The 243,335-nt window shown below is 27.2% G+C and overlaps 16 protein-coding genes across 22 annotated transcripts; 4 read left to right on the top strand and 12 right to left on the bottom strand.

Moving 5' to 3' along the window:
- Positions 1-2,552: 2,552 nt before the first annotated feature.
- On the bottom strand, positions 2,553-7,131 carry LOC113552128 (probable elongator complex protein 3). Its single transcript, XM_026954836.1, has 10 exons — positions 6,855-7,131; positions 6,303-6,550; positions 6,007-6,210; positions 5,291-5,445; positions 4,935-5,223; positions 4,644-4,861; positions 3,794-3,926; positions 3,508-3,632; positions 3,249-3,430; positions 2,553-2,735 (listed from the first exon to the last, which is right to left on the bottom strand). The coding sequence occupies exons 1-10, from the start codon at positions 6,868-6,870 to the stop codon at positions 2,662-2,664; spliced, it is 1,644 nt and encodes a 547-aa protein (XP_026810637.1). The 5' UTR covers positions 6,871-7,131; the 3' UTR covers positions 2,553-2,661.
- A 5,000-nt stretch (positions 7,132-12,131) lies between these two features.
- On the bottom strand, positions 12,132-125,171 carry LOC113554602. 3 transcript variants are annotated; one of them, XM_026958516.1, is made up of 9 exons: positions 124,703-125,171; positions 121,638-123,111; positions 119,186-119,826; positions 102,795-103,146; positions 24,692-26,800; positions 24,061-24,203; positions 23,063-23,225; positions 20,083-20,251; positions 13,849-14,038 (listed from the first exon to the last, which is right to left on the bottom strand). In XM_026958516.1, the coding sequence occupies exons 2-9, from the start codon at positions 123,055-123,057 to the stop codon at positions 13,849-13,851; spliced, it is 5,187 nt and encodes a 1,728-aa protein (XP_026814317.1). In that variant the 5' UTR covers positions 123,058-123,111; positions 124,703-125,171. The 3 variants fall into 3 exon arrangements, with proteins under 3 accessions (XP_026814318.1, XP_026814317.1, XP_026814316.1); XM_026958515.1 differs by having other exon boundaries at positions 124,712-125,171; XM_026958517.1 differs by lacking the exon at positions 124,703-125,171 and having other exon boundaries at positions 12,132-14,038; positions 121,638-123,057.
- Positions 125,172-142,951: 17,780 nt separating this feature from the next.
- LOC113553175 (SAGA-associated factor 29) lies at positions 142,952-145,480 on the top strand. 2 transcript variants are annotated; one of them, XM_026956357.1, is made up of 7 exons: positions 142,952-143,201; positions 143,877-143,948; positions 144,171-144,305; positions 144,371-144,490; positions 144,547-144,693; positions 144,747-144,969; positions 145,171-145,480. In XM_026956357.1, the coding sequence occupies exons 2-7, from the start codon at positions 143,886-143,888 to the stop codon at positions 145,374-145,376; spliced, it is 894 nt and encodes a 297-aa protein (XP_026812158.1). In that variant the 5' UTR covers positions 142,952-143,201; positions 143,877-143,885; the 3' UTR covers positions 145,377-145,480. The 2 variants fall into 2 exon arrangements, with proteins under 2 accessions (XP_026812158.1, XP_026812159.1); XM_026956358.1 differs by lacking the exon at positions 142,952-143,201 and adding an exon at positions 143,256-143,614.
- Positions 145,481-146,717: 1,237 nt separating this feature from the next.
- Positions 146,718-149,660, bottom strand: LOC113553314 (homocysteine-responsive endoplasmic reticulum-resident ubiquitin-like domain member 2 protein). The gene is made up of 7 exons (XM_026956588.1): positions 149,507-149,660; positions 149,264-149,420; positions 149,014-149,167; positions 147,757-148,054; positions 147,601-147,686; positions 147,319-147,517; positions 146,718-147,171 (listed from the first exon to the last, which is right to left on the bottom strand). The coding sequence occupies exons 2-7, from the start codon at positions 149,408-149,410 to the stop codon at positions 146,946-146,948; spliced, it is 1,110 nt and encodes a 369-aa protein (XP_026812389.1). The 5' UTR covers positions 149,411-149,420; positions 149,507-149,660; the 3' UTR covers positions 146,718-146,945.
- A 163-nt stretch (positions 149,661-149,823) lies between these two features.
- Positions 149,824-151,912, top strand: LOC113553298 (nucleoside diphosphate-linked moiety X motif 19-like). Its single transcript, XM_026956561.1, has 4 exons — positions 149,824-150,302; positions 150,381-150,778; positions 150,856-151,063; positions 151,504-151,912. Exons 1-4 carry the CDS (start codon positions 150,059-150,061, stop codon positions 151,701-151,703), a joined length of 1,050 nt encoding a protein of 349 aa, XP_026812362.1. The 5' UTR covers positions 149,824-150,058; the 3' UTR covers positions 151,704-151,912.
- Positions 151,913-152,059: 147 nt separating this feature from the next.
- LOC113552124 (glutathione S-transferase C-terminal domain-containing protein homolog) lies at positions 152,060-154,084 on the bottom strand. The gene is made up of 5 exons (XM_026954833.1): positions 153,764-154,084; positions 152,925-153,677; positions 152,658-152,870; positions 152,477-152,587; positions 152,060-152,417 (listed from the first exon to the last, which is right to left on the bottom strand). Exons 1-5 carry the CDS (start codon positions 154,061-154,063, stop codon positions 152,148-152,150), a joined length of 1,647 nt encoding a protein of 548 aa, XP_026810634.1. The 5' UTR covers positions 154,064-154,084; the 3' UTR covers positions 152,060-152,147.
- On the bottom strand, positions 154,063-155,475 carry LOC113552125 (protein JTB). Its single transcript, XM_026954834.1, has 3 exons — positions 155,077-155,475; positions 154,643-154,885; positions 154,063-154,309 (listed from the first exon to the last, which is right to left on the bottom strand). The coding sequence occupies exons 1-3, from the start codon at positions 155,133-155,135 to the stop codon at positions 154,144-154,146; spliced, it is 468 nt and encodes a 155-aa protein (XP_026810635.1). The 5' UTR covers positions 155,136-155,475; the 3' UTR covers positions 154,063-154,143.
- A 1,454-nt stretch (positions 155,476-156,929) lies between these two features.
- LOC113550873 (DNA replication complex GINS protein PSF1-like) lies at positions 156,930-161,461 on the bottom strand. Of its 2 annotated transcripts, none has more exons than XM_026952813.1 (6): positions 161,401-161,461; positions 157,837-157,901; positions 157,683-157,772; positions 157,523-157,613; positions 157,348-157,464; positions 156,930-157,109 (listed from the first exon to the last, which is right to left on the bottom strand). In XM_026952813.1, exons 2-6 carry the CDS (start codon positions 157,869-157,871, stop codon positions 156,966-156,968), a joined length of 477 nt encoding a protein of 158 aa, XP_026808614.1. In that variant the 5' UTR covers positions 157,872-157,901; positions 161,401-161,461; the 3' UTR covers positions 156,930-156,965. The 2 variants fall into 2 exon arrangements, with proteins under 2 accessions (XP_026808614.1, XP_026808613.1); XM_026952812.1 differs by lacking the exon at positions 161,401-161,461 and adding an exon at positions 158,045-158,235.
- On the top strand, positions 161,321-170,252 carry LOC113550872 (zinc finger protein 608-like). 2 transcript variants are annotated; one of them, XM_026952810.1, is made up of 7 exons: positions 161,321-161,784; positions 164,347-164,930; positions 165,008-165,516; positions 165,767-165,893; positions 166,029-166,116; positions 166,207-168,903; positions 169,841-170,251. In XM_026952810.1, the coding sequence occupies exons 2-7, from the start codon at positions 164,396-164,398 to the stop codon at positions 169,878-169,880; spliced, it is 3,996 nt and encodes a 1,331-aa protein (XP_026808611.1). In that variant the 5' UTR covers positions 161,321-161,784; positions 164,347-164,395; the 3' UTR covers positions 169,881-170,251. The 2 variants fall into 2 exon arrangements, with proteins under 2 accessions (XP_026808611.1, XP_026808610.1); XM_026952809.1 differs by having other exon boundaries at positions 166,207-170,252.
- Positions 170,253-172,509: 2,257 nt separating this feature from the next.
- On the bottom strand, positions 172,510-177,318 carry LOC113552722 (protein disulfide-isomerase A3-like). Its single transcript, XM_026955594.1, is given in 10 exon segments — positions 172,510-172,934; positions 173,008-173,142; positions 173,832-174,063; positions 174,459-174,752; positions 174,829-174,945; positions 175,575-175,590; positions 175,593-175,802; positions 175,868-175,988; positions 176,802-176,889; positions 176,963-177,318. Coding segments are annotated over 10 exon segments (1,470 nt in total). The 5' UTR covers positions 177,109-177,318; the 3' UTR covers positions 172,510-172,823.
- A 4,227-nt stretch (positions 177,319-181,545) lies between these two features.
- On the top strand, positions 181,546-187,054 carry LOC113553525 (inner centromere protein A). Its single transcript, XM_026956894.2, has 12 exons — positions 181,546-181,769; positions 182,431-182,538; positions 182,694-182,784; positions 182,959-183,059; positions 183,461-183,527; positions 183,812-184,145; positions 184,227-184,514; positions 185,865-186,099; positions 186,181-186,242; positions 186,353-186,449; positions 186,554-186,653; positions 186,750-187,054. Exons 2-12 carry the CDS (start codon positions 182,446-182,448, stop codon positions 186,941-186,943), a joined length of 1,662 nt encoding a protein of 553 aa, XP_026812695.1. The 5' UTR covers positions 181,546-181,769; positions 182,431-182,445; the 3' UTR covers positions 186,944-187,054.
- A 5,499-nt stretch (positions 187,055-192,553) lies between these two features.
- Positions 192,554-196,180, bottom strand: LOC113551539 (T-cell acute lymphocytic leukemia protein 1 homolog). Its single transcript, XM_026953831.1, has 3 exons — positions 196,117-196,180; positions 194,357-194,715; positions 192,554-193,240 (listed from the first exon to the last, which is right to left on the bottom strand). The coding sequence occupies exons 2-3, from the start codon at positions 194,713-194,715 to the stop codon at positions 193,141-193,143; spliced, it is 459 nt and encodes a 152-aa protein (XP_026809632.1). The 5' UTR covers positions 196,117-196,180; the 3' UTR covers positions 192,554-193,140.
- A 10,471-nt stretch (positions 196,181-206,651) lies between these two features.
- On the bottom strand, positions 206,652-226,908 carry LOC113551536. 2 transcript variants are annotated; one of them, XM_026953826.1, is made up of 6 exons: positions 226,854-226,908; positions 209,846-210,054; positions 209,603-209,784; positions 208,760-209,465; positions 207,561-207,805; positions 206,652-207,196 (listed from the first exon to the last, which is right to left on the bottom strand). In XM_026953826.1, the coding sequence occupies exons 1-6, from the start codon at positions 226,906-226,908 to the stop codon at positions 206,869-206,871; spliced, it is 1,725 nt and encodes a 574-aa protein (XP_026809627.1). In that variant the 3' UTR covers positions 206,652-206,868. The 2 variants fall into 2 exon arrangements, with proteins under 2 accessions (XP_026809627.1, XP_026809628.1); XM_026953827.1 differs by lacking the exon at positions 226,854-226,908 and adding an exon at positions 219,208-219,429 and having other exon boundaries at positions 206,653-207,196.
- Positions 226,909-228,141: 1,233 nt separating this feature from the next.
- LOC113551538 (uncharacterized protein MAL13P1.304-like) lies at positions 228,142-232,378 on the bottom strand. Its single transcript, XM_026953829.1, has 3 exons — positions 232,319-232,378; positions 232,064-232,209; positions 228,142-230,107 (listed from the first exon to the last, which is right to left on the bottom strand). Exon 3 carries the CDS (start codon positions 229,655-229,657, stop codon positions 228,416-228,418), a length of 1,242 nt encoding a protein of 413 aa, XP_026809630.1. The 5' UTR covers positions 229,658-230,107; positions 232,064-232,209; positions 232,319-232,378; the 3' UTR covers positions 228,142-228,415.
- A 1,475-nt stretch (positions 232,379-233,853) lies between these two features.
- Positions 233,854-237,953, bottom strand: LOC113551537 (spliceosome-associated protein CWC27 homolog). Its single transcript, XM_026953828.1, is given in 10 exon segments — positions 233,854-234,033; positions 234,124-234,253; positions 234,323-234,466; positions 234,469-234,509; positions 235,797-235,943; positions 236,014-236,211; positions 236,488-236,627; positions 236,701-236,901; positions 236,971-237,180; positions 237,735-237,953. Coding segments are annotated over 10 exon segments (1,428 nt in total). The 5' UTR covers positions 237,777-237,953; the 3' UTR covers positions 233,854-233,858.
- Positions 237,954-238,755: 802 nt separating this feature from the next.
- Positions 238,756-240,595, bottom strand: LOC113552281 (hydroxyacid-oxoacid transhydrogenase, mitochondrial). The gene is made up of 2 exons (XM_026955084.1): positions 240,382-240,595; positions 238,756-240,312 (listed from the first exon to the last, which is right to left on the bottom strand). Exon 2 carries the CDS (start codon positions 240,300-240,302, stop codon positions 238,911-238,913), a length of 1,392 nt encoding a protein of 463 aa, XP_026810885.1. The 5' UTR covers positions 240,303-240,312; positions 240,382-240,595; the 3' UTR covers positions 238,756-238,910.
- Positions 240,596-243,335: the final 2,740 nt, after the last annotated feature.

Below are 243,335 nucleotides of genomic sequence, written 5' to 3'. Positions count from 1 at the left end.
AATTTTACTGGGCCTATGAATTGGTAAATCAGGCACTGTATGCCACTGTAATGGAAATCGTTATAAAGATATTGACTTAAATTTTATTTCATTGTAAATTATTATTTAACGAAAACAATTCATTATTTATCCATTTGTTAAATATATAAAATACCACGAGTATGCTATTAGTTTGAAATACCATTAAATTTATTATAAAAATCAAAAATATTAATTAACAGTTAACACTATAGTTTTTACTGTTTTTAGTATAATTAATATTAATAATGCCAAGTAAATGGATTTTTATGTAATATTATTATAAACACAATTTGAGACTTAAATCAATTTAAATATTAACCTTAATAACAGGGCTCGGGACTTAAAACATTTACTTATTTTTATGGATCGACTTACAACGTAGCTAAGTGCTATGGAGTGTATGTCATGTTACAACACGTTCAATTATGAAATTTGAAAGTGCTTTTTTTGTTTTTTTCAACAATTTTTTAAAAAGATGCTTATTTCCAGTTTTTCTGATTATTTTTGCTTTTTAGATCAGTTTTTCTACTTTTTATAGTTTTTTCAGAAAATCTCTCGGAAAATCTATAAACAATAAAGCAAAATGTCTCGAAAGTAAAGTTTGATTTTTTTATAATAAAAATATTTAATATATAGATCAATACACCTTTCACCCGATTCTTACTTTATGCCTTGCAGTCCTTGCACCCGACTCATCTTTTTCTTATCGTCCAATCAGTCGGTTACACTCCATTCTTGAAAATATTTGAAAAAATCTTTTTAAAAAGATCGTGCCAATTATTACAGATAAAAAAATAATTCCAAATACCCAATTTGGCTTCAGATATAACCACTTAGTCCTTGTCCTTCACCAAGTACAGAGAATTGTAGTTAACATTGCCTCTTCTCTGAAAAAAAAAAATTTTTGCCCAGCTTTATTTCTTAATGTAGCCTAGGCGTTTGACCCTCACGTTGACCGTGTTTGGTATTGGTACGATGGACTTCTATTCAAAATTAGATGCTTCCTGCTCCCTAAACTCTTTATTATCACTCCGACCTTTCCAAGTGAGATGTGAGGACGAACTGTTCGCCGCTTATCCAATTAAAGCAGGTGTCCCTTAAGGTAGTATTCTCACACCCCCTCCCCCACACTATATAACCCTTATACCGCTGAAATTCTACATTTAACCTCACCCATATAGCCTCCCTCTTTTGCTGATGATTCATGAAAAAGTTCTTCTGCCCCGGATATTGATATTGCCATCAACAACCTTCAAAGCCATTTAAATAAACTAAAAATCTGGTTCAATCTATGGAGAATAAAAATAAATCATTACACACCACCTTCACCTTGAACCTTAAAGACAGTCCTACACTTTCATTGAAAAATACAATAATTCCTATTGTCAACTCAGTCAAATATTTTGGCATTCATCTCGACAAACACGATTGGGCTAACCACATCAAAACCAAGAAAATATCCCAAAAATTAAAACTACTTAGCTTAAAACATCTTCTTTGCTCCAACATTTCACTCAGTAATAAAATTCTTCTATTCAAACAACTAATTTGACCTGTGATGACTTATAGCATCCAAATCTGGAGATATATCAAAGTATCAAATCTATAATTATTCCAATCTATACAGTCAATAAACTTACGTTTATTAATCAAAGCTTATTGGTACGTTAGCAATAAAACTCTTCATAATGATCTCAAAATTCCTACTTTCTCTAAACTTTCTTCCACTCACTATATAAAATTTCACTCCAACAGATTGGCCCACTCAAATCAATCTTCTCTTACTATCTCAGATAATCATCCCAGACACTTAAAGCATAATTGACCAAGTGATCTTCTAAATGCATAGTTTGTGGTGTAATTAAATAAAAAATATATCATTCAAACTAAAGTAGCATATCTCCCCCTTCACTCAAGCCGTCAAGTCCTGTTAAAAAATATTATATGTATTACTTATTGTATTTTTGCTATACAGAAAATGTAAATATTTGTTTTAATAATAAAAAAAAAAGCTTATAAAAATAATAGGTGGTTAAATAATTTAAAAATATTTATGAATTTGTTACATATAAAAAAATATATATATATTTATGAGTATTAATTTGTATTGAATTAATTTAAAAACAATGTCAAAAGGCTAATAAAGTATTCATAGTATTAATACAAAAATATTAGAATTTACAATTTGTCCAGGGCATATTTCAATACTTTGGTATGACTCCATTTACATGCATATATAAAAATAAGTTAATAGCACATAACTGCTTTAATAATAACAATATAATGGTACCATTCATACATTTGTTTTAACTTTCATACCATTTACAGTAATAATGATAATTATTAAACTTAATTTCTAAGATGTATACAAAAAAGTATATATTATTGTTTGAGTCACAAAAAAAAAGTTCAATCTGATAATTGCTCTCCCAATCCACTTCATAAATATAGCCTATAATATAGATTATTGTATTTTGTATATAAAAAACAGGTAGGTAATTAAAAATGTTACGTGTAATTAACTAATAAAATTTGATTTGCTGAATATCTTTATATTTATTCAATAAAAATAACTACAAAATATTACATTTTTTCAAACAATGTTCACTTTACTAAAAACATTAGTAATTAAAATAAAAATTAAAGCTGTTTTGACATATAGGGCCCATCTAAGTGGTATCCAAGTTTTTTATAATAGTTTCTAGTACCAACACCTAAAAATAAAGATACATAATAATTAATAGGCAATTTTAAGCAATTTATATCATAATATATAATTTACATGGATAAGTAGAATCAATTGTATTTGATTTTGAAAGAACTGAGAAGTTGATAGTACAAAAGGCATGTTCAATTACATAATTAAGATAGAGAATGATGCAGTATGTGATATGAATAAGTTCAAATACTTAGGAGTTAGGATTGGTAATACAATAAAATGTGATTTCTAGGATGACATCAAAAATAGGATTATGTGTAGATAAATTATATGAAGTGGAGAAAAATGTAAGGTATTTTGTGTGAAGATCTTAAGATGTATTGAGTCATTAGAGGATAGAATAAGAAATTAATCTATAAGGGATAACATAATATTTTTAACATCGATAAACATAAAAATGACATCTGTTGATTTAAACATGGTAATTTATAATTGATAACTCATCAGATAAATAATAAGTCTTTGGCCACTATTCATAAAATGATTGAATATTTAGATATACACAAACCTGAAATAACAGCTATTTTGGTAGATTTGTGTTCTTCTAAAGATATTCTTTCAGCTTCTTCCATTAATAACATACCAAATCCTTGATGTTGAAATTTGGTTGGATCTCTGGCTCGAACAGGAACTACACTACCGTATACATGTAATTCTCTTATAATTGAAACTCTTCCTTTTAACTCTGGTCTATAAAATATGATGGAAGTACAATATGATTTATAAAGTTCCAAAAAAATGAAATAAAATTCATTTCTATTTTATACCTAAACGAATTAGTACACTTGCGCAATCTTAATAAGCCAATTAAAATGTCTTGTTCGGGATCTTCATACGATAAAAATGTTTCCCATCCATTATTAGCAACATAATCTCTACGTATCAATTCAATCTAAAATATTTATTAATAATAAATACAAAAAGCAAGCACAACCTATTAAGTATATGTATAATCGTTTATAAACAAAAGAATTATTATTTAATCAGTAAACATAAAATTTTTAATTTAATCATTTTCCAAGTGTTAACATATACATATTAAGCTTTACAAACTTCAAATGGGCGAATTTTATTATGTATTTCTTGAATTCCAACTTCTCTAGTTCGAACATCACGGCATTGTAAGTTAAGATCTTTCATTCTTGCTAAGGCCAGTTCTCGTAAATTACCATGTTCAACTCCAGATCTATACAAAAATAAAAATATATTACAAAAAATGAATAAAACATTAAAATTTGATAATCAAATTCTTTTTAAATATTTGTAACTTATTGTTGGGGTTCAAACCAGCAGTGTAGCGTGCATATGTATACACCTCAAAACTTGAAATTTTTTTTTTTATCATTACATCGTCTTTTATAATATAAAATATTTAATATTATGGATTATTTTCATAGTTCATGGGGATTGATTAAACTGAAATACCATGGCCACATCATATGATAACTTAAATAACTTAATAAAATAATAAATAACAATATTAATTAAGTGTAAGCTTAAAATTTAATTTTTGAAAACTGAATGGATGATGTGGGGGCAGAGCTCTCCAAAAATGTATAATCTTATACTTTTCAATACATAAATTAAGTTTACACCCACACAATGCCACTGCATTAAAAATATACTTTAATTTATGTATATTAATTTTTAAGTACTAAGGTATGATTGATCACCCTTTTTTTAATACTATAATTTAGTATTTAAAAAATGAAAACAAAAAATATAATAAGGAAAATATGAAAAAAAGGTTAAATTTGAAAATAAATTGTAATATTATTGAATATTTAAAATTATAGTGATAATATTTTTGATTAGTTGTTTATTAAAAAGTATAGCAATTAATAACATATAAATTAAATTTAAGACAAGTTGAAAAATGTAAAAGGTAATTCTATATACATACGTAACTAATGGCATTGGAATATCTCTTTGAACTCTATACACACGCGTCCACGGAGGAATAAGACTTAATATATGAGCAATTAAATCTACTAATTCAGATGGTGAATAACTACGATATCGTCCACTACGCCACAGCTCATATAAACCTGTACCTCTCATTACAAGAGTAGGATAAATTTTTAAGCCATCAACACGAAAAGCTGGATTTTCAAAAAATTCCTGAACATAAATAAATATGTATAAAATAAAACAATTAAATATATTTTAATTTATTTATATTTTTTATTTATACTTTGAACTGTTGAAAGTCTCTTTCTAGATCCACATTAGGTAAATCAGGCATCATATGTGACACAATTTTGAAACCACAATCTTTAGCAAGATTAAATGTTTCACAAACTGCTTTAACTGTATGACCTCTGTTAGTGTCTCGTGCAACATCTTCAAACACAGACTGAACACCAATTTCTAATCGTGTACAGCCATAGTTTAACATGTCAGTTAAATGCCTATTCAAACAATAGTCTGGTCGAGTTTCAATAGTAATGCCAATGCATTTTACGTTACTTCTTTCTGAGTATCTAAGTTGTAAAAAATAAATTAAAAACATTTTTTGAAAATAAAAATATATCATAGTTTAACACATACTTGACAGCTTCTCGGACATTAGAGCTTGTATGACCCGATAAAGCATCATGTAAATTCCTAATGAAATAATCCCGGTAGTCTTCAGGTAAACTCATAAATGTACCTCCCATCACTATGAACTCAACCTTATCAACATTATGGCCTAATTGTTTAAGCTATAAATATACAACACAAATAATTTAATATATCTAAAAAATGTACAATTTAAATTCAATGGTAAAAAACACTGTTTATAATTCTATAATTAAATTTAAAATATAAATACCTAATAATTATTATAATTAATACATTTAAAAATCTATAAAACACATTAAGGTTTAATTAATTTAACTCCAACTCATTATAATATACATTTTTGTATGTCAAAAATAAAAGGTTCTTTTTAAAATTTAAAGTTTTAATTTTTGAAATAATTTTTTATAATAGTGATACGCTTAGGATTTTTTATTTCATAACTAAATTAAATTAAACTGAAGTTGAATATTTTTCAAAAAACACTGAACAAATATGTAATTTTTTTTAATATAAAATTTTAGTTGAGCTGATTAGTGTCTAGTGGTCAATATACTATTTAGAATACTCTTTTTAATTTATTTTCATTAATCTTATCTAAATACTTGTTCATCAATAAAAAAATTATATTGTAGTCAGCAGTGTTATAACATTAAATGTATTTAGTATTTTTCAATTAAATTATTATTATAACAAACAGGTACCTGTTCAACTCTATGGCGGGTTTGAACATATGGATTGTAATGTGCTCGGATAGCTCTCATCGAAGTAGGTTCATAACCAGTATATGACTGTGTTGAGTATTCAAAATCAGAATCTGGACCACCAGGACAATACACACATATATTTCCAGTCATATTTATATGAGGACAACGATGTGGCTTACACATGACAGCAACGATAGCTACCTACATGATTGAAAATTAACATATTTAAGTATAAAATATAAATAGAAAATTATTTAAGCATAGACAATTAATAGTTCTATTTAAAAACTTACTCCACTAGCTGTTCTGACAGGTTTTGCTTTCAACTTTGGGTACAATAATTTTTTAGCATCATTGGGAACAGCTGATATAATATCAACAAGTCGGGGAGATGATTTCAGTCCATATTTAGATGATATTTGAGATTTTAACTTATTTAAGTTTACGTCTCTGTTTTCCTTTTGTGCAATCAACAATTTCTGAATAATTTCAGCAACTGTAGACACCATTCGTTCTTCATGGCTTAATTTGGATATATGTTCTATAACAATTATAAATAAAATAAAATAAAATTGAGTATTAATAAAAATAAATATGATTTTTAATTTACAGACTACTTTGCAATGTTTTGAATTTATACGCTTTAATTTACCCAACTTATACAACTTATCATATATTTTTAATTAATATAAAACAAATTTATTGGTCATTTAAAAAAAATTACAATTGGTCAAATAACAAATACGAGTAAAACACCAACACTTTTAATTTAATAGTATGAAAGTAAGCATATTTATATATTATAATTAAATACTTATATTTAATTATTTATGGTTTATACTCACCATCTACTTCAGACATAATGAAATTGTAGTAATAGGAAATTTGGCATTCGATTTGTCAACAAATGTTTAAAATGAATACATTCAAAAAACAATAATTATTTATTTAACTTCCTATCCGTAGTTCAAACTTATTTTTGTATTTTACACTCTTGGTTTTGTATTATTACTTATGCAGTAAGCCAATAACAAGTAACTGAAGTAACAAGTAGTGACTACTGACTAATGAGTCGTAATTCATAAACACTAAATTCATATTTCATAACTCGTATAAATGCAGGATTAGATACCACGTGAATCGAGATAAATTGATAACAAAAAAAGTTGACAAGTGATTAGTGATCATTTGGTTTATACCACTGAAATGAATCAAAAACCTTTTATTAGAATCGAAAAAATATTGCCGATAGTGAAATGTGCCCGCGAAAATTCAAAATAATTTAAACCATAAATAATTATAGGTATTAATATATATATATATATATATATTACAATTTAAGTATTTAACTATGTTCTGATGTTCATATTACTTATTATTTTGCTTAGAATTAAAATATCATAAAAAACTCACGTACCGAGTTTCAACAGTAAGTTTGATAATAATTAAATGCACTATAAGTCCTTATGTATAAGTTAATATTTCTTTTACTTCAATAATTCCTAACATTATTAACTATAAATTGACTTCTATTTTTAAAAATGTTCTTATTTCGCAACAACATGTTTATACAAGTAATAAATCAACATTAATCAATCGTATTAATTTTAAACATTTTATTTTACATTTATAATCATTTTCACATAGCACTCATTGTCTCAAACTCAAACTGATACTATTTTTATTGACTTTGAATAGGCATTCGATAGTATTGATCATAGTTTATTCATTTTAAAATTAAAAAACATTTGCTTCTCTAATCCCTTATTATATTGGTTCTCATCATCTTATTCTGTATTTCTCTACGTGTGAAATGTAATAAACCATTATGTATTTAAAGAGATTGAAGTCACTTCAGGCATTTCACAAGGTTGATATCATTTTTTCCTATAACAAAATAACAACTCTAATATCTTACTTTTTGTTGATGACGCGAACATTTTTCTGTCTGATACAGAGGATCTCCATTCTCCAGTGATTTAATATAAGCTTTAACAACTGGTGCTTGCCACTTTGCTTACAAAAAGGCTTTCCTTAAATATTAATAAATTTGTAACTTACTTTTTCTTAGAAACCCACAAACTTGGTTTTTAATTATAATTTAAAAGTTATTAATCTCACTCGTGCCTTGATATGTAAATGTCTTATGGCTGAGATCATTCTATAGATGTGTGCTACACGGAGAGCCAGAGAGTGTTACCATCATGCCGTCATAAACCACCTGCAGGTTAGTTTTAGTTAAACCAGTTGGGTAAAAAAAAAAAAATATAAAATAATAAACAATTAAATAACTTAACAAAAAACTTTACTCACATCAAACGTATTGTTTAGTACACTGAATATAGCTGTATAAGCTATATATATTAAAATAGGTACACATATAACATTCTGCGCCGTATATTTTTTAAGCGCAGCAACAAATCAAACGCCGGAATAACCTTTTTGTCCGTTTCTAAAAATATCCGCGTTTATATTTAACGATTTTGGTGTCGTGTATACGAATCGTCGATCGAAATTTGTATTTCTATTTCGATAGGCATCACGCTTATTGAAATATTCGACAATGATACAGATCGCCTCGCTGGCGGACCAGTGACTTCAACGGGGCTTAACACGTCTGACACGCCTTCGTTGTGCGTATCATCATCGGAATGCTGGCGTAACGACGAAGAGGGAGCCGGAGATTAAGCTTCTGCGGCTGGCGCCATCACGGCAGCGTTTACGATCGCGATCATTCGCCGCATCTGCGGTCCTGCGTAATTGGCCAGCAGGATTGGCGATGGAGTCCATGGACGATACTTGAGTGACACGTCAGAATTCTGTTGTGGTTCGTCGGAATCGCCATCGCCACCAGACGTTACTATTTTTATGGTCAGCATTGATCTAAAGTACGGTTTAGAGATTAAACCTGAGAATTCCGAGGTTTCCGAAATCTTCGTAGTCTAAGCGTTTTGCGATTTTTTTCCAATGGTTCCCGTCGAGGCCGGTGTGATCTTACAATCGATCGTAATATCATTATTATCTCGCATGATTTATTTCGAATACGCCTATAATATTAATGAATGATTAACGTTAAGATAAGTGAGTTCACACTCTAATGAATTATTTGATTATTAATTATTTGAACTGCAGTTAGACAGATATATTAGGTACCTACACGAGTACACGACGAATATTTTATATTTCAACACTACATATGGCTGACAATGGCAATAACAACATATTTTTAATTATTTATTCAGTTGATTGATTATCGGCCATTCGGGCAAAGAGAGTACATACAATAATACAAAATACAAAGAAAAAAAATATAATACAGAAGAGAACAGTAATTATTGAATTTTAAAATTAAGTTTTACCATTGTAATTATTATTTATACATATAAACAGCGAAGTTTATATTCGTTATCAAAATAAAAATTAAAAACAAGGCTGTTTATTTATTTTTTGCCAATCAGTATAATAATTGGTTTGGATTCAATAATAACTAGGTATGATGATTTTAATTATTTTCTATGATAGCAGCTTTGTCGCTTTGAGTGCATCAAATTTAACATACGATACAGTAAGGTAATAATACTAAAAACAGTGCCATAGCCAGGATTTTTTTCGATGGGGGGGGGGTTAATTTTTGATGCTAATTATGACGACAAATTAAGTTTGCACTGTATTTCTGACAATATAATTCATATAATTATACATATAATCAAATCAAGATTAAGTGTGATTAGAGCGGCGTTGCTTTATCACCACAGACGGTAATTAAATTAATAAAATTATTGTCGTCTGACAATTCGGGGAGGGACTTGAGCCCGGAATTCCCCCTGCAGGTTACGGCACTGGTAAAATAGATACGATGCGCATGTTATAATGACACAACGATTCGGCTCAGTCGCTTATCACTTATCAGTGCGGTAGACACACGTACACTGACGAAAGAATGACACTGTAGACTACAGTCTTTAAAACCAAAAGATGGCACACAAGGTGTTAATAAAGGATTTACTATTTTGGCGTTCGAGGACTATCTCTTTCCCTCGCTCTCTCAGGCGACACGTCCTACTTTTTGGCCATTTATAGTCTTCGGTAGTTTGATAGAGAAAAACAACACATTATTCAATACATTTTAAAATAGATACTATTACCTATTTGTGACAAATAATAATAATAGTTGCAAGTGAGCATTTTCCTTTCGTCAATTTTGAGAGGAGGCAGTGTTTATTTAAAAGATGATTGTTCCTTGAGCTTGTGAAACAAGACCGTTGCCGTTGGCGGTCATTACTTTTAAGATAAATATAGGTATTATAATCTACAAAAGATAATAATAATATCCAAATATGCAGTACCTAACATCATTACAAATAACTGAAATTGACTATTGTATAATGATGTTTGAAGTGTTTTTAATTTTCAGGTGCCAATAATATTGATCATGAACTTTATAGTAGTCTGCGTGCAATATGGCGTTTATCAAAAAATTGACTACTTATAGTAGGCGACTTCTTATCAGTCATAATATCCACAATTGTTGTTTAATTTAAAATTATTCAACGCTCAAATAAAAAAGATTTTCATTCTAATATTCTTGTAAAACCTCATTACTTATATATTATTTTGTGCTTTAAATAGGTTCTTATACTAAACTATAATCTTTATAATAACAATTATAATAGATATTTTTAATATTATACTTCATTTCTTCATGGTTGTTACTTGTTGCAATTTCCAAGCAAATTTCTTTATTTTTATCAATTAAAATGAATTATTACAAAATCTCGACGCAAGTTAAAATTTAAAAATATTTTTTTTGCCATAGCACATGATTATGGTTGTCTATATGTTTTTACATTTTTAGAATTTAATTATTTTTATAATGCATAGTAATTAATAATAATAAAATAATATTAATTAAAATATCTAATACTTTTAAATAAAACATTGCTAAAACTAATGTAGAAAATATTCTATAATAACTCGATTACTATGGTCCCCTGAAATTTCCAGGTATCACCCTGAGAAGCCAGGTTTCTAACCACTGTTTTAAGGCGCTTCAATTGGGTGACTTCGATTGTAAGTTGAAATTTTGGAGTTTTACTTTTCAAAACCGATGAATATTTCAGTTCAAGAATTATCTTAAGTTATGAAGCAACATTTTATGTACAATTTCCTTACCTTCCTAAGGTTTTATATTGATGAACTGGAATATAACGGTTGCATATTATGATGGTTACTTGTTGGGAATACAATACTATACTTAACGACTGGAAAGGATACAATTCTTGTATTTGTTGTATTAGCCCTAAAAATATATACAACATAGCAAATTTGCGTTCAATAGAATTAATTTTGTGTTCTTAACTATTTCTTAGCTTAAGTTTTTTTTTAGATTTTAAATTTTTAAACTAGATATGAGCATTTTTAACTTGTAAAATTTACAATACTCAGAATACTCATATCTTGTTACGGGGGTAGCGTTATTTAAAAACAATACGAGTAGAGACTAGTAAGCTAATGCTGTATGCTTATAAAATTATAAGTTATAGTATAGATGTTAATCATATTTCCCCCTAAAACTAAAATATAGAACATGCACGGTTGGTAGGTTGTTTTGAAAAAAATACACATATTACACAATATATTTCTTATAATATCAGTGTTATATTATAGTTTCAATGAATGTCAAAATTATACAATACATATGTGACTTAATTCAAACAATATTATTTAGGGATGTCAATTGATAACATTCTAAGTACATATATGCATAACATTATGTACTAAGTGTGTGTGTGTTTGTAACTGAATTGCTATTAATTATAGAATAACACAAAATATTACACTTGGAAAAAAAAATCATAACTACATAAATTTATTGCGAGCTAAATGACCTTTTATCTAATAAACATAATATTTAAGCTACATGCGTCCATCCGGAACTATGTGAACGATGAAAAAAAGTTTATACACGAAAAATTGGTCCATTTACACATCATAAATATCTAAAAATAAAATATTTTATACCCATATATAGTGTTTATATATATTTTTTTATTATTATTTTTTTAATACCATTTTATTAAATTTTAATCACTTAATCAAATTATTTAATCGTTTGTCGTTTTTCTAACATTTATTATATTATACTCGGTTATTAGGAATCAATAATATAGTATAATAATAATAATAATAATAATAATAATAATAATATTATTTAATTTTTTTTTTTTAATCTATAACAACACATTTGTATAAAGCAAAAACATTGAAATTATGCGACTAAACTAAAAAAAAAAAAAAAGCGTAAAAAACAAAATATGTATAAATATACCACCGACCAGGCCAATCACAATTGGTACATATAGTTGGCATATAATAATATATATATTCGTCGATTCGTTATACTTAATTGCGAGTGTGTTTAATGGGCGGCGGGTGAAGGGGTTAGGTGAGGTGATGGTGGTGATCGGAAAGCGTGGCTTGAAGTCGATCAGTTGATAGTACGAATATAATATCGGTCGTACCACCAGCGAGCAATAATAATTATAATTAGTGGATGAAAACAATAACGGTATAACGTGAGCTCGAAGGATATATATTATTATTATTGATATCGTATGTTCAGCAATTAATGATGACTAGATATATAATATATGTGCACGTGTGTGAATTGAGGAATATCTTATATTGGAACGATCGAAAAGCGAAACATATATTGGTGCGGCGTCGTCTACGAGTGCAGAAAAAAATAACGCGAAGATAATGTGTGACGGCGAGGGTGCGAGTTGCGGACGAGTGTTTGGCAGGAGGGTATATCGATTCCGTTTCCACGCGAGCGGACCGCTGAATAAACGCACACGCAAGTAACCGAAATGCCCATCAACAACATCATCATCGGTATATTAAATTATCATGCACATCGTATGATGAAAAATCATATTATGAGTAGTAGTAGTAGTAATTCTAATGCTAATAATAATAATAAAAATAAAATCAACTAATTTTCGTAAAAAATAATAAGAATCGAGGAGAATAAAAGAAGAGGTAGGTGGTAGAGCGGAGCGTGCGGCGATTATAAATTAAACACATATATATTAATCATATTATACCTATAATACTTATTATTATACATATTATATAGCGCGCGCAGACGACAAACGAGTGTGTGTGTGTGTTGTGTATGTATGTGATTTCTTATAAAAAATGATTTTTCACAATTTAGTTTCGAAAAATAAAATAAAATTTAGATATAAAAAGTTTTCATTTCGGTCAATGTATGATTAGGTAAGTACAGTCATTTCTTCAATAACGAGTAAAACCAGCTGTGTAATCATCACCTGTTGGTCGAAAAGTTTTTAATTTTGAAATGATTTGTCTTTCAAAAATACAAAATATATCTCAAATCATCACAACAGTGTTGGCGGGGAAAGGGATGCGCGCAAATAATAATGTATATAATATAATAGCTATCGGTTTTTAGTATCGAGGCCGACGATCCCGTCCGAAGGGTTTTTTTCGGGCCCCGCACATAAAACAAAAAAAAAACAATCAATTTTTTGTCCATACATGTCGTATAGGTATGACGACATGATAATATTACAATATCGCGTATTATCGTTTTGCAACGTTCCGACAATAAAATAATAATAATTTAAGAAAAGAGCGAATACAATTGAAACGAACGTTATTATATAGTCGTAATAATAGTAATTATAATCATAATAATAAATAATATAAACGCGACAATCGCGACGATAGTATGGAAAAACCGCAGCGGCGATAGTGCACGGCGAGGAGGACGAAGACGCGGCGACGACGGCGACGACAGCGGACACGTCTTGGTCAGAGCGTCGGCTTCTTCAGCAACCGTTTTTGCCGACAATCGTACACGCGGCGGCAGAAGAATATCAGATCTGTCGGCGCGCCGTCTGCGGGCAACTGTCTGGCTCGCGGGTTGGCCTCGCGTAACGGCGGCACCACCGCCTTGCACAGCACCAAATTCTCTTGTACCGACTTCATGTGCTTCCGATGCCTGTGACATACCGAAAACAGAAAACAATATCGTTAGTTTATTATCACAATTAATATATTATACTGTCACAGTTCACGATCGTTACAATAATACTTAATGGGACAGTGACACAATATTTTCGAGGAAAGCCTAAAATTTATTTTGAGATATATATATATATTTTTAATAGGTTTTAATCGTGATTATACGTAAACGAGAGCATTTAGTTTTTCGTAGATGTGATGGCGAGTTGAATTTGTTTAAAAAAAAAATGTTTATAGTGCAAGCAATTATGCTGATCATGTAAAATCATTAAATCTGTCATAATATCAATAATATAATTTATACTTTAACACTAAGCAATATAATATAAGGCTTTGCATAATTTAAATCATTTTTCCACTCCTGTTTTGGCATTTTTACAGTTGGGACGAATATGAAGCGTAAATAACTCATGATTTTTGATCCGTGATCATAAGAATATTATTGGTTGCTAGCTGCTGCTGCAGTGTTCCATTTAAATTGTCATGCGTAGTTTGAAATTGGTGAAAAAGACTGAGAAAAAAAATAGAATTCTTGTTTATACAAATGTAAACACAGTGTTTCAATAAGTAGGTACTTCAATGTTATAGAAACCATGTGTGTTACGCATAAAAACCCGTCTTGTGTACATTTCATAAGCAAAGAAAACTATTCATTATACATAATGCATCGTGTCAGTTGATCGGTTTCGAGTAGACGTAGACATTCGTATTAACATGCGTCTTTAAATTCCCTACAGAACCACCCAAAGGCGACCTTTTCGTACTTGAATTTTAGTGGGAATTGTAGTGTTATACGTATGTCATTACGAATATTGAGTAACCTACACAGTACACATTATTGCACAATACGCGCGGATACTTTCGCAGTACGGTTGTTGTGTATACATTATAGTATTATACATACTATATGCACCTACCTAACTCGTGTATAAAAAAAAAAAATATTGTAAGTTTTGCTTATTATATTATACATACTATATGGACGTAATTTGTGGGATGTAAGTGTGTTGCATTTGCAATCCATAAATATATTACTCTTAAGATAGATTTATCATTGAAATTAATGGATGCTTTTCTAACACGAATAATGACATTTAGCCGTCATAGATATTTTTAAAGATAAAAGTGATAATTTTTTGAAGTTCTTCTTAGGTAGTCAGCTATATAATATATATTATTAAACAGTACTTTAATATAAAATTCTTTGATGAATTTTCTTTTACTTAATCATTTTTAAAATAATATTCTCTCTTGTTTTAATTTATATTAAAGTAAAAATAAACAATTATTAAAATAACGTAATATTTTATAATTATTTAAAATCTGAAAGTAACTATTTTTCGATAGACTGTGATTGTGCTTGATTATTAATGATTTTTGGCATTCCACGCAAAATTCCAAAATAACAGCCCTATTATTTTATCGAATTCATGTCGACGAGAGGCACAATTGAAAATAAGAATATTTATCTCAATTAATATTGTGTATTAATTATTGTGGTAAGTGTAACTTAAATAACGTGAGTCGTTATTGACCTATTATAATATATACGACTAATATGGTAGTTTTTAGATAAATATTTAACTGTGAAAGCTCACTACGCGTAAATTTCGTTGATTTGGAATATTTTTTATTTTGACTATTTTAAATTATTTATATTTATTTAAGTTTCTATACCGATTAATGATTATGTAATTTATGAATTCAGTTGAGTTAACAGCAGCTGGATAAATACAATTTATTTCGACTGACACTTTCAATTTTCTATATAATATGAGCTGTTATATTCAGTCAATTTTGATGAGTTAAGCTCACTCAACACCCTGCGGCATAATAATAAATACACATAAGTCGTATACAAAAATGTTCAGAGAGGCTGGCCAAGTCCACCCTCGTAAAAGTCGTATTTCTGCAGTTGATGACCGTTTTTGGTTCACGAAGGGTGTTGAAAACCGAAATCAAAAAACAATTAATCGGATTAGATGTAAAACGATTTGGCTCTCAATCAGTCACCCGGCGGCTAACAACCATCACTGCAGTGATGCGTAGTGATTTTATAATTATTATTATTTTTTGTCGCTGTCAATGTCGCGTACGAGGTTATAATATTATTAAGCGCTAGTGATGTGTACTACCCACCCGTAAACGATTGTAAACACGGACATATTATATATATATATATTAAAAACCGACTATATTATTATTGCGTTCGTTACACGCGTCGACGCGATGTGTTGGTCGACGTATTTATATTATTATACGTATTATATTGGCTGCACACACTTATTTTGCTTCGCAAGTCAATTTTAGAGAATTTTTTTTTTGGCAACGGTCAACTCCATATGCATATATATACACCATTCGATATTTGCGTATGAAAACCAATTTTTTTTTATAAAAGTATATTCTTCTAGTTTTAATGATGAAATTATGAAATTAGTCATTGAAAATACTACAATACAGATACAACTAGATTTTGTACTTAAAATTATCCACTAAGACTAAAGTAGTTCTAAAACTATTTTTAAAAAAATTAATAAATTAAAATTAATTGGTAAAACCACCATTTTATATCACAAATCAAACTTGACATATACACGAAGATACATGAAAAATAATAGTTCAGAAACAGATATGTACAATCTTGCATTCATTATACTATTATAATATTATATGTTTAATTGTAGACTAACCAACAAAAAAATGTATCTCAACCAAATTTTGACAATCCCCAAATCCTCCCAATAGTTTGAAAATAAACCACTACCATGACTACTACTACTACTATCTATCTATTTATTTTCTGCGTACATAATCCTTTTTATCTGAAACCCTATGTATAGTCATGTGCTGTCATGGGAACGGCTTCTAAATCAAGTTTTTTCTAAGTTAAGCCGTTTTCTGTAAATATCTTCTAAATTACACACATAAGAAAAACTTGAGAGTGTTACTATATTAGTACATATACTTTTATTTTAGTAAGATATACATTTGTTTCACACTTACCTGAAGTCTTATACAAATTTCTTTCGCCAATATTTACATATTTAGTAGGTTTTTTTAGTTATTTCAGGAGGGTATATAGAATTTATTATGTATATGGAATCAATTATTATAATATAATTAATGATTTTTATTTATCCATCATTTTATTAAAGGAGAATATTTTATAGATTATCACATTTTCTCAAATAAAGAAGGAATCTTAAAGTAGTAATTCACATTATAATATACCAACTTTCGAGGGAAGTTATATTATAACTTCACATTTTAACAGTATATACCTAATCATTAGAGTAAAATTGTTTGTCCTATATTATAATAATTATCATACGTCACGCGGGTGCGCGCCAAATCAACGGGGCAGTGAAGGCATGAGCGTAATAATTGACGTACGATTCTATGAAATACTATACAAAACTGCAAAAGTCGCCCGGCGGATTTCTGATAATAATAATAAAGAGAACAATGAATACTGTAGACTACGATTATGACTACGACTACGACAACAACAACACTAATAACCGTAGTACAAAACCCGGCACTACAACGATAAACGATAAATGATAATATACGTATTTAATATTTAGGGATGGTCGAATTTAATTTTCACGAACTGTTCGGGTTAGAATTTGAAATCGAAGCTAAAATTTTTCGAAATATAAATTTAATTTATATTAATCTATTTAAATATCGAATAAAAATATACGTTGTTTTAAATTCAAACTTAAGTTAAATTAATACTTTTTTAAATTTTTTATGAAAATTAAACTAACAATCTGTACATAAAAAAAATGCAAGAAATAAATGGGTAAAGTAATTAATGATGTATAGACCTGGAAACACCGAGTAGAGAAGCTATTAAGTGATAGGGCCCTTTAATATTAATATTAACATATTTGATATACTATTTAGTGTATTAAAAAAAATATTATCATATTTAAGTAAATATTATCAACGAAACCGCAATTATATGTCGAAGTTTGTGAGCAGATGGACAAAGCTATTGGTGGTTGAGTATATAATATATATAGCCGTCGATAACGTCTGCGGATTTTTTATTTCATTTTCAATAATAATAATACAACAAACAATGTACATACCGACATCGTACACGTTACACGTATTATATTATGTTTGCACATAGAAATTTTTACTGATGACAAACTGTATGAATTGAATAAAACCTAATAATACACCTAATATTGGAATGTGATGGATTCATCAAAAGAAATTATTATTAAAATATTGCGTCGGGTGAATTTTAATCGGAGTTGGTCAGAAAAACCGATGATGAAGTATTATAATAAATTGTATAATGAAGTTTAATTCCTGAATTTTTCATTAAAAATACACTATTCAGTTCTTCACTATTAAGTAGTAGGTACTAAAAATAATAAATATAATACTAATTCAATACAATAATATTATAATAATGATTTAAATTTTAAAATATATTTTATAATAATTGTAATTAAAATCAATTGTGAATTAGGACTGAATTTTTGGTGTATAATTAATTTCATTAGCTAATTTTTTTCGCATCTACTTAGTTTTAAATTTTATTTATTTTAAAATAATTTTAATCCTTTTTATCTTTAAGTATATTGACAAATTATATGCCTAACACTGCATGTTTAATGTATGTACTGCGAATACTGCGAGGAATAAAATAAAACGTAAGTCGAAAACATAATATTATGTATTATGTATATAACATACCATTTACTATTTTGTTGTTGTTAATGAAAATCGATATTACCAGAATTGACGTATGACGTCGTCGTATATTAGGTATACCATTATTATTAGGTCAATACTGCGGCAAAAAAGCAACCCATAATGCAATCATAATAACATTTCTACCGTACATATAATATTATTAAATAAATCGAAACGATATTGCACGTAGGGCGGTAGCGATACGTTTGAAATAATATATTATATTTCATATAATATAGTTACAAAGGCAGTAGCGTGTTGTTTCGGAATTCAAATACTATAATATTATAATAATAATATACTCGTCACAAGTTCGTGCATATTATAGATGCAAAAGTCGCGACCTGTATTATATTATTATTGTATAGAAAAATTTTATTTTTTCTGTTTTATGTTACATAATAAATATCCAAATTTCAAAAACTAGGAATGTTAATACATTATTATAAAAGTGGTAGTGAGGAATTTTAATGATAAAAATTGTCGAGTTGAAATCAGTGACACGTAGATACAACAGCCGCCCTATACTCGTAACAGGCGTTTAGTCAATAATCATAATAGTAAAAATAATAATTATAGAGGGTTTGTTTTTGTTTTCAGTTAGTCATGATTTTGAAAAATGTATCAAGTTAAGGCACATAGAATTCAATGCTGAAACTATAGGTATCTAACGACAGGAGTGGAGGAGAAGCATATTATACGTACGTAGCGCAGTCAAAATACAATTTTTAAATAATCGATTTGGTTGAGTAGGTAATAGGAATTAAATACACAGTTGGACCAGATACAAATATATTATGCTGCTAGTTGGCACTTGGCAGTAATTAAAGTCGATAATAGGAACGGTATCAACGGTAGACGGTAATACAGTATTTTCGGTGATTTTCAAAAAAAACTAAAAATCCAATTTAAAACGAATGATGATGATTTTCTGATCTGAACGTTCTCCATTATGTTAATATATTTTAGATTAAAAAATTATTACCAAATCAAGATGACCAGTAGGTATTCTCAAATACCAAAAATTCCGATGTCCTAAGTAATTCGTAATAATTCAGTTTAATTAAAACCAACCTGATTGGCCCAGTACGATTTCATGACCTTAACTAAGTAGCACCCCCGATAGTTGTGGTACTGTTTTATCATTCGCAAACATGTCAAGTTTACTTAAGTTAGGTACCTACTATGTATACGATAAGTTTCGAGTCGTTGGGTCCGGATATTATGAGAGAATGATTTCAGTAAATAATTACAATATTATGTTATCGGTAAATAATACAACATATGCGAGACACGGACCTGCAGTACTCGTTGAACGTCAATACGTAACACCGATCGTCGATGCAGGCCACGCTGTTGACGTCTCTGTGCTTTGACGCGAACAGTTCGTCGGGCATGTCTTCCTTCACCCGTCCCTGTTTTGTGTGCTCCGGCCTGTAGTACCACAGCAGCGACATCATCATTTCTCCTGTGAACACGCGTCACCGTTAACGATTAAAATGAGTTAAGTATACATATTATTGTTCGGGCGCGCAGCCAGGATTTTTAAAGCGGAAAGGTGGGTGTTTTAATTTTAAATTTAAATTTAAATATAACTTGCAGGGGTTTTACACACTAATGTCCATTGTAGTCATCAATCTTCAAATAGTTATAATATTAAATATGGCCACATTTTTTTTTAGATATCTGAAGCATAATATTATAATTAATATATATTTTGCATAAATAAAGTTAGATTAGGGGGTTACAACACCAAAAAACGTAACATATTTCTTCAAAGGATCAATATAATTTAAAGAGGAGGGATAGAGAAAAGCTGGTCGATTTGCATTTATATAGATAATAGTACGCCCAAAACAAGAACTGTCGAATTATTTCACTTGGGTTATTACTTATTAGTTAGAGTTACTAATTTATTATTTATTTATAATAACAACTGGCTATGTAGCATTAAGTCACCCAAGCTCATTATTTTTATTGAGCAGTGTTATATCAATTGAATATTAATTGAATTTCGTAAAATAAATTATTTTTATTATAATATAATATATTATTATCTAATATTCAAGTGAAATTGTTTTTTTTTTGTCTATTTTTAAAATATTTTAATTTCCCATTACTTATCAAACTAAACTTTCGCCGAGTACCCAGATTCACTGAAAAACAATCACGTATAACAGGCAACATGTTTTTTGATTTCAACGAATCGCAATGCATTTTGAAAGTAATTCAAGTCCGAATATTAAATGCCCAGTTATTATATAATGACATAATATTATGTTAAAATTGTAATATTAATAATTATTAATATCATACAAGGCGCGCGTATTCCAACTTTTCCGGCGTTCCGGAGAATGATTTTTAATTATTTTAACTGAAAAATGTACCTATGGGTTAATGTCTTATTAATTATTATTCGGTAAGTCATCGTAGGTAAGATCGTGGTAAACGTATTTGTAGTTTGTAGTTGGTACACACTACACGTTATGAAAAGTATTATGTACACAAAACACATTTTCCATGGACTCGTGACATTGAGTTTATAAATTGTTAAGATAATAAATGCGTAGTAATAAATACAATTAAGGTTTTATACGAAAATTATACATTTTACACAAGTTACACGTTCGTTTTCACACCGTCGACCGTCCCAAATGTTTATTTTTTTTTTTTTTATAAAACTTCATAATTCGCGCATTGAATAATTAAAAATATACAATCCAAAATAATAAATATAAATTCATATAATTTATTCTTGCATTATTTTCAAGTTTTGAGTAATTATTTATATATAAAAAATGTGATGAAATTTGGATTAACGTTTTTTGCCTAAATGCATATGCATAGTTGAAACTGGTATTAAATAACCAATCACAATGCAAAAATAAAATAAAATGATAACATTTTCCCTTTGTGTTAATTAATTGGATTTAGGTTTCATTTAACACAATCATGATATCGAAAATTACAAATCTATGAGTTGCTTATAAAGAACATCAAAAGCTCGAGTGAAATTTCAATATGAGTGCAATTTTCGGCTACCTAAAGTGCGATTCGACTTCAAACAGTATTATAATAGCAGCAGATGGGCGTGAGTACTTTTTTTGAGGGATTTTTTCAAACTTCATCTTTATGAATTATTTTAATTATAATTAATTTAACCCGCCGATTGCCGCGTGGTGTAGTATTATATAAGTTAACACTGTCTACTGTAATCATTTATTACTTTAAGTATATCCATAATATACCCCTTTTATCTTTTATCAGTAACGTATAATATAAAGAAACTGTTAAGCAGGTAACTGTTTCGTTGTTTCGCTGTTCATTAAGTGTATTTGGTCATTGAGTAGATTATTGTAATGAAGGTGATAAATTTGAATTCAATATGATAAATCATTGTATACCATAAAGAACGATTTTAAGCGGAGACGCTGCCAAGATGGTCATATACTATGGTAATTATGATTACTATAAGAAATTAATAAAAATTGTGATATTTATTAAAAAAAAAAAAACTGAGAAATTTCTATTTCTGAATCACGAAAGTATATAAACTTATATATCCGATTTACTATCAGTGGTCTCCCCGACTTCCTCAAAGTTGATGATCAGAGCATTTTTATTGCTAGAAAAAAAAGTGTCTTCAAATACTAAAATAAAAAAACCCATTTCATTGAAAAATCAATACATTCATCATTCTTCTCAAAGGTTAGGTTAAAATAATTGTACATTTACGGAGATTTCAGTAGACTTAAGACTGCCAGTGTTCGTCTAACGTGATTCGTACTAATATATTTATAAAGTGAGCGAAATCCTTTATACGCGACAAATATTAAAATAATATTAATGCTTTTAATTCAATTTTGAATTATAAATGTATATGATGAAATAAACATTAAAATATATGAATTTAAAATTGATCATAAATAACATAAATGTGTTATGGTAATTTAAAATCTAAAAACAATAAAGAAATTCTCACTACGCATAAAATGAAGTAAAAAAATAAAAATAGACACGACCAGTCAGTTTGGTTAAGTATAACTGTATAAGTAATACATTTATTACATACACACAAAACAAAAAATCATAATAATATAAACAAAAAATCTATTTAAATACGAGTAATTTTTATAATAATATTATATTATTACAATTAAGTTGAGTCAGGTACTTACGGGTGGCTACTACACCATATTCCAGGCAAATTAATATATTCTTCTTCTAACAATAATAATAATAATAATAATAATAATAATAATGGAGCATATAAACTTACCGTTGACGGGATCTTCCCACAAGTTGGCGATTTTGGCGATGAACGGCAAGTCGTTTTTACGAGAACCCGACTTGAGAAGCACGCAGTCCCTTGCGTATATGGTGTCGCCTTGCATGTGACGCATGCATGGGTAACATTTCCTTAACACTGGTGTATCGTCGTTCTGTGTGTACCGATAACAACAACACAATATTAATATTAGGTACTATTGTCGTTATTATTACGATTACATATTAATATATTATTAATTATTATACACCACTTTCGGAATCCTCCATTACATACATACTAAAGCAAAACCTTCCCTCCCTATAACGAGTCTAATGAGTACTTCTAAATAGCGAGAACCTCCATAAAGAAAACTTTTTGGGGGGAACTAACTACAAAATATTATAGACTAAACATTCTGAATGGCGAGTAAAATTTCATCCTCCAAGAGTATTCGGTATTTGGTGAGTTCACTCTATGATTAGTGATAGACCATATTAAAACGTAAACGAAACGTGCAACATACAACTGAACCGTCTTTATATAACCACACTTAATGTTTTTGTATTACGTCTCAATAGTATGTAAAAATGTAAAATAGAAGGTAGGAAAAAAAGGTCACGGGAAACAAAATTAATTATTATTATTTATAGCAATTGAGTCTTAATATGCTGTCTTTTACTGATTAACGATTTTATTTTTGGCTCCCAAAGTTATATTATGAAAAATACTTAATTTGTTAAATAATATTATTAATATTATTTTAAATCATATTTCCAATGACACGTGTATTGCATTATTATAATAAGTACGTCTTTTAAAAATTTTAATTGTCTTACGTTCATTTTATGTTTACCTAAATAAAAATAAATATTTTTTTTACTAGCTGTTTTGGTTTTAGGAACCTTATTCTAATTTCTTTTTCCTTTTTATTACCTTAAACGTATTACGGTTACCACAATAAATTTAAATAAACGTAGTCACAAGATAAAGTGTATTTTGTTACATACCTCTAGGTAAACGGGGCGCTTGAAAGGTTTTCCCTGCCATATCCAACCGTTGGACCACCTGGGCGCTAAGTCTTGATTCTTGAGCCGAGATAACTGCGCGAATTCTTCGCGCATCCGTTGTTCCAGCTCTCTCTTCATCGCATCTGATATATAACAACAATAACCAGGTTAGGTAAGAATGTAAAAAACTCATTCGTCGCACTCGCAATCCAATACACTATCACTATATAGTATATTATTAAGTATCTATCATATAATACACATTACAAGTGGCGTGGGGACTTACAAAATTATTCAGAGGCAAATAGAATATATTACACCCATTCACCCAAAACCAGAAAAAGGCATTTACTGTCATATTTTAACTGAAATACTAGTTAATACTCGATCATTCTACCCATTGAGTTGGTGTCCACTGTCCAACCTACCCTGTCTTACCCCCTTTATGACATACATTTTGTACACAGGCTAGATTTAGCACAAATATCTGCCTTAGGATCTCACTAATATTCCACCCCAAAAGAAATGTAAATTATTAATAATTTAAAATATCTGTCACCCTTAGGTCCGAATCTAGGCCAAAATTCGACCTAGGCTTATACATCATACAATTAATATGATCATCACTCACCGGTCATTTCTTTCTTGTTCCCTCCATTCTTCCGGTCTTTTCTGCCTTTTTTCGTTTTCTTTGTCACGCCTTTTTTTTTGACGAAAGCTTCGGTGATCATGTCATCGCCGTCGCTTTCATCCGTCAACACCGACCGCAATATCTCTTCAGTCATGCACTCGTCCAATTTCTCTTGTTCGGACTTGACTTCTGTCGATTTAATGCTGTTCTTTCGTATAGCTGCAGTTAGGTTAGCTACAGTTACCGGCGTCGGTTCGTCTTCAGCCGAAGTCAGTGGTGTAGTCGCAATAGTTGTCATCGCCGTCTTCATTGACGGCTCTTCTACGTTTTCTTTACAGTCATCGTTGTCATTGTCATCGTCGTCGTCGTCGTCGTCTACGACAACGGCAACCACGTCGTTGTCATAATCGTTACCGCTGACGTCTTCGTTTTCTTCTTGGATTTTCGATTTTTTCGCTAAGACTATTTGCATAGGATTGGGTTTCTTCCTCTTCGCGGATCCCTTCATTACTATTTTATCACCGTCAATATTTATGTTGTAATAACCATTGTTGTTGTTATTTATAGTAATGTTGTTGTTGTTGACGGGTGTATTGGGTGTGCAGTAAACAGTAGTTGTCACTTCCAGGCGTTCCCGGGACTTGGTTGACAAGTCAATGGTCTGATGAAGACCATCGTCATTGTCATCGGTCGCCGACACGGAATCGCCCTCCTCCTCGCTGGCCATGTCCACCTTGAGCGTGTAATACGATTGCGGTTGTTGGTCGTCGTCGATAGGTTCGACTTTCGGTACCACGACGTCGTCGTCGTGTTGATGGTCGATCGGCTGGTCCAAGCCCAACACGGACTGGCTGAGAACTTTTCCGATGGCTAATAAACCGGTGGTATCGCATTTTTCTTCGCTAATGGTGTTCCACTCTGAAGTGGGGTTCTTTGCGGCCAACATTGCCGGTGACTGGGGCGCCAGGTGTTGCACGGATGCGCGGGCCGGGCTCAGCGGGCTCATGCACCAAGGAACTTGCTTGCACGGGCTGCCTGAGCTTGCGGAACGCGGTGGTCCGGGAACACCAGCGCTGCCCCTAGCAGGGCTCGGCGGGCCATGGGCCCGCGGAGGCTCCTGTGGCAGTGCCAATGCCACAGGCGGGAGTGTAACTACTGTCGAATGATGTTTTGGCCCCTTACTGACTGCACCAGTAAGCGGGCCAGTATGTCCGTTTTTTGGATTGGGACACGATTGCATTGGGCACGGACAAGAATGGTATGTCGGGTCTACGTAGGCGCGGGGCGGAGCGGTCGAGTAGCACGACGGCCCGGGCGGTGCACCGTACGGTGAGTAATAGAGCGGCTGCGGCGCAGGGTAAGCGTCGGGCGGCGGTAAGGATTGCTGCTGGTGGTGCTGTTGCTGCAGGTGTTGTAGGTGCTGTTGGTGCTGCAGGTGTTGCTGCTGCGGCGGCGGCTGCTGTTGCGGCTGTTGCGGTGGCGGCGGATGGTGTTCCGGCCGGTCGCCGCCAGGCCTGGTAATGGCTACCAACATTTGCTGTTGCCCCGCGGGCGAACCGGTTGGCGCTGGCGGCTGTCCGGGAGGTGGTGGCCCGTAGTACTCGTGATAGTACGTGGGCGGTCCACCAGCCTGTGGGTACGGCGGTGCGGCCGGCGGTCGTCTGTGGTGGAACGGTATGTGATGGTACGGAGAGCTTCGGCTGTGGTGGAAGTAGCCGGGCTGGTGGTGTGGGCCACCGGGGTACACACACGGGTTGGGTGGCTCCGGCAAGTAGTGGTGGGCCGGCACCTGTGGTGGTGGGGGCGGTGGATACTGGAGACTGGCCGACGCGGGTGGCGACGGATAGTACGATGGAAGTGGCGGCGGATGGTAAGGGCCTTGCGGCTGGTATCGGTAACCGGGCGGTGTTGGTACTGAAGTCGATCTGACCGGCACCACTTCGGTGTCGGACGACTCAGCAGGCGGAGGTGCGGCGGTGCCGGCCGAAGACGGTGGCGTGGGCACCAACGGCGGGGCTAGCGACTGCTTCACGTGCGACGGGTGGTGTAAGTGCACGTGGTGCGGCACCAGGTGGTGGGTGATCAGCGGCCCGGCTGGCTGGTAGTACCCTGCGAATCAATAATAAAATTACGATTATATAATTATTATAATTTATTTGTTATAATATGTACACAGGTAAAATGGCAAGTAATAACCATTAGTCAACCAATAACATAATATATATCATGGTAAAATATTCCCGTATATATATGAGTATATATTTAGTAGAATACATTTCAGGGATAAAGATTTATAAGTTTCCTAAATATATATAGTACTCTTGATATTCGACATAATTGTGTAATAATATCCGCAGAATAATAATTATTGATCAACGCAGATTACTTTAAGAAAATTATTAAAATAATTGCTATTTCTATAAAATGCAACAGCTGTGTTAGACGTGTAATATATATTAAGTATATTTGTACGGGCGACCAAAATGCAGCTCGTAATGTTATGTTAAAAATAGTAGAACAACGGACGGAGGAAACAAATTCACTAGAGAGGCGATATTGATATACTCTTAGTATTAGAAAATCGAATTCGGAAATAAAAATACATATTGTTTAAGTTTAAAGATATGGAAACTCCTAGGACTGCAGCTTTTTATGGAAAGAACTTTTTTAAACTTTAAAAAAATTATAGATTTTAAATAATTATAATGTTTTTCAGAAATGGTAATCGGTTAAAAAGTCCGAGCACATTTTTAGTGTCGGACAAAAGTCCGAAAATACAAAATATTTTATAAAATTAATATTTATTTCTATTTTCTTATTTTCAGTTATAATTATATAACTTATTACAACATATTAGAACAACAATATTAAAATTTATTTGTAATTAAATACATTTAACAAACAATGCATTTTATTTTATTTATAAGCATGTCAATCTAAACTAAAACTAAAAAAAAATAATAGTATATCATAATTATTATAATAAGAAAATATAAATTTGTCATTATTATAGGTACCTAACTATACTACTATAATAGGATAATATATATTATTTTTATAATAAATATTAATTTTATTATATAAAATATTTTGTATTTTCCGACTATAAAAATTGAATCCGGGTTTTTGTCCCCGGACTTTTCGTCCACGATTCTTCAGAAATAATGGTTTAACTTGAAATCGCTATGACAAATTAAGCTTAACTGAAGATGAAGGGGGTGTGGAAAGAGCGTTTAGACGATTGCAACAACATTTTTTTCGAGTTAAAATATTCTAAACTATTCGGATACAAGTATTTGTTACCAGGAATTGGTTAATATTTCGAAAGCCGCGTCTAAAGCATCGACTAATTTGGAACCAATCATGGCACAGCGGTGGTGTGAAGCAGATCGATCGATGATAAGGCACTAAACAAAAACTAACAATAATATTCTCAGACACCATAGACGGCATAGACGACGATACACTCGGAGAATATAATATAATTTAATACACTGCACAATGCACTTAACACATACTAATATGTGGTACATTCGTATGGAATGAAATAGAACTTAATTGTTATTCAATTATGTAGTACGTAACTCGGTCAGATTAATATATTATTATTTATTATTAATGTACAAACGGAAGATTTTCCGCATATAATATAATAATGATTTATCAAGAGTATAATACTGTTGGGTCGTCCGTAAATGATGTACCTAAGTAATAAATATTATACACTATTATGCACTTATTGTGCACGAACTTATACAATACTGATCAATACTCGCGGCTACGATGACAACGGTTGTCGGCTGTATGTTTATAATATAATACTAATAGTGCACGATTCGAATAATGTTTAAATATTATTATATTATAGAGTGCATAGTGCATTGCGTATTTGAGAGCATCGGAAACGACAACGAGTTTTGAAAAATTATGATAATATTTTTATCTGCCCGCGTGAAATATTGACGCCACGATTTCACTGCGCAGAGACACTCCAAAGACAAAAAATAATAATATATTGTACATTATAATGAGTAATGACATTATATGGTTATCATTTCGAAAAAAAAGACATTGGTATTTTGATGACGACGCGTCGTAGCCGTGGACGAACAACAACTGTTGACCAGGACCGGTTTTAATCGGACTGAGACACCGAGTCATTAGTCTAATATTTTATTTATTATAGTCTATAATATAAACATATCACATCATAATTATATACATATTGTTTGCAGAGTAGGGCTAACGAAACTACAACGACGACGACGATGATGATTGTTTTATTTCCGTCCTTTCGCCGTCGTCGAATATCGACAACAATTATTACAATTAGCAGCTGCTGTACCGGTGATATCGCATCCAATGCTGGCGACGACGTTGGTAATATGATAATAATAATATAAACGTCGCAATCGTGCAGATGCGACATCGTGTTCAAACGGTCGTATGCAAATAATCGAATTTATCCCTGTAGCCTGTGCACACAATTATTAAACGATTTGATGAGGCTGAGCCGAAGCCGTTATTATTTTACGGGATATGTGGGACGCGACTAGTTTCAATCAACAGCTTCGCAGTACTCGTAAATGCATATTATAGTTTAAATTCAAGGGTGCTAAATAATTGAAGCCTTGCCCCAATGTTTAAAATATTATATTATATCGTTAGACCGTGAATAAAAATTAGATAACTAATAAAAAGTTACATACTCATATTTGAATGTTGGCGTAAATTGAGGTGGGACGGTAGGATGATTGGGGATTTAAATTTTAAGTACACCTTTGAACCTTTCCACCACAAAAAAAATTATTATTTTACTTTTTTTGTAATAGATTTTATGAATTGATTCATTTTGTGTAGGAAGATTTTAACTCTGTTTTAATGCTGCTCACTAAAATGTAATCAAACCTCCGGCTATACAACTGATTTGTATCCCTGGCACTTATCTCAATATCTATGTTCAACATAATTTTTCTCCAAATACCACATATTTTAATATACATTAAAATTTAAGTTAATTATTTTACTAAAAAAATCAAACCTTGATATTAAATATGCATACAGAGTGTCCCCAAAAAACGATTTTTTTTTAAATCGGTTGCATTTTTTTTGTTTTTATATGTTTACAACATTCTATATTATAGTTAACATTATTTTTTTTATCTACCATCGTTTTGTTTCAAAATATTACAAACTTCTTTTTAAATTATTTTATTTCTAATTTTTCTATAATTCAATTAAATTCACTATCAATACACGATTACGTACGTATATCACAGTATTGTCAGATTGCTAATAAGTAATAGGTATGTGTTTAAAAATGTACCAATAGCCGATTATTATACACCTTACCTTAATACCAATATTAAAAATATTAAATTGGTGAAACTGAAGACAAGAAAAAAAATCAATTTGACATAAAACAAACAAGTGAAAATCTTGTAGACGAAAGTGCAACCCCTAACTTTTCACTTGCTTATTAGTGCATATGGCCATGCGCATGTACGCATATAATAATATATACACATGTAAGCATATTATAATATACTCATCACGCATACATATTGATGTAATTGTACACAAGCTATATATGAAGGATACTTAATGCAGCTTTTAGGGTCCTAAACGCAACACTAATGATAGTGCAAGTTAATTTTGTATGCGACAACTCATAAATACACTCACAATTACATAATGATTATTATTGTATTAGCTGTTTGGCCGATTAAGGCCAAAAAGCCCATGGTCCCACAATCCGCCATATTTTTATATAGATATTTTAATAGTTTGTCAGTTTTTATGAATTATGATAATATGATATGTAATTAATAATATATAATCTGTTAAACATGTGGGGTTACATATTTATTTGTTTTCAGTGTCCAGATCACGAATGATGTATGGATGCCGGATGGACTATGGAGTTATAGTATAGGTGTTACTTGTATCTAATAATCACTTGTGGCAAATAGTATAGTAGAAATTTACGACGTTGACAACAAGTCACTAAAGTTATGAACTTGTACAGAATAATAATACAATAGGTATTATAATTTTATAAGGTATTCTATTTATTTTTTGAGTATTATAATTTGTATAGTTTTTTAACGATCCCCCCTCTTTTTAGAAATCATAGCTACGATCAAGTCACAGCATTTTTCGACACATAAAAACGTGTGTTTTACGTTAAATAAAATAAACCACAGTCATCGGCGTAAATATATATATTTTCTCATCACCGACGAACGTCACGGCCGCTCTATAGAATTATGAGTTATGACTAATTATATTATTGCTCGCGCGACATTTTTCAACAAAATATGACACGATTAAAAATAAAAATATTGTTCACAGAAGTTTGCTTAACAGTTAACGGACTCCGTGATACACGTCAACAATCTGTAAATAGCTAGTACTACCTACCTAGTACCTATACTATAATACGTTATTATAATATCATTATTATATGGTAACGGTAAGTCGACCGCCGAAATACGAAACAACTCAGTCGGACCGTTAATTCCCGCGCTGTATCTCCCGCGTTTCACGTTGAACCTATTTATTATAAATGTTTGGAATATAATATTATACTCATTACCAGTGATTATTAGCATTTGCTAAAAATATCTGTAAGTTTACATATTTTTCATGCAGGTACTCGTATAAATCAATGACAAAAACCTTAATAAAAATTTTTCTCGCTTTCCTCGAAATAGTCGAAATTATTATTTTTTTGCATTCCTTATTATGATTATCAGATACAACTATTCATATTTTTGAAAATAGTCTTTTGTGGATATTTATTGTAATAATTTTCCAAACAAAAATCATAAAAAAAAATTAAAGAAAAGGAGGCACATTATTGATAACATTTAATATTTTTGGAAACTTAATACAGAAAAATGACAAAATTGGTTCATAAAAGGTCACGAGTTTTAAAAATATTTTTTTGATGATCAATTGTACGAATTTCATCATAAATCACAATAATATTAATATACCTCGTCGTTAACACTAATATTAATTCATATTAAATGTTTTTGTTAATATGTATTTAAAAGTTCTGTATATTATTTTATATTATTCTTGGGTTGAACAGAGGGTTTGAATATATAGATATAGTTAATTAAAGATGATTTGGTTGAATCGTTTAAATATATACGAATATCATGATTAAGGAGACTGAGGAGAGGATCAGTGACCAAGATTATCAGTTGAATACGAACCATGAAAATAGACCTGCAATTATCATCAATGATTCTAACTAATTATTGAACGATTTAAATCATATTTTTATAATTTTTTTGTATTATAAAAATAAATTTCATTTGAGCAAATAAATAACCATGATTTTTTTATAGACAATAATAAATCATTTAGAAATATAATAAAGAGGCTACCTAAATATTATTCAAGCTCCTAAAAAATGTAATGAAATATACAATTAATTGTTAGGAATACATTTTGTAATTAACAAATAATCGTCCTCACTTTCTACCCAGTTTAAACTCGTATATTTATTATAATATGTAAAAATCTAAAAATCTATACTCTTAAAACCATGACATCGTAAACTATTCCCGTAATCGTCGATACACGAAATAAGAAGGTATAGTAAATAAGATGTTATAACATATACCTACTACCTATAACCACATAGAAATTATATCGTAATATTGTTGACACGAAATATACTTTAACGAGTTCCGAGAAACGAATTATTGTTGAATACACCAATACTACTACAGGCGTTGTCGCTCTATTCCGAACCGATAATATGTGCGTCGCATGACGACTTCACGTGGTTTTTTCGAGAACTCACGACGACCGAGAACACCATTTTCTTCTAGTAAAATTATTAATAACATATAATACTTAAGAAAGTTGAGCAGTAATAGTACAAAATCACCGCTGAGACGGCAGACAACAACTAAATATTATTATTATAACGTTATCGTGCGTTGGTTACAATGATCAATGGTCAACAAGTATGTTGCTTTTTTTTCCAAATATTATAATATTATAATTTTGTTGCGTTCGTTCGAAGACGATTAATATCTTAAATAACCGAATCAAATTAAAAACACGTCTGCGCAGTGCTGAAACTGAACACCTATATTATAAATATATTTTGTGAACCCTCTATTAAAATTATTTTCATTATAATTAGAGGACAAGGTGCTAAAGGTAGTACGTACACTGTGTTTTTTTTTACAAAATATTTTTAACACATAATTTTTATGTTGTAGAATTGTATTGAACCAGCTATAAGGCATTAATATGATGAATTATTATTATTATGCTGGAAAGAGCGAGCTATGGAATACAATTTAAAAATATACAAATTAATAAAATACGTTTAAAAATTATTTGTAATAAGATTTAACGACTCGTTCAAAAATATTTATTTTAATATTCACAAGTAGGTGTTATACCGCCAGCGATATGCCGATACTCGTGTATTGTAATAGTTACAATAATACAATAATAATTATTATTTCCACGAAGATAGTTGGGCATGCGGGGACTGGCTTTAACCCACAAGTTAGGCTGAGTTAAATTATTTCAAGGGACGCCAATTTTTTCAAGTGTTCTCCGATTTATTTTTCTGTTTATGTATTAACATTATGCATATTGACATATTGTACGATATACATATTTATGATATTTACCGTACATACACTTGGCTAAGTAATAACTCCACATAAAGACGAATAGCGCACTTGAAGCTCCGACATCAAAAAACCATTATGCCATTGTGGTCGTTCATCACATTATTAATAATGTATAATAATATACAGATATCAGATAGATATCGTGATCGATAAACTCGCACAGACGGACAATTTTGTGTGGGACATACAACAATTGATCTTAAAAACGGCGTCGAATTACATGTATCGCGTACCGTTGTCGTTATAATACAATACTGAATTACTGAATAATAATATGTCATTATTTCTACACAAACGAACGACGACGACACCGGTTGACGCATGCGGCTTAATCGCAATCGATGACACATCCGTTTTGTCTTGTCATTCGAAATACGCACGACGATTTATAAATGGACTACGCGGTGCTCGGTGGTTTATTCGGAGATGTAAACAACGTTCTCTCGAAACTAAATCAATACACTGCAGGTATTACTGTATTAGGTGTCTGTCTACCTTAGCTATATATTAAATAATAGTATAATGTTTATACGTACATTAGTATATAATTATATATAGCATAATATATATGTATGGAAGGAGTATAGATGGTCCTTTGCAGGACGCAGTGGACTTATATATATATATATATATACACATAACATATAATGTGTGTACCGATTCTCCGTTTTGATTGCGTAAACCTCGCAACTTGCCATCGCGAGAAATCCCCGTTAATTTCGCACTCGAATAATCACACCTATTATTACCATTGCAGAGACAACGTTTTAGCGAAATCGATATAGTTATGAGAAAATTATGTTCACGGTTAATTAATATACCGATAGATTGCGGTCCTATAAATTCGCGTGTTTAATTTTACGGTCAAAATGTAAGTACACATCACATTTACTGACATTACGAGATTCTGACGACGTAGCATTTATGCTTCATTTCGCGGTCAATTAATTTTTGTTCACCAATTGGATTAGTCTGTTTGATTAAAACACTAACGGGTGACAATATAAATAATTACGATCACAGTTCCGTTATAGAACAAACGACGATATACTGGTAACTTTAGACATATGAAAAACGACACGATGACGATTTTGAGCTTTCGCCGCGGCAAACTGTATAATATGGACAATATATTATATAAACAAAGTGAAAACGCACCAAAGCTCGCAAATCAATTTATCAACGCGTGTGTAACGACAGCGCCAAAATCGACGATCGTATTATATATTATATGGAACACTTTATGTTACACGACGTTTACAAGGATTAAGGTATAATGTGTTTTATAAGCAAAGCCAAGACTTGGATTGGATGCAAAAATATAAAGGTATGACGCTATGTTATTATATTATGCGATGTAAAATATATGTAAAAAAAATATGAATAAAATAATCTCGAAAAAATGAGCGTATAAAATAATATATTACAGGTAAGTTTACTACAAGTATACGCGGCGTTCCATACGACAAAAATTGCAATAATAATGATGATGATGATAACTAAAATGAAGAATTCCGCTGCTACGCGAAATTTATTAGACGTACGCGAAATTGTTTGTCATTATAATATTATTATTTCGTGAATACACCGTTGGCAAGAACCGTTGTTGCGTTGTTTGGCAATGGGGCCAAAACGCAGTATTGTTTTGCGCATTCACAGAACCGTTTTCTCGCTGCATGCACCACAACGTATACGTTCCCAAGCCCCTCCCCCCGCCATGGAGTTTTTTGGAAATATTTTAAATGAAACTTTAAATATTTATATAAATGTGTATCCACAAAAGCCAAAATCAATTGCATGGATTTATTTACAAAACAATTCAAAAAATAGTGTGGGGGTTGTGGAAACGTTTTCACAGCTTTCACCAACATTCCATCATCAAAAAACAATTTTTTAAAGTAAATGCCAAATATTTAGTACTTAATAGCTTATTTACACTTGTTCGGTATTAAATTTCTGATCCTATATTATTCATGTATTGACATACCATTATATTACTATAAATTACTTATAAAATACATTTATGTCTATGTGATGCGGATAGGAAAACAATTAGAAGTTTGGGTGGACCGCTAGGGGGTGGGTGTGTCATATAAGCGCGTGTGCGTGTATCGTCAATCGTGTAAAAACGGCACAAAAAATATGCCACTCCCGATCTCTTCCGTACGATTTAAATAGTTTAATATAACTATATAGTGCGCGCCTGCCATAGTTATGTACGTTGAGTTGACCTTCTTTACCGTAATGTTGTGAAACATACGAATATATATATATAATGTGGCAATACAACTGACAAAATACGAGTGCGTAAAAAATCGATGGACTGACGAGACTACCTCAAAAGGCACAGCAGGTATAATAAATATTAACATTAACTAAATGTTAACAAAAAAACTAAAAATAATCAGAGCCAGTAGATGTAGAAGCAAATAGATAATAGGTAGTTACATCGCGAAAGTATATACCTTTAACCACTGCAACCTAATTTGTAATATACTAATACATATTTTTTTATGACTATATACTGTATAGTATATATAGTGACCAAAAATAAAAAAAAATATTAAAAAAGCAGATATGAACATTGATTTCAATACACAATGATTCAATGTAATATGTAAAGATAGGCAAAATTATGCAAATGGCAAGATGAACAATAAGCGTCAAAATGAAATCATATTTTTGCATAATAAAACTAAAACAAATTATAAAATAAACAAAAAATATGTAAATTCACAAAGTACAACTGATATCGACAACTAATTATTATAAATTTAAATCTAGAAAATTCGATGTGACAATTTTAGTCATTTACTATCTACAGACATTAAAATGGTCTATGAGGAGATTAGCTTATATTATCTATACACATGTATAATATTTGTATTATTTTACATTAACATTTGCAGAATTAGTTTTTTTTAATACCACGATACACTGCTCAAACGTAGGTAGGCATACAATTGTAAAATATAAATTTCACGAATTTTTGTTTAGAACGTTGTATCATTTCGACAATTGTTGTTACTGTAATGAGGTGTACTGAGTTGCAATCGTCGAGGGCGCCCACACAAACGTTCAAGAAAATTATTATCACTTGGCGACGTTTTAAAAAATACATATGTTTAGACACACATACGCCGATTAAGTCGATGAGTTTTACAATTTATTATTTGTAGTTTTTTTTTAATCGATGTTTCATTTTTTAAACAATACAAGTAGTTCGTTTGTTGCACCACAGTAAACTTTTTAGGTTTATGCATCTACCAAAAAAAAAAAAAAAAGTAATATGTATATATATAAAGGTTGATAGAAAATATCATATAATAAAGACGGCGAAAGGGCATCGGTACGATATTAAAATATAAATAAGTCTTTAAAACGGTACACCTCGTTAAAACACGTGTGCACGGTGATATTATGTTACATGAACATAGATGCACGATCGACGGTACTTTCGGAGCGGCACACTTAAGAGGAGGCTGCACGGACACCGAATATAACAGTATTCGCCGCCGTCTGTCTAAATCTAAACGAATTTGCGGTCACGATAGCTATACATATAGCGTGGCGGGCGAGGCGACGACGGCGGTTTGGGTATTTTAACGACGCTATAATATTATTATTATATGATATCGTTAGTGGTATACGCTACGTTTAAAATCGCAGAGAAACGAGAAAATCATACAGTTTTTAACAGGTATCCATAGGTACCGCGGGTCAGAAGATTTACACCGTTTTGAAGACGCGTCGGAAGTGAATTGGTTAATCCTCACCGGGTCACGTAAACGTGATAATAATAACTGCATCAATAATAATATATGATATTAAAATTTACAAGATATATACAGGTTAGATTACTATCGAGTATAGATTAGAATAATTAAGACGCGGTTGGTCTATGGAAAACTTTTTTTTTATTCGTCGATACCTCGAAACTCGCATTTAAAGCGTCGGTTAATTTAATTTAATTGTCGTTGAATACTAAATATAATATTACATTAGGTTTATTGTACTGCATTGTTTTTCTAACGACGTCGTCGTTGTTGTTGTTTTCATCATAAGTCTCTCGGGCGCACTGTATAACATTATAATATTACACGCTATTCCTACTGAATAATATAACAACAGTAGTGTTCATGACGTGCGTTTCCGATGTGCCCGACGCGATGGCACGCGTTCCACACCGCACTCGGCTATTATTATTATGTATATTATAGTATAGTGTATACTGCACAGATCGATCGCCGGAAATGCTGCAAGACCAACATTACTGCCTCGTAACTCTTGTTTTACGAGAACGCAATAAAAGTATATTATATTGGTACCTACGTTGAATTATATATTTCATTTGTTCGACGTGACATCATATACTGTGCATTTCGTTGAGTACGACGGAATCGATCAAATCCCCGTGGTATAAGCTATACGCCGTTCTCATATTAATTATAGAACCAGCTCTTACATAGGTGGAAGGGGCGAAGATCAAGACGTGTTCAGAGTGATGGGATTAAATTCGGGGAGGATCCAAAGAATATTTTAAACGCGCTGCCTCTGCAGAAGCGATCGCGAAAAGACTTGATCGAAATGTTGAGAGCATCCTGATATAGTAACTACCCAAATATATTAATTGCATATCATCTTCGTCGCAAATAAAAAGGTCATCAATATAATATATGTTTCCGATGATCAGATATTCATAATTATTTACCATGTGTTGTTTAACAAAAATGTTCACTGTAAACGTTTTTTTTTTTTATAATACCTATAAAAAATGCATCTGATCATCGTAGTTTGTAAGTCCGTGATGTGGCAAAGTGAGATATATGAAGCGAGAAAGGATAACTAAATAAGGATCATAACAATATTTATATGACGTATACACATTTTAAGTCATCTAGAACAACGTTTCTTGAACGGATGTGCCTGCACAAGAGACTGTGTTTTATAAAGCAGGTGTTGGTAACGGTCGGAAAGGGTTGCTGACGGAAGGGAGAGAGACCAGTTCTGTCAGTGCCACGACCGCCCTTCGACGAAAGAAAAATTTATAAATGAATGAGGAAACGACGCGCGTGGATATATTTTGCGCCAAAACGAGACGTGCGACGCAATATCGTTGCATATAGTCTTATGCCTTAGTCGCGGTCCTCAATGGCGAAGGCGCTCTTACAGTTTTTCGTATGTAAATATATATTAATTAATATAATAATTAGTGTTAGTAAATAATGATACTTATCGATCACACCTACGTGCATGATGTATAATATTATGTATATTGCACGTATACCTCACCACTGGCGGTCGACAATGAAATATTCCTATCATCCATACAAATATAAAAACACTACTACTAATAATAAAGTTCTACAGAGATTAGATTGTGCGTTTATGTGAGTATATTAGGTTATGTATTACTATCCACACGCACACATCGTAATAATGTAGTAAACTAGTAAATGACAGTTACAACAACAACAACAACAACAACAACAACAACAACAACAATAAAGTCAATATCGCGGCAGTACCTATTCGTGGTACTTCATATTGTGACGTAGTTTTTTCGAGGTGAATACATAAGAGCTTAAAACTATTAAAATAGTATATACTAGATACCATATTATATAGATACGATAAAAAAATTACGAGAAGACGCGTGTGTGGGGTATTACTTTTTTATTTTTATACCGCACTTTGAATTGCAAGGTTGGGAAACTCATAAAGGAATGATATACGCAAGAGCGCACCAATATCGATTAATAATTTATTATATATTATATCGTTATCGATGGAAGACTTACACATAGAACGACAATGATAATATTATTATATATATTGTAGAAAATATATTATGGGGTTTCAGCGTTTGTGACTTTGCAGCGAGTTCCGCCATCGGAATTGCGCAATACATATCATAGACATTATATACGTAATTGTTGCGTTAATAATAACTATTAATTATACATAAACTATATTATAAATCCTTTGACGACAACCTTTATAACGCGAGTTCATACGCACACTTGCGCGACTTACTTAATACATAGTTTATTATATTATATGTACACGATAATATTAATTATTATTATAGTTAAAAGGTTTGCCTTTCTGGTTTTCTCCTTTTTTTTTTTTTTTGATACAAGAATCAAACAAGTCCAAAATTTAGTAATTTTTTTATGAAAAGAATGATCACATTTCAACATAAAACAAGAAATTATAATTTTATGGGACCTATGTATATTATATTTTACAACTTGGTTAAATATTGTTTTGCTTTATTTATAATAATTTAATACATTTTTTCGTGAAAAATAAAAAAATATAGTTGTGAAGAAAAAACTAGATAAGGTATCAAGTTCTTACATTTTTTTTTGAAATGTATAAACAACATACGTATTAGACGAACCAACAATGACAATGTACATAATATGTCCCCAGTATCTTTTATAGAATTAGAAAAATTGGAAGATAAATATAATTTACAAAAAAAATGTGTAACCATAAGCGTTTATTGATCTTCCTAAAAAGTTTTAAAAATTGACTTGTCGGGTTTTTGTAGTAAATCCTTACTTTATATTAACGTTAATCTTAATAATGACCATGTAATAGCTGAACGAAAAATTATTAAAACCTGTTGCAAGAATCTCAAAGTCTATAAATTACGACGCGTCGATTTTGAATGGATAAGCCCCGCCAACGTCGAATGACATTTATAAAAATTACCCTCACTGTACTATAATAATAATTATATATCATAGACCTCAGTCGAAAATCCGTTGGCAATCGAAAAAAATCTTGATGATTTATTGTATAGGCATACTAGTATAGTATAGTATACTACATATTATATTATTTTATTATATACAGTGACTGTAATATTATGTAATTATATGGTACAAGCATTAGCGACGGTCAAAGGCGTAAATACGTTAAAACTTAAAAAAGACATTTTTATGGGAGCTGCAGTCATGGTCAATGTAATATATTAAACGCGTTTTTGTCGCAATCCGAGCAGAATAAAACACAATAAGGTTTGAAACAAATGTACAAAATGTATTTCGTTTCAAGTCTTAACTCATATTAGCCATAAAGCCGTTACGTTATAATACAATTTTTAACACGGTTTATTGAATCGCATGCGAACGGCGTGTTTTAATATAAGTAATATTTTTCTTCGCATTAAATAAATAATAATAGTAACAACATAAACAACAGTAAATTATAATCAATTATTTTTACTGTTTTAATAATAGACTGAATACGAATAATATGACTCACTGAAATGAAAACTTTTTTCGACTAAATGTTTCCATAGTAGTTATACTAACATAAACTATACAAAAAGTTTAGGCACTTATAGACTGTAGTAATATATAATATGAGTATATGAAATATGTAAATATCAATAGGTATTATTATTATTGGGTAACATAAAAACCACGAAGTTATAATATAATATATATTTCATTTTTAAATTGTCGAGAGTAAATAAATTATTAATTAACGTCCAGGCGAAAACGATACACGAAAAAAATTACGACTAATGTTTATTTTATTCGTATATTGCTCATGCTACTATGATTAGTTTGCGTATTATTATTACTGTGCGATAAAGAAATGTGATATACGCAATAAAGAATGTATTTAATAAACGAGTGTCCAAAGTAATTAGTGAAGTAACATAAAATATAATAAGGAAGTTTTTTAATTTTTATCTAGAAATACATTTCGATGACGACCTTGCAGGTTTACACAGCAAATTTGACTCTTACCATTAATGATTAATATAATACTAATAATATTAATTTAGTATTAATAATACTAAATTTAACAATCGATGAGAAATTTAAACGAACTAGCGCATTGTTAAAATCATGTTTACAGTTTTTTTTTTAAATAAATATGAACCAGTATGCGTTTCTTTTGATCATAATAAATGTCGATTAAATTAAAAAAATATAATTTTGACTAACGAACCAACGCGAATTTGACATCGTATCAATGATAATAAACATTCTAGAAGACTTTTTATTTAAATTTAAATTTGTGAATATTTAATGTAGATAATTTTTGCTGTTGTCATAAACTTATAACTATAGAGATTTGCAGATTTCCATTACTAAAAAATTGATTTGTAAAATTTCAACCCGTTTAGAAGTATAATCAATTTAACGTTCTCCAATACTCAAGGCTAGAAATAAAGATTTATGCAAAATATATATAAAAAAAAGTCACTTAGCTGTATACTATACATATTATATAATAAATACACCACGCACTTCAGTATCAGACGACAAACTGTATAAAGACTATCTGTTTGCCCGATGTACTAATAAAATTCAATGGAACGAATCGTAAAAGATTACTACGAACTAAAAAATAGTATGTTCTACTTTTATATTTTATATAGAACTATTAAGTTTTAAAAAATAGATCAAGTATTTTTATATTATATAGTTCGTCATGACTACGCATTATTCGAGGCATTATTGTTTTAAATTTTATTTGAATCCGACATTAAATTATAAAATTTTACTACGAAAACTGTCATCAACAATCAACATTATGATTGCTAATAAATTTTTAGTTCTAAAAAGTCAAAATAATATGTAAAGGTAATATATTACCTATAGCTACCCATTTATTATATATTTTAAAAAGAGATGTCAAACTTATCGTAAAAGTTACAAACTGTTTACTTGACTCGTGTTTTTTTAATTCGATATAGAATTTTTATCTTGCTATAGACAAGTTGATATACATATATTATGTACAACTAATAAGATCAAAACAAGGACTTTATAAAGGACAAACGTATGTTTATAAAGTCCTCTCTATTCGGCAATAAAGAACAGGATTTTAAAGAAGATTAATAACAGTGATAACCAATATTTTTAGGAATAGGTACAACAAATCTTTTTTTTTTTTTTTAAATAACAAATTTTATACTGTAAAATATATAAAAAAAAACATGATTGTAAATAAGTAGCACTTGTAAACCATAGGAGACAGGTATTAACACAAAAATAAAATAACTATCGCAATCTTTAAGAAATGAAATCAAGTATAAAAAAGTAAATCATAATGTGACAACTGACTTTTTGATAAAAGTCACGTATTAATTATTATTGAGTGTCGCCATTAATTAAGATATAAAAAAGTATTTGAATCGAGGAATGGTTAACAAAAATTCTGTTTTTATAGAAAAAATAACAGTAGGTACTAACACTACTAACTACTAATAAAGTAAGTCCACGGTATCGTAAACAATATGTTGGGTAGAACTTTTTCCAGGATTCAAATTTGGGGATGGTAGGATATGCATTTATATATATATGTAATATAGTGTGGATTCATTCTAGTGAACAGCTAACCATTGCCTCGGGTTAATTATGGGTCATTACGACTCGCGTTAATATGTAAATACTAATTAGATATATTAGGTAATCTAACCGTCCTAATCTATAGTCAAATAAAGTCACACGCGGATGGATGTAAAATAACATTAAAATTGATATAGATACAGAACTTAACGCTACAAGACTAGATAATTGTGGTTCCGGTTTATATTTCAATCAATATGGGTAATTATTATTTTGTTAAAAAGAATTCAAGGTTAACAGTTGTATATGGATGATCAAAGGATTAGCAATTTACTTGTATAATATCTTACTGTAGCTTATGTTATGTGAAGGACACTACTTAAAAAATATACCTAAGCCCTTTAAAACGAGACGTATGATATTCAGTTATCACTTTACACCCCAAGGATGGAGAGGCTATATTATTATCAATGTTATATGCACAAATTGTTTTTTATTTAGTATACAATATTATAATTGTATAATTGTAATTACTAATTTAATTAATGTCTGTAAATATTCACTAAGTATAAACTTGTTTGTGACACCAAGATTTTTCAGTTATATAGGTTGTTAAAAACTTTTGGCATCCCCCCCTTGATTTTTTTTAAAATCAGAAATGGTGTCATCGAGTTTCCCGAATACTGTTCCATCTCCCATAGGTAACCGTTTTCGTTGGTGCGTGTGTGCAAGGATAGGATATCTATCGGACGATAAGGATGATTCGTGGAGACATATTACGTTGAATAATATACTCACTGAATATGATTTAATATTATAAAACATAATAAACGAGATGAGCGAATTCGTTTGCGTTGTCTTGCAGCAGAGGCAATGACGATAGGACGGAAAAGTTCGACTTTGACCGTTCGAATTATACAGACAGAGTTATGAATAATGCGAAATCGTCATTGTTGTCGTCGCCGTAGTAAATGTCGTTTAGTTATTAAAAAAATTGAATGGATAACAATAATTGTCGCCGGTCGGACGAGAAAAATCACTGCGCGCCTCGGTCGCTTACTGCGTTCGGATGCGTACTGGTCGAGACTTTATTGCGCGTCGGCGGCACCGCTCAGCGCCGCAATACCGGTGACGGCGGCAACCACGTGGGAAACGCGCCCTTTGGGGATGACTCAACAGCTCTCGTTTACGGCGGCGCGGCAGCTATAATATTGTAATGTAATACTACGGCGTAGTATGTGCGGCGGACGTATTGTATTTATTATACCGCCACACCAGTGTAGGTATTTCTGGTTTTTGGTTCCGCGTCGTATGTAGTGACGTCTGGTAACGTTGTTTTCATGAATGAAACTCGGAACCAGACGTTCCTCGACGAAGGGAGTCCGCGCAGCCGCCCGGCGTTCGATTTTCCCCCGTTCCCGGTCCGACGGATATTTTTTTTTCGTCGTTTTGAACAGACGCACTGCGGCTCGCCAACCGGAACGACAATAACGCGACACGTCGCGTCGCGCAGTACGCACGTCACGTCATGGCCGATAAGCAATTTTTTTTTTTATTTATAATATTATATTACTGCGTGTTGTTGTTGTTGAGGTGGTGGTGGTGTTATCATATCGTCGTTAATATGATTTCATTATTCACCGTTGTCGACGGTAAGCGCGCGCGCGCCCAAACAGCTGACGTGTACGCGAACCCTCGTGGTGAACGTGTGGTCACGTGGAATACATTGTATTATAATTTTTATTATCATTAAGTATCATTGTATTATGAATGCGCGTGAAACCTCGTGTATTGTATGTAATGATACATTCTGATAAAACATAAATTATATATTATACAATATTATATCATTACTTACGAACAGACTTATGGCTTCCTACAATAATAGTATAAATGTGATGTTGGCGTTTCTGTCGTTAGCGCCGAAAACCCGGCGGCGGAGGTCCGTTTTGGGGTTCTATCGGAAAACACGGCGACGGATATTGCGCGTCGGTCGCGCGATCTTGTCGTGGCGGGGGACGGAAGAACGGCGGCGGTGGCAGTCGTCGTCGTCGACGGGAGATCTCGCGCGCGCACTGTAACAGCATCGCAACCGTCGCCGCCGATGAACCGAAGCGCCGACGGTGTATGTGTGCGCGCGCGTGTTTGCGCGCCGCGGCGTTTCGGTGGGATTTTTTTTAATGCCGTAGTCGTCATCGTGGCCAGCGGACGGTAGCGCATGCGCGACGACACAGGCCCGACGTCGAGTGGTGTCGACGCGGCGGGTGGGGTAGGTGGGCGGAGGGGAGTTAGACGCCGCCGTTAAGTTGTGCGGCCGCGGGTGTCGACGGATGGGCGGTGCGGCAAGCAGGAAAGCGCGTACGCGTGGTGCGAGGAAATCCCGCGAGAAACGCGACGCGACTGCAGACGTGCCGCCGTCGCGGTCGGCTCACGCGACGGATTTCTGATATGATTAATGTTGTCGTACAACTTTATACATTATTTAGTTTTTTATATTTTTAACATTACGAATTACGAGTTCATGTAATATTGATTACAATTACGAAAAACACAACGAAAATTAAACAGGAATAAGAATGACCGTATACTAGAGATGAAACTTTGAAACCTCGCACCGTACTGTCTACAGGTACATGAATTGTGTACTCGGGACAAAAAAAAATTAGTCAGACTCGGGCAAAGCTGGTAATACAGCTAGTAAATACAATATATTGATTTAAAATATACATCAAACATATATATGTATAAATATACAGTGGATATAACCTCGGTATCTCAAAGGACCGAAACAAATGTTGACATATGAAACTTAGAGATACCTAGTTAATTCAAAATACATATATAATTCATAATATACCTATATCTGTTAGTTAAATGTCTATTAGCTTATTGGTCGTTCAACTTAAACTTAATCGTTAATCACTTATTGACATCAAAAACTTCATATGTTATACATTCAAGATGGGCTTTGATAAATCCGACATATTGATAATATAAATTACACGTAAATCTAATGCTGAATAATTGAATGAAAAGCATCGATATATTATATAGAATCTTAGAGATAGCGATACATATACATATACAATATACATATTTCATCAACATTGAACGATTCACTGCGAATGTCGCGATCAACAAAAATCGCCAAACAAAAATTAATACTTTTTTTATAACAATTATACATAGACGCTAGAACCTACTATAATATGTATAAATACATATTACATAAACATAATTACAATTTTTAAAGATTTTTGGATTACTCGAATTTTCGGATAACTTGACCTTTTTCCCAAGCCTTTCGACTTTGATTTATTCCAGTCAGACTGTAATATATTAACCGTATAAAACATATTGTTATCGTAATGTTCTTTAGTTTGTGTGTGCAACGAGATGTGATGAGTTTCATATTATAATGTATGTATTAAGCGAGGAATAATATGCAATGCACGACATTATCGCGTATTATTATATTAAATTATTATTACGGTTTTTCACGCCACGCTATACCATTACGAGTATATAACATTCCTCAGCGATTGACGTTCGTTTGCGATTATATTATTATTATTATTATTATTATTATTGTTCTCGGATGGTCATGGTTGTCGTCGACGTACGTCATCATCATCATCATCGTCGCATTGGTCGTATAATAATCACGGAAACTATAATATTATATATGGACATAATAATCACCGCCCGTCGTCCGCTCATCGCGTTTATCTTTCGTGTTGCAGGCGACACATGCAGGGCTTACACGTGAGATTACACACGTATTATATATGTAATACGCAAATAGTATCCAGGCGATTTGGCTGCTGTATACAAATTAATATTATTATTATCCTATTGCGGTATTCATTAATTTCGTTCCTTTTTCAACAATATAGTTACCAACAAGGCAACAACTATCAAAAAAAAGTTTAATTTGTTTTTCTTCGCACAAACGGATGAGAATATTATGCGCGGATGTGTCTATTACAGGCATTAGGCATATACTTCACATATTAGTAATGTACAAAACTACTAAAGTTAGTTTAGGCCCGCGCCAAAAAATAAAACTGGCAACTATGGTATTAATTATTGGTAACTCATCAGCTGGAGTTGATTAAGTAAAATTATAATCATAAATGCGTATTCATCTCTGAAAGCCTACACAATCCCGATGCTGATTCGCATAAAGAATCACTAAACATTGTTATAGCATAACGTCGTGCACATCAAAAAGTCTTTTATAAAAACTAATACGTTATTGGTCGACAGAAGACGATGTAACAAATAAATCGGAGGTGCTGGTGTGATTATACGAGTACTTACACAACGCTTGGTTCTACACTAGAAAGACTATGCAAAATTACATCGTTTGAATTAACCAGCTCATAAGAATGATGCGCGGATCCCTTGTCATACTAATAACAACAGCCCAATAAACGACACGACTACAGGGGCAAATGGGTATATATACCGAAGCATTTGCATTTCTCATTTATCATCAAAAATTCAATAACAGCACACCAGCTCCGTTCTTCCAGAACTGAAGGACCGAAGACTGACCGCCGCCCGATGAAGCCAGCCTGACGTGCGATAGAAACCGGTGTAGCTAGTAATACCCGGGGAGAGTGGCAAGAGCTGTGGAATAAAATCCAGAAGCTGAACGACCATCACCGTTGACGCAGCTTACAACGAGTTACGAGTTGCTTATCTTGCACGTCTGATGGCAACTTAATTGGCGCACAACACAAAGATTTAATCGACTATTATCAGTGATCGTCTATTTTGACACCCGACGAATGTTCTCGACGTACCGCTGTCCGTGCTAAATCATGTGGGCCAGTGGATTGGGAGACATGTACGTTAAGATCATTGAATCGAATAACTTCCCAGTCATAGGGTAGTTCTCGAACGATGTAAACAGGAAATAGTAAAATTGCCCTTTTCAGGGCAATCAAAATCCACACCCGACCGGGACTACAAGCAGAAGCAACTTGTTCGAGTGGGCCTGATGTAGGATTACGTACCCAAACCAAACATTGTATAATATGACATATTCCGGACTTGTGAACGAAAATCTGCCTGTCAGACCAAAAGTCTTGGAATCGTCAGGCGCGTGATTTTTGTAAATATAAATTTTTATAATAGGATAAACGGCAAACTTATATAATAAATTAATATCCGTGGTAAAGTTCTAATATTTATGAGGTGGTGACTCGCCCAGTGCAAGTATCGGTTCAACATTAAATGAATCAATATATATATATATATATATAGGCAAACTATTGGTCACTTTAAACATGATTTAGTGGCCATGAAGACGATTTGTTAAATTTCAGTGAATAAAAGGATTTTTATTTCAATCCAACGGCATAACGTATATTATGCAATAAAAGGGCAAAAAATCATACATTATTTTATTATATTCACTGTGTGAGCAAAGTGTCATATCATTAACGATACAGATGAATAGAAAAAAAATCGAATAGGCGAAATGTATGATGATGATTGTCGTACGAGAAATCGCGTACAAAAATAATACCTAAATAAATAAAGTGTGTACGTCGATAAGACGCAACTCGTTAGGGAAAAAATCGTATTGCAAATGTACACATTCGCGTTTGCCGAAAGGCACAGAGGTGAAATAATACAGAGAGCATACAAATAAGGTGTAAAGTATAAACTTATACATTGAGGCGTTTGGAGCGACGACGTGTGCGCGCCGCGAAAACTGTACGTGACGTTCTACAAAGATTCCGAAAGTCTTTCTCTATATATACACAAACATCACACCACACAACGCATTTCTTTAACTCGGTATACAGACTCCGCGTTGAATCGACTGTCATAGTTTGAAATGTTATTGCGAAATACTCGTTTATAACAATAATATAACAAGTATACCAACTTCTTTTATTTAGGCATATATACACATAAGTGTTGTGAATTATATCATCACATACCTGCCTATAATATACTTATAATCGTGTATGTGGAACTGAGACGCGCTAGAATTAATTTAATACTAGCATACAACAATCGATCGAATTACACGCAGTCTTATACAGAGTGATTCATCAAGTGTGCTAATACCCTTATTTTTTTCAATTATTAAGTTATTCAAAATCTGATTTATGAAATTTTTAATTATAATATATTTATACCAGATTTCCTAGATTTGTTGCACTGTTTAACTTTGTGAACTAAATAATTTAGGTTTGGGTAATATTAGTAGTTATGGGGATTTAAAAATGTTAGTAATTTATAACCAATTAACATTAATAATTTGATTAATTAGTCAGGTGTAATAAATAATAAATACAAGTCTGTAACATATTATATTATATCTGTTTTATATTTCTTATATAAATATATAAATATTATAATAATAAATAATATAACTTAATATCCTTAGTATAAACACTATAAACGTTATAATAGCTGAAAAACTACTTGTTTAAATTTTAAATTAGGTTCATCAAAGTTTTAAATAAAATTACCAACGAAATAATATATATATATAGTAAAAAAAGGTTAATATTTTAAAAACAGAAGTTAAAATCACTAAAAGACACTTCTTAAGTAGGTAGTACAAAAAATGTCAAGAATTTAAAGTTTAAAAGAATTTTAAAGTATAATATAAAATATATTTAAAATTTAAATAATTAGAATTTGAACAAATTCATTATTAAAGGAAAAACAGGGATGAGCACGTTTGGTGAATCCTCCTGTAGGTATATATACGATATATATCTATACGCACCCACACAAGGGTGGAAGGAAAATCGTTTCCCGATACGACTACGTGATGTATGTATGTTATTATTATATACATAATACGCACGCCACACCGACGGGATTGTTATTATTTCAACGTACAGTGACATCGAAGATGTATCACACTTACATATTATATATAAATATATAATATATACACGGTGATTCGCCAAATACGCTCACCCTAATTTTTCCTCTGCCTAATAATAAAAGTTCTTCGAATTTTTTGAATTTTAAAGTAACCTAACTACGGATCACGGTTTTAAATACACGGATTTTGTGCCATTTAATAAGAAGTCATTGATAATACCAATTTATTTTTATTTTTTAATGATAATCACTATTTTTTCATATAAACTGTTAATCAGAAGACTATTGAAAATGTCTTTATAGAAATTAATTATCTGCTTCTTGAATGTAAATTGTTTACTAGATATGCTCTTTAAAATTGTCCCTTAAACCTACTATAATTCACTACTGGAAACTGCTAAGAAAGATTTTTGAAATCCTAACCAGCAGTGGTAAAATTTAAATTTTGTCACAAGATTGGTGTTTGTTAAAATTTTTGATAGAGTATATATAGGGAAAATATTTAATGTTTTTAATTTAATGTATACCCAACAAATTTTTTGGTTTTTTGAAAATAATTTTAATTTTAAGGCTTGTCTTATTAAAAATATTGTCCAGTTAATAAGTGTATACATAGTACATACATACAGATACAATCATTCAAAACAGTTATTGGACATTGAAAAGTACATAAAATAACCTAACATTTCACTCTTATTGGTCTAAAATCATAAAAAGTATACAGAATGCTCCAATCTTTTAAAGCACAATCCTTAGTAACTCATAAACTACTTGTTTGAATTTCGTTTTTGATACATCAATATTTTAAAAAAGTAATCAAACTAATGATTTACAAATGATTAAAAGGCGATGACTCTTATTTTAAAAAAGAGGTGTACCTGTAGCCTACACATGCGTATCTATAACATGTAAGTACCTATAGTAGAACAAATGATATCCAAAATCTATATTCTAAATTACGATAGGTTAGATTTATGCCTTATCTATCATTATGCATAATGCATAAAACTACCAAAAATCATAATTTGTATGAATTTACTATTGAACGGAAAATATGATGGTGAGCGTCCTCAGTAAATAACATTATACCTATCTTTATTGGCTGGGTGCAATATAATAATATAAAGTATATAATCAAGTACAGGCCACAGCGTATAATATAATGTACAAACGGTGCGGATGGGGTTAACGACAGTGTGTGTGTACGCATTATGAGATCTATGATTCTATACATAAACCGATCGCGAGGAACGGTTCTATATTTACGAAACGTTTACTATATATTATATGCTTGTATAATGTATATATATACGCGCGTGGTAACTTTTGAGTTCATATAGATAATAATAATATTATACTGTCGTGTAATTCTCCCCAGGCACGAGTGCGTTGCTGCAGCAGTGTGTTTGAGTTTTGTACATAATAATATTGTATTTATGATATAGTGCTAAACCGCACAAAAGGACCAAATATCCTGTTAAATACAAACGATTCGGGCCAAAGACGATATTATAATAATAAGTGTTCTATTCGCTATACAGTATACATATATACGACGAAATTTTAAGTGTTACAATAATAATACATAGTGCGGTGTGTGATTAATGGATTGGCCGCATTTCCACTACGAGGATAAGCTTTATTATGTGCGATTTTAAATCATTATAATTATTTGTCCGTGGCTGTTCCACGCGGGTATACCGATTCTATAATATTAAAGAGTAAAAACAGCGTCTAAATAATAATAATATCAATTAAGTTGTATTATAAATTATTATGCTCTTTTGGTCTGCCATGTTGAACCGCGGTCTTGTCAATAAGCGCCGTATAAATCAAACGGATTACACTTCGATAAAACGCTTTTAATTACACAGGTACTGAGGTACATGCGAAGAGAAAAGATTGTGCAATAAAATGGTACGGTGAAACAGTCACGTATGTATAAACTATTATAAAATACGGAAAAGGGTAAATAATTATTTGCAATAAAAATACATTGAAATAGATGGAGTACAATATCATTATGTTGCATTGGGAAAACTGAGACAAACAAAATACACTTAATAACCATTTCACGTAGGAGCGATATACAGGGTGATCCATTGATCATGCTTACCAGTTACAACACCTTTTGTTTACTTTAATAAAGCATTAATTAAAATTCTGATTTTTGGCATTTTTAAGTACCTATATTAAAGTACCAGATTTTCAATTTTATTTTTTTAATATTTTAGTCGTATGAATTATCATACATAATAATATTTATAAGCGTAAAAGTGTCAGTGAACATTGCCCATAAACAATGTATATTATTAATATATTTTGTAGACTAAATTGATGAGTCTACAGCAGGCCTCAAATTAAGAAGTTTAGAAGCATCGATAAGGCAAACGACAATATCCGCTCTCCAGTCATAATGTTTATTTATTATTATATTATATTCACACACCATATATTAACATATTCGCACATTATGATATAATATAACATAATATGTAGATGGTAGCAGGTAACAGCGCTGGATACAAAATTACGGCAAGTAATTATGTATCAAAGGATCAAATTGATGCAAATAAAATATAAGAAAAATAGTCAAATAAAAATAAAAAACCAATATTTTTCAATATTGTAAATCATTCGTCCTTTTTTTTTCATTTACGGCGATCGTAAATAATTCCCATACGACTTCGAACGATAAAGAAGTCAAACTAAAGGAATAACGATTTAAAGTCGAATATACCGAATAAAATGTTTGAGTACGTCAGCAATACTATGAATGAGTTTTATTCAATTGGAATGCGAAATGAGATTCATTCCATATGAATGTGTCTGCACATCGCACTCGTATAACTTTCATACGCAAACGTGCGGTGGCAACGAAATATTTTGTTTTTAATGCGATTAAATAATTCACTAAACACCACCGACAAAAATTCTACAAAACACAAGTGGCGTACCGCAAACGAATGCCTCCGATACACAACATAAGCTCATTAATAATAATACTCATCATCGTTATAGTAAAACATCAAGCTATCATTGTTGATCTATAGAAAATAATGAGGTGGTAAAATTAGTTATGTATACAAATTTTCAATGAGTCTATAGAGCCTCAACCGAAAATAATAATCGATTATTATTACTTCATAAAGTACCTATATCACAATATTACTGTTGTGCGTGTCGGTGACGGGACAAATGATGGTATACGAGTATATTTCAGTGGTGTTCCCATTAATTTTTTTGAGAGTATACCCATAATATTGAAAAAAAACCTTGAGAGTATACGGCGTATATATGGGCAAATCTGTAGTATAAAAGTGAGGAGAGAGAGAGAGAGAAAGAGAGGATGAACTTGTGCAGGTTTTTAACACATTTAACACGTATATATGCGCGTATGGTTACCCCTTATAGGTTGTTTGCGAGCCAATGGTCATAATATAACTCGCAAGGACACGTACGTCCAAGGAAACATGATTTGCATTACATATTTAATATAAATACTTATTTTATATGCATTTATAAAATTAACCGTACACTGAAAAATGCCCAAATCAAAGATCATAAATAGATTATGAGTGACTTCGAGACGCATACTATGTAGTATATACCTACATATTATTATATTAACATAATATTAACTTTTATACTGTAAGTTGATTCTCGTGATCTAAATAATTTCACACGACTAAATTATGATATTATCTATAACTTTATCCGACCACATATCATTATTATACATACATTCTGTGTGCTAATATAAAAGTCGATAACGCTCCGCGATTTAAAAATTAATTCTAATGACTCGAAATAATAATGAGGACATATATATTATTACTAAATTGGTTAAATTGCTGTCGTATAGTACGATTGATTTTTAAGGTGCAGGACGAGGACGGACTGGTGCGGCGCGCGACGTCATACCGTCTGCGTGTTAAAACAGTATTATTTGTACTTACGGCGATAAATGCAGTAATAAAAACGGATAAATTATGGGTCAATAACATAATAATTTAATATAATTACCATACCAAAACCATAACCTAACCGAAAGTGGTAATAGTGTAGTGGTCATCATAAAAAAACACGTGCGAAGCCCACCCTTATATTGATAATTTTCGATATTTTAGTGTACCGCAAAAATATTGAACAAAAATCATAATATATTCAGTACAAAACTTCTGAATATCGGAAAGTTTCGGTCATTGAAGTGTTGTTAACTATGTAGAGATTTCACTGTATTTTACTTGAAGATTATCGAGAACTACACATCATCGATTTTCGTCAAAAAGTGTTTTAAAAGACTCACGAATAATAAAATACTGTTCGATCAGCACCCGGCATTTGCAGTAGATAAAGGTACTTATAATAACATTTGATTCTAAGGGCCTTTATTGTGTAACAGTGACACGTATATAATTTTATTGCTACCGGGGCTCACGCCTGCGAGAACGTCTCGGCCGTGATATCGCTACATAAATGCAACGAATTACTTAAACTACCTATATACGATCCATGATAACTTTTACTTCAGACGTGTTTTTTCAACAGCGATTATCATCTATATTATAACCTTTCCCGTGGCCGGGTGCCAGCCGGTATACATTGTGCGTATATACACACCACTTGAGATATCCGCCGAGTGTAGTAATAATAGTCGCTCGATGGATGTTTGCATGTATATATTATATAAATAAGTGTGTGTATGTGTCCATTTCCTCTATACTACGCCATTATAATATAATATACACCGTCTAATTTGTTTCGGTTGACCCATTGTTCGAACTATATAGGAACTGTATAGGCACTGCTAATACAACCATTGTTTATTTTAACATTCGCACTATGTACACATTGTAAACAAATACATCTATACGTGCACGTAAGTATATAATTGAGATTTGAGATCCGACACTAATACATCAAATGTCTACCTCGCCTTTACATAGATACACGCAGATAGGTACAATATTATACATGTATACGAACTAAAATTATGATACTTGATTCGATACAGCGGATAAGTATAAATATAGTAAGATGTATCATGTATGTCAAAGAGACTATTTTTTAAGGGAGGAAAGGCGAACTCATTATAACAATATAACTCAATAATTACATAATATTTAATTTAATAAATGAGTATATATTATCGTTTTAAACTCAAATACCTTTTCAAAAATAAAATTCATTATCTTAATTGTCTTTACCTAATTGCGGTAAATTAAAATAAAATATTAAAATCTGCCTTATGTTAATTTATTTAGTATTTTTTCCTCGTATAATATTTATAATCAAATTGTAATCATTATTATTTTATAGACAACACTTGATCATTTTTATGTTTTAAAAACTGATATAAAGTGGGGTACTTCCGACAATCCCTCTCGTGGAACGCACCTGGTGCCACCAGCATATATATGGTTACTATAAACATTTAAAGGACACAGAAACAATAATGCGGTAATAAACTGTAAAACTATAAATCAGATTATTAATTTTAAATTCAAACACGTGACAAACGATTTATCTCCTCCTATCATGGCGTTGACTTAGTTTTTTAGTTTTTAATCAAACAACTAACAATAACATCATCAATTATCATAGCAGTGGTACAAAATTATAAATTGTTTGCAATAGGTTTTACCTATATAGACAACAATGTGCTGTTATACATACATTTGCATGCATTTTGCAATCCGAATGTATACAACGGAACTCATTCATTCGGCGGTATTAAAAAGAAATTACACAAATCATATAAAAACCACGAACAAGAATAAAATATTGACTGAGCAATAAAAAAGGAAGACTGTCATTATGATGTATCAAGCTCATAGATCTCAGCAAACACTGCTAAACGTCGCAATCGACAATGTTTAATATAATAAAATAGATTATAATGAGTATTATTATAGCCGAAATTAACAAATTAACAAATTAACAAATTGGGTTATACATGTATATACCACGTTTGATATAGTAAAATCAATAAATAGTATACGTTGAAAAATATATTGAACATTAAAACTATGAAGGTACCTCCTAAGTGCATTTAAATTTACTGTATTCGAAAATTATTTATCCGATTTCAAAACAAAGTATTTGTTGTAAAATTTGAAGCCATTATACAAGTTAAGTTAGATCGATCAGCTATCACATTAAATTTATTTTACAATTTTTAAAATTTTTCAATATATGTACTCTATTAATTGCATGGTACACAATATCTAAGCGATATTATTTCATTATTTGTTTTTCATCTTTAAGTAGATACCTTACTCTCGCTCGCCCCGTACTCTAGAATTTACTGTAGTTTGCGATTTGTTTCTTCGAGGGTACATAAAAGACTGTTTATATATCTCCTCTTCCAAGCAGAGATCTTGATAAAAGAAAGTCATAGATGCCATCAACTTTCAGATTACGATAATCAGCATGTTTTAACAAGTCTATACAACATTTGACTATTGGTTATAGGTATGTATGCTGTGCAAGTAATGATGGTTAAATTGAACATTTGAGAACATTGTAATAAAAACTTGATGTAATTGCTACAATCTATAAGCCTATAACCTTGTTATCAATTATCCTAATTTTATATTATTTTTCGAAATCAGATGAATCGTTTTTAAAACACTATCCATCAACAGACAACGACCGCATTTGTTTGGCCGCTAGAAAATTACTGCGCTATGAAAATATATGTACTTTATAGATACGTTCTATAATCTCATTGGCCAACATTCGACATCATATTTAGGGTTTTGGTAACTGGTATAAGGTATAATTCATAAAAATTATACACTAGGTACCGTCTACCATTTGTCATCGCTTTTGCCGCATTATGGCTTTAGGGCCAACACGGATGCATTTTATCACATTATTATAAGTCTTTTTGTATAAATTCTTATTACACACGGGTACTCTTAAATATATAATATATATATTTATTTATATGCTAAAAGTACGATATGGAAACATTGATGTATTTGAGTGTGTACACTGTACACATGGTATTATATAACCTACGCATATTCGAACTACGCGAAAATAAGTACATGTACAGTGGAACCGATTATTATTATTCTGTTAAAGGTCCCCTTACACTCATTTTGTGACAATCGTATTTTTGTGCAACGTTATAGTAATGCATTCTGTTTATGGCAAGCGCACACACACTGCGGAAATTCAATATTATACGATATTATACATAAATAGAATCGATTAAAATTATTTTCTTCTGTTTTCGTGGCGGTAAAAACGTATCACGTAGTATAATATATATACCCACGTATACAGAGTAATTCGCTAAGCATTCTCACCTCCATTTTTCCTAAAATGTTCAGATTTTTTATAGTTTTTTATAATTAATCCTATATAATATATTATCCCATTTAAGTAGTGTTCTAGGTGCGATATTGGCTTCTTTTGTTTTTTATGAGAATTGCTTTTTTTTTTTTAGACAATAGATATAATAAGATGATTTTTTTTTTTTATGTAACTAAATCGAAATTTGAAAGAATAGTCTTGAGTTTTTTTTTGATTTGGGTGTTTAAATGATTATATTAAACTGTAATTTTGATATTTTGATTAAATATACAATGGGTTGTATAATGATTTAAATTTTTTCAAAACATACATTAATCTGTTACAACTTTATAATTTGTAAAAGATGTGCTATTATATAAATATTAAAATCAATAATACATACATATTTAATAGTTTTGTAAAAATAAATTGTTAAGGCTAATTATGATTACTAAATACATTTTTGTAACTTGGTAACTACTCGTTCAAATTTTGATTTAGATACATATCATCATAACTTAGTTCACCCGTTTAATCATAATAAATACATAAATAATCATTTAAACAAAAATAATTTGATTAACCGATAAGATAACATCTACTTATATAGTAAAAAATGTTTGTTATTATTTGAAAAATAGATGAGATTTATATCATCACAAGGTAGAACACTCCTTAAGTTCTATAAAAAATATAAGTATTTGAAAATATGGTTTTCAAGAATACTTACTCAATAATTAAAAATACTAAAAATATAATAAATTTGAATAAATTCATAATTGAAGGGAAAAAATGGGAGTTGATATGTTTGGTGAATCGCCCTGTAAATAAACTTTACATATATATACAATATGAAAAATTGCATGATGAAATCATATAACAGGCTCCTTTAGCTGTGTAGTAGTATGTATATAAGGGTAGGTTCGATTATAATCAAAACCATGTATACGCGACTGTGACACAGTATTGTTAAATTACTCGTACATTATATAAATAATATATAATATGTACATGTATACATAAATATATTTATAAACATAGAAGCAAAATGAAAATAGTGTATCATTCAGGTAGGAAAATTTATCTTTTTTTAATCATATTAACAGTTATTATATTATTATATTGACAAATGTTGAATAAATTCCAATACACATGTAAGGCTTAACTTTCATTGCTCCTACGGATCTTTAACGCGGAATATTAAATCTCTACCGACATAGGGGAATTACTATAATGTATTTATAATATAAACGTTTGATACATTTAAATATTATTATGTTGTAGAATTGTTTTAATATATGATAAAAATATAAACAGAATTACGTCGAAGATAATAATATAACATTATTTTAACAAACATAGATGGTTTAGTCATTGTGCGTAGGTATCGTGCGTTTGTATTGTAGTATCTAATATATATTACTCATGAGATATTTTTTACTACTTAAGGAGTGTCCTGCAGAGATACAAAATGTTTATTTTTCAAATGAGAACTACCCTTTTTTAATGTAAATAATTAGAAAATATTATCCATCAGGTAGACCAGTCTATAGATTATTAGTTTATTTTTTGCTTTTGTTCATACTATAGTACATAGAAATCGAAATAATATTGCATATTTTATTTTGTTTTCGATACGAAATATATATATAATATTGTTCGTCGAGCAATAAGATAGTGGTACATCGTATCCGCAGTGTACACATTATAACACGTACAGTAGGAGGTATTATATTTATACGAGGGAAAGGACGGGCACTCTACTTTCATCGGGACCAACTATACCAGCGACTTTCACTCGGCCAGGCCGCTATCAAAGTCATTACGTACGCCCGAAAAATCGCAGTTATGTTATACGAGTATAAAAAAGAAACGAGACTTCGTGCGCCGTTTTCAACGAAAAAGAGTATAAAATGGGGATTTTTAAAGCCGATTATATAAACCTTTTGGATTCGGGTATTAAGTATGCAAATAAGTTGAGTTTTTGGGATTTTTTTAAAATCTAAAAACCGTCAAAAGCTTATGAGAATACAATCATATTTCACTTTCCTTCTACGGAAACTTTTCACGAAGAATGGTGCTAAAAAACTATTGATTTTCAAGTAAACAATTTTACAAACCAAGTATTAGCATAACAGTAATTTTAGAGTTTTCATTAATTATTTAGCGATTTCAATACAAAAGTGGATGTTGACAATAGAAATATTTTATTTTAATGTATTTACCTTGTAATATTGGAAAAAAAGTAAGGAGGATTTTTTTGTATAGAACACCATGGACTATAAATATGATATATATGTTTAATGTATTTCTTGTCTTGATAAATTTGTATATTAAATAAATACTTTATTATCAAATTTCTAAACAGTTATGTTAATATGTTTTCTTAAATAACTTAAGCAATAGTGAATTCTCGAAAGCCTCGAATAAAACGCGTTGTTTTACACCAAGAGGATAGGTCTATAAAAAATTTGTCTATAAGTACTAATATTTTCGGAAGTTTATAATAAGTTTTAATAAAACTGCACTTATCATCTCCGCGAGATCAATATTGTTTGAATATCATAGTATTATATTTTTATTACACGACACGGTTTTATTATTATTAATATTATATATACGTATGGAAGGCGTACGGATGAAATATGTTAATATTAAATGCTTAAGATATGCAATAAGCCCGTAGAGACGATATAATAAATAGATGTATATGAAATCATAATATTTAACTGTATGCCAAAAAAGTAAGATATTCGATTGATTTCTTCAAAAGAGAGTGGTCTAGACGGTCAATGCTGTACTGCATAATGCCTTTATAAAAATAAAACGAATGACATTATAATAATGTATTTAAGCCGCATCAATACCGTTGATGGAGCCGCAAGGATTTAAAAAGAGTAAACATTTCTGTTTAAACGTGGCTTAACGCCTAGTTTGATTATTTGAAACCATTTTGTACCCAAAACAAAAAATTTAAAAATATAATAATAGAAACAGCCATTATATAATTTAAATCATTGTTCTGTATTTTTACCTACTCGAATTTAATACCACTGAAATAATATAATCATGGTCGACGTATAGACAGTTTGATCCGTTTGATATTTATTGTTGTATCAATTTCCGCATTAGAAATGTGTACATATTTGTCTGCAGTCATCAAGTTTTGGAGCAGAAAATTTATACTTATGTTCAACTTTGAGGTTGGTTTTTGATAGATAGTTTTAAGTCGACCATTGTACTTATTCAATTATATTTAATACATTACATTATAATTTCTTTTATATTGATTTACTATAATACTAAAATATCATCAAGAATAGGGGCTGACAAACCGTCTCTGGTCAGAATCGTTTTTCCGATACAATGACTAATGATTATCACCATATTTAAATTAACATATCCATTGCATACACAATTACAAGGTACTTATACACTTGAAATTTACTATATGTCTGTACGAGTGAATTCCTTAGTTATTTTTTTTAAAAACTTTTAAAGAATATATAATCTATAAATATTTATATTTTCAATCATTGTATGTATAATATGGGAATAGGATATTATTTACATAAGGCATAAGACTTAAATTATATAAAACCAATTCCACCCAAATAATAATTATACTAAAAATACGAGTATTTTTCATTTTTATTTCATGAAATAATAATAATAAACATTTTTTTTTTTATATCAGACCTTTAATAAAATTTGCTTAATATAGTACATTTAGTTTCCATTGTACATACTACATATACATACAGATGGTGTACAGCCGCCACATTACAAGGACGTGTGTATAAATACATTTAGAAGGTTAAGTCCACTGCGCAGAGTTGGACACACGATGCCACGCGTTTTCTTAAGCTTCGTATGAAAAATATATTATTTTGAATGTACTTAACTACAATATAATATTGTGACAACTACTGAAAACGAATAATCTTTTATAAAAACCAGACTAATATGCTGCAGGTACTTACAATTTATATCTATATTATCTACATATTATATAGTATTTTAATAATAATAAAATAGATCAATAAACCAACAAACAACAAACCTATTCTGAACTGAGTTGTGCAGTTAATTGGAACATGGATATTAAATACCTTATTAAAAACTATAGTAGGTATTATATGGTTCTCAAAAACTACTAGAAAACAAAATACTGTTTACGTTCAATATTTAATCTATACATATTACATAGGTATATATATATATAATGGTGCCATGTTTGAGCTTTTTTACTGGCGCCAGTTTTTAAATAATAATAATAATATACAGATATATATTTTAATATATTTAATAAATATAGTTAAATTTCTATAACACAAAATGTATTAAATAATAACTTAATAGTTGTTTATAATAAATAAGTAAGATATTAAAATAATAAAATGATAATTTTATCGACCTCGGTAAGTGGCAGATTTATAATATCGAATGAACAAAAAAATGTGTCCAACACTTTTGAAGATGAACTACAGTATAGAAAAGCACGAGTATGAAAAATATCAGTTGACCTAGTTGTCGGACCTTACGGGTCACAAATCTTGCAATTTTTTAAGCTTTCTCTTTGACGTGTCGAGCATAAATCCATTCTCCAGACACTCTAGTTGCTTTGTACCCATCGTAGATCACGGTCAATTTTGGCAGAAACAATCTCATTAGGATAAAACTTTATTTATAATTTAAAAAAAAAATCGATTTATAAGCATTATTATGTGATTGAAAATTAATAATAGCTCAAAAAATCTAAATCATACTAAGACTATATTCCTGCGGATAAAAATACAATTTTATAAATTAAAAGTTTTATATTGTTTAAGCGAATAAAAAAAATAAAGGGTTAGAAAAATACATCGTATCATTGGTATAACGTAGGTGTATTCATAAAACATCACGTTATTAATAGCAGTTATTTATATGACTTATGAATATGAAATATAAAATGTAAATTTGTTCATAATTAGATTTTAAGGTTCATTATTTTTTAAACGTGCATTAAAATTAATATTTGAAGATAAGATATGACATATTATTTCCAAACAAAAAAAAATAAAACCAACTAATATTGTAAATACATAAGTATTTACGCCCGGGAATTAATACTAATATGTGTACGCCACCGTCAAGTAGGCAGGTACCTAAAATGCGGGCCGTGTAATGATAAGATGACACAAAAATATTATATTATTATTGTTATTCTACGATTACGAGTATATAGGTACATCAGTAGGATAAACGTTGTATACAATCGACTATCAAAATCAGATAACTTCTCAAATATCATAAAAACTATAAGTACCCACTATAAAAATTTTATTAAACGATTTACAGCGTACTATGGACTAAGGTAATACTCTTTAAATATAATATTATAAACGAATTATAATTTTTATTATATTGAGATATAAACGTATAAACCATTTTTGTTTAATAAGGGTATTCAAATTTTCACGGAGAATAACATACCACTACCACACTACGATATTGTTGAATGATTACCATAATGTTATGTACGACGCGCGCGCGGGGTTGTAATGAACCGGAAGAGCACATCACATCGATATTACGACTTCGACCACCAGCCGCAAATACAAAATGGCATAATAAAGATACATATATATTATAACGACAAAATCCATAAAAGAATCCGTATAGTCAGTTATCTATTTTTATAGCCCTCTTATTAAGGTTTAATCGCGACAATGTGTGCGGTTTCTTACACGCATATATACTATATGTTTTGTATACATGTATATCCACATATTTAAATGTCTACACAAATAAGAATATTATTTGAAACCTGCAGTGACAGTTAACACAAAAACTTAATTAATAAAAAATAAATTACATAAAAATTATAAATATTTATACATCATTGTATATATATATTTTGTTTAAGTGACAAATATTTAAACTCGAAAATATCAAGTTTTAATATTAAGGAAATAATGAAACGCAAAAACGAAATTAAATCGTGCTTTATAAAAATAATTTAATGTAAATTACTTAAATGGATGAGGTAATTTTTTAAGAGGGGATTCGCCTTGATTCAAGAATATTATAATATTTTACAATAATTTCTCCCTCCGTTTTTTTTCAATGTAATTTAGTAACGTTTGGTATATTTATTGGCTTTTCTCTTGTTTTCCGAAAAAAAAGTTTCTCTTGCTAAAAAGTATACAGATTTATTTATTTTTTTTAATAATATTTTAGGCATATTATTTGTTTTATATTCTACATATATATTTATAAGAAACTATGTATTTAAAATCGATTAATAAAATAATAATATTGAAAGTTATAATCGGTGTAAATAAATGTTTTTATGAACTAACTTAGCTCTGTTAAAGTCTGAACAAATACACTTTGATAATATTCTATACAAATATCAACATGAGATGAAAAAAAATTCGACTGTAAATTGTATGTTTATCAAACAATGATCCTTTATAAGCTTTTGAATGTAGATAACAATATATATACATAATTTGTCTTTAAATAGAACCAATTAAGAACGTAAAGAAGAAACAAAGACATCGTATAGCATTTAAAACTACAAAACAAATACTAACAAATTTGACCAGCATTAACGGACGAAATTGCAACTACGAAATACGACAATAACGCAGTATACAGCAAAGTACATAAACATCATATAATATATATCATACAAACTGCAGTTTAATCGTCTCAATTCACTATAATGCCATAAAATACTATATCTATTACTGTATATGAGTACATTATGCACTTGACAAAACAATAATCACAGCGTTATATATTTATAGATCGTTTAATAGGATCGTATTTAGTCTTTCTTCTAGGGCTGGCATTCCATTTTTACTTCTACCACTTGCGCAAAATAAAAAATAGTTAAAATCATATAGATTTTAGAAATATATGAACCATGTATGAAATACAAATCTCCATATACTTCATAATACGTTTCATAAACTCTACTACCCTTGAAACATGGTCTCATGCCTTATAAAGAAAAATTGCAGTAATTCGAAACATTCTGCAATATTACAAGGGACAAATAAACGCCACTCTTAAGAAGATGTCACTACATCCGTATATATTATTTCTGTCTTTCTAACGCACAATGCATACAACATAGATACGAATATTTACGTTAAGAAGTTTCAATTTTGTGTTGTCGGCTTGATGGCTTATATATTAGAAAACTAATTATACTTATAGTACCAAAATTAAAGGTAAGAATATTATTTTTGATTTATCGTTGGATTTTTACAATGTATTAATTTTAAGCGATTTATAAGTAGGTATATAAAATATTAGTATTTAAAAATCTCATCTCATTTAAAAATTAAAAAAAAAATGTTGAACGTGCATTTTGGTATGTTATACGTAATAGTATTACATTTTATGTATAACGGAAACAATACACATGTAGGTAAACATATTTAACAGATTTTTACTACAATTTATTTATAATTAAAATAATAGAAAATTGACTTATTATCAAATATGTAGAAGAGTTTATAAACTAGTTAATAAACTACCCGAGCAAAAGATTTTTAGTCATATGTATTTAAAAAAAATTAACTATTTATGTATCACTTTATAACTTATTTTCGAATAAAAATATGAAAAACCATTTTTCGTTCAAGCACAATTTAATTTAAAATTTATTTCTAATATTAATTGCAAATAAACTGTACTACACACTAAGAATTTGATTGAATATTTGCCATATAGTATAAAATACAAAAACTCTATACATGTGGCGGGTACGACGTCCTCTTTAAAACAGGACAAGCGAATCGAACGTTAATAATAACGTAATTATTATTATCAAGTTACATCACAGTGCCTATATATATCACGCAACTACATCCCCACGCGGTGGAATCAGTTTTTCACCAGTTTACACGCTCGCTCGAACGCTCGCTCGCGTGTCGGTGTCGCGGGGAGGAAATATTTCCATCCGGTCAATTTGACACTCTTCCCGTGGGTCGCTGCTCCGGAACGGCGAGCATCGATGACGTCAGTGGACGACGATGACGCATGTATACACGCACATATACCTTCCCGTGGTCGCGGGATATATGTAACACAATAAGGGTCGTCGCCGACGTCGATGGTGGGCGCGCAAGACCGTCAATATAATATTATAATGTATATTAGTGATCGGGTGGTGAAGATGTTTCAGCGGGGGTGACAAATAATATAATAATAACGTACATACTATATAACGTTTTGTACCAAATCGAATTGAAGAACAGACTCAACAAAAAATAGCGAGGCATGAATTATTTTCTACGTTATATATATATATATATATAACATAAATCATGTAACGTCGTACGCGAGTGTAATATATTGCAAAGGCAACCGAGTTAATTAAAAAAAAATTAACCTGAGTTAATTGAGTTAAGTGAATGTTAAAAAAATTAAATTATAAGTTAATAGTTAACAAACAGTATATTATTATTATTTTCAGAGAGCATCATACTCACTCACATGTATGGTTACCGTCTTACAAACGTAAAACATATAGCAAAATTGCGTTCAGCGGAATCAATTTTATGATGTTAGCCTTAATATTAGAGTCAATTGACCTATTATCAAACTTAAAGGTAATAATATTATTTAGGACTTTTATAAAGCTTTTATTGATATCTTAATTTTTAAGCGAGTTATATAGTTATGTAAAATATTAAGACTTTAAAATGCTCGTAACACGCTTGAAAATTAAAATATCAACAAAAGCCTACGAGATGCCCTAGATAATATTACCTTTAAGTTTGGTAATAGGTAAATTGACTTTAATATTAAAGCTAACAGCATAAAATTGAATCTACTGAACGCAAATTTGCTATGTCTTACGTTCACAAGACGGAGACAACACATACTGGTATGACGTCCACTTAACTATAAAAGTTTAAAGTTAATATGATGAAAAATATTAACCTAAATCAGTTATAATGAAATTCATTATCTTATTTTCTAATTCTCCGCTGGGTCACGCATATTACAATAATGTACAACTTTCAATTTATATTTTAAAAAATAACTGAATATTTTGTAAGCTATAAAATATTTTTTTGTTTATTTTTGTTTAAAACCATTGACGAAAACAATTATCGAAAACAAATTAGTTATTAATTAAATTAACTAAAGTTGTAAGTTTATAATATTGAGTTATGTATAGTAAAAACGTATAAATATATAATTTTTACTTATATACAAATATTATTTTTAAATAAAATGAAAAAAATATTTTTGTACTCGTTACAGTGAATTTATTGACTAGTTAAGTTGAAAAGATTATAAAAAATTAACTTTTTAACTAATCATTAACTTGTTAATGGCCACCTTTGACACATCGATTAGCAGACGGATACGTTGGTAGATGCCTGGTTAATGGTTATAGATGTTCAAGTGAAATTAAGCTTAAAAACGTTATATTTTGATAGACGGCCAGGGTTTTCATCGGGATGAGTTTTTTCTTTTCGGTTTCAGATGAACAATGTTTTACTGCAAAAACTACTGTACGTCATAATATTGTCTCGAGCTCGTTACGGTAAACCGAACCTATCACTTGCAGGGCACACCATTACCCAAAAGGGTAAAATATATCACACACATCTACTTCAAATAAAGAGAAAGTAAAGAATAATACTCGACCAAAAGTCTCAGAATGTATATTTATATATATATATATATATATTATATTAAATTATATGAGTATTGTCTTCGACCACTGCTTTTTATATACACGGGGAAAAACTCTGAACTGGACACTCTATATAAATATATAAATTGCTCTGTACGACCACTTCGTGAAACCCACATCATGCATGGACTTATGAAATCAAATTCTTGTGGAAGGACGGGGAAGAAAAACAAATACAAATAAAGTACAAATAATTTAATAAATATATATATATATATATATTACGTGTACCTATAGATATTATGTTATCCGAATCATCATAAGCGCCCTTGCGCCTACACGAAATACTCCATATCGACTTTACTTTTTCACAGTAAACGTGAAACGGCCAATAACTAATTAAAATGCCAAAAATCATTAACCTGATTAAATACGGAATCGTGAATCCACCTATTTAGTATCTAATAAAATCCCTAATAAATCCCAGCATCCAACTACAGAAATGTAAGTAGTCAACCTGCAGTATTTTATTATAATTGTAGCGTGCCTAGTATAACTCAAATCAGTTAGAGTAGGTATACTTACCATATAATAACCAAAAAGGCTTTTCGTTCTCTATACATATTCTTTTTATCATAAATGCCAATATACATTGTACCTCTCGAATAAAGCTCATAGTATGTATAATTTCCAACAAAAAATGTATAAAAGAATTTTTTTGGTAACATTTTTGTAAATATCTTATATAAGTAAAATCCCTCCGTAATTCATGAAATATGAAGAACATAAAAACGAAAATGTGTTTTTTGAATTTCTATCGTCATATGTGGTGTTAACAGTAAATAAGCTTGTTAAAAAGTATTTATAGTATATTAGAATGTATACGTTAACATAATAATATTTTAATTGAGATAATTTTACACAAAATGTGTTTTATGAACATTGTAAGTATAACATAGCGACTAAAATTGAATAGTATTCAAACTTCAAGTATTATACAGTAAGAACACTGCGCAAGTAAAAAAATTAAATTTATAGAATAATTAATTTCGTTGGGGGTATGAATTGTGACAGAAACTATATACAGAGCATATATTATCTATAAACAACACGCGATATAATGAATTAATAAATATACAATTGTAAGTGATATAGTTTACGAAATAAGTAATGACATTATAATTTTAACGCGCGTGAGGTCAGTGGTAATACGAGACGATACTACAGACGTATAATTTCTACTTTTTATTTTTTTAAACCTGGTTATCCTCGTGTATCTTATTACGTAATACCCTATGATCAAATACTTGTTTGTTATTAAAAATAAATTTTATAGTTTTGACAAAAATATAAATATGCATAATATAAATATATTTCATTAGTATGTACTACCAACATCATATTATTAATTTTATTGTTTTCTAATACTTTAAGGGTTGATTATTTTTTGAAGCTTGATGCAAACATTGATCTAAATAATCTAAACGTAGACTACTTCATATTTCATAATAAATTTTAAGCTGAGTAACAAATAATTGATGGTCGAAATCTGCATAATAGAATGCAATTGAAAGAAAATTTCTAAAAAAAAAATACCGAAATCGATAAAGTCGATTAAAGGGTTATAGGAACAAAATATTTTGTCTGCACAAACTTGTTTACTGTCGTCTTATTTGATAAGCGTAATTTGTGCATAACGGAGAAAAAAATTCCTTACATTCAAAGAGGTGTTAACATTTTTCAACGAATTATCTATTCATTGTTTACATTTTTCGAACTGGTTTTGGTATTTCATCTAGAATAACTGTTTGAAATCATCATTTAATATAAATAATATGGTTTTAGAAATCCAACAGTCACGTAATCGAATATTTCCATATTACACGACAAATCCGTGGCTGTTCGTGATTATTTCGCGATTCCGTTCGATAGGTTATTATTATTATAGGTATGACACTATTTCTATACAACTAAAAGCGAAAAATATTTATTATTTTTTACATGTAAACAATATAGTATGTATTTTTATTTATATATAAATGTATACCTAATACCAATAATATCCATCACGACATTTATCTGCAGCTAACACGGCAATTATTTATTACTCACGTAACACCTTAACATAAAACTAGAGATTTTAATATTCTATATTATATTAATGATATGTATATTATATACCCCATACATACCATGGCAGTTATGAGATCTGGCCTAAAACTTACGGGCACGGGCTCCGGGAAAATTATTTTTATTGTTTTTGACGATGAATTTAGCACAGCATTACACATATAACACACACAGTAAACGTATGCACATATATACAAAATATACCTAATATCTATACACTATATACGTATTATACATCAGCGGTTTATAAAAACCGTTGCAAAATTGATATATAATATAGGTAGGTATATAAAATATACTCATATGCATACCTATACGCTTTCGTCGATAATATATATATAATTCATTGTCGTCACAAGAGTTGCAGGTTTTAACAGTAGTAGGGGGCTTCTTTACCTGGTATAAAAATGTATATAATATATGCTTAAAATATATATATATGGCATACATATGTATCGCGTATTAACCGGTCGTAAAACGAAAAAAAATACAATAATAAACGACGGATCGTTCTCGTGCGTCTTTCTAGAACTGCGTTAATCGTGTCGTTGAAGTCGTGTACCCTCAAACTCCAAAGATCTTGTAGCCGAATATCTTTTTATTTATAATAAATATACAATTTATAATCTGTACAAAAAAACATTAAGTAAATTTGCTGATTTTGGATTTAAACAATAAAAAGCTGCAGAATTGCGTGAATAGGAAGTAGGCACAAGCCTACGATACTAATATGACTTTAATGATTAAAGTATAAAAGTACATAGAAAAATATATAAATATATATATATGTATATATATATTTACTTGGTTAGGAAGTTACGTGTGGCCAATTTCGTTCTAAGAGACGATCATCCAGAAGAGTAATAAAAAAAAGATTAAGTATTAGAAGAGATTTGGGTGATGTTAATAGTGGAATTTAGTATGGTGGGTGTACAACTGCAGAGAGAAAGAGAAAGAGTAGGTATTTTAAGGTTATTGTGAAGAGTGAGGTCCTAACATACTTGACAGGACTTAAGTTAATAAAAACATTAGTTGATTGATTGACAGAATTGAAACAAACATAGGTTTTAATCGATCACCATACTTGAGATCATATCTCTATATATAATATAGTAACGCTAGTGACGTCCTAAACTGTAAAAATTTTATTATTATTATATTGAGTAAATAAATTAGTGTATGGCAACGAATAATTTTTCTCTCTCCACATTTCGACGTGTTAAATTATTTTATTCTCCACGCGATCACGATCGACTCGTTTGCGGCGGTGCGGTTGGTCTACGGGAGTAAAACGTATAGACACTAGGCAGGTATGCTCGCACTAACACAACGGTGGAAAATGTAACGGTCTATATTGTAATATGGTAGCCATATCACGGTCGTCGTGTCGAGAGTGTATACTGTATACTTATAATATATATATATATAACATTTTGTTATACATATTATAATCCAATATATACAGACGAAATCGAGTAAATCCACGTGATATTGTAGCCAGTTAATTACGTACATGTAAAAAAACATGAATAAAACGTATACGAGAAGGGTACTGCAGGTACTACATGATATAATATACAAATAAATATATTTTCTACAGAGTACAGAACTTAAGATGCATGTCCCCCTCACTGACTGTGCGTCGTCGGTATGAATGTATTGAAAAAAAAATTACTACCGATAACATGATATTTATATACGTACAATATAGGTGGTAGTAGTAGACGATTTGTAATAAACTAATAACCCGTCGGTCGTCACGTATTCGAAAAGATTACGTACGCAACTAATTACAATACGTTTTCTCTCTATAGTCTATACCTGCAGTATCGGAACGTGTGTTATTTAATAACGTTTTATTTTTACTATATAATATAGTTATATCGATTGTAAATAAAGTTATTCGAGACAACCGACATGGTACGATTGTAATATAACACAATACGAAATCCCAATTATTTAAAATATGTGCGTCACAAAATCCGAACTTAGCAAGAGCAACATTTTGGAGCACCACAAGTTATATTCTCTCAAAATCGATAAAAATATATAAACCAACGAGTTCATCAATTACATGATATAAAACTTGGTGGTTTTAATTTATATAATTTGTAAACATTAAAAATGCAACGCATGTCAATGAATATTATATTATAACAATAATAGTATGATACACATATATTGCCCCTTATTATTTATTGAATTTTACACTACAATTTTTTACCGTTCGAAAATTTAAACGTACTTTATCAGATTTGTTCACTCGCCTATACATAATAAAAATAATATAATATATATTATATAATACACTGAAAACATTGTACAGTGTACATATTATACTTATTATATAGACTGAACAATTTCACCGATTTTTGACGCAAAAATGTGACATAATATTTAAGTGTATCAACGACATATTAAGATTTGTGAATATCATTCGTTAGTTATTTATTTGCTTTTTGTCTAATACACCATAATAACCATAAATTATTGTATCGTGGCAATGACCATCACACTCGATTTTGCACGTAGCTTTTTCTCACGATTAGTAAAATATTATATAACCAACGTACAATTTTTCTAACGTATCAATGTTTTTTTTTGTTATATGTTACAACATTAACTTTAAACAGTATGAAATTGAATAATGGCTATTTAATAATAAATAATATACCTATGAATACCTAATAGGTATCAGTGGCGTAGCCAGGATTTCTCAAAAGAGGGAAAGGGGAAAAAAATTAAATAAATAACAGTGGTTTTAATTTTTCAAATATTATTTCGTCCAGTCCAATGTTTATACCTTTCTTAGAGATCTCTTTATTTTATAGTAAGTTTTAAACGTTTTACGAATCCAACATCCGTTGTTATCTTTGTACTTTGTAAATTTGTTATCTCTTTTTTTGCTGTTATCAACTGCAGCACAGAATGGTGGTACAGATTATATAAATTTTATATAATCTGTGATGGTGGTTGTAATCCATGTATATTACACGCTTATCAAACCACGGAATTCTGATAAACAATAAACATTTTTTTTTTTTTTAATTTAAACTCCAAACCAGTAGAGAACTACATAGCCAAAATAAATTAATCTATGTATCATTTATCCTGTGTCTCTGACTCTCCTACAGGCCACCCCATTGCCTACTATTCGCAGTTGTTCGATCCGCTCATCCTTTAAAATAGGCGTTTAAAACATTTCAAATAGGTAGATACCAATTTTTTATATATCAATAAATATATAGTTTATATGCCGTTCGGATGATCATTGATTAGTGTATGATTTCATTAAATTCGCGTTGTTTAACTTAATAATAATATATAACTTTAAAATGTCTTGAGATGACTTATGCTATTTCACAAATTGTCTTTGTATTAATATCATACGACATACAGGATGATCCATTTAATGTAAACTATAAATTAACTTAAATAAAATATAAAGGCTTTATGGAAACTAATAAAAGTTTATCACTTTTTTTTCACTCGTCAAAAGTTATTTCCTTGCGTCTTCAACGAAATGATCAAACAAACGGGTCATTGTAGTAAATCTAAACGGCTATACACATTGTAGATACTAGATACATGCATATAAATATTTACGTAAGTTAAAACAGTAGAAACTTTTATTCATATATTAATGTGTCATAATGGTAGATCATATATTTTTCAAAGTGAGAATATAATACAGAATGTCCTGTGAGGATTTACCCATTGTGATATCTCGTGAAATAAAGGAGATATCATAATTCTGGTTTTTAATAAGATTCACAGAGACGAAAACTACAAATATTTCATGTTTTAATTTACTTTAATGTTTTGGTAAAAAAGTTAAAAAATATTTTTTTTTATTTAATTATTTTCAAAAAAAAATGAAGATAGTCATTTTGTAGAGTTCATTTTTTTCTGAAAATATTGACGTTTCAACATTTTAATTTCATTAATCTCCTGATTTTTAATTTTTTTTTCTAGTTTCGAAATACCGGCCGGTTAGTTTTCCAGCCGTATGAGCTCGCGGACCACATTTTTGATACAATAACACCACTATCGTATTAAATTATTCACAGTTAGAAAAAATATTAAAAATCAAGAAATTAATGAAATTAAAAAACTGAAACTTCAATATTTTCAAAAAAAAATAAACTTTACACAACATGACTATCTTCAATTTTTTTTTTTAAATAATTAAAACGTGAAATAATTGAAGTTCTTGTGTCTTTGTGAATCTTATTAAAAAACCAGAATTATTATGATATCTCCAATAGTTCAGGAGATATCGCAATGGGTAAATCCTCACGTGACACTCTGTAGTCTGTATACATCACTTGTATAATATACAAATTACAGTATGAAATAATAAATTATATTTTAATTATTTAAATACTGTGGAACATATTGGTATAGAGATTAGAAATTATACATGTATTTAACTGTTTTACATCTCTGTACTGTGTATACAGTATACAACGGTATTCATTTTACTTTTAGTTTTAGATTTGAGAGCAGTGAATCTCCTAGTATGAGAAAAGCATAACAATATCCCGTTTAAGATAAAACTCATAAAACCCCAAAGTAATTATAATATTATCGCGAATCGTAATAACCACAGCCGACAGTCAAACCAAACCACTAATCGATTTTGTGTTACCATATTTATACGCTTTAATGTCAGACTGGTTTTATCATATTTACTATATATTATAATATTATAATAATATGTGTACTTCTTACCATTATCCTGCAAACCAAATAATGAAATGTTTACTCTTACACCGTAACTGAAGGTACTAAGGTACGTGCTGTATTGACTTTGACAAAACTGATGTATTAATAAAATTAACAAACAATATAATTTTAAATAATTTTATTTATTTAGTATTTCAAAATAAAATCTAGTTTATTAATAATCTATTAAATACTGAATTGGAAATGAAATCACCTATATTTATTTAGGATTTAATGGATTTATAGCCAATGCATTTGGTTTAGATTTGACGTGATACGTAGGTATTACAAAAGATACCCAATTTCAGTTAGTCAAAGAAATCAATGTCAACTAACAAAAGCCTATTGTTAATTAATAGCGTCTGAAAATGTATAGCAGTACTCAGTGCCCCGTACTTGTATATACAATACATGTTAATATAAATAATATTTTTACACACGTAAAAAAATAGTTTGGGTACAAAATTACAACAGAAGCACACAGAAACAAAATTTTCGGTACAACTATCTACACTAGTTGTGTAAAAAATTATTTTCGAATATAAAACTATGCTTTTGTGGAGTCTCCGCTGTATTCCTATTATGATTCTTAAATATGCTACGGAATCAACGACCTCTTTGCGCGAATTGAACCGTGACTGGAACAGTTTCGCACTGTTTTTTCGCATCTACGCGCGCGCACACACACACACACACACAGATGTATATATATTATATACTTAAACACATACATACGCGCGTGCGCGCTACAAGGCGCTCGCGGAAGGTTTATTGAACTTCTCTCGGGTATTCGATTTAAATCGTCAAAAACATGGCCGAAAATGTTCATGATAATTATGACTATAGGTACAGAGTAAATAGAAATCGGTGCTGCGTGCACTTATTCTAATGATATTAAAATTTATATACGAAAAATCAAACCCGTCATATTATTATATACATTGATATATGCATGAATATATATTATATTTATACATACATTGTGTGTGTGTTAGTGTATTATATAATTTTCAAACGATCTGCCTGGACAAGGGAAATCCTTGAGGAGATACGGTACATTTTTGTGTTAAAGGAGGAAAAATAATAGAAAAATAAAACTAGACAAAAACCGCACTGTGCGAGACGGTGACCAGCTCAATCACCCCATGAAGTCAAGGTCTTGGACACACAATGGCCTTAACAAAAATTGGCCGTCTTTTCCGCTGTTGGAAGTGCAAAAATTATCGTCACAATATAACTATAACAATACAAACATATCAACATAATATGATTCCATGAGTTATATGTTACTCAATATTTTGAGTTTCGTCAACTTACATTCGAAATTACAAAGAATCAATGCCTAATAAATAATAAAAATATTTTTAAGAAGAAGCAATAATATATTAAATTGTTCTCGATGAATAATAGCAAAAATGTAAAGACTATACCTCTGAATTCCTATAACTATACACGTGAATCAAATTTTATGGACGACGATGTCATACATACTAGTTAAATAATAGCAGTAGAATCAACATCTGGAAGAATAACATTTAACAGTAAAATCATTATTTTAGATGAAGACGGGTTGTTTTAATTGCAACAATGTCTACGTAGCATTAATACAATTAGTGTTGTTTATAGTAGGTCGACGGATAATTTGAAAACTTTGCGAGCGAAACAAAAGCAATTCGATTAGCTGTGTAAAGGCGGCGCGCAGAGGTATAGAGTATAGTTATATAAAAGAACAACCGAGAACCCTCAGCAAAAATTAGCAAACAGCAAGTGAATGCATTGCTTTTGTAACATAATACAGATGAGAAAAACAATAATGAAGAAAATATACATGAGTTTATACAATATTATATATGTACCTTATCTTATACAATAACTAACTATACATTATACGCCACTAATCGTTTTCAAGGTAGGTATAGGTACTTTTTTATTATGTACTATATCAAGTATTTCAGCATAAACTGCCCAGCAAAAGAATAGATAGTACATTGCTTCTACTTAAATATATCGTGGTCAATGAATAAATAGATTTAAACATTTAATATGCCTACCAAGACCACGTAGTTTTAAATATTTTGGTGTCGATTACAACTTACAACTGATGTTGAAGTAGAAGACAAATTACTTTTTACAAACAGATCGCATCAAACCGGATACCTATTTGGTATTTAATAGTTTTGAATTTGAGTTTAAAATATCTATAAACTTGTACTTAAACACGGATTTCTGCGATTCGTTGTTGTAATGTTTAATACATATTATTAGAGATGATTAATATAACATATTAAAAATAATTCTTCAAAAAAAATATAACGAATATTTAACATCATATTTTCCACTTTAGCAAGTATTATATTACCACTATTACCATATCAGATTTTAAAAGAACCAAAATCTGTTATATGTATTACTTTAAATCAACAATTTTGTAAATAATTGTATATACAAATTGTATATACAATTGTATTACAATAGTAATAAAAATTATATTTATACAACAAAGAAATTACTATGGTCATGCTACTAATATTTTACATTGATATTCATATAAATAATCATAAATTAGGCAATTTTCAAGGATGTAATAATAACTAATATTATATAAATGTATTATTTTTTAATTTGTACAATTACCTGCATATAATATTATAATCAAAATATTATATCTAGTTACTTATGAAGTGTTATTAAAACTTTTATATATACAGTTTGTAACATAGAAGTTATATATATTATGTATAATGCATATAAAATATTATATATACAATAATAAGCTAAGCATCAATATACCCAAAACTAGCTGATTTTCATAACATACTAATATAAGTTTAATAGTAAATACTTTAAGTACCAATCAGTTTTATTCATAATTAATAAATAAATTATCAAAGATCAATCATTGAAAACTACTGCGAAAATGTATTAACAATGTCATAGTGTAATTTTTGGCGTCGAATTGATCGCTAAATTATGGTGCTATCTGTGGCCAGATAAAAGAAATATTGGAGGGGATGTCCTTTTGTAATACAACCGAAGAGTATATACAGGTATATTATATATATACATTATACTAGTTACGACCTTGATCGATGTTTGACTTCAACTGCACATTAAATATGTTTTGGTTCAATTGAATTTTAACCACTAACACCATGATAATTTTAATTCAGAGGTGTTTATATATATATATATAAACACCTCTGTACATACATTTATATACAATTCAATGTTAATGTACTTAAAAAAATAAAAATAAAATATTTTAAAAATGTTTAATTTTTATAAATGAAATAAGGAAATAAGTATATCTACATCTAAAATATGTCTTATTAATACAATACCTACGTACAATCTAATAATAATAGTGTTAGTACAGTGTTATTCGGTGTAGTTAAAAAATATAAGCCATCAAGCCCTTAGAACCTATGTTAAGAATAAAGCAACCTTTGATAATAAACTAATAAAGTTTAATATTGAGTTTTAAACATCGGAAACAGATCGAGTGTATACCTGAATTGAAGTATGCCGTAAGTATCCAATCTCGCATTGCCAATGCGGTGGCCACGAAGTTCATGTTTCGTTTCGTAGCCGTCTCCGAATCCATTCGCATTCCGATGAGTAGAAAATTTACGGCGTCATAATATAGGGACAGATTTGAATCATCGTATCTTTTAATGCGGCCGTTGGAAATACTATATATTCATTATTCATACATATTACAATGTTTGAAGATTTTAAAATGTAAAAAAGACTTAAAAATTCATATACGCGTGTCCGTTTGATTGAAATATAATATCTGACAAACCGTATTACAGTATATCTATAAAAAATGTATTATGGTCATAATCTATATTGTAGAGTTTAAAACGCATATTTTATTTTATTAAAATCATGTACTTACTATTCATGGGAAATTCAACTATATGAGTATTACAAATTTATTATTCTTACATCTCAAACTATCCATAATTTTTGTCTTTTCGCTTTACTTTTAAATGTTATAAAACCCAAAAATTTTGAATTTAATATCATTAAATATATACAAAAATTATTATCATCTAAATTTTAGATTCTAACATGTACCAATTCAAATTCTAGATCACTACTTTTGCGTGAAAAAAATAATATTAATTGCTAGGTAGGTACTTGTAATAATCTCAATGCCAAAAAATAAAACAGCTTAAGATATTTGTAAAACTACGATTCAAGGATATTATAATTCAATGTTTTAAGAAATAACAATGAAATACTACGTGCACATTTCACGAACAAAAAACTGAGGTTATTGATGTAGTTTACACCAACCAAAAACAGATCTAATAGAAACCCTGTGTTCAATTCGAGTTTACTCATTTGTAAACCTATTTTTAAATACTTATGGAACAGGAGAAGAATCTAAAGTATTCCTCAAACCCCATATTGTTTATTTATACGTTTACCACTTGTACTTGACATATTTCTATGTCTTAAACGGTTAAACATAATATAAAAAAAATACTCTTAAACCGCTATAGCCGTGTTAACGAAAATCAGTTTTTCTACATTTAAAATTAAATGTACCTAATCGTATTTTATGGCTTCATCATATAATACATTTTTACTAAAAACTATTATTTTAAAATATCGGTAGTAACCAACAATATTTATGAAATAAATTTAAGTTGCTAGATTTTCGAGAACCTATGTGAGATATTTATATCTCATATACCTTATAAGATATTTTTAATGATTTTCTTTATATAAAGCAAATAATTACAAATATAATCATAATATTTAAATTTTAAGTGAACATAGGACGTCTGGTACGTATAAGTGATACAATAATATCAAATGAGAATTTCAAATAGTAATTAGCAAGTTCCCGTAAATCATACAACTAATTTACAACATAGTCACACAACCACATCACAACAAATCCTTTGACTGCAAACAGTAATCCTTCTCAAATAGTCACATAAATACGGAAATTAATATTAAATAATATTATACTTTTTGTATAGATTAAGATACAACAAACTCATGATAAACTTATAGAAACAAAACTATATCATATATATAAATGTGTATCACATAGATATATGGTTAGGTTAGGAAAATGTTTTTGTGGTTTTTTAATAATATACATACATGCGCAGTGAGTATTTTAATTATTCTGACTCCGAATAGTCGATATACTACTACTACTACTGGTATTACTGTAAAAATCATATTATGCAATAAAAAGAGGGTTGTTTTCAATGAATTTAAATTTTCATCGAAAAAACGGTACCATTTACTTTTATGAGTACACAAAATAATAAGAAAAGACACATATTTTTGTAAAAGTTACTACACAGTTTGACACTTTTTACAAACAACTATTATAATAGTTAGAATTTTTGCTGGCACGTATTATTTTTTTAGTATATAATACTGTAGTTAATGTTTTTGTCATTTTTTTAAATTATATGTTTATTTTAGGTCATGAAATTTATAATGTTGTATTCTAAGTACTATTTTTTCTAGTAATATAAAATAAAATAAAAACAATTATATAATGATAAAACGATCCTTCCCTACGGAAAAAATAACAAAAACAACAATATATTATTAATAATGTAAAGTATGTTCTTTTTTTTTTTAAAGTTTTTTATACGATTTATTTTTTTTCCGCTCCCGGATTTTATCTCCTATTATTAATTTATCGTTAAACCGATATACATTATTATCATGCTGTATATAAGTTTCGGAACAATACGATTTAGGGCTGAAATGGATACTATACATTTTTTTCCCCGAACATATAAACTGAACATCTACCGTCCGGAATTGAGATTTTCTATACGAAAGAAATCCGCTTATTCCACAGCTACAGTAATAAAATAGGGCTCCTCCTTTGCATAGGTAATATCCACACGGTAGACGAATGCGTAAGTGAATTGTAATGTCAAATAATTCAGTACCTAATCATCCAATAAGCGTTTACAGTCTTTAATCAAAACACGTTCAGAACGAAATAAATACTGTGAAAACAAAAAAAGCGACACACGTTTCCTAAGCCCGAGGTCATTCGGTATAATATTAATAATATAATATGTGTTTATGCGTGTTTCGTTGGCCAAAAACAACAACGCAGGGCACTGTATATGTGTATATTGTAAACACCTGCTCAAATGTCAATTTAACCACATACGTAATTTATAAAAATAAAATATTATGTGCATTGTATGTTTTTTCGAAGGAGGGTTATTTCAAAATCTTGTTAAAATAATGTTGCTCATTGACTTCATATACAATTTTTTTTAATTGCTTACCCTTAATTGAATTGGATGATATTGAGTTCTAACAGTTCTACGTTGTTTTGTACATTTTCACCAAGTATTCAAAAACAGTTTGATTTTAATAACTATCATTCATACTTCGAATATTATTCATAATGTATTATTTGATAAGTGCCTATTACTGTTTGTCACGATTTTTTATTTTCAAGACATTTAGTAAATTAATTTTGAACATTAACCGAATTTCTCTTTTCAAACATATCGATAAAATTAACAATAATCCATACCAGAAAATGGAATTGTATTTAGCCAGGCTAAAGGTAAACAATACATATCTACATGGAAAATTCCACTTACCATAATTTGAACAATATAATATTGTGTTATTCTATATTTATAAACACAATATTCTACAAACGTAAATACACATAAAATAACAGATGCAAGTATACTTATTGTTATAAAGATAAAAAAAAAAGAAAATAAGGAAATAATGATAAAATTAATTCTAAATAATTAATATTATTAAAATTATCTACATGTATACCGTATAACTTAACTAATTATTTTATCAGTTAAATATGATAAACAATTCATTTTCGAAATTAAAAAACTACAAATAATATCAATTGAAGATATGTCATGTATGTATAAGTCGCATTCAATAAACATTGTGTTACAAGTTGGAAATTCAAATTGTAATACCTATAGAGTATTTCTATGGCCAATAATATAATAACTTTACGTATATTTTTTATTTAAGTGGACTTTTTTGAAAATTCAATTTGCATTAGAAATGTAGTTGTATTATAACAAAATATTATTTAAAACAATAATAGAGCAATAATTTACTATTATCGGTAATTTTATCTACAATATACACACGCATATTAAGCATGCATACATATTATATATTGCATAAACACAAGTCAACCATTCGAGATAATGAAATAAAAACATAATTTCAACAGTCAAAGGGAAAACCGACAAAAACAAAGATAAAAAATAAAAATGCCAATTTTCAATAGTCCTTTTAAGTTATTGTTGAAATGTTTGGTACCTATAAAAATTGCAAACGTAGTAAATTGTTTTATTTTTATTATAAGCCATTGATTATATTCCAAGTTTTATTTTTTATGCCAAAATCCCATTGCAGATTTTCAGTTTTAAATATTACACATTAAATCTATAGTTAACTATCCAGTAAAAAGTATAAAACGAACAATGTAGACATAATAATAATATATAAAATAAAGTAAGGTTTATGTGTTATATATATTTGACACTGATCATAAAACATTTAAGTACATTTTTATTCATTTTTCTTTTCTAAAATTTATAAACAATTTATTTTACGTAAATAAATAATTAAATAATATTTTTATAAAATGGTCTAAATTTATTAGGGAATCTGGGAATATACCTATATGGTAAGAAATAAATTAATAAAAGTTATTGAATAATTTTAATTTTAAACTATTAAGTATATCAAGAATATAATAAAGAACACAATAGTTGTACATATATCAAAATAATTAGAAGCTTATATTCTTTATTAAATTATTTTGGGGAGTAATTGAAAATTCTTAATAAAATTAGCAAACTTGTGAATAATATATTATATTATATTTAAATAAAAATCAACGTGATATTTATTCTTTAAGAGTACTAAACACAAACTATATTATAACAAAGACTGTACGTGTTTGTAAAAAGCTGTCGATGACAACATAACTGAAATCGAAATGAGCATTTTTTTAAATAATAGGGTATAAATTATTTTTTGTGAATTTAGTAAACATATTTCTTTTCAATATTTTAATAAATTCCATTTCGGACGATGAAGTTTTATATTTTATATTCTTTGAATACTTTTTTAATACTATATTTCACTATTACGTAATTTTATACTAAACAACAGCACGTGTTCAAATAAAAATCATTACTTAGTATATTGCATAATATTGTTCAAATAGTTTTTAAACTTCTCCGCACAATCATTACCAATAAGCTCACCAAGAACTTTATTTAAATAGATCTAAAGTTTGTAAAATACCTAATACTTATTTTTTTTTTATAATATTATTATAATAATAATTTATAATAAATTATGTGATATAATATGCAATGTACATTATAATAGTATCGTTATTTGGTAAGATTTTTTTTTATCAAAATATGAATATAAATACAAAGTTTCATTTATTAAAAATAAAAATAATAAAAATAAATTGTTATTTATGATCTCAATTCAATCTGAACATAAATAGACCGTGAGCACAGAAATGTACCCATAATTTAATTGTAAATTCGAATTACAAGTACAGTGTTAAAGAAATGATTTAAATAATAAATAAATATGGAATATCCAATGAAGTTATAATGAAAAAAAGTACTATCCTGAGGAAAGCTAAGGATATTTGAGATGGCAATATATATTTTAGGAGCTAAAAAATAATATTAAGTGTTTAATATTAAATACAAACAAACCTCTCTTTATGAATATACATTCGTATTTTATTGTCATACTGTTATATTTTCCCATATCTATACGACTATACCAACATTTTATTTTTATCAAGGAAATTTCTTTAACAACCCTATACAGCAACAACTTAGTATAGATACAGATCAGAGAAAATTTTTGTAAAATAATTTTTAGGACACAATTTTATGAGAAAAATAATAAATAATTCAAGTGGGCAGCATTTATTATTTATTTTCTTCTATTACCACAAGTAAGTTGTTTATTACAAAATAAATTATATTTTATTTTACCAAGTACGAAGTATCTAAGAGTATACTATACAATATATATTTGAGTAAATGTACATTTACATTGTTAGTGTTAAAATAATATTAAATTATAATTATAAAAATTTAAAGAAGATAATAACTGAATTAAATTTTAAATACTAAAAAAAAATCTATTATGATCGGTTACAGTTACCAAAAATATTAATCCCTAACAATCTTACAGACCCTAAACGACAAAAAACAGTGACGGAAATATTGGCTAAAGTTCAAATGACTAGGTTATAACCCAAATAAATATTTAAATGAGGGGGTTTGTTTTATTGACCTCAAAATGATTCCCACTTTCAGTCTGGCACCGGGACATGATCCATTTAGTATATTACAATATTATAATGTCATGTACAATAATCTCATCTTCCGAATAATTTACATTCATATAATAATCTTATTAAAATGCTTATGGAAATGAAATATATACTATTATCGAGTTGTTCAAATAAACGCCGACTGGATTATTTACTCATGTACAAAAGCAACAAGTGAGGTGCAACATTTTATTTTCCGCAGAGCATTTATAACGGTTTTGTACGTAATAATAACTGATTACAATCCATATTATTTAACGAATTTAATGAATAGCAATAGCTACTTCATTAGATTTTTCGTTATAATACGGTGTTATTGTGGACTACGAAAAGAAAAAAAACCAATGATTTTTTTCATGTGATATATTTATAAGTTTTAAGCCATTGTGTATAATATATTGTTACAGATCTAAAAAGAAACAAAGTTAATTGTTGAATAAAAAGTTTTGAAAAATTGAATTGGTAAAAACATAAGTACTTTTTTTATTTCAAAGCAAAATATATCATAGCAACTAACATTGTGACTCGAGACTTCATAGAAACATTCAAAAACTTTGTCTATTTATCGCGTAACAACATACTCAACATACAATACTCATATAATGATTTAGTTATACTAAATTAATATAAACTCAGAAACAATAAAATGAATTAATTTTAGAATAATTTTTAAAATAATATGTATGTTTTATATATTATATTCATGTGTATAGTATTTTCTAGTGTCAATGAATAACAAATCATACAAACAAATAATGTATTTCAGTAAAAAATGTTTATTTTTTTTTTTACCGACAACTTGGCCAAATTCCAGTTGTACACCTTAAAACACCTCTGTTTATTTATATATTAAAACGCATTTTTTGTATTAAGGTAATTAGTTTTCTACCTATAAACACTTATCTCTATTTGTATTATTATAATTTTATTTTTTTATTACAACTAAATATATCTAAATGTCGTTTAATGTTTCTGTGAATAGAAAATGTCAAAAGCATAAACTGTTCCGGAACAACCAGCTAGCAATTGTGAAGGATGGTCCCAGGGTATAATGGTATCCAAACTTATTAGTGCGGAAACCGGAAAACTCGATTGTGGCAAAACATTTTCTTCCTTATGTATTTACTATTGTAACTAATGAACAAATTTTAAACAAAAATAGCGAATTCGCACTGTATTACTTGCGGACTTATTGATAACTGGTAAGTCTTAAAATCAATTTTGACCATTCGACGACATAAAAAAGTAAAGTAAGGTAAACATTGTACATTGTGATTTATACACGTTTTATTAGATTAGAAAGCAGATAATACAATTTTTTTCTCGTATCACGTATGATTTTAAAAATATTATAGAAACAAATATGCAAAAAAACTTTCAACAACTTTATTAAATTATGAGTTTCAAACGGCGACTATAATAGGCAATTAATATACAGACATTTCCTAGGAGAAACTATAACCAATTTTCGCAAATCAATAAAATAAATATTTTTTAATTTCAATAAAATATTATGCTATATAATATTAATAAGTAGTAGTTAAAAGCATTTACTTTGAAATTCGATTAAAATATTATCAAAATATATTATACTAAAATATTCGATATAAAATAGTTTAATTTTATATTTTCATAAAAAATTGACTAAAATAATCGAGTTTTTAGAATATATTAAGAACAATTTCTATGGTCCATATATAATGTATACTATTTTTGTGGTTCCCCTTGAAAATATTACTTGTATTAAATTAATATATTAATATCATAAAAAAATATTTGAACATTATAGTATGCTAGTTTAAATACAATATTTTAATCACAGTTTAAAAAAATTAACTAACCATGTGTAAATTGTTTGATTAAAATAAAAATTTTAAAACGCTGAAAACAATTTCAAAGTTTATTTTTAAACAAAAATTATTACGTATTTACAGCTTTGTAATTATAAAGTTGTAAAAGTTGACAATCACAATGTATTATTCGGAATGCAAAGAATACTTAATTTTGAGAGCATAAGAAAAATAATTACATTATTTATGTCTTCTTAAACATAACTTTTAAAGTTTTAAGAATACTGAATTCTTTATTTCAAGAACAGATATCTAATGTATCTTTTACCAGATTATAAAGATTAATTACGTTAAATTTAAACGACATACTTCACTATACAGACAAATATACAATGAGGTGTAATCTACCAATTCAAAAAAAAAATTAAATAAGTATTGAATGCATGTTAGGATGTACAAAAACTAGTGAAATGTTTATTGTCATACATTATACATTTTCGCAAATGACAAATTGATTTCCCTTTGAAGCATTAAAAAACGGCTTGACAGATTTTTAAGACAACGGACACGCAAACGACCAAAACTATTATAAGTTATTTTTTTTATGGTAGATACCTTACTAAAACGACGACCAATTATTCCATGATATCACAGCACTTGTCGAACTAATAATAACTAATAATCACTTAATATTTTTGACACAATCATTTAACACTTAAAAATCGATAAAAACGAAATGAAAATTAAATAAAAATATTTTATATTATTATCATAGACTTGTAAACGATAATACGGTAATAGACATTCGTACGATCGGAGCTACAACACTCGACTGGTTACGGTAGGACGGTGCAGAACACCGGCAGCGCACCGCCTATACGCAACGCACACACACGCACACGGGCGAGAAGTGAGAGAGACAAAGACAGAAGAGAATGGATTAAAACTCTTCGACGAAACAGTGTAGACAATATTGGACGACTATTTTTTCCACTTCCTCTTCCATACATACAGGTTTATTTTGCAATCAAATGTAATCAGAGAAAAAAAACACCATTCAATTCCAATGGTGAGTTACGATAATTATAGGGTTTTTATTTTTAGTTATATCGAAATGTTTTATTTTATTTTAAATTGATATAACAATATAATATTACTTAAATTTTGATACAAAAACCTTGATGAGCAAATAAATTAAATGAATATGAATATTATATGATAATTTTTTCGTAATATATTCTATAAGCGAGTATTTTACAAATTGCACTTTGATATAGTAATCTCTCAGTGACTCAGTGGTGTCTAAACCTATGATAATAATATTTTTATGTAAAGAAATTTCTATAACAATTTCCTTAAATACTAAACGAAGATTTAGGTTTATGATTAAAATGTCTTCAAAAATGATACGAAATATACTTTTAGAATTTAAAGTAAAACAAGTTAGAATATAACATGATTGGGCGAGAAACTAATTCAATATAATTAACAATTCTCATTATTTTGTCAAATTTAACGATAGTCAAAGAATAAATTATAATACAACATAACGTAAAAATAATGTAGCATTTGTATGACACAAGTATTATTATAAATGCATAAAACAGTATTACTTACTGTTTAAATATTTCAACATTTGTAATTGTTTGAAACACTAAATTTGAAAATCCACAAAAAAGAGAATACAAAATTGTCAATAATTATATTTAAATGTACGTCATAGTTATTATTTTATTTTACAATATTGTATTACTATTTTATTTCAATTAAACATTAAATAAAATATAACCTAAAGTTATATAAATACTTTAATGAATTTTCTAATAACATTAAAATAATTACTAATTAATATTAGTATAGTTTCTAGTTAAGTATTTTTATTTGATGTATAACACAGATGCATCACCAAGGTAAGGGTTACAGAGTACCTAACACATGACCTTAATTCTATCCTATCATTATTTATAAAATAATAATGTATAATATATTAATTTTGCAACCCTTCAAAATTGATCGAGGCCCATTGGAGTTGTATGCAAGGTACCTACCTACTTCTAGTATTATAAATATTTACAACCCAGTATCTACTGCAGATTATAAAAATTAAATTGTTATTAAAACATAACACTTATTATGATCTGTTTCACTTGTAGGTACACAATATTTGTTTTTAATTACAGAATAATGCATATTTAGTCAATGTAATGACTGGATAATTTTATAAACATTAATAATAATTTTTACAATAAGTTTTATAATTACCTACTAAATAAAATTATTGCCTAAAACACTATAAATAACTGAAAATTTAATTTTTGTATTAAAATTGTTTCGTGTATAATTAGGGGGCTCTGCCCCGGATAGTTTCGCTCTTATATAATAATTTAGAAATCCACTTTAATGTTTATCACCGCAACGGAAGACGAAGGAAACGAAAATAATATACAAGTATATGCAGAGAGCATACGTATATAATACAGTAATACATAGTATGTTTTTACATTGTCTCAGGTTATAACGGTGCAGCGTCTATACATAAAAGCAACCATTTGACGTCAAGCGCATAAATACTCCGCCCTTTGTCTTTTTTATCCTGCTAAATTCACACAAACACAACCATTAAACTGTTGTCACTTATCGACCACAACAATAAAATCACTATAGATCTAGGTAAACGTAGCAAAAGTAGGATACATATTATGACTATATACTACATACACGCATGAATAGTACTAAGATACAATAATGCACAATAATACATTAAATATAACTGATTATATATATTTATAATTTATATGATTTATAAAGTGCTATACAAATCATTGGACAGGTTATTTTACCACGACTTTATTAGGTTTTAAAAGATCTATAGTACACTTGTATCATACGAAGAAAATAAATTCTGAATAATAATTATAAAGGACAGAGGAGAACTGAGTCAATATTTCAGGCAGGGAATTTTTTTTTGCCAGGCTAAAAATTAACAGGAACAAATAATTTGGTCAGAAGTATATTAAAAATATACTAATGATAAAACCCTTTACCTATTATTTAAAAATATTTTGAACATTTGATATAGATATAAATGAGTGTTGCCAGTTTCCGCCAAAAATAAACTTTTCTATTTTTCGCCAAATTAGATAAAACGTCATTCCTTATTCCGTTAGTTAAATTATAGAATTTTAAAGGAATACTTACGTAAAGATTTAATAATATTATATTTTTTAATAACTATATAATACGTGTATATAGATATACACTATAATATTAATAATTGCACACCTATATAACAATTTAAATCATAACGCAAAATTTTGTTCAAGTTATTATATAAATAAAATAATATTATTTAAATTATTAAAAAAAAATTATCAAAATACATAAAAAAAACCAACAAAATTAGCCTTTTGAAAAAAATATTTTATTTCCACGAAATGAATTCTTTTTATCAAAGTAATCACTAATTTAAATCTAATTAGGTATTCAAAAGTAATACATTACCAACATTTAGTTGTATATAAAAAAAATTTTTAAAAATTAATATAAGGTACATATTATTGTATTTACAATTTACATCGTACAAAATTTATAAAATATTTTGTTTGAATGAAATATAAAATAGTTTATCGATAATACACTTGATCCACTAATACTATTATATTATCAATATAATGTACGAGCAGATATGCTATATACTTTTTCTGCATTATATATATATATTATATTTTATGTCATTTCATAATATATTCTAAAATAATAAAAATATTCATAAAATATTATCGGGCCATTTAATCTATTATTGTAACGGATCAGTCCACCCCTGATAAAGGAGGAAAAATAACTGCCATTCAAGAAACTTGTGAATTTGTAAATGACTAAGTGCATCTTAACTTGATTTCTGAGTGTTTAGAGAAATATGAAAATGTTATATGATACATTTAATACATACTGTATTTATAACAGCTTTATATGAAATAATTTTTATTTGTAATTCGTTTTTTAATTTACTTCGTATTTTACAATTTACAGGGATTAAAGGAAGGGGGCGCACCCATCACCAACTTACGCAAAACTTTCATTGGTTTATTGTTTACTGAGTACGAACATTAAGTGTTATTATACCCCATATTATAATATATTCTATTTTTATGTACCTGATGCCCAAATAGTAATATAAATAGTATTATAGTATAAAAAGTTTAGTAAGGCAAATACATAAACATAAAAATTGAGAACCTATTTTATATAAATGATTACACAAAGGACATTCCTTAAACGAAATATTTCTTAAAAATTGTATTATGAAAAAAAAATATTAAAATGGGGTTAGAAATATACTTAATTTATTTAATGTATTGCATCATAGCCTATAAAAAATTATTTCTATAAAAAACACAAAACAATGTAAATACAAATCGATATACCTGTGTCCTATATACCATATTATCTTTATTTTTGTTTTTACTGATCTATAATCTATATATATATATATATATATATAGAGAGAGAGAGAGAAGTATAATATAGTTTATAATTTAAAGAATTATACATCGTACAATATAATATTACATTATCGTAGACGACGTTCATTATAAAAAAAATCCAATAGTTATAACTTATAATAAAAAAAACCGTTATTAAATCAGTAAAGTTGTAAAAAAAATATTTCGCGTTTTTACAAAAGTAATTTGCGATACATCATAAGTTTTTTTTAACTTTAAAGATAAGCTTTGCTAGTGTTATACATTTTATTCACGTTTACAGATATTGCAGTAATATATATTTAAACGATGTTTAAAAAAACAGATGTAGTGTTATACACACATTAACATCCTTCCTCCGTAAGTACCCTTTTTTCATAACCCACATAATGAAATTACCTGCGGTGTAGTTGAATTCTTTATATGTAATCTCATATCCGCGCGTTTGTTTTATTTAAAATTAGCTAATTTTTATCGTACTTCATAATACGCACCCAACTAAATACATACACACTAAATACTTTCAAAAATGCATCTCGTTCACGCAGTAAATAGATAATTGTTCTTCTCTTTTCATGCCACATATGTAAGCTTTTATTTATTTATTAAAAATGATAATATCATTAAACACAATCCAAATTACAAATTGTACTTAATATTAATATTAATTCATTGGTGAAAAACATTTACTTTTAGAAAATTAGTGACCGACATTTTGTTATCTTAATATTAAAACGAAATACGGCGTAATATGGAAATACATACACACATTTTTTTTTAACAAAAACTGATCCACCAAATTAGATATATCAATACAAATGTATTTATTTTAGAGCATATAATATGTCCCTAATATTATATTGACATCATTCTAATAAGTAATCGAAATATCAAATTAAACAAGGATATGAGAAAAGTTATAAAAGTTATGTTTATATTTATTTATTAAAGTTATATTTAAGTTATATATACGTTTAATTGGTGTATACAGTGCACATATAAAATCGGTATGAAGTATTTTCAGGTATTGTATTTGTTATATACAATCTGTGCCATTAAGAAATTACACACGGTGAAATGATTTGATTGTAATCTCATCGCAGAATAACGAGTAGGTCGACAGAACAGCAGCTGAAAAGTTTTGCACAAGTCATTTAATTGAAAGCCACACTTCTGCAGCATTAATGGAATGTCAGGAGAAACTTTTCAAACGACTGTCAACCTATGGTGACAACTTATGGATGTTTTAATCGCGCCAGACCAAAGTTAGGCGAGTTTTGCAGCCAATAGGTGTTTATAAACGAGAGTAAGAGACAGTTGATTATCGATAATAATTTCTCTGTCCCTTGAATGGTATTATAATTTATAATATAATCTCCACATTATTCGAAAATTATATAGGTACATTACAAAAAATTTCTAAATAATATATTATAATAATGCAATGTAAACAAAAAATGTATATCGACATTTTTCTTTATTATAAGCGTAATATGTCCTTCTTTAATGTGTATTGATAAAAATAAGAATATTCGTCGAAAAAGGCAGTCCTCTCCATAATACTTTGAAACCAATACAATTTCTTATTCTATTTAAATGTTTATTGTTTTTAATCATTGTTATGGTTAAATTATAAAAAAAATAATTTAGTTTAACAGTTAATAAATACAATTATTCATTAATAATTGGATGGGTAGGTAGTTAGTAGTTACTACCTTATTTTAGTATTAACAATCATTATTTGATTTAATTTTATGGTATTTATGCATTTTATGCCTTCATCAATTGAATAATAATTCTATGAGTTAAATTAACTGAATTATGATTTAAATGAATGTTACCAAAAGAAAATGTCTCAATGATAATTATTTCTATAAAAACACATTGAACATGTGACATTATGACCATAGTATAATAAATAACTATTATTCAAATAATAACAATTAATAAATGAAACGTTTACATTAATTAAAAAACATTCGTACGATTTATAAAATATAAATGAAAATCAATGATTTCTTTAACTAAATAAATATTGTCTATAATACATTTCTGTAATGGGTAAAATTAAAAATGTTAATATACGTTTAAAAATATTATCTTAGTTTTGAATATCAAAAAATACCAATTAATATCATAATACATGAATACAGGTTAAATTAATATAGTTTCATAATAAATTCAAAATGGTTATAGATCGATGAATTATACCGCAACTTAGAGGTGTATTAGAGAAGCAATAATCATTCTAAAAAATCTATATTGATAAACGAATATATATTTTAAGTTAAAAAATTTTAAATAAATCTAAATTAGTCTCAACATGTTCATATTTCTCTATCAGTTATTTAATAATTATTTATAATAATATTATTTAATAATACAATTAATTAATGAAATTATGAAAGTATCGTTTTTTCTAGTTTTGATCGTAAGTAGTTTCATTGGATAATCTCTACTGTTGCTCTAAATTTGTAATAAAACGCTTCCTATGGCCTATTCACATATTCAGACAAAGATTAAAAATAAAACATTATAATATATTAATACATATTATATATACATACATATTTAATATTAAGTATAATCAATATGTATAATTGAATTATCATTAGTCAATGCTCTAAGGGATAAACAGTAAATGTATTGTTTAATTTATATTTTATTACTTTTATACTTTGCTATATTTGTAAATATAATTATATCCGTAAACGGCAAACGTTCATGTTATCTATAAAACTAACGATAAATGCAGTATGAATCATCTATTGACTATTCTTAAAATATAAAGATAGTTGTCACATAGCTACATAATAATAATTTGAATTTGACGGGGACCTACACGCTGTATAGTTGTCATAATTTGAATTTGAATAACGCATTAAGTTAAAGTCATTACCCGTCACCACGGTACACTGACCAACCGGTCGAAAATAATAAGTTAATTCTTAATAAATGCATTAAATAAAATAAATAACGGTCGTGCGTTTTTACATTATCAAGAAAATGGGAATAGTGCGGCGATAACTTAATGAAAAATGAAAACCCCATTGGTATTGTAATTTATAGGTACTGTCCATAAAAAAATTTTAAATTTTACATATGAGTGACGGTGAGGTCAACAAGTTAAATATAGTTATAATAACATTATTTACATACAAGGTGATTTTTTACGCAAACCATATACGATATATTTACTCGACCGGTGTGTTTTGGTTACTTATTACCTATAGGTTAGATTAGGGTGACCAGACATCCCGTTTAAAACGGGATTGTCCACATTTTGATCATCATGTCCCGTTGTCCCAACAAACTTCGAACGGGACGCTTTTTATCCCGTTTTTATAAGATGGTCCCGTTTTAATCCCGTTTAAACATATTATTACATTATATTTTTTAAATAAATCGATCGATGGAACAAATCTAAAATAGTGTTATAACCAAATTTATAAATAACAAATAACAGTATTCAAAAATCAAGGGCCCATGCTACAAAACAATTAAATTAACAATAGTGTTTAATAATTAAAAGAAAATTTTCCTAATTGTTTAAAAAAAATTGTATAAGTTTTGAAATGCAACATTGTGTTGATTAATGATAATAAAAAAATAAATATTCCTAAAAATTTTAACACTTTAACATATTCTTTTAAAAAAATATTTAAATATTCAGCTACAAAATAGATTAAATAAAACATAAAGTTTCGCATTATTAATACAATTAGTGTGTAATTAAGAATAACCTCAGATACCTGTAAAATAGTATCAAAATCAAAAAAAAATTTAAAAATGTAAAATATATAAACTAGTACAAAAAGAAATAAAACAAGGAAACATACAAAAATGAAAGAAGATACATACAAGCTATATTGCAGGTATCGTGTTTATTGTTTAATATTTGTTTTTCTCTAATCATAAAGTATGATAAATATATAAAAATTAAAACTATTTTTACAAATAAAACAATTAATAATGGAATTATAATATACGACCATGATAAACATTATTTCCTGGTTACTATACCTACGCTATTACGGTATTTATGTAAACCTACACAATATATTTTATATACAGAATACAAATAGACAATAACTAATTTATGAATTTAAAATTAAATATAATCAATAATTTGTGTTCTATTGTCAAATCAAATTCAATACTTATGTTCGAACATCGAACATTTAATTTACACTAAATAAAAAAAACGAAATAGTTAAAATAAACAGAATGATTTACTAAGCATATTCATTGCTTATTCCATTATTTCATGTAATAATGAATTTATTCATATTTAAACGTAAAGACTATATTTTCAAGTTCTTAAGATTTTTTTACACTACTTATTTACACTGTTAATAATTTGACACAAGTACCTAATACAAAATTTGAACGAGTAGTTTTTCATTTATTATTGAAATGTTATCGAGGATAAATGCCGTTAAAAATGGTTTTACAAAAGTATAAAATATATGTAGTTTTGAGTCTAGGAGCTATTATCATACTTGAACTATTTTTTACAAACTATAAATATTTATAGATTAATATAAATTACTAAAATGTTTAAATTGCCATAGCCTTCATAACGTTCAAACTCATTATTTGGGACTTATTATCCTTTGAATACACTAAGTTAAATAACTCAAACGCTAGTTCGAATTTTGATTTAAATACGTCAACATTTTCAAAAATATTTTTGGTTAAAACAGAAGTTAATATCTCCACCTGTCCCTCCTTAAGTAGTACAAAAATCTAAAGAATTTTAAAATATGATTTTTAGTATACTTAAAACTCCAGCTGAATATCACCGATTGCCTAATAGAGTTAGTACTTATACATGAATATTAATAGTAAAAATAAATAAAATAAACCATATTTTAAAGTATTTATAAAATTAATACCTCAAAAATGCATAGGTTAAAAATATAGTACATATATTTTATATATATATATCAAATTTTCTTAAAATCTATAAATGATATAGTTTATTACTCATGACCATGAAAGGTATGACGAATGAACTAACACAGTTGACAAAATATGAGGTATACATACAACAATAAAGATAAAAAGTACTTATTACCAAACAATTCATACAAATACAAATAATTTATAAAATTAAAAAACAATATCACCCATCTAAACTCAAAAAACCTAATCTAAATAAACGTGAAAAAAGTTGACTTTGAACAAGATAGACATTTGTTTTTTCTAATTATATAAACGAAAAAGATATTTCTTTTTCTAAAAATCTGCTTTCAAAAATAAACGGAAACGAAAATTGTGTGTGTGGGAGTGTTTTTTTCCCGCCCAAATAAGTAGCTATAGCCTGTATTAAAAATGAGCTCGACACGCGACAAAACAAGCACAATAAACATCTGGTATTCGTACAGATTGGGATGAATGGGGGGTTCAGGGAGACCGGCAGATGCGATAAATAACAAATAACCCAAGGGCTTCAGAGAGTATATATACTAGTACGGAGTGTTCCTCGAACACAATATCACAGTATACAACACTATTGTATTACCTAGAAGGGAAATAAAGCAGAAGGGGATATTAACATTTTACAATAACTCGTGTCGTAAATCATTCATTAAATTATCATAATAAAATGAAGACATTATTCAAATTGAATTGATAATTTCAGATGGATATTTAATGTTTATCTTGAAATATTCTTTGAAGATGACGATATTTATAAAAAAACAATAATATTTTCAGTAATAATTTTTAGTTTATCAATTTTTATTTCCACTTTTTATCTATATAAATTAATCGTATTTAAATAACTGTTATTACTTTATTAGTATATAAATCATTAACTACATAAAAAATTTCTAAGAATTAAAGTAAAATGTAATGGTTGTTAATTGCAATTTACACTATTTTTATTAAATATTAAAAATAAAACTTTATGAAAAATATTATGTGATAATTTTTAATAATGCAATAATTGCAATACTATTTCGATTGGTTGGATATAAGCAATGTTTGCTCTAAATAGTTAAAGCATATTTTGTAAAACGTAATATTATAAAAAATAAAAATAAATCATAGTTATTATGTTAGTTGCTTTGTTGGTAAATCAAAATATGTTCTCGCTTTTGTATACAAAATTAAGAATATATATATATATATATAAATAAACTTGAAAGTTTGGCGACGGATATATATGTTTTTTAGTATTTAGTTCCTCGAAAAAATGGTAGACAACTATTAGCTAAAAACTTTTTTCACTCCTGTATAATATATAAATCATTATATCTTTATGCGCATATTATAGGTATATACAAATGAGAAATTGAGAATTGAAATAAATATTAATTTACTCGTATTCTTCGTATATTATTAAATAACAAATATCCTTATATATAAAAAAAGAACAGTCCTTTTTTATGTTCCAATTTTATTACGACACTATTTAACTTTTTTGCAATTTTTTATTTTTTTTAGAATTGTTCTAAATACTTTACTGAATGTCACCACGTCACCTGACTTTTCATTTTTTATTGTTTATTGGGGGGAGGGGGTCGTATTTAAAGATTATGGATTTTTAGCGTGTCATTTAATTAATTAAACGATTCACAAAGTTGTTCTAAATACTTATACGAGTAAATCACTCTGATTACTTCTAATTTCATTTTATTTGTCATTTCAGTTATAAAAAAAGTTAAATTATAAAAATTATTATGTACCTATAACATGGTTAAACTTTAAATAGTTTAATTATAATCAAAAACCAATTTATACGCGAATCGATTATTTAACACACGAGCAAAGCCGGGTTATTCAGCTAGTAAAATATAATATACACAACAAATTCGTGTCAGCAATGCAATTATTATTTTTTGGGTTTCACAAATATTCAGCGATCTGTAACGTATGTCCTAAATTTTAAAAAACAAATTATGCACGAAAGAACTTTCTGTGCCGTTATGTAAATATATCTTTACAAATCTTATAAAAATTACCATTTTAGTTTTCGTACATTCTAAGACATTAAACGACAACCTTTATAGTGATCGAATAAACGGACGAATGTCACTTAGTAAGACACTCAGTACTACTAACATAATATAAAGAAACGTGTACGAGCATCAATAAATATAGTTTTATACGAATTTACTATTAATAGATAGGTAAAATTCAAATATATAAGTACCTATTCATTAAAAATATCTCTTCGACCTATCAATACTCAATGAACAAAATATTACTATATAATAATCAATGTACAAAAGAGTGTCTTAATCAAGCATATACACTAAAGACTTATGTTGGAAAATAAAATCGATCAAAAACTATGAAATGTATGGATTGGTATTTTTATTAAAAAAGTATAATATTATTACAATAATACAATAAAAAATATGATAATATATTCGACAAACATACTAGTTTTATAAAATAATCAAAAATAACACCTATGTTTTTCTTAAAAAGTTTAATGACTAAACGATTTAAAGTTTTTTTTATAATTTAAACTTTAAAATAAATTTAAGCAAAATAATAAACAGACACAAATACATATGAGAAAAATAAAGTTAAATTGTTTCGGAATCTGTATACAATTTAAAAAACTCAAATTTAAAACAATAATTTTCTTACGTTTTATCTAAAACACTTTGTTAAATTAATGCATTAACTAATTATGCTTAAATAATGCAATTCAAGAGACAAGTCACATAATTAAATCAATTGTACATATATATTATATCAATAAGACACAAAAAATGTAAATAATATTTTAGAATATATAATTGATTTTCCCTTAAGTGGTAAAGATCAAAAATATATTAAAAATACAAAATGTCTTGCCACTTTGGAAGTTTAGACGAATTGAATAAACAATAAATACAAACGTGATTATCAATTAGGGCAATATTAAACCAATAGGTAATATAACTATAAGTCATATGAGTATTGATACAAAACTCAAAAAGTAAAAAGTATAATATATGCGGTACTTTTGTTTAATAGCACAACATAAAAATGTATAAGTATATATAAATACATCATATTTACATATAAAATACTTTAAGTAATACCACTGTTATTAAAATGTCAAAGCATTAATTTGTAAGTATCGTAAATTTCAATTAACCATAAAATTATAATTTTAATTATCTATGATAATAATAAATATAAATAAAAATAAATATTTCCTATACAATTTAATAAAGAATTAAATAATGATATAATGATATTTTAATGCTTGTACGAGTATGTTCAATAAACGCATAATATTCTTCCTAGATCGTTTTCATACAAACTATAGTTATCGCTATATTTTTATAAAATTTAAAACATAAATATATACTTATTCTAGTTTATTATAAGTCAACAAGTCATTTTACGTGATAGTACAATATATATATATAAATACTAAAATACGATGTCTTGCATGATAAATTAAAACTGTATGATATCATTGATATCTGATAAAATTAACAATACTAAGAGATGATAATACAATAATTGATACACGAGTTAGATATGAAATCGTTTTAATTAAAAAACCATTTTTTTTATTTGTTTAAGGTTTATATTTAAAAAATACAGAACGGAGTTTTCTCGTCATAAACACAAAATTACAGTTAAGTCTATTCAACCGCAATTCCCCTCTTAGGCCGGAACACAAATTAAATTGGATAACGGTTTTCTTGGCCAAACACATAAAACAGATTTTTAAACTAGTCACAACATTCAATGCTATTTTTTTAAAAAAGAAAAATAATTAAACGTTATCAAAAATATTAATTTCAATATTTAAAGCATTATTAATGCGAAATAAAATAAATAAATTACGAATAATGAATATGTAAAAATTAAAAAGTATAAAACTGTAATTATATCATACCGAATACTTTCACGAACTTTAGGACATATTTATATGTAAGTATGTTTTTGTTTTGTTAACTCATAATATATAATTATGAACAAATATAATAAATTATAACATAATATTTATATAATATATAGTAGATACTAACTATACTTACCATATTTTTTATCTTAATAACAAAATTAGAATTCAGAAATACAGATTATTATAGAATATTAACAACAACCAAGTCACAAATTACGAAATTATATCTCAAATGTAATTTTATTCATATCTACAGCATAATATAGTCACCATTTAGTAATTTATTTCCATACCTTAAAATACCAAAATCAACAATTCTTGACATTTAATTTATCAAAAATGTGTCAGCATAAACAAACATTTATTATAAGAAAATAAATTGATCAAATCAATTTCTTTGTCGATAAATTATATTGTTAGCAATTTTATTATTATAATTATTGTTTATGAATCATTATTTATCTATTTAAATATTTAAGACTTGTTGGTTGAGATAAATTATAAAATGAAATAATTATTTAAAATTAAGTTGCTGGAAGCTAAGAACCCTTAAATTATATAAACGCTGTACAGCAATATATAATAAGGTTACACATAATTAGATTAGTTATACTTTATAATTTTGATGTGAATTATATAATTTATTGTACATATTGTAAATGAAATCATAAATCAATAATTTAAAAACTAAAATATTTTTTTGAAATAAAAAAAGTTCTAGTTTCAAAATAAATGGAGATAATTTATATTTCAAATTATTATTGTTCTGTTGCCCTACATATTATTTTCTCTGTAAACAGGAAATATACAAAAGTTGTTTAAAAGATAACAACAATGTAAGCTAATCAGTGAAAATATGTTAAAGGTATTTCATTGTTTTTTTATTTTTGTTCCTTGTAAACGATGACGAGCTATAATAATAATACTAACTCCTATGTGCATTGTGCGCATTAAAATTAGTTTCTAAGGCGATCATATGGTTCCCACTGTTCCCAGGTAGATATAAATCTGCTAACGACATATTATATAGTAAAGTATAGTAGTGTGAGCCCACCACTACTGTGATCGATTCAAGTTATATTCCATATAAATTAATTATAAAAAATCATAATTATACAATAATACATTTTATTATTATCAAATTATTTAAGTAGAGAATACGGAATGCAATAACCGTATTTTCAATCTGACGGACTCGTGGCATACATAAATAATACGACGGCACGTGGACAAATACGTGTGTAATATATACAACAATAATATTTTGATTACTAACTTTTCCTATTTATTTATCGATGGAGTTTTATCGATTTTTCGTCTGTTTGCCCGAGGCATAGCAGAAAAAGAGGGACATTTTTTATTTTTTTTTTTTAGCTCAATGATTTTTACGAGGTTACAAAGTTATTCTGTTGTACTCTACTCTATTCGGCTAAAAGTGGGTGGTGGACGGACATTTTGATTAATGCGCTTCAAACTGAATGTGCGCGCGTTCAGTGGTTACCAAAAACGGGAAAAAAAGAATATAATGATATAAATAACTGTTATGTCGGCCGCCGCTACTTTCACCGTGATGATGGTGATGACGGCGTGCACACGTGACGACCGTTATAGTCAGTCGGTGATGTTAATTGCTCAAATCTCACCAGTGCATCGACCACTCGCCGTGACGCTGTCATTCATATACATATATAATACATATACATGTATATAATGTCCAAATAATAGTGGATCACATCACGACAAGCTACAATTCAACCCACTCTAACGCTAACCACCCAATTATTTTTATCGAAAAAGTCATGCTGTCTTGTATCATCATTGCATTATTATTCACAAATTATTAATAATGCCATTCGTTTAATCAATATTTTATCACTGGCAAAACTAAGTAATAAGTATGGATACATTATACTTAATAATAGAAGCAGTTTTTTTACACGAAAAAATCAAAAGTTGAGGTTAAAACCATAATCGGTTAGATTAAGGAATTTCACTGCTGCATTTTATGTTATTATAAACAAACTATAGAACCTGTTATTTATAATGTCATATGTTAAAACTTCAAGAAGAATAGCAATTTAACATTAATAAATTGGTATTTTTGATTTAAAAATACTATTTTACGCTAACATTAAAATTATAAGCAAAAGTTTTGAACTAATTTTTCTATGACGTACGTATGATTGAAGTATTATCTATTGGAAAATCGATAAAATCGAGGAAATATCGTGAAATAATTAATATTTACCATTACTTTTATTTTAATAATAATATCAGTTAGCATTGAACAACATTACGTTATTATGAAAACCAAAAAAGTGTAAAATCTACTTTTATTATAAACTTGCAACATTTAATGTTTACTTTTATATTTAATAGTTTTATAAATTTCTTATTTATATTTATTTACGACATTTATTAAAACTTAAAAAATCTACATTAAATGTAAGAGGTTGTAACTTGTAACAGTTTTTTTATTTATTTGTTTGACAACATTTTTATTGGATTTTATTAATCAACAATGTTTTTTTAATGGTAGAAAATAAATTAACTTTAGAAAAACCATTTTTTTCTGTGATAAATATTCATTGTGCACCCTTTTTCAAAGCAACTACTCCGAGAGCAATGAAGATTTTAAAAGTTTTTCGGTCACCTTATATTTTCTCCCCCATCGTTAATGTCAATTTTTCATAATGACTTTTAACACGAACGTAAAATGTAAGATCTTAAATGCATTATTTTTTTAAAAAATTTAAAAAAAAGTTTTTTGTACTTTTGAATACAAATAAATTTAGTTTTCCAGTTATAAGATTTTTACGGACATTCAAGCTATTTATGCTCAATAGTGCTATGATAATCTTTGTTCCTTTATAAAAAAAAATTATTAGTGTACAAATTAAGCGCTCTATAATTGTATAAGAATAGAAACGTACAAGTATTATAGGTACCTACTATTAAATAATACAAGCACACGATACTCATTATCTGTTTAAACTATCTATAATGTAAACATTATATTTGTGATATTAAATTATAAACTATACCAAACAATATTCAACCACAACAATGTTTTTTTTACTTAATAATTTATAAAAGTTTTATATAATAATTCAAGTAGATTTTCAAGCATTTTTTAACAAGCTTTCTTTTTGGTCAAGTTTAGTTCATTCAGAACTTCCACACTGCGTCACTGCTACATTTATGGTATGATAGTTATATTCATATCACGTTTATTGTATGTATACGTATACTATAAATTAAATTACTCATAAAATAGAAAGAAAAACATAAACATTTTAACGATGATTCAATTTTGGGATTATTACAACCACAGGCGTCCGCTTACATTTGTCGAAAGGGAGAGAGAGACCTTTTTTATGATTGGTAAACATATTTTGCCAGACTATAAAATACGTAGGTTTAACCCAGCCTAAAAGTTGTATGGAGAACAGTGACCCCATTCATCCCTTCCAGTGATCGTTTTTTCACATTACACTTTTACACCTCATTCTACATTTATAATTATAAAACAAAAAAAAAAATGTATTCATAAAGTGTTACTAAAAATATAGCCATTAAAAGTTAGTACAAATGTACAATCATAATTAATTGTCGTTGAATAACTGTTTTACACACTATTAACAATGATTGTAGAAAAATAATGTTAAACATTTAAATATATCTACCAACTTCAGTCATATTATACATTAGTCATAAAATATAGGTACACAAACATATTATATACACCTGCCAATAAATTTAAGTGATTATTTAAATTTTAAATCATATATTATAACATGTACCTATCTATTGCAATTTGCGATGGATGGTTTGTATACATTAATTTTATATCAATGAAGATTTATAATTATAATACATATTAAAAAAAACTCTAATGATTCAATAAAATAATTCAAAAAAATAACTCATCAAAAATAATTAAAATTAAAAATAAGTATATGTAAAATTTACAAATACAATGCTTTAATTACATATTCACGAAACCAAACTTTTCAATTGGTGATTAATATTTTCATGAAATGTAAATTCAGTTATAAGACAACTGAAATAATATAAATATTCACGAGTTATTACTTATTATTCACATAATTAATCAGATACTGCTAACTGCTAAGTGTTTACCGGTAACACGTGGATTATTGAGCGTTGCAAAAGTATGGCACAATTTCTAAATTTCACCCATTATTATATATAATATTGAAAATTTGAAAAAACTACCGTATAACTTACATAATATAAAATATGGATGAGCGATGAGTATGGTCTATTCAGAATCCGCAGTCATAATGGAACCGAAAAACTATACCCTATTAAATGAGGCCATTGCAATAGAGTACCGCAAGCACATAATCCGGTGGCGTATTCAAAGATCGACCAGGGGATCAATATTTATTTTATATGACTCTTGATACGAAGGATTAGGTTTTGGTATGGTTAGATGTTTTTTCTTTAAGTATAATCTATTCATCTTTATTTTATACGGCGATACTAATTTTACAAATCAATTGTAATATACTCAAATGTAAGCATATGAACACCGGTTAGCCGGAGGTTTGTAGGTTAAGGCGTAATATGTATAGGCATAGGTAGTTTAGATCTATAAAACAAAAAAATGGACTGATTATAGAGAGGTCCGAAGACCAACACTGTTAGAAAGAGATAGCATATAATACGTTAAGACCATCTATACCCAATTAATATCGAGAGAACAACAAAGATAAAAAAATTTTTTAGAAAAAGGTACACTTTAAGTCCCGTCGAGTGCACAGGTATTGACTTTCTAACAGTGTTGGTTCTTGACAACCTATAGCTGGGTATACTATATAGGAGATGCGCAGTCCATCATATATTATTATACCTATGATATAGGTACTCACCGTGGGCGTAGGGTGGCGGTGGTGGTGGAGGTAGCGGCACCGGTTGTTCATGTTTGCCTCCGATGTTGTCGGAAGCGTCGGAAGAGGCCCCGTTAGCCTGAGACAGCGGCGGCGGTGGCGCGGAAAACGCACTGCTGTACGGGGCACCGTGGTGATGATGGTGGTGATGGCGTCGGTGGTGTGACGGCGGCGGCAGTGGCGGCGGCGGTGGATGGTGGTCAGCGCCCGATGAACCAGGTGGTTGCATGCTGGACAATGCGGTCAGGGGCGCGTACGACGGGCGCGGAGCCGCTGGTTGCTGTTGCTGTTGCGACGGCACCGGTACCGACGACGCTGGCTGCTGTGAAACCGTCTGTAATCGGAAAATGAAAAAGAAGTTTGAAAAACCAATACAATAATATAGTTTTAACTACAATTGAATAGTCATCCATCGAACGACATCCGACCGTGTTTTAAAAACTATATCCGTAAACGAAAAATATATCATATTATAGTACAGGTCAGAGTGTAAAGGTACAACTAGGCGTGTACAGCTGATAAACGTTTTATGTCCAACATGTCACATGTTAAGAATAGTTCATTTATATTACATGACGAATTGATGACATAATATTACGTCTGTATGAATATGAGTAAGTATTGCCGATAATATGTGAGAATATAGTATAATGAATAAGCAAATAAGAACAGACGATTTAAAAATTATACTGGAGCTTGAATATTGTTATAAATGTATAGATATATCGATATATGCGTCTTTTTACTAGTGATTATTTAATCTTCATCTTATCCCTTTACCTAAACATATTATTTTATATTAACACGATATAATAATTTTATTTAATGATAAGAAAACTAGATTTAAATATTTTTGTTTAAACTGCGCTTTTTGCTTTTTATAGACACCTATTTTTTTTTAACTGACGTTACTTTTTAGCATTTAAATTATCAAAACCAATAAACAAAGCAAAAGACTTGATTTGCGTATACAATGTATACTATACACACTCACACGCATGTGCACCATAACACAAATTTATTATAATATTTTATTCTAAAGAATATTTTTGTCAGTAATTTTACAAAATCCGTTTTTGTTAAAAAAATAAATAATTACATAATTATTTAAATCAATGAATTTAAATTTCTAAGTGAAAAAAAAGTTAATTAAATTGAATTTAAAGACTTATGATTTTTTTTTGTATAGGATTCAAAAATTATATTATAAATACACATAAGCCATTTCTATAGATTGAAAATTATATTCAAGACTCGTCATGAAAAAATAATTTTTTAAATTATAAATAGTTTTTTATATAATTACATTGTTTAAGTAAACAAAATATCACTTAAAATCTTTTTCTGAAGATGAATTGTTATTTTCAAAATGATTAATAGTTAAAACATCAGTGTTTGATACTTTTTTAAACATGTTAGTGTTTTTAGATATGAAAATTAACTCAATATAATTACATGAATAGAAAATAGTTAAACATAATTTCCGATCTATTTGATTTAAATTATACTTAAAAGTATAATTACATTTTTAAATTACATACTACAAATTATCAATATAAATATGTATAAATCCACATATAATTTTAGATGTTAATAGTTTAAAACAATATAACTATTTAAAATAAATTTTAAAATTCAATAATGATTAATAATTTAAATAAAAAAATATTCATGGGCAAGGACATGGAGTGAACCGGACCGTTAACCATTCGTAATAAATACGTATACTAATATATAAAACATAATATTTATTTGACAACGATAAGCAACATTATCACTGGCACGATGTGACTTTTTCGAAATTCAACACAATCACATCATAAAAGTATAAAAGTAATAATATAAAGTAATAAAATTTAATTTCCGAATGTTTAGCTATTTAGTATGTTGTATTATTCTGATAATCGTATGACACGTACCTATCGTCCGATATTTTAAGTCCAAGTATTACAGACTTAAAATATAATAAATAATAAATATAACGCATTATTTTCAATAAAACATACAATTTCGTAAAAATAACCTCAAGAATAATATTCAATTTATTTAAATGTACATATTTCATTTCAAAAAAAATAATTATAAAATTATAAAATAATATTGTACAAGTAACATAATATAATATACATAGGAGGACATCGGGGGGACTTAGGAGGTCTTAGCCTCTCAAAAATCGAAAGTAATATGTTATACTTGTGTATTGAAAGGAGATGAGGGTAACTTTACATTGAATTATTATAGCGCCCCCCCCCCCTAAAAATGCAATCAAATGTCCGCCTATGATAATATATGAATCATTACATATTAAAATACACCCAAAATTTAATGTATCTAAATAAAATATCAACATGTACAGCGCTTTACCATTTATTTTCAGCCCAAATTAATTATTAATCATATCTTGTAAAAACAGATATAAATAACAATAACTATCGATAGATCATAATAATTGTCATTTATCACATAAAACAGCTTGTCACACTTTGTTATATATTATTAAGAATTAACATAACACAAATCACGATAAGATTATTCAAATAAGTTTCATCGCCCATTTATTACTTTTTATGAAAATGCAGGGATAAAGATACACTACAGGATTTGAGAAAACTTCTCAAATGTTGTTTAATAGTATATCAATTACTTAACGTTGTCTGATACATTAGTCTTAACTCTACCAAAAATTAATTATTTTTAATAGAAACCATTTTGTAGCAGCCTCAGCGTTAACTTCAATTTTTACATACCTATTACATGTATTTTAATATGTTAAATATTCATTATAAAATTAATAGTGCACCTAATACATAGTAATTAAATGATTGTAAAACGTATTAATATAAAAATTAATTAATAATTAATATGATTAAATAAAATATAATACATTAAGTAGCTGTATAGTAAATCGTATAATACTATAAGTACAATCGCCGCCTATAGATTACTGATAAAATAAATAAACATAATATAGAGCTTATCGAATATTGACAGTATGTTTACTGAATTTTTTAGAACATTTAATTTAAAAGTGGAAAACGAAATTGATGTCTTAACGTCACTAAACAAATTGAAAGACAAAAGTAAACGAAAACAATGGCGTACTCCTTAAAACGTTTTACTATAACTATATTCTCGGGAAATAGCGGCACACGTCGTTTCACCCTATTTTCATTCCCGGCCCTGAAACCCCCTCATTCGTCCGATCTTTTCGGCGAGTGCCTTATGCCGCGCAAATCGATTTTCTGTCGTCTTTAAGCCAAAGTTATCGGCGGATAGGTATAAACGTCAATGAGGTCGAATGACCAGTGGTTGGTCGTATAATGAAATGTGTTCAATGTGTTACACAGACATAAACACACACACACACACGTAAATATAGAGGGTAGGAATCAAATGGTACACCTATTACCAAATGCCCATATATTATCGATTTCGTATGTACATATACAGGTCGTAATATGTAAACGTTTATAGAACAAGCGATCCCAGTCAGCTGAGTCGGCTGTAGTGTGGCGAAAAAAGACATGACCCTATACAATATTATATATAGTGCATTTTTACGCAAAACCACGAAAATGTGTAACCAAACCCTTTCAAAATTCCAAACCAATTAATTTGTTGCATTTTATACGTTTTATATATAAGTACTCGCGTGTCTAAAAGTTCCCCTTTTGTTTAATTTTCCGTCGAAACCTATAAGGGCGTGAGTAAGGTTTTGACTGATATTTTAATGCACTAGTCTAGTGCTTTACACTAAAACTTTCAATATAATATATATTATGATATTAATGGTAATAAGCAATAACAAATTTTGTGCGCAAAATCGGATTTAAAAAATGGCTGCGTTTTAAAGTATCAATGGCGATAATTTAAATTCAGTAAGGAAGATAATCAAGCACAATATAATAGAATCTATAACCGTAAGAATGTACAACACAAGTACATAAATACAATATATCATTTAATTTGTGATTTGTAAAATATAAACGCAGTTGAAATGATTTAGTATAAAATCCTACAATTTAATAAGATCAGTTAACTTTAATTTAATGGTTTTTAAATTGTCAAATGACTAAAACAACAAATTAATATATGAAGTAAAATGTAGGTACTAAGTGGTACTAATACGAATACAGTTTTATTTATTATTTTAAATCTAAATATAAATTAACCATTAACGAAATTCATTAATCTAATCAAAATAAAAAAATTATACATAATTGAGATACAAGCATTAAAAGTTACGCTATAGTAAATAAATGTCAAGTTGTAATTGAAAATCCAAATATATTTAGATTCTGAACAGTCAATGTATTGATTTTATAATGTGTGTTTTTGTATGCATGAAGACACTTTCTAATAAAAAAATCCTTAAATTTTCATCTTTTGAGGAGGCTTCTGGTATCTAAATAGTACTTTGAGGGTGGGGAGAGGTTAAAATTATTACGAAAATTCCCAGAATAATCAGGAAAAATGGGAATTTTTACGCATTAAACCAGTTTTGAATAACCATAAAGATTCTGTTCTTTTGTTGAACTTGAAAACGAATAACCATATAATATACTTAAAATTTGTAAAAATCACAAAACAATATTATGTAAATTATCTGGTAGTTACAAACTCATACAATTTTAAATATTCATACCTGAGATTTAAAAATTTAATACAAGATTCATAAACTGTTATTACTGGAATTAATAAATAAAGCTGGCACTTTTAAATGTAATGTATTTGGTACAAATTAATTTAACCCGCCATATTACTAATGGTAAAATAAATTACTTTAAAATCAACATAAATACATTATATAACATAGATACTTAATAATTCAGACTGAGAAACCATCTTCGCTTAGAATCGTATGCAATGATACATCATTGAATTCAAATTAAACGCATACATTACTGCACTAGTAACTTACTCAATGACGAGGTACATTCGACACATACAGTATACTGTACAGCAGAATGTTTACCTACTTCCCAGAACGTTTACCTACTTCCCCTTTTTAAATAATTTGCAATAAAATAAATTGGTAAATAATCTGTAGGTACAAAATCAAGATTTAAAAATAAACAAAACCAATTATTCATTAACAAACGGAGAAAAAAACTATTAAAAATATAATTTAGTAAATAAAATGATGGTTATTTAAACTAATTTTTAGTCAACATTTTATAAACTATTAAAAATAAATAAATATCTGTATCATATTTACTGTACTTATATATCTTTAAATAGTTTTTAAATTTAAATTAATATATTTATGCATTGTATACTGTATATTTATTTAATAAAGTAGTTAATAAAAAATGCACAACTCGCACAGAAGCCAAAAAAGTTTTTATGTATCTCCATTTAACGAGTTATAAAATATCCAGAGTTTCAAAATGTATATAAGTAAGACAGTAAGTGTATTATTTTATAGTTAGATAGGTTTACTTTTTTTATTATGTACTTATACATACTATCTAATAATTCTATCATATCTCAAAGAAAAATATCTTTAACTTGCTTTCTATAATAAAATAAAAACAAATTTCATGTTAAACTATACATCTACCAGTAGGTAGATACACACCTATATATTGTTTTAATAATTATTTTTAACAATTTGAGTGTTATTACTTTATTAGCATACAATATTATTTGTCTACAATTTAAACATTAATAATGAACTAATTAGTGTAATAAGTCAAGTGTTTAACTGCCTAAAATAATACATTAAGACGTATTTAAAAGCAAAAACGGCATAAATATTTAATTTCCTCTATTTAATATAAAATATACATATAATTATGTCAAATTATTTCATTTTCCGGCTAAACAGAAAATAAACTGTGACATTATAAAATAACGTTACCAACGTTCGAGTTGAAAGTGTTAACTTCTCATTTCATTTGAAATAACATAGGATAGAATAGGCTATATAAATTGAAAAAAAAACTTAATATACAAACAGAATAAATAATATCATCGATTATAAATACATTATAATCAATTGTAATGTTATATGTAATAAAGTATAATAAACCCACCATAATTCATATCATAAATATATTAATATTAATTTTATAAAATAATTATTTTAATGATTCTTCCATAATTATCAAAAGAATTCAAAATATATATGTTGTAACAACAAATAATATCGTATACATAAATCGTCGTAATTGGATTGTTTTAATTAAAAACGAAAGCTACCAAACTACTAATGTTTAACCAATTGCGGTGTATATTTTAATAAAGTGGTGCAGGCGGTAATAATATTTGAAATTCAATAAGAGTTAATAAACATATTATGTGGTCTTTTGAATATAACAAACATTCACTTTAAAAATAAAACAATCATGTATTAATAACAATAGAATAAAATAACCATTTTAATGCGCGAATCAGTGCACATCAAACATTAAATGAAAATTGCTATGCAGAGATATCAGATAATATAAATATTAGTAAACTTTACGTTGAAAAAATGTGTATACAATATCTATAATAGGCTACGGATAACTTTAATACCTAAATAATCTGATTATACAAAAAATAGTTCATTTTTCAACACAACACCATACTTATTTAAAGGTAGAGCAACAAATATTTTAATAGCATATTTTCTTATGCTGTAGTCATATTGTCAGCAAACATCAACAATATTATTATTCGTAGTATAACGAACACTAAGAAATCAAATTTCGCAAAAAATAATAACCTTGACCTCCTTAATATAATAGTTTATATGATGAAACAGAAATTTAATTATGTGATTATTAGACCCAAAGTGATAATGAAGTGCTTTTGATGCATTTACTAATTGTAAGTACTAACCATAAATAAAAACTAGCAACAAAATCGTTAAATTTATATACATGGGATTCTCGGAACACCCCTTGAGAACAGCGTTGAAGTATTTATTAAAAATGCTAATTAGTATGTCATTATTTACAATTCATTAATCAAAAATACCAGGTCAAGACAAAATATATTTATTTAACTCCAAGAAATCGCTAATAAGTATTATTATAATATATAAAGTAATTAGTTGCTAAAACCGTGTTAAATATAATACAGTTGGATCCCCTTAATATAATTTCGGTTATCTTAAAAATAATAACAGTATAAAAATTATAAGTACACAGTTAAAAAAATTATCTAATACATAAAAGAGTAAGCATTAAAGGTCTATATTTTAAATAGTAATTATATAATATTTAAATAATTATGTTTTTGAGACAAAAACGATGCAACAGGTCAATCTGTCTTGAATGAAAATGGCACCAATTATATTGTTACATTAAACATGATCATTTTTTTATTAATTACTAAATTATATTTGTGTTATAGACTGTAATACTTAGTTAAGCTATATAAAATTACAGGAGTATAAATTCTAACCCCCTCTACTCAGTGTTACAAAAATGAAAAAGAGTTTAAAAAAATGTATGATATATATGTATATGCTGAAAACTCGGCATAATTTGTAAAGAAAGATCGCCAACGTTTGTATCCGTCTTATGCTTTAAATTTAATTTTGAGACTATAATTAAAAAATCACTACAAAAAGCAAAACTCTCACCTAACATAACACTTCACTCATCAAAATATACTAAAGCAAATTCATAATTCATAAATACACTCGACTAAAAAAATAAAATATAAGTTTAAAATTAAGAACAACATTTTCCTCGTTAATTATTATTTTATAATTTATTTACTAATTTATAATCAATGAGTATTTATAACAGTGTACAATTTTAATACGTTTGATAATTACATCAAATATATTATTCGGAATAATATTCAAAAATATATTTTTTATTGATCTTATTAACAACTCAGCAGCAAAGGCCATTAGTCAAAAACAAATTATTTTACATAATATTCCAGAGTACTTAAATTTAATGTTTGATAAGTATTATTTTTTAAGTTTAAGTGAACCCACTAGGGATATTTGTATTTAGACTTTAATGGACAATTGTCCACACTGTGACATAGAGAAACACTACTTTTAAACTATTTTCGTAAATCCTAAGAAATTTAATGTCAAGTTAGGTTTAGCTATTATTCATTTAGTTTAATTAATTTATTTATGAATGTTACTGACTCAAATTAATTATATCATACATAATAATATGTAAATTATATGAATTACACCGAATTCATGAATGTATAACTTAAATATTTTCTAAATTTCCTTTTAATTATAACTTATAATTTATAAGTACAAATTATAAGTTTAAAAAAAAATCGTGTTTGACATCACGCTCTTCCAAAAGCATTGTGCACATTATTAAAAAAAATGATAACTTATCAGGACACTAGGGTCTAGGACATGCCTTTAAAACCGGAACTGTCCCAGTCAAACAGGAAATAATGACAAACCTACTGATAAGGGTTAACGATGCCACAATATTAACATTAAATACCAAACCCCTGATAAACGGCTGACAATTAAATTATCACATTATTTTGATGTATGAATTGTCGACTATTTAAAAATCAAAGCACCCTGAAAATAAGATTTTATAAGAAAATCATTTTTAAATTGATTATAAATATTGAAATCCAAGGGATTTAAAATTATGTTTAGCTATCTATGATGTTATATCACGAACCATTTTACGCCGTTCTAATGTACGTCAGTATATGTATATGTTTACATTATTATAAAAATAACATTTACACATTCACCATTCATCATAATTTACATAATATATCAAAATAAGTTTAAGGGGAATTAGTGAATATAGCACACTTGCACACTGTATACATACTATTACTTTAAATTTTCTTTGTAATAAACTTTTTTTAAGAAGGGTCTTGTCGATTTCATTCAATTTATATATCTAAATTTATTATGCATTTCAAAGTACACGTATTTAGTAACAATGTTACTAACTTCATTAAATCTGTCATGTTTGTTTTCCGAATTATGGGTAACATATATATGCTAAATATTTTATTTAAATGATAGATTATGAATTGGATGATAAAACTTTACCATTCGAATTTTTGTAAAAAAAGTAAAAAAATTAAGTACTATAAAAAAGCTATAAAAAGAACTATTCAAAAGGTTTTATATATTATTATTATATAAAAAATGATTATAATAATGACATTCAAAGTGACATGTAAAGTCAAAATAATCGTACACGATGAAAATTTTCAATTAAATATAAAAATGTTACAGAATTATTCTTAAACATTATTTTATTTTATATAAATTTTTTAAACACGAATAATAGTAAGTATAGAAATTCTAAATGTTCCTATAGTTGAATTTTATAATAGCTGATAAAATAATAAATCAAGTTGTATTATAGTCATACCATACATTTTTATAAAACAAATGTATTTGTTTACAGCTAGCTAGAAATGTATGAAAACATTTATTTCTAATCAAATTTACTAAGGATTTATTTTAAATAAATGTAATTAAAAAATCAGAATTTTAGATATAAAAATGAATTAATATTACTACAGTTTAAAATAATTAACGTGGGAATTTTTTAAAAAAAATTACTATTATAATTAAGTGATTAATATTCGGGAGATCCAAGAATTTTCAAATATTTTACAAACCACTTTGAATGTAACTAACCATAAACAATGTATTCAGCACAAACAAAAGATAAATAGATTAAGCAAATCCAGTATTTAAAATCTACATTACAAAATTATAATGTAGTATATACGGTTGAATATACATAACAAAAATTATTGAGCGATTATGTATAAAATGTTCACAATACCAAGAACATACACAATTTATGTTACCAAAAAGAAATGTAATTAAAAATTAATAGTTCTTTAATTCTGATAAATCTTCAAAGAATAGGATATAATAATATATAAGTATGTTATTAGCTGAGAGCTGACACACAGTATCAATTTAATTATTTAATTAGTGTTCTTTAACCACTAACAAATTTATTGTAAATAAAATTAATTCAAAAGAAATTAAAATTATTACGTAATATTTTTAACGAGAAAACGCATGTAAAATATAGATAGTAATTTATTAATTCATAATGATACAAGTAATCTCATATGCAAATTGTGGTTTTGTTAAATTAAGATCAACTATTTGGATTTTTGTATTACAGGCTAAAGCGCTAAAGCTACAAATTGTATTTAAATATGATATGTGACCGGTTTTCCAGAATAACAACCAACAAATCTCTTCAACAGGTGAGTGCACTTAAAATGCAATTCTTGTAATTACTACATTCTGAGCACAAAAATTACACATTGTAATGTTATGAAGTGTAATTACGCAGTCATATATTGTAATTTAACGATTATTTATTTGGTATAGATATTTTATGCATAATTTAATATACTTGAAGAAAAATACCGTTCACTAGTAATATTCAATACTTTTATTAAGAAGAACCAACAAATTAATCAATATTGCATATTTGCATGAGAAAAACATAAAATTATAAAACTTGATGATACTTTACAAAAATGTACATAATATAAAGATTTTAAAAATCGTAACCAAAATAAAAATGTTTTTTTTTTGTCTACAATAATCCAGCTTTTTGATAAAAATCAATGCTCTAAAAGTTTGAATGAACTACAGTCTAGAAACTCTAGACCGGTCATACTCAACCTGCAGCCCTCCAATTGTTTTATGTGGCCCAAAAAGAACTCAATGAATTGAAGCAAAAATGTACTTTTCAATAGAAATATCTCAATATCAAAAATCACGTTAATTTAAAATAAATATTTAATTGTGTTATAATAAATTATCAAATGTTATAATATTATAAACTATAACATTATATAAACGTATTTACATTTTTTTTTTCAAATCACCCTTTTCTATTATTTTCGACTTACGACATATAATACTTTAAAATATTTCATGTGATCCAAAAAAAAAAAAAAAGATTGAGTATGACTGGTCCAGACTAGAATCTGAAGAGTAGACAAATAATATTTATTATTTTCCAGAATGATTGTCTGCAAAACATAACTTACGTTTTTCCACAAATATGTCACATTCAATTTAATTATATTCCAAAAATAAAAATAATTAACATTTTTTTAACATTGTGTAAACCTTTATTTTTTGTAATATGTTCTAAGGATTTTAACAATTAATTTTTTGTTTTAATTCAAATTTATTAAAATATAAAAATATAGGTATTTTATAAGGGCTTTTTTATTAATGTTCGGCATTTTTAAATAGATAATTTTTATTGAAATTAGTATTAAGTGTTTATTATTTAATATGTCATTAAAACACAACCCACTATTAATACTACAACCTAATAAGTTTAAAAACTAATTTTAAATAAAAATTAGAATTTATTTAGAAGTTTGTTAAAATCATTATACATTACAGTGTTAATTTAAAATATTATTTAAATCCTTTTTCAATTTCAATTGTTTATGGTTTTTAAAAACTACTATTGGTATATTACCTACATTTAATCCGCTATAAGACCCGTTTCGCATTGTATATATTAATTCAAACCGAAAACCATAAACCAGTCGCGGCACATGTATCTACACACGAGAACACACACTTGCACGCGTGTGCAATCAAACATGTTAATTAGTTTATGATAATCAGTTCCTATTAGTTGACACAGAGGAGGGAAAGTAGGTGCCCCTGTTCCAACGAATTAAACGTCAATTACTCGACAATGTTGTTATTAATCAAAACTGTAAAATAAACATTTATGTACACACAGACTCAGAGTGTAAATTAAAATCCTTGGTGTGTAAGTCATTATTAATTCGAGTAAAAAAATATACGAAATATTCATCTTTATTTTACATAAAGAGATTTAGAAAACAATTCATAAGGTACACGCCATTTGAATGTATAGTATTCGATTTCGATTTCGTGAGAAAAACGGATATCCGAAAACAATTTTTGTATGCACAACCACAGGATGCCTCGGTAAGCTACACGACTACAACACCAGTGTAATGTTAAAAAAGGTCATCGACCTTCCCCGGACAACCACATCGACCCGAATCACTATAGTACGTATATACCCGTAAACGCAATAATACCCAATATACAATACGGTCTAAGGGTTCCTACGACGTCGGTAACATTGGGGATAACACTACATTTATGACTAATCATAACAATAAAATCAAATGCCTAATTTTTTATAATATTAGTGTAATATTCTATGTGAAGCTCAGATGTAATTAATTACTCCAGCAGTACTGGTTCAACTGTTCAACGTCTTTATTCGGTATAAAAATAACCGTATGGAATATAAATTAAATTAAATTAAGAAAATTTTGATACAAAAGAAGATATTTTAAGTATTTAAAACAACATTCTAATTCTAATCAAAATTAAAAATAACCAAATAATCATATTTTAGTGTGTTTCTTTAGCCATTTTTACGTGCTACTATTTTCTAGAATTTATTATTATAACACTAAATCATAAAAATATTTCATTACATCTAAAATTAAAAAAAGTAAAAATATATAAATTGAAGTAAATCATAATTTTTTTTAAAAGCTAGTTAAAATAAATAATATACCAAAATAAAATTAAAATACGAAACTATTAACAAATTATTGAAAACAGTAATAATAAAAAAAAAATGAATTATTAAACCCATTAAAAGGTCAAAAAGTGTACAAAGATCGTTCTACGGTTATAATATAAAATACATCTGTGTACAACTTATATTTTAGTTTTAATTTCATTAATTATTTATTAGTAATACGCTTTTTAAATTATTATTCTTAAGACCGTGATATATTATTTTTAAATGTAAAAAATAATAATGATAGTAGTCTTAATAAATAAATATTCTTTATATAAACGACAAACTTTTAATCATATTTTAGAATTAGTACAACAGCTCTAGGTTTTTAATAAACATGATAGGATAATTAATAAATATTATTTAAACTCAATTAAAACTTTAACATATTATAAATAAATACAATTTAATATGATTTAATTAATTATAATTATAATAATAATATGTATTTATATTTTTATATTATGTGAAACAAATACAAAATATGTGAAAAATGTCAAAAAGAACAAGAGAATCCCTCCGATTATTACTTTAAACTTTGACACAAATATTAAAAGGCTTATTTTTTCAATAATAATAATAATAGACATTAGGTTATGTGTAACAATAATAATTATAACTTATTTAAACTTTATGTGTCTATTATAATCGTTTTTTGACTTTTGGTCCATTCCTGGGCAATTAGGTAGGTACTTACATTAAAAAGCAATTACACTATTTATATCGTACATATTTGTTTCATAATTGTAAATGCTTGTATACAATATATAATAAATATTTTTAATTTTTTAACACTCCAAGAACGAAGTTTTACTTAGAACTTTTTTTTAAACACAAACAAACTTTACCGAATATCCATTTCGTCCATAATGTCTTATAGAAACTATAAACTTAAAGACAAATTCACGAGACAATACACCAGCAAGAAGTCACAACTCACTAAGTTTGAACATTTCAATTAGTAAAACGTTAGTCAAAGATAATTTTTCCACAAAGCTGTAGTTGTTCTTATTTGTTTCTAGTTTTTAGAAATACGTTTGAATGTAAATATAATACAGAATATAATCATATAATATATTATACATTATACTATAACCGTTATTATTACTAATATAGGTACCTATATTAACACGTAAAACGATAAAAAAATCAATTTCCTTAATTTTTTCACTTTTGATTATTGGAGAATATGTTGAAAAAAAATGTCTTTGTATACAACTTCTTATATATTTAATAAACAAGAAAACATCTATATTTTCAATAAAATAATGTTTAACGATCTTTCGTATATTTGATAAACTATATGAGTAATTAGTAATAGTTTGTAAACATAATTTAATCCTTTTTATGTTTTCCTCTTCTTCTTTACTAAAAGGGATAATTTATAACAGTGCTTAACCAATGCTAACCGATTTCTACTTTACTATCCTGCCGCAGGTGGTTTTTAACAAACAAAACCAAGGTGCGCCAAAAGGGCGCCTTTAACCGTTTATAAAGACATGTGTGTATGAGACGGCTTCGCAAAACAACAATTATAACATTTGCATCAATATTGCAAAAGAATTAGAAATATCGAAAGCAAAATTTAGTACATGAAATATATTAAAAACTATACCTCATTAGAATATTTAACACAAATAAGGCATGTGTTATTCATATTATATTCATGGTTATATTCAATACATCTACAATCTACATATACTACCAAACTCATAATAACGTTTAATATTATATTGAAATACTTAAAATATATTAAATAAATATATTTATACATATATAATATATCTATACACTTTATAAATCCCTATTCTTTTTTTTTTTAAGTATCTACTCAGCATTATTTTTTTTAGGATTGATCACGGGCTATAATAATTACCTATTTAATTAAAGAGAATAATTAATTTAATAATAATGACAGTTGAAAACACATTACACAAAAATCAGTAGGTTAGGTATTTGATTCGAAATATAAAATTAGTTTAAATGATTAAAGGTTAGGTAAGATTAGATTAGGTTTAATTTCGACGTAATAAGAAATGAATACACCTAGATATATTATAAGATCCTAATAAATAAAGTGAACTACTTTTATAAAAATATAAAAATTGTTTTTATAAAAAAATAAAAATTCTCATGCAATTCAGTTTAATTTAATTCTTTAACAAATATTACTTTCGTACTATGAAGAGATTAAAAAATCATATTAAACACATTTTTTATTAAGCTATTATTACAACTAAATAAAAATATATTTTACTTATTAAACTATTTTGATCTGTTATTTATTTATTAAGGTTTATTATTCATTAATGTCATTCAAAATAGTAAGTTTTATAATTACTCGTTGAGAAATTAAATAATATTAAAAATTGTTTTTATTAAAATCCAATAATAATAATAACAGTTCACGAATTGTAGAAATACATAAAAGATAAATGCACATACAGTAGTATAGGCAGTATCATTTATAAATAACGCCTTAAATACTCTTATAGCTTATAGATACATAATACATTACAAATGGTTAAAAATAAATGTTTTAGTGATTCCTTTTATTAGTTCAATATACCTAATTAATAAAGGAAATCAACCAAAAAATGTATAATTTAATTGGAGAAACGAAAATTGTTTAGAAATCGTGCTAATATTTAAAATTCAATTTTAATACAATTATGATTTACAAGTTATTCAGTATAATAACGATTAATTTCAACCCTCGAAAAGTTACTGGCAGTGATTACGTTGAGTAAGCTTTTAGAACACATAATGAACTTGGAAGTAGTTTTTAATTAATAACAAACAAACGGAATGCTTAAACAACAAATCAATGTATGCTTAGAAACATTAAAAACATTTTTAAGTATTGTTCTTAAACAATAATAATTATAATACTATATTACTTTTAACATTATAAACCTAACTTTTACAAGAATATAACAAAGTAATCTAAATACACAACGTATTTATAACATTAATTCAACAATTAAAGAAAACCAATATTGAAAAACGAAAATCTTGAAAAAATTTTAAGAAATTAAAATATCTCAATATTTTTTTTTAAATATAATTTTAATTATTAATTACGACTTCAATTACTTCACAAATCATTTTAATTATTCAAACGTGCGCAACAGATTTAATTTAAAATTAAACCGCGTCAAGGTATTAAGAAAGCAAAATGATCATTCTAGTTAAAATGTAAAGCACTAAAGATAAGTTTTATATAAAAAAAAATGCATTATACTCAGTACAAAATTCTACAGGGAGGATTGTATCCACTGTCGATTAATAGAAACATTTTGTTTTTTTTTTAATTTTTAAATTGCTTCGTAAAAAGTGAAAAATAAAAAGCTCTGCAAGGGAAAGCTAATGACAACAATGGGACAATATTATAAGCCGGATGTTGTCGTTTGGCAAATAGTGAATGTGTGTAACGAGACAAGTGGGCGGACGAGGAAATAGACAAACAAATACATAAAGCAAAAAAACGAATTATTTTCTTTGTTCCCTTGAAGTATTTTATCATTGTTTTTAAATGCTATAAACGAAAATGAGTGAAATTTATCACACAAATATCATATATATTATAAATAAACACAAACGATAAATTAAATCCCAGTGGATGTCATTGAAACATGTGTATTAAAGCCGTTTCGAATTATTATAAAAGTTAAATAACTAAATATTTATACGTTATATCTACGTAATTATAACAATTAATACTTAACTAATAACATTCATGTTTCAAAAAATAATAATTCATAATAGGTATCTATTTAGTATACAATTTGTGTATAATTGTTCGTATATAATTCAAAATATATTTAATATACTCACGTGATCAGCATGAAGTAGAGTTTCCGTGGCCACAGCTGTTGCTTCAGTTTGCGTATGGCTAGTACTAGATATCCGGTATTGAAGCCCAGATATGGTACAAAATTCCTCATGCCTCGTAGATCGAGTAGTACTATTAACGTACACACCAGTAGTGATTGTAACGTCTGTGTCCTGATTAACGATAACAGCAAGTTGTGACGTTGGTGGAGGTACAATGGGTGGCAAAGGCGTTGGCTGAATAGCTGTACGGACTGTGGACGATCTATGCCCGTCGGAATCTTCATCTTCCGCGTCATCTTCTGGCTCGGATCTTTCAGAAGATATTTCAGAACTAGTGGTAGATTTCTTTGAACAATCTTGTACTTTTGGAGGTGATTTTTTCTCTGTCGAATAGCTGGCTGCTAATATAGCGGATGCATTTAAACTTGCCATGCGTTTTTTTACAACCATATCTTTAAGATCCATAGTAACAGTATCTGCATTACGTCTTTTTCGCTTAGAGCCACCTGTTGGAGAAGTGACTTCTTTGGAAGACCTTTCAGGTTCTTCATCTTCGTCTGTACTTTCAGGCTCTGAAACTTTTGGTTGTTTTTTTGTACGTTTAGCAGATTTCGGTGGTTCATATTTTGCATCATCAATACCTGTAAAAGTGCATTTAATAAACCTCACTATTAGTGTTTAAAATAATTTAAAATTAATATACTTTATAGTAAAGATTACAATATTTAATCAAATTATATTTTTGGACTTTGAAAAAAGACAGGGAGCTAGATATTTGACAATTATGTTCATTTCTTTTATTTCTGTGAAAAACATTTCTACCTGATGTATCAATACTATCGTTACCTAAATAAAAATTCAAATTTTTAGAAACCTAATTAGTCATTTTAAAAAGTATTTTTTTTAATTTTTAGATGTTTTTGATAATTATTACGTGAGAAAAAACTATCAAATCTATCTAAACATTTTTCTTCTTACATTTTATTTTAAATACCTGAAAATTGAATAAAATCCTTTAATAAGCAAATTAATGTGACCAAACCAATTTTTTTTTTAATTTTTATACGTGAAACTCATGAGCCTTGTATTGGGCTTGTAAATTATCCAAATCTTAAGTATAAAAAATTAGTACGGCATAAAGCATTTTTAATAGTTTACCAATCATTGCTTATAAACAAACAATCGTGGTTGTAATTATGATTGTTTTAATTATTAAAAGAAAAATAAGTGAAGATATTGTATAAAACGTTCAAAATTTTATAAAAACAATTTTAATAATACATCAATTAAATAAAAATATAAGTCATAATTTTCAAATGTATAATAGCCAAAAAAAAACCAATATATTTTGAAAGTTTTACGTTTAAATCGTTCAACGATTTTTCCCTTTTTTAAATTACACCAAAAAAATTAAATAAATTTTTCGAAACTTAAAAGAATTGAGAAATTTTTATTTTTTATCTCTCAAAGTAAATCTAATATTTTCTGTCACTAACAACATTCAAAGTTTAAAATTGGAGTATTTTTTAACAGTAAAAAGTATCTTCAAAAAAAAATTAATTAATTAATAAAAATAACACAATTGTGATACCAATACTTTTAACCTCACATTCAACAACCCGCTTAAAATCTTAAATAAGAATCGTGAAATAAAGAGCGTGAATTGACATTTGACAGCAGTAAACCACTTCATTAAAAGGTACCTTATTATTAATTATCCAATTCTCAGTCTTATTAATTTAAGTAATCAAATAATAGAATGAAACCCAATTGATATTTGTAAATAACAACGAACAAAAATCTTTCTAATATCTCATTTACTTAGCCAATTGGCAATTAATACAGTTTTGAATTTGAATTTTTTGAATTACCCATCTATTAATATGAATACAAATAATATATATATTAAATACAATTGTAAGTATAAAAATTAAAAATAATAACCTAATAAAATTGATTAATATAATTATAATAAAAATAAATATACATTAAACATATCTATATTTACAAATAGTTAAAAAAATATTATTTTTAATATTTATTGTATATAATACAAATAACTATATAAGACTATGCCCATAACTAATAAATGTAGAAAAATTATTGGAGAATGTATTTTATCAAATGAATATATACATACTATAGAAAGAAAGCACTTAATTGATAACGGAATATTGAAGTAAATAAATAAAATTATCAAAACAAACAAAAACAACCTAACATATTATTTTTTGTTTAAAATATTTAATGTGTAACCCTTTAAACTCATCTATTTCCTATTATTTGAAAATTATCTGAAACCCATTATTGAGAAATATAGCAATTGGTACTTAGGCATATTGTTTTTAATAAAAAATTTATTTGATTTATTTTTATGCGAACTCTAAATTTATTTATATTATTTTCAATCCCTTAGTACTAAAACTAAATAAACTTGATAAATGTATGTTACCTGATGACGAGCTGTTAGTAGAACTTGTATCGTGCATATCCCAATGTCTTCCGACACTTTTTAAACCTGGAGTTGTCCTTTTCGATGTTCTTTTTCCTTTTCTAGCCGGAATTTCTACATCTAATTTTTTTTTACCTTTTTTAGAAGCCACATTTATTGTAGTAGCTGCAGAGGCTGCCATTGCGTCAATCAGTGCACTTTTACTTTCATTCTCGTATAAACAATGAACTTTGGCTATGGCATTGAGAGATGCTACTCTAGGTCTCTTGGCCACAGGTCTACCTTTTACTTTGGTCTTCGGTGCAACTTTTGTTTTTCCTTTTAATTTAATTTTATCTACTGCTAATAATTTCTTTTTCTTTTCAATTTTAACCGGTTTTGTTACAGATTTTTCAATTTTCTGTTTTTCTTTTTTTTCTTTTTCTGATTTTTGTTTTTCATTTTTTAGTTTTTCAACTTTTTGTTTTTCAGTTTTATGTTGATCAGAATTTTGCTTTTCGGTATTTTGGTTTTCAGTGTTATGTTTAGATTCTTTTTTTACAGGTGCTATATCTATCTTATCATTTTCTTCTGTTTTTACCGAGTAAGGCAATTGGCTAACTGATATTTCTTTAATTTTTATACAAGTATTATCTTGTCTGATTGTTATAGTATTACAAACACTCCCATCAAAATCGCAAACTGGACCATTTTTTAATTGAAAAACTTGTAATAGAGCAACATCGTCCGGGTTTTCGTCTTTTACTACGTCCATACATTCTATGGTCGGATTGTCGTCTATCTTCTTAGCTGAATTTATTTTTACCTTATTCTTAGCAATAGCTTTAGTTTTTTTTGGTTTATCTTTTTTATCTGACTTAATCTCCGCGCGTGATTTGATAGAATCAACTTCATCTACACTCTTTTTTGTAGGTTTTGGAATAGGTTTCTTTTTCGCTTCTTTAACCTTCTTATCTTTTTGAACTTTATCTTTGGATTTCTTTTCTTCTTTATCATCAGACTTTTTTACAGGTTTTTTAGTTTTTAACTCGGTTTTTAATAACTTGTCAATTTTTTCACTATTTCCAGTGCTAGAAATTTTTCCTTTTTTAACTGCAGGCTTTTTCACGGGTTTTGCTAACAATTTTTCTTTTAGCTTTGGTTTGGTAGATTTTTTTACCACATCTTTTTTTTCGTCCAAATCTTCCGTTTCTTTTTCATTTTTTTTAATAACTTTGGCCGTTTTAACATTTTTTGGTTCAATTTTTAAAGTTTTTTGAGATAAAGTGGGCTTTTTAACAGATTTTTTTGTCAAATTAATTGGTCCGGGTGGAGTATCACTTGCGTTAGAAGCCTTTTTTTGTTTTGTTTTAGATGTAGTTGAAGTTGATTTTTGACTCTCGCCGCAGGTATTTATTTCTGTGCCTTTTCTAGACGACATACTGAATGTCTTGCAATACAGACGTATTACACGATTACATTGTAATTTTTAAATCTGAAAATAATTAAATTTTAAAATTATTGACTAATAGTTTTTCATTATTAAGGATATATTTTAAAAATTAAATAAATATAATGTATTTAATGTGGCCTCATCTAGGGAAATAAACGCTCAAAAAGTTTTAACCCGAATTTTAACACTGACAGGTCAAAAATAAATAGGTAATTATTTGATATTTTAATATAAATATGCATTTTCGGTTGTTTAAAAAATGTTACGCATCTATCGTATTTTAAAAGTAAGCGATCTTCATATATATCGCCCAAAATCTAATTTAATAATGGCCTATAAATCAACAAATTATTTTACAGTTATAAATAACTTGGGTATACCATACATCAAATACCGACCTTAGTCACCTAAGAAATAATTAGCTACTCGGATTAAAAATAAAATATTTTAGATATTGTGCTGGATTCACATGTAGGTATAAAAATCTTTATGTACAAGATTCACAAGTGAAATGGATAGTTTCCACGGGAGAACGTACTCTCGATGCGCACGATAGAGAATACGTATATCAAACAATAAAATACGATTCGATAACGTTGAAGTCTTTCGCGTACGCCGCCGAAGCAAAGGTGTTGTCCGACGATAATATTACTATGTTAAGTAACGGCACGAGCAATAATACAATCCAAGGTCAGTTGTTGAACCGGATGGGTGTACCCTGCAACTCCACGAGTACTGATCGCCGCCACCCACATCACGAACAGCGCGGTGTTTGCGAAGACTGTCGTGGAAATATGGAAAACGAAACACGAAAGGGGGTGAGCGAGTACACACACCGATGAGTAGCAGTTACACAGCAGCGACTTAGGAGGGCCCTTGCGCCGCGCGTAATGTTACAACGTAATTAATACCATCGGCACCGGACCCGCGACGCTTTTATTATGTCATCGCCGGCGGCGGTACCTCCGAGTGAGTGAGCAGGTTTTTACGTATTATTATTGTTATTCGTAGGCCTACTACCGCGAGCACTACAACAACTATCGTAATAACACCGTACAGCTATAATATTAATAATAATTTATAATAATATTATATTCTGAACGCGCGGCAACGAGTTGACCCCGATTCCCGGAGGCGCGCGTGTTTACTGAATGGAAAAGGAGGGGACGGACGGCGGCGGCAGTGGCGGCGGCGGCGGCGACGACGACGACGACGACTATGACGACTATGACGGCAACGATGCACGCGAGCGGGAGGCGAGACGTCCGCGAACGCTCGAGTTACACCACAGCGGCAGCGGCGGCTGTGGCGGTGGTTGCTACCGGTCGCGCGGCGTCAGGCAGCTGCGGAACGTCCGGTTTCGCGGCAACCGACAAACGAGACCTACACCTATACCGTCATCACCACCGGTCCCGAGATCCGATCCCCGAACCCCCTCCCCCCACCCGCCGCACGAAACACGACAACCGCGGGTGATGTGACGCAGCGGCGGTTCGTCGCGCGGTATTTGTCAAAACGCAGTGGTGTCCCGTCGCAAATCAATTCGGCGTCGTCGATAACGTCCCGCCGACAAACGCGATTATTATTACTCATTAGTGTCCGCTACCCATATTATTATACTCTACTACTATACCGTGGGTACCTTGTGTTGCGGCCGTCGACAGGAGGCGACGACGGCGGCGGCGGCACCAGCGGCACGCATTGATTGGCCACCGGCGGCGGCGGGGTGGCCGGCGCCCTGTTCGCGCGACGCACTCGAAAACCGACGAAATATCAAACGAACGCCGAGGAAACGACTCCGGCGGCAATCTCGACCCGCGCGGCGCGCAGCGACTTATTGCCGTACGCCGTACATAATGTTATATACGCGGGCGCGCGCGCGCGCGCCGAACTCTGTGCACGCGGATACGGACGGTACACGAAAATACACTTTACGCCATAGCCGCAGCCTTTCGTGCGGCAAATATGTTAAAAGTATAATATGACGTTATCGTAATAATATTATAAACTTTTCGATAAATTATTGTATTTATTATTATTTTGACATGATCAGAATCGCGCGCGCGACACACCGGGCGACGCGGTACCACGGCCGACGGACGCGAACAATGCACTGCCGTGCCAGTGCTTGGTAGTAGTCGTCGTCGTCGTCGGCGCGTACGCGGATCGGTCCGCGGCGGCGGCGGCGGCAGTGGTGATGGTGGTGCCCGCGCGGTGGTGGTGACGGCATGGGCATGGTGGCGCGGTGGCGGTCGGGCAGACGGTCGGCCGTGCGGCGGCGGTGTCCGCGGCGGAGAGGTGTGCGCACGTACGGTGTGCTCGCGGAATGCGGTCTACGGGGGGAAAACGGCGGGACCGCAGCGACATCGAGCGGACTGAACCCGCGTAACGGTCCAAATTGTTTTGTTTTATTTTTTTTTCATTTTTATTATTACTATTAAACATAATATTGTGTTTCGTAATTACCGCCTAGTACACAATATAAATACCTCGACCATCTAATCAATTGCATGGGGTGCCTGATTTTTATTAGCCGTAGGTCATCCGATATTATTTACAATAATACCTGTGCCTATTTATACGCTACAATATTTTTGGTTTCTTTTTTTCAATTTTCAATCAAATATTTAGAATGCAAATGGGTATAAATGTATAACGACTTAAATACTATACATTTTTTTTTTATTGGGTCTTGGCCCTTGGATCCGTTGTCGGTGGTTGTATAGTAGTTACAAAAGACATCGATGTAAAATATTATATAGTTCTCGTTGTAGTAAGCACTAAGAACTAAGAAGTGACGTAAATTTACGATATTACATAATATACCCATTAATTATCCTATAAGACTAATTTATCGTATTTTTCGTAATACAGTCTTAATCCTTGGCCTAACTTAGTAGGATAGTGTAGTGTCTTCATTTTATAGAATTTCATTATCAAATAATAAATATAAATCGACTACCTATTGAAAATTCATTAAATATTGGTACATTTTTATCCAAAACATAAGATATTAATTACACATTGTTATTTATCAATTATGACCTACTTATTATTTATAATATTCTAATAACATGTTAAAAGCCTACAATAAGTAATTTATTGGCATATATGTACACGTAGGTATACTAGGTATACTATGTATCACTATGTATCGTGAGTAGATTTTTATTACATACATCAGACGGACAACAGTTTAATCAATAATATATTAAACTTCAAAATTAAATATTTTAATACAAAATTAGTTTTTATTATATTTTTATTTTAGTAATTAATGTATTAAATAAAGTGAATATGGGTTTACACAGAATTAAGATATTTGTAAAAGCCTAGGCTAAATATGATAATTGATAATTTATTGATACTAATAAAATCTTTATAAACTATAAAATGTTTAAAATGTTCAAATACTAATTAGTAATTACTAATAAATTAGCAAAGATTGTATTCAGTTAGATATTCTATAGAACGAATCAATCAATAAAAATCGAGAATTATACAGGATCTATGTTGAATACTAAGAAATAATGACCAATGACTAATATTATGGGTAATGGCCATCTTTAACTTATAATATAAAGGATTAATAAAAAAAACTACAACTCTTCAAGCTATATTAAGTTTCCTCGTATAGTCGTATTATATATCTAATAATTATAACAAATATTTTGATAAAATTAAGTATTTAAACATTTTATATTTATGGATATCAGGATATGTATATACATTATACACCAGATTATACCAATGTTATATGGGATATATAATATACATATTCTCAATTCTAAATAAAGAAAGAGTAAACTGTAGAATATACGAGTGAATCCATCCGCAGTGCGATCACTCGTTTCACCTTCATGCTAAAGTAAAGCAAGATAGGTAAAGCGATAAACGATGAATATCCGGCAATGTTCTATTTTTAGTTATTACGCATTCCACATCGAAAAACTATTCTCGAGATTGATTTACTGTATTGTACAGTGTTTATAAAACGTCATTAAAATGGTAAGTACTCATAAAAAGAATTTATAAGTAAATATTTTTAAGATTTATCGAATATATATATATATATAGTGAAGATCTATACGTATACTACCTACATGTGTCTATATAAAGACAATCTTGTACTAAAATTCCTAATCTTAATTCCGTAACTTCAAATTATAGTCAAAAGATATTTTTGGTGTTGAGCACTCTTTATGTTTGACTAATTTAGGTACAAAATAGTAGTTTACTGCAGTTCAGAAAATCATCGACATATACATGAGTATTTGACCAATGACGCAACGTCCATATAGTTCTGTAAACTCTAAGATTTTCAATCTGTGCAGTGATTTGTGAACAGAAAACTATTATTTAGGTCGTGGTCGTTTCATTTGTATGCAATTTTTTTATAATTTTAATGTAAAGTAAGTGTAGTATTAATAATATTATAGTATTGTTGTTTACAGTTATGAGTATACGGAGTGTAAATGTCTATCACAAATTATTCTCATTGACGATCTGGAATAAAATATTATACCACCCAGAGCCCAGAACTATGGAAATATGGTCCCGGGACAATATAATTTTAAGGGCCATTAATATTTGTTAAATATAATTTTAAAAAGATGGTGAAAATTAAAATAACATAATTGTATAAGTGAACAACGTTTTTATTTTTTGAACATCAATTCATTTTTAATATTTGTAAAATATTGAAATATAATTATGAACTATCTGTAGATAGTATAAATAATAATAAATGTTATAATAATGTCAGTACAAATGAAAATGTTTATTAATCTTTACTGATATACATAATGTAAATATCTAACGAAAGCAATAATATCATACAATTTCACAGTGCTACTATAATATTTAATTATCAACGGGGCTCGGGGCTGCAGTCCCTCTAGCTCCCCTCCCCATAAGTTGGACTACGATGCTACCCATTGCATAACTAAGTTACGCATATCCTGGACTTGGTATATTATTATGTTTCATATCGATCACAGTTGTTTTATATGCGGAGTATTAACTATTAACAAACGTGGTAATATACGTTGGAATATTTTAACTTAAAGCCTAAAAGCAACCTATAATAAAATATTCGATAACATGAATTTATCAATCAAAGAGATCAAATCAATCGTTTTACCTGCAAAACCAAAACATGGCCGAAGTCAGTGACGTAGCTTAGGGTCCGCAGACCACACGTTCCGGGGGGAGGGGGTGGTAATTTGGGGCCTTTGGTTAAAGTAAATTTAATTCCCGTAAAAAAAAATTGAATAATTACTTTTTTCAAATTAAATTAGTGTTAATCTATGCGCAGTTTAGATACAAACATATTAGTTGATAAGTTTGCCCAAAAAAAATGCTAGAATATCGCAGAAATTTAAATAAAATAATTCAGTAAAATTTAGTTATTTATACATTATAAGTAATAATAATAATTATATAATATTAAATAATAATATTGTTATTTTTTATCATATAATAAAATTTTAATTAAAATAAGTGATTTACCTATATCAGATTAATATTTTTAATCAATATTCCTATCTAAACAATATTTTAGGGGCCTATTTTTTATTTTTGCAGGGGGGGCCAAATGTTTTTGTTACGCAACTGGTCGAAGTGGTGTAGACAATAACGAAAGTGACACTGGTAATTATCTGGTATACGTTTCGTATTGTATACATAACATTATTTAGTGCAAAGGCTATAGTTGTTAGATAGGTATATTTAAATAGCTTCTAGAGTTAAAAATAGGTAGGTTTTTGTTCTTAACAAATCACATAAATAAATAATATATTTGGACTGCGTTTCAAAATTAATAATAACATTATTTATGAGTATAATTTTTAATATTATACATTTTTAATTAAAACCGTTATCACATTCGTATTTATAATATGACGTGCTTACGTCTTATTTATCATAATAATATTCATAATATTATATTATAATATGACTAATAATGACTTTATTAGGCATATAAAATTATAATACAATGAAAAATAACTAATTTGAATTATTATATTTTTTTTATTATTACCTATGAGACCTGAGCAAACTAAATCTTCCAGGCCCCCTATTATTTCCACTGGAGTTAACATGATTTTCAAAAGAAAAATTTGACTTATTTTATATGAAAACTAACAATTCATTTTTCTATGATAGTACGCGGATACAGTGTGTTAATAATAATGTATAAGTTCCAAAAGTTGTTTGGACCCATTACCTAAGTTTAATTAAATGTTTAAGCCAATATAGAGAATATAATTGAGAATGAATTTTATTATGATGGCATTATTAGATGTGAAACATTGAAATCGAAAAAGTTGAGTTCAAGAGAAAAGAAAAAGTTTTTTAGATGTATTCTATAATGGTGTAAGAGAGAAAGGCAAATATAATGAATACATTTTAAAAGTCACAATAGTGACCCCCTCTTTGTTAGGATTGTTAGTAAGGGTACAGTATGGATTGTTATTTTATTATGTTCATCTGTGTAGGAGTGGTATGGTAGCAAGTTATTGAAAGTGCGTAACTTATTTAAGATATTTAGATAATTATACTCTACGATTAATCTTTAAAGAAACCACGGCTACGGAGGGATTTTTTTGCAGGATATTTTCTTGTATTTATAAGTATAAATTATGGAAGGTTTTCCCATTCCATCATCCACAATTTTTAGTTGAATATAAAATGTAGAACAATGTTTTCCAACCGTTTTACCTTTTTACCACAATGGCATTATGGACCATTTTGATAATATTGTATAGGTCGCAGATCATCTCAATTTTAAAAGAAGTAGCAAGTTTTTTTTTTTGCTTATTAACTAAAATACACAAAACCAATTGAAAAAAAAAAGGTTTATTTTTATTACTTTACGTTACATTTTATTATTATATATTATACAATATATCCTCAATATAATTATTTCACCATTTTTTTTAAATAAACAATTAAAAATAAGATAATAGAAATGAAAGAAATAATCTATGACAGCTTCGCGGACCATTATGGTTGGGAAACTGGTGTAAAGGGATTACATCAGAAAAAGAGCACCGTAAGAGATCCGGTAGAAAATTATAATATGTATATTGTATTATATATAATTATACTAACTGTATAACCCGACTTTGACCAAGAAAAAATAAACAAATATAAAAAACGGCGCTATATAGATGTATCTCAGTTCACGGAAAATTCGACGTCGTGTATCACACTTTGTAAACAAATTCAATTGAGATGGTCCGTTAGCTTGTGGTGGATTGTATGATTTGTATTATGCTATATACCAGGAATGGCAAATCCATGGCACGCGTATCAAAGATGGTACGCAAAAAAATTTTGAGGGCACACGTAAAATTAAAATATTTTTTTAAACCAAATATCAACGAATTGGCATCAATTATTAAACAAAAAATAAATAAAATCAAATTAAGAAAATAAATAATTAACTAAGTAATATTATTCTATTATGTACCTAAACTAACCTTTTTTTTTTATATTAATACATTAATCATACAATAAAATTACAATAATTTTTTTTTTTACAATATTCGAAATAATATAATGTATAATATTTTTCATCGCATGCTCGAAACAAAAACATTGTAGTGTTCAAATAATTTGCCACCGCTGCAGTATATACAATACTTTTTTTTTTAAAAAGTGGTTCAAATTACTTTCTGCATATTATTTCCGATATCTTTGAAAAAAACTTCTGGAATATTCGTTTAAATTGGTTGAGTAATTATTAAAAAGCTAAGCTATAAACACTTAACAAAACTCATGGAATATGTGTGAAAAGTTTGGTGCCTATTCACTATTGGTTCGGTATAATTTTAGAGATTACTGGATACTAACGAATGTACAATTATTTTTTTATACATAAAGAAATAATTAAAGTACCTTTTAATCTTAATGGTATGATTGCGTCCTTAATAAAAATTGATTTAAATAGGTGTTAAAATTTTAAAAAGATGGAAAAGTGAGTACCACCTGGGCGCGCCCTCCTATACATTCAATATTGATGCTCCACGGGTCTATAATGTATGTTTGAATGTTTTAAATTTGAATTCAATAATTTATCTTTGTATATTTGTTTCCGAAAACGATTCTGTGCGAAAACAGTCTACCAGCCTAAATTACTAATTATATTTCATGAAATTATGTTTTTTTCTATTAAAGTAATTTATTATACTAATATTTTTATGGTAGATTAATTTAATTTTTAATTTATTATATATTACTAATATTGAATTATTATCTTTAAATATAAAAATTTCATGTACGATGGATATGTTTCCGATGCGCTCAGAAATTACTCAACCGATTTTGATAAAATTATAATAAATGTGTGTGATTTGGTCTACATTATAGATAGGATAGTTTTTTCTCGGCATCACGGCACACAAATAGAGAGAGTTTGAGACTGCTGTTATATGTGGTCTGTGCATTATGATAGTGTGTATTGGCGTGAGAAACAGAAGAAAAAACGAATACTCAGTTTTTGGGTATTTCACTAAAGCTAGAGAACTATTAGCTTTTATAATTTTGGGATAGTGCGTCTACTTTTGTGTTTGTGGTGAGCTATCTACAGTATTTATAAATTATAATCAATGGTATTACCAATTATTAGTTATTAATAGAAATATATATTATAACAATAAAAAACTTTTTTTTTGTTTTTAGTTCACACTATTGAAAGTTGTGTTGTTGGTTTTCGGTCCAGAATGAAAAGGAAATCATATTTATGTTGTTCAACAGAGAAAAAGAAAAATTATTTAAAAAAAATAATGCTAAAATGCTGATGTTAAATGGTCAAAAATATGCAACGCTGAGCGGAACAGTTTATGTTAAGTTGATATGTCGGAAGTATCATCTATACACCAATTCAGAAAACCAAAAATATTATTTATTCTCACGCTAAATGTCAGTATTAAGCCATCAAATTTAACATAGATGTATTTTGTTGGGGCAACGAAGTGCACGGGGATTAGCTAATAATAGCATTGATTATAAAAACTATTATAATTAATGGTAATAGCTTAAAATTAATCAACATATTTTGATAATGTCATTGAGTATAGTAAAATTCATAACACATGTATAAACATTCTAAGTTTCAATGAATTATGTTTTTAATTATAACAAAATAACTTATACGTTATGGTAACTTAATTTTGTGTAAAAAATCGTTTTTGCAATCATTTTGAAAAATACTAGGAATATTTTTGACCTCCCTAAAGTAAAAACTAATTCCAATTCGGTATCAAAAACCAACCATCCTTAAAGTTGTAGATTGTACATTTTTCGATAACTAATCGTATATACATACGCGAAAAAATAATACATAGTTGTAAAATCAATGCAATATATTATACAAATATAGTATATAATAATAAATAATAATATTCATTCGTTTTTTTATTGTAATTTTAATAGTTTTATTATTTTTTTTTTTTATCAATTTGAATATTAAATTATCTAATTCCTATAATTATTTAAAAAAATATTTATAAACATATACCTAGCTAGATCATATTTTACTGATTAATATGCTAAAATCTACATCAAAGTCCGATTTATGGGTTTTATTATAAGTGAGCATTAGCACATTAGCACGTTTTGTATATACCTAATAATAATTTAAAATTACTATAAACTTTTCTATACTTAATAATATAAGCCATTGGAATTTGGTATAACACAATTACTGTATAATGTAGTACCTTATACCTTAATATATAATAAAGTAATAACTAATAATAATCAATGTGTTATAAATTATAACTCATAAGAATGAATAGCCTTGTGATAATTATTTATATATAACAACCACCTAAATACTTGATATATCATTGCAATTTGCAGGTCATTAATAATTACATTATATAGTGTCTTTATTTTATTTTCGTTTACAATTTTTAAGCATACCAGTGAATTTTTAAATTAATTTTTAGTTGAAATAGTTTTGTTCTTATTCTTATTGAATATATATATTGCTTAAGCGTTATTGCGTTAAGCAATATACATATTACTCATATAATACAATATACAGCATTACTATATAGTTGTATTAAAAGAATAAATTTTAACTGTATTACTATTTGGTATAAGTATAACTAATGTTTATTTCTGTATAATGCATATAAAAGAATAAGTATATTATATATTTATTAGTTAATACTTGGTATATAAAAACCATAATATTCTTTGTTGTATAAATAAAATTATGGATTTTTAGATGAATAATTTATATTTTATATTATATTGGTTGAGTTGAAATTTTTAAAAGATATAAAAAACAATAAACAAAATTCAATTATTCAAATTAAAGTGAAAGTATTATTACAAGTTAGTGGCGTCTACACTCACGTTAGATATGGTTTATAGTATCCGTGGTTAAGAAGGAAGGATGGGTTAGATGCTTTTTTTTCACTATACTCGTATTAAAACTTAGCGAATGGCGTGCTTACAATTTTTGTAGAAAGATTCCACAATACTATGAAATTATATTTTTATTTAAAATTAATACTAAAATATAATAATTCCTATACATGGTTCTAAAAATAGGATGTAAAAAATGAAAGGGCCAAGTCCATGAAGTCAAATGGTAAATCTATCTACATGCGTAATTTCAACACATTTGCCCTCGTATAAATAGGGATCCTGCAATTGCAAATTCATCAGCTGATTCAATACTTAAATTAGTTAAATTATGATTTTGTAGTACAGTATAGTTGTGTTTGTTATAGTTATATTTAAATTAATAGACAGAGTCTGATTTAAGAATAAGAAAAAAAAATAATAAAATACAATAAAAATAGTTAAATTTATTAAATTATTTTTTAGATTATATTAATACTCTTCGATATTTTGTTACTGTAAATTGTTCAGCCACTTGAGAAAAATCTAATGGTCTAAGTATGTCTTTTTCAATTCTTGATAGACTACATAAAACTATCGATTATAAATTCTTATTTGTATTCTCACTTTTATACATTTATTTCACTAGTCTTTATTAAATTATGTAAATATCAATAATCAAACATTTTTTTTTTTGAAGTTGTATTTTAATCTGTATTGCAAATTCCAATTTTTAATAGAAGTGCGTTTTATATTTGGATAATTGGGTGTAAAAAAAAAATCACTATGTGGAGGTCCTTATTTTGTGGTAACCATAAGTCATAAATACATAATATGCTACGAACAAATATTTCAACTAATAATATTACATTAAAGATTTATAGGTATTCTATGTTTAGAAGCCCTAATAAACAATTTTTTAAGCATTTAGCTTTACATGATAATTATCAGCGGTTCGCTAGTTCGTTCTAAATATATTAACCAATTTTACAATAAGAACGATTTCTAATTACTTTTCTATTATTAATATTCACTTAAGAACAAATTCAAATTATTGTTCAGTCGTTTTAAGGGCTGGGAGCCTGAATGACTTTTGAGAAGAGTAATATCACCCTCTTTGACTTACTTCTGCCAAGGGACGTATAATACATGTTAAGAATAATTAATAGAATAAAAATATAATAGCTTTAATAGTTTAATAATTTAATTAAGTGCAATGTAGCTTTCATGGACAAGCGCAACATACAGAATAATAGAGCAGCCTATTTTTTTTACAATCGGCCAAGTACATTTTGAATAGACAAAATTATTAATTGTGAGATACACAGATATTATTGTTACTACAGTAGTTCAGTAGCTATATTAATATAATTATTAATGTATTTAATTTACAAATGTAAACATAATATATCCTAACATTTATTCACTAATTTAAAAACACGAAATTGAATACATATTCTGATTAAAATTAGTTATTTTTAGAGTGGGCCTATCTATAGTATTCACTATTTTCTACTCCTCTGAAGACGTACATAACTACAGATTACACTGATTACTGTCAACAACATTGGACAGAATACACATATTATTATACAAATTTTGTTTTTATATTTAGTATCATAACATATTAACCGATAATTTTTGTACAAAAATAATAACCCCTATACTTTGTCTTACAGAGTAATTTTAACAAATAAATTATTTGTTTTAATTATAAATATAATATTTTAATTAATCTTTTAACTTTTATACCTATAATAATAACCTACTCCTAAAGGCTAAAATGTATTAATATATTTACCACAATCAAGTTCGTTCAAAATAAATCAGGGGATTTATAAACAAATTTACGATATGAACGATTACTACTCTGATAAATGTCAATAGCATGGTAACAGTATAATATTCATTTCACGAATTAAAATATATTTTTTAAATTAAATCTATTTTAATTTGTGATTTATATTTTATATCATCGTACCTTACGAATCTAACAGCAACTTATAATCATTGTTTTAACAAAATAAAGTTGATAATGTTATCTGATTTTAACTATGAAAATAGATTTGAATTCAACAGAAAAATGGAAATATTTTCCATTTTTAATTTTTAGTTTAATTACAATTATTATTTGATAACACTCATATTTTCCAGTTTCCAAATACAATTTAAAATTAAATAGGATTACATTTTTTCGAAGTATTTCATACAATCATTGCAGTTTTTCTTCTGCTAGATTCGTCTTTTTTTTAAAATTAAAATCAGACAATGTAAATAAACCTTAATTTTGTCAAAAATATAAATTATTTTAACTAAATATATATGATAACTTAGCAAGGTTCCATAAGTAAAATAAATTATTTTCTTATTTATTACTCAATTTTTTTTTTTTTTGTCAAAGAGCATGATTGATGTGAATTTTGATGTGATTTGCATCAAATGCATCATCTTGCACCCCACCTCCTCGCAGTGCCAATGTAGCATACGATACACGAATATTTGAAACCTGTATGAATAGGTATGCACTTCGTAATAATGTATACAATTTTGGAAATATAAAGGTACCTTATAAACACCATTACACAATAAATAAGACGAATGGTTGTAACCACATGTAATTTATAAGAAATCATTTAACTATTAATTTTATTTAATAATAAAAAATGTATAAAATAATTTTAGTAAGATGAATGCACCATTGGACACTTAAATCCCGTATTTAATGCTTTAATGAAAGGGAGTGATGAAAATTTAACTCCCAGCCCCAAATTTTGAATTTACGCCAGTACGCCATTGTATATAATATAAAAAGCTCAAAGCTATTACAAATCCAATAAAAAGCACGTTTACTACATTAAATTTTAGGTAATAATATACAATATCAAAAATATAAGTTTTAATTGTAGTTTATATTTCAAGACCATTCTAATTATGTAATAAATTAACAACAATTATGTATATAATTATTATATTAGATTTACCTGCATACTCGCTTCACATGCTGTAAGATTATGACGATTATGTGCCTGTGGCGCATTATATTTTGGTAGCTATAAAGATTAGTTTAAACATTTATTTCCTTAAAAATAATTAATTAACAGAAGAAATCAATAAATTGACCATCCCAATCGCTTGCAGACTTAACTCCAATGGACTCATTTTGTTTTTTGCTCATAAAGTCATGAGAAATAAATAATAGGTAGGGGGGTATATATTGTGTACTATATCAATAACTAGATTTTGTTCCGTGAGATTTCTTGATTAATCTGTATCTAACCAAAATTGTCTGAAATATACCTATATAACAACAAATATTAACTTCATTATATACTAAGACAAGAATAATAAATAAAAACAAATAAAATAACAATGAATGTCGAGTGATGTGTTTATTATAATATTAAATTTTCATAAGCAATCTATACAAAAAGTAAAAATCAACCAATAACCTTTTAACATTTATACATGAAACAATATAAAATGTTACAATTTGCTGTATTTTTTTTGATCAATAAGTTGCTTTCATTTATGTAAAATTCAAACCAATTTAAAAATTGTATTTTTGCAGTATTCTCTAACTCTAAATGATTAATCTTAAATTTCAAAAAAACAATTTATTTAAAAAAATTAAAATATTTTATAAACATTTTGGATTCTGATTTAAGCGATGAATGAATATGTAATGATTTAACTTTGTCTTTCAACTTTGAGGGTAGTTTCATACTTCCCAGTACTTAACAAATAACTAGGAAAAATAAAACAAAATTTGGGATAAACAAGAAATATTTACGTAAGACTGCAGTAATTGACAAAATCGATTTATTTTTTTTTTTTGATTTAACTCCAAAACTAATGACTGAACTACCGAAAATAGGTACTTGACACAATTTCCTATATATGGTATAATTTTAAATATTTTGACTCTTTGTAAGATAGGTCTATAATAATAAAACACTTTAAAACGTGTAACACAAGATTTCTCATAAGTACTAATTAGGTTATAATTAGGGCTTGGATTTATATGTAAATACATATTTTTACTGTGACTTGATAAATTAATTTAAGTGAGTGATAAATTTGTTTTAAGTGATTTTCAATGAAATTAACTATATTTTATTTTACATATTTTTACATATTTTGCCATAAGTACATGTTTTTACATATTTCTCAATAATTCCATTTTTTCCTACATATATTGACAATTAGTTCATTTACGATTTTTTTTAATAATTATTAATTATGTACGATTGTATTTTTCAATTCAAACAATTTCCCTAATTTTCAAAAGTACAAAATAGTAGCAAAATAATACCAATTATTGAACTTAATCTACAGTAGATATAACTTACTCCTTCAGATATAGTCAAAATGCAATACTGTCCAATAACATCAGTGAAAGCCGAAAGATCATTTAGTCGGTATAAGACAATTTTACGACCAAATCGAAGATCTTTTGAATTTCAAAATTTCAAAATGGTTGTTATCATAAATTGTAATCAAGATAATTAAAATTTTTATATTTTTTTAGCTTTTTTTATTTCTATTTTATAATTTGTAACCCCTTTATTAAATAATTTTACTGTTTAAAATTTGTTTCATTAGAAACTCATATGGATATATTATATAATTAAATATTAATAAATAAATCATATTAGTAAAATACATATTTTGATTTTTTTAGCACTTATTTATGTACATATTTTACTAACGTAAATACATAAAAATGTGACTAAAATATCTAAAAAAAAATATCTTTAGAATTTTTTTAGAGATTTTAAGTTTGGACGAAATTTCAAATTAAATATTTAAATGAAAAATAACGATTCTAAAGTGTAATAATTACCTTTATAAAGATCATATTTTAGCAAAATTAATTTTAAAAATGAAATGGAAAAAACATAATCGCATTTATTTTTAATTATTGGAAAAAATTACATTAAAAAAAGAAATTTGTATGTTTTATTATGTTATAATTTGTTAATTAAAAAAAGAATAATTTTATTTACATATTAATCGATTTTCATTTATGAATTGATAAGTTATATTTTAATACTAAAGAACCCTGATTATGGATGAAATAATTAGTGTAATGTTGTTAGTTGTGGGGGTGGCATAAATGATATGCCCGGGGGCGCCAAATTTTTAAATACGACTCTGCCTGGGGCACAATCGACCATTAATCCGGGCTTGACGAATAGGGCATCATTCGGTAATATTATAGATTATAATATATTAGAGCAATAAACCATAAACGGGAATTCTAAAAATCTAATTAATTTTCTTAGGGTTTACCTTATTTCTATTTGCACACTATTTTTGATTGATTGATACACTGACTAGTATTGTAATAATTTACACATTTTGATTAATATTACAGCGCTTTCTAGCGGTTTACTTTAGTCTGACATACAAGTGGTTGAGATTACGGTTTAAAATAAATTATATTTTTATACTTTATAAATTTATTATATTATATACTAATTTTATAAATTATATTAGTCAGTATATTAGTGTCCTTGTAACCTTATACTTAATATATTTTATACCGTAGTTAGTGTTTAGTAACTTCTAACTTCTAATTATACATCTTTATAGGCATAGACGTATTTGTGGTAGGTAGGGGCAGTGCCGTATCGCTGGACAATACTATCATGGAATTAATTGTTGGCAATTTTTTAAGATCTAATTTATAGTAGGTAATAGGTTATAGATATTGTATTACAACACATTTATATTCAAATTTTAAATTATACCTAATACTATTATTCCAATGCATTGTATGTAATAATTACCTAGTGTCCTAGTTGATCGTAAAAATATTGATAAAAAGTGGACAATTATCGACCTATATAGTTTAATCAAGTCTTTAGTCTTTACTTATTTAGTCAACATCCATTTCCAATGGCGTATTAACGGAGCCCGGGATTTGGGTGTCCACCATGACTTTTTTTTAAAAGTACTGACCCCCACATTTAAGTAGATGTTTATTTAACATTAGAACTACTTTAGTATTTTTTATGGAAATAATAAAAGAAAAAATTCAAATTTTCTATGCGGCTATATACTAGCTGTATACGTAATTGAGATAGTATTACTTCCTAATAAATACTATTGCATAAATATTTAAATACAAGGTGATTCTTTTATCAAACAACACTCATTATTTCAAAAAGTATTAATGTTTTTGAAAATATTTTTATACATAGTTTCAAATTGTTAAAAAACAACGTTTTTATTGAAAAATTATATTTTTAAATATTTTTTATCCTTATAAGTCCTATTAAGTCCTTTTTTTAAATTTTTTACTTTTTTGAATGACAACAAAGATTTTTAATTTCATATTCTAAAACGGAATAATTTTTTGAGTATTTTGATACATAAAATTCGAATTTAGGGTGAGTAGTTCATGAGTTATACTTTTTTAAAGTTTTGTCAAGCGGAGTGGAGTGGTACGGGGTTACCCCGCAAAATTTTTGTCCACTAACTTCGCTTGGTTAAACTTTAAATAAGTATAACTCATAAACTACTCACTCTAAATTCGAATTTTATGTATCAAAATATTCAAAAAATTATTCCGTTTTAGAATATGAAATTAAAAATCTATATTGTCATTCAAAAAAGTAAAAAACTTAAAAAACTATAAGGATAAAAAATATTTAAAAATATAATTTTTTAATAAAAACGTTGTTTTTAAACAAATTTGAAACTATGTAAAAAATATTTTCAAAAACATTAATACTTTTTGAAATAATTAGTGTTGTTTGATAAAAGAATCACCCTGTATATAATATTATATTATTGTATGTAGCATCAAAAAAATCCACAGAGCAGTCGAGTATTATTTTATCGCGAAGCGACGACAGACGTCAGTAACTTCGTAACTAAAATGTATTACTATATCAATAATTGTAAGTTATTATTTCAATATTATGTAGGTTATTATTTGTTTCCATGTGTGCATACATTTATACATACTTATATTGTATGTTTCAGTGGCTAATATCACAACGGTTGTATTGAGAGATGTTTACGAATTTACGATGCATACAAACATTTTTTAAAGGAGTAATAGGTAAAATTTACAATAAAGTAATCCTTCCTCCCACAAACAAGATATTTATAATAACTGATCGAAAAATTAAGATGGAAAATGTAATGGAGATGCTAAGAAGTAAGAGAGCAACATGTATTCGTATAATCGTATAAATTCGTGAAATTGTCTTATTCTCACTATGAACAGAGGGTATAGTTGTTTTATGTGTCTTTGGTAAATTTATAACAATATACATTTTAAATTATACTTACTTTACTCAAATCAGACAAAATGTCAAAGTTGTTAAAAATAGTTTATAAAACTAATATTGGGTAATAAAATATTAACAACCAAATATTTGATTTTTAAAATGTTTTTTAGTACAATTCTATTATGGTACTCACTTATATTTCGGTATTCAGTGGGATTTTTTTTAAGGTATACTTTATTTTTGTGGATATTTTTTCCAAATATCTTTACCTATAAATTATTTTTCAAGTTAACTGAAATTACAATAAGCAATTAATCTAATTAAGTTATTAAGTTTATTATAGAGCTAACTAACTAACTTAGTTTGAAAGTTTATAAGAATATTAATTTTTTAATCAATTAATACAATAATAATTAATCCCCCTTTTGCGTACATATAGATACCTACATTATTTAAAGTTATACATATCACTATATCAGTCATCAGTATAATACAGATAATAAGTACCTTTAGTACCTATCTAGTATTTACTAAGTTGAAATATTTTTAAAAATTTTACAACGTTATAGAACTTCCAATTCCAAGGATCATTAAACCAATATAATACTCATATCAATAAATTGTTTATTTTTTGAATATAAACCACAGAATAAATTAAATCTATTAAATCTATTCTATGTATAAACCAACCTTTACCCCTCCAAAAATAAAATAAAATAAATTTCAAGTTAACAATTAAGTCTATTATAGTTTTAATATATTTCCATGCTTCCAGAAAACCACGATTATATAATAAATATTATATATATTATTTGGATCATCATTGAATTTTTTAGTTCATGATTTAAATTGAATGTTTATATCATGGATCTATACGTCATATTACCGCACATCATACTATCATAGGTGGTTATATTTTATGAGTTAGGTACATATTATTTATAGAATGATTCACCAAGCACGCTCATTCTTCTGTTTTCTTCAATATAGCAGTTACTAAAAATTTGAATTTGATAATTCTTAAATATATTAAATTATACATAGTTGTTTATGAAAAATTATTCTAAGCGAAGACGGTTTGTCAGCCTATATCACTTACCAATTATATTTCACAGTATGTTTTTTTGATGTAGTTAAGATAAAATATAAATTTATTTATACCATATTTTTAATTATTATATTATTGTTATTAACTTTTGAGTTTATACCATCTCCCAATAAAACAGTCTGTATAAGGTTAATTAAGGTTCATGGTATAAATAGTTAGGTATAATATCTTAAAATTAATCTACATATTTTTTAAATTTCTTTTCGTATAATTAATAATATACGACATATGTAAAAGTTTTAAGGTAATCATGGTAACAATATAATTTTTGTAATAGTAATGTATGCGAAAAAATTTCCGTTTTTCCCTAATATTTTGCTTTTTCCGATTATTTTGAAAAACACTGTTCATTCATACTTTTTAATAGTAGATATAAACTTGAGATATTTTTCTTTCCAAAACCACTTTCAGTGTTTAAATTTGAAGTATTTTTTTGACTACTTATCGTGTGACGTGTATACAGAAACATATACAATAAAAACACACATCTTTGTAAAAATCAATTACTTCATCACTCCATCACTCCGCTTAGAATCTAAAACAATACATTTTTATACTTATATTAAAAATTAATTATTTTATAGTACAATTTTTCTTACTTTTTAAAACAAATTAATTAATCATATCATCAAAGTTAAAAGAAGATCGCTTTCTTTTTCTGATTCGAATTGTATTGATCAATAATGCTAATTTATTTTTGACATTTTTTTAAATATAATATTTTGCTTATATTTTATACGATGAATGTTTAATTTAAAAAAAAAAGTTCCACCTACTATGTGATCGGTCACTGGTTACGACTTATGATCCAAGGGATTGCAGGATTCTGCTTTCTTAGTCATGGGATTTTCAAAGAATTATCATACCCCGATGGGGCAATGGCGATCATTGATCGTTGATCTTCTAAGACCCTGCTCTATGGATTGACTACGCCACTACGGCGTCTACACCGCGGACCTAAGTCTTATATCTTAATATATCTATAGCCGTGGTCTACACCATGACAAATTAGATCTAATCAAAATAAATATAAATAGATCTAATTTGTCATGGTCTACACTATCGCTTTATCTCTACATCGTGCTATCGCTATGGACCATGATAATTATTATCAGTTATCACTTATCAGATTAAAACCAACAGGCAAGTCGGACAACGAATCACAGAATATGTATAACGAATACAGGCTAGATTACAAAAGTACGGCATAACAAAATAATATGTCGAATATCAATACTCAGTACTGACAAGTTTTGAATTTTTAATAAAATATATGTTATTAATATTTGTATTACACTAATCAATAAATGACGACTTTAAAATAAATTGTGTTTCTTTGTACCATTGAGTTACACAATTAGTTTTCTATTACAATTTCAAAACAGTTAAATAAACTATTATTTTATAATTGTGTGGTAAGTATTGTTTCCATTTTAATAATTTATACTATCAAATCCAATTTCTTTATAGTTTACCAAATATTTATGGCTATATAACTATGTAAGTATACATATTGTGTAGTTAAATTAAACTAAACTACCTATACGACACTATACCAACGTAACAAAATCAATGTATGTATGTAGCATACCATAACAGTACTATCAATTATTTTATAACGTTTTCAATAATTTTAATTTAATTTAACAAAACAATTCTATAATATTTTAAATTTAGAAAATTATTAAATAAGTTAACCTGTATGGCTATAACTTATTAGATGGACATAGATAATCTTAGGATAACCAATAATATCAGAAAGAAAAAGTAAATTTTTCTGACATTAATATTTCCTTAAAATACGATATGACTTTTAATTCAACATAAGGTACCCATTATTTCATAATATTAAATTGTATAATGTATTACACACAGTTTATTTTTGTTTTTAAAATTATTTACTGGCCAAGCTAATTAATTATTTTAAAAATATTTTAGATTATGTTTATAATTGCTTCTTTTTTCTTTTACTTTTATAAAGAAAACCATCTAAAAATATCAATAAATAGATTTCCTATACATTTAAATTTTTTTAAATATTTTATCAGTTTATTACAGTAGTTAAAAATATTCTATCAAAATAATTTCAGAAACAAATTATGGCAATGACAAAATCAATAATTGATACAACTGTTGCTGGTAAAGAAAATTCAGATGAACAGGTAATATTTTTATAGAAATATATCATGTATATTATAATATACCTACCTAATTATACTTCGGTGTGATGATACTTGTTTTAAACCTGAATAATAAGAATAAAAATCAATACAACAAATAATAATATATCAGTGTATAAGTTTTGTATTTACCTTAAATAGATTTTTAAACTTAATTAGTGTAAATACTCTTTTATTAACGGTTAAACTTTTATTTATTTTTAGACCCTCTTAGCTAAATTATTCAAGTCTCTATTCAATGTACCACCAATTATTGCAAATAATGTTTCTGTTATTGATATAATTAATACTACACAAGAACTAGTAATTAAAAAAGGCATGATTGATCCAGAATCCCAAGTAAGTTATAAAATAATTATTAAAAATGTTTTATTAAAAAATTGTCTGTTTTGTTATATGTATAGAAATCTTTAATCAGCTTTTATGAAACAGCTGATCTAGAAACTATTAGAGAAGAAGAAGTAATTAGAAAAATGTTAGAATTAATATATGAAGTACGAAACATAAGACATCAAAAAATTAAAGTAGGTATAAGATAATATAAAAATTAAAATAGTATTAAAGTCATATGTGCATATAGTCACTTCTGCAGTCTCAAAGAAGTTCAACATTTCTTAAATTGTTACAAGTAACAGCAATGAGGATACCAGTATGGTTTCCAAAACAGGATGAACAACCACCACCATTATGTGGTGCTATTGAGCCACTTCCTTCATATGTTGCAAAAGTATGTAAAATATATTTTTATTAAAATTGTTGTATAACTTACATGAGTTATAGAGCGGGGATTTGGTAGCAGCGCTTGTTAAACAATCTGGAGAAGAGCGATGGATTGTAGCAGAAGCAGTTGCATTTAAAAATGGAAAATACGAAGTGGAAGATATTGATGTGAAAGAAACTAACCGTAATTTTACATTAGAAAAAATTTATGTAAAGCCATTACCACTAATGAGAGCTGATCCAGTCACTTGTCCAGATGCATTCTTTCCCTGCAATCAATTTGGTTAGTATACTTTTACTGTTTTAGCAACAGTATTTTATTTTTTAAATTTTTAGATAGAGTACCTTAATTGATGAATATATTCAAATTATTTATCTACAAATGAAATTTTTCAAATAACTATCTCAATTCCTTACATAATATTACATATTTTAATTTTCAATATTTGTATCATGTTTAAATACTATAATTATTATGTTATAGTCTTAGCAATGTATCCACAAACTACTTGTTTCTTCAAAGCTCTAGTAAAAGCTTCGCCTAAAACAAGTCATGACGGATATGAAGTTTTATTTGAAGATGATTTCAATCAATATACTATAATGATGGTTGTATCCCAAAGATTTGTTGTTTCATTTCCATCACTAGAAATTCTTCATAAAGATGACGAGATGGTAGCAGAATATTAATTTTATATAACACTAGCTTATAAATTTGATTACTATAAGATCTGTATAGTGCTCTGTATAGATTTTTTATTAATAAAATCTTTATCATTGTATAATATTTTGAATTTTATTTTGTATTAATTTATTACTTTTCTAATCAGCGTTAATATAATATATGCTAATATATTCTATTCAGAATGAGATTAGACCTCGGCAGCGGTTAGGCAACACCCATTTATTAACATCATCGAGTTGACCATCTGTATGTCTGTCTGCTATGTGTTTATACAACATTAGTTATTTGAGATAGATAGGAGTGATAGGACTATAGGAGAAAATAATCAGACATATTCAAAAAATTGAATGCTATTAATAGTTAATATCTACTTATATAGTTAAGAGAGACTAGAGAGAATAGTAAGTTAGTAAATATAGTAAAGAAAAAAATATTTATAACATTTTAAGTATTAAATACAGTATAATTATAATACATTATGAATTATGATATTTATTGAGGGTGTTAATTTTGACTTTGAAGGTGCTTTAGCATCCCCAAGATTTGTACCTATGGTAGTAACAACTATATATACTTTTTAATAAAATATACATTAATCGTACTTTATATTAATTATTCTGTCCATTTTGAATTGTTGCCTATAATAATCTTAATTAGTAAATAACATTATTTATATATTATATTCTTTTTAAGTTAAGAACCGAAGCTACAAATCCGTGTGCTAGATTCTGGCATTCTTACATGGGAAGCATACAAGTCAGTTGACTTGGTAGAAATGACATATAAGTGTTGCTTGACTGCAGCCGGTAAAAACAGATTTACGCCTAGTACAGTGCTCAATTTGAATACCTCAGAATATAAATTCAAGTTTGAGAATTACATATAAACGAACAAAAGCCAGCATTTAAAATTCTACAAATATAAGTATAAACTATAAAGGAATAACCCATCATATCGTTAAATCAGTAAAAGAAAAAAAAATGAAATAATTCAATAATTTTTGTTGACAATATTAAATAACCTATAAATAAATATATGAATAATAAATTTAGAAATGTTGCTTATAAGATGCAATTATTTTAATATATATTTTAAAAATAATTAATTCATAATAATATTTAGTCTTATAAATTGTATTATATTGGTAATATAAATGTTATAATTTATTAATTTTATGAATACTAAATATAATTAATATTTCAATAGCATAAAAGAAATCTAAATTGCATAACATTTAAAAAATATATTTATACGTATAAGTTTTTTTTGTTTTTGTATTAATATAGATTATGTGAATGAATTGTTGATAAATCTAAGTGCTTCTTATTTTTTATTTATTCAAATACATAATGTGGTCACTATATATATATTATATAGTAATATAGTATTATTATTTAAATACCCCAATTACAATAAAGCTTAACTTAATTAGTTATAAATTAAAATAAAACAACAATATAGAACTAAAACAATACAACAGAATAAAGAATATGATTATATCATTATTATAAATAGAATAGTAAATATACATATTTATTTAATATGTTAATTTATACATATGATATATCTAAAATTTATATTATATCCGGTTGTTGTGGTATAAGAGAAGTAAAAAATGTACTAACTAATGTCCATACTATGGTTATTAAACGTTCATTTTGTCTTACTGCTGTTTCCTCAGTATTTCCATTTTGCTCTTGTGGCAAATTTCTGTTGTCATCAACATGCTGTTCAGGTTGTTCAGGTTGAAACCTTCTTCTATTATGCTCATTAATGTGTCTTAAAATTCCACTTTGGTATCTAAAAATAATTAATAAAGCTATGAGCGATAATGGAAATTTAATTATTTTTATTTGGTCAAAATTAACAATTTGAATGAATCCAACATAAATAATTAAATATATATGTTATTCTGAATTAAAATTTAAATTAAAATGTTAAACTTACAAATATAAAAGAAGGGCAAAGCCAGCAACAACAATAAAACGTCCAGGTGATGAATAGAAATAGAGAACGCTAATGAAAATAAATACTCTACTGGATACATATAACCAATCTAACCAATCTTGATTGGGTCCAGCTTCTTGGACGTTTATATTTGCGTTATTAGCAGGTACATTATTCTGGTCTGCTGGCTGATTGTTATCTAATATTAAAATAAATAGTTTAAAATATTTAACATGCATACTGTTTCTCAAATTTTAAATTGTATCTATAAATGTTTATTACTATTATTATTTGGTAAATCTGGAGGAGATTCATTTTCAACAATTGGAGTATTCAATTTTATAGGAGCTCCTAAACTTGATGCAACTCTATAAAATATGAAATCAAATTATTTAAAAACATAAATGATTATAAATTAATCCAAATTGAAATATTTACGATTGCCAATATTCTGCCATTTGAATAGCATACATTTTATTCACCCACAATAATTGCTCAAGAGCTATTTGTTCAGGTGTTAATGGAGTACGGTTAATATTATTATTAGATTTGATTTGGTTTTGTGTAGATTTAGATTCTTGTTTATTGTCAGAAGAAGTACTAGCTTCTTGATGAGCTTCTCGATTAGTGTCAGCAGGAGTATTAATTCCAGATGTACTAGCACCATAGTTAACTTCATTTAATTTTGGACATTTATCACGATTTTCATTTATAATTTCATCACTTTTAAGTTTTTCTATAAATAATTAAAATAATATATAATCAAAAATAATTAACCAATGAAAGAAACTTAACAGCTAACATAAATAAAGAGTAAATAAGTTGATATAGTAAAATAAAATATAAGTTAGATAAATATTTTAAATTAAATTAATTTAACAATAAATGATATACAACCTACTGACTATTACTAACTGATACCCATATTAATTTGTACACTATGTATTTTGATATTTAGATTTAATCAAACATTAAAATGGTCGAGTAGCCTTGATGGCTAAATTAATTTGAGTTGATAGATATTAACACTTATTTATGATATTAATACATGACTTATTAGTTATTTGCTCGGATTAAATGGAACTTGAGTTGCAATTGAAATCTAGGATTCTACCATGGGCCACAAATTCAAACTAGCTAAAGATTTGATTGTTGTCTACAACAACAAATTGGGAACTGGTTCAATACTTTTACAATGGAGTCCTATGATACCCCCTCAAAAAACCTATATTAAATAGAATGCAAACAGGCCATAGTCAATATTAGGTCCTCTTAGAGATATAGGGTTTTTAAAATTATCTTGCCAATGACAGTGGCAATAAATAACTAAATTGTAATGGATTGCCAAAAGAGAACATTTTTCAAAGAACTTGAAGGATTATATTATGTAGTGACTCTAGAAGTCTAGAAGCAGTTAACTAATTTATAGACTTTAATAAGTCATATCTTACCACGGCATCTTTTAAATTATATTTTTTTTAATATTTATAATTTTTTAAAGTTGAAAAATGTATAGATTAATTTGTGTTATGTATTGTATTTTGTATAAAAAGTCATAAAATAAAGAAATTAGAAGACAACTATTAAACTGGTGTACTTAATTTGAAAATATAATTTAAATTTATTTCTAAACTAACATATTTTAAATATTTTAAATTAATTTAAATTTTAAATATATATTTAGTAATTGTTTACCTTTATATGGGATACAACAAGACGAAGATGAACATACTAAATGAACAGTACGATTGAGTTGTCCATCTTCATCATATGGTCTCAAAATATCTTTCAGAATAACACTGTCAGTTAAGAGTTGACCAGAATAAATTAATCTTTGGTCCTCTGTTTTCTAATAAAAAGTAAAACAGATTTTATTTAGTAAATTACAATAGTTTCACTTCAGTTTCATCTAAATTAACAACAAAATAAAGTATAAAACACTTACTGGTTTGTTTGGATAAGTTTCATGAATATATCCTTTAAGCTTAGCTACTGACCAATCCAGTTTACATTTTATTGTGTGGTCGTTGATTTGTTGATTTGGTGCTTTGATAGTTAGTGTGATCCAAGGATCCGTGAGACCAATGTCCATATTTTTGTACCTTACAAAAATTAATTAGGTATTAAATAATGAATACAATTAATTAATATTAAAATCTATACATCTATTAGTTATAAATACACTTACTACTGATGTACGACTCTTAACCTAAAGGGTTAAAATACGAAAATCGATAATTTTTTGGAAACAACGCAATTATTAATTTGTAATATCGCCTTAACAGGAATATTTTGAGTACCTACCTATAATATACAATTTTCTATTCCTTTCACAATCAACATTATGCTATCAACTATTTGGCTGTTTTTTATTGGTCGGCGGATAAAAAAAACTTATCAAGGTACGTTCCCCACCAACAATTTACCAATGTTTTTATTCCAGTTATCGGTATTTAAACAAGATAATAGCATTCAGTACTTACTACTTATTAGTTATTACTTAAATATTAATTATTAAGTGTTCATCCACTTCGTAAGTGGTAATTCGGTTTGTAAAGAAATTGTATATAATATATAATAAATGTTTACATCAAAAATCAATAAAATTTATTTCTGTTATTTTGATATTTTACATATTATTTGATCGTGCTTGAAGTGGACTGCTACTTAGTCATGCAATTTAAATGTTTTGTGACTATGATACTTTAATTTTGATTGTATTCAGCTATTAAATTTAAATATGAATTTTTGGCGAGAAGCTTCTAGTGTATTACTACTGACAAAATCTTCTAATATAAAAAATGTCTATTGGGATCCATTCAAAATACTGTGCATTAAAAGAAGTGAAATCAATTCTTACTTACCTAATTATACAGTCTTTCCAGGGGGGACTGCAGAGAAATCAGACTCTTCTCCAGAATGGACAGATATTATTCCAGATTATACCAACACTAATTTCAATTTCAATATAATTGGCTTCAACGGTATAGCTTATTTATTTTTTACATAAACTTACTTTAGCAGCATATCTCAAGATCATTGTCTAATATTATTTTCCTTAGGTAGCCCGGCTATTAAATTTGTATCTGATAATGAGCCAGGTTCTATTCCAAAATACCTATCACTAAGAGTAACTGCTATCAGAGAAACATTTGAAGAAAGTGGTATACTGTTGTGTAAAAAAATGAACAGCAGTAAACCTGAAACTTGTGCAACTGTCCATCATTTGGATATTGATAACATTGACAGATGGAGAAAATTAGTTCAAAAAAATGCATCTAATTTTATAAATTTATGTAACGAAAATAATTGCTATCCAGATGTTGGTGCTTTGCATTTATGGAGTAACTGGTTAACGTCTCCACTACTAAAGACAAAATTTGATACAAAATTTTTTCTTGCTTTTATTGAATCTCCAGTTAATGCAAGTCCTGATGGTGTTGAAACATCTCAAATAACAGTGGGAATCTATTGATTTTAATATTTATGGATAATTTTAAATGTCAGGTAATTTCACAGATTTATTTTTATATTTAGTGGAATACACCAGATGAAATGTTATTGAGATTTGTTTCTGGTGATGAAAAACTTGTAACTCCTCAATATTATGAACTGTTAAGATTAAGACAGTTTACATCATTCACAAAATTAACAAATTTTGCTTGCACAAGAAGTATTGAAGGATGTGAACAAATATTACCAATGGTTATTGCAACTAAAGATGGATACTTAACTTTACTCCCAGGTAAACTATTTAAATGATTTATCAGACAATGTAAAATTAAATAAACCAGTGACTAGTTTAGAAAAAGACATTAAGGTTGTATAGCAAATAAATAGAATATACATAAGGAAATTGGTATATTATCATATTTTTGTTAGTTTGGAATTTCTATTTATTTATAATTTTTATGTTATACTTCATCAAAAGCTTAAGCATAAAGTTATATTACAGTGTAAATTCCTCTTCATCCTCCAAGATAAAAAACTAGAAAAGATGTATGTACTAATTTTGTTTACAGATAAAATAATTATTGTAAGATTTGTAATCATCAAAATTTAATTCAATACTATGATTGTTAGATACTATCTACTAAACAATAATTACTGTGAACATATTCTGTTAATTGTAACATAGAAAAAAATAATTGTATTTATATTGTGCATTTAAATGTTCTTCTTTAGGAGATGGCAAGTTTAATAATTCTGGAAAATATTTAGAAGTACAATATGAATTGGATAAACATATGCAAGACTTTGACTCTGATGTGATGCATAGACTACATCATACTGAAGAATATTTACCAAAAAAATTAATAATTAAAAACTATACACCAAAGTGTAAACATGTATTGCCCACAACTCTACCTATTTGTAAAATTTGAAAAATTAAGGTATATTAGTTTATCATTTGCTAATATAATACGTCAGTAATTAATATCTCGTTGACCATAAATGATTTGCAAAATATTGTTTAATGCTACCAAACTTTGATCTCTATTTATCCTGATCAAATCAACCAAATTTTTGTTTTTATTTATTGTTGTTAATTACTGTATTACATTATTTAGTTTTTAGTAATTTTAATCCTTGCAAACACTATTTTAATTAAGATAATTTATAAATAATATATGTACATAAAAAAATGTATGTTATTTATTCATAATATTGAAATAATATGTTGTTACATTGTTCATTGAACATTGATTTTAAATGGGAAAATGTTAAGTATAATATTTTAACATATTATAATATACCAAATCAGTTATCAAATTATATAATATTGTTTTGATATGTTGAAAAATGTTATTTTAATGTTGTATTTATTTCTATGATGGGATACCAATTAACATATTATTTTTTGGCGTACATGTAGGTGGTTCCAACTTTGAAAGTGTCACATTATAACCAACTTCTATTGCTCTGGTTGCACGATCTTTATCTACTGCTGCCATGCATGTATAACCTTGTTGTGTTTTTGTGCAATTTGGATCAAAATGTGTTTGATCGGCACAATGACACAATACTAAGTAATCTTCGAATGAGAAATTAGCTTGTCTCAATGCTTGACTTCTTGGATACTTCAAAATGTGATTATCCTACAAAAATCATAGCATCATTTATAAATATCCACATTTTTAGAGTTATTCGAACTCACCTGGACACCTCCATAACAACAAGGACATACAACAAATGCTGCATTTTGGCGTAGACACTTTTCCAACACCAAATCTGTAGCAACACCACATCCATGCAAACATAAACCTACCTAATAAATATTAAATTTGTATTAATAAACTTAAATTAGTTTGAAAAAAAAATTAATAATAAAGTGCTACCTGGAAATTTGCTTTGAAATAGTCCAAATTAGAATGTACAATCATAATGTTTTTTAAATCTAATTTTTCAACACGCTCTCTAGCTCTTCGTAATGATTCTTCTTTATTGTCAACCAATATGACTGTTATATTTGGCACAAGATATGCAATTACAATTCCTAAATGTCCACTTCCACAACAGAAATCTACTACTACATCACCATTTTTAACAACCTATAACAAATAAATAGTTAGTATTTCCATATTTAATAATTTTGATTTTCATACATTTAATGTAGAATGAATAAGATTTTCCAGTTGTTGTGTTTTTCTGATTAATCTTTTATCAGGTATATCTCCACCAGATGGACGAACCTCAGGAGGTAATTCTTCCCAATCAATGGGACTCAAATTATTAGAGCTCAAATCTATATTAATATTGATGGTATCAAATGCATGGATAATATCTTGCACATTTTGTTTAACATATATTTTTGCTCGTGGATTATATCTGCGTACATCACATTTGTATAAAGAATGAAATGGGACTTCGGGCAAAATTAGATTTTTTGGCAATTTAATTCTATCAAAAATTATACATTCTAGATAACTACCGATATTTAAGCGTTCCAAAACAGCTTTATACCATTTTAAAGTTAAAGGTAAAAATGTATTCATTGCATTTTCCCCTAGTAATTCATAAGCAATATATATATTTGGAAGTATCAGTACATCTGAAAGTGTTGGATTGTCTTCATCTGCAAATCTTTGAGTGGGATGGAGTGATTTTTCATTTAGACGCTTATTAATATTGTGTATTTGCAAAGGCTGAGCTAGATGACATTCAAATCGAGCCAGTTGTATAGGAATTAAAAATGTGGTGTTTTCATCAGATGTTTGATAATTAAAAAAGGCGTTTATTGATGCCTGTAATTGGACTTCACAATATTTTGTCCATGATGATACCTCAGCACAAGCAGATAAACAACTTTGCCTAAAACCAAGCAGCCAAATCCAGTTATTTTGAATACTCTTAATAAGCTAAAAAAAAAATATATAGGTATATAATATTATACTTTTAAAATAAATTTACTAATTGTACTATATTCTATGAGATAAATATATACCATTCGTATTGATGAACAAAATCCAGCAGTACAATAATATCCATTATCATTTTGAAATACTGGCAATAAACAGTCTGCTGCTGGTCTAGGCAAATCATTTTCTAATATAATTGTATAACATAAATCATTGATGGAGAATTTAAATTTATTGTGTTCATCTTCAATATTTTTGGATACAACAAGAATAACTGGAGCTTTAACATATTGACAAACAAATAAAACAATTGATGTTTGCAATGAACATATAACATGTCCATTGGTTTTATCCAAATCAATAATATTAACAAATAAGGAAGACATTTTATTCAATGGACAAATCGATTAAAGTTTTAATTTGTACAAATTGTGATGTATAATGTATTGTACATTTGTATACACAACTATACAACGGAATCTAATTGTTTTTGTATTCTTTTCATTAACTTCTTATGGAACTGTTTTTTTTTGTATTGTATAACAGATAAACTGATTACAGCAATCACAAATTGTGAGACTTGGAATAACCAAAATTCTTTTTCTGATGTTTGTGTAGTTGGTTTGCTGCAACTATAAATTAAAACAAATTATTAAGCATACAATTTATAAATAAATATAATACACTAATGCTGACAGATGTACTTTTGGTAGAAAAAACAACTGTATATACAAATGTATATAATCACAACATGATGTATTTCATTAAAATCTACTGGAAGAAGAAATATTATAAATTAATAATTATTAGTAGAGCATTTGATAAATGATTTCTTTGTAAACATGAAAAACTGAATCTTATTTATTATGTTTAAGTAGTTTTTCTTTGAAATTTAATTGATTTAAGATTATTGAAGTCTACATTTAGCTATGGTTTAAAAATAATATATATTAACATAAACATACTTTCTATATGCTAGTCCAGAAATTTTGCATTCAATTGTTTCAATATAACTTGCATTAATGCATTCAGGTTTATCAGAACACAAATGACATTCTTTCAGAATTGTATTTTCTTCTCGCAACCAACATTTATTTGATGAATTTTTATGGTCTTTTATGCTCTCGAATGTCTCTGTTGCAATAGTGGCATTGAGTCCAGATAATGCACTTGAAGATGTAATTTTTATAAATATTAGAAGTGTAATCCTAAAAATAGTAAATTTTTGTATAACAAACTTAAATCATTTATCATTAAAGTAGAGATTATAAACAATGCAAAAAGATTATTTGTCAAAATTATATAAAACATTTAGTGTTTAGTTCAGAAATAAATTAAATAACAGGAAAATTGAATTCAATTTTATTATTAACTAATAAGCATGATATAATATATTTACCCTCCGATGAATATAATTAACAATAGTAATCTTTTGACAGAACAAGATTCTAAAACCATTTTACATTTTTAATAACCACACAACTGAATGAATATGAAATATCAAATATGTAGTTACTAGATAGTAGGTATTTTAACTACCTAGTTAAAACATGTAAATAAAGATATAAGGATGACGACAATATAAAAACAGATTTTATAGACAACTCTGGCTTACAAATTGCAATGTTTACAAAAATACGATATCACAAAACTCCAAAAGCACTTTCGTGGCGCTAGTGTATATACTATATCAACGGTGCTCAAACTTTTATTTTTACGTACTACTTAGGTATATTTCAATCAGTCGCGTACCACTAATAACTAAAAATAGAATGATCCAAATTTCAAATTGTACAGTTAAATACATTTATTTAAAATAATAAGGCAGTAAAATACTACAATTACAGTATAATTATTTTTTATTTATTAAACGGCCCTCTCCGTAACACCATGTAGTCTTTCGCGTACCACAGTTTGAGAACCGCTATACTATATCCATAGATATAATATAAAGAATATAATGTATATCAATTATCAGCATATTATCACGAACACAGTGATGAAATTTATATCACAGAATAATTTTTATTCTCTGTTTATATCATCCGATTATAGAAGATAGTAGGTAGCTTAAGTTTAAATTATTAGATTGTTTAAGGTTTAGGCGCTGTAACAACTAACTAACAAATCAAAATAAAACAACATAATTATTATTACTTAGTACTAAAATACATTTACAATTTACATTACTCTATACACCTGAGTATCAAATCTGGATTAATAGTATAAATTAGGATTTGAATTGTTTTAAATTATAGTATTTACACATTTTACACCGATAAATAAATCATAATATATTAACCAGATCCAGATGTAATCTCATAATTAAGGTATTAGATTGCAATTATTGGTTGAAACCAAGTAAATGTCATGAAATAGTAAATTTATTGATATTATAATTCATGCTAAATTGTATAATACCTACTCATTAATATTAATACATTATTATAATAAAATTCAGATTTTCCAAGTATTAAAGTAATAATAGGATTGTAGAATCAAAAAGTTAGAGATGTTAACTATTAGAAATTAATTTTTATTTCTATACTATATATCAGCTTGATTTAATTATTTAAAAAAAAAAAAATAATTATTAATACTGCATTGTTTTAGTTAGTATATTATATTATTATAATTGTTAAAACTTATAAGTTAATAGAAAATACAATCTAATCTCTAATCATATGTAAGCATTTAATATATGTATTTTTTTTTTTTGGATAGCAAAACCCCAGTGAATCATTAATTAAATAATTGATTTACTATCAATGGATATAGAAATCATTTAAAAATATTTATAATGTTTACAAAATGTTAAGTTCTAAAACTTTAAGTTATGTTGCTGGATATTTCTTTTCTAACTAGGTACAATATATTCTAAATAATAATTATAATTTTATTATGTTATGTGATTCAAGGCCGTAACTGAAAAAAATTTCAAGGGGTGGGAGTCCAACATTTTTTTTATATATAAATGCTGAAAATTTTTAGTTAATTAACTATATTCACCATTAAAATATTTCTACTTTTAAAAATTTCGGGGGCGGCGGGTCCAGATCCCTTGGACCCCCCTTAGATACAGCCTTGATATAATTACAGAATGTAATAAATTCTTTAAAAAAAAAAAAAATATAATGCATATCACAGTTACATAAAAGTAAAAATTGATTTTAATAAAAATATATATTTTAAAATTTATTATTAATAATATAATTTAATTAATATTTATTATTTACTATCATTATGATCAATATACATGTAAATAATTCCAATTTTTTTAGTATTAAATTATTGTCTGACTTGTTCCAAAATACCCTGGCGAATCAGTGGCTCAGCTTGCGATCTTGATAACATATACTGACTATTTTTACGTAATATCAAAACTTCTCCACTTTCTAATTCTAATTTACCAGCATCTACTAAACTTCTTACCTATAATACAAATACGTTTATATTATACATAAAATAATAAATTTTTCTCTTCAAATTGAAATTGATAAAAAATTATTATGTAACAATTTAAGTAAAGATTTACAGTAGCTATATTGCGTCTTTGATTCAATAAGTGCACATTTAATAATAAAATGTATTATAAACATATTAAATGTTCTTTATTTTTTTAAGATGATGTATGATCAAAGTATTTGGTGTTTTATTTGTGTATATTTACTTCAGTGTAAAGTGACTTTGGAGGTTTAGTGTCTTGAGTTAAGTTGAGTCCAGTATCTGATCCTATGGTCTTCATATATGAGACTAAAGTTTTACAATAATTATTAAACCATTCTATCTGAAAAAAAAACTTAAAAAGTTTAGTATAAGTTTATTATAACTCAATTCAAACATACCTCTGACTGTGAAAGATTTTGTCTTACATCTGATGGTAAAATAGCACCTATCTCCCATCTCATTTCTTTTAACCGCTGTAATCTAGTCCATCTTAAACATAAATTTATTTTGAAATTAATGATTCAGAATTTTAATAATTTATTATAAATTTAACTTTACATGTATGTCATCAAACATCTTTTATTTCTTTCTATAGCTGCACGTCTTAAGCGAATAGCATCCAGTGGTAAATTATCTTTTTGCTTGCGCCTGAATTATTTAAATTATCTAAGTAAATTAAAACATAATAAAAAAGTATCAAGTATTAACTTACAAGAAATCTATAATTTCTGCATCTAAAGTTTTCATCTCTGAAAGCACTTGATTGATTCCATCATTCTACAAATCAATAACAAATCATTTAAATAAATGTTGTAATATTAAACCATTACCTATTTATTAAATGTGGTATATTCATAATTAGATAAAATAAAATATAATATATTAGTAAGAAGTAACTAGTAACGATTAACAATAAGTACATTGTATGGTGGTATAGTGTCTTCACGAGAACGTTCCAATTCCTTTAATAATTCAATAACTTTATCACAATACATTTTTTTATTTTTAAAAAATACAATAAATAATAAAATATAAAATTATTCAATTAATTAACCTATTGCTCTGTGGTTTAAGTGCACTTGAATACTTTATTGTTTGACTAATAATTTTTTTTTTATATAATATATAATATTAATACATTCAACATTGTAAATTTGTAAACTTATCTTTTAACTGTTATCTTTAATAAAAAAAAGGCGGCAAAATTAAATATCAAAGATGTTCTAAAATTGACATAATAAAAGGCACAAGAAAAAACATTTGAAAATATTCATAATCAAATAAAACTATGGAGGGGAAGTATTTTAATATTTCTAGTCCCATTTCTCATACTCAAATACTCCCATGTGGCCAAGTCCAAAGCCTAAAACGCACTGCGTAATAACGACTAACGATTAACGAGTAACACAATAATACAATAATACTTTAAAGTGAATACTATGAGATAAACTATAATGTAATTTAATATCAAAGGCTATCAAAGTTAAATTAAAAAGTAACTTTCTAATTTAACTAGTTAGTTTTAATTTATAATAAATTTATAACTTACCTAGTTTAAATAGTTGAATTGAATGTATTAAATAATCTAATTTAAAATTTAACTCGTTAAAAACTATAACTAGTTATGTTTGTAGTTTATTTTTTTCACTTTAAAAATCCAAATATTTTGTAAAAAAATTGCTGTATTTATTTTTTTCACTTTAAAAATCCAAATATTTTGTAAAAAAATTGCTGTGTTTAGGCAAAATATTAGTATCCATAGCTATACACATTGATCATAATTTATTAATAATGAATATTGAGTAATGAATATTATCTTCAATTTTATAATAAATACATTTTTCTTGTATATTATTTCTCATAAACCATTTGTATTCGTTATAGCCGTTAATAATAATATAGTTTATACCTATTTCTAAATTCTAATAGAAATTTTCTTTTTTCTTGTAATAGACGTTTACACGTTAACTATAGGTAATTATAATGGCCAATAGATATATAAACGATTATAGTAAATTAGTAACATACTGCTTGTATACTTTTTATTTTTTTATACATTCTGCGTTCTAATGACTGATATTGTAATTCGTTTCCAAGAAATAGCCAAATAGGGGTTATTTGCTACTACCTACAAACTTACTTGAAAGTTGAAACATTTTATAAAATTATTAGTTGTTTAATATAATTTTTCTTTTGGTACCAATAATTTAAGTTAGATACCGATACTTCGAGTAATTAATTTACGCATTGTTTATTATATTTTGATTTTGAACAAATAAATAGGTTTTTAAATTACAAAAAAAATAACTTAACTAAATTAGGTTACTAAGTTAGAAATTGTAGAAACTAACTTGTATTTTAAGTCTAACTTGGTTAGTTTTTGTATAAAGTAACCCAACTTTAACAAATCGAAAAAAATGAATAACTTGGCCAACTTTGGAAGTACAACATAATATAACTAATATAAGATGTCTTTTGCCTTTTATTATTATATACAGGAAAGATTATACTTTTATTCTTTATTTCTAAAATATATAATAGCATTATCTTTTAGGTCTCTAATAACCAATAAGTAAATGACAAATAATAATAATATATAGACTACATTGTTAATTGTTAAAAGGTTATCTACCTATTGGTTGGAATTGAAACTAGTGTTGCACGACTTGCACGATAGAATAGTAATATACTGTGCATTTTGTACGATTCGATTAGAAAAAATGAGATTCTCGAATGTCTAGACAACACTGAAAAACAAACTTTTTTATAACTTATGCAAGTAATTAATAATTAATATTACAATAATTATAATAAGTAATTTATTTATAACATTTTATGATGAATTATGATTTATAGCCTATAGGTAAGTAATAATAGAGACTTGAAAACATACACGAAAGGAATAATTTAAGAAGTTCAACAGTTGAGAGTATTGATACGTCCTTTAAATTATTCAAATACTCGGGTGAGAGGTGACGGCACCAGTTCCGTTTAGATGCCAGTTTGGATTTCCGGGAACCTACAGGACGAACAAATGTGTTAAATGTTGGAAACTCGATGACTAATAAGCTAGTCGGAATTCGATTGAGTTTTGTAAAGAAGGTATTTGTATAAGATACATTCATTGCTCTCACGGAGTTCCACGTCTATCGATAATTAAATATTTAAATCTATTATCTATAGCCGTGATTGCTCCGCATAAAATCTAAAATTTGTTGCAATTTTGTTGATTAGACGGATTTTGAGATCAAGTTTTAAGGGTTCGCGATATTCGCATAAAACAAGCCTGTAGATTGGTGGCGTCATCTGTTCGAACAATAAAAAAAAAAGGAGTTCCGGTATAATCAAGACAAAAATTATTATTTTGAAATATTAATGATCATCTCGTACTTGAGATCTTGCAGACAGTGTCCCTGATGAGACAATGTAAAAAGATTGTAGATACAGGATACGTTCGTAATGCAGTTGTACATGTTTTATATAAAGGATAACGTTAACTTAAAACCACCAACCGCTTTAGGTATCATAGGTAAAGCTTTATAAAGGAGCGATTTTTATCTTTTCCGTCTGAAAACAATGCAAGCACTAAGCAGATGATTTATTAATTTAATTAATTAATTAATTAATTATTTATTTAATCAAAAGTTTCTCAGTTTTATGTAATACAATTTGTAACGATTATCTATTGTAAATATTATGACGTTGTACATAACACGTCAATACGTTCGTTATACTCGTGAGAAAAATAATTGTTGATTGCATACCGAAATATTATCCCGCGTAATATTATTATTATTATTTTTATTATTACTATTACTATTACTACTGCTACTACTACTACTACTGTTGTTGTTGTTGTTATGTGTAATGTGTATTATTATATATCGTATACGCGACACCGTCGTCGTTGTCGGCCGGCGGGTGGTCGCGGACCGTGACCAATGTGGCCGCCGACGGGCGACGACGACACGGAATGACGAGTGCCCTTCTTCACCACCCCCCACCCATTCCATTCAAGATCCCGAACACCGCCGCCCGCCGACACCACATCGTAGTCCACGAAACCCCGCGCACCGCTCGCCACATTTAACCCATCAAAACACGCGGCGCCCCGCGGGGAACGAACTCGTTCGGCACAGTACGCTCTCTACCGGTGTAACTCCGAACCGGGCATTAATACAAACAAAGAACGTGTCCAAAGCACGTCCAAGGTGTACGGACTGGAAAATGTGAAATAAAAAAAAAAAAAAACATATCACCGAAGGGTGTTGTTTACCGTTTAGTAGCTATCGTTTATTTTTTCCCGTCAGGCCGGGCGTATGTTGTGACGTTCGATTAACCGATTGCGTTTGTTTCGCCATCCGTCTGTTGTTCCGGTCCGAGCCGCGAGTGTCGCGTAACCACCGCACCGCACCGACGACGACAACGACCACCACCGTGTGGCCCGATACAGTGCGCGTAAAATGTCCTCCGGTCGCTTAGCGATTTTACGGCCGTCGTCCGACTGAGGGAATCAGCCATTTTGTTTGTGCATCGACAGCTCTCTCGGTAACTGAATTCAACGAGGGCGACTCCTCGCAAATCCTACTCGGGTGCCGACACGATCTTGATGTACCACACCGGAAGCGCAATCCTCTACGTCGGGATTACATAACTTTTAGTGAGTACACTGTGGTCGCGCGTGTCGCGTGTAAACGCGTGTGCTCGACGGCCGCGGCGCGCGCACAGCCCAAATGCCCTTTCGGTTTTTCCGTGACCGATCCGAGGACGCCAGTGGTGTACCGTCCTGAAACTTTCGGCGTGCCCGCAACCGCTGCCTCTGGCCACGGGGGGGAGGGGGGTCGGGTTCGCCTGGCCGCATCGTCCGACCACTTATCCTGTTCAGACACTCAAATTTAAAATGATTCTTGCTTACCTATCCGAGTACTTAGTCGAGAGGAATGATACGCTTCCCCTGAATCCGGGTTGTATCAGAAATTTAAAAAAAAGTGAAATATCAAAGTATCTATATATTATAGGTGAATGAAGAAGTATCCCTAGAGGGATAGTAACGGTCTGCTTCCGATTGGGCCCATTAACATTTTTTATCTGGCAATTAATGTGAAATGTGCATTTTATTAAGAGTGTAAAATGAATTGTTTTTATCAACAATTTTATTAGGTAGGTTAATGGTGATTAAAGGGAAGTCTAATGTTAAAGGACAATACTTGTATATCTTAATACCATTTGATTATATTAATTTTTGTTTCTATAGCTTAATATTGGTGTATATTTGGTACTTTTATTATTGATTCAAATATGACTTAGTCAAGTCCCCAACTAGTATTTGAATTGTGATTTTTTTGTATCAAGTAAATTTTAAGAATATCTACTTAGAATAAAAAAAAAATCCTAAATGCCTGAACCAAGACTATAGGTTGAGTATTTAACAGTAGTTTTAATTGTTTTTTTCTATTATTAAAATATTATTTTATTTAAACATATTAGATAAATAATGGCAACCTAATATCTTATTATGACTAGTTAATATAATATGATTTATTTAAATGCTATTCCATAGTTTGAAATTAATGGATACTTTTTTTCTTACTAATATTTCAACTTTGTTATTTACCAGTAAATGAAATACAATGAATTCTAACCCTGGATCTATTTATGTGCTATAATTTAAACATGGTGGCATAGCATGAAACTTGATAGCCTTAAGAACTGCTGGAGGTAAAGTCCCCTTAAAAACAGAAATTAAATTATTAAATAATGATACTCTTAATTTATTTTAAATGAAATTATTTTCAACATATAATTTAAATTGAAAAAAATTGACCAGAGTTGTTTTTAATGTATCTTGTGGCCCCCAACTTGGACATACCCTGAGGCCCCTGATAGCGTATTCTAAATATGCCACTGTAAACAATGATATCCATCTCAGCTCTCATACAATTTTTAATTTATTAAATACCTATTTGAATATTCTAAAACTTTTAAAAACTAATTTGAAAATATGTGTATGTATCTATACACATAAACATTTTATTTTTATTTTTTGGTAGATAGTCTATATTCCCACATTTAGGAAACACTGAATTTCTTGGAAAGATCACACTGAATTAAATCAGGAATTTAGATTAAAGGTTTTTTTTTATTATTTATTGAGAAATAATATTTACAGACTGTACATAAAAAAAAAAAATTACAATAACCAAATGGGTTAACAGAGCAATGATTTTATGACCTGGAGAAATTGACAGCTATTTAACGATGGGACCCTTTTTACCCAAATTACTTATTTATAACAACTTTTAACATTTTTAACGCACATGGCTAATGAAACATGTAATATTTTTAAATACAAACAGATATTTTAGATAATTTTGCTATTGCAACATACATATTTTTTCCAAGTTATTTTAACTTTACAATATAATTATTGCCTTGACTAAAAACAAGAATGAGAGTTTAAATTAGAATTACTATTATTATTTTATAATTTTTGTAATTGTAATGTGTTAATAAAACAATTAGTACCTTCTGTTTAAGTAATATATAAGGTATTTTGTAGAACATTTTCCAAAAAAAAGTATTTACTACCTAGGTACTTAACAATAAAACAAAACTATATGAATGGATTTTAATCTTATTGAAAAATTGAGTGCTTTCCTCGGTGCTCTCTAAATTTTTGAATGCACAGTATCTATTTTTAAAATATTAATATGAAATAAATTATTAAATTGCATTTTATTATTTTTATCTTTAAATTTTTATTGTAAAATTATTATGAAAATAGCAATAATTAATCACACACATAAAAAGTGTATTGTGTATATAAATTAAGTAATTTATGCTTAATAATTAAATTTTAGATGTTAGCTTTGTTTTTTCACCTGGTATAGGATAGGGTACGTCCCTATAACTATAACAAAATATATCCAAATACAATGTGGGTATTAATGTATATAGTATACTATAATTGAAACTTATTTATTACAATTCATTAGCATATTACAAATGTTAGTAATAAAACTTGTTAGAAGCTTATGACTATACATTTTTATTATTCTAAATAATTTTCTTGTAGGTACTAAATTCAATTTTTAAAATCAAATTTTTTTTTTTTATATGGAAGATCTCTCTTATAGGTACCTAAATTGTGTAATTAAAATATGTAAAGATACACTTTTATTAAGTATATTCAGGTTACTTAATTTAATTGTTTTGATTTTAGGAAAGGATAAAATGGTGTTAGTGGTCGGGGCTCGCGGTCCTGGGCACGGATGGCGGCCCCAATGAGAGAGGAGCTGGGTGGGGCGGTGGCGGCGTCCACAGATAGTGTTGGAAGTGGCAATGGCAACAACAACAATACCACCAGTAATGCAAATTTTGAGTACGATGACAATGAATGGGATATTGGTATAGGCGATTTAATTATCGACTTAGACGCAGATATTGAAAAAACAGGTTCAACATCTACAACTACAACTAGTGAAGCCCTTGGTGTTACCAATAGTGCGGCTACAACAGTCGGTTTAACGGCTGGTAGTGGAGCCATGTCAGGAGCAGCTGCCACTGCACCCACAGCCACTACAGCTGGCAGCAATAAAGCTACTGTTGAGCATTCAGCTACTGTTGATAAAGGATTAAAAATGAAAATCAAACGAACAAAAACGGGGACTAAGAGCTTTGAAGCTAAACATGAAATCGTCAAGCCTGGCGAACAAAATGGATCTTTAGCTTCCACTCAGTCTCAGTCAAGTGGAAGTGCCTCTTCAAATGATTCATCTGGATCTTCCGCTGAGTCTAAACAAACTGGTAAATCTATTTTTTATTTTATTATTTTTAATTAGTAAAATATAATAAATACAATTTGGAATTATATTTTGGTTAAGGTAAACATTCCAGTACATCTAGTACCAATTGTACTACTCCTTCAACCAGTACTACTTCAACTGTAAGTTCTGTAAAACGTGGATCTAGCAGTCATCGAAGAGATAAAACAAAAGACAAACAGCATAGCTCATCTACAAGTGGTGATAAGTGTCATAAAGTAAATTCTAGTTTGTCTTCTGAACTTAATGGTCGAGGTCCTGTTAGTCAATCAGCTCCTAGAACCAGCACTTTCCCAGCTTTATCAAGCAATACACAGTCACCTAATGTGCCTGGTCCTGCTGGACCAACTGTTGGAGAAGCAGGAACTTCAACTTCTTCAAGTGTAGTCAATGGTCCGGAACAAATTGTATCACCCCCAGTAGTTCCAATGGAAAATACCCAAACTACTACAAAGTCTTCTGCAGCATTGTCTACCTTATCAAAACCTCTACAATCTACCTCACCACCCCCAACCAACAAAGTAAAGACTGCTAATAGTTCAACTTCTGCTTCCCTAACAGAGCAAAAGGTATATAAATATATATATATATATATATATATATATATATACTTATATATTATAAATGTTATTGTCTTTAGTATTCATATAGGAAAAATATTTATACCCTTAGTTATTAATGTACAAAAAAAAAAAATTAGTTGTTAGTTTAACTAATTTTATCCCAATAAATAAAATATTTATTTTATTAAACAATATTTTTAAAAATTTAAAATATACATTTAAATTAAATTATAATATTAACCATTACATTTTTTAGGAAACAGCTGATGCCTGTGTTGGTACTAGCATCAGTGTTGGAACTGTTACAGAACCAGATTGTTTTGGGCCATGTGAACCTGGAACACATGTTAATTTAGAGGGGATTGTGTGGAACGAAATTGAAGGTAAATAGAAAAATAAAATAAATTTAAGTTAATAGTTTTTTAACAAATTAATTTACTCAAAATATTTGTTTTTTTTAGTTTCTATTCTAAAATTGAATATGTATATATTTATATTTAATTAATTAATAATTATAGGTGTTCTTGTTGTTAATGTAACATGGAGAGGAAAAACTTATATAGGTACATTATTAGACTGTACTAGACATGATTGGGCTCCACCTAGGTAATATAAAAATTAATTATTCTCCTGTTTTGATTGTACTTTTTGTTTATATTAAATTAATAACAAAACAATTATTATAATTTATTTTAGGTTTTCTGAAGCATCAGCTGGAGAACCTGAATGTCGTTTACCTCAGAAAGGGCGTGGGAAAAGGGGTCGTGCTAGTTTAACCGCAAGCCCCAGTAACGATTTGGTAAATTTTACTGAAACCAGATCTTCAGTTCATAGTAAACTTCGAAGTAATGGTACAAATAAATGTAATAGCAGTAATAGTTCAAGTAGAAGAGGCACTTCATCACCAACCCCGTCTTCATTTGTTCCACCACGTTCAGATTCTAGCAGCTCTAATAAGAGAAAGAAGCCCCCCGGTTCTGAGGATGAAGCTTCCGGAAAAAAAATAAAAGCAGAGCCAGCAAGTCCACCACCTATGTCACCTACTATGTTAGATTGTCCTGAACCAAATTGTTCTAAAAAGTATAAAAATGCTAATGGCTTAAGATATCATCAATCTCATGCACATGGTGCTGCTTTGGATGATGAAGATGCTGACACGAAAGAATCAGGTGGTGCAAGTACTTCTGAAAATGAAGATGATACTAGTCCTGTTTCTGTAAATAATTCTGGTATTCAAGATAACCTAAAAGAAGATCAACCTATTGTTAATAATCAACCAATTGAGCAGCCACAACTTTCCACAACTCCTCCAGTAACTGAAGTGGATCCTCCAGCTCCAATACAGTCTCCTCCTCTTTTAGTTACAAAACCAAGTGTTCTACGGTTTGGCCTTTCTGGGAATGAAGAGACTAATGTTGTTACCCCTACATTGACTGCACCTAAAACAGTTTTATCAGTTCCTGTAGTTCAGCCAGCTCCTACTCCACCACCATTGTTACAGCCAGCTACTCCTTTGCAAGCAATTGCTCCTACTTCTCAGTCGCCACAACCTCAACCACCAATATTACATGTGCAAAGTCCAGCATCACAACAGTTACCTACACCTCCGCAAATTCAACCATTAGCATTAAATCAGCCACAAGTTCAAAAAGTACCACAATTTAAAGTAAAGCCAGCTTCTGCTTTAATGCCCGCTGAAGATAATATGAAAGGCATTAAAGATAGTAAAAATAAAGCTGCAACACCGTCTCATAAAAAGAAAAATCGTAAATCTCCAGCTAGTAGTCCCAGACCATTTTCTATTGACCAACCACAGTTTGATAGCTCAAATTGTAGCCGTGAAGATGTACAAAGTCCAGCATATTCTGATATTTCAGATGATACTGCACCAATTCTTGAAGTTGAGATGAATGATATGAATAAACAAAAATTGTCCACCACTGATAAAAAGTCAGAACCAAATACAGCAAATTCTCCTCATCCTATCCAACCATATAATATGTACCCATCATATTATGGTCAACCTCCTTATTTGATTTCCTCTGTTCAACCAAATGACACATCTAAACAAATAAAAGAAGGTGAAAAAATTAACCAACATTCGCAAGATTTAAAAATGTCGTCTTCAACTGGAGATAAGGATAACAAGAAAGACATACAATCAAATCAAGCAGCTGAATATCAGCAACAAAAGCTTTTACAGCAATATTTTAATTATGATTCTTATGTTCAAAATTATCCATATAATATCGGAGCAGGATATCCAATGTCTATGGTACAAGATAAAGAAATGAAGCCTGATGATAAAAATCATCAACCTCCAATGCCTGGTGCCTTGAGTGTTCCTCAGCCTAACAAAATAAAAACTGATCAAATAGTACCCAAAGAAAAACCTCATCAAAATGAAAATCATCAAATTATGAAAGAAAGCATTGAAATGAAATCACAAATGAATTCAGCTTATATGTTTTCACGGCAACAGCAACAGCAGCAGCAACAACAACAGCAGCAACAACAACAACAACAGCAGCAGCAGCAACAGCAACAACAACAACAGCAGCAACAACAGCAACAGCAGCAGCAACAACAGCAGCAAGATGATGTAAGGCGTTATTATGTATATCCAGATCAGAGACGGAAGGATCATGGTTCTGGTGATCATTCACATACCAAATCGAATACACAAAGTACACCAACTAAGCATTCTATGGGCACAAATTCAATACATAAGCATAAAGAAAAACACGAAGACAAAAAAGATGATAAAATGTGTAAAAGTTCTTCTCATATGTCTGAAGGAGTTAAACCTACAATGGAAACACAAGGACCACCTCCACCTCCTACATCTTCATATGCCTATATACATCCAGGTTTTATGCAGTCACCTCATTTTGCTGGTGCTTTGGCATTCGATCCCATGTACAGGAGTGCAATGAATCCTATGTTGGTGCCTGGACCTTATGGCAATACACCACCACCCCCTTATTTACATCCTCAGCTACATGCTCAAATGCAACGGTATCATGCACCTGAAGATCTCTCACGACCAGCTGTTTCTACACAGTCGTCAACTCCTTCCCAACCACCATCTGGGCCTAAGGCGGCTCTTGATCTCCTACAACATCATGCTAGTCAATATTACTCTTCACATAAAATACATGAATTACAAGAACGTGCCATTAAGTCTCCAACACCAAAACCGAATGCACAACCAGGCCTAACGCCAGCTCCGTCACCAGGGACAAGGCAATCTCCATCTTTAACGTCAACTGGCATTGTACCAACTGCCACTGAACGAACTACGTCTACTGGTCCTCCTTCATCTACCCAATCTTCTGGTAAATCAGGATCGACTGGTGATCCAAAAGACTGTCGTTCACCACCTCCTCAAAGGCATGTACATACACATCATCATACACATGTAGGTCTTGGATATCCATTATATCCAGCACCATACACTGGCAAGCCTTTATAATAATTGTGTGTAATTGATGTCCCAACATTATTGTTCATCAATAAACATATTTTTTTATTGTATTGAAATTTATTGCGGGACATAAATTGACTCAATTAATACACTTTTATTTTAATTTTTGTTAAGATAATGCCTATCTTAAGTTATAATCTTATCTAAGAATTATTTCTATTTTATAGCTACTGTTTAAATCATTTGCCTAATTTATTAAGACTGGCTTTATTTGCCCAACTATCTTCTGTTTCAGTGTTAAAAAAAAAAAAAATGTTTTGCATTAGATAGAAACATTTAATAACAACTGACAATTGTTAATTGCTGTTTATATAATAATTAAGCATATTATGTGTGCTTCCTTATAGGTTTAAGGTTAACTTTAGATACAGGAATGCCATTAAACAGTAGCGTCCCTCTATAAATTCATAACACGAAACTAAATATTTTTATTATAAATTAAAATATGTTATAAAATATACTACAACAATATTTGTTAGTAGTTATTCCATACATTACATTTTACACAATATATGTAAAATATGTTTTTGTATGGATGAGTCTGATCAAAGCTAATAAAGGATTACCTTAGTTCCATTGGCTAATCATAATTTGATTTTATTACTATTATTATTATTTTATACTACTATAAATATTATTATTTTTATTTTTATAACTAATTATTATTATTTTTGTAATATTTTAATTAAAAAAAAAAATTTACGGGTTCTTCGTATAATTTTGGAGTGGTCATTATTCGTCTAATTAGCCTTAGGCAATAAAATAATTAATATTATTTGATTAGTATATTTAAATTGTATTTTATTAATTTCTTCTACCTTGAAATTGGATTTTTTTCAGCAGTTTTCCAATAAATTTGTTTCACTTAATTCAAAGGCTGTGATTTCAAATCGAGGCGAAAGATTTGGTTTTAAAGTCTTTAGGTGTACACATTCTTAGACAGCATACAATTTATTCTTTTTTTTTTTGTAAATTTTTATGTAAATATGTATAAATGTCAAATATGTATTCATTTAATTTGTAATAGTTTTATATTAATTTTAATGACTTGAAAAAGGTACATATATTTCATATATAATACAACAATTGCCCAATTGTAAATAAATAATATGTGAAGAAAAAACACTGTGAATATGCTAGGCTTTTTCTAGGCAATCTTTATTAATGATGATATTTTATTTATTATGACTACATATATTAAATGTAAATATTTTATGTGGGATTTTTTGTACTATAGTTGGAAAATATATTTTAGTATTTTTTGATTATTAGGTGAATAAATTTATATTATTATTATTGTACACTTAATATATAGATACCTAACTAGTATATTTTTTTTTAATTACTTATTATTAAAGACTACAATAATGTTGTTTTTTTGTCTATTGATGATAAAAGACTGCACATTGAAAAGTAAAAAAATTGATATTAGAAATGACTTAAATTATTTTGTATAGTATTTACCTAAATCATGTTAAAAGTAATCTAAAAGTTTTATGTAATGACTGTAATTACTAATTAGTTCTCGAAATTTTAAACATTTCCTTATTTATTCACTTTTAAATTTATAGTTTTCACTTATCATATATTATCAAACATAAAGTTTTAATATTTTATCCGTTTTAAAAAATAATAATAATTATGATAATTTGACCTACAATGTTAAGTTATAGTTCTTCAAATTGTCTTAAAGTTGTCTTGACTTGAATGAAAACGTTAAATGAAATTCAAAAATTATACTTAAATGTATAATTGTGTTTTTATTTATCTAATAGCTATTCAAACATTTCAAAAACAATACCATATGAATAAGGAATTCAATAAAATTAAAAATCACAATACATTTAAATGTTCAATGAGATAAATAAAATTATAAAAATAATTTTCTTTGTTTTAATATATATTACTTATTTTATTAATACACATACCAAAATTGAATGTAAGATTTACCTAAAAATATTATTTTTTGATTATTTGATACACTTTTTTTTGAATGAAATGTACCTATTCCTCAACTACAAGCAATACATGGAATATTTTATAATATTTAATTGATGAAATATTTATTCATATTTAAGTGTTAATTGCATACTGTCAAACAAGTTGTAATATCCATAAAATTGTATCGCCAGATTTATTTTGCAATTGATAAAATATGAGTCTGTTGTTTTTATGCCAATATCTGGGTGTGTTTATCGACATAAAAAAAAATTAATATATATTTAAATTAACCATAAGTCTAAATCATCAGCTTAGTCATGGTGAGTAAATATAAAAATTTGGTTTATTGTATAACTTTTGGATAGATATATTGGAAAATATATACTAGGTAATAGGTATAAGGGATATTGGTCAGAGAAATGAAGGCTAACATAGTAACATATATTTATTATTTTTGGTATATGATTTGCATGTACGTATACAATCATAAATTTTAATTAGTTATGTGCAGTAATGAAACATGTACGAGGATGATAAAGTAGGCAATGTCTTAAAAATTAAAAAATTTAATGAGATGAAACTAATTCTTTTTAAACCTGTAAAATATTACATTAATAATCCATTAGCCATTATTCGTGTGCTGCTGTTATTAAACATTATATGGTCAAAATTTGTATATTTTATGTGGTTATCATAATTCAAAATTTAGTTTTACTGGTTTGTTATATTATTTTTATGTCGGACAGATGGTGTTGATTTTGATTCCATTAAAATATAATAAAATTATGGTATATTTTAAATTTCTATAAAAATGTATACAATTATTTTTCGTATTTTATCATTTGTTTGGATTATTCAATAAATTTAGTTAGAAAGTGTTCTTATAAAATTAAGAAATTAATGCCCTCAGTAATATTCACCAAAACTTACTAGGTATTGTTTTCTATTGGATTTGAAATAATATTGTAATATAGTTTGTTATTTTACTTTTTGGATAAAAATCTAATTTTATCTTCATGCGATTTTTACAAAATATAATTAAAAAGTAATGTTTACATCAAGTATGACTAAAATACCATATACGTTTTGAATTAATTCATAATACTAATTTATTTTAAGTTCTTCAGTTGAATAATAAATATTACTACACACAAAAAAAATGTGCCAATTCATCCAATTTCAATTCTTTTTTTCAGTGTACAATAGAAGATCAGTTACTGATTTTCAAATACATCAATGTACAAATAAACATAAAAGATAAATTACATAAATTTCTAGCTGTAAATAAATCATCAATTGATGAATACATAAACATGTTTCTAGATCAGTGATCTTCAACCAGTGGGTCGTGATAAGTCTTCTTATTAACAATTTTAGTTTTTAATAAAGCTAGCGTAGGTTGAGACCACTGATAAATAACCTACTATTTATTTAATGTCAAGCTTCTTTTTTTTTTATGTTGTGGCATAGGCGCCTGCCACTTTATAGGACAATTAAAATTTGATACATTTTAAAACTTAATTTTTTTTTAAATGATTGTTACAAAATTAAATTAATAAAAACAACAATTATAAACAAAATAGAAAATCACAACATATTTATTAAAATTATAATTTTAGTTACAGAATAATCATGTTTAATTACAATAACTTTTTACTTCAACAGATATGATTAGGAAAATGGAGCATGAATTATCTATAAAATGTATATTTGCATAATCTATTTCAAGAAAAATTTAAAGTAGTTAGTTTTGTATTGAATTTGGATTGATTCAAAACTTATTTCTCCTCTCTACTCAATATTTAATTAAAAAAAAGAGTAGTCCAATTCCAATATAATTATTAAATCAGCCTTGTGGTTTAATTTAGAACTGATAATTTACTGTTTACAGTTCATTTTTGCCATCCTTGGGATTTCCAGACCTATCAAAACCATTGAGTTCATTTGTAGCCTTAGATGCTATATACTTGATAAAATCATTAACTTCTCGGCCTCCCTAATAACATTATAAAATAATACATATTAATCAAATGTTATTGTACAATCAAAATTGATAAATTATTAAATACCTCATAACGAATAGGCTTATTTTTGCTATCTTTGGGTAACCAATATAAGGTTGGGAATCCACGAACATCAAAAGTAGAAGGAACATCATTTGCAGTTGCATCCATTTTTACCAAAGACACAGCTTCATTTTTTAACTAAAAAAAATTTAGTATAGTTTAGCTGACAAGAATTATATAATTATTGACCATTTAAGATCATTGAAAAATATGAATGTCATTAATTTATTTAAGAAGTACATGACAGTGGGGTATGAAAATAAAAAATAAATAACATTATACCAAATAGCATTAAATAATAATATAAGTATATTATCTATACTCTTTCTTATAAAAGAAAAACTTTGGGCGATGACCAATTTTTATCCATTTTACACAGACCACGTGCTTTGATATATTAATTTATAGCATCAACTTTTATATTCAACAATCAGCTACATTTTAACAGTATTAATCATGATAAAATAAAACAATACTGTGTTCTATAATAATACATCATGGAATGATGAACCCATCAAAAATGGATTTTTCTATATATCCCCAAGCAATTCTTGTGGGATCAGTGTTAAATGGGGATATTATGTTGAATCGGCTATTATATTGCTAGACAAAGTATAAGAGGTTGTCGGAACAATAAATTAATGCATTTAATAGTGCAATATTTTATACAATCAGCCACCTGAGTTAATCATAAACGAGAAAGAGTATATTCATCTTTTACTCAAATTATCACCTAACAGCATATATTGATTTAAGTGTTAAATATTTAGAAAGGAAACACAAAGTATACATACATTTTTATGATATTATAAAAGCATAATTATTACCTTTTCAGCAACTTGTTCATAAACTGGAGCTAAACTTTTACAATGGCCACACCACGGGGCATAGAATTCTACTAATGTGTCAACTCCATTGTTAATAACTAAATCATCAAAGTTTTTGGCAACAGCTACTTTAACTGGTGTAGTGTTATCTTCTGGAATTGCTTCTGATTTAATGTAAGGTTCTAAGTTACCGTTTTGGAAATTCTTAACAAACTTTTCTAAATTTTCAACTCTACAAACAAATTTAAAAATACGATATTATTTATTAATTTAAGTTATTAAATATTGCTTAATTTATAAATTTAAAAAATATTTTATTTATTGTTTTCTATACAATACAATATGGCAGAAAGAATACTATCAGAAAATCTATTGAAATAAAGATGATAAGCGTTTATTTTTTCTCAATTATATTTAATTTTAAATACAAAATTAAAAACAGAAAAATGTGCTGTTTAAAAAAAATTCACGTAACCTTTGATTGAAATGTTTTTACTATTTGTTATAAAAGTTCTAGAATTCTGCCATATGAACGAGTTTTTTACACAAATTTAATTAAATGATAACAATAAAAAATTTTCAATTAAGTAAAGTACTAAGTTTTTTTTAGTAAGCATTAATACGTACGAGAATTCATCCTTCATTATGTATTTCTTGTTGTCTAAAGAACGTGCCAAAACTATAGGCTTGTCATCTGATACAAACTCTAATCCATACTCATTGATTTCATGTTGGAAATCATCCTTGTTGTTTATAGCTAATGTAACATCTTTCACAGACTTGGCAACTTTCAATACTCTATTACGCCAGTAATTTGTTCCTTTTGGATTTTTAACATAGTCAACAGCATAATAGACTCCAACATAAGGAGGTTTGAAAGCTTCCATGTTTTCTTTTTGGCGATAACCAACTAAACCATGACTAAACGAATTAAAAAATAATTATAAATTTGAACAAATGAAAATATTATTTAGATATTAATAGGTTTTGTACTTACTAATTTGATGTAATCCAAGCTTCTAAAGCAGATGTTGATTCTTCACCATCATAAACAACAAAATCTGGTTCAAATTTGTTACTTAAATGTTTAGGTCTATAGAGTACAACGTTATTCCTAAAAAACAAAAAATATATATATTAAAATTTGAACAAAAGTTAGGATTATATTTATCAATAATATATTATGGTATAAAAAACAAGTTTCATAAATATATACTTTAATAACCACCTAAATTCTTTTATTATAAACCATCTTATTCAAAATACAGTAGAACCTCATTCATCCAGACTAACTGGGGCTCTGGGATGTCCAGTATAAACAAAATAACAAAAAAATGTGTATTATAGATTTAAAAATATGTATTATAATATAATCATTATAATGGTTTGAAAAAATTGCTGATTTGTTGATTGTCTTTTTTTCTTATTAATTTCATTAATTAATTAAAACTAATGTAATTGGTAATTAACCACAGATAATCGTGATAAAATAATATGGGAAATTTATGGAACTTATTTTCATGTTTATTTTAGTCTAAAATAAATATGAAAACAACACTCCGAGTTAAGTGAATTCTGGTCTAATGGGGGCTGGAATAATAAAATTTTACTTTAATAGTCTTTCGACCTACTATTAATCTTGGAAGCTGATTTGCTTTTAGCATTATTTATTAAATACTGTATATAAATTAAAGAAAACTAAATAAATAAATAATATTGATTAGAAATATAAGTATCACTTACTTGTAATTATATTTTCAATAACTGACTGTGAAGTGGTATGACCAAAGTTTACTTTTTCACGTAATTTGTTAGCAAGTTGAACAAATTTACCCTTGAGATCAGTTTCTGTTTCAAAGAATCCAACAACTACCACATCATCTTTAGATAAGAAGTTCTTAATAATGTCTTCAGAAGATAAGTCTTTTGAACTTGGCCCGACTTGTGATTTCATGTACTTGATAATGCCAGCTAAACATAATACATAGAATGAATAAAAATATTTATTTAATATACACAATTTAATTATTTTGTACCAGAATCACGGGGTCCATTATATTCTTTAGAAACTTTGCCATTTCTGAAAATTTTTAAAGTTGGATATCCAGAAACACCAAACTTATTACATACTTCTTTGCCAGCTTCCGTACAATCCACCTTTAAACAATTTAGTTAAAATATAGTTGTTAATACAAAACCTAAGTTATATTAGTACACCAAAAATACTGCATACATATTTGTATTCATTAAAATGTAAATACTATAAATTATCAAGATGTACTTACAAGCAAAATAATCAAAGCTAAATAACAAAAGTTAATTTTTTTTAATTATTTTTTTTACCAATAACTTTTTGGTTTAAATAAAAATCATTATGTTATAATACAACAATAAGATTATCTAGCCATAAGACATAAATGTGAATAATGATATTTATCCAAATATAATAAGCGTGCTAAACAATATTTTATCAGTAGGTATATAACTAGTAATTTATAAAAATTAGTTTTAGACTTAAAAAAAAAAAAAAATGTAAAAAGAAAAGAAAATATATTATTTATTTAGAATATTATTTCTAAATTTAAAATTGAAAAAAAAAGCAACTTAACAATTAATTACTATCATCATTTAAATATTGTAATGCATAAGTACATTAGATCAAATACCTAATAGTACAATCAGATTTTTAGATTTTTTAATGGCAGATAGGATGAATATTTGGTACCTATGCTTTATAATAAAATTTAATATTTATATAATATAAATACACACAATTACTTCATTTAAATTAAGAACTAAAATTAACTGTTGCTTTTTAACGTTCATATATTAATAATATAGATTATTGTAACTATTTAGTAATAATTTTACATAAATAGCTGTTACAAGGGTATCAAATAAATTCTAGCAGATAGGTAGGTTATCGCAAATGATAGTTACACATCAAGCAGTACTACACTGACATATTACCTTTGCTAATGTTACAGGTGGATCTTCTTTCAGAAGACTTTTGGCTGCCTTCTCGAATTCAGGTTTCAATTTCTTACAGTGTCCGCACCTAGTTTAAACAAAAATCGAAATCAATTATAGTTTCATCATTACTGTAATAATATTGGTGCATACACACATACCATGGGGCATAGAACATAACCAAAGATGTGTCATATTCAGCTATCGATGAATCGAAATCCGAATCCGATAGATCAACAACGGAGTCGGCGAGTATGGAGTTCAAAAGGAACCCAGAGAACACGATCAAACCGCGCATCAACTTCATGATCACTTGTTACGGGGAAATAGAAATAAAATGGAATAGGAAAAAAATAACAAATAGGAAAAAATTTCAATACTACGATGATGTTGAAACTTAAACCGCTCGCGAAACAATGACGGAAACCAATTAATTGGCACCGGATTTGAACGGATTGATATTTGAGCAACCAAACACTAAGCCGCCGGTATTTATTCAGCGGTCGTATGCACTTGTTTATAAATCACTTTATTGTATACCCATCACCGAATAATGTACTACGTGTTTCGTGTTACCGTATTGTACTTGGCGGTTTCTAATTGGCCGATTCCGCATACAGTTGTGGTTGGTCACACCCATCTTACCCATACAGGTGGTGACAGTGTGACCGACGACTTCTCCCATGGAACCTACATGCCTATAATTATCAATGCCATGAATTTACTATATTCAGTTTTCTGGAGTCCGGGCTCCAGCCTCCAGTGGTCCATCCCTCCCAGAGTCAGGTTAGGTCACTACTATTCACTTACACCGTAATTAAGCTGCAGCCTGGACCATTTTTTGATTAAAATTGTTGGGCCCGACCTTCCCCCTTAATGTTTACAGTTCTCAGTTATTCCATTATTTTGAACTATGAAAGGTATTCATGGCCCTTAGTATAAGATATTGGTTTTGATAATTATTAATTATCACGGAGTTCACGGACTAAAGGTGGATTCAAATCTAAACTACCATGACTACAACCGTGGTCCGTGGTAATTAGTAATTACGTTAAGGCATAGATAATATTAGTATATTACCTACTTTATATTTTGGTCAGACTGTCCCATAGATATTTAAATAAATATATAATAAATATTTATATGTGTATGGACTGCCCAGACAATGGCGGAATATATTTCCCAAAATGTCGTGTAATAGATTTGATTTACAACCACCTACACTTCAGATTAAATGCTCATTTCTAATAAACACATCAGTTATAAGATCATTAATAACATATGCATGCCCAATTTGAGCAGCCGCATTTCAAACAAAAATAAAAAAATACAAGCGAAACAAAACAAATTTCTGAGAATAGCTCTTAAAGATCCATTATACAAGCGAAACACAACTCCGCAACGACACTGGAATACCATAACTGAAACCGTGTGGATCAAAGAACAATTTCAATAATTTCATTCGAAACTAAACTCAATAGAAGAGCCATTCACTTTAAAATCGAGAAAAAACCACAGACTAAAGCCACATCCTCCACAAGATGCCAGAATCTTCATAATCGGTATCATCAGAATATTGACCTAATAAAATAACTCATAATCACGGTAGATTATTATTATTATTAATCTACCGTGCTCATAATAGAAGTATGTGTTGCTAAATTAAAATTATTTATAATTTATTATATTACCTTATCATTTAATTATGTAATTTATTAAATAATATAAAAAAAACTATTGTAAAATAAAAGATTTTTTTGAAACAATTTTTTTTTCGTGGTGTCATGCTTAGGTAGTACCGACGTACACGGATAAAAAGCGTCCGTGTGACTGTGCATACATGAAGTTTTAATTTACGGGAACATTAAAACATTTTTGTTTTTTTGGTACTTATCAGGGCTTACATTTGGAAAAAAATTTCGTTATACATTATTTAAAATTAAAACGTTATACAAATTTTGAGTTTATCGTTATTCAGTATTAAAACGTTTTACAGCTTTTGCGTTTATCGTTATTTAGAATTAAAATTTAAAACAGTTTTACGTAGATACCAGTTTCAAAAGTACACGGGCCGCAATTTGACAAACATCCAACATCTGAATAGTGAATAATATTCTGAGTAAACTTAACACAATAGTTGAATTATTACTATTAGTTATTGGCAATAAAATTATCCTATTATTACCTATTAAGTTTTAAATAATATCTAATGCAGGAATGGGCCGAATCGGAATAAAATTTCTTGGTTGAGTAAAAATAAATCAAGTAGAATAAATATTTCCACGAAACCAGTATTTTAATTTAAAACTATTTAATAATTGGAAATTATTTCGTTTAATTATACCACCTAAATATATTATAACGTTTTGTTTAATAATATTGATATATTATTATATATTTTGTTAATCGTTATGTTTTGTTTTGTGTTATTTAATTATTTATGTTTATCATTTTCCGTTATAATTACGTTTACAAATGTCAATCGTTTTTTGTCAGTTATAAGTATTATATAACGTTATAAATTATAACTACTTATACTATTATACTACATCATTATTTTATTTTCAAGTAACGGTAGTCAGGCTCCTCTTTACCATTGGGCACTTGCCCTTGCCCAGGGCCCCGTTATCGATGGGGTCCCCTAGTTTCTACCAGGTCACCAACCGATAATCAATATTTAATACCAATAAATAAACTTATTTCGAGAAATATCAAAAGATAATCGAATTGCTAGAACTGCTAATAGTAAAAATAAAAATAATAATAATAAAATAAAAATAATTTAAAGTTAAATTAATCTATTTATAGACTTTTTCTTATCTTCCACCGCCCCTATTGTCCTTATTTACCTGTTGGCTGTTTTAATAAAATAGTACTATTTTCAAGTCGTAGAGCGTAGAGGCACCATATTAAAGATTTAAAGACGGCCCTGGCCTCTGGCCGTAGTGTAAGACGTGTAGCCGTGTTGGTACTTAACTTACTGGTTTCAATCTATCCAGTTGTGGTATTTTACTTATATATAGTATGTGCTGTAAGGTTGATTCAATGTGGCTCAAAATAAGTGGAGGGATCGGTATGTCCATACTTTAATACTATTGTTGCATTACGCCTATGTTATGCCTATACCTTATTTTTATAATACAATTGTATATATATTATACATTTTTGTTTTTCAGTTTGGTGTTTTATTTGTTCATGTATTTAAATTTTTATTTACATATATAATTATATTTTTTATTTAAAACATATAACAATAACATATTTATATAAATATATAATTTTTATACACACAATTTATCAATAAAAATATCAAATTTATACAGTAGGTATAAAAACAAATATAAAAATTTTACTATTTATATATTACTATAGTCTTATGTCTTATTAAAAAAAATGATTTAACTATAACTTAAATATATAATTTTAATTATTGTAGATTCTAATAATGGGGATGTATTATTTGGGACAAAATAAGTGGAAGGATGAAAAATGTAGATTATAATAATTGGTGGGATGTCATCCTCGATCACAATCACCATCACTTCGTCTACTGTATAAAATATGTATTAAGTATGCTTAAATGATAATAATATGGATCATATATTGGTCTTATGTTTAAACTTACCTACCTATATTAAATTAATACTAAATATTGTTTTATATATCTGTGGTTAATACTAAATAATAATAATTATTAACACTATTCGAGAGCCAATATTATAGTTAAATATAGTATACCTATTGTAATTGTAAATATTTTAACAAATTGAGGTGTATAAATAATATCGAAATCGAGCTAAAATTGTACACAATTTAAATAGTAGTATAGTACATTTTATATATACATATATACTCTACACATATTGCTATATCGTGAATCGTGATGTCTTGTATATATGAAGGGACATCCGCCATGTCCGATAATTTTACAAGATAGTAGAAATAGTATGGAAATGTGGGATGCAACCTGAAATTCGTATAATATGATATTTACACAGTTATATGTCATAGAGATATCGTTATCTGTAGACTGCAGTGGAAAACAAGCCGAGCTACAGGCCGATAGGGTCGAATCTATAGAACTTGCACCTACTCCTTACTTGCTACCACTCACATTTTACACAGTCATTTTAATTTAACAAAAACTTCGAATATTTTTGTTAATAAAAATTCAAATACTTAACCATTTTGTTGAAATTATTCAAATCCTAACGTTAACAACATAACAACTTATTCTGACCTGGACTCGTTACAATATCATTTTTTATTTTAACACTGGAAGTTTTATATGTATGTGTTACAATCGACATTCTGCCTATCACAGTATGTCTAAAACTGTTAGTTCTATAATAAAGATCACTTGATAGTTGATATTACAGAACATAGATAATACGACAAGTATGAGTGTTTCTTGAAATATTACTTATAATAGGAATTGCATTTTATTTTATGTCCATGTATATTTAAATGCCTACTATGGGTACCATAAAATGTAGATTATAGTTATAAAAATTGCATTTTACAATAAGGTCGAAGTAAAAGAAGAAAAATTATCATATTTAAATTTACGCGGCAATCTTACTGTTATCATTGATTTTTAACATACATTATCACACGTGTGTAAATGGTTACAGGTAGAACGGTAACAACAACTACACCATAAAACAGAATACCATCTTTAGGTCCGACCCTCACTTCTCAGTCCCGTATACACCCGCCCACCATTAGATGATACAACCGTTGAAATGTTCAACCGTTATTATAAGCAAAGTATAAAGCATTGCGCATGGCCGTGTGTGCGCTTGAGAGTTAAATTTTTAACGGAAAATATTGTTATTATTTAATATAACTTTAAAGTTTTGTGTTATGTTATGTCGTATTCTCAATTTCCTTAGGGCTTTGGGGAATTAGTAAACTGTACTATTTCGTAATCTGTTCACTGTTTTCGTTGCTATTTGAACGTCGGTGGTACGTATAAACATAAAGTATATTATAATTATCTTACTCGTTATTTGGAAGTGATAATAATAAAATGTTACACCGGACGTAATAAATTATGTCGAATAGTTTCATTGTTAATTTCACTACTTATTAAATATTTCTTCTATATAGTTATATATGTTTTTAAGCCGTGTGAGTAATAGTTGTGAACGCACTGTTTATTTTATGTATTTTTTTTAAACTTATAACTTATTAATCAATATTCTATGATTAGAGTAAGTTGTAACAGTGAGTATTATTTGACATTTTGTTGCATTAATATGGCAGTTGCCTGTTAGATTCCGCAATTTAGTTGTAGCAATGAACAAATTATAGTTTCGTTTCAAGTTTAATATATTTTTAATCAATATCTTTAGTATGTTGTGTGTTATTGTGTGTAGTAAATCGGTGTATTATACTCATCTCTGTGATTAAGATAAGTTATGAAACTATTCGGTAAATCTGCTTGCATTGCACAAAATTGTATTCCGTTTTTGACAGCAACACACAATGTTTTATCATTAGCTTCATAGCTATGTATTGTAGATTATAGTATTATATTCTGATTTTTAATTTATAACTTAACAATACAAACTTTAATTGATCTGTTTTTCTATGAATAATATTTTGTTTATTTTAAATATTTCAGTATTACGTATTAAAAATGGATTGTCAATCAACAGATATATTTGAAATTTATAAATTGTTTTCATCATTGATAGAAAATGGTATCACCGAAATGGATAATGGTTTTCAGGTAAGTTACTAGAATTATTATTTATTACTTAAATGTATTGTTGAATCATATTAAATAAAAATTGTATAAGAACCAAAGGTCTAAATGAGTAACTTTGTATTATTAATTAGAGTACCTGCTTTAGTAATTATTTTTAAGTTTATTTTTTATTATAGGTTCAAACATCAAAATTAGATGCTGTTTATAATGAGTTATTACAATCTGCACAGAATGTACCTGAAAAGAATATGTCTAAAAGACAATCTAGTAAGTCATAGACTTTATCCAATACAGTTAAAAGATTTGACTCTTGCAATATTTGTTTAGTTTAAGTCTTATAAGAAAATTGCTTAGTGGTGATTTATTTAAAAAAATATTAAAGTTTAAAATGATTAAATTCACAATTTTTATAATAAATAATCAATTATTTAAATTATTTAGAAATAAAAAATTGTTTGGTTGGAGATCTCTTTGCTGCTGAACCAAGTTTTCAACAACCAGCTGTTCCGCCTATCCGAAGAACTACAAGACAAGCTTCCATTGTAAGTATTATAAAATAAATAACAGAAAAAAAACCATTAATTTTTTTGCTTTACATTTTTACAATCTTTCTTAATATTATTAAAGTAAAATCCAGTATATTAATATGGTAATTTATAAGCCTATTTGATCATTTTTTTTATTTCATGTTACATTGAAACTTATAATTATTCAATATGCACTTTAGCTGAATTAAATTAAATTACCGGTTTTGTATAAACAAATAGTGCTAATATTATTTTTATTGTAGGTATAATTTTTAATTCTTTTTTTCTGTATTATTCTTTGTTTACATACTGTATAAAGTTAAAACTACATTTTTATTTTACACTATATGTTTAAAGTTAGTAATATTTTACATTGAGGTAACATTTATATAAAATTATAATTTGGACATTTATAGATTGCATCAGATAAAATAAAAGGTGTTAGAGAATCTTCAACTATCAGCAGTTCTGGAGCATCTACAAGTAATAACTGATTAATGATTTTAAAATTCTGAAAATATAATAAATATTTTATTTTTTAACAAAATGTTTATAATATTATTCTAATAAATTTAATTCTTACTCTAGATAATTAAATAATTAAGCTAAAAGTTAATTTTATTTATATATTTTGTTTTTAATTGTAATATAATTCTATATATTTAAATATATATACATATAATAATTATTACTTTTAAAAAGTTAGAGATAATTTTACATTAAAAAATACCTAATTTTATTCAATAATTATTTTAATTGTATTTTAGGAGCTAGTCGAGCAAGAGCTTTATCTACATTGATGGATATAGCTCCTATTGCTTGTCCAACAGCAAATTCAACTTTTGTAGTAGATAAAAAATTCATGAAAAATTTAGAAGAATGTGTATCTCCTGAAATGTTTTCACCAGATAAGGGGACTCATATGAAAGAAACTAATGCCAATACAACTTATGACATGCCCAAAAAATCATTAGCAATTAATCAAACAAAAAAATTGGGGAAAGTTATTGATTTAATATCAGAAGAATCTCCCATTAGTGCTGAAAATTCTAATTCTGCACAACCTCAAACTTTAAGCAAATTAAACTCTAAGAAAAAAAGGTATAACATTTTTAGATATTTAAGATGATTACATGTCAAAATATTTATTTTCTTCATTCTTTATGCTTATATAATTTATAGTATCGAATCTCAATTAAAAAACAAACGTCGTGAAAAACTAGAAGATATTGATGTCAATATTGAGGAAAAATCTTCAACGCATATGACAAGAACAATGAAAAGAAAACTCCAAGAAGAAAATAATATTGATGCAAAAAAAACTAATGTACTTTATGTGCCATTAGAAAAACAAATATCAACGCCAGTAAAACCATTAGAAGATCATTTATCTCAAACTCCTCATCAAATCCGAGAAAACGAAGCTGAAAAAAGGAAAGAAATATATCTTAAATCCAAAGCAGATCAAAGGTATTTCAGTGTTATTAATTTCTTTTGGTGTTTAGTCTTAATAGTAAATTGCTAATATAATACAATTATAATTTTTTTTTATTATTGTTCATGTGTCTTCATAAGATAATTTAATCTCAAGGGTTGTCTTTAGAAATAAATTGGATTAATTTAGTATTTTAAGGGATGAAAAGTAAAAAATTCCTTGTATATATTTTTAAAGATAACTAAGAAACATACATTTTTACAAAAATAAATTAAAAGTAATTAAAAATAAATAACTAAACTTAAAATTATCACCAAATATTTATTTGAAATTTTCATTTCTTTTTTTTTTAATGAATATGTTTGTTTTTGAAAAAAATAATACCATGTACAAAATATTTGAGTAAGTACGTGGTTACAATTTTGTTTTAAAGGCATTAATTTCAAATTGTATGTAAATTATTTATCAAAATAATAGAAATAATCTATTTAGTAATATGTACAATATAATTATTATCTTGAAAGAGGAAAAAAATTCCATTTTTAGTTTTATTACTTAAAGCTTGAAAATGTAATACTAAATTCCATAAATGTTTAAATTAGTAGAAATTAAAAAAAAAATTCAGCATATTGCTATATAGAATTTGTATGAGCCATTTAATGAAACATTTTAACTATATTGGATATTCAAACTTATGACAACAATTTATTTTCATAAGTTTATTTTTAATTTATAATTAATTAGTGAAATTTTAAATGTTTTATAACTTGAATTATCATTTTCTATTCATATTACAATTTGGAAAGGTAAAGGTAGGTATTTATTTTTTGAAAAGTTTTGATAATTTAATTTTAGCTGGGTTAAAAAGCTTAAAATATAATTTTAAATTCCAAATAACTTGTTTTTATGCTGTATAAAATTTGGATTATTTTGCTTATTAAAGATAAGGTGACTATATAATTTCTTTCATATTTTTCAGTGCTTGGAAAGTTCATTTAAAAGAATTAATAGTTCACAGTTATGTTCTTATTGAAAAAGAATATTTTTATTTTAATTTCCTCGATAATATAAAAATTGTATTTAGTTGTGTCTGACTTGACATTTTATAAAAAAAATATTCTAACTTATTGTTGTTTAAAGGTTTATATTATATCAAAGTTTTTCTAATTAAATTTCTAAAGAAAAATTTAAATTATAAAAAAATCTTTCCTTTTAAAAAATGAACAATATTGAAACAAGTTCCTTGGAATATGTTCCTTCCAAACACTAATGTTTTTTTATGAAATTATCTACATTCAATTTTCCAGACGTATATTATTCAGTTTTAATGCATATTGAATTACTAATTATTTAAGGTTATTTAAATCAAATATTATTATCCTTAGGAAATTTGATGATCAACATTTAAGGGCTGCTAAACATAGAGAAGAACAAATGAGACGTGTTGAAGAGAAAGCTAAAAAAGCTGCTGAAGATAAGAAGAAAAAAGAAGAAAAACAAAAGGAAAAAGAAATAATGATGAAAGAGGAAGCATTAAAGAAACAAAAACTAGCGGAACTTAGATTAGCTGAGATTAATGCTAAGCGTAAACTGGCTGAAGAAGCAAAACACTTAAAAATGGTAAAGTTTTATGATACATTATATTATGTTCTTTGTAATTGTAATTTTACTAAAAAAATATTCTTTGTATTGATATTTTAGCAAAAACTAGAGATGAACCGTTTATTGAAAGAGAATGAATTAAAAAAGAAAAACGAAACAAAGTAAAAATTATTTTATTTTTTCAATGTTGATAATAGTTAAATTTAATTTATCTTTAAAAACTGCATTTTTATTTAACTAAATTTATTGATCAATGTATTATTATTAACAGACCAGAAAAAAGTAAATCAGTAATTCGCCCTAAAGCACTATCTTCAAATATACCTACTTCGTCAGTACCTAAATTAGCAACATTACCAAAATCAAAAGTAAGCAGTTTATTTTGTTTATTTTATTATTCTAACTAGTTAATAAGTTAAAAACTAAATTTGCATTAGTTTAGTCTTGTAACTAATTTAACTGTTTATTAAAGATTGATAACAAAAATGATTATGGGTTAAATGATGTTTCTGCACGTGACTCTTCTGAAGATGAATCTGGACCCAAAAAACCTGTTCCAAATTGGGCCAAACGTATGTACAGTTGTCATTTACTATTTAGTTACTATACTAATAAATAATTTAGCAAAATAACTATTATTTATTTAAAAATTAATAAAATATTTTTAGGAGAAAATAGAAAAGCTGTACTTGAACTTCAATATCATATTAATTCTAAAGAAAGAGACTTATTTTTTGACTGCCCTAAAAGTATGAGTCTTAAAGAAATGTTTAAAGGCTGGAATATCCGTGATAAACAACGTACATCAAGTGCCGTTTGGAATACACCTCCTCGATATAGTGAATATATTCGCAGATATTAATTGAGTAAGATAATGTTATTTTTATACAATTTTTTTTTTAATAATAATTTTATTGTTTTTTGTAATTATTATTTGTATTTAAATTTATTAGTTCGTACTTATTGAATTTTTCTAATGTATACAATATAAATATAAATAAAATACTTAATTATATCTCTATTAGACTATTCTATTACTCAATTATAACTTAAATATATTATTTTTAATAATATTTTAATTATTTTGATGTTAAATAAGAATTAATTCTTAACATTTTTTAATATATACATTTATACCTAGGTAACTTACAGTATATTTATTGTTTACATAAAAATCTGACTATGATGATATTTGTATTTTTTTTTTTTTTTGTGGTAGAAATTAAATAAACAATTTTTTTTTTAAATATAATACAAATCATGTATTATATTAGTCAGGGGTGGCAAATTATTTGAACGTAAAAATATATACATTATGTTCAATATTGTAAAAACAAAATTATCGTAATTTTAATATATAATTAATGTATTAATATAAAAAAAGTTAGTTTAGGTATATTATATGTATATATTTAATAACATTACTTTGTTAATTATTTATTTTCTTAATGTGACTTTTGTTTAATACTTAATGCCAATTCTTTGATTTTTGTTTTAAAAAAAATTTTAACTTGTTGCGTGGTCTTAAATTCTTTTTATGTGCTATGGATTTGCCATCCCTGATATAGGTTATAAAAGACATATTATATAGTACACAAGTTAACACTAATTACCATAATAGTCGATGAATAATTTTTAAAACAACATAAGCCTCTTATAAGATAGCCTCTAATACCTTGTATAGTTATATATATTTATAATTCAATGATACAATATTGATATCTATCTTAAAAAATGTATTCATATAATTTTAGCTGTATGACCATATAACCTAATTTTCCCTGGAAAAAAAAATTAACAAAATTCTGTAGTATATCATTGCATTTCAGTTTTTGTGTTCCTTGAATGACTCAATTCTTAGAAAATCTAGCTCAAGTCAGTTTATTTAGTTTTTAGAACTAATTTTACCAAGATTGGTTATCCATTTGTGTCAGAATTGATATAAAATTATATATTTTTGAACATAGTTTAAACTATACTCTAAAATTTCTTGATATCTGGAATCATTTCTGAAATTTTTATAAAAATTGAATAGTTTTTAAGTCTATAAGGTACAAACATATAGATGCAACCCTATATATAAATAAAAAAAATATTTGATTTTAATGATTAAAAATTAAATTTATGAGTGAGTCACTTTGTAACAGTATAGGTAGGAGGTGACAAATAAAACTATAAACACTTCTCAAGTCTCAAGTAATATCTGTGCAAAATGTGTCAATTAGTTCAGTAGTCTTTTAAGTCTATGTATAGCCAGTATAGCCTCATCTAAGCATATATTAGTTACTATAATTTTATTTAAATAGATTTGAGGTCCTGTCTCTTGAACATATTGGTGACTTAACAGTCAATATGTCAACATCTGTAGTATTAGTTATGAATTTATGATAAAAAAAAAAAAATTATCAAAAGGTTAAGTTTAGTTTATTAATATTCACTAAAACAAGTATATAAGTATGTTGCTAGAAAGGATTTTATATTCTGAGGTAATCATTTACATTTTAATTTTATGTTAAATTTTTTAAATTTAAATCATACTACTGTTATTGGAAGCCATAACTTAAGTCAAGGTGACAAATTATGTTAAGATGATTATAAATGTATAAAAATATACCTACATCTTAAATATTGCATTTATAATGTATTATAATAATACTTAAAACTATATAAGTTATACAGTAAATTTCCATTACAACGAAAAATCCTGTTATAACGAAAGTCATATAAGTCCCCTGTTGAAAAGCAGGACTTATAAAGAGCTTATTCCAATTTTTGTTATAACGAAAAAAAAATTCGGTCCCCCGGAGTTCGTTGTAACGGGATTTTACTGTATTATGATAAATAGTACTAAAGTAGGTACCTACTTGACAATTGACTCGTAGACGGCAGTCGCGCACGGGTTACTTCTATATGTTTTTTTTTATCTGGACGTATTTAAATTCTGGATTCAACTTTGTAGTTTTTCAAACTGCCATAAAATATACATAGTTGAATAGTTTATTATAAGTATTAATGTTGAAAATGTTGTTTTATTTAAATAGCAAAAAGTCAAGGATCCTGTCCAAATTTTACGGCAAACATTCAATTATACTATAATCAATTGAAAATTGTTTGATCATATTTAATATTTATTTATTTATAAATTACTAAAAGTTTAAAGTATTAAAAATAAAATTGTACATACCTTATACCTATCAATAGTTCAATGTAATATATATTAATATAGAAAAGGAAAATAAAAATGTATCAATAGATTATAGAAAACGGAAATGCTAACAATAAGAAATTAAGTTGATTGATATTTAAGGTTTGTATGAATTACGTAAAGGTAAAAATTGATTTTTCAAGTAGATAGACTATAGCTGCTACATAGGCGCAATTTGAGTTTTAAATTTGGGGAGCTATTATAATTTGTATGTATATACTGTGTGTATGCTCCTAAAGATATATAAAGGTGGAAAGGTGGAATATTCAAACCATTTTGGGGGGCTATGATTGATTTTGAGGGAGCTTAGTCCCTCCCCAATCCCCTTCTCAAATTGCGTTTGTAAGTTGCTGTATCGTATTATTTGACTTTTTCCATATTTAAAATTATTTTAACCTATTTCTATCGTTTTCGTTTTAATTTAGTTAAAAAACATAACACAAATACTACAATTACGATGAATAATTTTATGTTTTTCGATTTTTTAATTCTAGACATATTTTTCATGTATCTAAATAAAAAAATTATGGAGACATATACAACATCAACGGATTATTAAAGCTGACATAAATTTTCTTCACAGTTTCACAATCAACAGCAGTGTTTAAATTGGGAAAAAATCAGAAGAGAGGTGCAAAAGTGTAAAAAAATGTGCGTACCTGAATTTTAAATGTCTTATAATTAGATGAACTAGATGAAGGGGTGTGCATAAATAGTTTTAGAAATAAGAAGGTTTCTACTTTCTTCCTCAATTTAAATAACTGGTCAACAGGCATAAAATGATACAAACCACTTTATTATATACCAATATGAGTAACGTTTATCATACATTTTATTGCTAAGAATCTAATCGACTAATCCTAATGTCATACTAGTATACTACCTATATATTTTAGAGTATTTGTTTATAAGTAAATATTATTTACAGATTTTTGGGAAATTTTAAGTGCATATTATTTACAATTACAAATATAATTACCATAGATACTTATAGTATAACAAATATTATAATATGTAATACGTAGTACCTACGCCATGGTGTGTTAAGCCCTTAACAGACCTAATCTTTATAGGTTTGAAGTCTTAACCATTCTCACTAGTCAACTTTTTAATAAGGTAACCTATACGTATAAGCAATATAGGTATGGTATAATTATATAAAATGAATCTTAATTATACCTTATACATAAAACAACAGTATCTATGTTAATTAAATTCTTCCGTTTAATTATAACCTCTTGGCTCTTTGGTCATTTTATACAATGTGTACCGTGTACGGTATACCGAATATAATATAAATATGTATAATTTATTAATTAGCCTAAAAGCCTAAATTAATATTATATTAAAATGACTGAAATCAAATAAGTAAATAGATACCTAATAAAAAGTATTTTTGAAGTTTATATAGTAGTCAAGGCCGTAACTGGTGGGATGATCCGGACCCCCTGAAATTTCTTGAAATAGAAATATTTTAGAGGTGAATATAATTTATTGACTATATAATTACAATATCTATATTTAAAAAAATGTTGGACCCCCCCTTCTCGAAATTTTTTTTTCAGTTACGACCTTCATAAAAGGTACTTATTTAAAAAAATGAATAAATTATTTTCTATAGTTATTGATATTAGTATTAATGGTATTATTTTCTTTAATTCGTAGTCGTAACAAGGGGCCTTTGGCTGCTCTAGAATTTCTTAAAGCCCTACATTTTTCTTTATGAAAACGAAATGTTATGATTTATGTTTAAAAATGTCAAATCAAAGAAATATACCGTGTACTGTGTATACGCATGGTTTTTGATATTGAGTTATTTTAATTATTATATTTAATATAATATAGAATTTTAATTTTTATGCAATTCAGGTAAAACAAAGAATTGTTATGCATTACCTATTAATTATTAATCAATTTAAATTTTACTTATCATTTTTCTAAATAATTCAAATAAATTAAAACTTATTACATTGTGAGGGCAATTATGTTCCTATAGATACCAGATACCTTATTTTGTTATAAAACATTTTTGAATTTCATAGCCCTCTTTAACTTAAAGGACTAGTTTCACCTTACGCCTATTCTCAACAATAATTTTTTTATATTATAATAAATAATATATGAATATTAGTATTTAAAGTGCAGATGGGAAAAATCCCAGGGAGGACTAATGTTTAATTATAGTTTTAAGTGTTCCCTATATAATTTTATGTATAATTTCTAATGCATATAGTATAAGTATACGTAATGTATAAACAGTGATGGTGTAACATATTCATCTTTCTTTTAATACTGAATAATGTTCAAACTTGTAATTTATTTCATGAAAAATTTAAATCACAAATTATACTACATTTTTGAGAATAACTAATGTTTTATACAAACTAATATTTTGAAAGAGAATATTGTTTTTCTTTCGATAAAAGTATAAAAATCACCTAGACAAAAAAATATTTTTGTTATAAAAAGCTCTAGTATTCATTTAAGATAATTTTACATAAATACAATTTAATTTACCTGTTGGCTGTAATTTATTTTAGACAAATTATTTAAATAACTAAATACAAGTATTTAATACTAAAAAGAAAATTTAATACAACAATTATTTCTACACATATACTAAGATATTCCACAATTTCAAATTTGTATATTAAATAGATTTTATAAAAGTAAAGAACAATTGATAAAAATAAACAAATAAAAAACCAGATTTAATCTCAATAGAATTCTGAATTATATTGACTAAAGTTTGGTTATAATTGGTGCGTTCTTGTGTACCTACCTTACGAATAATTTGTTAAAGAGGACATTTTTTAACCACTATTAGAGGTAGGGTGACTGAGTAATAAATCACGTAAAACATGAATTTAAAGCTTTAAATTTTAAATTATATTTGCATTTAATTTTTTTTAAATAGTTTTTTTATATTTACTATCTTTTATTCTTAAATGAAAAATGTTGAATAGAGAAAAACAAATTATTTTCTGCTTTTGAGGTAACATGAGGTATCTGAAAAAATAGACTATAGACTAGAGTTATGTTATTATGTAGTCCTGTATCTGTATCCTCCTTCATTATATGGAGGTCGATTTATTTAAAGTATAAGTAGGTAAATTGTATGTGTATACATTTAAATAATAAACTATACATAAAAAAACAAAATATCTAGATAATTTAATTATTTAATGTGGGTATATCTTAATATTATTTATATTATATACCTACATATATTAGTATAATATTTATTTAGCTTGATACATCATAATACTACGTCTGTGTAGGTATATAATATATATTATATTTATAAATATTTGATGGCGTATCTTATACTATATGTATATACTATGTACGTATATCATTAGGTACTATTTATGTATACAGCCATACAGGTAAGTTTAAGGAAAGATGGTATAATTGTTATAGATATATAATCACTCATAAATATATATTTAGTATAGATATGAGATATTTACTTAAAATCTTTTGGTTGTTATAATATTTAAAATAATTGGTAAGGTATACGTTATTATAACTGGATTATCTATACTATATTTTAATACTTATATATATATACACATTTAATACAAATTAACAATTGGTAATTTCTCTAACCAACATTCTGTATATCGATACCTATCCATATCTAACATTTGTTCATATATATTTATGTAGGTGAATACTAAATACTATTTAGTTTATAAATATAATATGTATATACCTATACTAACTACTAATGAAGAAATACATATTTCTAATCAACGTACGTTAATTAAAAACGTTGTTAGTTTTTACCGTCATATTATATCGTCAAGTATGTAATAATATAACATTTTATTTTGCGATACCTACTATAATTATAAATACACATTATTGTCCATACAATCTTCATTATTATTGCTGAAATCTTGTTGATTCTCTTGCCATTCAAGGACACCACTTAAAAGACGAATGTACCTATATAACCATGTAGTGTTGTTAATAAACAAATATTATAAGATTAAATGAAATACATTTCTATAATCTGCGTTTTAACGTCAATTAATGTTAACGTCATACAAGAAACAAATATATACTTATCTAATATAAATGTTATAGCTTTATATTATGCATTTATTTAAAAGTAAAATTATTTATTCTATAGCCCGTATTATATCATCTATCTAATATTTACCTACATCTATTGCAGTCGACTAAATTTCCATTTGAATTTCGCTATAATATATTTACATTATTAAATTATTAAAACTTAATTAGATTTTGCAGGTATACGTATTTTTTCTAAACGCTTAATATAATAGGTAATAAATATTTTTTATGCAATATTGACTATTGTCATCGCTAGGTACTATATTATTATTTTATTGATCAGTGATATATTTAAAACATCTCTTCACGGGTATAAATTAAATTTGAAATTAATTTTTCGATCTAATATTTTACATTTTATAATTAATTTTCTAAAAATATTTGTATTAAGACAAATTTGTTTTAATTTGTATTTTGAATACATATCTATTGTTTGATAATGCTGCTATTGCATATCTTATAAAATCATACTGAACTACTGGATATTGTACATTTTTACATTTATCGCAATTTTATCTGGCAAAAATAACAAATATTTTTTGGGCTTATAGAATATTTATTTTTGCGCTTTTGGATTGCGTTTGGGTCATGTTTTGCGCTTATGGGCTACAGTCAAATTTTCTAATTATATTTAATTAATAAATTATAATAAATCTATACATGGCAAAAACCACGTGTTCTAAGTCTGTAAATCAAGATACACTATATTAATGTTTAAAAACAATCATATTGGTTTAATTGACCAATGATATTTTGTTAAAATAAAAAAAAATTATTTCTTCCCAAATTAAAAATTTAAAACTATTTTCAAGTTAAAAAAAGAATTTTTTAGTAAATAAAAAAAATACAAAAAAATTATTTAGAATGTGTATTCTAATATTTTTTCAAAAGTTATTTAAAATAGTACCTATTTGAACAAAAAAAAATATTTAAAAAATATTATTATTACGTACATTATAATTTATATTATATTATACCACGTACTTGATAGCCATTCTTAAAATTTCATTCTTCGATAATTTCTTATCGTGTGGGTGAGTGGGTACCAATTTACGAAGTTCGGCAAAAGCACCGGTAACGTTGTGCTGGCGCCAGCGTTCCCGAGAATTGGTTACAGTACATGGTTTTCGGGAATCTGGTACAGGGAATCGTCGAATCCCAGTTAATTGATTTCCTGACGATGCGTCTTCATCGCCAGACGTTAAGTCATCTGATGTTAAGTCACATTCCTCATCTGATCCAAACAGCATGACAACTCGAGATGAAGACGAATCATCCCTTGTATCATTTAATATTTGTTGGGTTTGTTGATTTTTCGGCATAATTAAAAAATGTAAATACATCTAAACATATTAAAGCATAAAATTATGATTTAATTTCGGTTGATATATATTTTTATCATAAAATATAGTTGCATATTGTATTGTGTTTTATAGCAATGTGTTAAGTTTAGCAGTTATAATTTTTATAGTGATTTCTTTTGGCAGAAGATAAAGAAAGATTGTCTCTGGAATTTTGTAAGCCAAATGGAACATTTATATGTTTACATTAAATAGTATTTAACGAATTACAGAAAGCGGTATTTATAAACATTTGATTACTATATAATTTAAAATTTTATAGCGTACATTTAAAGGAGGCAGGTCAATCAATTCTGTAATAATTAATCGGAATATCTATTGTTTGATTTCTAAAAAAAAAAAAAAAATAAGATGTAAATAAGTACAAAAAATGTATTGAATAAAATGTGTACATTAATGATTTTGATATTTAAAATCTTTACAAATGTAATTACTAATTAGTAAATAAACATAGATATTAATTAAAAAAGTTAAAAATGTATTTAATATTAAAAAATCAAAGAAAAATGTTAGTTAGAAAAAAAATTAGTACCTATCTGGCCATTTAATGGTTTTTTTTTAAGTTTCTCTCTAAATTGATTAGTTTGAAATCAAAACTACACAATAAATAACTTATAAGTAGGTGTATTATTATTTGTTACTTATTATATATTTATTACTTATTAATACACAGTTATTATATATTATACAATTAACTGTTGTAAATACAACCTTATATTTTTGAGTTATATTGTATTTTTTTTGGAGAACGTTTGTATATATTTAAATATTCGTAAACAATAATTAATACGCATATAAAGAAGCTTGTAGATTAAAAATAATTGGCTCTAACAATGTTAATGCCTAACATGTCATATTAATTTTCTATTTTGAGTTATTATAGAACATATTCGTTTGTTGTAACTTTATAAGTTTATATCTAAAAGTGAAGAAACGAGTGCTCAACATATTACAATATAGTTTATAACATTTTCGCATATATATAGTATCTATACATACTTATATTCAACATGACCTAATACTTATTTTTATGTTCATGTGGTTCATAAAATTAATACCTAGGTATTTATTAATAATTACTCTAATATATTACTCTTATTTATTCATACAACAGACATATTATTTAAAATTTACTTGATAACAACATAATTATATTGAATTTAAAGTTAAATATTGTATACATGTATATTATATACATATATTTGCATACATTTTACAGATTCAGGTACTATAGATCCCAAAACAATGAACTACCATTATTTTATTAAGTCTATAGTAAAAAATGTATAAGATATAAATGTATTATTTTGATTTAGATATATTATGTTAATTAAATTAATTTATTGAACTTATATTTAAAAAAAAATATATTATTTAACTTACCCAAATAAAAACATTACAATATTATATAAAAGTATGATAATACTTATTATACAATGGACTTCTTCTTACAACACGCTTTAGGAAACAAATAAATATTAAGTATTTCGTTGAAGGGTAAAATGTTGTTTGGAAAAATAGGGGATATAAGCTGTGAACGCCCTTTAATATTTCAATAGCCAACCAGTGGCTAATACCAACCTCCCACCCTTAAAATAAATACCACCCATTTTGTTCATCCGATAAGGTAAATGTTCCACGGCCATGTTACTGTAACAGTTTGATAATAATATATTGAACTGTTTTTTTGTTGATAATAATGGGCATTTATAAACTTTTAACAAATCTTATGGTATTTATTGTATACTTTTGTAATTTGTATGTTTAATAATATATGTAGAAATTTATATCATTTTATACTTATATGTATATAATATATATTATGTATGAAGGATATAGCTAGACATGTTTAAATATAAAACCGTTAATCTTAGTAAACAAGAAGTGTTTTCAATTCTATATATTATAAGAAGTATAAAATTAAATTAAATTAATATGCAATTATATGGTGCTTAAAATATTTAAACATATTTTTACCATTTAAGAAGTGTCCTATGAAATATATTAATAGTACTTAAACACTAAATTTATATCACTTATATATGTGTGATTAAAATTTATATATTTTTTTAAATAAATACTAAACAATATTATAGCAGTATAGGCGACAGGCGGATAGTGGATTCGAGATTTGCTATCGGAGTACGATAATCAAAAAGTACCCATATTTTATCTTATATAATATAATTCCAGAATCAAAATTTAAAATTTGATCTCCAATTCAAGATTGCTTATGCAATGATGTTAAATTTGAATATTACTTAAGTATTTCATGAAAGATAGAGCCTTGGCGCATAGTGCTCGAGTTTAATTATTGGTAAAATAATTATTACCCTGGAAAATGTATTAGCAGAAGGGAATCAATTAATTAATTTGTAGAGTACCTACTAAGAAATACCACGTATCCCATTATGTAGTTGCAACTATATATGTGGGTAGATATTTAAAAAAATATATTACAAAATATAGTTGTGTGTTTTTTTACAGGATTTGAATTATAGTTATCTATAAAAAAGTGTAAAAACGTAAAACGTTATACAATTTGCTATATTTTTAAAACCATAGATAAATTGCTTTCATTAATTAAAAATTCAACCAATTTCAAAATTGTTTTTTTTTTCAGAAAAATTTTAAGTTTGCTGATCCTATACGACGTCGCCCGTGAAAAATTAAATACCCTTAATTAGTAATTGCAACCTTATATATACCACAGAACAATAAAAAATCGTTTTTCGTGAGTCAACAATCCCTATGATGTGAAATTCTTTTTAAATTAAAAATTGAAAAATTGGCTTCGTAGGACAATACACACGCCTTTATTGAGCATAGCTAATTATTAGGATTATTTTACCAGTATGTACAGATAGGCCTAACTAACTTGACTTTATGGGAGTTACTTTATGATCCAAGCAACTCGTGTCTTATAAATTTTAACATTCTAAATAATTATTTTCTTGACAATAGTTTAGCCCCCTTTCCTTAAAAAAAACTGATGTGATCAGAGTTGAAACAAAATATCTATATAATATAGATCAGGGGCGGCCAAACGATCGATTGCGGACAATTTTAAAGTCGATCACGTTAGAATTTATTTTTAGTAATTAGTAATTAGTTTATAATACTTGTTGTATATAATTATAGTTATTCAATAATAAAAAATGTTCTATGGAAGTCGATTCTCAAAGGTTAAGTATATTTTTAGTAGATTGTGACTAAAAAAAATTTGGTCACCCCTGATATAGACTATTAAATTATTTGTTCATAAATTATAATAATTAAACATTATATTTAAAAATTGAAAAAGTTCACTAGTAATTAGTATTTATACTAATTTTCAATCTGAATTTTTCTAAATTAAAAAAAAATTTAAGTTTCACCTTTTAATCATTGCAAATGTATTAATTATTTGCTCAGTAGGTATATATAAATATGTCTATTTACATGCAGAAAAGCCAAACCACTTAAATGTTCTTTCCCCATTTTCGATCTAAGCCATGTTTTCATTCTACAAAAATAAAAACATTGTATGTAGATACCTATAAATCTTTTTATAAACCATATTTTTTAACTTTAGAACATATATTAATTTTTAGTATGTTGAAAGGGGACCATTATATAGTAATATACAGTATTACATAAAAAAATTGCATTAAAATAATTACACTGAGGTAAATTTTTAACATACTGCGTAACTGCGTAAGTATTATGTAAAAAATTATCACAGCCACAAATAATTATTAAGTTTAGGCGTATAGCCTAATATATATTTATATATTATTTAAATTATAGTATTCTCATTTGAAAATCTTACAAAAAAAAAAAAGAAATCGAATCTGATTAAAATTCAATAGTACTACATACTTGAGCTCTTAGGTTACCTATATATCCTTATTATAATATATTTGTATGAGTGTTACATAACAGGCGATACCTATATATAGGAGCTATATTGTTTAAGTAGATAGGTAAATATACGGTACAAACACGCAAAAGGCATAGTTAAACGTTGTAGGTATTGCACTTGAAAAGTTAAGATTTACATAATATCAAGTATCCAATACTTAAAATATATTATACATCATATGAATTTTTACATAGGTAATACAGATCTAATAAGATTTATTACTCATATTCAGTTTATATGAACCCGATAACCTGTAGGTTCTTATATGTATAAAGGTATATATAAGCCATATATTTGATATTATATGCACTCTAGACAGTCTATAGACACTAAATAATATGTAATGCAGAGTTCATACTTCATAGATTATTATATGTACTTGAGATTTTATTATTATATGTGTATATAGAATATACAGTAAGATTTAAACCTATTGATTCATACTTCATATACATCATATTATGTGTTAATTTCTCAGTGGGTGAAATTATTAAAATTAAATAATAGCTAGGCATGCGTATAAACTGTACATCTAAAGTACAGTTTATAGTACTTTATAGATGCAGCTTATCTGCAGACTGTATAGCAACAGCAGCAGCAAGGAATATATGGTACCTATAATATAACCAATGAGCGTACGTAAAATAATGTAAGTATTAGGTTTGGTGTGTAATATTGTGGTATTACGCCCGATTACTCAAGTTTACCTAGTAAAACAAAGGTCGGTATAAGATTCGGAGGTACGAAATAAGGCATTGAAGACGCACCTCATCAATTAATCGGCGTAACTACTAATATTGTGGTAATAGGCGGGTTGTAAAGAGATGGACTGGACTTTTATTTTTAAGTTCTACGGTATTCATAATAATGACAAATCATACATAATAGATAAAACAGCTGTATTTTGACGCAAGTATCGAATGTCCCAGTAATACTCATTTTTTAACATTCTCGCGCATACCTACTATAATATCAATGCTTATGCTTATGCATTAGTGAAATATTAAAATATTTTACATGTATATATTTATATATTATATAAGTACTTATTGTTACATTAATATATAATTTTAATTTAATCAGAATGGCAGATATTTTGTACAGAATTAGATAAGTTATCATATTATTTTGTATAAAAATTAGTATTTCATTTTATTCAGGTAGGTTTATAGGTATGACTAATAATTATGGATTGAAATTTTAATGATCGCTAAATAAACTGGCAGTCTGGTGAATCGCTATATCAATCTATAAACACAAAATAAAATAGGTAGCTGGTAGGTACAACACATGTCTATAAATTATAACAGTTAGGTGGAAAACGATAAACGATCGTAATTTTAATATTTTATGCTTTATGAGTACACTAATAAGTAACAATGTAGTATATATAATAGCTGGTATGTATAGACGTTTAAGGGCTAACCTATCTACCGCAGTCATGATAACAATATTAACAAAATATTGTTTTACTACACTGTACTTAACCTACTATGTGCACCAAATGGCCGAAGTGACTGTAATTTTGCCAAGCACCGCATATTATATTATAGTGTACTACTCGACGTCTCGATACTATATGTATATATAGAGATATAGGTACATAGTAGTATAAGCTATACGTCTATGTACAGCATATATAAGGGTTGGGGTTAATATGATGGAGGGAGTGAGGTTGCTCTATCGCACGTGCGCAGACCGGGCGGACGACGATGGTGATCGAGAAGCGTGCGGCGGCCACGCTCCGACTTTCGTGCGATAACGTCGTCGTATACAGTTTGTTCCCCGCGCGCGCGCGACTGCCCATCATATTATATTTATTATATACCACCTACTTATTTTTTCGGTGACGCGTTCTCGAGAATAAAAAAAAAAATCGTATGATAATAATATAATATTCGAATCGAGTGCACGAGCAGGCGTCGGCCGTGGGTCCTGCTCCACGCCGATAATCCACAAATCCTGAGCCAATATCGTTGTATATATATATATATATTATTATATAATAACCGCCAAAGCAACGAAAAAAAAACTCGACGCCATTACGCGCGCCACTGGTCGTAATAATTGTTAAATCATTTTATTTGTGCGCGTGCGAGCTATCGCGCGTTTACGAGTATTATTCAGCTATCGTGCAGTCGGCGACGACGCGTGCCAAAATCAATTTCTTGTAATGTGATCTTATATTTTATTCGAAATACGCTAAATGCGTGCGGGTGCGATACAATATAATAATATGTTTTCTATTTGAATAACGTTAGCCGTGGTGTTGCAGGGGATGTGTGCCTCGGTTGCTCCAACACTGGGGTTTCGAGACAATTATTTGTTAGTGTTTTATTGTCGTGTATGATGAGTGGTGGTCAGAGTGAGTTGAAATAATATTTTGAATAACGACATTTCCGTAAATACTTATAGTACTCACTACTTCTATTTAACTTACCATATTATTATAATAACTATTGTATAGCGTAATGCCGCGGCCGTATTAACAATCGAATAGATAAAATATACCAGAATACAAAAATAAATTATATAGAGGAGAGAGGACTATACTATAAACACGTGTTTTGATATTCCTCATTAAAGTTCAAGACTTTTATCAGTATATGACATACATATTATCTATACTATGAATTAAATTATTAGAACTTATTCAATTTATTTTTGTATTTATGGTATATTTTATCTATTCGATTGTTAATATGCCATTACGCTATATAATACTTATTATAATATGGTTAGTTAAATAGTAGTAGTAAGTACTATAAGTATTTACGGAAATGTCGTTATTCAAAATATTATTTCAACTTACTCTGACCACTACTCATAGTTAAAAACATGATAAAAATATTTTAGAAAGAAATGAAAATATTGTCTATAATAGTATATAGGTAGGTAGATACTAGATATAGATGTCGGTTAGCATTTTGACGATTCATGTCGTATTTGCATCATGTGTCATTAAATGCTTGTATATTATTAGGGACCGGATTTATATGCACAAAAATCGTAAAAATATGCTGTAATAGGTTATAAAATATGTATTTATTTTTAAATACGTACTTAAATACGCACATAAAATTTTGTTTGAAATTATATAAAAATATGTAAAATGTATTAATATGTAAATGTATTATGTAAAATTATGTAAAAATATTTATTAATTAATACGATATTAAAAAAAGTATAAAAAAGTATAAAAAGCTTTTAAAGTATTTTGTCGTCTTTGTCGCCATTTAACATTCTGTATCTTCAATCTATAAAGTATCAGCTCGCATTATTATTTATATTTGTCTTTGTCTTAATAATGTAGATCATAGCAAATTTTCGTTCGGCAGAACACATTTTGTGATGTTAGCTTTAATATTAGAGTAAATTTACCTATTATCAAACTTAAAGATAAGAATATTATCTAGGGTAACTCACAGGCTTTTATTGATATCTTAATTTTTAAGCGTTTTAAAGTTTTAATATTTTAGATAACCATAACTCACTTGAAAATTAAGACATCAATAAAACCTATGAGATGCCCTAGATAATATTCTTAACTTTAAATTTGATAATAGGTAAATTTACTTTAATATTAAACCTAACATCACAAAATGTGTTCTGCCGAACGAAAATTTGCTATGATCTACATTATTAAGACAAAGACAACATATGCGGGTATAACCATAACGTCCTCTTAATAAAAACAGAAAACAAAAATTGAATTCAAATTTTAATTCATTGCATTGGACGATCAGAATAAGTATATTATTTTATTTATTGATTATTTATCATATTAAGTATTATTAATTATTACTGCTGCGTCGGTATATTTACTAAAATTAAAAATATTATAATTATTTATTAACATATAGGTAATCACCATTGACATCATTAAATAATATTAACTATCTACAGTCCACACCCAACTTTAAAACGATTTTATGTCCTTACGAGTTAACCTACCTAGTTTATTTGATTTCTGCACTCAGTTAGTTTGTCTTATTTTTTTTTTTAATCCATATTAAGTACCTATATATATTAAATACTCAAAAATATTCGGAAGAAGCTAATACTAGTTTTAAAATATTTTATAATATACAAACATGCAGAATAAAATAAATATATAAATCAAAATTTTTAAAAATGCTTATGAGTTATGTTATGATAAAGATTATATAGGTGTACAAAATATTTAAATTTTATACCTAAGTATACCTACTTGTTATTACAATAACAAAAAGTACATGCCTTTAAACATTCTCTAAGGAAATATATTGTATACATTATGTTGTAGTATAATACAACTACACTGATCGGTTTAATATTATTTAAATATGCTTTATTTCATTTATGAACGAATACATGAGCTTAATGTTTATCTACATATTTTAATTATAAATTATTTATAATATGTGTAAGTATAAAATAAAGGTTTAGCAGAACTAAAGCAGGAATATAGTGGCTGGTAAGACGGGATGGGTATACTTGTAGGTTAAACTTTTGATCAATCTACTGCGGATACTGCAGTGTTGCAATATTGATGTCTGCTACTGTTAATAATAATTAGGTTTATTGGATTGGTTCACGATATCGCAATTATATTTATTACTTTATAAGTTACACTTTACACAGAAAAAACTAAAAAGAAGCGAATTAATCATCTACCAATAGTTATTTTCGGAATTAGGACTCAAGCATCGTCATAATTTCAGATAATATATTATTATAATATCTAATATGATAATATTATATTATATATTTAGTAAATGGTGACACTATAATTATTAGGTTGTAGAAGTGATCACTAAAAATTTAACGAATCAATAATGAGCGACAATATTTAATGATCATTTTATAAATCTGATTCAGTAGCAGCTGATTGGTACACTTAATTTTAGTGAACCATTAAATTAATCATTTTTTCTAGCACAACAATACATATGTATAAATATAACATTCATTATATGCTCATTTAGACTTTAGACTCATTTCATGTAAAAAATAAGCACTAATCAATAATAGGTATACTTGATATTTAACTACACGTCATTATTTAAAATTTTTTAGTATGTTAAATACTTTTTCCCCGATATACTATTTTTGTATTTTTCAGGCATATTATATATGTGTGCCGCGGAAGTATTGTGAAAGCTGATCCCGCGACGTCATCGGTCAGGTTAAGTTCCGGAAAAAGGTATATTATATGTGTACGTTTTATAACTGTGATAGTGTGAATTATTTATTTTTGAATCTGTCACTGTTCAGATAATCGTATTAACGACACGTGTATAATTTACGACACGTGTTTATAAGTGCTCCGCGTCATCATCGCCAATATAGCCACGAGTTGTGGCTAGTTAATACGTCAGCAAATAAAGTTTTAGTTTTATCTAATAAAGAAATATGCTCTTACTGCAAATTTCCAAGCCAATTAACACGTGACTATTATTAGGCTTTAATTCTAGATTGTCTCTTGGCTCTTGGCATGACTATAGTGACCATTAATTTTATTTACAATTTGTAGCAAATAAAACAATTTATAGAGGTATTTTGCTATATATAACTATAAGTCTATATAAGGAAAACAAAAAGTTCTACTGACAGAACATTACACTTAATATTTTTTAAGAATTTATTGGTAACTATAATAGAATAAATTTTAATCAATTTCTCAAATCCAGATATAGGTAATGTAATAAATACCTAAATAAATCATAACTGATGACATTATAGCTAAATTACTAATATAATTATAAAAATAGCGTATTTTTATTAATTGTTATTTAATTTAGTATAAATGCAGTAGAAATCTGAAATTATTTCATCCAAATCTCAGTTTTACATCAATATTATTTTATAAACTTTTCAATTTTCTATGACTTAAGCTTAATATATTTAGGTTATAAATTTAAAAAAAATATCCGTTGCTCATGTTGTATATTGACAAAAAAACACAATAACACGAATCAAATATATTAATTTTTAAATGTTAAATAAGAACATAATTGTCATATTAATTCAATTTAATAATTATAATACTAGGTCTGTAAATTTAATGTATCAAACATATTATTTTGTATATTCTTATTATTCTTATTCGGATTTATGTCACTTTACCAACTGGCGTCTATCATTTAAAAAAAATAATTTACTTATAATATATTACCTATATTATTATTATTTGTAACTCATCGTAAGGCTATAAAGTTTAAAAATATTTTACACTAATTATTGTTATAATAAATTATGTTATTTTAATTTTGTTTATTTAAAAATTAATAGACATGAAAACAATTAATACTGTTTTAAACAACGATATTAATTTACTTTCTGCAATACCATGGTATTCATACCTTATTAAACTGACATGTGCGTAATTTAAATAAATATTTGGAATACATTTCTCAAAATTAATTTCATCAAAATCATTTATTCAAATACAACTTGTGAAATATTGTGTATTATAAAAATTAACATAATCGTTATTCGTGTAACGTATATAACATATATCTAACGGTAACAATAACAAAATAAAAGTACATGCATTTACACAACAATTATTAAAATTATAACAATAATTATCTTATCTTAATTATAAAAGAGGTTCAATATAGGTACAATAGTCAAATATATATTATAAACATCCGCATGGAAATATGCACAAACCAATTATAAAATGTTATAGATTTCATAAACTACACATTATTAATATAATAATGAATAATTATAGAACGTATAATTTTTAAGTCAACTTGAGTAATTTGATTGTATATAATATTATAACTTAAATAAAACTATAAATACATGACATTTGTTATTTGTTAAAGAACTTTAAAAATTCCACCTAAATAAATTACTATGTAGGTACTTCTAAAATAATAAAATTCAAAAAAATTAAATTTTCTGCAATGGTAATTATAAAATTACTTTTAACAAATCAAAAAATGTAAATAAAATAGTTTCTATTGGCTACGTTTTTAAATATTTTTATAATATATCACCGTTATTGAACCAAGACCACTTTAGTTTAAATAATTGTATTAGTTTTATTGTATAATTGTTCATCAAACAGCTTGTATATAAGCTTATTATATTTTGTTTTTATAATTAAATTAACATTTTTTCATAAAAAAATAAATTGTTAATTTTTTATTAAAAGCAAATAAAATGTAAAATTATACAAAAATTTCCACACGATTTCAATATAAATATAATTTTACAACCCTATTAAGATATGGTATAGATATTCTAGATTTTTGATCATTATATATTTATTATAACTATGAATTATAAATCTATAACTAATTTACAAAATAATTTAGCAACTTCTATAAACATGTACAAAAAGAAGTTTTACAAAACATCCTACTGATGCAAATCAACTAATTTATTTATTTATTTATTTTTTTTTTTTTGATCACAGATAAATAACAAATAAGTTCAAAACTTGTTTTCAGTCTCATTATTTTTTTGAAAATAATATTTAAATATAACAAAATTTAGTATTATGTTGGTACCTATTTATTAACGAATTTAATTATAAATTAGTCCAATATAATTATAAGTTTTTGATTGATGATAATATAATTTAGCTCTTTCGTTTTATTATAATATGCTTTTTAAATTTAATGATTTTATGTAGACATTTTTCACAGTAATTGAAAAAGCTTGGAATGTTTTTAAAAATTAACTTAATTTTATTTTAGCCATTGTATGTATTGTATGCGTTTTGTTTACACGGTGGTATATTCAATAGAAGTTATCGATAATTATAATTGAATATTATAAATTTAATTATATAATTTATTTTATTCAATATTTTAAATATCTGTTTTTTGAGTTTATGGCCTTATTAAATACTTTGATATTTTATTTTTAATCTTTATGTAGGTATTTATGGTATTAAAGTAGAGCATATAATATATATACATTATATAATTAATACAATTGACCGAATATTAACTAAATACTAATATACATAATACATATATACTACCGAAGTTAGTAAATTGAGCTGTATAATATATTACATTATCTTTATATACAATTTATGAGATATTTTAATACTTCAAACGGGATTCTCACTATAATTTTTGTATTAATATTTATTATAACTAATTATTAGGTTCAACATTTAAAATCACCAACCGTTTTGATTTGATCTTATTTTATGATTTAAATGCTTTTTAATATAGTTAGTTATATTAAATCCACGAAAAAAGATAATTTAGATTTAAGCATTAATGAAAAGAGAATAAAACAAACAGAACTGGTGCTGCTATTAGACATATGGCATATATTGCAGATCTGGGCTGACATGTAGAAATGGCTATAAATTCATCCCCAGACTCACTATTAGGTCCGGGATTTAACATTTCTAAGACTGTTGTTTGTTGTGACCAAAAGTTTAAAGGTAGTTGACATTCACCAGTAACATTTAGACAAGATGAAATTGGTTTTGAGACATCGTATACGGTTTTATTGATGGCAAAATGTATACGTATAAAATTATCTTGAATCTCGTTCTCGCTGTTGAATACAAAAAAATAATATCCGTCACCAGGAACCCTACATTTAAAAAATAAAACATCGTTGCAATTATAAAATTTAAAATGTATAACTAATATATTAATGTACGAGTATATAATATTAGAATTTTATTTTTTTTATAAATCCAAGTTAAATATTTGTTCAACGTATTCAAGTTTTTAATACACGCGGTTATAAATGATTAAAAAACTTAAAATTCTAAAAGAACATCATACATTTTTTTGCAGCGTTCAACCACGGCATCAAAGTTTTATTATTGAAAATTGAAACCATGCACAAAATTGAATTTATGTTTTCAAAATAGTTATAGGTACCGTGTTTATATTATATACTGTAAGCGTATGAATATACTATAGTAATTCCATAAATTAATAAAACATACTTATAAGTAACAGTGTTTGGATGGCTGGCTGCTTCATAATCAGGATTTTTATTCGGAGGTAAACATTTATGGTGTGGAGCTAATGGTAAGCTTAATAAAAGACCTTCGCATTCAAGAAGCATTTCTTCACTACTGGAAAATGACGACCAAAATTCGCTATGACTGCGATCCTTTATCGTATGTGTGTTGTTTTCTGTTACTTTTCCACGAACTTGAGCAATCCCATCTGGTGAAATCGGATCAGCCTGAAATAGTTATAACTTTAATAATGTTAACTTATTCTTTATTATTCTGAAGTATTCTATTATAAGTTGCGTTATGAAATGTAAAAGTATACTGATAATATTATTTTATTTTTATGTTTTATTTTTTTATATTTTACAATATAATTAAAAGTTTATATAACCTATTACAATTATATCCCACAAAAAGCCATTTATATTATCGTAAATATATAATCATATTTTTATCTTAAAATTGTTAAATATAAATTGTAAGTTGAAACTATATGTAAGGCAAGCATATAAATAATTAATAGTTTTTAAAAATGTGTGGCTAATGACCTAAATGTTAAAGCCGAAACTTAGTTTTTAATTTAGTTATCACTAGACGAAAATAATTATATAAAACAATACAACTTGATAAATAATAAATATTGTTTAGTATACGATTTAAAAATAAAAAATAAAATGAGAATAGAAATTTGGGTGTTGTATTTAATCTTTACATTTAAAACAATAATAATAATTTTATTTTATGTAATTAGGTATACGAAAAATGAATCTGTGTAGAATTGTTTTTCAAAAATAATCAATAATTTAAAAATGTTTGCTATATCCACAACGTGTTTTTAAAATGTTATTAATTTCAAAATTGACTTCTATATTTTAAGTAAAAGGTGCAAAAGTGCTGCATGAATTATTTTTCATGGACAATTTGTAAATTTACAAATTAGAGCTAGGTATTTGCCATTTAGACTTTTTAAAATGTACGTGCAAAAATTTAGGCTGATCATAATATTTAGTTGCTTGTAATAAGGAGTAAATATCATTATTTTTATCTAAATGTTTTGCAATTGGAAGCATACAAACTACCTACATGTTTTATTAAACTGTACTATAGCCTAGGATGTAGACTATTGTTATAAATTATAATTTATATTTATATAGTCATATGTAGTATGTAATTAATAACAATACCTCTTCATTGGCTGCATCGTTTTGTTGGTCATGTTTAAATAATTCTTTGCTCAAGTTGTCCTGAACTTCTTTATCATTTACAGTGGATCGTTTAAATCTATTCCGATAATGCCTCAGCCTAGGACCACGCCATGATGAATCATCGTCAGCCATTGCATTTTCAATGATTTGATAAAGTCTATTTGTATCATTCATTGGCTCATTTAGATCATTTTGAAGAACTTCTTTTAATTTGCGTAAGAGTGTTGCGCCGTCTTTTCCTTGATTTCCCAATTTCCGTAACGATTCTTCGATCAATTCTTTTGATTGAGGTATGTTATTGATTTCGTTAACGTTCGTGAATACAGGTTTAGATTTTACAGTCTGGACTACATAATCCTCGTTTTCAATTTTTTCTTTCATTTCTTTTTGGTATAAATCTTCAGCATAATCTAAGTGATGATTAGCAGTCTTACTGGATCTCTTAAAATACGTGCGGTTTACATTAGTATCATTTGGATGATTTGTAAGATAGACCACGTCAGGAGCCATATCAGGAACAGTCATACCAGAAGTAAGTTTTCTCATAAAATTTGGAATATGTGTATCATTACCTTCTTCAGAAGATTCAAGTTCATCAAGTTCTTCACTAGAATTATCACCTATATAAGCGCATTCTTTTAAATGTTTGTGTCCTTTAATTACTATTATACTAGCTCCAGGCCACCTGTTGAAATATAATAACGATATGTTTATAACTTAAAATGTAAATATTTTTTGTAGAAAATTGTATGAAAAATAAATATTTTCAACGATTGTTATTATTATATTTAGTCAATAAAAATACAGTGAAATATATTTCACCTTGAGCATGTAGACACTTTTACGATTGAATCTTTTAGTAGATAGAATCCCCAGTATTCTTTAATATCATCTTCTAATGTAATATGCCTTTCCATTTCAACAAATTCCATTTTTGGTAACATAGTTGGTTTTTCTGGCAATGAATATGCATTAAAAGTGGCATTAGTGTTCACTATATGGCGCTAGAAATAATTATAATAGTTTTTAAAAAAGTATTCTTCACAAATTAAATTCTTTATTTACTTGGCACCAAAATGTTGACATTTTTTGGTCTAATATTCTCATGTCGGTTATAGCTAAAGGATATTTATGATCAGAATAAACATGATAACGAACGTACAATGGTGCAATAACCAAAATGCCAGGCACAAGTAAACTTAAAATACAAAGTCTAGCCGCTTTTAGTGGCCCTTTAAGGCTATTAGGGTTGTCCTTTTTATAATAGACACCACCTAAAACAAAAACGTACATTTTTTATTATATCTTATTTAAATATTTTCATTGTATACAAACAAAATAAATAAAATTATACTTGAAAATAATAACATATAATATAATGTATATTTAAAATAAGGTAATTTGCATTTTGAATAACAATGAACAATATGCTTTACTCAATAACTAAGAGTAATAGGTATCTAAAATATATAATATATACTATTTATTTTATGATCCACGCGTTTGGGTTATTCAATGAAGTTGAATTCATAGCAGAAAAATAATAATAAATAATTGTCATCAAGGTCATTTTCAATATAATTCGTTTTAACCTTTGGAAGGACACAGCAATGAATTCAGTAGACTATACACAGTTTTCGTTAATCCTTATATGGTTATATGTACGTCATAATATTGGATTACTTAATTTAAACTATATAGTTATAAATTTACAATCAATTAACGTTGTTTAATTTTTAATTTTTTCATATTTTAATAAACAAATATGAATATTATTTTTAATATTCTAATAAAAATCATTAATACATTTTAATAACGGTTCACAAAAATTAATTAGTTATACATATATATATATATATAAGTTTACATATTATAAGTATATAAATATTTATTTAATATTATAGATGAACTAATAGATATCTTAAGTCTACACTAATTAGATTATTGATTAGTAGTAAATAATACTATATAGGTATATTATAATGCTTATAACAAAACGCGTATCAATTTATAATTTATTTTGACTATTATTTATATTGCAGGATTAAATAATAATTATATAATAAATTATAATTTGTATCGTATACTAGTTGTTAAACATACGGCACTACTGCATTTTAGTTAAATATAAACTTACGAATCAAAAGGTCGATGAACTTAAAATAAATATTAAACATTTTAAACACAATTTAAATCTAGGTTTATACTGGATGATATCAAAGAACACTCGTTATTTCAAAAACTATATTAACGTTTTTGAAAATATTTATTTTATTTTATTTTAATTCGTTACAAACAATAATTTTACTATTATTTATTTTATAAATTTTTAGGTTTATTACTTTTTTGAAGGATAACATACATTTTTTATTTCTTATTTCAAAGCAGAATATCCTTCGATGTATTTCAATACATAAAAATCGAATTTTGAACGAGTAGTTAATGAGGTAATTATACGTATTTAAAAATATAGATGCGTGGTGTTTTGCGAGGTACACGTCTTGTACTACTCCACTCTAATCATCACGACTTTAAATACTTATAACTATAACTACCTATACCTGGTATCTAGTACTCATTCAAAATTTGATTTTTATATATCTAAATCAAAATACTCAGAATATGAAATTAAAAATTCATGTTGTTATTCAAAAATTTAAAAACTAAAAAATAGTGAAATAAGTTTTGTAATGACTTAAAGTTATGTAAAAAAAAAATATTTTTATAAGCGTTATTAGTTTTTGTCATAATGAGTGTTCTTCAGTATAAAAATCACCCTATATATTATTATACTTGTTAGCTATGAAAAACTATTATCATCAATTATAAAAACATAAAACTCGCGACTGGGATATAGTACTCGTGGTTTGTCGTCTCCCATTTTCCTTGTCAATAACTATTTTATCCTAGTTATTTTATTGAGGGGTACTTGGTATTTGAGACTCCCCGGTTTGTACTTTATTTATTATACGAGGTAAAAATGTTTATCTAACCTCGAATTCAAAACTAATTTTTATAGATGTACTAAAACCAACCCAAGACGTTTTGTAAGTTTAAACTCGTCATAAAAATAAAAATATCTTGGTATGTATTAAAATATTAAATTGTCTTTTTTTATAACAGATATGAGCTAATATGTACAGAGTGTTCCAGTGTATTATTTTTTTTGTAATACTTTGTACCTATCTGTAAATAATATTTTCTCTCTTTTTTCAATAACATACATTTATATATGTGTTATTTCAAAATATTCATATTGCCTATTTATTTATTTGTACTGTTAAAGCAAACATGTATCATAATGATAATATAATCACGCCATGCATATTTCATGTAAGTAAAAATCGATGTGTCCATTTTATTTATTGTCTACTATTATAAATTTACTAGCTCGAATAAAAATTATGAAACATTTAATTTTTTTTTTGTATGAAACATCAGTTATTAAGTTACATATTATTATGAATATATGATATGGTCAATATCTATAATATATTTATATATTATCAAGATTTAAAGTATGATGTGCTATCGAAGTTTTAATACCTTATTTTAAATTTATTTAGTTATAAAAATCAACATAAACTTCTTTATTTTGTTTCACAATTCATATAAGTATATAACACATTATAAATAATAAAAACTATAGACTTGTTAAAAATTTCAATACCATCTTATTCATAGATAGAAACTGCTGATACCTTGAGTCTAAAAATAATTTTACGAATTATAACAAGTGTCTAAAAAAAAATTTAAATAATATTAAGTATATATTATTATCAATGTATAATTTACAAACTTTAAAAGTATTGTATTTTTAATACTATAGCAATTGTATATCAATACATTATTTTGCAACAGTGATTAGGCAGATTTCAGAATATTATGTAAGTATAGCAGCTGCCAGCTAGTATAGTATGTATAACTAAATATTTTGTATTAATTATTTGAATGTTTTACTGATATGCATGATCATGAAATCAATTTTGTTGACCTAGTTTCTACAAATTTATGATCACCATTAATAATATTCTTATGTTTATTAATTTTAATATACTTCTAGTAAACATACATACATAGTTAACACAACAAAAACCATTATATGTCCACAATAAATGAGCTTATATAATATGATTAGTTTGATTTCTGTGGTCAGACTCTTACTTATGTTGACTGTGTTTATTGATTTCTACTGTTTCTATTGTTTCTACGAAATTATTTATTAACGAGTAACGAACATAGTACGTTTGACGTAGGACAAAAATTATTGAACTTAGAAATTGCCATCAATTTTATCAATCCGATAAAAAAAGGCAATGGCCCCGTGGTAGTGGGTTTTGAGTATGTCATATATTGTTATCGTAATTCTAACAAGTCGTTTGTTTGAGTGCCGAGTTGCATGATTATGGCCTATGGGACTTCTCAACTAGTACGACATTGTGCACCGCTGAGTATTGAGTGTAGATGATAGTGGAGATGACGAAGAAAAAACGATAAAAAAAAATAACAGGCCAGACCTGGTCAAATGACGAAGGAATGAAATGAATAATTAAATATTGATAGGTAAATCAGTTAATCCTATGTAGTTATAACGGAGAGTGGTTTGAATTCGCATTATTGTATTTCGCCATCGCCGATGAAATAATAATGTTTATCACAGTGATTACCTAACAGTATAAAGGCTTAAGACCCTGTCCCGTATATATGTACAACGACGTAACGTTATAAAGTCTTGTTTTCTTGTAATTGACGTTTAATGTATTGTATGTATATACTGATTAAAAAGTTTAAATAATGGCTGTTATTTGTTTGCACATATTCTTAAATGTTCTTGATAGAAGTATGATGATCTCTTGACTTTTTGCGATCGGTTATAATAAAAAAAAAAGTCAAGTTGAAACAAATAAAAAAGTAAATTGATACTGATAGCGCAAACGTATACAGTTAAATGAAATTTGCACTGTATAATATTATATTGAAAGTGTCAGATATATAGATGAGAACAAATTTAGTACATTCTAATATAAATATTCAATACTGCAGATAGACTAGGAATATATGGTATATATATTAGCTATATTAATACATAATATAAATGTATTATAATGTGGCAAGGTGTTAATTATTTTATCACACACTTTTAAATTGCACTCTAAGTATGTAGCTAAATGAAAACATTTAACAATTGTATAAAATAAACTCAAATTTCAGATAACAATTTACATACGTTTACAGATTTGTCCTATGAGAGCTATGTGATTTAATAAATGAAAAATTTTAAATACAACTATTATATGAATACCCTGTTTTTACGTAGTAATTTACACAATAATTAAAGATACTTATGGAATGCATTGAACGAAGAAAAACGTTGCCTTGATATTGTTTACCTGGCAAATTAATGTTACCTTAGGTATAATTATCTACCCTTATATATTAAAATGATAAAATTATATTTTTTCCTCGGTTATCAGATTATCTTATTAAATACATATATATATATATTTTTTTTTATATGATTAAAATATTTTTATTGTTTTTGTTAAGTTTATTTAAGTAGTATATTTAAAATTTGTTATTTTACGGTTGAAATGTAGATAATAAACAATAAAAATTATGTATAAAATAAATCATTGTTCTATATTTTAAAGTAAAAATTAAATAAAAATAAGTAGAGAAAAAATATGGACAAACAATACATGTTATTACCCATTTGACTATATCTATAACTGAGAATTAAATTAAATAGACAGCTCAGCAAAGAATAAATAAGATATAATTATCTTAAAAATAATAATATGATAAATAACTAAAATTGTTATGAACATTTTAATATATATTACTATGATAGTACCATATCAGCTACATGGTGAAATCGTAAAAAATTAAAATTTATTTACCAGAAAATAAACACACAAGTTTGCAAACAATAGTAAGTATATTATAGATACATTTCTAATCTTTCATAAAAAAGAATGTTAAAATTATAAGCACAAATTTAAACAAACAAACTAATATGTTTGTTACCTAAACTAGAGTAAGAATATTACTCACCTAATTTTTATATTATACTAGTACATAATTTTATGTTCTAAATGTATCATTCATGAATGTAAATTAATTGTCTGATTTATTTTACAATGAAGTTAATGATAGGTATATGTTTTTCTCGTCTATCATCTCGTTATAGACCACTAAAAATGCTTAAATCTTCAACTTGGAGGGTTATTTTTGATACCTAATATGATCTACTTGATACTTTGGGCTGTCAAAAGTAAAATAAAAAAAACCTTCTGGTATTAATATTAATAACTTATAATTTATTTTTAGTAATACAGATTGATACACAGTCTTTGCTCAAAATAATTTTTCATATTTAATAATTTATCATTGAATTAAAATTTAAGATTATTGAAAGTAATAAATTTTTGTCTTTGTCGCGTGTACCATACCTATAATAGGAATTTAAATATTGTGTTATATAATTATATTACTAACGTATCAATTGATCTGATAAGAATTCTGAAAACAGATCGTAAAATGTATCAAGATTGACTTTCTCACATCTTTAATTTTGTAATCAAAAATTAAAATATGCTAATTTTTTAATTTCTACCTTTTTAGTATTTACTATTTATAAGAGGATACAATCAACTATATAGATAAATATATTTCAAGAAGACTTGACGACAAATTCAAATCTGTTTTCAGAAATTTTACCACAGGACCCAACAAATACGTTGGAAATAAAACACATCTCAATTCTTCATACCCTTTGCTGAACAAAGACAGAAAATCATAGCTTTCCATTCCCATAATTAAAATGTTAATTACAGTGGCGTGTTCATTATCTCGGTACTTACATTCAAAAACTGAAGAGCGATTTCCCTAGTTTTCTAACCATCTATTGATTACGTGAACAAACATAATCATGTAAACAAAGATTTTCATAATAAATAATTGAAAAATATAGGATAGATAAAAAAGCAATATTTCGAATTCTTCTTGTAAGTACCTACTAGTTTTTTCAGTTGCTTTATACTAAAGCTCACAAATTTTATCAGTTTCACGTAATCATTTGTTTTTAGTTCATATGTACCTATTTAAAATTAAAAATTCGTAACTTATTAGTAAATATTTATTTCACTTGTATTTAAAACGTACCTAATACTTATTAAAGTATTAAATTATAATATGACATAAAAATATATTTATGTTGATAGTTATCGTAAAAAACTAAAAACTAAAAATATCTGTAACTACTGTTCTAAAAATAAATATTCCACAAGAAATACTATTGTGAAAGGACGAGACATGTGGAGCAACTGTTTTTGGTTCAAAATAAATAATAAAATAACTGATCACTAATTACCGCTGTATAGAAACTAGAAACTATTGAAATATATACCTAGTATATTATACTAAATGTTTTAAATATATTTAAAATACAATTCTATGTAAAATAATAAACGCGTGTATTAATACAAAATTTACGAATTCACGTGAATTTAACTACACATGAATTAGAGACCTCTGCCTTAAATTGTTTTATCAATATATTTTTTTTTTATCAAAAAATTTTGCTAAATAGCATTGGAAATCATATTTTTAATAATTTTTAATAGATCAACAAGAACTTTTTTTATAATTTTCCGCGCTTAAGGATAGCAAAACTTCAGATATGTACCATTGTGAATCATATTTTTATGATTTAAACACATATCCTATTAGTCCATACATATATTAGTCTGTTTTGTATGATAAATAAATACTTTGAATATTAAATTTTTTAATGATTATTATACTAACAAAAAATTAAAATAATAATTGTTATTGAGATGATTAAACACCTCAGTCATAATTTATATTAATTTATCTAGCAACAATATAATCAAATACCAAATATTTTAACAATAATTCCTATAGAATGTTTTTGTTTCTATTCACATAATAACATATGCTGCTATATTCTGATAAAAAATTATTTGTGCCTTACTGTCTTTCGAGGTCGAGACGGTCGAGTAAAGCCAAATCACATTTATGTATAAAAACATATATGCATTTCAGCGCTTATGATTTGTTTACTACTTTTTAGTTATCAGTTTATCTGATGAGTCCTCTTAATTAACATAATCTTTGTATCGTAATTACTTCGATTTATTTTTCTGACAATTGCAAAAACGAAATGATATAATGTAAATTTATAATAATTACAATGTAAAGTCATTATACTCATATAAATAGTCAACTTATTATAAATTATAATCACTTATAACTATTCCGAAAAATAATTATAATATATCCAATACAAATACTTTTTATTATTTATATCTTCTATAATAATTATTATAAAATATTCATAATTACCTATATTATATTAGTATTATAATTTAAATTATATTACTTCAATAAAATTGCATAATATAATATATTATTTACTTATGTACACGTAATAAAATAAAATAAAATTATTAATATAAATTAAAATATTTTGTTTTTTTATTATACTTGTATAATTAATCTATATAAATTATAACCTATACATAATCAATTGTTTTTATAGTAAAATTATGGCACAATTTTTAATCAAATTTATTAATGTTATTAACTATAATTTTTCTAACTACGATTTTTATTTATAAGTATAATAGGTATACTCTATTGTCTCTATTAAGTACTTATAACTAAGATTTGAAATATTTTTGAATAATATTAAAATAATATTACTTATATTTTAAGTTAATAAATATGTATTAAATTTTAGTTATAATGTTATACAATTTACTAATTACTTTATGGTATATTCTGTATGCTTCCTTTATATTAATTATAGTAGGTACATATTATTTGATATTATACATGATTTATTCTATAATAAATTATAATTGATAGTTTTCTGCAATACACATTATCTACATAGGTTTATATATATATATTGTACATATAAATAGTTAGAAAAATATAATATGCTTAAATAATATTTATAATCATTAAAGAATATATAATATGTACGTATAATGTATATATTATTGTATTTTTTATCCTAGAAATTGAGCACCGAATTATATTGATATTGGCTTTAGTCCAAGTATACGTTTAGAATAAAACAAAATATGTATGTAGCTACTTAACACATTAAATAAAAAATTACTTATTCAATCAAGAAAAACAAAAAAAATATATTATTTGTATTGTATGCTAATACAATTGCATTGTATATATATAATAATATATATAGATAATATATTATTATAAAAACATATGTCTGTATTAAATACAAAATAAAAATAGGTGATAAACTAATAACTAATGACTAATAAAAAATCGCAACATTTAAACTTAAAAAATGATAGGTAATAGATAATGTTTTGAAAAAATTCACTATAGTCGGTACCATCATATAATATTAGAAGCTATTAATTTAAAACAATAATTACAAGCAACTGAATAATTCTTAGGACCTATTTAAATAGCGAAATAACTGTTGTAACTTACTGTTATGAATATATTTTAGTAATAAAAATAATTTACAGTTATGAAATATTTTTATTTGATAATTATGTTGTAACAATTAAAAAATAATAATTTATGATAAATATATTTTTAAATGCCATAAGACTTATTTAATTTAAAATCTTTAATACTAAACTTTGACTTAAAAATATTTACATTTAAAAAAATTAAAAGCTCTAACAATATTTAAAATAGTAATTAAAAAAGGTGTAATTTCGTTAACTATCTAAGACATAAATAATAAATGTTAGTAAAGTAACTTAACTACTTATATATAAAAAACTTTTAAAATATTTATATTGATATGTACTCGTATATAAAATATTATTAATTATATTATGTAGTAGCTAAATAACATAATAGATAATATGATACATCGACTTATAACTTTATGAATATTTATTTATTTTAAAAGTTAGTTATAAATTATGATAATTGTTTTTTATGATCAACATGATTATGTTACTATAGCGATCCACGTACTGGTTTACATGGGATTAAAAGTTGCTTAATAAATACCTAATGTATATTTTCACAAAATCTTAATACCGGTATTTTATTATTATTATTTTTTTTTCTATAGTTTTATCATTTATTGGACGTTCTTTTTATCCTACAAATTTTAACTTATTAAATATAGTAGGGTTATCATTAGTTTTTTAATGTAAAAATCAAGTTTTTTTTCAAAACAGCGTTTGTTCTTTTTCGACATTCTATAGGTATTTATTGCAAATGGTTGACATATAAACATAGTATACATAGGAATATGTGATTATTAATAAAAACATATTATTACTGTTTTCTTTAGGAAAAAAAATATGCACAAAAATAAACTATACAATATACTATAGATAATAACTACCTATAAATAGTTATAAATAAAATATCAAATTAATATATATTAATTCGTTTACCTTTTCTTTTTTTACATAGGATCATTATGAAAATAACTCCCGCGTAAAAATATTTTTCACAAAACACTATTAATATCTTTTATTTATAATGCCACTTAAAGTAATTTATAGCGTTTGTTTCAGAAAGTACACACTTTAAAAACTTGAAATACTTTTAAACTTAAAAATGTTGTAACATCATAATCGTAATCTTTACGTTCTGAAAACAGCGGGAATACTAATGTAGACTCACTGTTATTTAACACTCACTCTTCTGAATTTTATTAAATCTATTGCGTTTTATAATAAAATGGATACGCACTCTATTGGTGAACGTTGTTAATTTATTCATTCATCTATCGTAACTCGTATGGCTAAATAATACTATAAATATGTATTATGTTAAAACAGAAGTGCATTTGATAATTTTTGAATACAATGATATCTGTAGTTATTATAAATTAAAATATTATTGAGTACCTAACCATTATATATATATAATATTAAGGATTTTTAAATAATTATAAAATAAACAATAACCCTAGTACACTATAGAATATATAAAATATAGCCTTATGTAGAATTAAAGATTAATAATAAAATACCCTATTCTGCGTGATACTACGCCTACTTTATTTTATATTAGGTATTCTGTATATTTAACTGCAAATGTCCTGAACCTCTGTAGGCTCTCATTTTTTTCGTAATTCATAACTCATAAGATTTAATAAAAATATCTGATAATGGTAATTAACAATTATCTACTATACATCACTACGTGTCTACATCTACTATATATTTACCAATATTTCAAGTGTTTAAAGTTCCTATTATCCGGCGATCGTCTTAACCGCACACTTACCGTTCATAACCGCACATTTTACACCGTTCAAATCGTTCAATACCGTACACGTGTATTCTATTATTAAAAAGGGAAATTTGAAAGGTCAATATTTCAAAACCGTACACATTTGATTGACAGTCAAAAATTAAACAATAAAACCATAAAATTGTTTTTCATCTGGTCAAGTAGCTATAATCTCGACAAACATCTTAGGAATCAAAAGTGATGGTAAATAAAGTAAACTAAAAAAAAGTTTTAACCGTAATCCAGGTTGTGAATTTTTTTCATTGTTCAATTTTTTTTTAATATTGAAATAGAACTGATTTTTCTATATAATCCAGAAAGTTTTATTTTTATGATAAATTTGTTATCTTGATTAAATATAATTAACTTGTGTGCGATACTAAATAATAATGTTATTTTAGATAAATGTTTATACTATATGCATTATTCATATATATCAATGTGTACGGTATTGAACGTTTTGATTTAGGGAAAATATGCAGAATTAAGATATAAAAGTGTGTGGTTATGAAAGACGCCCCCATTATCTTACTATTTTCATTTTAAAAATTCATTAATTGTGAAATAGAACTTCTAAAATCTAAAAAAATACAGTTTAAGGATATTAAAATGTATCAACATTTTCAAATAAAATATTTTGTTAAAATTACGAAAAATTACGAAAATTTAAAAATTATTTTTTAGTTAAAAATGTACAAAATTTAATTATAATGGCTAAAGATTAGATAAAAGGTTCCTCATAAGTTGTTTTCATACAGCAAATTAAAAATCTCATAAATACATATGTGTAATTAAAAAATATTATTCGTAGGAACTTGAAACTTTTTGCCATTACTTTTATATACGTATATTATTATTTGCTATGTATGTACACAATCAAATTTTCAAAATATATAGATTCATTTCAACTATTTATAACATGAATCATCATAGTTAACACCACTTTACGAAATAATATAATAACATTAATGTATGTCATAATAGTGTAATATACATATAATACCTACTAAAATAATAATTATTATATACATGTGATATTTTTGCCAAAAATTAGTTTAATTAACCGTATTAGTAGTAAGAAAATAGATTATTAACAATTAATATTAATAGCATTAAATTATAAAATATTTTTAGAAATAGAAGATGTAGATACATCATCTTTGCGCAGTCAGAATTATTTTTGATATGCAATGATTTAAAATTAACACTTTTAAATTACCTATAATAATCTGCTCAATGACGAAATAAATTATCTACTATACGGCAGAACGACTTCCTTGAGTTTTGTTTTTAAATTGCTTCTTACTATTTTTTATAAAAATTTTTTAAATTTGTAGTATTTTATAATTTTACTACTTATTATTACTTGAAATAATATTTGAATAAGAAACATGAGGATCGAAATTATCAACTTTTAGTTATTATTTAAATTGACAATCTATAATTTTAAGTTCAAGTAGAATATTTATCTAGCCTTTTTAATACATGCATAAATCAATTATTTTATGATATTGGTGACAGTCTATTAAAAAAACCTATGAAGTCATGGTAGGAAGAGTAATGAAGGGTAGGTAATTAATCTATGAATAGATAAGAATTGTTCACTCCTCTCAAATCCTCTATAGAAACTTTAAATCATATTAATCATTTATTAGCTAGTATTTATAAACCATTTGTCCATACTAAATAGAAATTTTCAGATAAATATATAAGTGTTTTATGTAGTTAGTTGTATCAGTTTAATTTACAATAATTTATCATTTTTTTTATATATATAAAAATACTTATAGTATTTATTATTTTTATTTTAACATGAAATATTTGTAGGTATAATATTAACTTTACATATTTATTTTAGTTAAATAAATTATTATCCTATTATATAAGTATCTACCTAAATATAACATCGAAGATCTCTACTTAAATTATTTTATATAAAAATTTTAAACTTAAATTTTATTTTATTTTACAATTTCATTTTTAGCTTTTATTTTAGGTAAATATTTTGTGTGAAATATCCAAAATATCTTGTAAATATTAATATTTTTAATATGATTAAACGATTTAGATATAGCAGCAGTTCATTGCATCATAATTCAATTTGTGTGGAGAAGAAAATAATAAAAAAGTGAGAATATAAGATATCCGCGGATGGCTCAATCTAGATACTGCAAGTTTCCTTCCGCCACTCAAAATCAATAGCAAGTATCAACATAGAAAATACTATAATAATTTAATCATAGATCTAATACTAAGGTATTTTATTAATTTGTATTATAGCCAATAATTGCAAAGTACTAGTATAATATAGGCATCTGTGGTACTAATTAACTGTACAACTTTTAGAAGATAAATTTTACGTTCTGAGTAATGAGACTCTATTATTTTAGATTCTGAGAAGAATTATTTTACAATGATATTCTTTTTTTCTGCTTGCTATCACCTTTTGAGACAGTAAAAATGTTTTGATTTTAAACTTTAGAGGTAGCATCTTTTTAGTTATTAGTACTTTGAGGGGTTAAGAGTTTTTACTCTAATAACTTTTAAGTAATTAGTGTTCTTCCAAATAATTAGAAAAAAACAAAAATATAATTTTTAAAAAATGGGAATTTTGACTAGGCCATGGAATTTTTCCCGTGAACATTATATATATTCACATTATTTTACGATATGGTATTGGCTCAAAAGTGAATAGGGAATACAATAAATGCAATTTTCTTAGCAAAAATTAAATCAACCTACATTAATAATAATAGTAAAATAAATTATTTTTATTGCTATTTTATAAAATGTACCCACTTAGTGATATAGGTAGTAGGTACGCTGATAGACCTCTCTGCTCAGAATCATTTTTCCTATCAAATTATATTATTTATCATTGAATTAAAATTTAACAGATCACAAATTTCAGTTACCCACTCATCACCTGATTTAAATACGGCAGAGAGACTTATTCACCTTTTTAATAATAAAGTAAATTGATCTATTGTCAAATTTAAAGTCTTTATTATCTAGGCTAATACACCATATGTTTTATTAAATATTGTAATGTTTTTTAAGATTAAAATTTCAAAATTAAACATACGAGATAGATAATAGACATACTTTTAAATTCAATAATAGATCAATTTACTCTAATATTAAAATAATTATTATGAAAGTAAAATTTGCTATTTTTTACGTTTATAAGACAGAAATAATTTTTGCGGGGCTGTAGGTATAAAATGCTCACTTAAGTCTTAATTAGAAATAATATGTCTTATTTTCTATATATTAGTAAATAATAAGTGCAATGTTCAAGGTTGGAATAAATTGAAAAAATCTGTTTGTGTATATGTAAGCCTCCTCCCCTACAGGAGCCTCTGCCTTAAAAAATGACACGTTTACAGGGATAATATAGATAAAATCTTTTCTAATTATATATATATATTTTATAAAGTGCTTGAACCTCTTATTTTCTCAACAAATATGTGTAATTAATGTGTTGAATTATTATTGGATTTGGATATTATTATTGATGGGCGGTTATCATTTGTGCATTGCTCATCGTCTGTTTACCTACTCCAAATATCGTACATAATTTGCGCATCGACATATTGAACAATAAAAGGAGAAGAAAATTCATTCATATTGTTTTAACTTGCGTATATTAACAATATAAATATATATAATATATAAATAATAAAAACTATAAAACACTAATATTAAAGTAGGTATCTAATGGTTTATTATATGTATCGTTTTAATTACAGGATTTAAAAGTTAATACGTGTTATTTTGATAAGTTATTATTTATAGTAATCTACAATCTAATTTAATATTATACTTTTCGAAAAAAATCATGGGTGGTCACCCGTACACTTCAGTTGTTTAATTTCATCATATTATTCTGCTATACATTTTTAAACAGAAATTTGAAAATTAAATATTTCAAATGTAAAGCTGATAGTTAGAAAACAACTTGTGAATTTGGCTAGTCCTAATATTTTCTAGTTCTATTGTTAAATGATACGCATATTGTGTACGACAATTTGAAATGGGTAAACGGGTGATGCACTGATGCGAAACGATATATCTATGCCCTTATGAATGTAACTTATATTTAGGAAAAGTGGGCTGAGGCTTATCCGTCTGTGATCTACTGATCTAATTTAAAATTTAAATACATGGTACATAATCCTTGTCCCATAGATATAGGATATTATTAAACATTATTATATTACTATACTCAATAAAATCTCTACTAATAAATTATTTTTATAAAAATTGAAATTTTACTTTAACATTTTATTTTATGCCATGGCTGTGTCTATAAGAATAATAGCGAAGCTAAATGAGTCCCCCCAATATCTCCATTTTCTTTTCGGCCCAAAGATTTCGTTTTGTTTAGTTTAAGTATTAATTCTCGTGGAAGTAATGCGAAAGCAGTTCCCACGGCGCTGTCAGTTCAAACACGAAAAAAAAATAAGTTTAACTACTAAACATTTTTGCCTTGCTAAAAATATAAAATATATTATTTTAAACAACTATAACAGTTTGGAACTAAATTGACAGGTAAGACACATATATATTTAATATTAATTAAAAATAAATTAATAAGTATTTTACGTTTGTTTTTGTTTATTTTCATTCCTCTTAAAATATATACCTACCAATTATGTTTTCTATTTTCTTATGGCTTTAATAAAAATTGAGATTAATTTATTTAAGGTCAATTATAATTAGCTAAATTAACCTTACTGCATTCGATAATTATTTGATATTTCCTCTATTTAATAGGAAATGATTATATGTTCGATTTCTTATTTTTGCATACTCGGACAGTTGGACATAATTTAGATAAAATCCATACTATATAAATTTATTTAAAATTTTTTTCTATTTTTATAATACAAAAAACAAATAAGATAATAAATTGTAGTATGTTTATTATATATAGGTAGTGTTAATGTATTATTATGATAAATACTATTAACTACGTTTATACTCATATCAAGGTAACTATTCTAATAACAGATTATTTTAATCAAATTATGGTACTGTTATTTAAATTTAATAAATCTAATATGAAAAAAATACTTTTTAAAAAATATATTAATTTAATCTTTATTAATTAGTTAACATTAATATTTATTATATAGATATTATTGTCTTAAATCCATTGTCCGTAAAGGGCCGTATAGTCTAAAGGTTAGGTGATTATCATATCTATCACGATGCTATGACAACATGAGGTATTAAGTGCAATGAATTAATGTGTAAAACTGATTAATTTATTTAATCAAAATAGAAAAATTACCTTATTGTTAATAAAAAGCATAATTACAATCATATTACTTAATACTTTTTCAATAAGTTATTAGTTTTTAAAACTGCAGTAAATACCTATATTTAATTTTGGTCATATTATTAATAATTTAAATACAATTATTTCAATTAACTAACGATTTATTTTATGATTTATATGACGATATTTTTATTTGTATTTATAAACATTTAATTTTATAAAATGTTATTTTCAGATATTATTAGTTTTATTGTTTTAACTATATTATTAAATTAGCTAGAGAATTTTTTTAATTACTTTTTTAGATTTTTTTAACACTTCAAAAATAGATTTTGTAAATTAAGTTGTATATAGTAGGCATATATAGTTTATTCAAGTCATCTTGGCACTCGGCAACCATTATGATTTTAAAAAAATCAGTGGCTCAAAAACTATATCATATTGAAAAAATGATCATAATCCTGCGACTTAGAAAGTGATATTATGATATTTATTCAATATAATAACATAGTTTTTAGACCACTGTTTTTTTTTTTTTAATCGTAATAGTTGCTCAGTGTCAAAAACTGGACGGGTTATATATAATACATTTACCTAGTCACTGATAATGAAAGTCAAGATAGACTTATATATCTAAATTAGTTGTTATTTTTAAACAATGAAACTTTAAATCATGTATAGCCATATAATATAGGTACTAGTCATTTATATAATATTAATATAACATATATACCACAGATAATATTGTCGTTTCGAAATTCATTATTATAAGTTATGACGTATAATGAAAGTTTTAAGAAACATTTAACTGAATATAACGAGTCGCGATTATTGACTACCTATCCCATATTATATTTAATTTATATTTATATTTATTATTATTATTTATTTTTTTTTTTAAATAAAAACATTTCGATATTTAACATTGATTTAAATATCTTAACGTACCTTTTATTTATCTACATCAATAACAATAAACTATTCGTCTAACATCCATTGCAAATTAATCCATTAATTTTTTTTAAGATCTAAAAATATTATCTTTTATACAGGTAAGTATGCACATATAGTATAATACTTTATACTTATTATACATTAATTAGACAGTTATACGTGCTTTTATTATTTCTCTTAATCAATATATTTGTATATTATTTATGACTTATTTAAACTTCCAACTTTGGTTACGTAGAATATCGTAAGGTAAAAAAACTAAAAAAACTTCTATCATTCTTTAGTTACCATTGGGTTTTTACATAGATTATAATATAGATAAGTGTATTAGGTAATAATAAATGATCAGATTTGGGTTCTTTATTTGTCATAGTTACCTATTTGTAATAAATGTTGATATTTTTCAACTAAAATCAATCGAGTAAAATACTTAACCAGCTTTACCTACTTAGAGTGTTTACGGGGAATTATATGGTGGTACCTATACATATTTATAGTACTTGCCGCAACTATATTTTATTAGTTTCAAAATAAATTGTTATTTAGGTAGGTACTCACTAATGAAAGAATCTTCGGAACAAACCGTAAATTGACTATCCGACCAACGAGACATGGTTAACGATTCTTAAATTGAACTAAGTCGTAAATAGCCGCCTAGGCATTCATCATAAACTAGGTACTTGTTAATCTTAATGTATTTTATAGCTGTTACCTGTTTGTTTAAACAACGAGATAAGTGTAGATATTAAAACCATATCTGTGTATTTATTGGATTATATTATAAGTGTACCTAATATATACATATATGTATATACGTAAATAGTAATTATAATTTAAACATGTATACAAGGTCCAAACTACAAATAATAGCAATACGAACGTACCTATACCTGCGGCTGGTGTGCATCTTCTATTAATAGTGTTATTCATAAATATAATATAACTTTTTAATTTTTACGATGTTGGTAACTACTGCTAAATTACTATTGCTGTGATACACAGATATTGGTACATTTTAATAAGTTAATGTGTAGTGGAGCGTAGCTCTACCTGCAAAACCTTGCAGCTGAAGAACAATTCAGATTTTCCTATCAATTGCTTGCTTTCGTCAAATTGTCTGTGGAAGTGTGGACTGTGTTCCTATTGGTTCATCAAAAATAATAATCTCTAAAAATGACAATAACTTGAAAATTACAAAATTTACTTTATCGTATTATCTTCAATTTTATTAGTAGGTAGGTACTTAAAGTTAACCATACATATTATAATATATAGGCGCATAAATATAGTTAAAAATTTGTAGAGGAGCTAAAAATATCAATTAATTTGTATAGGTAACGTATTAACATAATTTATTGTATATACAATATACTCACGAGGTTAATTTAGGAAATATTTGGTGTTCTACAGAAGTTTACAGTAAAGCGGACTAAGCTCCCGTCCTAAATGTACGCCTGTGTACTTAATCCACTATCATCCACCATAAGCTCAGATAACCCTTATAGAAGAGCAATCTCGGACTGACCTAGCCTAGAGATGATTTACTAATTTTATCTGTAAAATGGCATTATACATATATAAAGCGCTTTCCAAATTCAGTTATTCCTGTAAGTTGTTATTATAAACAAGTACCAAGTACCTAATCAAAATTGTTTACTGTGATTTTTTTATATATAGATGTATATATTTAGGGGTGGGGAATTTTGTACGGTTTGTTTGCTGAATTTTCGTAATCACTAATCAACGTTAAAAAAACCAAGTACCTACTGTATTAATATTTGTTTATTTAGTTAATAATAAAAATTAAAAATAACTCGGATTTTATTGATCGTCATAACTTGTAAAAACCTAATTTTGACCTCCAAAATCCAACTTCATCATAAATTTGTCTAAAAATAAATGTGTCCGATTTACAAGTAAATACTATTGTACACTTTTCTATTCTTTTAAACATCAATTTTTAACAATAAGTGATTCAATAGTTAAATTATAGGTTTTTTCTTCTTAGTAGAACCATGATCACTTGAAGAATCTTCTAAAGCACCAATTATACTATCTATAAGAAAATCCTTAGTTCCTCTTGATATTTCTCTTTTTTTATTTATAACATCATTCTTTAATCAAACTAACATTGATGCCTTTTGATATTTTGATTTTTTATGTTTTTTTGTAGTTTGTTTTTCTACATCAACTTTCATAATTTTACTAAGTTTTCGTTCTTTCATAATTTTTTTTATAATATAGTTTTCATCATAAATACTGTCATTAGGTTTTGTATTCAACTTTGAGGAGTGAAGTTTTTGAGAAAAATTATAAATAGGCATACTAAATTTTAAATCTTCAATAGGAATTGTTAAGTGTAAAACATCTTTTCTATTTTTTGATACATCTGAGGTAGTTTGTGGAACATGCAATTTTAGCTTTTGTTTTTGTTTTCTATTTTTATTTTTTATTAAAGTCAATATTTTGTTTATTAATTCATGTTTTTTATCTTCCTCATTGACTAACAAATTAATATTATTTTGCTTAGAAGAAATAATTTTTTTTTTTGATTTCAACAAATTTCGAATAAATAATTCATCATCAGAACTTGAGTTTGTTATATTCGTAGAACCTAGGTTTTTATTTAAAACTTTTTCATTTGCCTGTTTCTCATTACTTGTTTTGTTTATGAGAGCTAATCCAACATCACTACTAGAATCTTTTTCCAAAATTTGATCTATGTCAGTTTTATTAATATTGGACAATTGAGAAAATGTAGATTTATTATTTACTTCTTTTCTTTTATTGTATTTTTTGAATTTTTTTTTGTCTGACAACAAATTATTGTCAAAAGTTTTGTTACAGCTTTCAGTTTCTGATTTATTTATAGGATTAACAATTAATACATTTGAAGATAATTTATAAGACAAATCACTTTCATCAGTGCTATAATATATTTTAAGATTGTTTGTATTTTGTCTTTTGGATACATTTTGTCTAAATTTTGAATGCATTTCATCATCGGAATTATTTTTGTCATTTTCATTTTCTTTACTAAAAAAATTTTCATGCCCTAAATATTTTATAGGGAATTCAATATCTTCACTGCTACTACTATCCGAATCAGATATATTTGAACTCTTTTCAAATTTGTTTTTACAATCATCTGTATTTTTTTTTTTAATACTCTTAGTTTTTTTCTTACTTAAACTTAATGTTGAATTTTTAACTGTTAGTTCATTTGAATCTGAGTAATTATTAAGCATTCCTTTATCTGAATTATGTTTTAACTGAGTAAATGATGTGTTTTCTGTAAATTCTTTGTTGTAAATACAATTAGAACCAACAAAATATTTGGTTGTATTAGTATACAATTTCATCTTATGTGAATTAATTGGGCTTACAATTTTATTTAAATTCCAATCCTTTTAAGTAATTTTTGTCTAAATTTACTATCAGTTACATTAGAATCATTTTGCAAGCTACTATACTGATTTATTTTATTAACTCCACTAACATTTCTATTATTGTAGACTGAAACCACAAGTAACTTAAATGCATTTTCATTGATATTGTTATTACTATGATATTTTAAAGATTGAGAAAGTTTACTCTTTGTAAATTGATTAAAAGCTTTAATAGAATCCAATGATTTTTGTTTTCCAATACTATTTTTAGCCAAAGGTTTTTGTAATTGTTCTAGTTGCACCTTTCTGATTAAAATAATACTATTTATAAAATGTTCAGAATTATAAATAGTTGTAAAACCATTTAATGGACTTTTGATGTATTTGCCAATGGTATTATGGTATTTGTAGCATTCATTCCTCCTGCAATTTAAATAAAATTAAATAAGTACAAACAAAATCATTAATTTTTATTGAATTATACATAGGTGTAATCTTAGATATGGAGTATTTGCCCTCTGAAATTTAATAATGGGGGCAAAGATAAATAAATTGTTGGTCCTTTATTGCGGTGATTGTAAAGTGCACCCATGGTACAGACTACAGGTAAATACAAATTTACTTATGTAAACTGCACAGAGTTCTTATCATGTGTGGTAAAAAATGATAAGGTTACAAATTACAATCTCTAATTAAATTGTTACAGTCATTTAATATCAATAATTAATTAAATTAAATTAAATAAAAGATGAGCAAGTGGATCTCTGCTGTATAGTAGACATGGAGATGAATATGTCACTATAATGTGTTAAATTTGATAGGTATCATTGTATACTAAAAACGATTATGAATGGAGATGATTTGTAAGTCTATGATAATTAGTAGGATATATTATATAATTACCTATATTTAAATTGTAATATAGCGTTATTTTACTCGAATTTCATAAAAAATAAATTTCATGCGCTCTTAAAATTTTTTTATATGACGCTGGAGTTTTTTTTACAGTTATTTGAAGAAAAAGTTATGGAGAACCTTATGTTAGGTTTTTTAACCTTAGATCAAAATTACAAAAATTTTTATGAATTTTCAACTTCATAATTCCTTGCAAATTTTTGAGATTTTGTAAACATTTGAATTTTTAATGCTTATAAACAAAAATTGTGACTAACGTTTTTTGAAAAGCCAAATTTATTTTATAAAATAATAGAAGCATGTAATATACATTATAACCACTCAAAAAACAGAAATCTCAATTGTCTACTTTTGTCCAATCATAGGCATTGTTCAGTCGCAATGATTATTCTTCAAATAATTACACACTTTCAATTATAATCAGTTGATGAACAAAACTTAATTTCAAGATTTTTTTTTTTGTATTGATAAAGGCCATAATAGTATACACTATTAGCCATAGTAAAATTTCATTATTTTTTTATAGTAACTTCAATATTTTTAAGCACAGTTGTATCAATAGCGAAATTAACTATTTTTTTAAATGGTAATAATTATTTTTTTATAATATATTCTAATAAAGATTTTTTTTCTATAAATTTAAATGGTTATATTATCAATTTTGGTTTACTAGCATTATAAATTAATCTTTTAAGGTTTAGTAAGTTAATTAAGAGTGAAATTAGTATTAACACGTTGACTGCCATGCAGTCATGAGAATATTTATCATGGGTACGCCAACGGCATTTTTCAGTATCATTATAAATTTGTAAAAAATTGTTAAAATTATGTTTTTTAGATCAAAAAAATTACAATTATTCCCGCTATACCACAGTGCATTTTCTAGATCATTATTGTAGAGCCACAGAAAAGTAAATAATATCAATTTAAATAAATTTACAGCAGCTCACGGCCATATGGTCTACTACAAATGATATGGTGCTGCAGCCGGCAGTCTAAAAATTATGAATACCTAATTATTTTTATACGGACACCGGCGGCTATATGGCAGTCAAAATTTTATTTATTAGGTATAGCTAAATTGTTTTTTTTTAAACTCTTTTAATGCAATTTCATATCTTTTTTTTTAGACTTAAATTGATAATCCAATTATTACAGATATAAAAAAAGGGTATTCAATTTTGGATATATGTCTACAAAATAGTTGGCAAACATAGCTCATTAGTTTAATTTTCAAGTACAATCATAAAATAAGTACTATTCTGGAATAATTATAACTAATAGATTAAATTATTTTTTTTTTTAGTTATTTTTATTATAGTAACAAATTACAATAACATATAAACATACTAAACCTTCAAAATATCAACAAAATTTAATATCAGATTTATTAGTTGAAATTGTATTGAACAATCTATTGGATTTATTTTAAAATTAATATAATTAATAATGAATAAAATTAACCTTCAATTATAGATCCAATCAGAGGTCTGAATATATAATTATAAATATCAACATTGGCAGCTACATTGACGTAATGTCCGACATTAGCTAGAATAAGTTTACTTTAAGGTTTACTTGAACTTATTTTACCAAATCTCATAATCAATCTATTTAAACAGAAAGTATTAACACAAAAAAGTTGTAACATTAAATGTTCTGAGTATTGTAATAAATACAAATAAAATGATTTAAAAATTATAAAAATTAAAAACTTACTCTGAACAATATGTATATTATAAATTTTTAAATGTTAAAGTACGCTGTGGCTGTTTAAAAGTGAAGTTTCAATATCATTATCATCCACAAAATTCTATTATCGAGCAGTAATTGGGTCAGTTATTCCTCTGATAAATGATAAGAATTATTGCTGATAAGGGACCAGAATTTAAAGCCTGGAATAAACGAGGCTAGTTTTTCAAGTTTGAAATGTTTGAATAACAAAGTAATACTAGTAAGTACCTAGTAAGCTAGAAAGCTAATAATTTTAGCTTCGTGAAAACAGAGCTTTGTTTTTAAGCTAGCTAGCAAGCTAGTGAATATTCTAGTAAGCTAGTATAGTAGCATGGCAAGCCAGCCTAGTTTAATAGGATTGCGTTCTATTTTTTTTAGCTACCTTCTTCAAACCAGGATAGTAAGCTAGAATAGGCGCTGGGAATAGCTAGCTTAAAATCTAGCCTCATGTATTCCAGGTATAATACATCATGGTTTTTGATAGTACCATTGATCATTATACACTAGATTCATAGCTCTTTCCAAGAGTACTTACTATCTACCAATTTAGTAATTTGCGAATTCAAGAAACACTTTAATATGTAAATGTATAATTCTATAAATTTATATTTTATATTTTTAGTTTAGCTTTAGGTCTGAGCAGTATCATGGTTCTAAGGCCAAATTCAGTTGTAAATTATGTTAATCAACAAATCTAGTTAAGTTTGTACCTTTGTGGCTATGCCATTGAAATGTATATTATTCTATTGAATTAATACATTTTTGTAATAATCTCTTCACTATTATTTTAGTAATAAATAAAAATTACCCGTTTAGGCATAAATAAATTGATACCTTTAACTGATTTCAATGTTTTATATCAAAAATTTAAGGTTTTATAGATTTTAGTCTTTAATTGAATAAGTGACGGATTCAAGAGGGAGGGCACCTACCCTTGACAATTATAGTATATTTCATAACATCAAATCCTAAATATTGTGTTTACAAAAATAAATGAAAAAATGTCCTCCCCCTCAAAAATATCCTAGATCTACCATTGGACTATGACCAACATTATTTTGAAAGATTTTAAATCAATGAAATATTGATAGAGTATCTGAAGCACTTCATAAAATTAAATAGTTATCTTAATCTTAACATTCTTAACATTTCCAATTTTTCCAATATAATAAGTCTTTAATAAAGATAAATAAAATATGTTATATCAAGATTATTGTATATATTACCATTGATTATATATACTTATAATAAATAACTAATAAATTAAATATTTATAATCAACGATATTACTAAGTACAGTAAAAATGAATATCAAATAGAAACTTTATTATTTAATAAATTTCTTTAAAATACTGAATGTGTCCAATAATAATGGTAAGTTTTAATGTAATCATTTTATTTTAATATTTTTAATTTGATGACTTGACATTTCAATAGTATTTTATTTTAATACATTAAACAAAAATAACTAAATTTATCATACATTATAAAAAAAGTAAGATACACTGAATACATTTTTCATATTTTAAAGTTTAGTTTTTTTATCCTTCTCAGTTTTTAAATTTAATTTATTCAATTCACGTTTCCTTTTATTGATAGCACTTCTAGGATCATATATTTCAAACCAATCGTCATCTTTTTTATTTGCATCTTTTGCTAGTACAGCATCTTCCTTCTGAAATTGAAGAGGATGACATTTCCTAAAGTTTAAAAAAAAAATAGTAAACTAATTATAATACACAATCAAAAAGTTTAATAAAAATAATATTCATTCAATTTAAAAAATGTACCAATCATCATCTTCTTCTGTTTCAGATTTTGATTTTGTTTCAGGTTTTTCTTGGCTTGATTGTATAGCATTATGTAATTTATTTTTGAATTGCTCTAAAAGACTAAGAGCAAATTCTTCTCTATTTGAACCTAAAATAATAATCATAAAATAAAGAATTTTTAAAATTATTAACAATTATAATTTATAATATGTGATACCTTTTTTTGGAATTTCACTTTTTTTGGAAGAATATTTTTTTATATCTTCCAAATATTGATGCTTAAGTGGATCAATAGGCACTACTGGTATACTAGGTGTATTGTCTATATCTAGGTCTTTTTTTTTATCTTTTTTTTTTTTGATAGTTGAGATTTGATTTGATTTATTTCTTTCCGGATTTCCTCTCTAGTAATAAAATAAGCAAGTTTAAAGTTTATGTAATACAAGTTAAAATATTTTAATTTTGAACATCATAATGGTATAATTTAAGATTTGAGTAGAGAAATTAATACATTGATTTGACAATGATGTGTTTTTTTGTGTTTGTATATATGATGAGTAGCTAAAATAATGCTTTGATTTTTAATCTTTAGGGTTGTTTTGAACAATTTATATAATATAATTACACAATTTATTACAGCCAACAAACTTAATCAAATTATTTGTAGATATAAATTAGTAATCATTAATCTAGTATAAAAATATTTAATGACATTGATTGTAAAAATGTTAATAGATGTTAGTGCCAGTATTATGGGCAATAATAAATATGATACATAATATTATTATTTATAAGTACCTATAATATTTAATACATATTATATTTATTGCATACATTATATATTTTTTTAATTAGATTTTAATATTTATTTAATAAAATGCTTCAATTTTTAACTTTGAGGGTGATTATAGATAATATATTGGATCTAGTTTATACTTTAGATAGGTCAAAATTAAAAATTCTCAGTATTTTTCAAAATAACCAATAAAAAATTAAGGAAAAATGGTAATTGTTATACTAATCCAGTTATTGACCAAATTGATTTTATTTTATTGGTATAACTCGAATATTAATTATTACTTGAAATTGTCACCAAATGTTTATATTATAATTAACTACAATCAATAAATTTTCCATTATTTTAGTGATTTTTTTTATAAATGTCGATAACAAATTATTAATAGAGTAAAAATGCTTGAGGTACTCTATTAGTATGTCTTAACAAAATTACATATATTTGATTAACAGTCTTATTTGATTATTCGTTAGGGTTTTAATCCGGTGACTGATGAATAGTCGAAGTTCCTCTGTATCTAGGCTATAACTGAAAAGAAGTTTCGGGGGAGGTGAGATTGTCCAATAATTTTTTTTAACATACATACCAAACATTTATAGTCAATAAATTATATTCAACACTAAAATGTTTCTACTTTTAAAAATTTTAGAGAGTGGGGAGGTCCAGTCTCTCGAACCCTCCCCTCAGATACGGCCTTGCACTGTACAATGATTTATCATTGAAATTCAAATTTAACACATTCATCACAGTGACCAACGTTAAATAGAATGATACTTAGTTGTTTTTGTTAATAAGCATACAAATATTAAATACATTTTACAGAAAAAAACTTTATACTATCATTTATCACCATTGGTTATAGAATAAAATATTTAAATACTAAATTTATAATTACGCTTTTCTCTTTTTCTCTTCTTTTAGATCTTTTCCAAGTTCATAATCATCAGAATCTTCTTCATTCGATTGTTCAACTGATTTAGGTATACTTTTTTTATGTTTACTATTAGATGACAATTTTGACCGAACATCATCAATACTTATTCTTAATAAAAAAAAAAGTATGTGTCTTAGTATAATTATAGGTATACAAATTAATATTAAATATTTTTTACTTTGATATCTGATCACTAGAAGGTATAGCTATGTCATCTGTAAGTTCATTATCTACAACAGCAGGTTCTGAACTTAACTGAGGATCTTTAAGAACATCATGAGTTGATTTTGGTCTACCACTAAACTCCTTAACAACATCAATAAGTTCTTCTTCATCTTCTTCAGCTTCTTCACCAAATGATAAAAGTTTAAAATTTCTAAAACGTGTAAGTAAATTTTATCTTGGGGAATAAATACATACTTCATATATTAAAACATCTATACTCTGTTTAAATGAAGAAATATACTTGGTGGTTGACTTATGAGTAGGGACGTTACTTAATATACAGTTTAATGGTAGGTTTCTAGATGGTAAACTCAACAAGGGTGACAATGGGTGTTGCTTTACTGCCGTTTAATGAAAACTTCCTGCTACCGAGTATGTTTCTTAAGTTAAATAGAACATAGATGTTTCAAAGGTCATATAAACTTACTTGACACCAATAACCTCTTTTTTTTTTGAAAGTTTTTCAATTTTTTCACTCTTTTTTTCAACTCTAGGAACAATATCAGGGAAAGGATTATTTAGTACAATAGTTTTTAGTATTTTTTGATCATAAACTGGTTTATCTTCCTATAAATAAAATGTATAAGATCAATAAATGTTAAAATAATGTAATAAATAAGAGTTTAAAATGTTTAAATACTGTATCCACAAGAGTTTCATTTAATTTGGTTAAATTAAAGATAGTGTCACCAGCAACTTTTCCAAATATTGTGTGTTTGGATTGTAGTTCTGGAGTAGACCCTAAAGTAAAAAAGAATTGAGATCCATTATCATCTTTTCCGGCATTTGCCATAGCCACCAAACCACGTCGATTAAACCGAAGACGTGAATGTATTTCATCCTAAAAACACTTTTTCTTAATTTTCATGAAATAGAGAATAAACATTACTATATTAAATTAAATAATTACTTTAAATGGATGGCCATAAATTGATTCACCACCCGCTCCAGTTCCAGTTGGATCTCCACCCTGAGCTATAAAACCCTTAACAATACGATGAAACAAGACTCCATCATAATATCCTTCAATACATAATTGAACAAAATTTCTACAAGCTTTTGGTGCTTCCCTTGACCATAATTCAATTTCAATATCTCCAAATGAAGTTTTCAGCACAACCTTAAAGCAATACATTTAATATTTAAATAATTTTATTGACAATATTTCATTATTTTTAATACTAATAATCTATTTAACATTTATCAATATAATTTGTGTGTTTATAAAATGCTTAATAATTATAATATTTTTATTATTTTATTATTATTTCTTAAAATTATTCATATTTTTGTTTTAATATTATTCTCAAAGTTCATTACAATATATCAGTAAAGAAGAAGAAGAAGAAGGGTATATTATGAAAAAAAAATATTCATTAGGACATTAGAACTCAAAGGAAATATACCTTACTCAGTGGCATAACCAGGATTATAAAATTGGGAGGGGACAAATCCAAATTACTAAAAATACATAATCAAACATTGACAATAACGGTTAATTTTTATATTAAATTGATACAGCCGATGGAGGGAGGGCATGGCGAACTGTCCCTCAGGATAACGCCACTGACCTTACATTTAATAAGTGTTAAGTAAAATTAAATTAATATAAGCTTCAGTCCATGGTATAATATTTTAAAAAGTAAATAGGATAAAATAAAACAAAAATATTACTTTGCCAGAAGTAGGAGGTTCTTGTATATAAATATTACTCATTTTATAAACCTCAAAGAATTGTTTAGATTTTGTTAAACAAGTAAAAATAAAATTAATTTAATTTAATGAATTATTAATATTTATTAAAAAACAATAAATATATATTTTGTGATTTTTAGACTCAATTGAACATAGTTTCAGACAAAACTTCAGGTCTAGGTTTTTTTGATTATAATACAAAATAATAAAACATTGGTATTTAAATATTGTAAATAAAAATAATAATAAATTTTATGCTTATCAATAAATAATATTATTAACAATAAAAATTATCAGAATAATGATTATCTTTCATAAAGTACGTAATATATATATATTGGTGATTTTTAGTACTATCTATAAAGTACCAATGATATCAGATATTTCGTTGATAAGGAAACTAATTCATTTTCCTATAGAGTATACTCTATGCATTTTCCACACCAATTTTTATTTACTTTATTCATTATTGTTCTATTTGTTCTGTCATCTGTCTTCTGTTCTTACTGCTTAATATGATTATATATTTATTGTATTCATAATTTATAATTATTTGACTAAATTTGATTAATGACTTAGTAATTACTAAATTGGTGGGTTTAAATGTCAAATATTTTTCATAATAAATATGAATTAAGAATTAATACTTTTTTTTTTTTACAATTTACGACATTCATGAATAGAAATTATAAATGGTTCAATATCATTTAGTTGCATTTAAGTGTATGACAAATTATAATCTCGCTAAGTAACAAAAAATATGAAACATATAATCAAAATTATATGTTAAATTATTCAAATTATTTAGTAATTGTAAGTATTTAGTAATACATTGTGATTAGGTCTATTTATATTTTTTACTCATAGAATTGTTTTATTAATATTTTTCATAGTTCAATATTAATTATCAAAATAAAAAATACTTTATAATATAAACTTTAAATTGTAATAGTTTATAGATCTATAACAAAAACAAATAGAATAACAAGTAGATGAGAGTAAAATTATATTTTTTTATTTCCAGAAACTAATAAATTTTGTACACAAAAAACTGAAAAAACAAACAATTATGATTAATGGTGGTACAATTAACTACATTTTTTAAACATTTTAAACTTCAACAATAATAAAAGTATACAAAGTTAATATTAGTTTCTAAAAAACTGTTAATGATTTTTCAAACAACAAACTCAAATCTTCTTCAGATTGTTCTCTTGGAGCAAGCTTTGTAATTCTATGCTGTGGTAATGTACCTTTTACTAACCCTGGTATGTCATCTTTAGTGTAACCAAGAGCTGACAAACCGTTATCAATTTTCATGTCTTGCATGTATCCTCGAATAACATCAGCTAATAACTTCCCCGCGTCTGCATTTTTAACATTACTGACATCAGCACCCAGCAGTTTAGCACCTTCAATGTGACGTTCTGGACTAGCTGTAGATGTGAACTCAAACACTGCAGGTCCAGACATAATTACACTTAACCCGTGGGGAATAATTGGATGATCAGTAATATAGTCAGTAGCTTGATATTTTTTAACATTTCCTGAAATTGGATATGACAGTGCATGACACAAATGGACACCTGCGTTACCAAAACCTACACCAGCCATTGTAGAGGCTAAGTGCATACTAGAACGTGCTTCAAAGTCTTCAGGATCATATACAGCCCTTTTGAAGTACTTCCTAATGACATCCAATGCATAACGAGCCCAAACATCTGAAATAGGATTACGTCCCTGGTATGCAGGTCTTAAAATTGGATTGGTTGGACGTGGTGATCTTTCATTGTATGGTACAGCTGTAAATGATTCTAATGCATGGCCAAATACATCAAAACCACTAAAAGCACAAACTCTTTCTGGCTGACATAATGCGTGCAAGGGATCAACAATACCTAGAGTAGGTCTCAAAGCTCTATTTGCAATACCAGTTTTAGCCTTCAACTTTTCATAATCAAAAATACAAACACCAGTAGTCTCACTTCCAGTACCAGTGGTGGTTGGTACAGCAATCAACGGTTTTAATGGCACAGTGACTGGTTTTCCTTTCCCAATTGGAGGATTTACATAATCCAACAACTCAGCTTCTGGATCAGAATAGTACAGGTTGGCTGCCTTACAGGTGTCCATGACAGAGCCACCTCCAACTGCTATGAATGCATCAAATTCCAAATTACGTACAAAGTTTGTTGCGGCTTCAAGACTTTTTTCGTTAGGTTCCACTCTGATTTTATCATAAAGGTCATATTTTATACCATTTTTGGTAAGCGAATCCAGAACAGCCTTTACTGGCGGTAAGTTCACTAAGTTTGAATCAGTCATAACACACACCCGTTTTGCTTGCATATTAACCATATCCATACCCAGCTCTTTGGTGACACCGGGGCCATATCGAATAGTAGAGCATGCCATTTCAAAAGCATATTCTTTTTGATCCACGCTAGTACTGAGCCTTGAAGGTAGAGCACCTAAATTTGAATGAGAGGGACATCTACATGATACTGAGTTCAATGTATCCATTAAGCTAATTACTCTGGACCTCATACTGACGTTTCTGAAAGAAAAAATAGCAAAAAATAACATGATTATAAATAGTACACAGAAAAAATTTGATATAGCTTACCTCTAAGCCTACAAATACAAATAGTAACTTATTTCTAAATGGCACTCTTCAGTAGTTCAACCAAAACTGATCTCCGGCCTCCACGATTAATAGAATAAAAACGTGTAGATATGATCACTCAGTCACTGATGTAAATTGTAAGGTATGATTAATACAGACACTAAAATTTAAATGTCTTTGAAGAACAGACTGCAGTCACGTTGAAAATAAAATAACTGATAACAATATCAATAGATTTCAACAGGTATTGGCAATAGTTAAGTTTTTTATTTTTATAAATGTATATTGTGTAATATACTAATATATATTAGAAAAAAAAAATAGTATTATGATTAATCAAATTGCTCTGTTTACGTCAAACGATGTTATAAATAATTATTGTATAGGTAGATGTAGCCATTAAGTACAGAACTTTACGATATGTCCAATCACTCCAATCTGTGGGATAATAACAGAAAACTTTTTCATTTTTAAATAAAGTGTTTTATTGATATTTAAACGCTTTGATTATATAGTTGTAGTATAACATAAAAGTTAACAATTCTTAGTCCCAAATTAATGAAGTTTGACCCGTTAAAACAATACATATTACTATAGTATAATTGATATATTTTATTAAATCATATTTTTCACATGAGTTACTCTGTAGAGTATGTACCTACTACTCATATATTACTCTGTAATATATGTTATAACCGTTGGGCATTGACCTAATGGCAAATACCGTTTATCATTTAATCATTTCCATAACTCGTACCGACATCATGATTATAGTACTTGCATTATACTAATTAGGTACCTACGTCAAGTGGAATAAAAACGAAAATTCTTTATAAAATGTTTTTATTGTTGGTTTTATAATATCACTTATTAGGTGAGTATGCACTTTTGACTTTTCGTTTTAATCAGTGCCTACGCTGATAAAATTTAAAACAAACGATAAAATTGTAGTACCAACTAAGCTAGTTGTTACCTATGATGGTCCATGCTTAATACTAAAATACCTACTACATATAAATTATGATAGGTAAATATTTTATTTGCTGTTATATGTGATACGTGAATTTCGGAATAAACTATTTAAAAAGTAGCTAGTAGATGTACCTATAAGATAGATAGATTATAAATTGTAAATAGGTAAGTATAATCTTATAGGTACATATTTTCTATTTAAAATAATTGTATAAGATAGTATAAAACAATTCAATTACCTTATTACCTATAATTAAATATTTAATTAAATTAAAAAAAAAAAAAATGTTTTTAAAATAATACATCTGTTATTAAGCAAAGGCTTATATTATTCAGCAAAAAATATTTACATATAAAATTATATTATTATATACTATTATTATCTGAAAAAAATATCAGTGGGAATAAAAATACAATATACCTAATTACCTATGTCCAATTAGTATCCTACGTTATTTTAACTTGATAATTATTTTTTCTAACAATAGAAAAAATTCTAATCAAAATTAAAAATACCTCTTAATTTCATCTAAAATGTGTGTGTATTAAATAATAAATATCGAAAAAAATTATTCTTTATGTGTAGGAAGTATATAGGTTCTTACCAGAGTAGCTTCTTGTATAATTACAATTTAAAATATTATGACTAATGGACAGTATATTTAGGTATATATACCCATCGTTTCTATGGTATATTGGTAATCCATTACCACAACTGCATCTCGGACGGACGTGGAACTGAAAAATCTTTGACGTAGGTACTAGGTATACCTATACAACTAAAACACTTGAAAAAACTATTAAAATAGGTACATTTCATATTATATTGAATATTGATATATTATTATAATTTTAATTATTTTATTGATTAATAATAGATAGGTACTTGAGTTGGGTACCTGCATGATTGCATCGCATATTCGTTGTATTCTAAAGCATCTGAAGTACAATTACGTGACGACTAGAAAAAAAAATGTCTCTCGACACAATTTGCGAGATTTTTCAAACGAGATCCCACGTATACATATAATTATGTATAGCTAGTAGTTACACATACTAACCATGTAGGTACCAAGGTACCTACATATATAAAATATATTAATGGTTACTATTTTTACTATTTATAAACTCGTGACACGGCAAAATTTGTTAAAGTATAAAGGTACCTCCTGCAATCTCCATATCCAAATTTTATATAGTGTTTGAAAAACTAATCAAGCACAGAAATGCTTAATGCGAAAGTTTGCGTCACGAAGTTATAATTGATGATCGAGAATGCCATCTACACATGTTTTCATTATTGATTATCTGCCAAACTCATAACTCAAAATTTGGTTAATCCTATTATTATATAGATATCTTACCTACGTATGCGGTATTACTTGAGAATTGCGAAGAACTGACAATGAGATCGAATAGGAAGAGACTGTACTACTGCAGCATATTATATTTATTACTATTTATTAAAAACTATAATGACGTATCCGATATAAATATAAATTATTATTGTCGGTTTAATATTTAATATTTATATTGAACTAGCTGGCCTACCAAAACGTTGTTTCAAGAGCAGTTCAGACGTTCAGAGTATTGTTGTCATCAGTATTTTACCTATATTCTAAATTTTAGCAAATATACCTATGCTCTCGAATGGTCACGAGTTCATTCAAACATTTCATCAATAAAAGCATTTTTCAATTTTTCCCAAATTTTCAATTTTTAGAAGAACTTTTCTAATTTTTTTTGTCCGTAAAAGCCTTATTTGAACGATGACAAATATTTTTTTTTTTAAAACAAGACCAATTGGTCCATCCACTCCATCCGTTTTATTTTTTATATATATTTAATTTGTTGACTTAAAAGTGATCATAGGTATATTATTTATACATATCCAAGGTTTAAATTTATCTTTTTTTCTAAAAAAATACTACCTATTGAGCAAGATAAAAACCTAAACAGATACTTACCTATACATTACACAA

The sequence above is a fragment of the Rhopalosiphum maidis genome, chromosome 2, assembly GCF_003676215.2.
Source record: "Rhopalosiphum maidis isolate BTI-1 chromosome 2, ASM367621v3, whole genome shotgun sequence".
Lineage (NCBI taxonomy): Eukaryota > Metazoa > Arthropoda > Insecta > Hemiptera > Aphididae > Rhopalosiphum > Rhopalosiphum maidis.
The sequence above is the reverse complement of the archived record's forward strand: the minus strand, read 5'-3'. Positions and strand labels throughout refer to the sequence as shown.

Bases quoted from the DNA above. Each gene is read 5' to 3' on its own strand.
- LOC113552128 (XM_026954836.1), bottom strand. The intron at 6,211-6,302 runs GTAAGTTTTTAA...TCAATCATGTAG, and splicing joins CTGTCAGAACAGCTAGTGGA to GTAGCTATCGTTGCTGTCAT. The intron at 3,633-3,793 runs GTTTGTAAAGCT...TAAATATTTTAG, and splicing joins ATAAAATTCGCCCATTTGAA to ATTGAATTGATACGTAGAGA.
- LOC113554602 (XM_026958516.1), bottom strand. From the start codon at position 123,057: ATGTCGTCTAGAAAAGGCACAGAAATAAATACCTGCGGCGAGAGTCAA. The intron at 119,827-121,637 runs GTAACATACATT...GCACTTTTACAG, and splicing joins TACTAACAGCTCGTCATCAG to GTATTGATGATGCAAAATAT. The intron at 14,039-20,082 runs GTCCGTGTCTCG...GGTATGTCACAG, and splicing joins ACGTTCAACGAGTACTGCAG to GCATCGGAAGCACATGAAGT.
- LOC113553175 (XM_026956357.1), top strand. From the start codon at position 143,886: ATGGCAATGACAAAATCAATAATTGATACAACTGTTGCTGGTAAAGAA. The intron at 143,949-144,170 runs GTAATATTTTTA...ATTTATTTTTAG, and splicing joins AAGAAAATTCAGATGAACAG to ACCCTCTTAGCTAAATTATT. The intron at 144,970-145,170 runs GTTAGTATACTT...ATTATGTTATAG, and splicing joins CTTTCCCTGCAATCAATTTG to TCTTAGCAATGTATCCACAA.
- LOC113553314 (XM_026956588.1), bottom strand. From the start codon at position 149,410: ATGGACATTGGTCTCACGGATCCTTGGATCACACTAACTATCAAAGCA. The intron at 147,687-147,756 runs GTAAATATTTCA...CATATTTTATAG, and splicing joins ATGGCAGAATATTGGCAATC to AGTTGCATCAAGTTTAGGAG. The intron at 147,172-147,318 runs GTAAGTTTAACA...AATTATTTTTAG, and splicing joins TTTGCCCTTCTTTTATATTT to ATACCAAAGTGGAATTTTAA.
- LOC113553298 (XM_026956561.1), top strand. From the start codon at position 150,059: ATGAATTTTTGGCGAGAAGCTTCTAGTGTATTACTACTGACAAAATCT. The intron at 150,303-150,380 runs GTATAGCTTATT...TATTTTCCTTAG, and splicing joins CAATATAATTGGCTTCAACG to GTAGCCCGGCTATTAAATTT. The intron at 151,064-151,503 runs GTAAACTATTTA...GTTCTTCTTTAG, and splicing joins ATACTTAACTTTACTCCCAG to GAGATGGCAAGTTTAATAAT.
- LOC113552124 (XM_026954833.1), bottom strand. From the start codon at position 154,063: ATGTCTTCCTTATTTGTTAATATTATTGATTTGGATAAAACCAATGGA. The intron at 152,588-152,657 runs GTAGCACTTTAT...AATATTTATTAG, and splicing joins ATTTCAAAGCAAATTTCCAG to GTAGGTTTATGTTTGCATGG. The intron at 152,418-152,476 runs GTGAGTTCGAAT...TGATTTTTGTAG, and splicing joins GTTGTTATGGAGGTGTCCAG to GATAATCACATTTTGAAGTA.
- LOC113552125 (XM_026954834.1), bottom strand. From the start codon at position 155,135: ATGGTTTTAGAATCTTGTTCTGTCAAAAGATTACTATTGTTAATTATA. The intron at 154,886-155,076 runs GTAAATATATTA...TACTATTTTTAG, and splicing joins TTAATTATATTCATCGGAGG to GATTACACTTCTAATATTTA. The intron at 154,310-154,642 runs GTATGTTTATGT...TTTAATTTATAG, and splicing joins TCTGGACTAGCATATAGAAA to TTGCAGCAAACCAACTACAC.
- LOC113550873 (XM_026952812.1), bottom strand. From the start codon at position 158,119: ATGTATTGTGATAAAGTTATTGAATTATTAAAGGAATTGGAACGTTCT. The intron at 157,902-158,044 runs GTACTTATTGTT...ATTGATTTGTAG, and splicing joins ACACTATACCACCATACAAT to AATGATGGAATCAATCAAGT. The intron at 157,773-157,836 runs GTAAGTTAATAC...TAAATAATTCAG, and splicing joins GCAGAAATTATAGATTTCTT to GCGCAAGCAAAAAGATAATT.
- LOC113550872 (XM_026952809.1), top strand. From the start codon at position 164,396: ATGGCGGCCCCAATGAGAGAGGAGCTGGGTGGGGCGGTGGCGGCGTCC. The intron at 164,931-165,007 runs GTAAATCTATTT...ATTTTGGTTAAG, and splicing joins CGCTGAGTCTAAACAAACTG to GTAAACATTCCAGTACATCT. The intron at 165,894-166,028 runs GTAAATAGAAAA...TAATAATTATAG, and splicing joins TGTGTGGAACGAAATTGAAG to GTGTTCTTGTTGTTAATGTA.
- LOC113553525 (XM_026956894.2), top strand. From the start codon at position 182,446: ATGGATTGTCAATCAACAGATATATTTGAAATTTATAAATTGTTTTCA. The intron at 186,450-186,553 runs GTAAGCAGTTTA...TGTTTATTAAAG, and splicing joins CAACATTACCAAAATCAAAA to ATTGATAACAAAAATGATTA. The intron at 186,654-186,749 runs GTATGTACAGTT...AAATATTTTTAG, and splicing joins TGTTCCAAATTGGGCCAAAC to GAGAAAATAGAAAAGCTGTA.
- LOC113551539 (XM_026953831.1), bottom strand. From the start codon at position 194,715: ATGTATTTACATTTTTTAATTATGCCGAAAAATCAACAAACCCAACAA. The intron at 193,241-194,356 runs GTACGTGGTATA...ATGGTTATATAG, and splicing joins ATTTTAAGAATGGCTATCAA to GTACATTCGTCTTTTAAGTG.
- LOC113551536 (XM_026953826.1), bottom strand. From the start codon at position 226,908: ATGTCTCGTTGGTCGGATAGTCAATTTACGGTTTGTTCCGAAGATTCT. The intron at 209,466-209,602 runs GTGAAATATATT...ATATTTCAACAG, and splicing joins AAAGTGTCTACATGCTCAAG to GTGGCCTGGAGCTAGTATAA. The intron at 207,197-207,560 runs GTATGTTTTATT...TTTTAAATGTAG, and splicing joins CCAAACACTGTTACTTATAA to GGTTCCTGGTGACGGATATT.
- LOC113551538 (XM_026953829.1), bottom strand. From the start codon at position 229,657: ATGAAATTGTATACTAATACAACCAAATATTTTGTTGGTTCTAATTGT.
- LOC113552281 (XM_026955084.1), bottom strand. From the start codon at position 240,302: ATGAGGTCCAGAGTAATTAGCTTAATGGATACATTGAACTCAGTATCA.